The 288,358-nt window shown below is 42.1% G+C and overlaps 2 protein-coding genes and 2 pseudogenes across 2 annotated transcripts; 1 reads left to right on the top strand and 3 right to left on the bottom strand.

The window, feature by feature from the left end:
* Positions 1-34,683: 34,683 nt before the first annotated feature.
* LOC147458743 (pentatricopeptide repeat-containing protein At1g80270, mitochondrial-like) lies at positions 34,684-38,243 on the bottom strand. Its single transcript, XM_086510177.1, has 5 exons — positions 38,089-38,243; positions 37,968-38,012; positions 37,706-37,821; positions 36,941-37,490; positions 34,684-36,607 (listed from the first exon to the last, which is right to left on the bottom strand). The coding sequence occupies exons 1-5, from the start codon at positions 38,101-38,103 to the stop codon at positions 35,366-35,368; spliced, it is 1,968 nt and encodes a 655-aa protein (XP_086366303.1). The 5' UTR covers positions 38,104-38,243; the 3' UTR covers positions 34,684-35,365.
* Positions 38,244-63,871: 25,628 nt separating this feature from the next.
* Positions 63,872-195,166, bottom strand: ARF3 (ADP-ribosylation factor 3). The gene is made up of 8 exons (XM_086510175.1): positions 194,922-195,166; positions 194,808-194,846; positions 136,978-137,040; positions 136,859-136,877; positions 102,331-102,442; positions 64,466-64,513; positions 64,253-64,383; positions 63,872-64,037 (listed from the first exon to the last, which is right to left on the bottom strand). Exons 1-8 carry the CDS (start codon positions 195,022-195,024, stop codon positions 64,004-64,006), a joined length of 549 nt encoding a protein of 182 aa, XP_086366301.1. The 5' UTR covers positions 195,025-195,166; the 3' UTR covers positions 63,872-64,003.
* Positions 195,167-218,629: 23,463 nt separating this feature from the next.
* LOC147458741 (uncharacterized) lies at positions 218,630-219,619 on the top strand (annotated as a pseudogene).
* A 1,232-nt stretch (positions 219,620-220,851) lies between these two features.
* LOC147458740 (adenosylhomocysteinase-like) lies at positions 220,852-237,488 on the bottom strand (annotated as a pseudogene).
* Positions 237,489-288,358: the final 50,870 nt, after the last annotated feature.

Below are 288,358 nucleotides of genomic sequence, written 5' to 3'. Positions count from 1 at the left end.
GGGGGGGGGGGGGGGGGGGGGGGGGGGGGGGGGGGGGGTATTGACACTATTTGACACGAGGACCCCCAAGCGATGGGATTGGCGGTCTAGGTTTAAAGCGTGTGGATCTTGAGGTGCCGGCAAAGGGTGGAAAAAAAGTCAAAGATGGCGACCATGGATTTGAAACCAGCACCTTGACGTTGGTAGCCCGGTTAGCTAACCACGCAGGCACTTGCAACTTGTTGACACCCAAGTGAGTTCACATTATTATAAAGCTCTTCATTGTTTACCCCCCCCCTCCCCGCCCCCGCCCCCCCCACCTCCGCGCCTATGCCCTTGTTTACATTTCTGTCCTTGTTTAATTTTTCTGCATACAATTGTGGCGTCTCTGGTTTCGTGTCCACACTTCTCCGGCGTTGATCCCACTGCCTTGGCTTCAATTATTATGACCCCATGTTAGGTAGTGTTGTGGGGGGGGGGGGGGGGGGGGGGGGGGGGGGCGGAGAGAGAGAGAGAGAGAGAGAGAGAGAGAGAGAGAGAGAGAGAGAGAGAGAGAGAGAGAGAGAGAGAGAGAGAGCATTTGCTGACATACTCATCCCTGCGGCTCAATGCCTCTAGATGCAACCTCATTCACACAGCTTGGCCTGCCTCACCACCCTCCACCTTCTCTATGTCTCCTTCTAGAGTTGTAGTGGATGCAAGCCCTCACTCTTGATTTCTAGCCTGCTCTCACCCATTTTCATTTCCAGACTTTGCAAAGGGGCCATTGTTGTGATCCCATCACGGACTCCCATCTCAAAAAACTCGCACTTGGTTGCTCGTGCCTGGCATCCCTTCGCCTCCTTGTGAGACTAAACTCATATCGTCTTCTCAGGTATATATAGAAGTGATGGGAGGTTCAAGAGCAAAGGAAAAACAAAGCAAGCTTGAGAGTGTGCATGTGATGAGAGGATGGACGGTGGAGATTGGAGGATGAGAAGTGCCTACAATAGATCAAGTGGTGAGGCGGCACCTCAAGTGGTGAGCCAACAGGTGAAGGAAGCTAGTGGACCATCACTACCATGTCGACTCTCAAGTGGTAAACCCACAGTTCAAGGCAGCAAGCCCACATCATTCCCACAGTTCAAGGCCACTGCGTGCCGCAAGGAATACAAAAGAATTGGGTAGCTTATGCGCCTGCAACTCAAAAAGAGGAAGCCATGGTGGTAACCAACATGGAGAAGAAAAGAAGGTGACTGAAGTGATTCAGTGGTTGCAACAAGGGGTTAGATCCCGTGGCTGCAAGCATTTGGATCATAGCTCCAACCTTCTTAATATGTAGTATAGATAGTGCTTACATATCCCATTTTGTTTTATTGAACCTTGATCGTCAGAGTTAAAAAGTGAGCATTTTAGTTATGAATCCCAATTAATACCTTAGATTTGGAGTAACCATGGTTATCTTATTAGTTTGGCCTCAAAAATCAAGGCTAAGAAAATGGTTTTATGCGACTTGGTGAAAGTAGAGACAAAAGAAAGAGAAGCATTGGACCTTAAGAAGGTCCTAGAACTAAATAATTTCTTGAGTTCTCAATGTTATTGTATCCTATCTATATATATATATATATATATATATATATATATATAGAGAGAGAGAGAGAGAGAGAGATTTGCTAAGTTCTTGATCAAAACAAAAGATCTATGACCCTGCATGGAAATCAAACAAGAGAAGGGAGAGAAGTATCTTCTCTTATTTAATTTCCATGCAAGGTCATAGATCTCTTGTTTTGATCAAGAACTTAGCAAGTCACTCACTCACTCACTCTCTCTCTCTCTCTCTCTCTCTCTCTCTCCCTCTCCCTTCTAGTCACCCATTTAAAATAACCAAGTTCAACCAATTGAATGCACTCTATTTTTACCTATTGGTTTTCTTTGACATGCACCAATTGAACCTAAGTTTTGAACTTTCTTATGCATCATCATTATTTTCCATGAGCCCAAGCATAACTTTGTTCTTCTTCTTGTCCCTATGTAGTCAGGTTTTTCGTGTATAGTCCATTTCTAAAGAAAGTCTTTGCCTTCTTATGCTACAGAGTTTGAGTTCTTCGGACGGCTATAACATTTCATGTTGGGATTAGCTACATCAAGACACTTCAATTTCAACCACTTTATCATTATTAAAACAAAGAAATAAAGAACTCCCTCCACATGAGAGAGAGAGAGAGAGAGAGAGAGAGAGAGAGAGAGAGAGAGAGAGAGAGAGAGAGAGTTAGGACATGGGGAAGGTCTCCATAAAGGATTTCTAAAATTCAAGCTCATGATGTCAAGGAGACTCATTGCTTTTTTAAGAAAATTCTTATTATGACATTGCACCGCAAGACACATTCTTTTTTCACACACACACACACACACACACACACACACAAGAGAGAGAGAGAGAGAGAGAGAGAGAGAGAGAGGAGAGAGAGAGAGAGAGAGAGAGAGAGAGAGAGAGAGAGAGAGAGAGAAGGACCTTTCAATGAAGCATTTGGACCTCAAAAATAGGTTGCAAGGAAAGAAAAAACCTATAGAATGTGTTTAATCCAACACAAGGCTCACATATCTTGATTTGCAGTGTTGAAAATAAAGGTTGTTATTTATTGGTTGTTGGCTCCTTTTGCAGAAGAGCTTCAATGAATGAACATATCAATCCAAAGATGGTAGCTCCCCAGGTAGGGCATGGGGGCATCACACATGGATGTATGTGAGAGCTATGAGTTGGAAAAGAGTGGGGAAATCATTGGAGGTCATTTAGATTAAGAAGACAAAAGGACTAGTGAAGGGGATTAGCAATCACATACATGTTAACCCTAATGCTAATCACACAATGCTAATCATTGCATTCTCTACTAATCCTTGCGTGCACATCTTAACCACAAGCTCACCCAAGCTTGTGGGTTTCAAATCAGTATGAAGTGTGCATGAATCCTACTCTATAGGCTACTCTAATCATGCACGTAGCACCATAATCAAACACACATAGATAGTCAAGATATTAGAGAGTGATTAGTTCTCACCCACACACAATTAAACCACTAATGCATAACTTAATGAATCGCAAACGAGAAGCAAGAGGACTTAACTTCAAAGCGTGCATGGATCTATTTATGAAGCAAGTGCATGAGGTCCCAAGATTCTACCTCTGTAGCCTCCTTCTTCTCCTTCTCTACTTTAAGTTATCCTCACAAAAAGATCGCTCCTTTTCACATGATCTACTCTTCACTTATATGCCTGGGTTTTTAAAATAAATGGCCAGTCATCCAAGGCATATAAAGTAAAATAGCAGATACAAGTTAGAATTGGTAGAAAGCCTGACAATTTATACATAGTGAATGTGAAAATGTGTTCATGGAGAAGATAAAAATGGCACTTGGTATTAGTGGCCTCCAACATTTCCCCTTTTTAAGCTTTGTGGTCCCTCACAAAGCCATGTCATGATGTTGTAGATAACATCGAGGAATATGATTAAAAATGGAAATGAATCAAGATGAAGAGGCATGCACATCCAACAAATAGAAACAAAAAACAAACATCATGAATTGTATGATCTCTGAGGTAGAAAACTGTCATTACTATGTCTAGAATTAGGCAAATGGAGCATTTTTTTCCTAGTAAAGTCAAAAAAATGTAATTAAGGGACTCACTAGCATCCTAAGTAAAATGTATAGAATTAGGCTTAAATGGCGCACTTTAATCCTAAAAAACATGTAATTAAGGGACTCATTAGCATCCTAAGCTTTCTCATTGGTCACCCTTTCACAACTCGCTCTGCTACCAATTCCATACTTGAACTATCTATTTTTTCATTGTCTCTTTTTTGGCTTTTGGCTTTGGATCTAGTAAATTACCCTCGGGGCAGTCTCTGGTACACAAGGAAAAACTTTGGTTGAACTATCTATTTTTTCATTGTCTCTTTTTTTCTTTTTTGCTTTATCTAGTAAATTACCCTCAGGGTAGTCTCTGGTACATATTTATTGTTTTTTTAATTTATTTGCGTAATCCTCTTTTGTAGGTACTAATACTATATAGCCAATGAGATTTTTAATTTATTATTTTTTGAATTTATAATCTATTTGGCAAGTACAATGCACATATGTGGATATAAAAAATGTAAAACCATGTACTTAAATACAATGTAGCAAACTTAAGATTTAGCAATAAAAACTATTTCAATCACTTTGCAAAAGTGTTTGAGGTTCGCATTTTTATTAAGTCAAAGAGTTTCAACAAAACAATTGGATAAAAAATCGGACTCTTGGACTAGTAATTATGGCCCTTACTCACTTGGGAACAATAGGTTTTGGTAAGGTTAGGAGAAAATTAATGCCTCAAGACTATGATTGAGGATAAGAGTTGATCCATGGGAAAGATAGATAAACTTTGGCTACCCATCAATATCGGAGAGCAGTGATGAAGATCCTCTCTTGGCTATGGCTTGTCAATTTTTGGAAGAGGGGTTCATTGGTGAGATAGTGGGAGGAGAAGTTGAACTTGCTGGAAGGCTGAGACCAAGGGTCCAAGTGAGGATGCCGGTGGGCTCCTCTATCTATTAGAACTTGTCTTGAGGGGACAAGTTCTAATAGATAGAGGATGCCGGTGGGCTCCTCTATCTATTAGAACTTGTCTTGAGGGGACACACATGAGTAGAAGGTGATGGTTGAGGAATGGTGCTAATTGTTATCAAATTGATTTTGGGAACTGTAAATTCAAGTTGGCTTTGAATTGGACTCAAATATGTGGATGCGCGTTATTTGGGACAATCCTTACTGTAGTGATCCTTAGCCTTAGGGTAATGACGGCAAGGAGGAGACGTCTCTGGTAGGGGCATTTGCTTTAGTATTGTCCATATTCCCGCACATCTGCGTCACAAAATGGTTTGATTGGATGGGTGAGTCAGAGGACGAGGTGGTCTTTGCTTCTCCTGCTACATGGAGGTGGAGGATGAGGTGTAGAATCTTTGAGGGACTTAGGAAGCATTGGTATGGTAAAAGATCTAAGATGGAAAAGTGCACTGCATACCTTGCATAGGAGGTGTAGTCACCAAAGGTGGCATGTATTTTTGAGGGCCATAGGGGGAAACCATGTTGGATGTAGGTGCCAACCCTTGTTGAAGAGTAGGAGCAAGGCTTTGATGTAGTTGCCACAATCCCTTTAGGTAGTAGCAATCCTTGTCTTCATGTCCAAATTTTTCACAAAGGTGGCAATAAGCCCGAAGGGACATTCGTGTGGAGGATGCCTTGGAGAGAGACATGAGTGACTCCTATTGAGCCCAAAGCTCTTCTGCCTCTCTCTTGATTTGGTTCAAAGCTTCTTGATGTGGAGAATTCTCCTATTAAAGAGTGAAGGACCTCTTCTCTTGACAAGGTCTTCATAAACTTTAATGCTTCTAGTTCCCTGCGTAAAGAATTCAAGGGGTCAGATGGACTTTCCATGAGTATTGAGGTAGTCTCTACATGAGGAGGGTCTGTAAATTTAGTGCTTCTAGCTCCCTACGTAAAGAATTCAAGGGGTCATATGGACTTTCCATGAGTACTGAGGTAGTCTCTACATGAGGAGGGTCATTGAATAGCTTTCTTGCCCATTCTATCATAGTAGCAGCAATGACAAACTCCTCCAAAGCTGCTTCAAGTCGAAGACTCTCTCAAAGTTTTTGTTGAGAAGTCTTGGGGAGATCCTTCTCCACCCACTTCTTGGCCATGAATTCCCCTAGTTGCTGAGGAAGCTTGGCGAGAGGAGAGAGTTTGTTCTTGTCAAGACTCATTTGGCTAGAGCACTAAGTTTTCAAACTCATGCGGAAGCTTCTCTTGGAAGTCACATGGTCTTGAAGCTTCACAAAACTGTTGCCTTAATGTTGCCCAAGTAGTAGTGGTTCTCAACAAACCAACTATACCATTTATCTAATAAGCCATCCAAGGTGGATGGGAAGAGTGCTAGGTAGGCTTCTTCTCTATTGAGGCCACAACCCTTGCAAAGGAATACAAATCTCCTAGCATGGTCGTCTGCATCCTCTATGGAGAGTCCTTTGAAAGTGGGAAACTTGATGTTCACCATAGCCAAAACGCTTATCAGCTCCTCCATGGCTGCCTCTCACAGGAGCCTATTGCCCAAGAGCCTATTATAACACAATTGGTGGAAAGTGCACTAGGGAAGGTGAGCAGGGAGGTGAGGAGTTGGTTGAGGGAGTTGAAGTAGATGCTCAAGAAGGTAGGGGTAGGGGGGTTGGGGGACTTCTACTCGGCACAAAAGGCTAGCGCCTCTTGTGGTAGTACTTTAGAGGGCTCCATAGTTGGATTTGTCAATTTTTAGATTGCCTTGTATGTGTCATGCAGTAGCAACAAACCCACCCAAGCTCTTGGCATGAAGACCCTTGAACTTGCTAGTAAGGGATGGCTTAAAGAAACAAGTGGGGGAGCTTTATTTACAAGCGGATGTCCCAAAGAAAAACTCAGTATGTGCACACACCAATATAAATGATTGAATGATCAAGCCAATAACAATAGTTTGTTCCTATTTTGATACAATGCACATTCTAAGTGATCCATACGTGATCTAATTTTGTTCCACGAACTGTTGTTGTTGCAGTTATTGCTCGTTGTATCTTCCTGAATTCTAACAATTCTTTCAACATACAAATTTACTAACTTTAGCACATTCTCCAACGTTTCAAATGGAATGTTCTTTTTGAATAAAGGATTTTGATATACAAACACAACATGTGCGTGTTATTGCGAGGTTTGCAAAGACAATTTCTACACCATATCCTACTTTTCTTCCTAAATGATTCAATTAAATACCTTGTTTGTTTATACATTAAGAGTGTTCCAGATGAACCTCTTGATAGACAAAAGAAAACCCTTGAAGCTGTGCAAGATTTAAAATGGTCCCTTTTTTGTTTCTTGAAAACAAAGAATATCTGAAGACATCAAACTCAAATCTTTTGCAATGTCCACATGATGCGAGTTGAAGAAGACAGTATTCAATGACTGAATAATCAAGGCACCATTTGCATATTTCCAAAGATTCTCATTGATTAGTATCCACGATGTCTCATTCCTTTGTTGAGATAGCTCATGCAAAACCTTGATGTTGACTTTTATTTGCTCCTCTTTTGTTTTCTATAATAAAGATAAGTAACATGGATCCATTATTTGTGAGAGTGCAATATAAATCAATCCATGGATTCTTATGTGCAAAGGATCAAAGCTAATGTATGTAGAGTTAGTCCTTGTGATCTATGGATTGTACAAGATTCCACCAATTGCACATGAAATTGTGCTCTGTCTTACCAATCTAAAACTCTTGAGTCACCCTGCGTACTAGAGTCCACTACCATAGGATATTGTTGGTGTACAATTAACAACTTTCATGCTCCCTAACTTTACGAGCCACATGCTATGTTAACATTCATGGCATATACACACCACCTGCTCCATTCATGAGTCCATTTGCTATGTTAATATTCATTGTTCACAATTCCACAATGAGATCTGGTTCGAGTTGAATAGCTCTTTACAACACTCCTTTTTTTTGGGGTCGTCTAGAATTCTGACTTTTTCACTGCATCTTCAAGATTTCTTGTCTACTGCCATGCACCACAATTGGTGTGCCTTCCATATTTTCAGAAACTCTTTTATTATGCTCATCCTTGTGCTTGTTATAAAAAAATAAATGACAATCTTGCAAGTTCATTGAAACACATCAAAAAGATCTATGATTTAGAAAATTGATATCATACATTGTTTGCTCATTGACTCGAATACGATTTAATTTATCAATGAGCTCTTGATTTTGTTGACGCGTTATCAAAGTGAGCTCAAAACTTTGTACATGCGTACATCAATAGGATGGTGCTACTGTTTTGATCACATCTTTCTTTTTTGAAAAGGCCCAAATATGATGAACAACACTCGCTTGACAAAGACCTCCACAAAGTATCACATCAACACCACCAAAAGGTTTAGTGCGCTTGCACTTTATAGGTCTCGTAATCATGTATCAATGAGTTCAAAAACACTTTGCCTAACAAGAGAAATCTCATCAATAACTATCAATTGTAACTCAACATACAATAACAACAACTCATCTAGTTTTTTTGCGCTCAACGATGTTTGTGTTTGCGCTACAAGAAGAAGATATAAAACAGATTGTAGTGTAGTCCCACCTACATTAAATGCATCTTTCCTTCTATACATTATCAACAACACTTTGGAATTCTCTACATCAATAACTTTAATACTGTTATAGTGATGTATGATACCTTTGCACTAGCACTATCAATAAAAATGTTCTCCCAATCCTAGCATCTCTAGTGAGGAAAAGGTGTATAATTTCGTTGGAATTGATTCTCTTATGTAGCATCACATCATCAAAAAGTGAATGTTGTTGAAGATTTAAGTTACACAAACTCTCATGGTAGTCATTGGACATGCATATATGTTTCATTGGCACCATGTTAGAAATCTGTATATTCTTCTTCTATTGACACATTAACAAAAAATTGTTTGTATAATCACCACCAACTATGGTACAAAAATCAAGTGCTACGATGATAAAGAGCACAAATAGAAATATGAGTGCTACAACAATAAAGAGTACCAAGAGAAATGCCATGCTTCCAAGTATTGGTCACCACCAACAAGTTAATTCTTCAACAAAACAAGACAAAGAATGGCTACTAACTCAACATGGAACTTGGGATAGAGATTAAAAAATACCTATACAAAAGCACCTACTCATGTCCTCCGAACAAGTGTTGGGAGATGTGTAGAAAGTGAGCTTCACAAACTTTCATAGAAGATTCTAAAATGTCAAAGATAGGCAGAACGTCTAGATTTGCATTCCTGATGTATAGCTGGATCCTAACTGCACTTTACAATCTTTGACGCATGCAAAGAATGATTGTGTAAGAGATTTGAAAGAAACCCCTGGAATGTCCTTTGAGAGCCCTTGGAAGGGTGTATCTTTAAGAGCACAATTATAACAGAAATGTACCTCTATCTATTGCAAAATAACAACTCTCAAGAAACCATCGAAGGATAATAAACTTACATGATCCAAACTCACTATAAAAGAAGAAGGAATAAAATAAAGAAGGTTACAGGTGGCATGGTCACAAACCACAGATTGTTGTGGAGGGGCCGGAACAACTTGTAGCTTTTGTGTTTACAAAAAGATGAGCTGCTGGCCAAGAGGTTGAGAGATTGAAGCTTCACATGCTCTCTATCAAAACCCACGTGGCCATGTACCACCCCCCCCCCCCCCCCCCCCCGAGAAAAAAAAAAAACCTCCTATTTATACCCCTCCCTCCTTTTGTATGGTATACCCCAATGATGAGCTTATAGAGAAATACGTTTGGTATATTCTTCTTTTGCAAAATTTTCCCTCTCCCCCTTTTCACTTTCCACCCCTCTCTCTCTCTCACACCTTTTTTCCATGGAAAATTTTTGCTCGTGAAGATTATTTTATTTACAAATTGTAGTGGATTGGAGTGAGGTTTCAAGCGTAATCTATTCTCATTCTTTGTATTATCATCGTTCTTGTTGAAGGACCAACCAACTCCCCCAAATGTTGCATCTTTACCCAAGATCTTGATGTGTATGGCTCCAATTATCTCCCCACTTGGTCCTTCCTCCTCAGTATACCGGCAAGCCCTCTTAGCCTCCAAGCACCCTCTTCCTCGCCCCCCGCCGATGTGGGGTCCTTTACTCAAAGCATCCCTTCAAACCTTGGTGATCCCCTCCCGGGTTGGTTTCATATCAGTGGCCACCTTCATCAACGAACCCTCTTTGCTCTTAACCTGCCCCCAAAGTAGCCCCTACCAACTCTTTGGCCTCTTCTAGGAAAACCATTTTCAGCCTGAAGGAGATTCATGGGCTCATTGCTAACCTGCTACTTGAAGATCTTGACCAATTCTTCAAAAACCTTAGCATGGTAAGCTCGAAAAAAGCCATGCAGTATAACACTCTCTCCAAATCCTTACAATGTGGCATCCTCTCCAGCCCCCCCCCCCCCCCGCAAACTTTCCCATCCTCTTCTCAACTCCCTCTTGGCAAGATCCTCCTCTCTTACCTTTACCCCACCTTTTCCCAATAATTTAGCACCTTCACCTCTTCCCATTCTCCTCACCATTGAGAAACCAATAGAATTCCACGATATCTTTTTCTTCCCCTTAGAGGAATTTAAAGCTCTCAACCACAAGGTCTACATTTTCCTTACCCTTTCTACAATCCCTTCTCTACTCCATTATCTCAAATTACCCTCTACTTCCCACCAATGAGAGGAATTATATCCTATGTGCCACTCAAGATAAACCCAAGACCTTTCTTTCTCCTGCAAAAAATCCATAAGCATATCCTCATAGGCCATTCCATTTGCTCTTATAGAGGTATCTTTTAGAAAATTCCCCCAAGTGGCTTCACTTGCAACTCCATCTCGTGCTTTATCAAAAACCAAAAGACTCGGCATATCAAGGATTCCCATTCACTCATCTTAGACATAGCCTCCATCTCTTTTTCCTCCAATGTTATTCTCTTCACCTTTGATGTGGAGTCCTTTTACCCAAGTATCCCTATCTAGGATGACCTTTTTGCTCTTTAAACCACTATCCAAGTTCTTTTTCCTTCCCCTAAAGTCAACATCATACTAACTCTTGCTTTACTTATTCTCAACCATCACTATCTCTCTTTCAAAGGAAATTTTTTGCATCAAGTTAAATACACTGCCATGGGGTCTTACTTCGTGGTTGTCTTACTTCGTGGTTGTATATGCATGCCTCTTTATATGATTTTTGGAGGAAAGCATTGAACTCTCTTCCCATTCCCTCCTCTACTAAAAGGTAAATATGTGATGCCTTTAGTGTTTGGAACAGCCCTTCGTCTATCTTAAGATAACTCCTCCAAACTTATGAACACCTTGTTCAAAAATATATTAGGATTTATCCTTTTGTTTCCTTTCACGAAGCCTTTATTTTGGACATACATATGTGGCCTTCTATTTTGCACTCATAGCATCCTTGATAACCCAAAATAAAAACTCCCACCAATTATTGTCAAAGTGGCAAGTTCCTCAACTTAGACCATTCCATTAACAAACCTCTCTCTAAACTTCTTAAAGCTAATCTTGAACTCTCCTATCTTCCCAAACCAGTTTTAGGCTGGATGAATGCACCCAATCTTGGCAATCTTCTTTAAAAAAAACACCCCTTTCCTCTCTCCTCACCACCAATACAACTAATTTTGTTACAACATGCATCATCATGGACATAACCGTAATAGAGTTGTACTCCAATAGTTTGTTTTCCCATCTATCTTGATACTCTTCATTACCTGTCAATTTTAGCCTAATCCCCCTATTTTTGTACCCACTTAATCTCTCCCTTGTACACTTCTTGGAAAAGGTACCTCTCTTATTAGGCTAATAAAGGATGGTAATAACCCCTCTTAAATTGGCCTCTTTCCCTCTTAAATTTGGTACCTTGTAAAAAAAATTTGGGGAACTTTTCCTTCAAAGAGAATTTCCTATTTATACCCCTCCCTCACTTTTGTATAGTATACACACTAATGAGATAATAGCAAAACACATTTGGTGTATGCTTGTTTTGCAAAGTTTCTCCTTTCCCCCTTCTCCCTTTTCACCCGTCTCTCTCGAACCTTTTTTCCATGGCAAACTTTTTATCGTTGAGATTATTTTATCCACAAATTGTAGTGGATCAAAATAAGGTTTCAAGCATAATTTGTTTTCATTCCTTGCATGATTGCTGTTCTTGTTGTTGTATGGTCTACATCAACAAAAACATTGTTCTCATCATCCTTGTCATTCCAAAGGAGGAGCTAGATTGAGGTAAGTCTCAAAATCTTCATCAAAACTTATCACCTCCATCACTTTCTCTGCAAATATTTTGCTAACAAGGGTGTAAGATGAGAGGTGATCGATATGGTCTTCATAGTTGGGAGTGAGTGGAAGCATGTAATGGCAAAAGATCCATGGTTGCTGCTTGCAAAATGTAGAATCGGGTTTGCACATCGAGAGGGAGAAATGCAGGGCCAGCGTTATATCTTACAAGAGATAGGAAGCCACATCATCCTACTCATTCAACTCAATGTACATCTTGAAGTATCCTATGTAGACCATCTTTATGTTGTGAAGAAACCCATCTTTGACCTACAAAAAATGAGAGTATGGAATCCCTTCTGATGAGAATTTTATGATTTGGGCCAACTACTAGGATAACCATTGATGCACTAGTGTGGCTTCTTTATGTCTTTTCCATGCTGATAGACACTATATGTCAACCATACGTTGGATTGGATGGGTATGGAAGCACGATATAAGTACGGATCAAACCCCCTGATTCCATATGTTGCATTCCATATGGCACACAGAAAATAGCCTCCATATACCACTTAATATATTGCAAAGGAGTGCCAAAATTGAGGAGCTAAAAAATAGATTGGGGAAAGGTGTAGCTAGTGAAGGCATCCGCTTACATCGTGCTAGCTAGGGTATCAAAAGGAGTACTAGCAACAAGACTCCTTTAACACCATTGGAAGTGAATTTTGTTGATTAGTGTATTCCTGGTGCTGATTATTCTAATATGCAAGGTACTTGAGCTGATATGAGCAAAAGTAAGCAAGAGTGCCCGTGATGGACGTGCACCATGGGCAATGAGACTATTGCATGCATTTCAATGAATGATGAGTTATTCATGCATGCATGGAAAGAAGACTTTAATGCTAGCAATACATCCTTGCTTCTATTTGATGGAAATCTTGGATTTCCACACATAGTCTGTACAATCCTTGATATGAGAAGTAACCTAGTAGGGCTTGGTGCTTGATTCAGATGCTACTCTTTTCTTATTGAGAATGACATCATGAAAGTTCTTCATTAAGAAGAGGGGTATTTTAACACCAAGGAAGCAAAGGATGTCGGATTCTTTCTCATCGTCTTCCTCTTCTCTGTGGCACTAAAGCATGTGATGGGGAGCAAAGATTAATCCTCTCCAACAAGCCTTCAAAGGAGACCATAATGTTGGTAGGGGCCTTCCTCTTCCTCTTTGGGGCACATCATGTGATGGATTATATATTAGAGTAATGCTTTGACCTATATGTATGCTCACTCTCCACATTATTGCTACTCTTGTCAGTGCATCATCCACATCAACAAAAACATTTTCCTCATTTATCTTTGTCACTGGCAAAGGAGGGGCTGGGTTGAGGTAAGAAACGATGAGTTGTATCGATGTTTCATTGAAGACGTGATAGGCAATATGTTGAACTCAAAGCAGGGAGCTAAAAAATAGACTATGGTATGCCGAGAGTTTTGCATTCTCAACTTGCTCTTGCACTTGTTGGTGCTCCTCTTAAACCCTAGCTTCCTACACCAATAATTCTCTGGCACACACAAAGTTATCAAAAATTGGGAAACTTTTGCTACATTTTCTCTTGCTTGTTGTCAATGACCCTCTTCCGCAAGTCTTCAAGGGCACTATGCTAATAGGGCTCTTCCTCTCCTTCTTCTTTCTATAATATGTGGCAAGGGATAGAGCATGGAATAGATTATGTGGTGGACCAAAAAGCGAGGTTTGGAGCTTAATTCCAGCTCATCCTCTCCATCATTGACATTGTTATCACTGGCATCATGCACATCATCAATGTCATTACCCTCATCTACTTGGGGTATTAGAAGGAGGGAATTGCAACCAGAGAGATAATCTGACATTGAGACTTCATTTGGGCAAGCCTAAATTGGCACTTTAAGATGGAATGGATGGTAGGGCATTCTTGAAATTCCTTGTGGTATTTATAGGCCCTTGGGGACCGGACCATTACACTGTCATGCACACTAATGGGTTGTATCTATAAAGAACTTCTACTACCCAAATCCCTCTCTCCATGATGACTCATGGGAGACGCATCATACACAATATTGATATCTTGTGCTTGCTCAAAGCTAGGTTTGTAGGGTAGCCAATTCCCATTATTATGGCACATGGAGCTCAGTTAGATAATATCTAGTGGATTAAAGTGAAATGTCGAGCTTAATTTGCACTCATTCTCGGTATTATTGATGTTTGTGTTTTTGCATTGTCCATATCAACAATGGCATTTTCCTCATCATCCTCATTGCTACTGAAGAAGGATCTAGATTGATATAAGGAACGAAGAGCTATACCAATGTTTGCTTGGAGTTGTGGTGGGCAATTTATCAAACTCAAATTGGAGAGTTGAAAAGCAGATTGAGGAATGATGGAGGTTTTACATCCTCTTATTCTTGCATTTCTTAGCGCTCTTCTTGTTCCCTAACTCTGGTTGCTTCCTACATCAACATTCTCCAGCACACACCTTGTTATCATAGACCCAAAAACGTTTGTTGCATATTTGCAGTGCTTGCATCCAAGATCACCACATGTTCACAAAGCACATTAGTAGGTTGCATGTGCAAAGAACTTTCGCTATCTCAATCCCTCTCTCCATAATGGCCTATGGATAATAAATCATACGCAACATTGACATCTTGTGCTTGCTCAAAGCTGGGCTTGAAGACTAGCCAATCCCATTTTTAAAGCCCCAGGAGCTCAATCAAATGAAACATCTCAGATTTCAGCCACCTTTTGCTACACAAAATTGAAATATCATGGTCTTTGTAATGATGTAATTTCTTCCTTGTTAATGATTCTCTTTAAAACATCAAGGAAGGCCATCGCCCTAGTAGAGCCCTCTCTCTCTCTCTCTCTCTCTCTCTCTCTCTCTCTCTCTCTCTCTCTCTCTCTCTCTCTCTCTCTCTCTCTCTCTCTCTCTCTCTCTCTCTGCTCTACGACACGGGGCAGAGCATGTGATAGAGTACTTAGTGATGAGAGTGAGGCTTTGAGATTAATTTATGATCATCCTCTTTACCATCATCGTTCTTGTTGCTGCAACATCTATATCAACAAAGACATTCTCCTCACCATCCTCATCATTGTTGGAGGAGGAGCTAGATACAGGTAAGAATTGAGAAATTGTGCCCATGTTTTCTTGAAGATGTGGTGGGAAGTACGTTAAACTCAACTCGAGGAGCTAGATTGGAAGATGGATGTTTCACATTCTCAAACTACTTCTTGCACTTCTTGGCACTTCTCTCATACCCCAGCTCCCCTACTATGTGGTGGATCAGAGTGAGGCTTCAAGCTTGATTTTTACTCATCTCTATCATAATTGTTGTTGTTTTTGTTGGCATCATCCTCATTATCGATCACATTGTCTTGATTTTATTGGGTGTTAGAATAAGGAGTGTCAGAAAGAGTATTGCCCTGACCTCATTTTCATCCAACTCTTTACTTTATCACCATTAGAAAACACATCAAGATATGAGATGTTTGAAAGTGTATCAATAAGGAGCTTGGTGAAGAAATAGTTAAAACAATGAAGTTTGTTTGACCCAAACCAAGAAAAAGCATAAAGAAGAACTAAGAACCTCTCTAGAAGGGGTTTGGTGGATGACTCTTGCGTCCTACGCTCACAATAAGTTGAAAATAGTATATATTTAGATGAGACTGCATTTTCAACTTGCTTTCTAGATTTGATCACTATCTTCAAGACAGGAGATTAGAGTCACAAATATGTTGTTGTGTGTTTGTGTGCTATGAGAATGAGAGAGAGAGAGAGAGAGAGAGAGAGAGAGAGATGATCTTCCTTCATGATTTTGAACTAGACTAGGACAATCATGGTAAAATGTATTACTTTGATGTTGCCCATATAAATGTAACTCAATTCCACTACTTCTTGCATAAGCACAAGTGAGGGGGTTATTATGTGCGTGCACAAAAATTGTTGTTGTGCAACTTACCATTTGCGAAGACAATGTTTAGAAGGGTGTCCACTGTCTATGGCTACACCTTTCACTCCCAATATAGTGGCCGAGTATTCTTCATGGTGTTGTGAGTATTAATTCTCTAAAAGAAAATTTCCATGATCTTAACAACTTGATTTCTTACTTGCAAAATGTATTTTGACTGCTTAGTGTGCACGTGTGCGTGTGTGTCGATTTGCGAGCTCAGACTACACACAATGTTGGGCGTTTCTTGGATTATACTAAGTAGAGGAAGATGTAAAGTAGCATGGTCTTCTACATATTGTATACATCCTTATTTTCCAGTAATGCAAAATTTGTTTTTACTGACATAGACCTAGTTGCATTCATTTTTTGCACCTTTTCTTCTACATGGGTGTCTTATGTGTGATTTACACTTGGATCATAAATGTATATTTGTAAAATTCACAAAAGGTTTTGAAAATGTTACCATACTTATGTGAGAGAGAGAGAGAGAGAGAGAGAGAGAGGGGTCGAGGAGGGGGGGGGGGAAGTGAAACCAAAAATGGCATCTTCTTGTTTGTTTCTTTAGCATGTTGTACATAAGCTATCTCTGATTGTAGAAGAGTCGGGGGGTTCCCCTGCCACCCCGTGCTCCGCAACATGGAGCACTGCGAAAGGATTGTGAACCGGAAGGGCGCCCGTCCCACCCTGAAGCTTATCGGCGGTGGGGGAGGCGGCTTTTCCTTTTGAGGTTCCGATAACCCTCCATGATGAGGATTCTCTTGCCATAGCCTTCGCTCTTTTGACCCTTTTCAGTCCAGGGACATGCATGGCGGAACTAGTTGACACTACCATCAGTTTCGGTGAGGAAGCTTGGAAGACAAGTGTGTTATCCTTACATGGGCCCTCGGAGATTTGCATTGTGAGGTGTTGTTTTACCTTGGACTTGGCTTGAAGATTGGGGGAAGCATTATTGCTCATTACATCCTCTTTTTCCTCCTCCACTCCTTCCATTATGTTACTCTTTCTTTGCTATTCCATACCGTCCATAGTAGTTTCCTCTCCAGTGGTCTCATTGGCGTGCACTTCTTTAGAGCTCGGCATCGAGGGGACGCACTTCTTAACAGCTTTTGTGGGGCATCTTTGGCGAAGTGTCCAAAATTGTCACATTCAAAGCATGCACCAAAGTAAGTCCCAAAATTTAGAGGAATAGTTACCAGCCCAGCTCCAACATTGATCACCATGCTTTTAGGAGGTGGCTTGGCAATATTCCATCCTATACAAACCCTGTTAGAGGACCTACCTTGACCCCTTTTGCTGGGAACAAACAAGGGGGTGCCCAACTAGCTGGCAAGCAACCTAATGTTATCCCAAAGCCAGCTCGGCAGTCCTGCAAACTCAACCCAAACGGGATGGATCTCTTGAAGGGATTCCGCCGAGTCAAACACTGGTTCCCATGGTATCACACACATAGTTGTCTTGTTAAATACTAGGGGTCCTTTATCAAGGATTTTTGACACATCTGAGACTTCCTTGAATTGTACCGAACAGGATCCCTTGGCTAAGTAAGCGATGCTTTCAACTGCTCATATATTTCCCAGAATTTGTGGTCCTTGGAGCCATTGTGTCAGCTCAAACCTATTCGGAACTCTTCCATTGAATCCAAATACAAGCGTGAGTTTCGCTTGAATCGCCTGTTGTTTTTTTATTAGTGCTGACGAAATTGCCACAGTGAGACAACTCTGTGATTTCCACCTGTTGTGGCAGAGATTTCTTTAACCAGTGTAAGCTCTATCCGCTAGCCCAGTTTCTAATAAGTCACTGCATTCGGATTGTGAACAAGTTCTTTTGTTGTTGCTCGAGCCGTGCTCCAACTGGCTGTTGATCTCTTTGAGCTCTTGTTCAAGTCGGAGCTTGGCGTTCATTAAATTTTCCCGGCATTTACTACATGTTGGCTCCTCTGTTTTGTCTTTTGCGTCATCCTTAGAATGCGGACCCTTCAGGAGGCTTGCGAATGAGACGCCTGGCCGAAGGGACGCAGATGAGTTAACTGCCTTGATTCAATTTGTACAGATTGCTCCCTGTGGCTCACAGGTCTTGAGGGTTTTGACCTCGAAATTAGCCCCTTGTCTAGTGAGGCCCTCCATTTTTTCTTTCTGCTGCGTGCAGCTGGCACCGTTGGTCGACAAAGCTTTGTTCTCCCCCATGTTTGGGCCCTTTGCCAATGTAACACCATCTATCACCTCTTCCATAGGAACGGTTTCGTCTCTCGCTTTCCCTTTCCGTTCCCCTAGCATTTTTGAAAACTACAAGATGTGCTCTTCCATAGGCATATCTTCAACTTCATTAGTCATACCAGGGGTGAGCGACAGTCGCGGGTCTCGTAAATCGCAAAGAACACAAAGACCGTTGTCACTCTCAACCCTAGGATTCTCCGTAGCACACAAAAAACCGGAGTGGCGTACCAAAAGTCCTCACAAAAGCTCCCTTTTTCTAAATGTCAAAGGCAACAAGGGCTTTAACTACCTTTGAGAGGGTTGCAACAACAGAAAAGCTAAACAACAAAAAAAAAAACAACGATTATTAACTCAAAGAGTTAATAATCGCTTTCTTAATAAAAGCTCCAAGCTGGAAATTGCGATGACTTTGATAAGCAAGACATTAATTTATTCGCTCAAGTAGAACACCAAGCATAGGCGATAACTATTGCGATTATTATCACAGAGATAATAATCGCAACGAGGGTGAAGAAAGCTAAAATACAACATTGAAGAAATTCCCACAGCAAACCCTAAACAACCCTCGATGAGAAGCTGTGCGCAGCGCGGAACGAGGACCTCAGCCGGAGACTAGCTCAAGTCCCTCAGAACATTGCAAAGTAGAACAATCTCATGACTTCGATTGCTTGGGGATCCTAAGCGTGCTTTCACCATGTTTTCATCTTTTGGTTAATCTAGAGCAAGTAGATCTATAGGAAAACTACCTTGACCTTTAGGAAATTATGCTTACCCTAAACTAATCACTCCCTAGTTTTTCTTAATTGCTCTAATTTCCATAGAGTAGAGAACAGAGGGAGCTTTTTATGAAAAATGAATCGGTTGGTAAATTTATTGGAAAAACTCTCTTTATGAACTTTGTGTTGGATTCTCAAATCTTATGTAAAAATCTCTCTTCTCCAAATGCTGGTTGATGTTGCAGGTCGTCACCCAAAATTGTGCCGCCACATTAAAAGACATCTCTATGGAGTGGCGGTTGGGTGGTTGGAGGTCTTATGTACACTTCTAACAATGTGCTTGCGTACAAGCTACAGTACATATGAAGACAAGTGTTAAGTCTCACACATGAGACCATTATATGACTCCTGATTTCACAAAATAAGCAATAGATTCTTCACCTTGGAATACAATAGGGTTAAAATACGAGCATCAAAGTATATGGTGTTGGATAGAACTTCTAAGATGCAACATTTGGTCCATTGTATAGGTTAGCCAAAGACAATGCATGTTTGCATGTTTCAATAATTAAAGTATGCAATGCACGCAGTGTGCGGCGGAGAGAGAGAGAGAGAGAGAGAGAGAGAGAGAGAGAGAGAGAGAGAGAGAGAGAGAGATGTACTTTACAATTCAAGAGAGAAAATCACACCTCAATTGGCATGTTGCAGCAAGTGTGAGTGTCATCAAGACCCTTCATGCTCCATCTACAATTGTTTTTTTTAGTAATTTCTCTAACATCAATTCCGGACAATGACCTAGGGCAAGGTCGTGTAATCATGCTTTACTGCTATCTAGCTAGAGCAATTGGTTACTATTTTGTGATGTTTTACCTTCATCATTAAGGTTAATAGCAAAGAGCAACGCTTGCTGCTATATTAACCATTGTGTTTGATTCCATTTGCTTCAAATACAGGTAATTGTTTCTCCAATTCTGAATGAGTTGTACTTGCCCGCATGAATGGTCTTCCCAAGATGATTTCATAGTTAAGTTTCTTTTCAAAGTTCACTATTGCAAAAGTATGTTGATAATCAATTCCACAAGAACTAACTTCAAGTAGTCCTAGGGGTCTTTCTATGTGACCATCTGGGCAATTGCAATTTCATTCGAGTTTGTCTAATGGCTAGTTTTTCCATGATTCCCATACTGCTTTTGTGGCTATGGCTATGCCAGCCCCAAGGTCCAGTATTGCCATGGTTTCTACATCATTATATCTCACCAGAAGGGTTATGTTTCCTTCTTCCCCCTCGTAGTATTCTCCGACTTTGTTCATAGGGACGGATCTAATCTCCTTGTTATCCATTTCATGTTTCAATTTTCCCAAATTGTTTTCGATTAGCTCTGTTATCCCCACCTTCTCTAGTGTTTTCTGTGAATCACTCCATAAATATGCTATGGTTTTGAACAGTTCTCCCAAAGTAAGAGTGCATTGAATGGGTGTTGACATGATAGAATGGATCATTTCTACCTCTAGGGCCTGCTCCGCTCTTTTTACCTGAGTGGTTTTTCACACTAGGGAATCATCTTCGTTATTTTCCAAATAAGAGGGTAGTGTTTTTAGAGTCAATGGTTTAGACATTCCTGATGCTTTAGAACCGCAATCCTCATACAAGGATTGTATATCATTGTCCATATCAAGAGGTAAACTGTCTAACCAAACTTCCTTTATAGGGGTTGACTTCAAAGTTATGCTCCCATCATTAATCTCTCTTACTTTTTTCCATAAATGTCCTAGCCAATCTTCCATCTAAAGCATCTTCACTGTCAGCACTATGATTTTTGGCTCTTTAGTTTCAAGGTGGGATTCTACCACCACTTCGGATTTCTCTTTATTGGTTTCTTCCACAAGCTCCTCGGGTTTTTCTATACTCTCAAGCTTGGGTTTTTGTTTTCGAACATTTCTTGAGTAATTCTTACCAAATTTTGATAAACCACAAGCTTGGCTACTTCCATATCTGGAGAAGGATAGTTTTTCCATTTGTTTTCCATGTTTTGGCATGCTTTAAGTCCCGCTTCGAAAGCTTCCTAGGCTGTATTGATTGGCTCAAAATTTTTGTCTACCAAAATTGATCCTCCAGATTTCATTGTGGTTTCTTTGATTTCACCCCCAGTTTCTTTCACTTTTTCTTGGAATATTTTCTTGGCTTTTTCTTCAATCTCATCCTTTTGTTTTTGTTTTTGTTTTCTCACCTCATACCTTTGACTTCTTCTTTTCTTGGTCTTTTGAGAGAAAATTTTAGTATTCTTTTATTCATCAGAGGAGTTATGTTTCTTTTTTTGAGCATGGGCTCTAGTGATCACCTTGATTGGAACAATAGGTTCACTCTCTGAAGAGCTGTTAGGCATCACTTGGACTACATTCACCACTGCTTTTCCTTTGTTTGACAGATTTTTTGAACGGTCTTCAGGGAAGTGTTCACCCTTTTTGCAACATTATGTACAAAAAGCTTCAATTGGCTTAATTTTTTGTCAGGTTCTGGGTATTCATTTTTCCAATGATCATCTGCACCACAATTATGGCAGTTTCCAGTCCTTGGCTTAATCATGGGTCTTATCATAGGAGGTCTAACACCTTGATTAGCTACGTAGTACATCGGTGTAAGCTCTAGTGTAGCATAAGTTCTTCCATTGAAGGTGGATGTGAATTATATCACTCCCCTTCTACCATTATTGTAGATGGACTAGGCTCAACATAAGGTGTAACATGCACTAGTGCTTGTTCATCTATGACTCCTTCTAAATGCATGTACTTTACAGGCACTGCATTATGTCCAGGATATGGAGGTTGTTGACCCAACACTGGTTATGGTCTTTCCATACCCATCGGTGATCTTTGTGTTGGGGCCATCTTAGGTTGATATATGTACATGGGTTGTCCTTGTGGCTTCATAGGCACATATTGAACATTTTCATCGTACTTTGGTCGGTAATAGCACTCATTGGTCTCATAGTTAGTCCATTTATCCTCAATAGCACACCATTTTTGCAACCTAGTCAGTTGTCCCTGTTGAGGTATCCTTTGCCTTGGTCCTCTTATAGGTGTTTTTTCATGTTATTCATTATTTTTTTCATCCTTTTGAGCATGTCTTCTATGACTTTAAGTGGTGCTGTAGCAGTCCTTCCCACTTGTGTTGGTTTTGAGGATGTTGTTTTCTCACTCTAAGTATCCTTAGGGACATCTTCTTCATTGAAAATATCACAATTTTCTCCCCAGTCAATAGCATCTGATACACACTATTCTAGGGTCAAGTATCCTTAGGGACATCTTCTTCATTGAAAATATCACAATTGTCTCCCCAGTCAATAGCATCTTATACACACTCTTCTAGGGTCATATGCTTCTTGCTATACAGTATAGCATGAAGTTCTTTGTTCAGTTATCCTTCTAGAAACAATGGCACTAATCTTCTGCTACTATTTCTAGTTCTGGATATCTTGCAATGTATTGCTTCATCCTAGTTGCACAATCCCTAACAGACTCACCTTGTTTCTGTTTGAAGCTATAGATTTGAGCTACCGTATTATGTTCGATCCCAGTTTTGGAACATGCAGCTACAAATCCCTGAGCTAATGTATTTAAATCCATGATTGACCTTGGTGGAACGTTTTGAAACCATGGCAAAGCTTTTCCTTCTAAAGTCATTCCAAATTTCTCAAATTGAGTGTGGAAATCAACTATGCGTTCTGCTTTTAGCACTTGCTTGAAGCTTGCTAAGTGGTCATATGGATCCCCAAATCCATTGTATTTCCTGACCCATTTTTGAAATCAGCTGGTCTGACAACGTCTGTTTGGTTCAGTTCCAACTCTTCTGGAAGTTGATCCTGTCTCGAGTCCTTCAAACCAATCTGTTGGAAATAGTGACTCATGTAGCCCTGGACTAGCTTTACTGTCACTAGGTTTTCTTCGTGATGAGGTAGGTTCGGGTTTTTTAACATTTCTCCCAAAAGATCTCTCGCGGAGTTCCTCTCTTGGAATACTTTTTGGTCCTTGGCCCAATATCCAATCTCTTATAGAGTACCCTCTTGGTATTTGGTATGTTCTACTTCCTCATGACTCATTATTGTTATAACAATCCATAAATAGGTAAGTTGGTATATCTGTTGAACCTTTATCTTTGAGTTTGAAGATATAGATGATCTTCATGGGTGTTAACTACCCTGATTTGGCATGAGAGGTCCATAAAAAATCCTTGACATTCCTATCCTCCCAACAATAGACTCCGATCCTAAGATTATCCACGCTAAGCTGTTTTAAAAGTTTCAAATCAACTTGATTGTATCCCTCGAATTCTAAAGTTGGTGGACCTTCTTTTGTTGCCATATCTGAAACATCTTCCTATTGGACTCAATTAGGAACCGGAACGACAGTGCGATATAAGCACATACTCACCTTTTATAAGACTAATGGTCATGGAGCTCAGTTTTACTAGCATCCTAATGAAGAGTATGCCATTCGCATTGATGACCATGACATAGAGTTTGAAGAGGAAATCAGAGTAAACAAAAAAGGAAAAAATGTACAAATAAAAACGGAACTCAATATGTAAAGTTTGAACAAGTGTCTGAGACTTCTTCAAAAATAGTCCAAGTGATCACTTTGATTCACACTCTCTTCGGTGGATACCCTACTAGTGGTCTCTCCAAATATGCCTTGATTTGCTAGTATATGACCAGATCTAAGGTTCATATAGACTTGTTAAGCCCTAGATAAAGTACTTACCGTCAGATCGAATTGTTATCCACTTTTCCACTTGACTTGAATGCAAATCCTGTCAAGCTCTCAATTCTTTGCATGCAACCTGGTTCATGTTTCATTTTTAACCAAGTTAGCTATTTTCTTTCAAAGACTGTACAATTTTTGCTAACTATCGTGATTGGTATATATATTTATATCACTTCAATCTGAGCTAAGTGAGTCAGCAATTGAGATTTCCAAATTCTACCCTCGCAAAGAGCTAAAGGACTAATCTGCAACATGAAAACTAAGTTAACATGGACAAATTTGGATCCGATTGAACCCAAACTTGACCAGTGGCCTTGTATTATGTTGTTCTAACACTATACAAGCTCAAAAGTCCAAATTCTTGTCTCTGAGACTCAAAAGTAAATAATCTGATTATTTTCTTTTCTCAACTTTTCTCACTTTTTAGGCTTGTTTTGCCATATAAACACCTTGTTGTAGTCTCTGGACAAGTTTCACTGAGTTTGAACAAGATTTGCCCAAGTTATCAACAGTGTCCGCAGACTCAATTTTTGAGAATCTGGCTTACGTTTTACTTTTGTGATCCAAATTTCAGCAAATTTGATTTGTGTAGAGTCTACTTGATATTCTTGACCTTGTGGTGTACTCAATTGTGCAAAAATTCTCATTTTTGGGGGAGATGTAAATAATCATGATTATTTACTTATGGGATTTTTTTAGCAGCTTTTTGCCAAAATTTTCATACAAACAGGTAGAGAAAACCAACTTAAGCTCCTTAGCCAAGTTTCATCAAGTTTGGATAAACTCTGCTCAATTTGTTAACAGTTTTGTAAGTGCAGGCTGACTTTACAAATCTGGCCACAATTTTTACTTTAAAGATCCACATCTTGTCAAATTTGAAATGTGTGCTCAATACAATATCCGGTTGGCCAAAAAAGTTGAAAAATAGGACAAAAGTAAATAATTGCGATTATTTACTTCTGATAAATTTTTGCATATTTTTTATCATTTGAGTATACATACATGTGAAACATTTTAAACTAAGCCTCTGAGTCACGTTTCACCAAATGTGAACAAGATTTAGCAAGTCAGACTCAATTTCTCGACAATCAGTACAGATTTCAGTTTTTATCAAGTTTTTGGTTTGTTTTGTGATCCAAATTCTATGAACCTTCACAAAAGATGTTTGTAATCATGCATAGAGTCTCTGGTGTCAACCTTGGTCAATTTTGAGCTGAAAGTAAATAATCGTGCTTATTTACTTTTGACCTAAAATGAACACTTTTTGTGATTTTTTCAATGATCAGTCTTTTTATGACATGTTTTTAAGCCTGTGAGTCAAGTCAAAACTTGATTTGGCTTAACTTCTCAAGAGAATGTAAATAATCTGAGTTTTTACAAACTCTTAAAATTTTACCTCAAATATTTCTTTAAGCTTACCCACTGGTTTATAAAACTTTTATGAGCATAATCTCCAGTTGGATTCAATTGTTGATAGTCTTTTGGTGCTATTTTCAAGCCATAGACCTAAAATTTTGCAACTTCACATAAACAACTCACAAATGATTCCTTTGGAGTGAGCAATGATTTGAGATCCACATCTGATTCTACTTACCCTACTCTTAGATTCTTCTGCAATTGGGTTGTGGGAAGTGTCCACAAACACTTGTTTTTTTTTGTTTTTTATCGTTTCTTGAGCATTGATCTTAAGATTTGTGATGTCCATCAATCATTCTTAATATCCTAACCTAATTCTATAATCCTATAAAGTACTTACCAAGTACAATCTACTTCCAAGCTACCTCTACATAATAAAAGACAACACTCTTAAACTATGCCGTTTTAAAGAGAAAGTTTTACTCTAAGTAATCTTATAAGAAGTTAAAGGACAACTACACAAGATGCTCTTCTTTTTTCCTAGTTTAGATTTATTCGTCTCCGGAAACGGTACCAAATGTGGGATGGGTTTCTAACCTCACTTCTATCTTATTGCAGACATAACGAGAACCACGAACATAATTGTCAATCCATGGAACGAAGCTGACTCGACTAATACATAGAGGCTACAAGGAAGTTGGCTACCGCGAAGAGTTTGAGCATAGATAGAATGCGTGTGCGTTGATGCGCGTGTGTGCACGGTACAGTGCAAGAAAGGGGAGAGGAGAGAAGCATTGTGTGAGTGGAACAAGCCTCCAAAAAGTGGGGGGAGCTCCATATTTTTTTAGGGATAAGAAGAATAAGGAAATGGCTCAATGCTAGTTCTCAATTGTTTCATAGATTATGGCAAAACTAAAAGCTAAACCAAATCCTAACAATTGAAAGGGTCACAATGGCTTTCAAAAACAATAAGAAAGTGATAAAATTGTTAGGTTGAATGAAACCGGTATCAGTGTTTGGGAAAGGATTGCCTCAGCTTAGTCTTGAGCTGATTGAAAATCGAGACTAGCTAACTGCAAACCATGGTAAACGAAAGAAAAACCGATGAAATATGTGAGAAAGTCGTCCAAAAATTTTGCAAATCTCAAAATTTCTGCTAGTATTTCTGATTTTCTTCTTTGAGAGGAAGAAACTCGATCAACAGCCGCTTAATAAAAGAGACTTTCTCAAACGTTAACACTGACTGGAATCAAGCTATAAAATGCAAGAAATGTAAAGCCATATGAAGTTGTGACATGAAAGGTGAGATAAGAAGAACTAATTAATATATATGTGTGTGTATAGAATTTATTAGAATTATGCAAAGTGAGGAAGGGTTAACGATGAAGACCTGCGCTCTTTCTGATCGCGATGACAGTTGAAGGTGTGTTGAGCTGGTTGGGTTGAACACAGACCTCCTCAGCAGTGTCCTTTCCACAGAGGCTCCATCTCAGTACTCACCACAGAGGCCCCATCACTGTGTACTCGCCACAGAGGCTCCATCTCGGTTTTTGCTACTCCTGGCTCTGATGAGCTGGGTGATTTTTGTTGCTTTGTACCTCCACAGCGCGACCTGGGGGAGCCTTGGGAGTAGTTGGTTGTTCTCAACCCTCAGCCTTTATGCACGCCATCGCTCCTTGCCCTTTTTGTATTAATAATCGCGATTAGTTTCTTGTGAGCAATAGCAATTATTAAGTTGTGCAAAGCTGTGAGAAATAGCGATTATTAGGTTGGGCATTGGCGCCCCCTTTGCTCAAAGCTCTACACTTATGCCTTGAGAGTCTCCTTGACTACTGGCTCTACTTTTGTTTTTCATTACATAGAATCTCCCCAAGATGCTTTAGCATCTCTAATTAGCATGTCCATGCACGTCTCCATTTAAAATCAATTTTAATGAGTAGGATTTGAACACATCACGTATATAGTATGAAACTCAACCTTAACCACTAGGCTATATGCCTACGCTGGTCCTTGAGCCCCTTTGAGCCATTAAAAAAAAAAGAATACAACCACCCCCCCCCCCCCTTCTCTTTTCCCTTTTTTCCCCCCACCTTTCCCTTTTCCTTTCTTCCCCCCAACCCCCCCCCCCCCCTTCCTTCCCCGCCCCCCCCCCCCAACTAATTAATTAATGACTTCTGAAAAAGTAGTTTTGGCTCGCTACTGCCTATGTTGTTTTCTTTCTTTTTTGGGTTCTAAACTAACGCTTATCACCAACCTTAAGGGTGTGACAAACGATTATTAACTTTGTGCATTTTGGTTTAAAAAGGAGAGGAGGGCACTATTTGTTTGTTAGAGCTTTTTTGCCTTCAAAATCCTCGGCTTAACCAAGTGGTGTAAATCCGCGACACTTGCTAATGGATCTCGATGTTCTAGCCGCAAGTGAGGACATTGTCAAATTTTCATAGATATTAGCGGCGGGAAAAAGTTCCGAAATAGAGCTAGCTGTGCCAATGGATGTAGGCTGTGGCTCCGTCATGAGACCGATGTAGGATACGAAAATGTCAGGCCCCAGCTCACCAAAGGTTTCAACCATGAAAGAGGACAAAATTGTCCCAACTGAAAAAGTTCCCTCTGAGGAACAAGAGAGAAAATGAGCTCAGCGCAAGGGTTCAAATTTGAGGTAAAAACCCTCAAAGATGGGGTTCCTCAGGGTCCCATTTGTGCGAACGCAAATAAATCGTCAAGTGCATCTGCTACTTGCAGGCCAGGTATATCATTTACTAGCATACTCAAGGGGCCTAACTCCGTGGATTATGGAAAAGGCTCAGCAGAAGGGATGTCAAGTGAAGGAGATATCAAAAACCTGCAGATTGCAAAAGCTAGACTTCAACAAGAGCTCATGGAAGTCAACAAAATGATTGAGGCCGGCCCTAACAACAACAAAAGAACTTGCTCACATACGGATTTCAATGGGCTGGTAGAAGACGGGTTGGCAGATCGAGCCTTCTCTGCTTTAAAAAAGTCTTTGCCACAGCAGGTGGAGGTTGTCGGGCTGTTACTGTAGCGATTCCACCATCACTTATCAAAAAACAGTTAGCCAGGCAAGCTAAGCTAACGCTTGTATTTGGGTTCGGTGGAAGAATCCCGAACAGGTTTGAGATGATTCAATGGCTTTAGGGCCCTCAAATCCTTGGACATGGAGGAGCAGTTGAAAGTACTTCCTACCTAGCTAAAGGTTTTTGGTCAGTGAGATTCAAAGAGGCCTCCGATGTGGAAAAGATCCTTGACAAAGGGCCCCTAGTATTTAATAGGACTATGGTGTGTGTGGTGTCTTGGGAGCCAGTGTTCGATTCAGTTGAATCTCTACAAGCGTTTCATCCGGTCTGGGTTGAGTTTGTGGGACTACATAGTTGGCTATGGGATAATTTCAGGATGCTTGCTAGCCAACTGGGCACTCCCTTATTTATACCTAGCAAGAGAGGGTTTGGCAGAACCTCAAATAGGGTTTGTATAGGATGGGATGCGTCTAAAACGCCACCTAAAAGCATGGTTATCAATGTCAAAGCTGAGCTTGTTACTATTCCGCTAAACTTTGGAACATACTTTGGGGCATGTTTTAAATGCAACAACTTTGGTCACTTCACCAAGGATTTCCCCTTGAAGTCTAATGATACTGTAGCTCCGGCAGCACAGGCCCCCAATAAAATGGAATCCCCGATGGGAGGGCTGGAGAAGCAAGGGGACAATAACGAGGGGACAAATGCAGGAAAGGATAAAGGAGAGATGGTAAGTGAGAAAATGGATACGAATATGTAGGAAAAGATTGTGGAGGAATCGATTCCCATACAACGAGTTGCTGAAGGTACAGAAAATAATTAGAGGAACATTACTTCCGCTGCTACCCCCAAATTTATGACAGTGACAATGGCGACGGTTGTCCAAGTCCCTAGTCTGAAAAGAGCCAAGAGAGTGAAGGCAGTGGCAAGAGACTCCAAAGTGCTGCAAGTCGTGAGAACACTTGAGGTGAAAGGATCTAATTCATCCTCCACCCCTTCGAAAGGAGGGGGGTTCATTGTTCCTCTGCACAATCCATTTGCAGCACTACAAGAAAAAAAATCCTCTGACTTGGAACCCCCGGATTCTCCTGAGACTAAGGAGAAGAGGGGGGGGGAATGATTTGGATGCTGAAGAATTCGTTCCTCTATCCCAATGAACCCCTTATTAATGATGGAGTCTCTCACTATCCAATCTTGGAACGTAAAGGGGTTGAAAACCCATAAGAAGAGTACCCTATTCTGGGAGAAAATAAAAAAGGAGAAGACAGTCAACTTTAGGCCATCCAGGAACACCACCTATATGCCCATTGCAAGCAAAAGCAGGTGCTAGGAAAGAAACTGGTATTCTGTGGAGAAGAAAAGAACAGCTTCAGTGGTGTCCTCAGCATTGTGGACAGAGAATTGGAGCCGAAGTTGGATCTTAACCACCCATCCGACAGAATCCTGGGGATTAGAATCAGATGGGAAGGGCACCCCCTCACCATTGTGAATGTGTACGGCCCTTGCAATGAAAAAGATAGAGCTAAACTAGGGATGCATCTCAGAGATACACCTATTGAAGGGGAGTTGTTGGTTGGCGACTTTAATATGGTAGAAAAGAGTAGGGATAGAACAGGATCCTCTAGTATGTTGGCTGGCTCAGAAAGGTCTAAATGGCAAAGTTTGTGCGAAAAGTGGGCAATGATCGACTTATGGGAAGTTGGCCCATGGAACAGCACACTTGGGTTCACCTACACAAGCCTCCAGTATGCCCGCACTGCTTCCAGATTGGACAGATGCTATTGCTCGCACCAAGCTGACTGGATACCGACGTTCATGGAGATGAAGGTAGTCCCAACAAAAACCCTTTCGGATCACATTCCTCTACACCTACATTTTAAGAAGAATAAAGAGGAGGAGCAGACCCCAAGAGGTGAGAAAAAATTGTTGGTAGCAGGGGCACACCTATTCAAAGAACCTCTTTTCAGGAATCTAACCAAGAAAGCACTAGGTAAGCTAAAAAAGGATGTCGACCTCAACAAACACAATGTGTGGGACCTCTTTGCTCGAAGCATCCAGAAAGCAATCAAAACCTCGGGCCCCCGAATCAAGAAAGCTAGGGAGGATCACCTTTTGCATCTTACAGCGGAGGTACAATTGCTTACCTCTATAAAAGCCAATGGGCATGCTACTGAAGACGAACAGAAACGATGGCTCGGAGCCAAATCTAGCCTTGCTAATGAGCAGTTGGAAGATATCAAAAACGCTAGGCTTCTCTCCAGGGAGACTTTTCTACAATCGGAAGCCTGCAACAATCAAGCTCAGTTTTTTAGGGCTTTAAAAATCAAGAAGAGCCGAGGCCACGTCCGCTCGCTCAATGATGAGAAAGGGAAAGCAGTTCATAACCAGGATGAAATGGCTGGTCTGATGTTGAGCTATCTCAGTCAAATCATTCGACGGCTGGAGATCCAGTCCCAAGAAGTGGAAGAAGCCAGAGGGACCTTACTTCAGAGTGTCAAAAAGGAAATTCCCCACTTAGAAGCTAATAGCTTGGAACGGGAATTCTCCGAAGAGAAATGTTCACTGGCATTGCAAGCCCTTGGCAAGGAAAAGTCCCCTGGTTGGGATGGGATGACGGTGGAATTCTATAGAGAATTTTGGGATGATCTCAAGGCCCTAATCACAAGATTGGCCAATAAAGCCATGGTGGAAGGGTCGTTGGAGATAAGTGTGAAGAGAGGGCTTATCAAGCCCATCCCAAAACAGGTCTGTTGTTCTAAACTGAAACATTGGCACCCTATAACGATGATGTCGGTGGCCTACAAAATTATAGCTTAAGCAGTGGCCCTCAGACTAGCCCCCTTACTAACCAAGATCATCTCTCCCCATCAACATGGTTTCATCAAAGGAAGATCCATTTACGATAACATCTTGGCAGCAATGGTGGGCATAGAATACGCAACAGTCACAAAGCAGAAGTGCAGTCTGCTGCAGTTGGTGGACCTGGACAAGGCCTATGACAGAATAACATGGACATATATAGAAGCCATCATGGAAGCTCTGGGCTTTGGGCCGCGCCTATGTTAGTTGGTAAGTGTAATGGGGGTTGGAAGCCAGACAGAGATCCTATTCAATGATAGAATTTTGGCCTCTTTTGAGGTCAAAAGGTCTATTAAACAGGGATGCCCTCTGGCCCCCCTACTTTTCGCCATAGGATCACATCCTCTAATCACGATGCTCGAAGCTAGTGCTGAACGAGGGGAGGTGCAAGGCCTGGTCTTACCAAGGAATAGCCAACTCCTGGCAAAAAATTTTGCAGACGATTCTCTCCTCTTCTTGAAGGCATGCCCCCAGGTCATTAGAAAAGCTCTGGAGATTGTACAAATGTTCTCAGTAGCTTCGGGGTCCCAGTGTAATATAGAGAAGTCAAGGATGATTTCCCTATCGAAAAATGACTCATTTGACCCTTTTGTCTGGTCGGGGGAGATTGTCACAAAAGGAATATCTTTAGACATCTGGGAGCCCCCTTGGGGGTGGACGTAACTGACAAGCAAAGATTCGAGTGGGTGCTTGAAAAAATCAAAACAAAAATGAGTAGGTGGGAGTATGCTCTTCTCCCATTCTCAAGTCGGATAAAAGTGATGAATGCCTTTATGATTCCTTATATTGCCTTCACTAGCCCGCTTCTCAAGATGGCTAAGTGTCACTGGAAAGAGTTCTTAAAACTAGTAAAAAGATTTTTATGGAAAATAAACGTGAAATCTTCCAAGCCATGGCAATGGGCCAGTTGGGAATCAGTTGCTCGATCGGGGAATCAAGAAGGCCTCGAAATTCTGAACCCTGCTTCTACGCCAAATTTGTGGTTTCCTTGGCTAAACAGGATCAAGTTTGGTCTCTCATGATCAGAGATATGATAGAAGCAGCTAAACTTGGCTCGAAGGGTGGAAAGTGGAGAGGGGTTGAGGTTCATGACAAACTGTTAGCCCCGGCGTGGTCTACTTTAAGACTGGGGGCAGTTCACGAGAAATGGTAAGAAAATGCAATAGAGCAACAGGAGTCTTAAGGTGGGGGGAAGAAGCCAGATACTTCAAGAACTCCATCCTACATTGGTCCCCCTAGCTCTCCAAAGTTGTAGATCCGCCACAAACTCCCTATTGGATTGAGACAGCCAGGAAGTTGAATAATAAGGGTCTGAACCGACTTGAGCACTTCTGGGACAGTGGCAACAAGAGTTGGAAAACCATTGACCTTATGGTTACCCAGTACCAACTTAATAGCTTGGAGGTCTTGCTTGTCCACAAAGTGATGAAAGAGCTTGACAATCTAGTGATGTCAATGTGTGATTTGGAGTTGGACTGGAATGCCTGGAAATGGCCCGGAAGCACTCTCTTGTGGAAACCCCATACTAAAAGCATCTATCAGACAATGATGCAAAAGAAGAATTGGTCTAGCCCCCTTAACAAGATATGGAAAAACCAATGGCCGGAGGAAAGGTGGGAGCATGTAATGGAGAATATATGGAAGCCAAAGGTTCCGCAGTACATGAAGGTTTTCTTATGGAAGGTTATTTGGGGTGCTCTACCGACGGGGTTGAAGATTCAGGAGAGAGGGATAGGGTCCGATCGATGCTCGGGGTGTAGGGTAGCTAGTGAAGATCTGGCCCACCTATTCATGGACTGCCTAGCTATCAAAGGCCTTGCAAGGAAAGTATGCAAGTGGGTTTAGAGAACATGGAAAATTAGTTTTTCCAAGACTAACCTATTCCTTGGAGGTAAAAATTCAGGTAATCCTACACTCCTCGTCAGCACTCAAATCGTCAGATACTTCTTCTTTCATAATGTATGACAGTCAAGGAACCGCCGTGTTTTTGAAGGAGGTTTTGAGGTAGCAAGCTTCGCAAAAATTATACAAGAAAGCAAAAGTGCTAATATGGGCACTCGGGCACAAGCATCACTCGGAGGATTGGTCTAGGACTACTTGTGCTTTGTTGTCAACAGATGGAATGCCTAGGATGGGGGCAAATCTTGGCCATCGGTAAATAAAAGATCTCAGAATGACAAGAGTATGGACCTTGTGTATCAAGACATGTAATTATGATCCCTGGATGTTGTCATGGCTTAACATGAGCATGACAAAACCTTGTAATTTTTTGGGCTGCTCAATATAATTCACTCACAATTGTAAGTTTTGCTATTTTTTTTAAAAAAAGAATTATGCAAAGTGAAGCTTCACTTTAGCATTCTAAAACCGTAGAATGCAAAAAAAACATGTGTAAAATTTACTAAAATTATGGAAGGTGAAGCTTCACTTTAACATTTTAAAACAATAGAATTCAAGAAAAGTAAAGTCATGTCACGATGTGAAATGAAAGGAGTCTCCCTAACCCAACACAACACTAAGAGTTTCTTTTAGAAAGCCAAAAAGTCTAGTGAATGGCCCCATTCATGTCAAGCTTAGTATTGTCCAATCCATTCTATGCACTATCTCTCGTATTTCTTGCTCCTAAGAGACTAGAAAAAAACCATTTGTGCCCTCTTGAACAAGGGATCTTGATTGCTTTCTGTAAGTTGAAAAAATAAAAGTCCTTCTCTGGACCTGGGTATCCTGTATTTTGTTGCACGTACGGTGATGTTCCCAGCTTTTTGTGATATTGCCCTCTACTTGTGGGCTGATTTGGGTTTCATATGACAAGTTGGTATTAAAATTTCTACATTGACCCTTACTTTTAGTACTGCCTCTGTGAGCTACCCAGTCATAGCTTATTTGGAAAGCCCTCCCTCGTTCCCGCTGATTTTCTTGAGCTTTGTTGGTGAGATATCCTTCACAGCAACTGAGCCCCCACGAGCTTACTTCTGAGCATAGACCAACGGAAAGCTTTCCCTTAATCTACACATAGAGGCATAAGATCCTATGCATATAAATAGACTGCAATAATAATTATTTAAGTATTTCTCCTGAAACTAGAAATTATAGCAGGCTTGCGCACTAGAGCAACCATAAGATTAGAAGTCTTATGACATGTCATGAGGCATGAGCTCACAAGTAGCACTAGCATGCCATGAACACCATTCGTAAGGCAGATTCCAAGTGATAGAAAGTATAATAATATGATGCTCCTCACACTGGAAAAATGATTCACTAGCAATGTAAAATCCATATTGTCGACTGGTCAGCCTGCCAAGCGACTCAAACCCACAGCCAAGCGTTGGTTAACAAAAAGTGGCATGTGATGGCCCTGAAGCTGGCAACACTAGCACAAGAAAGTTGGCGCAAACTGGCCTGGCTTTTGAAAGCAGTTATATTAATAAGCGCAGATTACATATATATATATATATATATATAGAGAGAGAGAGAGAGAGAGAGAGAGAGAGAGAGAGAGAGAGAGAGCAGCAGCAATAGTTATAGAGCTGAACAAAGCAGTTACGTCCAAATGATCTCTGTATACATGGATAGAAACTACTGGTTGTGGGCAAACAAGGCATCCAATCGAACCACCATATACGATCAAGAGTTTAGGACAAAGGACAAGTCCACTGGGTTCCATGCGCCTTAACTTCTGCAGAGGTGGTGGCATTACCACATAATATCCACAATGTGCAAGCTCCTCTTCCGACACTTAAAGCGACAATCAAAATCATGTTGAGCCAACTTGGTGAACCCAAACATCTCTAGCTCTTACATTGGGCCTAGGTCCCGTGTTGCATTTCTTTTCACATTCTCAACAGTTTACCACTGCATGCAGGCTCAGTGCACGGAAAAACACGCAATAGTGCAAAGATATGCTCAAAACCAGATCCATTGGAAGGAAGCTAGCACTCAAGACTCAAGCTGGAGATTTTTATCATTAAGGAAAGCGCCCTAATTGTACTCGGCTGATCACAGTCTCTGTTTGCTGTAAAAGTGAATTATCTGTACCGTCAAAGGCATTCCCCAACATATACAATCATACTCTCTTCGTGGAGCTATCAAGCCAATCCAGTGTCCGAGCCTAAAAAGATGCTTGACTTGGTAGTAGCCATTTTACTCACACACAATAGGTTCCGAAATACAATGGAGGGTGGATGAGTTGAAGCTGCTATGAGACACCACATAGGTGAGATAAGTAGAATCAATCAATTCAAACAAAAAGCTGTTGACACCTTTCTTCAGACTTTGAGCTAGTATTTCAAACTGAATAAAAACCAGATTCCAGGAAAACACTAGATCTGTGTGCTCCTGAGCAGCATTCACGGCGACCATGTCCCTTTCAAAATGTGACACCAGCCTTCTCATTTCCTTTTAAGGAATGGGTTTGAAGACCCAATGGCAGCCCTTGAGATGAAACTTATCTCTACAAATCAAGAGAGGCTTGCAATTTATTCATGCAATCAGGGGCAGGGGCAGGGGCAGGGGCAGCCTGCACCATGTTTCAGCAATCTAATGTCATCTCAACACTGAGCTGGCACAGGATTGACAGTTAAACAAGCAAAGACCATCTGGCACTCCCACCAAGTCAAGTTCCATCAAGCATCTTCAATTGCTTCCGTATGAGCTGATTTGGAACAATGTTATCAGCTCGTAACCTATCTAAAAACCCATACGGACTCATCGCCCCATTCTCATAGGCCTTCAACAAGACAATGTATGACCTGTATGCACATGAATATCCAGCGCTTTTCAAATCTTTAATCACCTTCTCTGCTCTCTTCACGTCCCCTTTTTCAGCACACCAATCTAATATAGCCTGATAAGTAGAGTACATTGGCCTCTTCCTGATCGATGTTTGACTAGCTTTTTGGGCTATGGAAAGAACCTCCATTGCTTTGTGCTCTTGGCCAGCCTTCAAATACATGAGTACCAGCTCATGATATGTCAAAGAATTAGCATGCAATCTTGCTTTTGCTAATTGTTTCAGCAGACTCTCTCCTTTCTGTGTCCTCCCAAGGCTTGCATACACAGAAAGAAGAGCATTGTAATGATGCACGGAAAGACTACCAATCTTCTCCTCCATCTCCTCAAATATATCTTCAGCTCTACAAGAATTCCCAACCTTTCCTAAAGATCTTATCATGGCTATGTAATCAGCACTTCCAACTCTCGGGCCTTCATTGACCAAACCCCAGACTCTTTCAAGTTGATCTTGCTTGCCAAGGCTACCATAAAGCCTCAATAGTGACAGGTTTACAATTCGTTTTTTTCTGAATGGGCTCTGTGCAACTTTCTCCACCACTTCCCCTGCCTTCTCAGGCAAGCCGGCCACCAGGTAGCCCTTTGCTAATAACGAAAAAGTTGCAGCATCGGGTTCCACCTTATCATCCTCTTCAATGCGAACCATAACCAATTCCATTCCACTGACATCACCTTTCCTTGCCCTGACATCAAGTATCAAGTTGTAAGTATAGATATCAGGCTCAACATTTTTCTCTTCCATGGTTTTGAGCACTTCCGCAACTCCTGTCATTAGACCATTTTTCTTATACAAGTACATAAGCTGATTGTACATGTAAGTCCTATGATCCAAACCGAATTTTTCCACTTTTCTAAGCAAACTTACGGCCTCTTTCTCTTTATTCTGTTCAACATAAGCTGTTAGTAGAATGCTGTAGACCATGGAAGTTTGGAAAACTTTGGGAATAGTAGCAAAATAGTCTGCTGCCTTATTTGCGCCCTGAAGCTTGGCAATCAGCTCTACACGAACACCGAAATCCATGTCGTTCAGCTCAAAAGGCTTTTCTCTCATGACCCAATCAGAAACCTGCAGCAACATAGCTGTCATTGGAATGAGAGGAAATGAGACACATGCTTCATAGTTGCCTTCTGACACGGAAGTGAACTGATAACAGCATAATGTACACAATTATCATCTTAAAAGCCTACATTGGGACTGCTAAGAGCCCAGGCAAAACACATTAGCCCAATCTGTTTGAGCAACTCTTGTTGAGAAACTTGCAAGCGTACGTTTCAAATTGTAGAAAAAGATAAATTAAGTCCCACCCAAATCAACCAACATATTTAAGAGAAGAGAATAAGGGAGTACTTCCTTCTTCTTCTTTTTTTTTTTTTTTTTGGAGGGGGGGGGGGGGTTTACCTCTAATGCCCGCCAGTATCTTCGGCGTTTTCGTAAGATTGTGATGGTGTATACGATGTCAGCCCTGCTTAGAGAATTGCCTTCGGCTGTCCATTCATCCCAAACATCTTTTAACAAGGAAGCCGTCCTCCCTGCTGAAGCTTCTTCAAGTCGCCTCCAAAGTGGTCGTCTCTGATCCGTTGTTCCAACTGTTAAATTTTCAGAAGCAGTATCCAAGGGGCTACTGACCATAAATTCATCACTATCCGAATCATCAATTTCATCAGCATGATGTAGTTGAGTTGATGATGTACTCTTTGGCTTCTGTTGCTGCTGCTTCCCAGCAGATCTGTCGACGATGTCCTCATTAGCAGAAGAAACATCTGTCAAATCACTGTCAGACATGCTTGCATTTGGCAACTCAATCTCTAAATCCTCGTCGTCATCATAACCACTTTGAGTCACAAGACCTCTTTTGAAAACATAGCCCTTGGAAGCAAACAATGAGCCCTTGCTTGAAGACAACCTCGCAGACAGAGTATGGTTGCAAAGAACGCCACCAAGCTTTGATCTGTCAGTACCATAGAGTCAACTAAGTACATTCACTTTGTCTGATGATGTCCCTGCCATTCTCAACATGCGGCTTTGAAAATTAAAAACACGTATAAAAACAATACATACAGAGACGATCATAAAACATAAAAACACTTGGCATATGCATGGCAATCAGGTGCAGATGTAATGATACAACTTAGCAGTATCTTACAGCATAAACAGGGGTATTACCGACAACTGTTAGACTCCCACGTTTGTCGTTCTTCAACCATAAAGGACAGTTTTAACTGCCTTTGTTGGCATCCTTGCAAGTTATGAAATGCCTGTGATGCGAGGGGCCTTAGTACCTGTAGCACAGACAAGATAACGGGACGTTAATAGCATACACATACATCTTCTCCTGTGTGAAATTGCAACCCCACCCGCAGAAACAACCTCTCTCCCTCTCTCTCCCTCTCTCTCTCTCTCTCTGCGCGCAATTAAAGAGCTGGACCTGGGGGTATTTGGCACGAAGAAGCCTCCAACCGTGTTCTAGCTTCTGAAAAACAGGCCACGATACAACGAGCTCACACCCAAAACCTGGGCACCATTTTCAAGCAATCAAAAAAACCTACCTTCAAACCACCCATCTCCTCTGCTACTTCACGTACGACGAATTCAGGTGTATGCTGCCAGTAAAGCACCCTAGCTCCCGTTGCTTCCTTTCGCCAAAATGCTGCGTTCAAAGCCCCCCGCTAAGACTCCAGTTTGGGGTTTTTTTTTTGCGTTTGGGGAGGAGGGGTGGGGGCCAGGGCTAGAAAAATACAACCGAAGAAAATAAGGGCAAGCTTGAAATTCTCCCGGTTTTTAGGTCAAAATTTAAAGCTTTTGGTAATTACACTAAAATTTGTAAAAACTTCCCGGTTTTCTTCAAGGCAAGCTCAAAAGCTAATCAGAATTTTAGGATTTCAGCCGGTTAAAATACATTGGACCCCGGTTTTTTTCTAACACTGGTGAGGGCCCGAGGGGTGGGGGCGCTCAACTTTATTTGAGACACGGGGTGGGCTAGATGTGATGAGGTTGGCTCTGCGCGGCAAAAATTAATTCCGAGATGTTGAGCTTAGTACGGGAAAAAACTAATTTCCGAATGCCCCACCCCCTCTCACCCACAATTTGAACCCTCATCACTAAGGTGAGAACCCAACGTCCTAATCATTACACCCGCGGACTATAAATCCAAAAATGCTAAACTCGATATCCCAATATTATTTTTTAAGATCTACGCACAAGATCAAGCAACGAGACTGCCATTGCACAGGGACCATGGAGAGAGAAGAAGGGGGGGGGGGGGGGGGGGGGGGGGGGGGGGGGGGGGAATCAATCAGTGGATAGAATGAAGGAGCTTTTGAGAGCATCAGTCCAACGACATGCACAAAAAGTTACACTTGTTAAGTAGTAATCCTAAGGTGGTTTTGCCAAATGAAAACAATAGAGTAAGCCATGTGGATGAAGTGCAACATTGAAGATGATGTTGTGCTTTATCTTGATCGCCCCAGTTAAGAACTGCTTTCTCATTGCCTTGAACTATTAGAAAAGGCACATCTAACCTCTATCCTACAACTGGACCAACCAAGTTACAATGTTATCCAAAGAAAGGGTTTATTTTCCTCCCTTGAAAAGAAGTGGCTAACGCTACAACAACTCTCCTAAATAAGTGAAAAACATAAATAATATCATCTTCACAAGATTTAGACCCTTATTATACCACAATTGTGAGTCCTAAAACAAAAGGTCTAAACTCTTCATAGCATAGTATATCCCTGTCCAATTCATTTTACATTGTTCTCTCCTTCTTCTTCCTTAGCCACATTGACTTTGCCTATGCCGTTTTTGTTTTCCTACTTGTCCTTGTAGTAACACTTCAAGGATTTGCAATGTATCCCAATTTCCCACACTTCTTAGCATTTCTCCAATGCCAATGAATAATGTTCGCACTAAAAATAAGTTGATTGGATGATTGAACTCTTGAATCTATGCATTGGACTAGCTAAATCCTCTTAACTCTAAGATTACCTAAATTTTGCCATCATTATCTCAGCTACAGTTGAGTGTGTATGGCTCAGACGCCTTATGGATGATTTGGGTGTTGGATAGGACTGCCAACATCATCTACACTGATAGTCAGAGTGCATTGCTAGTTGCAAGAAACCCAGTTTCTCATGCTCGCACAAAGCACAATAAGGTGCATTACCACTATGTTAAGGAGAGGCTCTTAGCAGGACAGATCAACTTGGCCTATGTGCCAACGCAGGACAACCTCTTAGATCTTTTACAAAGGCATTGTCTTGTGAGAAATTTGAAGCTTTTTGCAAAGCTTTGGGCTTACTCTCCTTCGTGGAATGATCATGTCCTCATGGCATGGCACTTCCCTATACTTTATGTGCCATCTCTCATTCACCGCATCACTCCGAGGGGGGATTTGCTAACATATACATGTGGTAGTGATGTGTGTGAACACGCTTAGCACCCTCGGGGAATTTTTTCCCTCACTAGGAGATTTTTCCCCCTGTACATTGTATATATGCCCATCACTCTAGGGTTATCTTATCTCTCATTGCACATAAGTAATACTACTCTTTGTTGTGTGCCTTGAGGTTCCTTCATCTTCTCCAAGCTGTGCGTGTTTCCCTGCAACCCTATTTCTCGTGGAGAAAAAGTTGCCTTTGCTATACTCCATTAACCATAGGAGATACATGTACACGGTTCTCTTGAAGTTACACGCCAATTGCATAGGGTTGAAGATTTCATCCAAGTTCTTCTCCTCTAGTAACATATATAGACTTTTGACACCTTTGATGTTGAAGTTAAGTTTATTTAACCATCTAAAACAATTTGTGGTTCATTAATTATCAAAAGGAACCTAAGTACTCAACTAGAATATTGTTTTTCACCTACCTACAAAGACACCTTTTCCCTACACATGCTAACGTCTTGTTCACCTCGGTCAATGCTCCCTTCTTCATAAGTCCAAGCTCAAAAGCAAAAGACTTATTCGTGTGTTACTACTTGGCATCTTCCAAGAACGATTCAAAGTTTGCACCCTTAACAGTTTAAATTAACACACGTTGATTGACTTGTATATGCTTTGTGCCTCTATTGCCGTCCACAAGATCTCAATGCAAAACCATTCTCGAAAGACGGCCGATTCCCCTAATTCACAAACCTTCTTAGGTTTGTTCAAGAAATTGACAGAATTTTTTTTTAGCTTGAACTAAACAATATGGAGAGTTAGCTACAAATCGACCCTACCCAACCAAAATCATAGTCCTAGACCATGCAATTGGTGACTATAGTGATCTCCAATAGCAAATTAAGTGAAATCATTTTCTATTGAAGTAGTTAGCATGATTATGTTTTGGCGCAATAGTGGGAATGTGAGACCCATCAATAGCCCCAATCACAAAAGGCATCCCACGATGAGCAACCTAATTTTCTAGCCTAAACTTAAAACCTAGACTCCTTCACCTCCTTTTAGATCCCAAATTGGATTAACACATGATGTGACAAGAGGGAATAGAAATAAAAGACTTAAAAAACGTACAAAGGTAAACACATTGTTCAATGTTCAAAAGAGAATTTTAGAATTTCGGACCAGAACTGCAACCAAAAACTGTAAGCAAAATTTCAAACATGAACTTTAAGTAGAATTCTAACCAAATGGTGACCCCGATTTCTAATGCGAACTTGACCTGCACTCCTTCATCTCCTTTTAGATTTCAAGCCAAATTAACACATGATGTAACAAGACAGCATAAAAGAAGGCTCGAAGATCAACACAGTTTGCACATTGTTTAATGTTAAAAGATAACTTCAAAATTTTAAAATTTTACACCAAAATTGTTACAAAAAACTGTAAGACATTTTTTAACCAAAACTTAAACTGATATTTTAACCAAGTGGTGACTTAATTTTTGAACTTAAACCAAATGGCAAAAAAAAGAATGCCAAATTTTAAACCAAAATTTTGACCTAAACTTAAATCAAAATTTTAACCCAATGACAAAAAAAAAGAATGCTAAATTTTAGGCCCTAAAATAGAGCCATTACATTGTGAATGTGACGTAAGAGACACGAACACTGACTACGAGTGTCTACAATAACTATTAAACTAGAGAAAAAAAAACATCTCAAGAACTAAGAACATGCCCTAAGTTTCATTGAGCTTTGTCACTCCAATCCTATCAATATGATAAAACCAGCAAGATTCTTATACAATATCGAGAAAATGTCCAACTTCCGTGACACTATTGCTTCCATCCTCTCCTTAGACTCCTTCAGCTCCTTGACAAAGTCCTTGCCACACTTAGCCACTTGGACGAAAGAGTTGCATGCACTTTTTGAAGTCTGCATTTTCACAAGCTCCATGAGGGGGGTTGGAGTGGAGCGAGCTTTGGAGTGAGTTTTTTAAAGATATTTATCAATTGACTAAATCTAGAAAAAAGCTTACTCCAAAAAGAGTTTTGGAATCGATCTTTTTTCTCTACCTCTCTCTCTCTCTCTCTCTCTCTCTCTCTATATATATATATATATATGTGTGTGTGTGTGTGTGTGTGTGTGTATGTATGTATGCATGCATATATATATACACACACACAATAAAAATCTCCAAGTGTTTAGCGCGTTGTTTTACCACGTTTTGTAGAGAGAAAGTGCAAATTCAAGTAGAGAAAAAAGAGAGAGGAGGGCGCGGGGGGGGGGGGGGGGGGGGGTGTTTTAAAATATTATCACGACTGTTCCTGTTGTTATTATCGCGCTTATTGTCGTTGTTATATCCGACAGTCAAATTTAGCACTTAAACTTCAAATTCTGGCTAAAACCCCCCCCCCCCCCCCCCCCCCCCCCTTTCAAATTTTGGTGTTTCCCTCCTCTCAATAAAAAATAAAGAATATTGTATATAATTTTCAATTTTAAAAAGAAGAGAGAGAGAGAGAGAGAGAGAGAGAGAGAGAGAGAGAGAGAGAGAGAGAGAGAGGGGGGGGGGGGGGGGAGAAGGAGGCGGGGGATATAAGATTGCACTTGGTTACAACTAAAATAATCATTGTCAATTGATTAACATAATTGAGCATATTCTCAAATCTAAAGAGAGGAAGAGGGGGGAGAGAGAGATGAATGGTTTACACGACCAAAAAAGTTCATAACTGCAAAATGTTTATGAATCATCTTTCAAAAGATCTCTACATGAAGCATCATCCAATTTTAAGGCCATGGCTCCTAAATCAACAAAGAGAGAAACGGAGTTGTTGCGTGTGGATGCATTGCCTTCATCATCTTCGAGTTCGTCATCCTCCATCTCATCATCTTCATCATCATGACAATCATCATCGCTAAGACTTGCTACCGCCGGACTTGATTCATCGACCTCCCTCTCCTTTTTTTCCACCTCATCCAAAGTCAGAGGTGAAAGAGGGTCGAAGATAGTCTCCACTTCATTAGTGGAAAATGGTTCTCCCCCGAGGTGTTACGGGAATTACGAACCAAAGTTTCGGTTGGTGGATTGTTGGGATATAGATGACCTATAAAATAGAAGCTCAAAGTGACTAACATTGGTATAACTAACGCTACAAGAAAATAAGAATCACTCACCTGCTCACAATTGTGCGATAAAACTAAATTGTCATACCTCCCTGTGTGATGCACACTAGACTCCACCATGTAGAGGCCATTCTCCTGTCGTCTAGACACATTTGCAAACCACTTGCACTCGAAGATGAAGGTATGAAAGGCTCTAAAATTAACCTTTAGTATCCTTTCAATAGTTCCGCAGTACCTGGCTTCATCACCGTATGTGTCAAAGTTGCCCATGATGGCACAATCCATGGTGGTTCTACACTCGTCAATGTGGTATGAAAGTGACGACCCTTTGACCACATAGAGCTAAAGGAAAGGTACTACAAAATAGAAAAATATATTAATTTATCAAATACATATTAAAGACAATTTCAAGAAATAGCGTTACAATATGGTTTACGTATATGAGTACTCTACCTTTGGTACGCAACCTCGTGCATACTCCCATTCTTTGATGGTGATGTCTTCTCTGCGCGCTTTTGCTTCGGACATTCTCTCATCCAATCTGCACTGATGAGACCTGGAAAACATCCAAGGTGTCTAGGCAGTGGGGGTGCCCTCCTTCCTCCTTGTGCTTGTTTCCATGCTTACCTCTCTTGCAAACGCCTTGCCTTTGCCACTGTCCACAAGTCCACCCACTTGGTCATAATCTTTGCATTGAGAATGCAAAAGTTATCGACCACTCGGGATAGATTCATATCCATGTTAAGTAATTTTCCCTTTCCACTTGGCAAGTGTGAAGTCATCCTTGCATCTTCCTCGTCTGACCACATGCAAGGCATTGAAGAATCAACTTGTGCTAAATACTCTGATATGTAAACAAATGCCTCTTGAAAGATCCACCCTCCTGCCATACATGCCTCCGGTTGAGACCGTAGCCGCACAAAATCTTTGAGTCTTTAAAAACCTCTCTAAGAAGAACATCCATCGTGGGTGCACTACTCACATATAGCGATCTCCTCCACCACGTGAACCAAGGGGTGAATTTGACTAAGAAGGACCGATCGAGGAAATGCATCTTCAATGGCACACACAGTTTCTGTTGCAAGTGTTTGAGCAGCAGGGATAGCATCTATTTCGATTTCCTTGGAGCTCACAAATCTTCAAGAAAACACACAAGGATACACTAAGTGCTAGTTGAAATTATTGTGTACATAAAAAAGGTGTAGTTGTGGAGTCTTGTGGTGTACCTTAATAGCTCTCCTAGTTTGAAAATAGCGTCCCTAACTTTCTTGTCCCGACATATACACATACTCACCGGCAGAATGAACTACAATGTAAATCAGGGAAAGGGAAAGTGAGTGATAGTCATACACACAAACTATAGATAGAATAGGGAGTATAAAGGTTACCTAAAGCATCTTCTGCCAATCATGGGACTTCAACCCATATAATTGAACGCTTCCACCCTTCTTTGCTTTTGTAAAAGCTCCCTTTAGTGACCTCATGTATCCTGTTGGTGTGCGAATAGAGGCAATGGTACCCTTCATCTTGTCTAATTCTTCTTTGGCTAGAATCCATGGTGCTTTAGGAAGCACAATCTTTCCATTTGGGGCACACCGTGGAGTAGTAGAGGCAGGAAGACATTTTAAAAGCCTCAAATCCTCCCTCGCACCCAAAGAGTCCTTCTTGCCAATAATGTGGTCACATAGTGTTTTGGGCTACATTCTGAATATGTGCATAGGATCCAAGAGGTGTTGTATTTTCAAGTCCTTCCAATATGGAAGCTTTAAAAATATGGAATACCTTGACATACCTTTTGGTGGAGGACACAGAGCAAGATTGTTGTTCTGGTGTTCTTCCCAAATGGTTGCCCAATCTGCCATCGTGAGCTTTAGAGGAGTCTTCCCATTTGTTGGAGCCTTGTGCTTGTTATGCCCTTGGGGTAAGAAACGATGGTTGTTTGGATAGATTACCTTGTGGAAGGAATCAGGCCTCTCCGTCACCAACAATGGCCCGCAAGCAGGACATGCATTGTGCCCTGATGTGGACAATCCTACATACATATCATATGGTTAGAGAGATGAGTGAACTAAAGGGAGAGAGGGAAAGAGAGATAGAGGAAAGGGGGTTACCGGAAATATCTCCAAGCCCAGGATAGTCATGCATAGTCCACATAAGGATTCCCCCACAACGGACTCTCTCCCCCCTTTGCAAGTGAGACATCGACAACAGGAATGCCTCTCCATAACTCCTCCAACTCCTCGATGAGGGGCTCGAGGACACTTTCTACTTCCCTGGCACAAGCAAGGAAAGAAGTATATTGCCCTTCTTGGTTGTCTCCCATGGTGGAATATTGTAGTTGACGATCACCACACGCCAAGTGCTCCATGAAGTAAGCTTAGTGCCGAAGGGGTTGACACCATCACTTGCTAACCCAAGCCTCAAGTGTCGAGGCTCCAACCCAAACTCTGGCCATTGAGTTTGGATGTGCCTCCATGCAGGTGAATCGACAGGGACAAGTGAGTGATGGTTCGCGTGCCACGATAGACCTGCTTTTAAACATGTGTTGGATGCGAGGAATTAATGGAAAATGTCTCAATACCTTGCAAGGTAGGTGTGCCCCGCTCACTCCTATCTTGTATCGTGCCTCCCCGCACACGGAACATGAGGTAGCATGTGCATGCTCATTACGGTATAGCATGCAATTGTTGATGCATGCATGGCTCCGCTTATACTCCATTCCAAGTGCAGTTACATACAATCTAGCTCGTCGACGATCTGGAGGCATGTGGTGATCTTCTGGCAACATTTTACCCATTAAACTACAACAAACATGCGTATTAGTATAATTCCTAGAAGACGACACCATAAAGAGAGAGGGAGAGAGTATATAAAAGCCACATTCCATACGTACAGAAGTAGTGCATCGACACTTGCATTACTCCAACCGAATTTTGCTTGCAAGTTGAGGACTTCCAACGATGCTCGGAGCACCTAGTACCGTGCACCGTCATAAGGAGGTGTTCGGGCACTCGTCATCAATCTATCCTCTGTTTCGACAGTCCGTTTAGTGCAAGGCTGACAATCCTCCTCGCACACGTTGCACTCATGAGCGAGTAACTCATCACACATGTCGAACATGTGCTCATCCTCTGCCTCAAAGTGCGACGAAGACGCCATAGGAGCTATCGACATGGAGCCAACAGGAGGATTACCATGCGGTGCACCCAAATCGGTTAGTCGCTCTTGCCTCTGTCGTTTGGCCTTGCGCGCCGGTGCACCACCATCGAACACAGACCAATGGGGAACCTCCTCAAGCGACGGTGAGTCGCGCTATCATCTCTCTGATTGCTTTTTCGAGGATGCCAAAGCCCTTCGTTCTCCACGTGCTCCAAAGCAATGCGCGTCAAGCGAGAAAATTTCCCTTTTGCACTTGGCGCAAGGACAATGTAGTTTTTCCTTGAGCCAACGATCGCGCTCAGAGCCTCTAGGGGGATCACGATCATCCCAGTCGATGTCCTGCACACGCAAAATGTTGTTTATTTAGTCATGTGTCCTAAAAAATAAATAATTAGAAAAGCACTTAATTCCATTAGGAAAATTACATATAGTTAAAGTCAAAGGGAATAAATGACAATGAGTGCTAAAATTAATTTTAACTAAAAGATAATTTAAAAAATGCAATTAATAAACATTTACAAGTACTATAAAGTAAAGTATCCATAAAAAATTTAAAATCTTCATCAAAAAACTCAAAAGGCTAAAAAATGAAATAATGTATAGCTAAGGGTAGAGGGGGGGTGGTTTGTACCCCCCCCCCCCCCCCCCCCCCCCCCCATGCAACCTCGGATTCGCATGTATCCGTTTGAAATGACCGACCGTGGTAATAGGCGCGGTAATACGCACGGTAATAACTGGCACCTAAAATAGGCAAGAAGGCAGAGTATGCCGCGTTTTTGCTGCATACTCTGCGCTCTTGCTCTCTGCCATCGCTCCCTAGCTCCCCCCCCCCCCCCCCCCCCCCCCCCCCACCCCCCCCTCTCCCTTCCCTCTCTCTTGTTCTCCAAGCTTCCCCCCCCTCTCCCTTCCCCCTCTCTCCTTCTCTAAGCTTCCCAAGTTTCGTCGAAGAGGGTTTCGTCCAAGTTTCGGCGAACGGGGTATTTGCCATCGTCTTTGGAAGCTCAACCTAGTCGAAGCTCAACCGCGCTACAAAGAAAGAGGTAAACATAAAATCACATCCCCCCTCTTTCCCTTTTGTTCTCTACTATCACTACATACACACACACATACATATAAATCCAAGAAAATAGAGAAAATAGAGAATCCATAACATACATCGTTCATCAGGAAATGGTTGCTTTGCACGGCTTGTTTGAAATAGTTGCTTTGCTAGGCACTTTTGGACATGATTGCTTTGCTAGACACATTTGGAAATGATTGATTTGTTAAGCACGTTTGGAAATGATTGTTAGGATAGAATGTTAAATAGAAATATATATATATATATATATATATATATATATATATAGAGAGAGAGAGAGAGAGATAAATTTAAAGAGAGGGAGATAAATGGAGAAGGATAAATACAGAGAGAGGAGGAGGGAAATAGATAGAGAGGGAGAGAAAGAGAAGAGAGAGAGAGAGAGAGATACATAAAGAGAGTGAGAGAGAAAGAGGTAGATAAATAGAGAGAGATAATTAATGAGAGGGACATAAATGAAGAGAGAGAGAGAGAGAGAGAGAGAAAGAGAGAATGAGAGAAAAATCAATGAGAGGGAGATAAATGGAGAGAGAGAATGAGAGTAAGAGAGGGATGGGGATAGAGAGAGAAAGAGAGAGGGAGAGAGAGAGAGAGAGAGAGAGAGAGAGAGAGAGAGAGAGAGAGAGAGAGAGAGAGAGAGGGATAGGAATAGATAGAGAGAGAGAAAGAGAAAGAGAGAGGGATAGGAAGAGAGAGAGAGAGAGAGAGAGAGAGAGAGAGAGAGAGAGAGAGAGAGAGAATGGGGGAAAGAAAGAGAGAGGAAGAGAGTGGGATAGGAATATATAGAGAGAGAGAGAGAGATAGGAATAGAGAGAGAGAGAGAGATAGGGATAGATAGAAATAGAGAGAAAGAGGGAGAGGGATAGGAGAGAGAGAGAGAGAGAGAGAAAGAGGACGAGGGATATTGAAAGAGAGAGAGAGAGAGAGAGAGAGAGAGAGAGAGAGAGAAAGAGGGAGGGAGAGAGAGAGAGAAAGAGAGTGGGAGTAGATAGAGAGAGAGAGTGCTTGCTTTACATGGAGGCGCAAGCATGACTCTGGGATGGAGCTTCCGCTTCGTAGTTCAACTACACGACCGAGAGAGAGAGAGAGAGAGAGAGAGAGAGAGAGAGAGAGAGAGAGAGAGAGAGAGAAAGAAAGAGAGAGGGAAAGAGGGAAAGAGAGAGACAGAGAGAGAGAGAGAGAGAGAGAGAGAGAGATAGGGAGAGAGAGAGAGAGAGAGAGAGAGAGAGAGAGAGAGAGAGAGAGAGAGAGAGAGAGAGAGAAAGAGAAAGAAGTTAAGGAGATGAAAATTGGGCTCCAAAGGGATACCTGAGCAACCAACACCAAGATTACCTTCAAGGTGAGGAAGCTTTGTTGAACGAAGTGCTTACTTTACATGGAGGCGCATGCATGACTCTTGGATGGAGCTTTCGCTTCGTAGTTCAACTGCACGACCGAGAAGGGGAGAGGGACGTGGATAGAGACAGAGAGACTCAGTGAGAGAAATGGAATTAATTATTGCATTACATTAGAATTGTAATGTTACGATCAATTGATCACTTAGACATTGAATCTAGGTGCGACCAACACAAAACGATGGCTATATTTACAACCATAACATATATGTGTGTACATATATATTTGTTTATGTCTGTATGTAGGCAGTAAGTACGGAAGCATAACACCCGAAGGTTAGAAGCTTCCTCTTGAGTATAGTCCTTTTTAATCGTGGCGTTGCGGTCATTGTGTTGGGGTTAAGGCCTATGTGCCTTGACCGGTCACCCAGGTCATGGACGCCCGCCCACTGTTACCCTATACTTATAGTGAGTATACTGTATAGGGGGAGCTGCCACTCTGATTGAGTCTCCCCACCCATATCTGTGTGCCGTGTGCTCTTCTCCTTCCTCTTCTCTCCAGCACAGTTCCTTCAATTGGTATCAGAGCGAGGTGTAGTGGCGGAGCAGGTGCCTAGAGCTTCGGCTTGGTGGAGTGAGCTCGGACAGAGAGCTTGTGCAGGCATGGAGCTCGGAGCTCAGCCATGGGAGGTTGAGCTTGGCAGAGGAGAAGAAGGGGGCTGCAAGGCGGATAGGGTTGTGTATACTCTCCCCCTCTCAGGTAGCGGATTGGACCGCTGGGGTAAAGGCAACCAACAAGGAGCGATCTCCTGAGGCAGCATATAGGCGCCAAGGGGCAGCCAACTGCGACGGGTCAACGTGGGTGTGCAGCGGCTACAAGGCGGCCATAGCGGGCTGGATAAAGGAGGGAGTAAGCATCCTAAGTGAGCAGCGTGGACAGCCATAGGCACAACAATGTGTGCAGAGCTGATTCAGCTAGCGTGTGCTGCATTGTGTGCAAGGCTGATTCAGCCAGCAGGGCAGCCTGGCGAGCAGTGTCGGGCGTGGAGTCCATTGCCTACCTGATTCAGCTAGCGTATGCTGCATTGTATGCAAGGCTGATTCAGCCAGCAGGGCAGCCTAGCGAGCAGTGTGGGGCATGGAGTCCATTGCATAGGCAATCGAGTAATGCGAGTAGCAAAGGGTGGCAAACAGCAAGCACCACTCTATAGGAATCATAGGGTGTGTATCACAGCAAGGTGCAACGTGGATAGTGGTTGGTTGCAAGGCATTCCTTCAAGGGAACAGGTGTGTATCCTTGTGTAGGAGCTTTGTAAGTAGCCACCCCTCTATCTCTCATGTGTTGGCTTTGTGCCTAGCTGAGCAAGAAGCGCAGGTGTTGTGCACAATATGTGAATTGTACGGATTTGACTTTCGGTACACGTGAGGTCTCCTACGGCTGAAAGCCAGGTCTGAGCTCTTGCAAGTGGGCGGATTACAAGACAGGGGGATAGTTCTTGCAGGTGGGTAGTAAGCCCTTATGACAGGACGTAGGTTTCTTGGCAGGTCTGACAAAGACGGTTATGACCGAGATGTATGCCTATCTCATGTGGTGCTCATGTTGAGCATGTTTGCAAGACATATATTAGAGTCTTGTATTTGACCTAGGTTGTGATTGCAGGTGCTTCGCTCGACGGTTTATGCCTTGAGTGTTGTTGTTTTGCATTCACATAAATGATGTGAGCTCATGTGTTTGAGCTAGCTTGCTACACCGCTGGTTGTGCATTGAGGATTCTGCACATAACTTGCTGGCTGCAGGTTCAACAGATTGGATGCGAATACAGATCGTGTGTATGATTTGTGTGGTCACAAGCTCAGAGAGATGATGTACAGGCTTTGTGTGGATATGCTATGTATGGCATGTGTGGATCATGCATGTTGAGTGCTGATTGATTGCGCATTGGCTCTTGTTGAGCGGTTGATCGACTTATGGTTATTTTGTGTTGATAGCCATTGTGCGTCGAAACTCTGGCGAAATTCTCCCAGGAGTTTTATGCGCATCATTTATGCGATCTAGGTAGAGATTGCGGGTTGCACTCAGCATTTGCGTGCGGTGTTCTCTGCAGGTGGGAGATTTGTGTGTGTGTATGCATCGATACCGCATAGTGTGTATGCATCGATACCGCATAGTGTGGGCTTGGTGATTAGCTCACAGATGTATGCTCTATGACGGCGTGTGTGCAGGTGATCTTCAGACCGAACAAGTCATAACTTCTTGGGGAAGTTTTGGGCTGATTCTTGATGCGCTACGGTTGGTAGTGTGGGGCTGAATTACGGACTGTTTTTGGCCATGCAAGAGGGCTGAGAATTTTGTAATTTTGGGCTGAATTTCAGGGCTGATTCGGTGAAGATTATGCACATGGTTATGGTCGTCATGAATGCGTCTTGTAAGTAGTGTGTTTGATTGCAGTGTGATACTAGAGCAGGCGAGGCTTGTATTGACATTGCGGGAGCTCTATTTTGGAGTGTGTCTCACAGGTTTTACATTGTGTTTCTAGCCATATTTGTAGACAGTTTTCAGGTGTTTTTGGTGAGGTGGTTTTGCTATCTAGCTTGCTACTTGTGCTCATGGCAGAGACAGGTGATCGATCAAATTGTGACCTCTCACAGATGTGCGTGTTTGATGAGTCAGACTTTGCGGCATGGAGAGATTGTATGCTTGATGCACTGACACAGCGAGGGTTGCATCGACCATTGAGTGGTAATGCAGGTAGACCTTCAAACATGTCTGACAATCAGTGGCAGGATCTAGAGAAGATGGCACTATCTACGCTCTCTTTGCACCTTACGGATTCTGTATATGCTCTTGTTATGTATGAGACTACTTTGAGAGCATTGTGGCGTAGATTACATGATATGTATGATAGATCTAAGTCATCAAGGACTCGTGTGAGACATGTACATTCATGAGTACGCCGACAGGTGACATGTCGGTATTGTGGTCATTCTGGACACATTAGACGGTGTTGTTTTCGTCGTATGCGACATCGTAGGAGACATGGCAGTCTCAGAGATGTATGTAGTGATGCCATGGACTCAGTTGCTTTGACAGTTGAGGCAGATGTAGTGTCGGAGTATACTAGTGACAGGGATGTCACTTTTACCTCGAGCTATGCACAAGATGCTATACATGTGGATAGTGCACTCCCTTCGCAGTGGTTGCTAGACGTAGATGCTATGTTTCATGTCACGTCGAATCGTGAATGGTTTTGTAGCTATTCTAGCGGGATGCTTGGCAGTGTACGTTTGACCGATGGATCGGTGCATGTGATAGCAGGTGCAAGAGATGTGAGACTGTCATTATCGAGTGGTGCATCTTACTTGTTACGACATGTGCGCTATGTACCAGATTTGACAGTGAGTTTGATCTCGATTGGTCAGCTTAGAGATTGTGGATGTGAGATTTCGCTTTGAGAGCGAGATTTTGTGATGCATTTGGGTTCGCTAGTGATTGGGAGAGGTGCCAGGAGTGTTCCAGGCTACCCATTGCATGTGGATCACGGGAGAGACGGTGTTGTCTCTGTGATCATGCAGCCAGGTAGACAGCAAGAGAGCAGGCGAGTCTCTTTTGCTTGTGGGTTGCAGGATGCTTTGCATGGAGTGCAGAGCAATGACCTTGTTGTGCAGGTTGCATCTACGAATGCACAGGTAGAGCGGGACAGCTCTAGTGAGTCACAACAAGATGAGTCATCAAAGGTGATGATAGAGATGACTCACATGGATGCTGAGATGTCGGCTATTGTGGAGTCATTTCTTGATATGCTTATGCCATAGCTTGATGCAGATTTAGGACAGATGGATACTCTTGGTACACATGTGATATGTGGTGGGCATGAGGAGTCACTCCACAGCTCGGAGTCAGAGTGCCATGGTCTCTATGATAGGGGATAGGATTGCCATGAGTTGAGTTCTGAGTTGGAGGTGGCAAAGGTTGCCAGGGTTGCATCAACGTTCGGTGTCCTCATGTACGAGATGCTGATCTCGAGGCCCGACATAGTAGCTGCAGTGAGAGCATTTGCAGTAGGGTTGATTAGTTGTTCGATGACTGATCTCGGCATAGAGCATAGGGGAGGTTTGCAAGTATTGGACCAATACTTGCAGGAGTGCATGAGCTCTTGTAGACTCTTTGCGAGCTTGGAGCTAGCTCTGTGTGGCTTCCACAGCGGGATGTTTGTCTATCAGTAGAGCCGGATGCACTAGCTCATTGAGAGTCAGTGGGCATAGGTTGAGAGGATCTCTCACCTTCTATTAGTTGTACACTAGTAGATCTTGCTTAAAGGCACATTGGCCTTTAAGTGGGAGGTTGTTGGGGTTAAGGCCTATGTGCCTTGACTGATCGCCCAGGTCATGGGCGCCCGCCCACTGTTACCCTATACTTATAGTGAGTATACTGTATAGGGGGAGTTGCCACTCTGATTGAGTCTCCCCACCCATATCTGTGTGTCATGTGCTCTTCTCCTTCCTCTTCTCTCCTGCACAGTTCCTTCACATTGATCCACTCATGCATGGATTACCGCAATGTACCTTTGGTTTTACCATGGTTGAGACTGCGATGATATCTAAAGAGGTGCAGTTGACCTTTGGCATAACTAGTCTCTACTTAGGTCTACTAGTATGTATATGTATCTACGTGTTTGCGTACTAATATATATATCCTCTGGGAGAGAATTGTAATGTTACGATCAATTGATCACTTAGACGTTGAATCTAGGTGTAGCCAACACAAAATGATGGCTACATTTACAACCATAACATATATATGTGTGTACATATATATTTGTTTATGCATGTATGTAGGCACTAAGTACGGGAGCATAGCACGTGAAGGTTAGATGCTTCCTCTTGGGTATAGTCCTTTTTTAATCATGGCGTTGCGGTCATTGATCCACTCATGCATGGATTATGCAATGTACCTTTGGTTTACCACAATTGAGACCGCGATGATATCTAAAGAGGTGCAATTGACCTTTGACACTACTAGCCTCTACTTAGGTCTACTAGTATGTATATGTATCTACGTGTTTGTGTGCTAATATACTTGTGTACGTATTTATAGATGAGTGAGTAGGGTAGAAAGCTTAATCTTATATTGCTCTTTGTAATATAGATGTCAAACGAGAGACCAACTGGTGAGGAGCAGCCAACTGGCTCTTCTTTTGGTTGGTTCACATCCCAGGTGCCGGGGTGGACATTGCCTCCAGTGGACCCGAGTCTTGAGTCGGTGAGAACAAGCAAAGAAACAAAGAATGTTTCTATGTAGTTAACCCTAAACCATGAGTGTCATAGTTTTTTTTTGTTATTTGCAGGCATGGCCATCCTACACCTACCCTTCTCAGGTTCCTCCACCGGTCGTAGATCTCGACTTACAGCGGGCTATCTCTTTACCAGAGCAGTACCTCTGTTCGATGGAGGATTTGTTTGGCCGCTACACTCCGCAGGCAGTATGACATTTCTCCGCAGACTACACCATGGGGGAGTCAAGGAGGGACTCCTTACCTACAGAGCCTCGCACCGACGGCACCTCCCTCTACTCTCCCTTCCTATCGTCCTACTCCTATTCCATCGCAGGGTCCTACTCCCCTTGCATCGCAGGGTCCCACTCCCGTGGCATCACAGGGTCCTACGCCACTCCATTCCGCTCCTGCTTCGCCAGAAGATTGTCGACGGACTTCCTCTAGCAGCGCGCGGGCGTCGACGCTCATCTCAGGGCAGCGAGCGCCGTGAGAGATGAAGCGGCGGTGAATCTTGTGGTTTTGCATGTTTTGGTAGTGGCGGGGGAACGGAGTCCCCACTTTCAAAGTGTGCCGCCCCTGATGTAGAGGACGAGGATACTGACGCACCCCTGCTAGACATGCATGGGTGCTACTACAGGGGTAAATATGGTGAGGAGGTGGATTTCGGCACAGCACAGGGCAGGACATTTCAACGCCTTCTACAAATTTTTATACATTCAACGGCAATATGCGCCGTAATAAATGCGGCAACTGATGTAGAGGACGAGGATACTGACGCACCCCTGCTAGACATGCATGGGTGCTACTACAGGGGTAAATATGGTGAGGAGGTGGATTTCGGCACAGCACAGGGCAGGACATTTCAACGCCTTCTACACATTTTTATACATTCAACGGCAATATGCGCCGTAATAAATGCGGCAACTGACGCGGTAATAGCTGCGGGTATATTGCCGCGACTATTACCACGCTTATTACTGAGAAACCACTACCGCGTACATAGCCGTGGTTATTGCTGCCCCTGCAGATTTTTCTCTCTCCTTTTTTCTTTGTTTTTTCATGGCAATGTTAGCGGTTATAGACAACTCCTCTTATAGTGATATATATCCATGTGTCTCTCACTCTCTTTTTTTTGGGGCAAACATATGTCTATACTATTGAGTATATGGTTTCCAAAAGTGCCAGTGTGGCCTACTCTTTGGGATATACAAGTTGTGAGAGTACAAGTATGGACATCTATCTCATGCTAACTATAAATACATATCATGGTGGGTGATGCAAAGAATGCAGGATAAACCAAAGTGGTGGAGAATACTCCCAGCTAATGTACTCTCCTGCTAAATTGAAGAATAAGTTGTTTTGTCTCCACAATCGTAGAAAGGAATGGTGTCTCTCCTGGGATGTTCTGGATAGAGCACTAGTCATGTCATACTCTGATTTGAGAGTGCGTATGATATCCAGCCAAATCAGCAATAGAGTATGATGTGGCTCTGGTGGAGTATAACTCAGAACATGGAGACAACGTGCCCTCCAAATATTCCAAATCTCAATTGATACCACCATTGCAAAAACCTCATCAGTATGCTAGTCCTCTGCATGTGCGGCCAATGGCGGAATCTTACCTAGGCTACCGCTAAGGTAGCTTGTTGCCTCCCAGGCGTGTTTGTCTCTGGTGCCAAGATGTAGAGGACCCATGTGTGCAGGATCAATCTCAACAATAACTTCCAAGTTCCATTGCCCAAAAATAATCCTCCGATAATGAACTTGGTAAGTAACGCTTTGCATTGCATCTTTGGATCTATGATGCCAAACCCTCCCTCCTCCTTGGGCAAGACAATTGTCCTCTAGGCAACCCGTGCCATGGTGTCTTCAGATCCATCTGAGCCACCCACATGAAGTTCTTGTGCATTGCATCTTTAGATCTATGATGCCCAACCCTCCCTACTAATACATAGTCACCCTTTTTGAACTCCTTCTTAATTGCATGTTGATTGTGAAATTCCTTCATGCATCATTTATGTGCATCAATATGTGCGACATCTCATAATCACGTCTCGTCTAGTTTCTCAAGAATATCTAATCTTTTTGATAGCTCGTGGCCTGTCCACTCTGAGTACTTGGCTACTCGGAGTGTGGGAATGAATAATTCTATGGGCAATATGGCATTAAATCCAAATACCAAATTGAAAGGTGCCATTCCAAAATCGCTATTTTGTAAGCAACTCAATATGCCCATAGAGCTGAATGTAGCTTTTGGTCCCATTCAGCTTTTGATTTGTTCACTATTTTTGTGAGCATCGTGGATAGAATTTTGTCAGTTCAAAACCCCTAACCATGTCCACCTCTGGAACCCATTGTAGCAACATTTCTTTCACATAACAAGGAAGATACTTTGTGACATCTTTACCTTCAAACTGAAAAAAAGCTTGCTCCAAAAAGGATTTTCAGGGCAAGCTTTCTAGAGGGAGATTTTTTTTCTCCCCCCTCTCTCTCTATCCCCCCTTCTCCCCTCCCTCTATTTCCTCTCTCTCACTACCCTTCTATCTCCAGCTACCTCCACCTATCTCTATTTCTCTCTATCTCTCTCTATCTCCCACTCCTTCAATCTCTCTCTCTCTCTCTCTCTCTCTCTCTCTCTCTATATATATATATATATATATATATATATATATATATATATATATATATATATATATATATATATATATATCCCTCTCACTTTCACTACTATACACATGTAGCAACTACACCCTCCCACACCTCAATCTCTTGGCCCAAAATCTTGAACTTAATTAGCCCTACGCTGCCATCACCACCCTCTAGAAAATATCTTTTGCACTGTTATTCCACATGTGAGTTGTGGACTGCCCAAAACTACAGAGGGCATGGTAATTAGCACATGCCACAGAGAGAGAGAGAGAGAGAGAGAGAGAGAGAGAGAGAGAGAGAGAGAGAGAGAGAGAGAGAGAGAGAGAGAGAGAGAGAGAGAGAGAGAGAGGCAAACCTCAACCTCTCTGTTCATAATTTTTTACATTGTTCTTCCAGGTTGTGACATGCGGACTGCCCAAAACTTGGTGAATGGTTAGCATAGGCCACGCATAGAGAGAAAAAAGAAAGAAAGAAATATCTTTTTACCTCTCTTAGTCAAGGCCAAAGTTGGGCCTATGTGACAAATCAAATGTACATGTATTGTGTGTCCTCTATCTATTAGGAAAGGACAAACTTACAAATTAACAAAATGTGGTCCTGGAATAAAGTGGGAGTAGATCCATAGAAGGCTAGGATGCAAGAGATATGGTGTGTGTGTGTGTGTGTGTGGGCGGGGAGAGAGAGAGAGAGAGAGAGAGAGAGAGAGAGAGAGAGAGAGAGAGAGAGAGAGAGAGAGAGAGAGGAATAAAGTGGGAGTAGATCCATAGAAGGCTAAGATGCAGGATATATGGTGTATGTGTGTGTGTGTGGGGAGAGAGAGAGAGAGAGAGAGAGAGAGAGAGAGAGAGAGAGAGAGAGAGAGAGAGAGAGAGAGAGAGAGAGAGAGAGAGAGAGAGAGAGAGAGAGAGAGAGGAATAAAGTGGGAGTAGATCCATAGAAGGCTAAGATGCAGGATATATGGTGTGTGTGTGTGTGGGGGGGGGGGGGGGGGGGGAGAGAGAGAGAAGAGAGATAGATAGATAGATAGATAGAGAGAGAGAGAGAGAGAGAGATGCAGACAACTGTAAGCCCTTTTGCGTCTCATGAAATAAGAACAAGTTGTAGAAACTTTATACATACCTATTTTTGTTATGCCATGTGTAGTTTAAAAAGCTAGCCTGAATGCTTTCACCCAACTTATCAAGGCATATAAAAAACACTAAGCAGCTCTGAGATTCATGTGTATTTGTGGAAGCGCAAATCGGTGGGTATTTACAAGGTGATGGTGAGGCACTGATCCTTGGGGTCCGGGGAGTTCTTCAACAAGAGCAGGAAGGATGAGGCAGATGCTCCTGTAGACACGTACTTAAGGAGTTGGTGAAGAAGCCCTTTGAATTCTTGAAACAAATCCCACCTTTGTCCACTTAACTGGTGTGCTCCATCAAGTGAGCACACATAAAAATCCAATCAGGCGTCATGGGGGGTCTAATCTAGATCGTGATTAACTATCTGTTAAGCTTTGATTTTCAAAATTATTAGGATTTATGACTATGATCCCCAAATTTTGTCGTAAATAATCAAGGCAGTCCAGTGAAATTATGATCACGTTTTACCCAAAATTTGCAATACAAATTGAGTTATCTTGACACTAGAGGACAATGCATATCTGAGAAATTTGGATGTAGAGTATGCCCATACTTAATGAGAGCCACATGAGATCCTTATTGTGAGCATGAAATCATGCACACCGCAAAGCATAAGTGGGGTGTTTGATTTTTGTAAAAATTTGGAAAACTTACACATGATTTTTTTTAGAGTTGAATTGACTATATAACTACTACTATAATTATCGAGAGAGAGAGAGAGAGAGAGAGAGAGAGAGGAAGATAGAGAGAGGGGGGGAAGACATAATTATCTCTCAGAGAGGAAGATAGAGAGAGGGGGGGAAGACAGAGATACTTATGTCGAGATATTTATGTCTTCCACCCTCTCTGTATCTTCCTCTCTCTCTCTCTCTCATTATATATAGAGAGATATACAAAGAGAGAGAGAGAGAGAGAGAGAGAGAGAGAGAGATAAAGAGAGAAGAGATAGAGAGATAGAGAGATAGAGAGAGAAGCAAAGGCCAATTCTCCCATCTCCTTAAACATCATGAGTGGATATTATCAAAGGATAAAATAGATTCCCCAACGGCATTTCTTAAATGAGCCTATGCCTTGAATCCACCAATGTAGATTCAAGGCCCTCGCCAATGCTTGTATACTAACCTCTCTCTCTCTCTCTCTCTCTCTCTCTCTCTCTCTCTCTCTCTCTGTGCATTGTCTAGAAGCAGGAAAGAGACTGTACTATGCATTTGAGAACATGTGTAACGTGGGAAACATCAAGAAGCATCTTTTTGACACCTTGGTGACACCGGTTTTTCTTTATGGAGTTGAAGTGTGGGGTGGGAGCATCTCAAAGTCTACTTGGAAAGAGTTTGAGAATGTCCAAAAGTGTTTTCTTACAAATTTTCTCCAAGTTAAGACACAAACACCATATATGCTCCTACTTCTTGAGTCGGTATCTCTTCCAATTGAGGTTATGGGCATGGAAAGGGTTACGGAGTACATGATAAAGATGCATCAAAACCCCTCACATTAACTTCCTATAATTGCATGGAAGCAAGCAAAAAAGCTAGTAATCTAGTGGGTCACGCTTCATACATTACACCAGTCCTATTGCCCCCAACTATAAAACCATGTTCTTCACTCAAAGTACTCACTGTAACATGCTTAAGCCTATCCCCTTGTCAACGATACACACTATTGCAGCCATTCAACTTAGCTTCCACTCCCTTTGATGCAAGACAAGGCATTGGGGAAATGGAGAAGAGTCAAATCAATTGTGCACATTATACTCACCACAAGTTCGAGAGTCTGAGTACCACACTACTAGAGTGCTCATATTTTGGTTACATCCCAACATGCTTCCCTCACATTTTTAGCCATGACTTAGATCTACACACTTTCCTCTCCCAGCTACAATGTGTGTTAGGGTTTTGAACCTACTTCCATCTTATGCCTATGTGAACTACCCCTAATGGTGCTACTCTCACACACTCAAAAGCAACCCTACACTTTGCATGACTATTATGTGCCACCTACATGCCACTATCTCTCACCTAAGAGTGCCACCTCCTATGCCATGTATTAGGACATGTGGCTCAACATGTGGCTTAAGGCTACACTCTCCTTGTGCTATATAAGCACACAATACATTGTACAAACTAGTATCAATCAATCTACCTATTTTGTACTTTAACCCTTTTTTGGTGGAAAGCAGCCTGTCAATCACGTGAAATGTATCCCTTTTTTTTTTGTCTTTTGACTTTATAAAGGACCACACCTAAGGAAAGAAGAAATTTGGGTTCGTAAAGTGTCCCCTTAGGCTAAAATTTTGAAAAACGTAGATTCTACTGTGTTTTTTGAGGTCCTTGAAATCCTTTTGGACAACTTGGGGTATTGGTGGGTATTGAGCACTATGTGCTCTAGAGGACTCTATTTTAATTAACTCTCTTGTGAATTTCCTTGAATCTTGTGATCCATGTTTTCTTCTTTGATCCAAACTTCTCCCATAGAAGGTTTGCAATCACAGGAAGGATCTTGTGCATTTGTTTTGTTTTTTTACCTTGTGAAGACTAGCATAAGGATTTTTTCCTTCAGACAAACTATTGAAGAGCTCTATCAACTCTATACTTGAAGTTGCGGAGACCAAATTCCCCACATTGCTAGATGAGTCTTACTAAGAGAAAGCTCCTAAACAGGGGTGAGTCCAATATGAATTGGAGTTGATCCCCAAATGGCATACCATCTTTCACATGGGGTTGTATGTCTCCCTCGATTGTAGACAAGATTGCAAACATTTCAATATTACTACATCCCCCAAAATCTCTAGGGTTGACCATTGCAAACCTTGCCAAGCAATCAAGGAAAATTGGCTCAACACAAATAGTATCCAAGTAGAAACTGATATTGCATGTAGAAGAATAAGCCATGAATCCACTATGTCTGTCAATCCCTCTATGTCCCTTTCTCTCTCCCTCTCCCTCTTTCCTATTATTTATTTATCTCTCTCTCTCTCTCTCTCTCTCTCTCTCTCTCTTTATTTATTTATCTTCCCTTAATATATCTCCCTCTCCCTCTCTCCCACTAGCCCAAATAGGTGCCCAGTAGGGTGTGGGGGAGAGAGACAGAGAGGGGGGGGGGGGGGGGGTAAGTAGAGAGGGAGCAATAGAGAGAAAACTTGAGCTTGGTATTGATTGTGCATATTAGTGCCTAATGTGTATGCGAAAATCCCTACATAGCACTAAAATTGAGTTTGTTTGAATGGCCATAAAATAACATAAAACTTTTGGGTTTGTGATTGATTGTGCATTCTGCTAGTGCTTGTGTTCAATGACCATATGCTTAAAAGTACTGACAATTGAGTTGTTTTTGAAGGCATGTGGCAAGGTCAGGATTTCGTTGCAAATGATGGTTGTGGCATTGCATTAACTTGCAATATCCAAATGGAATGGCTATTTAGAGCCATTTCATTTGATTAAAGTTGTATAAATTCTAGCTCTAAGTTTTGTCTAAATGCAATTTTTTTAGTTGAGCTAGTGTTTAGAAACTTTTTGAGAGCTTCATATTGTAATATATGGCTAATTAGAGCCATTCTATTACGTTTGATTACAATTGTATAATCTTTAGCTCATGGCTTGACTTAATAAGCATATTTTATATGAGCGAGCAATTAATCAACTTCTGATCATGCATGAGATATTGTAAAAATTGTAAAATTTGCTTATGTAGAAGCATTCTCTTTCTCATTTTTTGTATATATGCATATATTTGCTACCAAAGAGCATCATCTCCATAACCAAAGGTACTTTTTTCCCCTAGGGTTTCTTCCCTTTGGCATATTTAGGTATTTGAGACCCTAGCATTATAATTTTAATAATGTTTTTTGTGTTTTCTTTATGGCTTTCAATAAATGGTTTTTGGAGCTTGTGTTTGTTAACACTTAGCTTCAAGAAGCTTGGCTTGCAAATAAAAAGAATCAAGAGGCCTCTACTAAAGTGGATGCTTTGCTCAAGGATGGTCAAAAAAGCATGAATAGGTGAAATCCTTACATGACATTGTTATTTTGCTTATCTTTTACACTTATTGCTTCCTTGGATTAAGTGATTTTTCTTCTAAGCTATGGTTCCTTTATTTTCAAAAGCTAAGCATACATGAAAGTTTCAACACTTTAGCTTTGTGAATATTAAACTCATTAGAAATTTGGTTTTATGTGTGATAATCATAAGTAATTTGACTTTGACCTTAGGTTAATGTAGGATCATTTTTTGTTAGTTATCGCACTCATTTGCAATATGGCCTAGGGTTATGATTATGCTTTAATCTGTTAGTCCATTTCCATATGCGTATCTCACGATGGAAGCAATAAAAAAGTGCTTAAAAATGAACAAATGGATAAAAAAAGGTGTCCAAATTACCCAACTAGCACAATCAAAAGCTCGTCGCCAAGAGCAAATACATTGCTAAATCAATTGAAGGACAACCCTACAATGGCCATATCACAGTAAACATATGAGGCATATAAAGTGGTGGAGCAAAAAATTTGAGACCTCGAAATGGAACTAAAGCCAGAGCAAATGCAAAGAAGGGAACTCTCCCTGAATTTGATGCAGTAGAAGGAGGGATACCAAAAAGAAATTGAGCAACTCAAAGATGAGTTGACCAAAGCACAGGAGGCTGCCAAGGCACATGTAACAGGAGGAGAACAAGCTAAGTTAGCAATGGCAGATAAATATGCCCTACAATTCATGTACTTTGAAGCAAATACCACTCAAGAGGGCAATCTCCCAAAGCTAACGATTCCTCACAAAGAAGCTAAAAAGCCTAGCGATCGAGAAGGAAGCAACATTAAGGAAGCAAGGGAAGAAGAAACAGAGACCATCTAGAATGAAGCAATGTAGTGGAAAGAGCGGATCTTGCACTCGATCAATGTCAACCTTCTCACACCGGACAACATCAATGAAACATGGCATCAACAGGCTCTCCCCTTCCCACTCATAAAGTTTGAAGTGCTCCAAATAAAGGATAAATACGGACTTCCAAACCAACCCAGTAATGCCACATCCAAAATGGCAAGAGATATAGTTAAACCGGCACCCTAGGTATCTCATCTTGTATACAAATGCGCCATCAAATATCAAACAAGATCTTGTACAATGCCCTGTATGCGCCATCAAATATTAAACAAGATCCTATGCAATGCCCGATTTCAAGAGTCAAAAGTCAGCAACAACACTCAATCATCCAACAAAAGAGACCCATCTGGCTCAACTACCCCAGGTTCCCACCACCACAGAATAACCTGCCCAATACACTATCCTCGACCATTAAGAAACAAAGAAGAATTTGGAAACGTCTGGAGTTGCGCTTATCAAAAAGAGAGAAAAAAAAAGGTGCAGCTGACAACACTTCACTCGTGCTTCTCTTAGCAAGATATCGCAACCCTCGTGAATGTAATTAAAATCTAGTAGTAGATTTCTTGTTGTCCACATCCCTTGGCAAACTTGTATATGTGTGTAACCACGAAGAGGAGGATTTGTCCTAACATGTCATTTGTACCACTCCAGTATTGGCAAATCTGCTAGATACATTTCATAGCCTCCTAATGCTTCTCTCAAATATCAGCCATATATCTGCCAACTACTCCCACTACAAATGCAACGTCTAGCTAGGCAAGTAGCTGTATGACAGGTCTTATGCCGATTATTATGAAACACTTCACCGCACGAGTATCCTCAAAATCCACAATTTTTAATTTTTAACACTTAAGACCTTACAATTAGGTTACAATTGCCACGAAAAGAATAATTAACAATTGTAACTTAATTTTTAACACTTGCAGTTAGGTTACAATTGTCACATTGAACATACGTATCATCTCCACCATTGCCATTAAAAAAAAAAAACAGCACAACAGACGAGCCGATATACATACTTTAGCTGCCAAATTGCAAGCTAATACATCAATGCTAATAGTCAGTACTGTTGGATGACATCAGGAGGAAACCCAAGGAAAATTAAAATACAAACCTTACACCTCACAAAACAGCTCTCAAAAAGGCCAATGTGGAGATTCTCAACTATGGAAACTCCTTGCATAGAACGAGCCTGATGCCTTAAAGATGTCATTGTTCAGACGTCAATGCATGTCAAACTAAAGAGAAACTCCCATTTCATGCATGCCCAAAGATCTTATGGTTAACCCTGTACCACGTTAGCAAATTTATGAAACAACGACAAACGGCAGCATTAAATATGCTTCAGTTGCAGCCATCAGGTCCATTATTTACTCGATGGCATGAAGGACGCATATCACAGCTTGACTCCAGCATTTAATCAAATTTGCAAATTTGAGGATCAGTGAGAACAAAGGCTCCACCAACTCATCTCCCCCGACCTTTCAGTGTATTACTCAACCTGTAATCCATCACATGGCTGGATAAGAGAGCGGACTCAGCTTGTATTCTTCTACTTTACGTGTGAATAAGGTTCAGCTCATGTAGCTCAAACTAAGGAGGAACATTGTAATAATTAACCTAGAAAGACTTACACCAGCACTAACCTACAAGACGGTTGAATGCTGAACAGCACTTGATACAGGAATTGTAAGCAACAATTATGCGTTAACTTACCAGTCCAAGCCTTCATAGAGTCCCTCTCCCTTGACGGCTGAAGTCTTAAAAATGGCCCATTGCCGGCTTTTTATTTTGTGCAGACTCAGAGCTTCTGTAATTGCTGCATCATCCAAAGCCCCAGGGAGATCCTGAGAAAGATGGTACAAGAAAACAAGTCTTACAATGTATCCTAGACTCAAGAACGCAGATAGAAAACAAGAAAACAAGAACCTGTTTGTTGGCATAAATTAGAATTACAGCATCCTTCAGCTCCTCTTCCTGCACCACCATACGGTGAAAAGGTGGGTTAACATTTTCCCCTGCCTTCTGCAACTTCAATTCATACTCTTGGTTGACCTAGCATTTCCCTTGATTCAATAGTTCCTCTTACGAAATTGAGCCTCACCAGAAAACCCCGTAAAACAGAAACTTTTCTAGTGTTTCTCTTTCTTCTACCTACCTCACAATTTGGTGAATCTACTACGATGAGCTAAAGACCTCGCTCATGTAAGTCTTTATCCTCTTCTGAACTGGTTTTCATGCAGCCAAGAGAGGGCAGGAGAACAATCAATCAAAAACCATGTTTCTCAACCTTTTAGAAAAGAATAGTCAACCCAGCTACCCAGTTAAATGATCCCAGCATATACACATACATCATACCTACGCCTCTCTCTCTCTCTCTCTCTCTCTCTCTCTCTCTCTCTCTGTGTGTGTGTGTGTGTGTGTGTGTGTGTGTGTGTGTGTAGAAAAGTGGGGCTTGACCCTTTGCATTACATAAAAATCAACCATCAGTCCATCATACACAAGGAATATGGGAAAAACCCTAACAGATTTACAATGAGATCATGGGGAAAAATCCCATAACAACCCATAGGAAACATCTAGAGATTAAGATACTTTAACCAGGCAGTGAAGTGTAGCTATCTGGATAGTAATCAAGTCTACACAGATTTGCCCAAAGTTATGTCCACCTCAGGCAATGTAGCAAAAATCACCAAGTCCAGTGCTGTGTTTATCTTATTGATATAAAGCATCCAAAGAAAGAACCTCTGTAGCAGCTCACAAAAGCCAAGGGACTGTGAAACCCATAGGCCGTGCCTCCACAATCATCCGCATCTGTCACAAGACGGGCACCACGTGCCAATAGAAAAGAACAGACTAAACAGACTTTTGGCACTTCATTAACAACTGGACTGAAAGAGAGAGAGAGACGACACGCGACACAGAGTGGCAGAATTCCATCCCAGAGAGTATTGGCCCCAAACCTTGGCGCCCCTTTCGGTGTTTCTTTATATTGCATCAACACAGTACAAGTCGGTACTGCACCTTCTCCAGGAAGCATGCCAAAGCATGAGTCCTAACCTCATATTTAAAGGCCCTTGGCCTGAAAAGCAGTTACAGTGAACAGCCTTCAAAACTCAAAAGCTTCTGGTCCAAAAAGCAATGCCAAAAGCTGCCAGCGTAATTTACGGAAATCCGTACAGCTACCACGTCATCAGCCAGCGCAAAACGCGAAAATTCGTACAACCTGCCACATCATCATGCCAGCGCAATTTTCGAAAATCTGCCACGTCATCAGTTTTTCCTTTGTGTGTGGGTTTTGCTTTATTTTAATCCTTTATGTCGCCCCATCGGACGGGGTCCCCGTAAGTTGGTAGGACTTCTTCTTCTGTTACTTGTTCTTCTTAGGGTTTAGGCCCCTCGGCCGGCATCTGCAAGTCGGCTCCCTTCTTTAGGGCTTTGACACGTCAACAATTTGTGACAGCATCCATTCTAACATTGCCTGATGATGAGCTCCCAAAAAGGAAGCAGATTTACTGCACAACTAGACTGTAAGAGAGGCACGAGGGACCTCTCTCTCTCTCTCTCTCTCTCTCTCTCTCATAACAAGTCTTGAGTTCAACTCTCCTCGTCGGATAGATCTTTAAGGTCTCTTGGGATAGTTTCCTATGACGTTAAAATACTCTTCTTCTGGGGTCTCTGCGTGTGGGTGTGGGTGTGGGTGTGGGTGTGTGTGTGTGTGTGCTAATAAAAAGAGGAAAATGGTCTAACCTTTTGATCACCCCAGTGTGGTAGATTGGTTATGCCATTTCCCTCTTGAATAACAAGTTTTGAGTTCAACTCTCCTCGTCGGATAGATCTTTAAGGTCTCTTGGGGGGGTGGGGGTGTGGGTGCGTGTGTGCTAATAAAAAGAGAAAAATGGTATGACCTTTCTTTCACCCAAGTGTGGTAGATTGGTTATGCCATTTCCCTCTTGAATAACAAGTCTTGAGTTCAACTCTCCTCGTCGGACAAATCTTTAAGGTCTCTTGGGATAGTTTCCTACGATGTTAAAATACTCTTCTTCTCTTTCTTCTTCTTCTTCTTCTTCTTCTTCTTCGTGTGTGTGTGTGTGTGTGAAGAGTCTCAGCGCAGTTTCAACGCTCCATGTTGCCTCACAAGCTCGGCGATTGGCTTTCTTCATAGCAACTCGCTAAGCAAAGTCTTTAACTTTGGGTCAGTAGCACCCATTGACGAAGCCAAAGCCACTTAGTCCATCAGAGAGGGTCACACCTTTTGCAATACAGACAGTGGATTTCTCCACTCTCAACCAACGAGGTAAAGGCAACACTTCCAAAGATGCCCACGAGAACACATCCAATTTTCGCTATTGTCGTAGCGGCCCCGAGCAAGGTCGACCGCATCGGACAACTCTAGACAGCCTTGGACCGAGTCATGGAAGAAAATTGTGACCTCAAGGCTCGCGTTAGCAAACTTGAGGCCCGATTCGGCGATTTGACATGGAGTATTTCTAGGCGCATAACCAGCTATACTTTGAAACACAGATCCACCTCCAAAACACCAAGAATATACTGTAGGTGTGGAAATACCTGATGCATAGCCTAGAAGGTAGTTCCTTGCCGATTTGGACCAACATTTGGACGCTCAAAGGTGGCCAGTTGAACTGGTATAGCTTGAGGGAGGAATTGGCATCCTAGCCCCCTGTTCATGAACAGAAAGCTTTTGCCTTGAAGCCTCAAGTGACTCCGCAACATGCGAATGCTCCTTGTCCTGCTGGACACATTAGGGACCTGTGCTTGAGCTTCAACATGCTCCGCAAGTTGAGGATGTGCCTTCGCTTGCTGTGACACTGAAGGAGGTTGCAAAAACTCCATAAGCCTGGGATTTTGCATTAACTGATTAAATGTAGTCGTAGTCGTGATAAGCTAGTTCTTGAACACGTCCTCTTCTTGTTGCCCAATCCCTGCTCTTTGATCACGGGACGCATTCACATCAGTAAAGGGTAAAGATAGTGGTGGCCGTGAACTTACGCCAACCTCACACACCATAGGAATAGCCTGTCTACCCTCTGAAGAAATGCCCTCTTCTCTAGTGTCATCCGTCCTATCAGCCATAGTGGAATTCCAAGTACCTGTACTTTGTGTCTTCACCCAAAACAGACCAAGGCTCACTTCTTGAGGAAAAAGTGATGCAGTCCCGGCAAAGGAACCATGAAACCGGCCTGTAGCCTTATTGAAGGGTGGTAAAACTTTAGCTTCCACCCAAAAGTACGTCGTCTAAATTTCCCTGCACTTAGGACACAAAGAAACTTCACAAATGAACCAGCAATTGGAATTAACCACTTCAAAAGAATCCACGACTTGGTAGCTAGAGTGCTCCAAAGTAGACAATGACACCTTGTTGACCTGGAAGATTGGCCCCCTTTCGATATACCTTTATTCAATCGAAAATAAATGACCCAAAGACTTACACCAAACTCTCACCAAGCTGTCCAAACCTGTCAAGGGCTGAAATTGCAGGTTTACGACCAATTTATGTAACATAACAGCGCCAAAACCCTTGTAGATCAAAAGTACACGTCTAGGACGGATTCCCCTGCATTTTAAAACCTTTCCGATGAGCTGTAGGTCAATTCCAACATGCTGTAATTTCCTATTCTGGTCGCTATCAAGTGCCGAAACCCATGTATAACCACTCCAAGACTTCCCCGAGGCTTCCTTGGTGTTATCTTGCAGTTTAGGAGTGCAAAACCCTAAACCTGCAAATAAACACAACAGGCTGTAATGCTCTATTTTGGATCGTTTTGAGCGAAGCAAACTCAGGAGCTCCCACATGCAATGGGACACTTCCCCTTTGATTTGGATGAGTTTTCACACAAGAAAACTCTCCATTTCCGCAATTTGTCGCGATGGAAGTGTTCGTACTTGTGGGAGATTAGCAATTAGCTAATCCAATTCTTGTTCAGAAGGCTCTTACCTGTGCAAATGTGCATAAAACCCACAGAATTGTACATAGTCATCTGAGTAGCCCAACTAGGGGGGCATTACAGTATGTGCAAAGGGGAGAGAGATGCACAAGAGCAAATAATCATGCGCTACATGAGACAAGGGAAGAAGGCAAGCTTTCCATTAAAGCTTCAAACCTGAAAATCCACTTACAAAACTGAAAATCAGCCTCCACTCTCATATTTGGATGCTCCAACTCGGAATGAGCCTTTTGGATGGTGTGGGGGTCTGCAGGTTGCTCTCCTACTGACATGTGTCCCATTTGCCCCATTTGGTTTAATTCCTAACCCCCTTCAAATTATGAAGTCTTGCCGCAGGGCCTAAAAGACTTTAACTTAGCCTAGCCACCTCTCTACTAGTCAGATTTTAATGCGGATCGGCCCAACCATCTCGTGGCTGCCTAGCCTTGACACTTGGTGGTGAAACTCTTGGTAATTGGCCATTTCACACTAGTCATGCGATGTTCGGGCATTTGTGATTTCAAAAAGAGGGTCCCAAAAATTAACTAAAAATCAAGGGAACGAAACCAACAAATAAAGTTGGTGTTTGTCACATGCTCGTAACAAATGTCTTGATCTATCTTGTTATTATCACATTCACATCACCCTTCATGTGGTGACTACGATAAAATGTTGTTGTTATTTCATCTTTCCGACACGTATTGAAAAGATACACATGAGAGAGCACATAAACACATTTATTTCAGGAATTCCATTTGAAATGTATACAAAGTCATTCAGTAGAATATTGTCAACCTATCACTATCCCTAAAATCTCCAAAGAAGTCGGTGACTTTATTCCCATCGAGGTAATCTATGACAAAAGAGCGGAGTGACTCCCCTCTTGTGCAGTCCTCACCACACCATATTCAACCTGTTGATTCATCAGTAGCTTTTGAAATAGTCAATGCTAAACCAAAAGCCTCACCTCCTCCATCCACTTGACATCAGGAGCCAGATAATTCCTGAACTTGACCAAATATTGTCGTGTCAGCTTACCTTTCACTTTCCTTGTGAGCCATGACCTGTTCTGGAATGAGTATCTCTTCCGTCTCGTCCACTTCTGGTCTCTCGTCTGGCTCCCTTCCCATTGGCACTTCAACTTTGAAAGGTCTCAATAGACTCACATGAAATGCATTGTGAATCTTCCAAGTATCTGGTAACTTCAATATGAAGGATACATCATTTATCTTTTCTTGTACCTGGAAAGGTCCATAGTGTCGCATACTTGGCTTTAGAAAAGGCCTCTCCTTACCCTTCCGTTTCCATAAATGTGCCTTCTCAAACTTAGCACCCAATCATTTTCCTTCAACTTCAAGTCACGTCGATGCTTGACTGCTGCATTCTTATATCATGCTTGAGACTTCTCCAAAGCCTCCCGTACCTTGGCACAAGCAGTGTCCACATCCTATGTATATTGGTCTGGTTCAAAAATCTTCTCGTTGGTGCTCAAAATCGGTGGAGCTTTTCTGACACCCTTGAGAATCTCAAATGGCACCTTGCCCGTAGAGTGTGAATTGTGTTGTTGTAAGCAAACTCCACTACGGGTAAAAACTTTCCCACAACGTCTTCCGATTGGAGATATATGACTTCAACAAGTCTAAAACCGCTTAATTGGCTATCTCTAGCTGCCCATCTGTCTGTGGATAAAATAAGGACGAGAATTTGAGTTGTGCACCCATATTCTCTCATATTGCTCTCCCAAACAAACTCGTAAACCGGAGATCTCTATACGACACAATGGATTCTCGTATACCATGTAACCTCAAAATCTGTGAGACAAACAACTTGGCCAAATGATCGGCTTCTTTTACTGTCTTCTTTACCGGAATAATGTGAGCCTATTTGCTGAATTGGTGGATGATTGCCGAAATGCCATCGTGCCCACTCTGAGCCTTCGAAAGATCAAAGATGAAGTCCATTGCTATACTCTCCCAAGGTCGGTTAAGAATGGGTAAAGGTTGTAGTCGACCTGGTGCCTTGTTAAGAATGGGTAAAGGTTGTAGTAGACCTAGTGCCTTGTGTCCATCAACCTTGACCTTGTGAAACACTAGACAAGTGTGTACGAACTCATCCACATCCTTTCTGAGCCTAGGCCAGTAGAAATACTTTTCCACACCTTCCAAGGTACTCTTGATGCCTCTATGCAAAGGATTATAGCACTCTTTCAAGACCTTGTTCTTCAACCACTGTATGACACACAGCATGCTCTTTCACATTAAATAACCTCCCTTTAGAGCGTAGCCTGTAGCTGTCTCCCCTCTCAGTAACCGGTCAAAGATGTCTGCAAAATTTGGATTTGTAGCGTACTAACCAATCATATCTTCAAAATTCTAATGGTGTATTGTCGAAATAGCTAATACTGGTGGCCTTCAAGACAACGCATTTGCGACCAAATTCTTCTTTCTCGTAATGTGGACAATTTGGAAATAGAATTGAGACAAAATGTTTGCCCATCTCATTTGCTTATCTGAAAGTTGTTTCTACGACAAGAAGTATCTAAGATTATGTTGATTTGTAAACACTGCAAAATCTACTTCGAACAGGAAATGTCGCCTTTAAGTAAGAGCATGTATGACCGCTAGCAACTCTTTCTCATAGATCTATGCAACTTGCTTGGGTCGTGAGAACATTCTACTCTCATAGGATAAATGGCCCTCCTACATTAAGACCGCCCCTAGATTGCATCTACAGGCGTCACAGTAAACCTCAAATTGCTTCTACAATATCAGCACACGACCAATTGTGAAATTTTCCTTAAGAGTCTTGAATGCCGCAACTTTTGATGGTCCCCAAGCAAAAGGAACTCCTTTCTGATTCAAAATATGTAGGGGAGAGGCCATCTCCGAAAACTTTGGAATGAACCGCCTGTAGTACGTATATAAGCCCGAAAAGCTCCAAACTTCATATACATTTTCCAAATCTGGCCAATCCCTGATGGTTTCTATCTTGGCCGGGTCCATCTTTACACCCTCTACAGAGACTGTGTGTCCTAAAAAGTGCATTTCGGGCAAGAAAAAATGGCGTTTCTTCCAATTAAACACCAATATATGTTGTTGTAGTGCCCGAAAAACCTGTAACATATGGTGTCTATGCTCTACTTTACTCTTGGAGAACACAATGATGCCGTCGAAAAAAGTGCCCACAAATGGCCTATACTCCCTGAAAATCCGATCCATCATCCTGTTGAACGTTGCAAGAGTATTTGTGAGACCAAAAGGCATCATCAAATACTCGTACAATCTGAAGGACGTCTTGAAGGCTATCTTCTCTACATCTCCAGGTCTCCAGAGCAATCTTGATATGATGATAGCCACTTTTCACGTGGATTCTACTAAAACATGTACAATCTTATAGCATGTCTAGTATATCATCGATCTTGGGTATTGGAAACCTGTTCTTGATGGTAATGTTGTTGAGAGCTCTTTAGTCAATGCACTTTCTCCAAGATCCATCTTTCTTTAGTACAAGAAGCATTGGTGAACAATAAGGTGATGTATTGCGCTGAATGAGACCCTTTTCAAGAAGTTCTTTCACTTGGTTCATAATCTCCTCATTCTAAGCTCCGCTTACTCTGTAAGGTGGCCGGTTCTACTGCGTGCTGCCCAGAATCAAATCAATCGTATGATCTCCAGGTCACTCAGAAGGTAACTCTCCAAGCAAACCCTCAAAGAAACGATCAGCTTGAGCTTGCAATCTGTGATAACATCCTCTTCATATTCTTCTGTACCCATGTGGAAGTGAAGACGCATTTGAATTTTATCCACGTTGTAGACGCTTCCTTGCACAAAAGTAGGGATGACAACCAAGTGTAGGCATTCCGTTTCAAATAAGAGGACGCTCTTCGAGCTTTGGAATGCTCGAAAAAAAGGCCTCCTAAAAAGACAATGTCAAACTGTTCTATAAAAGCAAGAGCTCTATGGGTGTCCTTATGGCCCGAAAATGTGTCAAACTTGAGTGATTGCCCTCCCTCTTTAAAATCCTTGGTCTTCCCGTCTTTCTTCTCAAGATGGTCAAATTGGTTCAGTCTGTACCGGTGTCTCCGTTTCTTTCCAAACATTTGACTCATCCGAATAAGAATTGTCTAATTTAGGTACAAAGTATTCTCGTCAAAACTGTCAGAATGCTTCCAAGCTTCTTCATATGATCTACTCTTCTTGGTCCATTCGTTCTTCTTGCTCTTTTGAGCCTTGCTTCGCTTCTAGTGCTTCCCGTCCTCCTCGTTGGAGTCAGAGGAAGAGGCACTCTCCAATCTATATGAAGTTGACGATGAACTAGGGTCATCCGCAAATCGTACACACTTCTTAAATTTACTAACTGCCTCGAACATAGATTTCAGACCTAATGTGCCGAGATAATCTATTGCACGGCTTTTCTTTTGAAAGTTGTTCGAAGTCTTTATTACTTTATTGACCTGCTGCTCTACAGCATTATCAAACTTATCTTGCGAGTACAGTTTTTGATTAGCTGCACTCGACTTTGATTTTTGTTTCATTACTGACTTCAGAGGTGAGTGAATGGCTGCCTGCCATCTCGAATGAATTTCGTCAAGTGGGTGATTCTTCAAAAACTTTGCAATTTGTGGATCGTTGGCGTACTTGAGCATTTGGTTGGCACAAATATCAACCTGCAATTGATGTTGGGATTCCATCCTGTCGAGGTCATTTGGTGGAAGAGAGTCATACTCGGCTCTCGATTTTTCGACAAAGGCCAACTCCTGCTAGACCCTCTGTTGGTGTCTTCACTTATGCGAGCAAGTGGAACAGCTTCCTCCCTGCCAGATTCTCTGTCGGAATCCATATGTTGCGGAAAAAGGGATCGGATCCTTCATAGAAGAAGAATCATTTTAGCTTTGATGATACCACTGTAATAGACTTGGACACTCCAAGCCAAAGATATATTGCAACACACGTGAGAAACTGCAAAAAACTCAGTAAAACTTGAAAAGAGAGAGAGAGAGAGGGAGTCGACATGGCACGGCGGAGTTTCGCGCCTAAATGCATTGGCCCCAAAAACTGGCGCCCTTCTCGATATTCCTTTTCTATTATGCTTTGCAAAGTACAAATCCAAGCCAAATATGAGAAGTAAGGCCCTAGCACGTTTATAAAGGCCCCTCGGCCTATCCAAAAGCAGATACATGAAACCATGTACTTCTAAAAGCATCTGGCTTCAAAGGCAAGCGCCTAGAGAGTCATCCGTACACGTTGCCACATAAGCAAGTGCCTCCGTAAATCACGGGTCAGTCCGTATGTGCTGCAACATCATCATCTCTAGGCAATTGCCTACTTTATTTTTAAAAAGATTAAGGCCCCTCGGTCGAGTTCAGGTAAGTTGGTAGGGTTAGGTTTTAAACCTAACCCTCTTTGGGCCACTCGGCCAGAACCTGTAAGTTGGTACAACTTGTTCTGCTTCATTTTGCTACAATCTAGGCCCTTTGCTCAAGTTGTTTTGTCCACTCCAAAGAAAGTTGGCGCCGCAAACATGCCATGACTCCAATGTTAAAAGTAACGTACGATGTAGTGAAACAAACGGTCGCAAGAACTACCTAATTTACCACAAGGGCTCTGCCAGCCAAAGACGTATGCAAAGAAGATCAATGTTAAAGCTTCCTCGTGATACTCTGTAAAACTAGCTCAATCTGTTGTTCAACAGACACATCAATGCCAACATGAAAACCCAAATATCTGCAAGTCTGTTCTCTAGGCAGCCATGTGAAATTATTGCGCACACCCCATTGACAGTCCTCTCTCTCCATACATACATATGGGGTGAGTATGCTACTCCTTTCTACATGGCCCCAGCCCAGCAGTCATTACCAAATCCACCATATTCACCACCTCCCCTACGCAAAGACTGTTGCAGGGATTGTGTGCAAGGAGAAGGCAGAGGATCTTGAGTTCTAAAAGGAGCTCGAGAGTCTAGACGCACAAGTCAAACCGGTGATTCATTTGCTCTCCCAGCCGCATACAATGGTGCATCCCCACAAAAGAGACATCATCACTGCAAGAAGACTCTGCACCATAAATCCAACCAGCAAACAAGAGAAAAAACAAAAAATGAACAACCAATAAAGAGGCACAACAAGCAAACACACGCACCTCAACCACAAGCAGTCATACAAAACGCACTCACCCCAAGCATATGCACATTCACAAGCACAAGCATCACACGCGCATACAAGCAAGCAAGCTAAACAAACAGAAACGAGGAGAAACAAAGAAAATTACATGCATAAGAACAACAAACAAAATGTAAGGAAAGAAACCGTCGCAGGTAGCACAAGTGCCATAAGAGGGAAAGAGACATCACTCAATCCTTTCTACAGCACATATGGTTTCTCACAGAGAATCCGATAGAGACGACACCCCTCCGATTGTTGGTTTGTGGGGAAATGAAGAAACGCAATATCCCAACAGGGGAACACAGAAAATAAATGGAGGTTCCAACGGAAATAAGCCTTTTTCCAAGGAGTAGGGAGATTTTGGCAAATTTCCGGCGAGGAATCTCAACAAAGCGGAGTACAAATATCAACTGCATGTTGATACGTGTGTGAAAAGATTGATCAAGTACTCTAAAGACCCGAAATATGTGAATCACTTGAATTACCCGATTGATTCACTCGAGATATGTGAATCACTTGCCGATTCTCCTCTTAAGACAATAAGGAAGCTGAAAGAAGAGCCGAGTGCAAAAGAGAAGAAATTGTAGTCGCAAAAAGAGTTTGACCAATGAAAATAAGACAAACCGATTGATGGAAAGCTTAAAGCACTCTCGAAAGAAGAGGAAATCAATGGGTTTCCCTCGTTATTTAGGCGGAGAGTCGACTTTCAAGTTGGTAAGAAGATCGAAGAAGCGTGTTCATTTCGAGGATGACCCAAAATTTTCTTCATCTTCAAAAGTTCCACCGGTTCATCGTCCTCTAGTTCTAGAGAGGATGAGAAAAAGTGGAAGAAGCGGAGAAAAAACAAGAACCAAGGAAAGCAGATTTTTTAAAAAGTCTGGAATGCAAAGGGACCCATCTAGCGGTTCAATGGAGGAGACTTCATCCTGTGCTAGCAGTTCACACAAGAAACAAAAGGACAAGAAGACTGAGGAGTTCAAGGATGGGGGTCAAGTAGTCAAGTTTGACACGTTTTCAAGCTACCAACGCACCCATCGAGTTCTTGAACTCATATAGCAGTTTGACGTTGCCTTATCGGGAGGTCGTTTCTCGGAAAGCTCCATGGTGCGAAGGGAGGGATCTTACTTGCACAGACATGGTGGTCTACTCTGCTGTTGCGTGAAGAAGATGTCACCACTGCTTGGCATCATCTGAGAATGACTTAGAAAGACACTTTGGATGACTATTGCCACAAGTTTTAGGATATCTATTTGCTAGTGTCCTCGTTTCAGAGAATCGATTTGAAGGACCAGATTGAGTTGTTTTCTTGTGGATTGCCAAAAGAGATTCGACGGTATTGTCTGCAACAGAAGCCTGACTACGTTCAGAGACGTATGGTTCATGCCAAGCAAGGTTTTATTATACATGTTGGCTCATTGACCTATCCTACGGACAAGCCAATGTCCACCTCAACAAGGCAAGAGTCTTCCAAGGACAAGAAAGATCAAGGGAACCGGATGTCAAATTTTTGAAGAAGTAAGGGAATTAGCTGATAGTTCAACCAAGGGTTCCAAGGAAGCAAGGGAATCAGTTGATATTTCATTGAAGAATTTCTGACTATTTAGATTGAGGTGCCAGTGGACAGGGGAGGCTAGCAAGGCAACCTACAGGTCACAAGGCACGAGAAAAGAACAGAAACGTAAGCTTGTTGAATTTGGTGTGGTGCGGGTTGCACAAGAGGGGTGCCACTCCACTCCTTTGTCAAAGATTTCCTGGATTGAATAAAGTCACTAATTTCTCCTTGAGATTTTAGGGATACTAACAGGCTGAGAGTTTTTTGTGGAATGACTTTGTACATTGAATTGAAAAATTCCTTGATTGAACTAAAGCCATGAGCTCTTTCGTGTGTGTATTGTTAGAGACATATAGAGAAAAATGAAATGTCTGCAACATTTTGTTTGATAAATGATTTGAACTTAGTGCATCTAGACATCTGTTAGAGATTAGCAAGATCTAGATGTGATGGCTAAGTACATGAGAATTGAATGTAATTCTAGTGCATCAAGATTTCTATCTGGATGAGATGACTCGATACTGTTGTGAGAGCCTCAAGCGTTCCAAAAGGATGAGATGGCTGCACAGTGATCCAGGTGCATCGACACTTCTGAGATGGCTAGATTGAATGTATGAAACACAGTGTTCAGTGTGAACTAACAGTGATTTTGTGAGTTGCGTGCAATGTGAATATACTACCTTGTGGGATGGTCATGGGCATGGTTTGCTTGAACTGTGAAAAGAAAGGATATGAACCTGATAGTGACAAGATTTAGTAGATCAAGACGTCTGTGAAAAGATCAGAGCGGTCTGAATGTGATTGCTAAATAGTTACAATGATCCTAATCTATATCTAAGCTTGACAAATATGCAATTGATCAGTGACTGATGTCTTTGTAGAAGTGCTAGATTTGTGGAGTCTAGTGCATGGGTACATAAGAGTCAATGTCTACCGAAAAAAGTTTGTCCTTTGGTTGTTTTGCAGGCATAATCAAGGGCAATTATAATTCTTTCAGAAGGGGAGAATGTCACAAGTTGGTGACGTGTGTCACGATTGTGACTATGTTACAATATTACGTCTACTCCTAGTTGCCGATACGCGAAGTGCCATGCCAAGGAGGACCCCTACGCTTGGATGGTCACGACCTTTCGCTCAAGAGACATACCTCTTCGCCAAAAGCCACACTCCTTCGACGACTGGTCACACCCCTTCGCTCTATGGTTGCGACTCTTCGTCCAATGGTTGCAGCTCTTCGCCGAAAGGATCATGTCTCTTCACCATGAGACGTGTCTTTTCATTTGTGCCTCTTCGTCTCCTATATAAGGAGCCTATTGTACTCAGTTTTCAAGCAATCATTCAATCAATCAACCACACATTCAGTCTCTTGAGTCTCAGTTTGATCTTAAGTATGAAGTTTTGAGTCTTGATTATAGGATTAGCACTACTAATCCTCACAGTGGTATCAAAGCAAAAAAAAATTCCCGGGACCCGAAGGTTGTGAGCCTCTCACCCTCTCCGCTACATTCTATCCCCTTCCCGAAGTTGTATGGAAGTAGAAGAAAGATGGTACATACGACCTCATGAGGTAACTTGAATTTTATCACTCTAATTCTATATGCAAGACAGAAGAGAGATGTGTGTGTGCGGCTTACTCGGAGAACCCTGTGTACAGCTATGTGTGTTGTGATTCTCCGTGTGGGCGTATTGGAGTTCCTATGACTGTTGGTGAGGTCTTTCATTGGGAGTGCCTCTTTGTTGGTGCCCCTTCGCGTAGCGCAGGAGTGAACCACCATCCTTTGGAGAGTCAACGTCACTGTCTTTGGGACTGCCCTATGGCACAACAAGTTTGGCCAACTTCGTGTCCTTCGGCTGATGCCAGCTCTCTCCACAGCACGGCAGAACACTTGGGGGGCAGTTGCTTGGTCCACTCTCACGGGCCCTGCACTACAGTTTGAGCTATCCTCCACCAGCAAGATGATAGTGATACACGGGGGTCGACCTAGACTCTCCCCTCCTACAGAGCTCACTCCACAGGAGTTGTGCAGTGAGAGAGAGATGTGTCAAGAGCTCATGTGTGCCCTGACACTCTGGTTCATCTGGCGGGCCCGCTGCTTCCGCATCCTTGAAGCTCGCCTCGTGCCACCAATAGAGATTGTTCGTGATTTTGGTTGGAGTTGATCCATACTCTCAGGGGACAGTTCGAGAGACTTCAGGGCAGCTCCGACCGCATGCGGGAGTGTAGAGAGGCGTTCCTTCGACTATGGTGCCTTGGGCCTTTCTTCATCATGGTCCAGGGTGTGCTCAGATGGCACTACCGTCCACCTATGTGGCTCTTCCCACCTCCCATATCATGATTTAGCCCTTATTGTACATATGCTGTTTTTTCATTGGGAGAGTCTCCCCTTATGTTTGTTGTAGCCCTCTCTAGTAGAGGTGGTTGTAGCCCTATGGGCAGTTTCATTAACTAATAGAAGGATCTTTTTCTCGGGAAAAAGATGAACCCGCAGGCGGTCACCCCCTTCCCAAGGTTCGCATCCCTTCATCTCTATAACCGGCATGTACAACGTATAGGGCGGTACTATTTCAATTACATGTTAACTTTACATAGAGCATTGAGAAGCAAAGAGAACACAGTTGCGTCCGGCGACTAGAATGTGGCACACACGAGACCGACACCCTGTAGGCCCCGAAGATTGGCGCCCCTTTCAATTTCTTTATTCATTTGAAGTAGATGATCCGAGCACTTAGTACAAGATTTCACAAAGCTGTCTAAACTTGGCGAGGGCTGAAAACGCAGGTTTCTGACCTGATTTCGGTAGCATAACTGCACAAAAACCCCTGTAGGTCAAAAGTACCTGTCCAAGACGGATTCCCTCGCTATCTGGAAGCTTTCTGGTGAGCTGTCACAGAAATTCAGCGTGCTATAATTCTCTATTTCTCACTGCCGGGTGCCCAAAAGCCTGTACACGCATCCCAAGGCTTTCACGGGGCTCCCCTTGGTGTTCCCTTGCAGTTTAGGTGCGAAACGCTAAACCTGCAGAAAAACACAGCAAGCTGTAATTCTCTGTTTTGGATTGTTTTTCACGGAGCGAACACGCCTGCGCGTGTCCCAAGGGCTTCCCTGTGAATTGGACGAGTTTTCACGCGAGAAAACTCTCCAAACTCGCAATCTTCCGCGATGGAACTGCGCGTACCTAGGGGGATTAGCAGTTAGCTAATCCGGTTCTTGTTCAGAAGGCTCTTGCATTGGCAAACACACATAAACCCCTAGAACTGTACATATTCATTTGAGTAGCCCAAATAATGGGGCATTACCATATGTGCCAAAGGGGAGAGAGATGCACGAGAGCAAATCATCACGCTACATGAGACAGAGGAGAAGGCAAGCTTTCCATTAAAGTTATCAACCTGCACCCACTACTCACACACACTCTGTAGGTCACTTAATGAACCAAAAACCAGCCCCAGCCTCAAAATGGACGCCCCCTCTTGTTGAGGTGTCCTGCAAGCTGCTCTCCTTCTGCCAAGTGTCCAGTTTGCTCCTTTGAGTTAATTCCCTAGTTCCCACTCACTTATAATTTGGCGCACACAGGCTTCCATACTCATCACGATTCAATGCTAACTGGCTCGACCAGTCCGACCGACCTAGACTCCCGATGTGAGAAACCTGTTCGGCCACAACCGTTTCACACTAGCCATGCAATGTCCACTTGCACCTTTTCAAGGGTTCCGGGAAAACAAGTAAAAAGAAAATAAAGAAAAATATGTAATACATATTTAAAGAAGGCAACAAGAAAAATACACCTCCTGGTGACACACCCCACCCTTGAAATAATGCAAGCGACCTCGCTTGCATGCCAATAATACACCTCCTGGTTTACACGCCCCACCCTTGAAATAATGCAAGCGACCTCGCTTGCATGCCAATAATACACCTCCTGGTTTACACACCCCACCCTTGAAATAATGCAAGCACCTCGCTTGCGGATATCTCCTGATATCACATATATTTTGTGAGGGGAATTCAAGATATACATGCTTCCGAAAATGTAGCGTTGGACGATTAGACAATCCCACCAACTTGACTACCACTCATATATCAAGCATAGAAGTCTTCTAGTCTACTCTCAAGCACAAACTTCTCTAGCTAAGTTCTGTATGGAAAGAGTAGATACAATTGCTTAACTACTCTCTTCAGCATCATGAACCATGCTCTTGCCTTGCTCCAAAAAGGCTACATCAAGTCATTGTGGGTTCCATTTGAAAGGCTTCAAGATATAATTGCAATAGCCGAGGCGAATCAACCAATTCAGACTCTTCCATCCATTTGGCATTCAAAGATGCATAGTTCTTGAACTTCACCAGGTAGCGTCTTGCAATCTTTCCTCTAACCTTCCTCTCCTTATGTGCCAATATCTGTTCAAGAACAAGGATCTCATCCAATTCTTCCACTTCGGGTTGTTCCTCATCAAGCATATTATCTAGCACATCACCAACAAAGGGTCTTAGAAGGCTGATATGAAAAGCATTATGTATTTTCCAGCCTTCTGGTAGCTTCAACTTGTAATCTACATCGCTGATCTTTTTGGGAAATCTAAAAAGGACCATAATATCGCATACTGAGCTTAGGAAACAAACGTCCTTTTCCTTAACCTGGCCTTTTCAAAGCGTAAACGCACCCAATCACCAAGTGAAAATACAAGTTCACGGCGGTGACAATCAGTAGCTTTCTTTTGCTTAGCCTGAGTCTTCTCAAGAGCAATCTTTATCTTCCTGTATGTTTCATCCATATCTTGTACATACTTGTCTGCCTCAAATATCTTGTCCTTAGTCTGTAAAATGGGCGGGACTTCCTTCCCTCCTTCCACTATCTCAAATGGTGCCTTACCTGTTGACGTATGCACAGTGTTATTGTAAGCATATTCAACCAATGGGACGTGATATTTAAAGATATTGCTCATGAATATCTTGACCATGTGTTCTGGCTTTATCTTCTTCCTCACAGGAATGAAATGGGTCTGCTTACTGAACCTACAAATGATAGTCCAAATCCCATCATTGCTTGTTTGTGTTCTTGGAAGATCAAAGATAAAGTCCATCGCTATGCTTTCCCATGGCCTATCAGGGATCGGCAATGGCTGCAACAATCCCGGTTTCTTTTCCCTGTCAAATTTGACTTTTTGGCAAACTAAGTATGATCTTACAAATGCGTCAACGTCTTCACGTAAAGCTGGCCAATAGAAGAATGCCTCAACCCCTTTCACTCTCGCATCAAATCCACGATGCCCAGCATAAGGTGGAGCATGACTTTCCATTAAAATCTTTGGCCGTTACTGTTTAGTAACGCATAACTTTCCAAGCATCATGAGAAAGTCATTCTTAAGCATATAGTGCTCATGATGTTGCCCATCAACAAGCTGGTCATAGATCCTTGCAAAATCTGAATCTTCAGCATATTGTCTCTTCATTTCTTCTAGTTCACAATGGTATGGCATTGACACTAGAGAAATTTGGGGCTTTCGTGACAACGCATCAGCCACCACGTTTTTTTTTCCCTTGCACATGCACAATCTAAAAATGGAACATTGACAAGATGTTTGCCCATCGCATGTGCTTCTCAAACAACTTTGTTTGTGTGAGAAAATATTGCGAGGTTTGATGATCCGTTTGACAACAAAATCAACCCCCAGCAGATAGTGTTTCCAACAAGTGAGAGCATAAATTAGTGCCAACAATTCTTTCTCATAGACTTGCAAGTTCCTTTCAGCCTTCAAAAGAGTTCTGCTCGGCCATTCTGCATTAGAATTGCACCAAGACTGACCACATGCATCGCAATGAAGCACAAAAGGTTTTGAAAGATCTAGCAAAATGATTACCGGATCTGAAGTCAACTTCTCTTTCAAGTGTTGAAGGCTAAAATTTCCTTGGCTGTCCACATGAAAGTAACTCCTTTTCCTTGCACTGCATAGAGTGGAGAAGCACTCTCAGCAAAATTTCGGATGAACCTCCTGTAGTAGGAACATAAAGCCTAGAAAGCTTAGAATGTCATGTACGGACTTCAAGTCTGGCCATGACCTAATTGCTTCCACTTTGGCGGGATCCATGCGGACCCCATCCTTTGAAACAATGTGCCCAAGGAAGTGAATCTCTTCCAAAAAAAACTTCCCTCTTCTTCGCGTTGATGAGTAGCCTCTTCTTATGTAACTCATTGAAAATTGCGGTCAAGAGATCTCTATGCTCCTCTTCGGACTTTGAGTAGACAATCATGTCATCAAAGAAGGTACCCACATAGTTTCTATGTGGTCTAAAAATTATGTCCATCATTCTATTAAATGTGGTAGGAGCATTTGTGAGACCAAATGGCATGACAAGAAACTCATAGAGCCCAAATGTTGTCCTGAACACAGTCTTATGGACATCTTCTGGCCTAATGCATATCCAATGGTACCCACTCTTTAGGTCTAACCTTGTAAACAATGACGCTCCCTCAAGCCGATCAAGAATGTCATCAATCCTCGGTACGGGGAACCTGTTCTTCACAGTATTCTTATTCAAGGCGCGATAGTCAATGCACATGCGCCATGAGCCATCCTTTTTCTGGACTAAGAGTACAGGCCAACAAAAAGGGAATGAACTCGGCTTAATGGGCCCCTTCTCTAAAAGCTCGTTGACCAGACTCATAATGTCTTTCTGCTGGGCTGCACTAACCCTGTACAGTGGTCTATTCGGTGGACTAGAACCTGGTACAAGATGTATGGTATGATCCTCGGGTCTCTCAAGAGGTAACTCCCCTGGCAAAGAGTCCAAAAACAATCACTGAAACCACTCAAAAAATTTGACCTGTCTTTATCTAAGGTAGACGAACTAGATACAACTTCAGGTACTTCTTTTGCAAAGATCAAGTACGCAGAAAGATGACTCTTTATTACAGATAAAATAGCAGAAGCAGAAACAACTGGAACAGACTCGCCTTTAAGCTTTACATCAAGGACATGAGTCTTTTCTCTATGTACAAGGGTAATCCTCTTGTTGTAAGTATCCACCATAGCATGCAACTTGTAACACCATGGGATACCCAGTAACACATCACAACCCTCAAGAGGCATAATATGAAATTCTTTCGCATCCACATAGCTCTGAATGTGCAAACTAAGATTCCCCAAAATGGGAGTAACACGCTCTGAATGACCTGGGCATGCCAAACCTACTTCCCCTATCATACCCATCTCCTCTGCACGAATGCCCAACTTTGATGCCAATTCTGGTGATATGAAATTTGCACGGGCTCTTGGATTAAAAAAATCACAACGGTCTGGTCTCTAACTTTGCCCCAAGCTTTGCACAGTTCCGTGGCATCTATGTTTGGCTGGTCTCCAACCAAATCTGGGACAAGTCCTGCACTCGGCTTTGGCTTCTTCCCTTTATGGTCTGACTTATCATCCTTATATTGTGACTTCTTCTGTGGGCATTCATTTGCGAAATGTCCTTCCTCTTCACAAATGAAGCATTTCTTGGCCTCTCTAAGCGCTTTCCTTTCTTCAAAAGTTTTGCCAAAAAAAAAGCCTTTTTTGTCCTTGTCCTCGTCCCGAAGAAGATTTAGACTGCTTCTTGGACGTACCAGCTTCTTCATTGGAGGGCATGTTTGTGGGAGGCACAGAAGGCTTTGCTGCAACATCGCCCTTGGCTGAAAGTTGTTTGCTTTGGGACCCTTTCTTGTGGCTATTAAATCCATCGGAATCTCCCTTCGACAAATTGCTAGCCACTCTTGCATTCTCAATCAAGTGAAACATATTCATGACAGTAGTCTTTGTGCAATAGTCCCTAATTTTCTTGGGAAATCCGCAACAGTACTTCTCAATCTAAGGAGAGGCTTTTTCCAAAGCTTAGTATGCGATACTACGGACCTTTCCACGTCACTGAAAAGATAAATGATGTCTTCTTCCGATTGAAACTGCTAGATACTTGGAGGATTCACAATGCATTCCGTGTGAGTCTCTTGAAACCTTTGAAGGGTGATGTGCCTGATGACGGGGAGCCTGATGAGCAACCCGAAATGGAAGAAAACGAGGAGACCCTTGTTCCTGAACAGATTTTCGCACATAAGGATACGATGAAAGGTAAAGTCAGAAGGCGGTTCTTGGTTAAGTTCAAGAACTATCTTGCATTGGATGCGAAGTGGATGGAGGAGGAGGACCTAGCAGATACTCCTCAGATTGTGAAACTTTACCTAGATGCTTTTGGTTCAGCATAGTCTACTCCAAATGGAACCCAGAATTCAGCTTGGTCGGAGATCTGGTGCAGTGAGATGCACAAGAGGGGAGTCACTCCGCTCCTTTGTCAACAGATGCCTTGATTTTGATACTAAAGTCACTCATGTCTCTTTGAGCTTCAGGGATACTGACAGTTGACAGTATTCTGTTGGATGACTTTATGAAATGGAATTCCTGATTATGATATTGATTTGTTCTTGACTTCTTTTAAGTGCAGAAACTGATAGACGAAATGACTGCAGTATTTTGGTCTGATTGATCTCAAATAGACATGGTTGCAATAGGGTTAATCAATCGGACATCGATGAGGTCCCGATTGGATCTAGATGCGATCGCTAGCTACATTGCCGATAAATCATGGTCTAAGATCCGAATGAATGTTCAATGTCATGTGATGTCCTGTGATGTCTAGTGATGTCATCTGATGTGACTGTAGATTTGGTACATGTGCTAGATGTGTGTCCTAGTACGTAGATACTAACAGTCAGTGTCTGCTAAGACGGTTTATGACTTCTATCGGTTTTGCAGGCGTAATCGCAGTCGATTTCAATGCTTTCAAGAGGGGGGTATGTCACAAAGTGATGACATGGCTACCGACAGCAGAAACCCTAAAAATCCTGCAAACCCTAATTTCTGGAAGCCCTAACCCTAACTGCTGGCTGAAACCCTAAGTGGCTGGAAACCCTAAAAACAGGCGCTAATGCCACGTGGCAGCAGTGTACTGATTTTCCCGAAATCACGGAGGTGGAAAAAGCAACTAGCGACGCAATTTTCGGCTTGCTTTTGGCGCAAGGGAAATTGAGAGAGAGAGAGAGAGAGAGAGAGAGAGAGAGAGAGAGAGAGAGAGAGAGAGAGAAAGAGAGAGAATTGCTTTATTTTGCTCTCTTGAGAGAGAGAGAGAGAGAGAGAGAGAGAGAGAGAGAGAGAGAGATTGCTTTTGGTGGTGATGAGTTTAAATGGTGAGTTTGGCTTGCTTTTGGAGCAAGGGAAATTGAGAGAGAGAGAGAGAGAGAGAGAGAGAGAGAGAGAGAGAGAGAGAGAGAGAAATGAAATGAAATGAAATGTTATATTAACGTCTTCAAAAGGCCAAAATGACCTATGAGACCAATCAGTTACAAAATAGTGAATCTAATACCATGTCTGGGTACAAAAGAACTAGAAAAGAACTAGAAGTGGAACAAAATACTACTACTATTACTACAATCTAAAACTACGTGGGTGTAGCAGCTTTATTTTGCTTTCTTGAGAGAGAGAGAGAGAGAGAGAGAGAGAGAGAGAGAGAGAGAGAGAGAGAGAGAGAGAGAGAGATTGCTTTTGAACTGGAAGCTTTTTGGGGCTCTGCTTTTGGGCATCCCTTGTAATCTTTATATACGCGATGAGGGCCTCACTTCTCAGAGCATCTGGACGCAAAGTCTGAGAGTGAAACCCTAACCGCTCTTTGTACTTTGACATTGATTTTAATACATAAAGAAATACCGAAAGAGGCGCCAGTCTTTGTAGGCACGGAACTCCGCCGGGCCAGTGCAAATCTATTCTGATCTTTGAATTGTTTTCAAGTGCTTATTTGGTGCTGTGGTGATTGATTCTTGACTTGGAGTGTCCAAGTCTGTTACACATGGTGTAAGGAGGGATAGACTATGGCAAAATCTTATGCCATAACATAAATTTTAAAAGAACTTTAAATGGACCCCTACAGAGCAAAAGAAGACTTTCCTAGATAAAACCTGAACATAGGAAAAGTCCAAATTTAAAAAAAATGAACCTTTTATTACATATATATGCCATGAAAAAGAGCTACATAAAAAACTGCATGCAAAAAAACCTATATAGCTTTTTTGACCAACATATGCAAACAAAAAAAAACTACATAATGTGGAGAAAAAAATACTATATAATAATATGCACATGAGTTTTATATACGCAATCTCTTGCAATAGCTATATAAGCAGAGTTACGTATGTGAATAACATACAAGTTTCTTTTTTATTATATAGTTATGTGCTAGATATTATTTATTGACCTTATAATTAAATTAACAACATTATTATAACAACTTTCACAAATGTGACATATATCTTTCATTTGAAGAAATTACGTCTTTGCATTAAAATCACTATTCTCTCTCTCTCTCTCTCTCTCTCTCTCTCTCTCTCTCTCTCTCTCTCTCTCTCTCTCTCTCTCTCTCTCTCTCTCTCTCTCTCTCTCTCAATTTCCCTTGCGCCAAAAGCAAGCCAAACGCAGGTTTCCGACCTAATTTCGGCAACATAACGACGCAAAAACCCCTGTAGGTCAAAAGTACCTATCCAAGACGGATTCCCTTGCTATTTGGAAGCTTTCTGGTCAGCTGTCACAGAAATCCAGCGTGCTGTAATTCTTTGTTTTTCACTGCCGGGTGCCCAAAAGCATGTACACGCATCCCAAGGCTTTCACGGGGCTCCCCTGGTGTTCCCTTGCATATTAGGTGCGAAACCCTAGACATGCAGAAAAACATAGGAGGCTGTAATTCTCTATTTTGGATCGTTTTTCACAGAGCAAACACACATGCGCGTGTCCCAAGGACTCCCGCACGCAATGGTGAAGGAGTACGAGCAGAAGAGCGACGCGAGAGAGAGTGCGAGAAGAAGAGCACGACGATATGGTGAACTCGCTCTACTGTAATGTGTAGAGCATAGTGAGTTCTTATTAGGTTTTTACAAAAGAATATGTGTACATACCTGGCGGCCCGCCCACTTACCTGGGCGACCACATTGGGCTTTATACCCCAACAACCTCCCACTTAAAGTCCAATGTGATACTTTAAGTGTGAGAGAAGCTACTATACAAGAGATGTAGAGAAGTGATGTACTACCCTACACCTAACTGCTTGCGAAAATGCGCAAAGCTCTCTGAGGGAAGTCCTTTTGTAAGTAGATCAGCAGGATTTTCTGTGGTGTGAACTTTGACAAGCTGAAGTTGCTTATCCTCGAGCATTTCCCTGATGAAATGATACTTCACATCCACATGCTTTGTCTTTGAGTGATAAACTGGATTGCGAGCCAATTGTATAGCACTTTGACTATCACAATATAACACAGGCATCTCTTCTTTGATTCCCAAATCTGTTACTAGTCGATTAAGCCAAATTGATTCTTTGCATGCCTCTGATGCTGCAACATATTCAGCCTCTGTAGTAGACTGAGTAACACAATCTTGTAATCTAGAACGCCATGATACTGCTCCACCAGCCAATGTAAAGACGTACCCTGACGTAGACCTTCGGTTGTCTAAGTCACCTGCATAATCTAAGTCTGTAAAACCCTTTACACTTAGCTCCTGACTCCCATAGCATATACGCATACTCTTTGTAGCTTTCAGGTATCTCAATATTCCTTTCACTGCCTCCCAATGTTTCTTGCCTGGGTTTGACATGTATCGACTTACTACTCCCACTGCAAATGTAATGTCTGGGCGAGTAGCAATCATTGCATACATCAAACTACCCACTGCAGACGCATATGGAATCTTATCCATTTCAGCCTGCTCTTCCTCCTAAGTTTCACATATGGTGGCAATGGAACACTCAGTGCCTTTCCCTTCTCCATATTGAAACGTTGCAAAACCTTGTCAATATACTCTGTTTGAGATAACCAAATCAACTTCTTTGATCGGTCTCTCTCAATGCGCATACCAAGTATATGACTTGCCTCACCCATGTCTTTCATGTCAAACAATTTTGCCATCTTTGACTTCAAAGCTGAAATTTCTTCCAAGTGCTTGCCAGCAATCAACATGTCATCCACATACAAAATAAGGATCAGCCAACTACCATCCTTAGCCTTCTTTGTATATAGACAGTGATCGAACTCACTACGTTTGTAGCCTTGAGAAAGCATAAACTTGTGGAATTTATGGTACCATGCCCTCGGTGATTGTTTTAAGCCATAAAGACTCTTTAACAACTGGCATACCCAATCTTCCTTGCCTTTCTCAACAAACCCTTCTGGCTGCTGCATGTAAATTTCCACATCTAAATCACCATGCAAGAACGCTGTCTTTACATCCATTTGGTGCAACACCAAATCTAATATGGCAACCAATGCAAGAAAGCATCTCAATGTAGTCATCTTGACCACCGGAGAGAAGACTTCATCAAAGTCAATGCCTTGTTCTTGCTTAAAGCCCTTGGCAACAAGCCTTGCTTTGTACTTTGGCTGACTATCATGAGCGGTGATCTTATACCTGTAAACCCATTTACAGGGTAGAGCCTTTTTGCCCCGTGGTAATTTAACTAGCTTCCATGTCTGGTTTTTATGCAGAGCTGTCATCTCTGACTGCATGGCCAATTGCCAATTCCCGGAGTCCTTCATTTGCACTGCTTCCTTGTAACATGAAGGCTCATTGCAATCAATCAACATGACATAGTTCATAGATGGAACAAACCTATCAGAAGGTCGCGTGACACGTCCAGATCTACGCACAATAGGTGGCTCAGGCTCAGCCACAACCTGTGGTTCCACTCTATCCTGTCCTTGCTCCTCAAGCTCAGCCACAAACTGTGGTTCCACTCTAACCTGTGGTTCCACTCTATCCTGTCCTTGCTCCTCTTGAGCCCTGACATTTTGTCTTGCACGTGCAGGTCCATCTTCTTGGAAGACAACTCTTCTAATCTCCTCAACCCTCTCTGGTTTAGAATGATATTTGGATTCATTAAAGTGAACATCATTGCTGTCTGTACCCCATCTCACCAGAATTACCATAGCCTAGAAATATGCACTTTCTACTCTTTGGCTCAAGTTTGTTCCTAAATTCCTTTGGAACGTGAGTATATGCCTCACAGCCAAAGACTCTGAGATGCTTGTATGAGGGCATTTTGCCTGACCATACCATCTCTGGCACTGAATCCTTCTGCAAAACCTTGCTAGGAGATCTATTTACAAGATGAACAGCTGTTGATACAGCTTCAGCCCAAAACCCATTTGGCAGCTGTGCATTAGACAACATACTTCTGACCTTCTCTTGTATGGTCCTATTCATCCTCTCAGCAACACCATTTTGAGGAGGATTATAAGGAGCAGTAAGTTCACGTTTTATACCTTTTGACTCACAAAAGTCCTGAAAGGCCTTTGAAACATACTCTCCACCATTGTCACTGCGTAAGCATTTAAGCTTCTTGCCACTCTGATTCTCCACAAGTGTCACAAACGTTTTGAAAACACTAAACGCTTCATCCTTGTGCTTGAGAAAGTAAACCCATACTTTCCTCGAGTAATCATCTATAAATGTCATAAAGTAAGAAGCTCCCCCTAGAGATAGGTTAGGCATAGGTCCACACAAATCACTATGAACAAGTGCCAACTGTGTATCTCTTCTACTGCTTCTATGCTTATATGGCTGTTGTGTTTGCTTACCATACAGACAATGTTCACAGAATTCAAAATCATTAAATGAAAAGCCAGGCAAATAACCAGAACGAGACAAGATTTCCATTCCCTTCTTGGACCTATGTCCTAACCGGCTATGCCACAAAGAAACGTTCGGCTGCTCGGTTACATTGATTACATTTTTAGAGACATTTGATACATAAATCATGTAAAGTCCTCCAGACTTTACTCCATGTGCTACTGTCATAGAACCCTTGGATATCTTCCACATGTTCTGTCCAAAAATGGTGACGTAGCCAGCATCATCAAGTAAACCTGTGCTGATCAAGCTCTTTGTAATTGCGGGAACATGTCTCACATTCTTCAGCGTGAAAGAAGAGCCTGAAACTTCAATTGAACATCTCCAACACCTAAGATCTCACATGTCTGCCCATTGCCTAGCCGAACATGATCTTTAGTGGTCACATAAGAAGTAAACCACTCCTTGTTTGGAGACACATGAAGTGATGCCCCTGAGTCTATAATCCAGTCACTCAGTGCATTTCCATCAGATGCTGTAAGAAGAGCTAAGTCCATTGTATTGTTCAAGAAGTAGATGTCTCCTGACACTAGACTATCATCCTCTGCAACAGTGTTTGTCACATTTATTTCTTGAATCTTCACTGAGGACTTGTTCTTCTCACCATGGTCTTCAACTTTCTCTTTGCCTTTTTCTGCTTTCCATTCTCTACAGTCTCTTTTCATGTGACCCTTCTTGCCACAATGGTAGTATTCTATGTCACTCTTGCCTTTAGCACTGCGGGACTTGCTACGAGACTGATTCCTCTTTCCACCTTTGTACTTTTCTTTGGTCCTTCCCCTGACAACTAAGGCTGTTCCTTTGCCTTTGTCCATTGTCTTTCTATTGGTTTCCTCAGTAAGCAAACTTCCTTCTACACCTGCTATGTTCAAACCATTTGGAGGTGCAAAATTACTCAAAGCTGTGCGAAAAGTGTTCCAACTTTCCGGCAATGTGATCAACAGGAACATAGCTCTAACAACTTCATCAAACTTGACACCTTGAGCTGACAACTGACTATAGATTGTGTTGAATTCATTCAGATGATTGGACATAGGTGTCCCTTCGTTCATCTTCAAGTCAACAAGCTTCTTAAGCCAGTATACCTGTGAAGCTGCACTCCGCTTCTCATAAAGATCACTCAGCTTTAACCATGCTTGATAAGCCGAAATCTCGTCTGCTACATTGAAGTAAACGCTTTCTGCCAAAGTCAGCATAATGGTAGAAAGTGTCAATTCATCCATTTCGCTCCATTCATCTTCGTCCATATCTTCTGGTTTTATCCCCTTGAGCTTTATAGGTTTTATCTGCTTCTTTTGTACCAACACGTGCCAAATCTGCTTCTTCCACAATGGGAAATTGGTTCCATCCAGCTTCTTGATATTGTAAAGAGCAGAGTCCTGTGATCCAGCCATAGCTACGCTTCACAGTAGTTTACTTTCCTGGGAAAAATTCGGCAGAGGTTCCCCTGTAAACTGACCTCTGAACCAATATCAACCTGTCAAATAAACCAAGAAAGCTTCAGATTCTGCAAAAATTTTGGCAGAATCTCCTTTGTAAAATGGCTCTGGTGTACTAAAAACAGACCAAAAAACAGCTCAAAAAACCATTGTCTCCCTAACACTGTAAGTTGTGGGTAAACCTGTCCTGCACCTGTACTGTCTCTGACTGTCCTGTCACTGTCCTGTAAGCATAGACTGCGACAATGCCTCAACGGCAGTAAAGCAAAGATGCAATCCCAACTGTCTAACTCACAGTCAATACATCCTAGCTGCCTATCTAAGGGTGCTCGAGGGATTGCTCCAAGACCTGTATCACCGAAAGGATCTCAACATTCGAGAATCCCCCAGCTCAATAAAACCTCACTCGACCCTCAACAAAGGCTGCAGTACATCTGACAATACATAGACTTCCCACAAAGTCATACATCCACAAATTTCCCACTGTATGTTGTAACCGTTGCGACGATTGTTTGCTGCGTGACTCACAGCCAGCAAACCCTCAACAGACATACATCATCTCTGACAATACATCCCATGTGGAAGTACCTGCAATGTCAGGATGAAATCTGGAATATCAAGCAGCAAACACAAGCTACCTGATGAACTAGTGGATGTCGCCTACAGTCTGTGTGTAGATGCGCCCGTGTCGTATGTGACATGTCTCCAAGAACTGTGAGCCGTCCTTCGATGTGTAGACAGCCACAAATCAACACTCTGGGAGTGTTGATATCCTCAGCACCTGCAGTCGTATGCCGAAAACCCCAAATTTGCTGAGTCAGATCTGCACCCGTCGAGACCACGTAGTCGAAAATGGCCTGCGCAGACCTTTGTCGAAGCCGAACGGTGGCGAGATGACCTCAGAATGAAATTCTGACAACACCAAGCCCATCGGGCTTTCCCACGAGATTTGGGGCCGTGTCTTCGCCTGTCGAATTTCACTCCAATCTGAGTTGGTGACTCTAGCCTCCTACAGTGCTGCCCCGAGCCTCGATCTGAGCTTTGATACCTGTTGAAGGAGTACGAGCAGAAGAGCGACGCGAGAGAGTGCGAGAAGAAGAGCATGACGATATGGTGAACTCGCTCTACTGTAATGTGTAGGGCATAGTGAGTTCTTATTAGGTTTTTACAAAAGAATATGTGTACATACCTGGCGGCCCGCCCACTTACCTGGGCGACCACATTGGGCTTCATACCCCAACAAATGGGACAGTTCCCCTATGACTTGGACGAGTTTTCACGCGAGAAAACTCTCCAAACTCGCAATCTTGCGCGATGGTACTGTGCGTACATGTGGGGGATTAGCAGTTAGCTAATCCGGTTCCTGTTCAGAAGGCTCTTGCCTTGGCAAACGCGCGTAAACCCCTAGAACTGTACATATTCATCTCAGTAGCCCAACTAATGGGGCATTACCATATGTGCCAAAGGGGAGAGAGAGATGCACGAGAGAAAATCATCGCGCTAAATGAGACAGAGGAGAAGGCAAGCTTTCTATTAAAGCTGTCAACCTGCGCCCACTAATCACACACACTCTGTAGGTCACTTAATGAACCAAAAACCAGCCCGAGTCTCAAAATGGGCGCCCTCTCTTGCTGAGGTGTCCTGCAGGATGCTCTCCTTCTGCAAAGTGTTCAGTTTGCTCCTTTGAGTTAATTCCCTAGTTCCCACTCACTTATAAAGTTGTGACTTTCCGAGTGGCCCAGACTTCATTTGATGCATACAGGCTTCCATACTCATCACAATTCAGTGCTAACTGGCCCGACCAGTCCGACCGACCCAGACTCCCGATGTGAGAAACCTGTTCGGCCACAGCCGTTTCACACTGGCCATGCAATGTCCACTTGCACCTTTTCAAGGGTTCCGAGAAAACAAGTAAAAATTAAATAAAGAAAAATATGTAATACATATTTGAAGAAGGCATCAGGAAAAATACACCTCCTGCTGACAATCTCCCTATGCGCTGGCAACTCTTCGTTGAAGCGTTGGCTAAATTCAATGTTAGCTGCCCCTTAGAAAACGTTGCGATGGTTGTTGATAGCTCTTCGTTGATTTATTACATGCAGCCAAAACACCAGCAGCGTATAGTTTTTTTTAATGCTCAGTATATGCCCTTAATTTTACAAGTGGTCGCCCAAACCCAAATTTTTAAAGCCTTATGTGAACTGACCCCTTCAGAAATTCCCCAACTTACATAAAATGCCTGTAAGCCACCGATTACATATTACGCACGCTGCCTTCTTTCATCCCTCCTCTAGCGCTGGTAGTCTTTCACCCCCTCTGCTATGGCCGACGAGGAACATGTTCACATATCCTTCCTCTCGTACATAGACGCAATTCCGGAGAAAATTCTACCCGAAAACCCTTCTCCGCGTGAGGTGATTGCGATTCCGGACAATCCCGAACCAGAAATCGTCATTATTTCTGATTCACCGGAGCCAGAACCAGTTCCAGAGGGCGCTCTAGTTTCCGAGGGTGTTCCCGTTCCAGAGGTTGTACCCGTCCCAAATACTTTCCACTCCTGAATTACCTGTCCCAGAACCTGTTCCTGAACCTATTTGTTATTCCCTTTGAGGAGTAAACATGCCTACTTCTCAGGACGGAGAAGGTCAATGTCAAGACGCCCTTTCTCTTATCAAGGAACAGATGGCCACACTTTCCACAAGCCTCGCATTACTTCACACTCGCGTGGATCAGATGCAAACGTAAAACACTTCTCGGAGTCGTCCTACGACTTCTAGGACAACTAATGCTACTTCTTCCACACCTTCTTCCGAAGCTTCAGTGGACGAACCAAACAAACCAAATCCAGCTAATGAGGTAGACAATCGTGAACTTCAATTACTTTATAAAATTTTTAATGCTGCATAGAAGAAGAAATTGGATGTTAAATTGCCTGAGCCCTATAATGGTCGCCGCGACAAGCGCGTGATGGACCAATGGCTATTCAAAATGGAGGTCTACTTGTCCAACACGGACTTAGTAGAGAGTAAAAAAGTTGCACTTGCACATCATTTTGGTGGGTGTACTAAAATGGCTCAGAATCCAGAGTGATGAAGTGCACGCTGCTCGCTGCTGTTGTCCGTACCCCCCTACTCTTGCCATCGCTACCCCCTGCCCTCGCCCTCGAGTAGCTTCATCCCCTCCTCCTCCTGCGCGCTACAGCTGCCCACAGATCCCCCGCAGCCCCACTAGCCCGCCACGCCACTTGCTGCCCCCTGGCCGCTACACCTGTCGCTGCATCCTCCCGCCCGCTGCCCACCCGTTCCGCCCGCCGCTGCCCAAACCCCCCGCCTGCCTGCCCTGTGCCTCGACCACCAGCTTTCGTCTACACTCCATCGACTCCTCTTTCCTGCTTGACTGGTCTCACCGGCACTCTCGACGTACTCAGTCAAGCAGGATCTCCCTCATTCCTCGACGCTCCTCCGCTTTCTTCGCAGCAGCAAACACAAATGGAGACTCATGCTCCGCCACAGAGGGACTCCACGGAAGCCCCCTCGCCCGACCTCGCTAAGCCCACCATTCGACTTGCTCTCTCACTAACAGAGCAAGCAAACCTAGCCGCAGAGATGGACCGCCTGCAAGCGGCTTCCGTCATCTGCAAGATTCTCGGTACCAGACCCAGCAGAGGAGAGCTGCGTGATCTTCTCTAGTCCCGCCTTCTTGCAGAGGTGGACAAGATCTTGGACGTTCAGTTCCTTGGACGAGGCTATTATCAAATTGAAGTTTGAGACCTCCGAGATGGCGTCCAAGGTCATCTCCATGATCCCATTGACCATCCGAGCAGTACGAGCCCACTTTCGACAGTGGAGACATGGTTTTGACCCTGCTTCAGATGTTCTGGTAGAGGAGGCAGACCTTCCCATCTCCGTCTGCTTTCCTGGTTTGCGGAGGGAGTACCTACCACTTTTGTCCAGGATAGGCTCAGCGATTGGGATTATCCTGGAGACACCTCGCACAGCAGCCTCAGTAGCTACCAAGGCGGCCGGCATTCCCTCAGTTCGTGTTCTGGTTAGGGACACCCACACTCTCCCGTGGGTCATCCTACTTCCTCGGGTGAGTGGGGGTTGGTTTAGACAGAGCGTCGAGTATTCGGGCCTCCCGAATCAGTGCTCCATTTGTCGATCGATGGGCCATCTTGCGAAGGCCTGTCCACGGAGGAGGCCTCGACCTACAACACAGGCCTAGCCCAAGCCTTCAAGGGCTGGCCAGCAGCAACAGGCAAGCAGAGACACAGAGCACACAGGCAGAGCCACCCTCCGAGCTTGCGGCTCCAGGGGAGAAGGGATGGCATTAGGTTCGTGGTCGACGACGACACGGGCCTCAGCCGACAGCCTGGCACTCAGAGTGGTCCTCAGGCGCCTACCCAGCAGCAGTGGGTTCCCATGGGGAACCGATTTGGTCCTCTTCAGCAGGACGAGGTCCCTGCTCCAGCCTCCACCCAAGCTTCACCCCGACAGCCCCCCCTCCTCCCGAGTTGTCCCCCTCTTCTATAGCTCTCTCCCCCCCCCCCCGCCTCCTGTTCCCTCCGCCTCTCCTCCTCGCCCCCCTACTTTTTCCGATACCCCTCGCCCCTCTTCTCCGCCCCCTCCCCCTGCTCCTGCACCCCCCTCTCCCTCTCCCGCTCCAGTCCCACAGTCGACCCGGGGGGCAAGGCCGTCTTCGTCTACTAGGAGACCTTTTGGCAGCGCCTTTGCTACGAGTCGTTTGGCGAGAGAGGGACAGCCTTTCTTGCGACCCCCTCTTCTGGTACAGTCGTCTCCCTTTGCAGTAGTCCCTCGTGGTCTGACGAGCTTCTACATTCGGCACCGATGGGACTTCTTTGTCTACGACTTTACACGCTTTCTCGGTGACTCCTCACAAGACCTTGAGGCAACCTGCTTCAGGGTTCATGTTCTGTTCCTTGCAGCTAGGGGGATAGAGATCTTGGACTCAGTATTTGGCTTCTCTTTTCCCCTTTGCCGCAGGGACCAGACTGAGTGGACTCTCGACTCAGTGTTGGAGTGGCTACAGACATAGGCCCTAGAGTTCTCTCATCACATGGGAGACCTAGGAGTTACACACATGCTTCAGACTCTTTGGCCGTTGGCCAAGTTTGCTATGACCCCCTCCAGATGCAGCAAGATGTAGACACATTGTGGTTCACTTCTTTGCTGATACGCAATGCCTGCCATGCTATGTACACATTCATGAGGACTCCTGACAGAGGAGGTTCCTCTACGCACGGCTCGGTCTACTTGGGCTTGGGCCAGGCACTCTTTGCAGTCACGCCTATCTAGAGGACGCTCGGATGTGGATTACTCCCCATCCAAGCCAGCCTCGAAGATAGCACGTTTAGCTGTTGCGGCAGCATCTGCTCTCTCGCTCCCCATGAGGATCGTCTCATGGAACGTGCAGAGATTAGGTGGGCCCCAGTTTCAACGTCAGAGGGGCTGACTGCGTCAAGAGCTTCAGCGATGCCTTGTGGGAGGAAGGATTGACCTCCTTATGCTTCAGGAGCATCATCTGTGTGAGAGAGCCGCATTAGACGTTGTGGTCAACTTTTGCATGGACGATATGATACTTTTTGGTCAGCTACTTTTGGACCTGGAGGCATCCACGGTGGGGTATGTATGACTATTGCGGATTCTTTGCAGTAGGCCATTGTGGGCAGAGGGATTATTGTGCCAGGCAAGGCTCAGTGGATCACTATGCAGGTTCAGGGTTGCCTTGTGGGCTTCCTAAACATCTATGCGCCCATTGTGGTGAGTGCACAAGCAAAGTTTTGGTCACGGATCGGCAGAGCACTGGTGCATAGGGGTGACTTCAACATGTTGGAGGACCCCTCTGACAGGATTGGTTGCTACTGTGCATGGAGTTGAGCTGGCAGCTTGGGAGAGGTTTTGTATTACTCTGAGGATTTCGGATGTGTGCCTGGCCTTCTCTCGTTCGGACTATAGAGTGGGAGGAGTGAATCTATCGCGGATAGATCACTTCTACACTAGTGACCACTTTTGTAACTTAGGTGGGACAGTTGGCATTCTGGCAGGACTTCCTTCTCGGATCATGCACCAGTAATCCTCACAATGGCAAATAGGCAAAGGAGAGGGAGCACCATGCTTCGCATCCCTGAGAGGGTCTTGCTGGACTCTACACTCAGAGAGCGAGTGGAGGCTCTTTGGACAGAGAGCTTAGGCATGCAGGATTCTCCTGCTGACAGAGTGGCCTCAAGACTAGCTCAGCTTAGTCGCTTCTTTCTTCAGGAATCTTTGGCTCGCCTGGCTGCAGCGAGGGAGGAGGAACAGCGTCTCCGACGGGGCGTTGCTTCCTTGCAGAGGATGCAGGAGCAGCATCCAGACAGTTCCTGGTTGGAGGAGCAATTATAGCAGGCTTGCCAGGAGCTTGTTAGCACAGAGGAGCGGCGCCATGAGTTTGCTTTCCATCGACAGGCATCTCAATAGACGCAAGTGGGTGACAGAGTGACTCGTGCTTTCTTTGAGGCAGTGGGACCTCGACATACGCATGCCAAGGTCAGTCAGTTGAGGAGGCCCGACCAGTCAGTTGCTTCTGAGCCAGAGAACATGCGTGCAGTTGCCTACTGACTTTTACCGTGAGTTACTGTTTGCAGAGCCCCAGTCAGAGCTTCAGGATGCATGCAAAGAGCAGGTGTGGGCAAGGATGCCTTGTCTTGTGACTGAGGAGATGCGTCAGAGGCTTGAGCTACCACTTCAGCTTGAGGAGTTGCACACGGCCCTTAGTGCACTCCTCCGTGGTAGTTGTCCAGGTGAGGATGGCTTGACTCCCAGTTTTTTCTTGGAGTACTGGGACTTGCTTGGCCCAGACCTCTGTAGTGCTTTACAATACATCTTGCACACGAGAGATGCCTGACAACATGAGTGAGGGCCTTATCTACCTCATTCCCAAGGAGGGTGGCTCCTTGGATGAGATTCGACAGTGGCGCCCCATCACCATCCTCAACTCAACCTACAAAATTCTTGCCAAGGCTCTGAGTTTTTGAGGATTCAGCCACTTCTAGAGATCCTTATACATGGGACTCAGACAGTATTTGTCAAGGAGCGTAGTATCCTTGACAACATCTTTACTTTTAGGGAGGCTTCTGCCCTAGCGCGGCTCTGTGGTGAGGATCTGGTGATTCTTCTTCTCGATTTTGAGAAGGCCTACTACAGAGTTGACTGGGACTTTCTGGAGGGCACTCTACGCAGGATGGGCTTTTCAGATGCTTGGATCAGAGGGGTGTCAGCTTTGTATAGACGAGCACACAGTCAGGTACTTTCGTCAGGAGGTAAGAGGTGATTGTTTCATGCTCACACGTTCGGTCAGACAAGGCTGCCCTCTTGCCCCCTTCCTCTTTCTGTTCTATGTTGAGGCGATGAGCAAGTTTTTGGTGTCGCAGCAGGTTGGTTTACGGGGCTTAGCACTTCCTATTCGGGGAGATGAGCTATTGGACGCTGAGTTTGCAGACGAATAGCCTTGTACTTGGATGGCTAGGAGGCCAACCTTCACAGGTGTGAGCAAGCTCTAGAGACCTTCTGTTGTGCATCTGGCGCACTGATCAACTGGAGGAAGACAGTGCCTTTCTCGGTTGGTAGTGCTCCTGCGCCCGATTGGATGCCAGGTGAGGGTTTCAGGTGGATTTCCCCAGGGACTGCAGTTCGGTACTTGGGCTATCAGGTTGGTTTGGACTTGTCTCCCGAGAAGCAGATTACTCCCCTCCTCCCTGTCTATCAGGAGGAAGTTGTTACAGTGGAGCTCCTCACGACTTTCTCTGGCAGGCAGAGTTGTAGTGGCCAACCAAGTGTTGTTGGCTACTATGTGGTACATCACTTCTTGTTGGATCTTCTGGAGTTCTTGTATCAGCCAGGTAGAGAGGCTGATCAGGAACTTCCTTTGGTCAGGGCGTGACACTCAGATAGCCCGGGCCAAAGTGGCTTGGCTAGTCATTACTCTTCCCTGTTCTCAGGGAGGGCTTGGGATCATAGACCCAGCACAGCACAGCACAGCACAGCACAGCAGAGCCCTTCTTGGGAAGTTCATCGTCAGAGGACTTCTTCCAGGTGAGGAGCCCTGGAAGGAGTTCTTGCTACAACGGCTTCGTGCTAGGGTGCCTCAGGCTGGAGGCCCCTGGCGACCTTCGACCAGATAATACTTCACAGAGATGCGCAGAGTTGGCTTGAGCAGGAGATTGGAGGACCGCTTCGCTGTGAGTTTGCTTCAATCTTGAGAGCATTTGCGGCGAGGCCTAGAGCGGTATCATGTGGAAAGAGTGATTCAAGCCTCACGTGTACTAGTCAAACAACATGATACAGTGGATTATGAAACAAATATGATTTCCGATACGAATGCAAAAATTATAAATGATGAATTTTTGAATTCATTAACGTCTCCTGAATCAATTGAGGAAGACAAAGATGATTTCAAGCAAGAAGTTTTTCCAAGTGATACTTCCTTACCAAACAAAGATAAGGACATAGCTGCAGATTCTGAGTAAGAAGATGATTATACTTTCTTTGATTCTTTGTTGGATGATGATATGCCAATTGCAAGTCATGAAGTGGCAATTTCTGAAGACGATTATGAAGAATTGTGGGATTCATTATTGGAAGATTACAGTCTCAATCTAAAATACTCTCTAATGATTCATAAAGTTAAAGTTACTCCATCTGACGAGCACCTTGAGAGGATTTCCTCTTCACCAAATATTTCACAGGTATTGGAAGATTTTGCACCAGAAGTCTTACATCACTGTTGGATTTTGAAGATCAATCTCTTGTTGCAGTCAACCTCATCATGTCAGATTCCTCTAACAAGTCTTTGAATAATGCAATGACATGAGATTTAGCAGTCAAAGCAAAAAGGTTTTGCAAGAAGAAAAAATTCAAGACAAAGGTTTCAGATAACTCAAAGACTGAAGATTTTCGGAGATTCTATGCTTTTCCAGAGTTCTATCAACATCAGAAGTCATTTCTTTAACCAAGGCTCTGATTTTAAATGAGAGGGAATGTCATGATTGTGACTATGTTACAGTATTACATCTACTCCTAGTTGCCGATACGCAAAGTGCCATGCCAAGGAGGACCGCTACGCTTGGATGGCCACGACCTTTAGCTCAAGAGACATGCCTCTTAGCCAAAAGTTACACTCCTTCGACGACTGGTCACACCCCTTCGCTCTATGGTTGCGACTCTTCGTCCAATAATTGCAGCTCTTCGCTAAAGTCTCTGCTTTTGGGCATCCCTTGTAAGTTTATAATCAAAGGGCATCTAGACATAGAGTCTCGAAGAGAGTTGGACCCTCGGGAGTTGTACCTTTGCGAAGCAATTATAAAGAGATACCAAAAGGGATGCTAGTCTTTGGGGACAATACATCTGGGGATGGAACTCCATCGTTCCATGTCGAGTCTCCTATTCTCTCTCTCTCCCTTCAAGTTCAATTTTCTATTCGTGTGTTGCTATTGATTTCTCGCTTGGAGTGCCCATTTTAGCTCTAACTGTCATTGCCAACTTGTGTTTAGGGTTGGTGACATTTTGCCACCTCTCGTAAACTCAAGTCACCGATTGGTTTTGTATGTGCTTAGCATAAAGAAAATCCTTGGTGAAGCTAAGAAGTCGTTTTGTATAGGATTGAACTTGCATATAGGCTTGAAATATACAAGAGTCAAATCCTCTTTTGCAGTTCCCTTAGGCTCAGCCTCCAACTTAACCTCCTCGGCTTGCCTTTCGTCATTTTGTCCTTCATTTACTTGATCCCTTGTAGCTTTAGTATCAAATTCTGTGTCAGAATCTTTCGGCTCCGTTTCCTAGTCGCTCTCGTGTTCTCTGTCAGATTCAGTGTCAGAATCCATGGTGTGTGATACATAGAGTCCGATCAGATACTTCATAGAAAAAGAATCGGCTAAAACTCTTTTACACAGCCACCGGCAGGGTAGTGAATCAACAGCAAACACATGACTTCAAAAGAAACTCTAGACAAGACACGGAACATGGAGTGGCAGAGTTCCACTCCCAAGTGCACTGGCCCCTAAGTCAGGCATCCCACAAGGGTATTTTTTTAATTCGTAAATCACAGAGTACAACTGCAAAAGAATTCATTCTGTGATGCAACCATGCACTTATTTGCCAGAGTGTACCTCCAAGGCACATATTTAAAGGCACTGTGGCCTAAAAGCAACTGATCCAACCAGTTGGCACCCCCAAAAGCTATCTGCTAAAACCACAAAGCTCTGCCAATCAGTGCTTTAACTTTCAGTCCAAAAAGCAGCCCACTCAGCCTGCCACATCAGCGCCCGCAAAAAACAGACTAAGTTGGGCGATTTGCGGCATATTTCCGGGCTGTCTGCCAGGCCATCACCACAGCAGCTTTTCTCTCTCTTACTGTCCGGCCAGGCTACATCATCACTTTGTGACAGGCGTGTGAGAATTTGGGTTCAAGACTTGAATTTCTTCATCAATCATCCACAGACTGATAGGCAGACAAAGCTTACCAGATTGAGCAACTCAAGAATAATGGCCATAACGTATGCTGGGGACTGTAGCCCTAAGCCAAAAACAAGTTTTCCTCAAACCATAAACAAATACCAGATCGAGCAACTCAAGAATAATGACCATAAAATTGATGGGGACTATAACCCAAAGCCAAAAACAAGTTTTCCTCAAACCATAAACAAAATCCTGAACCACAATCGGATTCCTTAAACCAGTAAAATCTGCTCAAACAGCATTAAAAATGAAGTTTTTCTTAAAACTGAGTATAAATCAACAGATAAGCAACTACCAACCTTTGGCTTAACAGAAGACTTTATGAAAGCTTTTTTCAGATGATGACAGAAATTCAGACAATCAGTTGCATCAGACAATCCAATTCATAACCATTTACTTCCAACTGAGCTATAATCTTTCCCTAATAGTCTTTTCACTCCTTAACATTACTGCCACGCCACAACTAAGAAGCCATTTTTTAGCATCAAGGCCTCACCTCTAAAATTGCGTGGAACTCCTCTTTTGCAGTTGACAACCGCTCGGTATCACTTGAATCTACAACATAAATCACTGCTTGTGTGTTCGGAAAATAGCAACGCCAATAGGGTCTGAAAAACAACAAACAATATCCACAGCCCAAACAAGGGCAAAAAGAGGAAAAAATGAAAATCTATAAAAAAGGAATGTATGATCATCACTGTATGAGGAAAGACTGCTCAGATTGATCACAGTAAAGGCCATTATTTCAAGGATAGAAAATATCCTGGTAGGCTTGAAAGAAAACAATTAACTGACTTGTCTTGATGGAGTCAAACAGAAAACCACAACTAGTAAAGCAAACCTTGGACTTACAAATCAACTACTACAAATTGTTACTTCTAGTAACTAAAGAATATACTCAAGAAAAACATGCAAATGCATGCAAACAATGTCCATAACCTATGATTGTATGAGTGAGAAAGGCACGTGCATGTCATGGCTAGGGAGTAGATGAGTGCTCAGTAAGTTTATCACTTGCACAAGCATAAATAATGAGCAGTGAGCACCATAGTATCAATTGGCTATTCAACTACACGAAACAGGTAACGAATGCAGCAGGTAGAAATGAACTGAAATGAAATGTTATATTCGTCTTCAAAAGGCCAAAATGACCTATGAGACCAAAAGGTCACATCCATGTGTGACTCTAATACAGTGTCAAGCGAACATAAAGATAAAAATAAATAGGCATACCTAGAGTAAGTAGGTATGTAAGCCTAGCCTACATCCTCATCATCGTCAACGTCCTCATCACATAATACATCAGCTCAAGATATATGGGGAGGACGATCACATGAGGGCTAATGCTAATGAGGTGTACAGTGGGGGAAGTAGACATGGTGATCATCCCATAAGCTCTCATGGGTCTCTGCAATATGGCCTCAATGTCCTCTGGGGGGGGGGGGGGGGAGCCTGCAATGTAGACCTCGTCTACAGTGTGAAGATCCTCACATCCTCGAGCGTCATGAGCTGCCAAGCTGGATGGCACGATCAAGAAGAATGCCCCGATGAGGGTGTGGCTGGGTAACCTATCATCAGCGTGTGACTACTATTTATCCTTTTTGTTGATTTCTTTCTTATTATCTATTTACTTTCACTTTTTGGAAACACCCCTCGGGAAATCTAACTGCCCTACATTGCATAGCTAGTGTGGAACTGTCCAGAGGGAGTCCAAGCCTGAGGGCAAGAGAGCACTAAGGTTGGACAAGGACTATGGTTAGCCAAGTGGGGTCATTGACTAGCCAAAGTGGAATCCTTTGCTACAGAGGCTACATTTCAGTTCTGGATGTGGCCGCAGTGTACAAAGAGGGTCGGATGACCTAGAAAGATACAATGGCAGCATCTCCTAAAATTTAGGGAACTACTATTTTGGGACCTGAAAATGTCTTCGCGTCACTACGTGCAGTTTGACATGGGGATCATTTTGTTACTCTGTGGCCAAGTCAACAGAGGCTGCAGGTTAAGAGCTATAGAGTGCTTGCTTTCCCTCCTATATACAGTGCGGTGCCAGGAGTGATGCCCTGCACGCTACGCACTGCCCTCTCTCTCCCCTTTGGCAGTATGTTATGCCCCTCTAGTGGGCTCTTCATTTGACCAATGTACAATTGTGTGGGTTCATGCGCGATTGCCGAGGCAAGAGCCTCTTGCACAGGTACTGGAATAGCTAGCGGCTAATCCCCCCGCAGGTACAGGTGAATTCGGAGAGGTTTCACGCCAGAAATCTCGTCCGATTCAAAGGGCAAGTAGCCCTACAGGTGCGGGAGCTCGAGGACTTGCTACGGATGCAACCGGCACGCGAAACGGAGCCCGAAACAGTGAATTACAGCCTGCTGTGTATTTTTGCAGGTTTAGGGTTTTGGCCCTAATCGGACCCTAATACCCCCAGGAGGTTCGGGGACGCAAGGGGACCACTGAACAGGTGATCTGGCGCATTTTCAGGGCTGAAAACAGAGAATTCAGCATGCTGCAGATTCTCGCCAGGTTTTGCAAAGTGCCCGTATGCGTCGAGAAAGTCAGTCAATGCGTGGGAAATACTGACTGTGAAGGGTTCTAGTACAGTTATGGTGCCGAAATCGGGCTGGAACAGTGGAAATTCAGCCGAGTTTGTGCGGGGCAGCTTGTAGGGAACCACAACGTTTATTCCCTCTTTTGAACAATAAAGAAATACCGAAAGGGGCGCCTAAGTTAGGGGCCAATCTGGTGTCCGTCTACTCATACAGGTGCAATCTAGCAGCCTGTATCCCTCTCCCCTTTGTTGTGTCTTGAAAGTAAAGGTAAAATAGACGACTAATAATGGGTAAAAGCTAAATCAAGGTTTAAAGTAAAGTCTACCGCCCTTTTTGGATTGAACAAGCCGGTTTTATGGTTCCATCGACGGGATTTGATCACTTTTTCCCATAGAAGTGAGCCTTGGTCAATTTTTGGGCTTGAAGACACAGGGGATCATAGACCAGACACAGGGAATTGCAATTATGTCTGACAGACCAGATGATGTGACTGAAGAGGTTTCCTCTTCACAGGGTCAACAGACACATGAAGTAGGTGAGTCCTCAAGACCACCACAGACAGATGACGATATATTCAAGACCCAGTTGGCTACTGCTGTGGCTATGTTCACACAAGTAATGCAGAACCCGAGGTTTTTAGCCTTTCTCCAACCTCCTGTTCCGTCTCAGCAAGTTGGGTCACTGGATCATATTCAAAAGCCTGTTAAGGCTCGAGCACAGGTGATTCATACCGCACAGTCAAAGGAAACACTTGTACACTTGACGGAGAACATGCAGTCTCCACAACCTATGCCTAAGGTGCAAGAACAGGTGGCTGAGATGCCAGTCTTTCAAGCTGTACCAGTTCAGCCCGCCACCTTTCGGCAGCCTATAGCTGGTTCTAATGGGCACGGAAGCAACCTACAGGCTATGCAACAGGTCTTCCCACCACCTTCAGTACACCCTGGCTATTTTGGAGGTGGATCCGTATTCCAGAGCATGGCTGGTCATGCACTTGGAAATCAATTTTACACGCCAGGAACAGTGTTTGGGGGTGCTCAAACGATGATGCCTAACCCCATGTACAGTGTCATGGGTATGCAACCAGGGTTTCAGAGCACTCAGGGCCAATTTGGGATGCCACAGGCAAATTTTGGTATGGCTGGAATTACAAATCAGCAGCCAAATATGGCATTTCCAGGTCAAGTTAATAGCGGCCAATGAACACAGATGAACCCTAATAGTGTTCCCATGTTTCAGTCACTTCCATATGACAATTTAACGCCACTAGAGAGGCCAACTCCGTACAAAGAAGGTGGCAAAGGTGTGACATTCACGACCTTTACAGGGTTTGATGACAGGAAGAAGGCTCTTTCATTCCTCCAGCAGTTTGACAAGGCCTATGCAGGGGGAAACTTTACAGAGGCTTCAAAGGTCCGCAAGGCAGCCACTTTCTTGACAGGGAATGCGGGACAATGGTGGACAACTTTATTGCTTCAAGGGCAAGCTCCGTCCACATGGATTTACTTCAAGCAGATTTTTGCAGCAGCATGGTTATCTGATGATTTCGAAGCAGATGTCATGACAGAATGGCACCAGCTAAATGCTGCTACTTGCTGAAATTGCTGTTGGAATTAGGGTTGCAGAGAAACACACACAGGTTGGAGAAGACGAAGGAAGCTCAAGGCACACAATAGAGAGTGTGTTACTTAGTGTGCAATGGAAAGATAGATAGCCCTAGAGTGATGGGCGTATATACAATGCACGGGGGAAAAAACCTCCTAAAGAGGGAAAAAAAGCCCCGGCGGTCCTAGTGTGTTCACACACATCACTACCACATGTATATGGTAACAAATCCCCCCTGGAGTGATGCGGTGAACGAGAGCTGGCACATGAGCAAAGGGAAGTGCCATGCCCTGAGGACAGGATCAGTCCACAAAGGGGAGTAAGCCCAAAGCTTTGCGGAAAGCTTCAAGCTTCTCACGAGACAATGCCTTTGTGAAAAGATCTGCAAGGTTGTCCTGTGTTGGCACATAAGCCAAGCTGATCTCTCCTACTGAGAGTCTCTCCCTGACATAGTGGTAATGCACCTCAATGTGCTTTGTGCGAGCATGAAAAACTGGGTTCCTCGCAACTGCCAATGCGCTCTGACTGTCAGTGTAGATAGTGTTGGCAGTGTCCTGTCCAACACCCAAGTCAGCCATAAGGCGTCTGAGCCATACACACTCAACCGTAGCTGTGAAGACTGCCCTGTACTCAGCCTCACAACTCGAAGTGGCCACAGTAGGTTGCTTGTTGCTCAACCATGATATACATGAACTGCCAAGCATGAAACAAAAACCACTTGTGGACACTCGCGTGTCAAAACAACCAGCCCAATCTGAGTCCGAAAAAGCATGTAAGTCTGGCGGCAATGATCCCCCCTTGGGATAAAACAAGCCAAGATGTAAAGTGTCACTAAGGTAGCGGAAAATCCTCTTGATAGCCTGCCAATGCTTAGACCCTTGGCTATGCATAAATCTACTGACCTGCGAGACTGCAAACTGAATATCTGGCCTCGTGTTGCATACATAAATGAGGCAGCCAACAGCAGTTTGGTAAAGAGTGACATCAGCAGGATCGCCAGCATCATGTAGACTCAACTTCAAACCTGTTTCCATGGGAGTGGCAATAGGTTTGCAATCCTCAAGTCCAAACTTACATAGCAATGTCTCTATGTAACTTTTCTGACACAAGGCAATACCACCATCACACTGCTTAAACTGTATACCCAAGTAATGATGCAACAGCCCCAAATCTTTCATCTTGAAAGTAGCATTCAAATCAGCCTTAAATTCAGCAATATGTCTCTCATTTGGTCCAGTGATCAGCAAATCATCAACATAAAGAACCACAACGAGAAATACATCATCCTCACGCTTTACATACAATGTGCTTTCTGTTGGACTGTTACGAAAGCCTCGTTTAACCAAATGAGTGTCAGCTTTCTCATACCAAGCACGAGGAGATTGCTTCAACCCATACAAAGCCTTCTTACATTTGCACACTTTGTCCTCTTGTCCTTTTATGACAAAACCGCGAGGCTGCGTTACATAAACTTCCTCAAATATGTCACCATTCAAGAAAGCAGTAACAATGTCTGATTGATGTACATCCCAACCAAAATGAGCTGCCAATGCACATAGAAAACGCACAGTAGTCATACGACAAGTGGGAGCAAAAGTCTCTTCATAATCTATGCCTTTTTGTTGTGCATAACCCTTTGCAACAAGTCGAGCCTTATGACGATCGATCTCACCATCCGGCTTGCGTTTCAACTTGTAAACCCACTTCGTACCAATGGCCTTTTTGCCAGGAGGCAAATCACATAAAGTCCATGTGTCATTCTCTATAAGTGCATCATATTCTGATTTCATGGCAGCAATCCAATTTTCTGAATTCTGTGCTTCATCAAAAGACAGAGGCTCCTCAACATCATGTAAACTAGACACAGCCAAAGCATAACAATCTGATGCATAAGATGCATGGCGAGAGCCTGAACGAGTACGACTAGATAAAGGTGCATCCAATTTACTGTCACGCAAAGTGTGCACCAGCCATTTTGGCATACCTCTAGCCTACTCATTTTCAGCCCTTTCCTCATCAAGTACATCATGTACATCTCCATCAGTAATAGGCTGTTCTAAAACATTTTCAGAAACCCCCATAGGCTGTATATTTGCCTCATTGGAACTTACATTCGTATTTCCACCACTGAAAAGAGGCAACAAAGTGTCATAAATGTCCTGTGAGCTTACATTACTGTCTCTAGTACACGACAGCAAGGGCTGAACAGAGTCTTCCACAAACACTACATCCCGTCAAACCAGAATACGTTTTGTTTGCGGATGATACAACCTGTAACCTTTGCTTTCAGCACTATAACCAACAAAAATACATTTGAAAGCCTTATCATCCAATTTTCTGCGCTGCACTTATGACACCAAAGCATATGCCAAACAGCCAAAAACACGCATGTGCTCAATAGAAGGTTTTCTATCATGCCATGCTTCATATGGAGTAATAGACTCCAAAGCTTTCGTAGGACACCTGTTAAGTACATAAGTGGCACACATGATGGCCTCAAGCCAAAAAGAATGCGGCAAAGCTTGACTTTTGACCATACATCGTGCCATTTCCGTTAGTGACCTGTTTTTCCTCTCAGCAACACCATTTTGCTGAGGTGTATAAGGCACTGTACATTGGTGTTTTATCCCACGACTAGCCAGAAATGCATTAAATTCATGAGACATATACCCCCCCCCTCGATCGGAACGGAGAGTGCCCATAGTACATTTTGAGACATTTTCAGCCATAGCCAAAAATTGTTTGAAGCACATAAAAACTTCGGACTTCGCTTTAAGCGGAAATACCCATGCATGCCTGGAGTAATCATCAATCAAAGTCACGAAGTACAGGTAATTGCCCAAGGACGGAGTTTGCATGGGCCCACAAACATCACTATGCACAAGCTGCAACCTGCATGTGGCCCTAACTGAACCATCCTTTGGAAACTTAGAACGCTGCATTTTACCCAGAATACAGCCTTCACAAACATGTTTGACAGGTGCTTCAAGAGGCGGCAAAGAAGCAACCATATCAGATTTCTGCAAACGCAGCAAACTGGCAAAATTCAGATGACCAAAACGTGCATGCCAAAGTTTTGCATCTGAAATAGCCCTTGAATCTGCAACAGCATTTGCAAAATTTTGTCCACACTTGTCATACAAAGTGAGCTTATACAGCCCACGGCACAAGAACCCAGATGCAACAATTTCATCACCAAAACTGAGATCATGAACTGTACATCTGTCATCCACAAATTTGACTACAAGTCCAAGTCTAGCAAGTGCGGCTACAGACAAGAGATTCTTCTTGATCCCAGGTACATAAAGTGCATCAACAAGTGTGAAGGAACTGCCATTAGCAGCAGTGAGCACAATCTTTCCAACTCCCTGAACTGGATAAGAGGCGTTGTTGGCACAAGTGACTGAATTCCCATGAGGGACAGACTCGAGAGAGGTACACAATTCACGATGTGAGGTAATGTGCTTTGTAGCACCACTGTCGAAATACCACACATGTGAATCTGCAGCAACTGACAAGCATGCATCATGGACAACAGGATTGTAAGTGCACTCTGCGCTAAAAGCCCATTCTGCATCAACATCAGCATCACAATCTCCTTTCACAGAAGACTCGACAATGGCTACATTTGTAGTGGAACCAGCATTTGCAGTGGAACCACCCTCTTTCTTCTTAGCCTCTTTGGCCTTCAACTTAGCACACGACTTGATCAAGTGATCATTGGCTTTACAATAATGGCAACGCATCTTCTTTTTGCCCTTATCACCAGAATTGCCAGACGAAGTGCTGCCACCAGAAGCATTAGGAACAGAATTTTTGCCACTCGCAGCAGAACCATAAGAAGTGGCAGCATTACTGTTACCACCCTTTCTTTGAGAAGCAATAAAAGCTTGTTCAACTGCACGCTGCCTAGTCCTGTTTTTTCTAGAAAGTGACTCTTGCAACAGCAATGTGCATAATGCATCAAACTTGACAACTTCAGGATTTCCTTGGGTCATCAGTCTCCAAGTACTAGCAAAAGTCTGGTAGGAATCTGGTAAGGCATCAAGAACAGTCTGCACAACGGAACTGTCCGAAATGACTTCACCTGCAGAAATGAGTTGCTCATTAATATCCTTGACACTAGCAAGGAAAGTGTCCATATCATCTTCCTCATGCATAATCTTCGACTCTAGCTCTTTACGCAGCAAAGCAATTTTAGCCTCATTGAGGCTTGCATAAAGACCTGCTAGAATATCCCAAGCCTGTTTTGCAGATTTTGCTGAACGGATGTGAGGAATAATGGTGCGCTTCACAGACAACGCAATCAATGCATGAGCCTGCGCATCCTTAACATCCCAACGAGCTTGTTCTGCCGTAGGCAAAACAACTCTAACAGCTGCAATCCTTGCAGCAAGACCTGCAACATCCTCAACATCGCCTACATCTTCAGAACCAGGACGTACATCAATGCCCTGCACAATGTTCCAGACACCTTTTGACACAAGAACATGTTGCATCATATAAGCCCACATAGGGTAGTTGTTCCCATCCAACCTGTCCTCAGCAGCAAACATCTTGAACACATCTGTGTTGTTGTTTTCAGCCATGGTAAATGCTGCACCTGATGTGAAAACTGCCCGAAAATAGGAGAAATAGAGCGGGAACAACTTGTGCTATATAGCACAAACCGTAGAAGACTATAAGGCACCTGTTATGCAGAAAACGGCACTGACAGAAAATCTGCACAAAATGACGAAATAGCCTGTGAAGTACTGCCCGTAGTGGAAACGGAGGCCGAAATGAGCCCAAATGAAAATTCTGAGCAGACCTAGCTCTTCGAGCTGTCCCAAAATATTTGTCGGCCTGCGAACGCTCGCCAAAGCTCACTGAAATCGGAGAAAGTGAGCAGGCGTGTGCTGGAGCAACTGGCGACTAAGCCCGGGAGGACGTGACCTGCTCTGATACCAATTGTTGGAATTAGGGTTGCAGAGAAACACACACAGCTTGGAGAAGACGAAGGAAGCTCAAGGCACACAATAGAGAGTGTGTTACTTAGTGTGCAATGGAAAGATAGATAGCCCTAGAGTGATGGGCGTATATACAATGCACGGGGGAAAAAACCTCCTAAAGAGGAAAAAAATGCCCCGGCGGTCCTAGTGTGTTCACACACATCACTACCACATGTATATGGTAACAATTGCCTGACAGTTGGAAGATTCACAATGCGTTTCATGTGAGTCTTCTCAGACCCTATGTGGGTGATATGCCAGAAGATATGCCAGCTGAAGATCAGCCGGAAGTCGAGGAACTTGACGAGATCTTGGTCCCGGAACAGATTTTGGCACACAAAGAAAGGAAAGTGAAAGGCAAGGTTGCTAGGCGTTACTTGGTAAAGTTCAGAAACTATCCACCAATGGATGCTAAGTGGATGGAAGAAGGTGAACTTGCAGAGTCACCAACTGTGTTATCACTTTACCTTGAAGCCTTCGGTTTGCAACCTACCTTGACCCCTTGAGTTTGAAAGCTAAGTGGATTGTCAGTGTGGCAATGGCTTCTGAAACAAATGATGTACATGGTATTTAAAGTGAGCTCAAATGAAATACCTGTTACATGAATGTTATAGCTGTACAGATTGTCACTTTGGCCATTGCTCTTATGGAATGTCCAAAAGTTGGTTAGTGCTATAGAAGTGAGTATTTCTTGTCAGTTTGTCAAGGATGCAGTGATTGCTTCTATTGAGGAGTACATGTGTAACTGCATTCTTAAACTGTCGGTTTGGGTATGCTCGAAAGTGTTACGGGATCCAACGTGTACTATAAGAGAGTGGCAAAATGTGCAGCTACCATTTTGTAATTGGAAAGTTAGTGACTCAAAGCAATGGCAGAGTGCGAAGCTACCACTATGTCATTGGGACAGGGTTCACACGCAGGCAATACATGAGTCGACGCGGTGTTGAATACACCAGGGTTGACAATGAGCATGTATGTGTCGTATATGTGTCGATAGGTGTTGAATACATCAGTGTTGACAGTAAGCATGTACGACATAGATGCAAACGAGGACGTTTGAGATTTCAAGAGGGGGGTATGTCACCAACGTGTGACTCTTATTTATCCTTTTTGTTGATTTCTTTCTTATTATCTATTTACTTTCACTTTTTGGAAACACCCCTCGGGAAATCTAACTGCCCTACATTGCATAGCTAGTGTGGAACTGTCCAGAGGGAGTCCAGGCCTGAGGGCAAGAGAGCACTAAGGTTGGACAAGGACTATGGTTAGCCAAGTGGGGTCATTGACTAGCCAAAGTGGAATCCTTTGCTACAGAGGCTACATTTCAGTTCTGGATGTGGCCGCAGTGTACAAAGAGGGTCGGATGACCTAGAAAGATACAATGGCAGCATCTCCTAAAATTTAGGGAACTGCTATTTTGGGACCTGAAAATGTCTTCGCGTCATTACGTGCAGTTTGACATGGGGATCATTTTGTCACTCTGTGGCCAAGTCAACAGAGGCTGCAGGTTAAGAGCTATGGAGTGCTTGCTTTCCCTCCTATGTATAGTGCGGTGCCAGGAGTGATGCCCTGCACGCTACGCACTGCCCTCTCTCTCCCCTTTGGCAGTATGTTATGCCCCTCTAGTGGGCTCTTCATTTGACCAATGTACAGTTGTGTGGGTTCATGTGCGATTGCCGAGGCAAGAGCCTCTTGCACAGGTACTGGAATAGCTAGCGGCTAATCCCCCCGCAGGTACAGGTGAATTCGGAGAGGTTTCACGCCAGAAATCTCGTCCGATTCAAAGGTCAAGTAGCCCTACAGGTGCGGGAGCTCGAGGACTTGCTACGGATGCAACCGGCACGCGAAACGGAGCCCGAAACAGTGAATTACAGCCTGCTGTGTATTTTTGCAGGTTTAGGGTTTTGGCCCTAATCGGACCCTAATACCCCCAGGAGGTTCGGGGACGCAAGGGGACCACTGAACAGGTGATCTGGCGCATTTTCAGGGCTGAAAACAGAGAATTCAGCATGCTGCAGATTCTCGCCAGGTTTTGCAAAGTGCCCGTATGCGTCGAGAAAGTCAGTCAATGCGTGGGAATACTGACTGTGAAGGGTTCTAGTACAGTTATGCTGCCGAAATCGGGCTGGAACAGTGGAAATTCAGCCGAGTTTGTGCGGGGCAGCTTGTAGGGAACCACAACGTTTATTCCCTCTTTTGAACAATAAAGAAATACCGAAAGGGGCGCCTAAGTTAGGGGCCAATCTGGTGTCCGTCTACTCATACAGGTGCAATCTAGCAGCATGTATCCCTCTCCCCTTTGTTGTGTCTTGAAAGTACAGGTAAAATAGACGACTAATAATGGGTGAAAGCTAAATCAAGGTTTAAAGTAAAGTCTACCGTCCTTTTTGGATTGAACAGGCCGGTTTCATAACCTATGGTGGTCCATCACGAGTACTCCCTCTGTAAAAAGTAGTCATCTGGCTCTGTATGGATCCCCCTTTGTAAAAAGTAGTAATCTGGCTCTGTATGGATCCTCTATGTGTAGGTACTCTACAACTAAGGGTAGTCTCTCTGAGTCTACGGACCTCCAGCAAGAAGAGACCTAGGCACCTTTGATCATAGTAATCCATAATGCGGGATAAGGGGCCAAAGCCCTCTCTGAATAAGCAATGAAAACACCCGCGGATCTCATAGTATGTTGTGCATTGTGCTCCTCTGTCTCTAGCTCTCTCTAGCAAACCTGGAATAATCTCTCCTCCGGGGTATACCTCTGTATCGCCCAGTCTCTATCTCCAATTGGTGAGATGAGGTGCGTAGCTGACCAATAACACATCTTATGCCATGAGATAGGTGGGTGTCCATTTACTTGGGACATGAGATGAACCCATCGTCTAGCCTCGGGGGGGGGGGGGGGGGGGGGGGGGGGGGGGGGGGGGGGGGGGGGGCGGGAGGGAGAGAGAGAGAGAGAGAGAGAGAGAGAGAGAGAGAGAGAGAGAGGAAATGCAGTGCACTATTTACGTCTGCAAAAGGCCAAAGTGACCGATGAGCCCAAATGTGATACTGAGTCGTCTCAAGCGTTGTCTCTAAATGGGACATGCAATACACCAAGTACTTCACTTCGCTAGCTGTCATAGACAATGACTTACTAAGATGCATGTCTGCCTGGGAGGTGAAGAAATATGCCATCTGTCTCTATAGAAGCCCCAATTCAGAAGTGTGTTATCTGTCACAAGTATATCCCTCAGTCTACAAATCTCCAGTGAGTATAAACAAAGCGTCTCTAATCTGGGTAGTCCACAACTCTAGAGAGTGGTCCAAATTCCTCCCGGAACAAGCAACGCCCAGATGGGATGTTGCCATTACACCGATCATTGGCAAACTTCATTTGCAATGTCAGGGGTGTTTAGGGCACGAGGACTTCTATGTGATGCCCTTGGGAGGTTGTGAAGTCCTACTAGGAATCCCTTAATACCACAAGAACAACACCGTGGTTGACTATTGGGGTACGAAAGCAACTTCTGACAAATGCAGGGCAAGAGAGATAGTATTTGATGAAATTCAATTTCTTTACTCGATTTTTCTTGAAAGAACTGAATGATGATTGAAGGTCGAATATGTTTGACCTCGAAAAGAAACGACGAGATTTTTCTGCAATAGAGGCTAACTGTTTCTCTGAAGGCGTATAAAGCGAGTTACCTAGGTCCTTTGCGTCGTGAAGATCACATGATTGATTCGTGGTAGTACACCACCGAACCGGCCACCTTACAGTGTTAGCCGAGGCCAAGATAAAGAAACAATGAACCAAAACAGATTTCCACATTACGAGGATCGATGATATACTCGACAGACTTCAGAATTCTACTTGCCGAATTGATATGAAGAAGTGATTATCATCATATCTGTATTGCTCTTGGAGACGTCTACAAGACAGGCCTTTAGGACAACTGTTTGGATTTTCAGAGAATACGGATCATTTGTGGGTTTTCCAGACACTGAGAAAGCATAAATTGCTTATACATGTGAAAAAGAGCGAGTTTTTCTTGCTTGACATATATTTCTTGCGACACATCGTCTCAAAAGAAAGAGTACAGATAGGTTTGGCCAAAAAAAATGACACTATCCGTGATTGGCCTGACTTGAAGAATGTTCATGCAGTTAGAAGATTCTCAGGCTTGTGTTGTGGTTCATTCAAAAGTTTGCAGAGGTATCTTCCCCTTTGCACATCCTGACACAGAAAGGAGTCCTTTTTCTCGTGGGGACCCACAGAGGTGACTGCCTTTCAGACTTTGAAAGAGAAATTGACTACTGGACCAGTGTTGGCTTTGTCGGACTTGCAAAAGCCATTCAAAGTATATTGTGATGCTTGTGGTTGTAGTCTGGGAACGGTCTTAATGGAAGAAGGCCATGTGATTGCCTATAAAAGCTCCATGCTCTTCCTCAATGGCGACATTATCTACTCAGAGCCGATTTCACGGTCTTCACTGATCATCAAAGTTTACGCTACTTCTTGTCACAGATGCAGCTTTTGGAAAAGCAAATGTGGTGGGCTAACATCTTGTCACAGTTTCACTTCCATATTGTCCATGTACAGGGACAGAAGAACTTGGTGGCAGATGCTTTGTCCCGAAAGCCGTTAGTCCTAGCTATTTCCGCAATTCATCATTTCACTCGAATATAGAATGGGGAGGTAGTAGCGGGATATTCCATATGGCTACTTGATGAAGAAAACGATGTTGTGCGTTACACAACCATTGAGGGAAAAGGTTCTAACCGAATGCCATTGTCCACCTTTTACGGGTCACCGCGGCATCGACACCACCTTGAAAGTGTGGAGCGTTACTTCTTTTGGCCGAGACTCAAGAAGGATGTGGACAATTTTGTACGCAGTTGCTTGGTATGCCAAAAAGCCAAGTTTAACATGCATAAAGCACAGGGATTGTTACAGCCTTTACCCATTCCCACCCGCCCCTGGGAAAGTATTGCAATGGATTTCATTTTTGATCTCCCAAAGACACAGAGTGGGCACGATGGTATCTGGACTGTTACTAACAAATTTAGCAAGCAAGCTCATTTCATTCTAGTGAAGAAAACAGTCAAGCCGGATCAGTTAGCGAGACTGTTCATTGCCCATATATTCAGATTACATGGCATGCCTGAGACAATAGTCTCTGACAGTGATCCCCGATTTATGAGTTTGTTTTGGAAGGCTATTTGGGAGAACATTGGCACACGGTTGCAGTTCTCGTCATCTTTCCACCCGCAGACAGATAGGCAATCTAAGATTGCAAATTCAGTTGTACTGGATTTATTGAAGTCTTACAATTCTGTTTAGAAGACTAAATAGGAAAAGTATTTGCTCTTGGTGGAGTTTGCCTACGATGACACTCGGGAAAGACACCATTTGAAGTGTTCGGGGTGCTAAGAAGCTTCTTCAATTTCTAAGCACCTAAGACAAGATTCTTTTGAAGAAGATTTTTTAAACAAGGTCTAGAAGGCATGGAAGGCTATCTAGCAGTTTAAAGGAGGAGAGGTCGTCCTCTTTTGACAATGACCAAATCAACAAGAAAACCAAGGAGTTCAAGGAAGGGAGTCAAGCGAGGACACCCATCAAGCCCTTGAGTTGAACAACAGTTTGACGTCGCCTTCTCTGGAGTGTGGTTCTCAGAACATTCCAAGGAGCGAAAGGCAGCATCTTACTTGAAAAGAACGATGAATATGCAAGAGATGTCATCATGCCTTGGCATCACTTGAAAATGACTGACAAAGATACATTGGATGACTACTGCCAAAGATTTTGGGATACTTGTCGTAGATTCTTTTGAAAGACCAGATTGAGCGGTTTTGCTATGGTTTGCTAAAGATATTCAAGACTATGCTTTAAACCAGAAGTTTGACTCCATGGACATGACTAAGCAACGATTTGAAATGCATACCGGCTCATTGATTTATGCAACAGATAGGATAGTATCAAAAAGGCAAGAGTCTTCCAATGAAGTGAATGAATCAAGGGAACTAGATGATAGCTCATCACACGATTCTAGCGAATCAGAGGGTTCTGACGAACTAAGGAAACCACATGCAAGTTCATCAAAGGATTCCAGAGAAAGAGGAATCAAATGATAGTGCGTCTAAGGGTTTCGATGATTGACTCTGACGTGCCAATGGACAGAGAAGCGAAAGACGCTACCCGCAGTGCGTCTTAGGGTTTCGATGATTGACTCTGACGTGCCAATGGACAGAGAAGCGAAAGACGCTACCCGCAGGTCCCAGGGCACAAGGAAAGAAAGGAAAAAGAGAATCAACTGGGAGATCAGAACATTCCCTAGACCCAGGATAAGATTTTTGAAGGCGACCAATACATGCGAGACGTGGACACCGCTTTTGTCAAGGTCCAGAAGGCTTTAGAGAAATCTCAAGAAAGACATAATAAGGCAGGAGATCGACATCATCGCGATTTGAAATTAAAGCAGAACGATTGGATGCTCTTACGTTTTGAGAAGGCACGCCTAAGAAAGAAAAAGACAAAGGAGCGGCTTTTTTTCCAAAGCTTAGCATGAGATACTATGGACCTTTCCAGATAAAAGAAAAGATAAATGATGTCTCCTTTAGACTGAAGCTGCCCAATACTTGGAAGATTCACAATGATGTTCATGTGAGTCGATTGAAGCCGACGTTCATGTGAGTCGATTGAAGCCTTTTAAAGGCGATGTGCCCGATGATGGGGAGCCGGATGAGCAACCCGAAGTGAAGGAAAGTGAGGAGATACTCGTTCCAGAACAGATATTGGCACACAAAGACAAAAAGATTAAAGGTAAAGTGATTAGGCGGTTCTTTTCCTGCATTGGATGAGAAGTGGATGGAGAAGGAGGACCTAGCAGATACTTCTCAGATTTTGGAACTTTACCTTGAAGCATTCGGTTTAGCATAGTCTACTCCGATAGAACCCCGATTTCAACATGGATGAATCTAGTGCAGCGGGCTTGCACAAGAGGGGAGTTGCTCCGCTCCTTTGTCAACAGATTACCCCGATTTTTGATATAGAGTCACTGATGTCCCTTTGGGTTTCAGGGATACTGCTAGGCTGACAGTATTCTGTTGAATGACTTGATGAACTCGAATTCCCAAAAATGATATTGATTGATTTGTACTTGACTTGTTGAGTGCACGAACTGAAAGACAAAATGACTGCAGCATTTCGGTCTCATAATTCTCTATAGACATGATTGCAATAAGGATTAGTTAATCGGGCATCTGTGAGGTCGACTGGATCTAGATGCGATTACTAAATACGTTGCCTATTAATCATGGTCTGAGATTTGGAATGAATTTGAATGTGATTTGTCATGTGATCTCCTGTGATGTCAAGTGATGTCCTGTGATGTCTGGTGATGTGACTATTGATTAATACAAGTGCTAGATATGTTGTGTCTAGTGCGTCGGTACTAACAGTCAATGTCTACTAAGACAGTTTATGGCCTCTGTGTGTTTTGCAGGCGTAATCGAGAACGATTAAAATTCTTTATGTCACAAACTGGTGACATGGCAATGCCCTCGAACACGCACACCAACCCCTGTTGACGTGGCAGTAGGGGCACAGAAAACGCACCGCAATTCCCTTCAAAAAACACGCTGACAGGTTAAATGGCAGACAGTACGGACCTCTGCAATTTGCAATGGTTTGCTGACGTGGCATTCCGTACGGATTTCCGCAAATTACGTTGGCCAGCTTTTGGGCATAATGGTTTAATTTGAAGAAGCTTTTGGGACAATTAGCGTTTTAGTTATTTTTAACTGATTTTGGGGCTCTGCTTTTGTGCATCCCTTGTAAGAATAAATAAGTCTATTGGGCCCTCATTACTCAAGCATCTGGACGCAAAGTCTGAGTGTGAGTCCCAGCAGACTCCCTTGTACTTTGCACCAAGATTAATATAAAAAGAAATACCGAAAGGGGCACCAGCCTTTGGGGCCAATACCTCTGGGCACGGAACTACGCCGGGCCGTGTCGTCTCTTGTGAATTGTTTTAATGTGAATCTCTGCTGTGTCGCGGAAGAAGCTTGACTTGGGGTGTCCAAGTTTGTTAGAGTGGGACAAAGTACGAGATCAAAAAGCCCTTATCTTCTTTGATGGAGGAGCCAAGGCCAACTTCATCTCGACCAAGTTGGTGGCTTGACTTTGCAATTACACCAAGAGAAATGGGACCATCGGCGAGGCACTTCTAGCGGCACCAGGACGGGATGTTGATATTACACTTATGATAGGCAAACTTCGGTTGCATTGTCAGGGGTATGTAGGCCACGAGGACTTTTACATTATGTCTTTAGAAGGGTGGGACGTCCTATTGGGAACCCCCTGGTTCCATAAGAACAGCGTGTGGTTGACTATAGGGCGAGGAAAGCGACATTGAAGAATGAAAATGATAGAAGTACACTTCTTAATGTAAACTTAAAGGGCGAGTCTGTCCTACTTGTATCGACTTCCACCGTTCCGAAATTAATGGAATCCAGTTTGTTTGTTCACTCAATCTACTTGAATGAGTTAAATGACAAAAAAACGTCAAATTTGTCCGAGCTTGAGAACGAATGACAAAATTTTCTGCAAGCTCAAGCCGATTGTTTTTCAGAAGGCTTACCGAGAGAGTTACCTCCTCAAAGACCTGAAGATCATACGATTGATTCAATTCTTGGTAGCACACCACCAAACCGACCACCTTAGAAAGTTAGCAGAGCTCAAAATGAGGAAAGTATGAACCAAGTCTAGAAAAGGGTCTAATTCAAGCATGTACATCACCTTACTATTCGCTAGTGTTGTTGGGTTTAAAGAAAGATGGATCTTGGAGAACATGCATTGACTACAAAGCTCTCAATAAAATCACCATCAAGAACAAGTTTCCAATACCCACGATCGATGATATTCTGAACAGATTACAAAGTTTTACATGCTTAGCAGAATCGACTTGAAAAGTGGCTCTCATCAGATGAGAATCACTCTTGGAGATGTATACAAGACCCGGTTCAGAACGTCCTTTGGATTGTGCGAGTATTTGGTAATGCCTTTCGATCTCATGAATGCTCCTGCAATGTTCAATAGGATGACGAACAAGATTTTTAGAGAGTACCGGTCATTTGTGGGACACCTTTATCAACGACATCATCGTATTATCCAAGAGTGAGGCCGAGCACAGACACCATCTGCTACAGGTTTTCCAGGCACTACAGCAACATCGAGTGGTGGTTAATGGGAAAACGAACGAGTTTTTCTTGCCAAAGACCACTTTTGGGGACACATTGTCTCTGCAGAGGTGTAACGATGGACCTGAACAAGGTTGAAACCATTAGAGATTGGCCACATTTGAAGAATGTACATGAAGTTCGTAGCTTTTTGGGCTTGTCTTCGTATTACCGGCGGTTCATGCGAAAGTTTGTGGAGATTGCTTCTCTATTATACATTTTGACACAGAAAGCTGTTCCTTTTTCTTGGGCACCATTAGAGATTGCGGCCTTCAAGACTCTTAAAGAAAAGTTGACAGCTTGTCTAGTGTTGGTACTACCACATTTGCAAAAGCCTTTTGAGGTTTACTGTGATGCGTGTGGGTGCGGTCTAGGAGCTGTCTTAATGCAGGAGGGCCATGTTGTAGCTTATGAGAGTAGAATGTTCTCACGACCACAACGGGTTGCACAAATTTATGAAAAGAGCAATTGACAGTCATCTATGCTCTTGCTCAGTGGCACCAATTTCTACTTGGAGCCGATTTTACGGTGTTCACCGATCACCGAAGTTTGAGATACTTCTTGTCCAAGAAAAAGCTTTTGGACAAACAGATGAAATGGGCAAATTTTTTGTCGCAGTTTCATTTTCAAATCATTCATGTCAAGGGAAAGAAGAACTTGGTTGCAAACGCATTGTCTCACAAACCATTGAAATGGGCTATTTCAGCGGTTCACCGTCAAAACTTCAAGGATATGGTTGATCAGTACGCCACAGATCCAAATTTTGCAGACACCATTGACCGGTAACAGCGTGGGGAGACAATTGCAGGCTATGCTCTAAAGGAAAGTTATTTGATGCGGAAGACTATGTTGTGTGTTACTCAAGGGCTGAGGAACAATGTTTTTATAGTGTCATTGTCCACCTTTTGCGGGCCATCACAGCATAGACACCACTTTGAAAGGTGTAGAAAAGTATTTCTATTGGCCAAGACTCAAAAAGGATGTGGACGAGTTTGTTCGGAGTTGCTTGGTGTGCCCAAAAGGTCAAATTTGATAGGCAAAAGGCAACTAGTCTACTGCAACCGTTACCTACTCCTAGCAGACCTTTGGAGAGTATAGTGATGGATTTCATTTTTAATCTTCCCAAGACTCAAAGTCATTTGGATAGTCATCGATCGATTCAGCAAACACGTTCACCTTATTCCGGAAAGAAGACAGTTAAAGCAAACCATTTGAATAAGTTGTTTGTCTCACAGATTTTCAAATTACATGGTATGATCAAATCTACAGTTTCAGATAGAGATCCCCCCCTTTTACAAGTTAGTTTTGGTAGGAAATCTGGGAAATTATAGGCACACGGCTTACATTCTCATTCTCATTTCACCCACACACAGATGGGCAGCCGAAGATAGCCAATTCAGTGGTTTTGGACTTGTTCAAGCGTATATCTCTAATCAGAAGACTCAATGGGAGAAGTATTTGCCCTTGGTGGAGTTTGCCTACAACAACACAATACATACATCCACAGGGAAGACACCAATTGAGATTATCAAGGGTGTCAAGAAGGTTCCACCTATTCTAAGCACCAAAGATAAGATTTTTGAAGCAGATCAGTATACACAGGATTCGGACACTGCTTTTGCCAAGGTACGAGAGGCTCTGGAGAAGTCTCAAGCATGGCATAAGAAGGCAGCAGACAAGCATCGATGTAACTTGCAGCTGAAGGAAGATAATTAGGTGCTACTATGGTTCGAGAAGGCACGTCTACGGAAACACAAAGCTAAGGAGAGGTTTTTTCCAAAGCTAAGTATGCGATACTATGGACCTTTCCAAATCCAAGACAAGATCAATAATGTATCCTTCACATTGAAGTTACGAGATACTTGGAACATTTACATGCATTTCATGTGAGTCTTTAGAGACCTTTCAAAGGTGAAGTGCCAGCTGACAGGGAGCCAGAGGAGCAGCCCAAAGTGGAAGAGTTGAGGAGATTCTCATTCTAGAACAGGTCCTTGCTCACAAGGAAAGGAAAGTGAAAGGTAAGCTGACACGCCGGTATTTAGTCAAGATCAGGAACTATCCGGCTTTGGATGCCAAGTGGATGGAGGAGAAATACCTAGCACATACTCCTAAGATATTAGGAGTATGTGCTAGGTATTCCTCCTCCATCCACTTGGATGCCAAGTGGATGGAGGAGGAATTCCTATCACATACTCCTAAGATATTAGAGCTTTACCTTAAAGCTTTTAGTTTAGCATCGACTATTCCAAGAGTTAACGATGAATCAGCAGGTTGAATCTGGTGCGGTGCGGACTATACAAGAGGGGAGTTACTCCGCTCCTTTGTCACAGATTCCACTCCTTCGTCACACATTACCTCGATGGAATAAAATCACTAACTTCTTTTGAGATTTCAAGGATACTAATGGGCTGACACGTATTCTGCTAAATGAATTAATGGATAGAAGTACTTTGAAATGGGAATTCCTAAAATGAATCTGTTACATGTGCTCTCTCATGTGTGTCTTGTTAGAGTGCATGTTTCAAGGTTTTAAGGTTGTCCACGTGGCCAAGAGTGCAAGCGCGCGATAGAACTCCAACGCCCAACCATGCCCAAGGAGGAGGCTGAAGAGCCGGCAGGAGAGACCTGCTACGAGGTGAAGAAGCATCAAACATAGAGAGAGAGAGAGAGAGAGAGAGAGAGAGAGATCCCAGTAGGCGAAGGGAGTGTCGCGAGATTGTGGCAAGTTGGCAACCACTAGCCTTAGTTGTTGGTTTCATTCCCTTGATTTTTATTTTTATTTTTTTTAAGTCACAAATGACCGGACATTGTATGGCCAGTGTAAAACGGCCGACGGCCAAGAGTTTCACCCGCAGTAGTGAAGGTCAGGTCGCCACAAGTTGGTTGGACCAGTCAGCATTGAAATCTAAGGAGTAAAAGTATGTCTCAGTTCAAAGTCATTTAGGCCACACGCGACACTTATAAGTTGGTGGGTACTAGGAAATTAACTCAAGAGAGGCAAAGTGGACACTTGACGGCCTGTGATTCCATCTGCAAGCCACATCAGCTAGGGGACGCCCAATTATGAGAGAAGGCTGATTTGGGCTGCTCCTTCGTTAAGTGCTCCACAGTGTGTGAGTAGTAGGTGCAAGTTTCACAGCTTTAATGGAAAGCTTGCCTTCTTCCTTGTCTTATGTAGCAGAATGATTCCGCTGGTTCTTACATCTCATTCGTACTCTTCGGTCAGCCAAGAAGAAATAAAGAGCCCTTTACACTTCAACCACTTGACTAGGGCTTCTTTCCTCAGAAGAAGAGTGGACCACCATGTTCGAGCATTTCCTTTAAAAATGATGTAGCCCTCTTGATCTTGGAGTGCTCTGAGTAATGCCCTCCAAAGAAGGCTATGTCAAACTGTTGGATGAAGGCCAAAGCCCTCAGAGCATCTCGGAATCCAGAAAAGGATACAAATTTTATCGATTGTCCACCCTCTTTAAATTCCTTTGCCTTCTTGCTCTTATCTTCGAGGAAATCGTATTGGGTGGCTCTGTAAAAGTGCTTCTTCTTCTTTTTCTTGTTCTTTCCAAAGCTTTGCTTTTTGCTTCGCTTCTTGCCCTTTCTGTCCTCCTCACTCGAGTCGAAAGAGCTAGAACTATCAGAAGAAGAACTGGGTAGTCCTTCACAATGCACACGCTTCTTCTGCTTTCTTGCATATGCAAAAGAAGATTGACGGCCCAAGTAACCGGGGTAGTCAGTCCCCTTCTTGCGCTTCTTCAATTGCTTCTTCGATTGCTTCTTCGTGTCCAAGTGCTGACTGATCTGGGTCTGAACCACCTCTTGAAGTTCTTCTTCAATAAACATCCTCGGAGTAGGAGGTTTCTTGATTGCCGGTTTGATTGGTGGTTCGGAGGCTTTCTGCCACTAAGTATGCACTTAAGCCATGGACTGCTGCGTCAAAAATTTTGCAAACCGGGGATCTTTAGCAAACTGAAGCATCTGCTTTGTGCACTCGTCAACATGTTGTCGACGTTGCATCTCCAAAAGTTCATACTGTGTAGGCCGAGGTGGCCCGTACTCATCTTCTGCTAAATCGCTTGAATTTGCCGTATTGCCTCCTACCGCCTCAGCGGTTGCAAAAGAGGTCGATTGATTCTTTTCGGAGTCCATAGGTGTCGCGAGAAAAAGGATCGGATTTCCCGGTAGAAGAGAATTCGATCGAGCTCTGATACCACTGTAACAAACTTGGACACCCCAAGTCTAGATTCTATCGCAACACAGCATTCCTTAAAAACAATTCAAATATTGAGAGAGAGATAAAAAGTCGACACGGCCCGGCGTAGTTCCATGCCAAGAGAGATTGGCCCCAAAGACTGGCGCCCCTTCAGTATTTCTTTTATATTAATCTGTGAGCAAAGTATAACTTCCCGCGGGTGCTCGCTCTCAGACTCTGCGTCCAGATGCTCTGAGAAGTGAGCCCCCTTGGCTCACTTATAAAGATTACAAGGGATGTTAAAAGCAGAGCCCCAAAAAGCATTAAACTCAAAAGCAATCCTTCCAAAAGCAACTTGGCCAAAATCTGCCAGTAAAAAGCAGTCAGCACATCTGGCGGAATTCGGTATAATTCTGTCAGTGCAAAAAGAGGCGTCTGTACAATCAACCACGTCAGCTTGTCATCGTGTTTTTCAAGGTCCGCACGGATTCCCTGCCACATCAACCTGTCTGTCACGTCACTGTGCATACAGTGATGTCCACGTCAGCAAGGCTTGTCCGTAGGGTGCTGCCACGTCATCAGTTTGTGGCATCCTGTGTGTCGTAAAGTGTAAAGGTCGAGTGAAAGCCAAAGTCTACCACCCTATAGTGAGTCTGGGCCAGTTTCATGGTTCCATCGCTGGGACAGAATCACTTTTTTCTCAAGAGGGAGCTTTGGCAGGTTGTTCCTCCTCCAGTGTTCGAGGTTGGCAAGAGTTCACGGCCACCTCTGTCTGTACCTTTTGTTGATGTGAATCCTCCACAAGGTCAAGGGTTTACGAATGAGCAACAAACAAGTGGTTAAGACACCTTTACCAGTTCAGCAAACCACCTTTTAGAGTCCAAATGTTGCATTAAAATGGACACGGAACCAGTTTCCAAGCTATGCAATAGGTTCTTCCACCACCCACGGAACATCCTGGGTATTTCGGGGGTGGAGCTGTGTTTCAAAGCATCGTTGGTTATATGCCTGGAAACAAGATACTCAATTATTCAGAGATGGTTTCATTTACAAGAAAAAAACCATTTGGAGCTTCTTTTGCTTTGCAAGCTCTCATGAGATAAGGCCAGAGACGAGTTTTATAGGCCAATTTAGCCTCAAAGTGAGCCACATATACCTATTTCTTGACTTTACAGAGTTTGGCATTAACTGCCGCTATTTTTTCAAGATCAGTGACAATGCTCATACGTGCAGTCAATCTATACTTTGGAGTCACCTGTAACATAAAAGGTTGCTAGTATGTAAGTTCTACTCCTTCCTAAACAAAACCACATGTAAGGTAGTAAGAATAAGTGTTATTCCCCTATACAACATATAGAAGGGATATTTCGTGGTACCATATTTCTTCCAAACACTAGGAAAAAGGAGCCACCGTGGCCCATACCAACGAAGTAATAAGCGCCAACTTACAGTTTTCACAAGCGGTTGATTTGCAGCCATATCTACCATAATCCACCACTTTATACATCCATACTCTCAATCACATTCGGCCATAATCATTATACCCTGTCCCCCAACCAAACATTTAAACTATGTACATCCTCATTGAGCAGTTTAACAGGGGTTGCAAAACCAAGCCGGCCTCGACCTTACTTGAGAAAGAATAGTAAGCTCAGTACCAACCTAGTAGCACAAGCTATGTACGGAAGAGCAGATTTTCAAGGACACCCAATACTCAGACGGCATAGTTGTTAATTAAGCAGGATTAGAAAGCTTAGCACCAGACTCAGATGCTCACACCATGTATGGCCTAGTTGAGAAAATTTTTCAAGAGATCATAATACTCGGACGGTATAGACCAAAATTGAGTCAGAGTAGTAAGCTCGGTATCCAACCCAAAATCACCCAATAGAAGAATACCTACTGCGGAAAATTATAATAATCAAACAAATTTACCAGGTCACGGTTTTTAACCCACCAGTAGGTTAACCTTATCATATAGGTTCTATCACCAAGTAATAAGTAGGACTTCAATCATCCTATTTTAACCAAAACAAAGGTTCGAGGTAACAATCAACCAGTACAGCAAGAGGATATCTTATTCAATGATTTTTATTAAAATAACATGCCTATGACCGGTTCATACCTATCCAGGCCATTGTTTATTACCCAACAGGTAGGTTGACTTTACCATATAGAGTCTTTTACCAAGTTTTAAGAAGACCTTTAAGCTTTTTAAGGCACCAATCATCCAGTATTACAGAAGGCTACTCTCCTTCCATGTTAAAACAACCCAAGCTAATGACAGGACCATCTATATGCATCGACAGAAAAGAACCCTACATTTTGAAAGGCAATCACAAACCAAGGCTACAGATACTCATTGTTGCACTTCTTTATGATTTATCAATAAAAGGAAAGCATTTCCTACAGGAGAACAAACCGACCATGCCTTAGCCATAAAAAGGCTCAGTAGAAGTCACATTATAGTAAAGGTATGAGAAATAGTACCATAACATCAAGTGAATAACAGCACATCATTCGGACACTAGTCCATAACTCACCCGAGATGGAGTCGGAGCAGCCAACTCTACGATAGCTTGCTTATCGTTGCCTTTAGCCATATAGCCGATTACTAAACCCTACACCCTTGTGCATAAAAACCCTCACACTCTCAAAGCACACAAGTACGCACACGCTTACTAGAGACACACAGTACCAATGCTAAGTGAGCAGAAACGCTCACCTTTATAGTGATGGGAGCCAATGGCCGTTTCCCTTTACAGCCGTGTGGCAGGCCAGCTTCAAGAGGAAGATGATACACTAGCGCCACATCATTAAGTGGCCACATTCTTTCGAGTAGTGAGGCGAGCCCAGTTTCTACAGCATCCTCATCTCGTACAGAGAACGGGGGACGGAAGAGATAGACAGATAAAGAGAGGGGAGTGAGAGAGAAGGGGAAAGAAGAAGGCATTAGAAAGTGTAGTATCGCAGACTGTAGTAGGCCATTGTGGTTTATCACAGAAGAGGGCAAAAATGACAAAGCGAGGCCGCCCGCCTTTCTTCATAGCTCTTTAGTTAGCTACTAATAATTAGTGCTTAAGCATTTAAGGCACCTCCTAAAATATCACTTACTGGATTTACTCCAGTTATTCACCCAAGGCTCCCTAGGTTAATTGGTCCCCAGTTAAAAATACCACAAGGATATTAACACACTATCCCTAGTAATGTGTGTGTGTGTGTGTGTGTGTGTGTGTGTGTGTGTGTGTGTGTGAGAGAGAGAGACAGAGAGAGAGAGAGAGAGAGAGAGAGAGAGAGAGAGAGAGGCGAACACAATTGATGCCATTGTTGCACAAAGAGAGAAAGAATTGCCTGAGTCAAAAGCTTGCAGAAGCTACGAATGGGCCCTAGAGCATTCCATGGAAAAAGCAATTGCAACAAAGGTCGTGTCCCATACAAGGCCTTGAGAGAGAGCCTTTATTATGGCATGCTTGTCATGGATGGGGAGGGTCGGTAACTTGGCGAGGGGACTCATATATATATATATATATATATATATATATATATATATATATATATCCGCAATTGGGGCCGTGCGTCATCTTGCTATGGCCATAACTGCAACTTTAGGAGCGGCTCACAACTTGTGGAAACACAAGAGCCAATGTTGCTCCTAGCGATGCAAGTTGTCATGATTGATACTATGTTGCAGTATTACATCTACTCTAAAGCCACACTCCTTCGACGACTCGTCACACCCCTTCGCTCTACGTTTGCGACTCTTCGTCAAATGGTTGCAGCTCTTCGCCGAAAGGATAAGCCTTTACGTCTAAAGTCGCGTCTCTTCACCATGAGACGTGTCTTTTCATTTGTGTCTCTTCGTCTCCTATGTTAGGAGCCTATTGTACTCAATTTTCAAGCATTCGTTCAATCAATTAAACACACATTCAGTCTATTGAGTCTCAGTTTAATCTTAAGTATGAAGTTTAAATCTTAATTACAAGATTAGCACCACTAATCCTCACAGTGGTATCAAAGCAAATTTTTTTCCCGGGACCCGAAGGTTGTGAGCCTCTCACCCTCGCCGCTACACTATATCCCCTTCCCGGAGTTGCATGGAAGCAGAAGAAAGGTGGTATACACACAACTATGAGCATGAGGTAACTTGAAAAAAAATTCAAATGTTATGAACAAAAGAGAGAACACAGATGCGTGTATCATGTACCCGGTGAATTTATGATGGTGACTCTCCTCGTGTCCCATCCCTTGGGTGGTAACCCTTCGAGCCCGCATTCACACCCCTTCACGCGAAAGGACACACAGCAGGCAGCCTACCCCCTTTTCTTCCACGCTCGCACCCTTCCCTAGGAGACATGACCCCTGGCGCACCTTTTCTACGCATGCTGGGCTGAATCGCTGTGGTGCTGGCTGAAACGCTGCATGCTGAAATCACTGCTTTGTTGAACGTTTCACGCACCTCTTCGCTAAAGAATTCCACGCTGGCTGAATTGCTGGAGTAACGCTTCGCTGGTGGCTGTTTACGTTACAAAAAAGACCAACGCTACAAAATTCATTTGAAATACTTTATATGAATTAAGTGGCCGGTCAACCCCTTATGTTTTTACCCTCATGTGAAAGCATCCTTTATTTTAATAACTTACGAAAACAAAAAAATGACAAGCAGCCAGCGTTCTCTCCTTACACATGCTGCTCCTACCATTCCTCTAGCGCTAGCCCCTCAGCAAGCACCATCCTGCGTGCGCGATGGCGGATCATGAATTCTTGGCCGTGTCCATTTCGTATATCTTGTATATAGACGAAGTTCCCAAAGAACCCTCTCCTTCCACAAGAGAGCCCGAACTTGTTCCAGAGGCAGCTTCCGCTCCCAGAGTACCTGTCCCAAATCTCTTCCAGACACAGAACCTACTCGTGCACCTGTTCGAGTTCCCTTTGAGGCGTAACCATGCCGAATTCTCAGGACGGAGGTGGTCAATCTGACGATGCCCTACTCTAATCAAAGAGCCAATTGAAGCACTTTCCACAAGCCTCGCCTCAATCAACACTCACCTAGAGCAGATGCAAACGCTGAACACTTCACAAAGTCGTCCTACGGCTTCTCGGACAACTAATGTGCTTCTCCACCACCTTCTTTTGAAGCTTCAGTGGACGAGCCAAACGAACCACGTCCAACTGAAGAGATAGACAATCGTGAACTTCATTACTTTATAAAAATTTTAATCCTACACAGAAGAAGAAGCTTGATGTTAAACTATCCGAGCGTATAATGGCCACCGTGACAAACGCATGCTGGACCAATGGCTATTCAAAATGGAGGTTTACTTATCAGACACAGATTTGGTCGAGAGTAAAAAAGTTGCACTTGCTAGTTCTCTGCTCAAGGACACAGCATTTCTTTGATGGCAACGACGGGTTGCTAATGGTAAACACACACCTTCTTGGGATAAATTCCGGCATGCTATTCGCAAGGCGTTCAAACCTACCAATGCCGATTTTCATGCCCGGTCCTCTCTTCGCCACCTGAGCCAAACAGGTTCCTTAGCCACGTACATCACAGAGTTCCAAAGGCTAACTCTAGAGATAGAGACCCTTAGTCCCTCTGATAAACTTCACAGCTTTATCGATGGACTAGAACCCAACCAGAAGGACGATGTGCACAAATACAACCCTACCACCTTCGATGATGCAATAGCCTATGTGGAGCGTCTTGGCGATAATCGGTGCCCTACACAAAATTTTCTCCTTGGCAACCACCGATCATCAAATAGCGCTCGCTTTTCACAGCACGATCGCAGAGAAAGCTATAGCCGAAGTCAACAGCTACAATCACAGTTCAGACAGCAAGTCACAGAGCCTTATTCAACTTCAAGGTTCTATTCTCAAGATCGACAATCTCAAAGCAGATCTTCTTCAAATGTTCCTCCATTTGATCGTGGTAAAGGACATGATTTTTCTCAAGATCGGCGTTCTAATCCTCAACAAGGCTCGGGAAGTATTATGTACAATTTGCAGTGGTGACCATAGATGGTATCAATGTCCAAAGAGACCAAATCCGTCTAGCTAAGGATAAAGGAAAATCTGTGGTCAATACAATTCATGTCTCAGTGGATACGACTATTCTTATGAATCATACTCAGTGCAATTCTTCAAATTTGGAGCCTCTTTCAAAGCAAGTTTTGAGTCTTCTCAGAACTCTTAATGGTCGATCCATCAACGTTTTGGTGGACAGTGGATGTTCGAATAATTTTGTCAACACTCAAATAGTTCAACAGCTTGATTTGCCAACTCAAAAGACATCTCACTTATACGATGTGGAGTTAGCAGATGGATCAGTTTTAACTTGTGATGAGACAGCTCGACGGTTGCAGTTCGGTATTCAAAATTATGCAGATCAATTCGATTTTGAAGTCATGCCTCTATCTTATTACAACATGATTCTTGGTCAACATTGGTTATTCCAATATGATCCAGCAATTAGCTTTGGAGGACAGTATCAATTTGTTCAAAGATGGACATGAACTAATTTATAGCTTTATCATGCGGAACGAGTGATTCAAGCCTCAATGTACTAGTCAAACGACATGATACAGTGGATTATGAAGCAAATATGATCTCCGATGCAGATGCAAAAATTCTAATTGATGAATTTTTGAATTCATTAACTTCTCCTGAATCGATTGATGAAGACAAAGATGATTTCAAGCAAGAAGTTTTTCCAAGTGATACTTCCTTACTAGACAAAGATAAGGACCTAATTGCAGATTCTAAGTCAGAAGACGACTATGCTTTCTTTGATTCTTTGTTGGACAATGATATGCCAATTGCAAGTCATGAAGTGACAGTTTCTAAAGATGATTCTGAAGAATTTTGGGATTCTTTATTGGACGATGATTACACTCTCAAGCCAAAATCTTCTCCAGTGATTACTAAAGTTGAAGTTACCCCATCTGAAGAGTGCCTTGAGAAGATTTCCTCTTCACCAAAAAGAGTCCACACAAGATTTGACAAGACCAATACATACTACTCAGGTTGAGATGATACAAAGAATGATATATAGTGAATGTTTTTGTGTGCTCATGAGTAAATTGAAGAAACTGTATAGGATTGGTCATCGCAAAGTATTCGTTAATGAGCCGTGAAGTGGCCCATTGGTAAGAGCGAGTGAGACCCGCCGTAGGTGGGTCACGAGAGTCCTCTTAAAATGTTGGGACTTTTAGAGGAGCTCCCAAAACCTCTTGATGTAATCCTCCAAAAACTTATTCTTTCTTTGCCAGAAACGATCCCACTCCATCTTCACATTCCTTCTGAAATCACGGGAAGAAATTGAACCTGCAAAACTTCTCCATGATCGTGGAGCGGCTCGATCATACTCTAATCCCATCCACCGAGTACGAGCTACATAGGTCAAGTAAAGAGTTGCAAACTTAAACTCTTTCCTTTTTCTTTATTCTTGTCACAACCATAGAGTATTTAAAATTGACAAACAGACTTAAGTAGAAGATCAAGATTACATGAACCATCATACATACTATACCTAGATGAATCCAAGATAAGCCCAGATTCACCCTTAAAGGAAAGTGCAAGGTATAGACCCATGGTAGTCACCCACAAGACAATATAACCCATCAGCTCCATCATGCATAGTATTGACTAAATACCACGACATCCCCACTAACGCCGTCAGTGCCCAATAGTGGGTGTAGAGCTAGGTACTAACATATGCTCCCCAACACAACACACACCACACGCGCACACACACACATGAGCATACGTCAACACAAAGTTCAGCGTACTGAGTTTCTGTCATGACTCCCGAGATCAAGGGCAGACTCAGCCATAATGAAGCCTAGCACTAAAAGAAGCATTAGACTGCAAAAATTAGCACAAAAATGAGGTAGTTGATAGGGCATACGCACCACAAAAGATAGAAAGAATTAGCATAATATCAAATGGTCGTAACTTGGACGAAAACTTCACAATGTGAAGTCTGCATGTCCACTATACGACTAAGAAATATACCTAGATGAATCCAAGATAAGCCCAGATTCACCCTTGAAGGAAAGTGCAAGGTACTATACCCATGGTAGTCACCCACAAGACAATATAACCATCAGCTCCATCATGCATAGTATTGACTAAATACCACGACATCCCCACTAACGTCGTCAGTGCCCAATAGTGGGTGTAGAGCTAGGTACTAACATATGCTCCCACACACAACACACACCACACGCACACACACATGAGCATACATACTAAACTTAATCTTCTTTTCAAGCTGCAAGAGAGACCTTGTCTTCTTCTCCTTATGCCTTCGTTGATGCTCAAGCCTCGAAGATGCACTAGTCATTGAAGTTGAAGAAGGCAGTGAAGAATATCGACACCTTTGCCTAGGATGAGATCTTCTATGACGGAAAAATGACTGTCTTACTTGATGATCCGTCTAAGGAGGCACTAGATGACTTTGAAGATGAAGATTCACTTCGGCTTCAACGGGTTCTCTTCCTTTGCTTTGAAATTGAGTGCCTTCTTTTGCTAAAGGTGGCTCCCAAAAACCCGAGCTGGGGAGGGAGCTGCAAGAAGACAGTGAAGGAGGCTCGGCAAAAAAGTGGGCTCTATTATTCAAGGAGATGCCTATATCGTTGCTTTGTGGGTTTTTATGAAGCTTATGACATGGTCCCTCAAGTGAAGTTATTCAAACAACTCTTTACCCTTGGTACTAGCAGAGTACGATTTCCTCGAGGACTATTAGATAGCATTGCTAGCACAATTGGCGTGAAGTGAGTTTGTCCCCTGTCACCCACTCTCTTTGCGCTATACATTGATGAGGTAGTGGACTACATATCTTTTTCTTAAATGATTGTCAAATCGAACTTCTTGTTGAAGTTTTCCTTTGAGATTAATGTTCTACATTATCTCCACCTTCTCATATATCAATCAAAGCTGGTTACCCTTCCTCATAGTGCTTCACTACACAGTGAAAGGGCTTTACAAGCATATTTACAAAAAAAAGGGATTTTTCACCACACATTACTAGCTTCTTCTCACAACAGCACTACAACTTTAAAACTTTGACCACCAAGGGCCTTTCACTTAAGCACGCATGTGTGGCAATAGTACCAGAATGGGTGGCCTCCCAAAAACTTATGATATTCACTACCACGTAAGCAGCTGCCACATCATCAGCCGTACGATTCCAGATTCTACGCCACATTATGCAAGCTGCCAAGTAAGCACTTTCTTATAGGTCTCAACTCTGCTCCCAGTACGGTGGTTTGTATGCCACATCATTAATTGGTGACATGTATTATGCCTTTGCACTGTTGAATTCAGGAGAACAGAATGGTCAATAGTCTTTGCAATTTATGGCATGTCAACAGCCAAATACCATGGGCTTTGAAGCATTGAATGTTGCTTTGTAGACAAGGTCTACATCGGAGGCTATGGAGCGTCTGTGAGCGACGTCATTCACATCGTAGACAAGGTTTATATCGGATGCTATGGAGCATTGTTGAGAGAAATCGAGCACGCCCCCCCGGAGAGCTGGCTATGGAGAACATTGAGGCCATAATGCACATACCCACGAGATTGTATTACTTGAATATCCCGTAGAGCGCCCAAATGATGCCAATTCTGAGGCAAGTACATCACAGATTACAAAGCAATCCCGAAGGCGACAAACTGAGAAACTGTAAAAACTGCATACAACTAGCCACATGGGCAAACTGTAAGAACTAAAAATCAGGGAAGAAAACCTCTATTAAAGAGAGTAAAAAGTGCCTTGGCAAGCTAGGCATAGAGAGGATGACGCCACCTTCTTGAAGATGGGCACTTCCACCACAAGCACACTCTGCAACTGTATATCAAACACCTAAACAGCCAAAAACCACCAGCAGTGAAAAGGACAAGGAACGTCTGCAAAGGTGAGCTCGACGTCGCCACCATCCGGTATCATCCGATAGCAAAAGGCGATGGATAAACAGAAACGAGAGAGTAGTCAATGACAAAGATGATGGAGAAGAAACATCTAACATCACCAAGCGACTGCAAGAGGAGGCCATAAGGTGAGGAGCAAAGCGCTGCACTGGAGCCGAGAGGAGCTGTCAACCAGTAGTCCACTTCCTGAAGGTGGCTCCCAAAAACCCGAGCTGCAAGAATAGAGTGAAGAAGGCTCGGCAAAAGAAGTGGGGCTCTATTGTTCAGGGAGATGCTTTGTATGACAGAGCAACTAGCAAAGTACGATTTCCTCAAGGGACTTTTAGGTAGCATTGCTACAATGGTATCACCGTTGGCATGAGGCAAGGCTGTCTCATGCCACTCTCTTTGTGATATACATTGATGAGGTAGTGGACTACATACTTTTTCTTGAATGATTGTTAAGTTGAGCTTCTTGTTGAAGTTTTTCTTTGAGATTGATGTTCTACGCTGTCTCCACCTATTCATGTATCTATCAAATCTGGTTACCCTTCCTCCAGGCTTATAGTGCTTCACTACACAGTGAAAGGGCTTTACAAGCATGTTCCCAAAAAAAGGGAGTTTTCACCATGCATTACTAGCTTCTTCTCAGAGGAGCGCTACAACTCTAAAACTTTGACCACCAAGGGCCTTTCACTTAAGCGCACATGTGCGGCCATAGTACTGGAATGGGTGGCCTCCCAAAAAGTTATGGTTTTCACTACCACGTAAGCAGCTGCCACATCATCAGCTGTACAGTCCCAGATTCTACGCCACATTATGCAAGCTGCCAAGTAAGCACTTTCTTATCACTCTCAACTCTGCCCCCAATACTGTGGTTCATATGCCACATCATTAATTGGTGACATGTAATATGCCTTTGCACTGCTGAATTAAGGAGAAAAAAATGATCAATAGTTATTGCAATTTATGGCATGTCAACAGCCGAATACCATAACAGTTAGTGGGCTTTGAAGCATTGAATGTTGCATCTGCACACAATGACATTGGAGATGCATTTGTACATACATGTGCTAAATCTTAGAAAGCTGCAAGATCATTCAAGGCTTTGCAAGATCCTAAGTCAAGTCCGCAGTTACAAGAAACATCCACCACATGTTTTGGCATGTGGCGAGCTTGGAGAGCCACATATTTTCTGAGCCCTGTGCAAAATGGCTTCTTGTTAGGATAACAGATTGTACAAGATGGAATTCCATCAAATGAGCCACATAATTTTAATTCATTGCATTGCATTAAATGTTACTATTTGATTGTTTAAGCATTTCAGCTATATTAGCATCAGCATATCTACAGAAAACCCATGGGCCTATTTTAGGTGTTGTGAAAAATCTCCATTGCCGGCCTGCTTGCATGGGTACAGTTTTCCATGTAGACGACAAGCCCTAGACAACGCTGATCAGGACTATTGAAAAAAAACGACATATGGATGTTTAGGAACTGGATATGGGTTCAAAAACAACTTCTCTTTCCGTTTTCTGCCCTCTACCCAAAATGACCCTAAACATGGCCTGCAGGAAAGACTTTGAGCCTTATAGACAACAGGTACGTGCATATGCAAAAGACAGACAGAACATGATAGTAATAAGCTAATAAGCCTAGTTGCCAAGAAACCTGTTTCTTCCACTAAGGACCTTGGGGAAACGTTTCTGAAACCTCGCCTATCTGAAACTCGCCGTTCTTTGAAGCCCAATGTGGGGTTCCTATCTATTCTAATTGAAGCTTCAATCTTAAAGCAAACCTTGACTTGTCTACCACATAAAACACCTAATTGTCTTACTTTGACATGTTGTGCAATGTGCGTGATTATTTAGTGTCCATGTGTAAATGTCAATATTTTGAAGTTTTTACGAAAACTCTCAGGATGACGTTTCAGATTTGGACAAAAACCTCCCGAAACCTCCCACTCCACAGCTACAATGCTAACAAGGTATAGGAAGCACTGATGCAGATCGAACAAGGGAACAATTTTGCATATGCTGGTATGTCAATAAGGTCATTGAATTATATCCAGGTATTCTTTAAAAAGACAACCAACACATTTATGTATACATGCGTACAAGTGAACCTGGACAAAAACCTCCCAAAACCTCTGAACCATTTCAAAACTCACAACTTTGCATATCCCGGTATGTCAATAAGGTCATTGGATTGTATCTAGATATTTTTCAAAAAGACAAAAAACACATATATTTATGTGCATGCATAGATCCCTTAATGTGTACATGTATGTGCATAGCCATAGATACACACCATGCAGACTCCTCATGAAAAATTTGAAAGATAGTAACCAAGCCTAAACTACACATAACCTCCTCCGAAATATCTTTCTTCATTTGCATGAACAAATGGCTCAAGCCCTAAACTGCAAGAGTTTGTTATCCATAAAATCAAAAAAAAAAAGGACTGGTAACCAAACAGGTAAAAGAGAGGGTCATGACCAGGGCAGCGTTAAACATATGTTTGGTCAAAGCTCAAGCATCAAATAAAAAATGACAGCACAGCTTCAGAGCGCACCTGATGCTTGTCTGGCCCCCTGTCTCAAACAGAAACATTTCGTGAATAGTCAGACACAAGTTATTGCAGAATCTTTTGAATGAAAATAGAATTGTTCATTGAACAGAAATAAAAATTACCTAGATCCCAAACTTGAAATTTGATGTTGTTATATTGCACTGTTTCAACATTAAAACCAATTGCTGCAAGATAATAGAAAAGTATTAAGAGACCCTTGACCCTTCACAAATAATAATCTGCCACCATAAAGCAATGACATAACAAATTTGTCCAACAAGCTGAACAATTTCATAAAGCATCTACTCATGAAGGTCACATCTGAATTTTAGAGACGTGTGCTTCTAGGCCTGATACCTCGACATTTTCAGTTGATGAAGAGAAAAAGAAGAACTGGTGAAATTTACGGCAGCAACACTGTCATAGCGTGCGTGCGTGCGTGCGTGCGTGCGTGCGTGCGTGCGTGTGTGTGTGTGTGTGTGTGTGTGTGTGTGTGTGTGTGTGCGCGCGCGCACGTGCATGTGTGTGTGTGTGTGTGGGTGTGGGTGTGGGTGCTAATAAAAAGAAGAAAATGGTATAACCTTTCTATCACCCAAGTGTGGTAGATTGGTTATGCCATTTCCCTCTTGAATAACAAATCTTGAGTTCAACTCTCCTCTTCGGCTAGATCTTTAAGGTCTCTTGGGATAGTTTCCTACGACGTTAAAACTCTCTTCTTCTTCTTCTTCTTCTTCTTCTTCTTCTCTCTCTCTCTCTCTCTCTCTCTCTCTCTCTCTCTCTCTCTCTCTCTCTCTCTACCCGCCCCTGCCCCTTGCGCTCCCCTGTTGCCCCCGCTCCCTCTCTGCCCCCGCCGTTTGAAGACCGCCCCGCTCCCTCTCTCTATTGTGATGCCCCCCCCTCTCCCCATCTATCGCTCCCCCCCCCCCCCCCCCTTTTTTAATTTAATTTAGTTTAAATTTTTCAATCTATCCCCCTCCCCCCCCCCCCCCCCATCTGTCTATCGCCCCCCCTCCTCAGTCTATCGCCCCCCCCCCCCCCCCAACCACCTCTCTCTCTCTCTCTCTCTCTCTCTCTCTCTCTCTCTCTCTCATTCTTTGGGCCTCACCGTAATGGATCAACGTCAAGGCCATGAATGCTTAATGGGTGTTGCACAAACTGTCACACTTGAAGAAGACTCTGCACAGGACACGGAAGCCGCCAATGTCTCACCTGTTTGCAAGCCGCGAGCAAAGGCAATCTTCATGCTCACGAATAAGCGAATGGCGCAGATGGAGAGGGAAATGAAGGAGTGGAAAACAGAGATGGAAGGATGGTGGAAGGAGAAGGCCAACCTCCTTCAAATGGTCTTCAATGAAGGCGCACACTAGAAGAAGGAGAAAGAGAGCCTTAACGTAGAAATACAGACACTCAAAGAAGAAGTCTCAGCCCCAAACAGGAGAACCCAAACGTCGAGATACGGGTACTCAAAAAAGAAGTCTCAGCCCTTAAACAGGATCTTGCTGATAGAGTAAGCAGTGGACTAGAGGAAGGCGAATTTCAACCCTCGGTAATAGATGAAATCAAGGAAATTAAGGAACAGGTAAGGATGATCACAGAGGAAGAGAAACTGAGTGTGGCAAAGACATCTTCATGGGCGGAGATGATAACAAGGACACAGAAAAAGGCAGACGAGGCTGAAAAATGCATTGAGGTCGCCAAGAAAGGGAAAGGTCAAGAAACTCCTTGTACACCGACGCTTATCAACATGGCTCTCGAAGAGGAACAAAGAAGGCGGATGCGAGCATGCATGTGAGAGTGACTGGTCTCAAGGACATAAACAATGTGGAGAAAGAGGTCACAAGCCTTACATCCATGATGGGGATGGAGAAGCTTTTGCACACAAAGGCATGGAGGGTAGGTAAGAAAAGTGATGGCACGGGAGAGTCTTCAAAGGGGAAAGCTCTCATACTACGCTTCCCCTCGTTGGAAGAGAAGAAAGAATTCTTGAGGAAGAGGCCTACTCTCAAAAAGACAGGTATTTTCCTCGGTCATGACCTGACTCTCTCACAGCTCGCACATATGAGAGAGGTAATGCCAGAGATTACAGCGGCAAGGGAGCAGGGAAAGATAGCCTTCTACAAAGATGGACGGGTGGTGATTTTAGAGCGGCATACTGCATGACGGTGCGAGACCTATGGGACCACACTGAATATGGCTACCTGGAATTATAATGGGTCTATGAGGTTGGACGTGGGTGCATTTGAGGAGAGTTTCAAAGACAAGGATATTGTGTTCTTCTCAGAGACTCATCAGGCCCCTGGACAGGTAATGCCACATGTGGTGGGATACAGATGGGAAACAGCTCACAGGACAAATGCGAGATCTGAGCACGGAGTAGAGGTTCGGGAGGAGTAGCAGTGCTATTCAAAGAGGAACTACAACCATTACTGCATATTGTACGAAGAGATGATCATGCTAGATATATGTGGGTGAGACTGAGACCTGACACAGGTCGATTCCTATATATTGCCATATGTTACTTTCCTCCCAGTACATCAATGTATGCCGCATCCAGAGGGCAGGCGCCTTTCTCTATCCTAGATGATGACATTTGGGAGTTTTCTAGGGATGGTGATATCATTTTCCTAGGGGACTTCAATGCCCGAACGGGTAACTCACAGACAGTCTTCTACGACACTTCAGATGAGATGCTTAGAGAGCTGGATGTGGGTGAGTTAGGACTTGACAAATGCTCAGATGACAGAGAGCAAACGGAGTATGGGAGATACCTCATGGAAATGACGATTACACATGGATTAGCCATACTTAATGGCTTATAGTGATTTCCTGGAGCAGCCGGTTTCACATGCTTTCCACATAGACATGGGGCCAGTACAGTGGATTATGTAATGACACAACCGAGCTTTATCCCCTGCATTCAAGATTTCACAGTGGGAGCCAGGCCAGTGGGCATAGCAGTAGATCATGCTCTCCTGACACTATCCGTTAAATTTCAGTATAGTACAACCCAGACATCAGGAGGCAGGTCACACGCCCGCTATACATTTACACCAGAGACTGATTTCGTTTATTCAGAGGAGATCTGGGACCGTCTTTGGAAGGCACAGCTGGCACAAATGGTACAGGCTTCTCAGTGGAGGAGTGCACCACGCTACTGACTGAGACATTGCATAGGGCTGCATCAGTGGCATACCCACACACTCAGCCGGGCAAGACACGACATTCTGGGAGCATGCCCCAGAATAGTTGGTACAATGAGGAGTGCAGAGAGATGAGACTCGAGAGCCCAGCTTCAGAGGGATCTTCTTTTAGGAGTCATCACTTACAGACAGTCTCGGATTGCTTTCCGACGCCTTGTGCGACGGAAGAAGCGAGCTTACCTAGCTCAGATGGAGCGAGACTTATATCAGATGTTTTTGAGTAGGGACTCCCCTCCCCCAGTGATTACTTCGCCTGAGGTGTGGGGCCAATATGCGACATCATTATATACGGTTCCTGGACAAGAACCCCTGCCAAACCCTACCAAGCCTTGCCCAGCTACGAGCACTTTCTTTACACCTGAAATGGTACAAAGGGCCATCAACAGGATGAACACCGGGAATGCATATGATCATGACAGTCTAGTATCGGAGCACTTTATACATGCCAGAGATATGCTGATGGAGGTTCTCGCAGTGTTGTTCAATCGTGCCATGTGTGAGGGATTACCTGAGACTTGGGAGGTTGTCTAACATTGTGCCCATCTTCAAGGCTAGTGACCCTACAAAGCCTGGGAACTACCGCACTATTATGGTTGGACACACATTGGCACGGTTGTATGCATCTATCCTGGAGCAACACTTGAGTAATTGGGCAGAGGGCGAGGGTGTACGAGAAAAGGGTCAAGCCGGCTTCAAGAGGGGTTTCTCCACTCTTGATCATATTTTGACACTCAGGGTCATCATTGAGGAGGGTAGAGCACATAGGAGACGGATATATTGTAGCTTTGTGGATTTTCGTAAAGCATTTGACATGGTACCAAGAGCTAGACTGATGCGCAGACTACAGGAGATGGGGGTGCCCATAGAGGTGATTTGGGGGACTATGGCTTTGTACAGATCACTGATGGGACATGTACGCACCCCGGAAGGGGTATCTCATTTAGTTCATTCTACTATTGGAGTGAAACAGGGCTGCCCATTGTCTCCTACTCTATTTGGTATGTATGTTGATGAGATGTCTGATTACATCGATAGAGAGGGTGACAGAGGTGCACAGCTGGCAGGGACGTGGATCCCATTGTTGCTATATGCTGATGATATTGTGCTGATATCTGACTCACTAGAAGGTATGCAATGACAGTCGGATGCACTATGCAGTTTTGCAGAGGATTGTGGATTGTGTGTAAACCTAGGTAAAACCAAGGTTATGGTGTTTAACACCACACCGCAATGGGTCAGGAGATCAGTACCCACTTTCAAATATGGTCAAGAGATTGTGGAGTATACAGATGCATACACTTACCTAGGGGTAGTCTTTACTGGGCCAAGATTTTCCTTGAGAAGAGCAGCAGAGACTAGACTAACTAGAGCTGGTGCGGCTCTGGGAGGAATGGAGAGGATGTGTTCGCAGGTTCAGTTCCAGGAACCTGGGACAAAGTTATGGCTCTTTGATACTTTGGTTGCCTCTACTATGTTATATGGGGTGCAGGTTTGGGGACCTTCTGTAGGCCAGGAGGGTTGGAGGCATATGGAGAAGCCCCTAGTATCTATGATCTCTCGGCTGATTAGAGCCAAGGCTTCCATACCGCATGATATCATTCGAGCGGAATTAGCTGCCCCTCCGATTGAGCACTGACTAGATCAATCTCCTTTGTACACAATCTGTGGGATACTACCAGAGACAGATATGCCAGGGTGGCTCTAGAGTCCTCCAGACAATTAGCTCTTAATGGGGATACATCATGCTGGTATGCACAGATGGCATCATGGTTTCAGACACATGGTTTCACCATGGATAGGTTGCCTCCTTTTCAATACTCTCTACAAGCACCCTTGAGGTCTTTGACACGAGTAGAGATTAATAGACTCATTCGTCAGGATCTGATCCAGCTGGACACAAGGAGGACATGGATAGAGCCGATACAGGAGTTGGGCACAAAGATGGCTTTCTATAGAGAGCATTTTCTCCACCTCACGGGGGATGGGTTTGTGATTTGACCTAGCTATATGGACAGGCATCTTTCTCATGGTGTGCGATGTGCCATTGGCCAGATACGAACGTCCACACATCAGCTCGAGATTGAGACTGGCAGATTCAGAGGGACACCAACAGATAGCAGGATATGCCGCTTATGTCATCTAGAGCCAGAGACAGAGGTACATTACATATGTCATTGCACACTGTACTATGAGATAAGTTTCATTGTCTATTCAAAGAAGGTTTTGGGCCTCTATCTAGGGTCATGAGTTATGAGGATCAGAGATGTCTTGGGCTATATCTACTTGAGCTACACAAGCATAGAGAAACTTTACTGAGGACAGCTGAAGAGAGACAACCCCATAGACAAATCACAGATTTCTTTACACTAGATATTATACACCCAAAAGAGCAGACAGAGGAGCAACCAACAGTGGAGAGGTCTACCCGCACTACTGGCATTCTCATAGACCGAGCATTGGAGCTAGGAAGCTCTAGACGACCCAGATGGAGAAGAGGAGCTACACAGTTTCGAAGGAGGTTACAGCAAAGGATTCGAGCCATACTTTTTCGTCGTCCAGAGTGCAGATGAAGATGGATCTCTACGAAGATAGATCTCTACTTCCCTCCCAAATTGTCTACACATTGTATAGCTCAGTTCACACATCTCACGCCTTTCGCCTTTCACACCTATCCGCTTAGTTTAGGATTCCATAGTATTTATATCTTGTTATCCCTAGTTTAATTTATTTTGTTAATCTGACTTGGTATCAGATACACTGCATTGTAACTTCCTGGTCTCATTGGTCACTTTGGCCTTTTGAAGACGTTAATATAACATTTCATTTCATTTCATCTCTCTCTCTCTCTCTCTCTCTCTCTCTCTCTCTCTCTCTCTCTCTCTCTCTCTCTCTCTCTCTCTCTCTCTCTCTCTCTCTCTCTCTCTCTCTCTCATACACACACCAGCGGTACTCTCATTGACCGAGCTATAGAGTTGGGGAGATCGAGACGACCGCGACTCATGAGGGGAGCCACACAGCACCGACGGAGATTGCGGCAAAGGATCCACAGGATTAGCACGACACCCAAAGTGTCGATCAAGATAGGCCTCATGCCACTGCTATACTATATCATGGTGACACTTATCCCGACTTTGTACCTTTGTGGCATGATACCATTGCTCAGCCTACTAGACACCCATAGGAGTCGGTAGCACTCCTATCTCAGTTCTTTGTTTGTAGTTTTCTTTGTTTGTATCCAGACTTGGTACTAGACTCATCATTGTAATCAGTTGGTCTCATAGGTCATTTTGGCCTTTTGTAGACGTTAATATATCATTTCATTTCATTTTCATCTCTCTCTCTCTCTCTCTCTCTCTCTCTCTCTCTCTCTCTCTCTCTCTCTCTCTCTCTCTCTCTCTCTCTCTAGCAGTTATGTTTAACCGTGCCATGTGTGAGGGCTTGCCTAATACTTGGAGCCTATCTACTACTGTACCTATCTTCAAGTCGGGAGACCCTATGGAGGCTGGGAACTATCGCACTATCAAGATTGGACACACATTGGCACGGTTGTACGCATCTATTCTTGAGTAGCAGCTGAGTAGATGGGCAGAGAGGGAGGGGATACGTGCAGCCGGGCAGGCAGGTTTCAGGAGGGGTTTTTCTACTCTTGACCATATCTTGACACTCAGAGCCATCATTGAGGGCAAATCACGTGGGAGACGGATCTATTGCAGCTTTGTGGATTTCCGCAAACCATTTGACACAGTGCCCAGAGCTAGATTGATGCGCAGATTACAAGAGATGGGAGTACCCACAGAGCTCATTTGGGGGGTCATGGCATTATACAGGTCAGTAGTGGGGCATGTACGCACCCCAGAGGGTCTATCCACACCGGTTTACTCCACTATTGGGGTGAAGTAGGGCTGCCCGCTCTCTCCTACTCTATTTGGTATGTATGTAGATGAGGTTTCTGACTACATTGAGAGAGATGGGGATAGAGGTGCACAGCTGGCAGGGACATGGATTCCACTATTGTTATATGCTGATGATATTGTTTTAATCTCTGACTCTCCGGAGGGGATGCAACGTCACCTGGATGCTTTGCATAGGTTGGCCCAAGAAAGGGGTTTGTCTGTCAACCTTGGTAAAACCAAGGTCATGGTATTTAATACCACCCCACGGTGGATCGGGAGGTTAGCGCCCGCCTTCACATACGGCCAGGAGAAGGTGGAGTATACAGATGCTTACACTTACCTTGGAGTGGTTAGTGGGCCAGCATTTTCATTGAGGAGGGAAGTAGAGACTAGATTGACCAGAGCCCATGCAGCATTGGGTAAATTGGAAAGGATGTGTTCACAAGTTCAGTTTCAAGAGATTCGGACGAAGCTCTGGTTCTTTGACACTTTGGTGGCTTCTGTATTGCTTTATGGAGCTGAGATTTGGAGACCTTCACTAAACCATCACGGGAGGACGGGCCGCAGTGATGGATGAGGGCACATGGAGAAGCCTCTGGTCTCTATGATCTCGCGGCTCATTAGGGCCAAGGCTTCAGTACCACGTGCTATTATACGAGCAGAGCTAGCTGCCCCCCCACTGGTGGTTGAGGCGCTCACCAGATCTGTCTCCTTCATACACCGCATGTGGGAACTTCCCAGAGACAGATATGCACGCCTTGCACTTGAGTCCTCTCGACAGTTAGTCATGCAAGGAGATACAGCATGCTCGTATAGGGAGATGACGTCATGGTTTCAAGCGCATGGGTTTAGCATAGACAGATTGCCTCCTTTCCAGTACTCACTGGATGCGCCCTCTCTGACTCTTACACAATCCGAGATCACCAGGCTCATTCGCCAGGACTTGACTCGGCTAGACACCAAGAGGACATGGATACAACCAGTACAGGAGCTATGCACGAAGATGGCTTTCTACAGAGAGCATCTCCTCCAGCTTACGGAGGATGGTTTTGTGACGAGGCCCAGATACATGGACACTCACCTATCTCATGGGATACGATGTGCTATTGGCCAGATACGCACATCTTCACACCAGCTGCGGATTAAGACTGGGAGATACAGCAGAGTACGAGCAGAGGCCAGGACATGCCCCCTGTGTGACATCGAGCCTGAGACAGAGTTGCACTACACATGCCACTGCCCCATCTACTACGAGATACGAGGCCGCTTCCATTGCTTGTTCAGAGAGGGCTTTGGACCATTCTCTAGAGTCGTGCGGTACGAGGATCAGAGATGCCTGGGTTTGTTTTTGCTCGAGCTACACAGACACAAAGAGAGCCTGATGAGCGGAGAGACTAGCCAGTCTCAGAGACAGATCGCAGACTTCTTTAGAGCTGCCACTCAACACCCGGAGGAGTTACTACCACAGTAGAGCTCGTCGCTTTACACCAGAGGCATACTGATCGACCGAGCGACTGAGCTGGGGAGATCCAGACGTCCACGACTGCGCAGGACTACACAGCATCGACAGAGGCTGCATCAGAGGATCCGGGTCACTTTGGCTCGACATGCACGACGCCCGGTCAGACTACTGACTATGGAGGAGATTGATGAGATCCACCAGCGACCGATGCTGGATCTCCTCTGATCTAGCTATCCCAGCTAGCTGTTTTAGCTGCTTAGTCCACGCCCAGCAGTGTAGGATTCCATAGTATTTTATTTTGTCATTTTGTCATCTTGTTACTCTGACTTTGTATCAGATCCACCACATTGTAACTTCCTGGTCTCATAGGTCACTTTGGCGTTTTGAAGACGTTAATATAACATTTCATTTCATTTTATCTGTGTGTGTGTGTGTGTGTGTGTGTGTAGGGTTGTTTAAATCTTAACTAATAAGACATAATTGAATTTTTACATTCAAAAGCCAGCTGGCCAAGGAACAATGAACTGATATGTACAAAAATAACTCAGTATCAGAATTATTTAGGTACAATGATTGTAGGAAAGAGGTCCTCTTTCAGTAGGGTTGGTAGTAAAAAAACTTCCCCGTTCCTCAGTGGGTATTTCATCACAGTAATGTTGCTTGCCAAAGAAAAGAAAACCCTCCAAGATAAGATAGAGTCCTTACCTGCATCCATCCAAACAAAACAATTCAGTTAGCCTTGGATGTGTTTTACAGGTATCAATGGACCATATCAATTGTTATCCATGTCCATCTTACAGAATTTAATTACTTTAGACAAGCTTTAGGTTATTAGATTTTTTAGCAGTCTTTACATATTCCATCCAGAATCAGTGGCACAATTTACCTTCTACTCTGAGTGGTGGTCTACTTTAGAAAATTTTAAAGAATAGTGAAGTTTACTTGTTAAGCCATAGCTTGGTAGCTATGCTTGAGCCCATAGTAGCAACCATAAACATACTAATCAATAGAGTATCAAACAAGACTCCATTTTTACCAAGTATAACCACATTTCTCGAGCCGTATCTCGGTATTTATGTCCAATTTCAGGGTACCAGCCATATACTTACCTTCAACCTCCTAAGATTTCTCCATAGCTTGGTAGCTATGCTTATACTAACAGTGGCAACCATATACTTACCAATCAAAAATAGAGTATCAAAGAACCCTTTTTTTTCAAGTGGAACTTTATGTCATGAGCCAAAAGGTCGGTTTTTTACGCCAAAGCTGAGAGTATATACTTACCTTCAAATCTTCAAATTTAGCATTCAATACAGTTCGGCAGTGTTCAGCCTTGTTTTTAGCCAAGATTTTTCAAGTTTCCACCGTCATAGGTGCTAGATGGGTTAAGATAACCCCAACACCTTCTCCTCATATGAAATCATGAGGTAAGGTATTATGCAGAAGTCCAAGAGTTGCCATATTTCTTAAAACAGAAAAGCCAGTCGTATCCTTGTCGGTGTCAAACAAAATTTTATCAAAAATAATCCACAAGCTTTCGGAAACCCAAGGTTCCATTAACATCCCATGTGGTTACTAGCCTTTGCTTCAGGCCAGAGCTAAAACGCAAGAGCTATATACTTACCCCTTTTCCTTTAAATCCAAGTGATTATTGATCATAAAAAGATTGTAATGTCCGGTTACTGTTAGGCCTGCAAAAGGAAGACCAGTGTCGGCCAAAACAGAGCCCAAAGAAGACCAGTGTCAGCTAAAACAGAGCCCAATAAAAAGCCTGTAACGGCAAAAACAGCGCCCTTTTCTTTTTTTGCAAAAAATCTTAGTCAAGTCGGTAAACAGCAAGACCTGCAGCGGCTTAGGTCAAGCCAAGAGAACTAATAATGCACAGTTCTTTCTCTTTAAAAAGCCTAGTCGATAGCAAATCCCCCCAATCCTTCTCCTAAGTCCCATTAGGTGTGCTTTCATTCAATCAGAGAATGCCTTGCTACCCTATCTAAGGGTTACAATAGTTATTTGAAAAAAACTCGTCTACGCAGAGTATTGCCAAACTTCTTAAAGTAAAACCCCTATGAAAATGAATGTTATACAGTTCAAAGCTTATGCTAAGAGAGCTTACTGTAAGCAGTATCAGAAGCAACCAAAGTTCAAAGATTTTTTCTAAAAAAAAGCCTTAGAGAAAAACCTGAGTGTTTTGCGCAGAGAGCTCCATAGCTCGTACAGTGAAGCAGACGGTATACTGGTTTTAGTCATAATAACAAAAATACACACAAGCTAAGTGAGGGGCAAGGTGCGCCCTCACCTTATTTATAGAGGTTGAGCTGCATTTCCTGATCGGTGAGAGAAGCAAGCCGCCCTGCTGTGTAGCGTCTTCAAGTGATGCAAAGAAACTTTGCAAGGGGAGATCCCAGCCCAGGATGCGCAGGCCGCCTACTATTTGTCATGAGAGCCCAATGTTTTTACTCACGCCTAATTCTAGGAGAGTTTTGTTAGGCAAGGGCATAGTCCCACCGGCCATGAGTGGCATGTTATGAGTCAGTGTCCCATGAGTGCTTCAGAAGGGAGGGGGGGGGGGGGATATATAGGAGGAGGGTGAAAATAAAGCATTTAGTAGTACCACAGTGTGTGTGTGTGTGTGTGTGTGTGTTGCTGCCGTTTACAGCTTCTGCAACCCCTGCCTCTGATCTCCTCGGCACTTCGCGCTGTTGCTGGGGTCTTTGCATGCGCGTGGGAGGACTGTTCGACGCCTACGTTTACGGCAGACCAAGGTTCAGTCTAGGTGTTTGCATCCCCTGTATGGTTGTGTGTGTGAAAGGTTGCGAGTGTGGGGGTGCGTGTGTACAGTTTCGTCCCCTGCTCTGTGTGTGTGCGCGCGCGCGCGAGCGCACGCATCTATGTCTAGACATGGTATGTGTGGGTGTCTGCTGTGTAATTTAGCCACAAGTTGGGGCCTATCAAGGAATGCTTACATGAGGATTTTGAAGATGCACTCCAAGCATGCGAAGGGCCTGCTCCTGCCACGGAAATGTGAATTCCTGTACAAGAGCTTATGGATCCTGTTGCTCAAAATGCCCTTAATGCAGTGATTCTCTTCTTCCCAAGTAAAATGCCTACTACTCAGGATGTACAATGGGTTGATTCTCTGCTCAAATGGCAAGCAGTCCGGAAGGGGGTTTACTTTGGCACGAGAGGATTTTATGAGGTCTTACTAGCAAATGTGGATGCTTGTGACACCTTGCTTGAAATGTCTCCTCTCTTCTTTAATACGCCCTACGCCCTCACCAAGGATTATCGGAGCCTTATTCACCATAAGTGCCTTGTCTCGGTTGAGTTGTGGATTTTCCTCGCACTACATCACTTTCTTCCCTTGTTGGCTGCCCAGTTGGACGAGGTCATTTGCCCTCCTAAGCTAAATGCAAACACAAATCATTTCTATTTTTAGTGGGACACTGATATCCCTACACTAGCAGCCATTTCGGTTGATTCTTGGGACACAATGATTGGAAAGCGCCCATTCAAACTCATATGGGGTAAATTTGCAAATTCTTGCTTCCGCTGTGGAAAATTTGTTCATATGCAGTCGGAATGTTCGAAAACAAATCTGCAGCCACGTCCTTCAGCTGTCCCCTCCCCTCACCCTCCACAACCTCCGAAATCTTCTCCTGAGGTACAAATCAAGAGTGCTTCTGCTTCCACCGAGGCAAAAAAGGAAAGCAATCACAATTGCAGACACTTTCTGCTTCTCCAAATGCAAAAGATAAAGGCAAAGAGCATGTTTCAACCTCTTAGGCTTGGATAATGCCCAAGAAAACTGTTAAAGCCTACACTCCGGCATCTTCTCGCAACTATGTGCCCCCATTGAAAAATGTTCCTCAAAAAAAAAAATCCTTCTTGTCGCACGGTTGTGACAAGCACTAACCTTGGTTGTTCGTTTCTTTCCCTTGATTTTCATTTAACTTTTGGGACCCTCTTGTCGAAGTCACAAATGACCGAACATTGTATGGATAGTTTGAAATGGCCGATGGCCGACACTTTGACCTACAACAGTGAAGGCCAAGTCACCACAAGATGGTTGGGTCGATCGGCACTGAAAGCCGAGTAGAAAAAGGGTAGCTAGGCTCAGTTCAAAGTCATTTAGGCCCCACGCAACACTTTATAAGTTGGTGGGTACTAGGCAATTAACTCAAAAGGGCATGAGGGACACTTGGCGGCACACTTACTCTGCAGGACACATCACTTGATGGGGGCGCCAAAAATTAATTTGGATTGCCTTCTTCCTCATTATGAGCCTACGGGGTGTGTGTGTGTGTGTGTGTGTGTGTGTGTGTGTGTTACAGCTTTAATGGAAAGCATGCCTTCTCCTCTGTTCTATGTAACACGATGATTCCACTCTCGTGCACCTCTCTCCCCTTTTGAATACAGAATCGTGATGCGCATCTATTCATCTGTATTACAATTGTGTGGTTCATGCACGAATGTCGAGGCAAGAGCCTCTTGCACAGGTACCCGATTAGCTGACTCCTAATCCCCAACAGGTACAGGTTGATTAGAAGAGATTTCTCGCAAGAAATCTCATCCAATCAAAGGGCAAGTAGACCTACAAGTGCGGGAACTGGACAGCTTGCTACATATGTGACCAACACACAAAACGGAGCCCAAAACAGAGAAATACCACCTGCTGTGTTTTTCTGCAGGTTTCGGGTTTGGCTGTTTTTGTTTTGAGCTTCGGAGAAGCTAAAGAATCATCTTACATGTGTTCTGGTGCATTTTAGAGGCTGAAAACAGAGGATTCAGCGTGCTGTATTTTCTCACCAGGTTTAGGAAAGTGCTCTAATGTGCTGGGAAAGTCACCTATTTCATAAGGATTTTGTCTGTAAAGCCCTCTACTATCATTACGCTGCCGAAATTGGCCCAATAAAAGTAGGACATCACGTAGGAGCTTACAGGTTTTCTCCAATTGGAATAAAGAAATACCGAAAGAGGCGCCAACCTTTGGGGCCAATGTAGTGTCACTCTCTACTTGGGAGCACTCTCGCTGTCAGGCCGTGGTTTATTTGAAGTGTTGAATTCCACTCTCAAGTTTATTCTTGAAGTTCCTTTGTGTCTACAGGGTGTCGCTATCTGCTTGGGAGCACTCTAGCTACCAAGCCGTGTTTTGTTTTGAAGTGTTGAATTCCAATCACAGGCGTATTTGTGAAGTTCCTTTATGTCATGAAGTTCAAGCAAGTAAAGATTCAAGTGAAAGCTAAAGTCTACCGCCCTTCAGCCCGGTTTCATGGTTCTGTCGCCGCAATAGAATCACTTCTTCCTTAGAGAGTGAGCCTTGGTTGGTTTGCGGCAAAGACACAGAGCATAGGAACTCCAAGGCCAGTTTGGGGTGCCACAAAGCAATTTTGGCATGGCTGATTTTTCCGACCAACAGGCACATATGACACCAGTGACGTAAAATGTCAATGGCCAAGGGGCGCCGATAATCCCTATTACAGTGCCCATGTTGCAGACAATTCCCTATGACAATTTGGGAGCACTGGAAAAGCCAAGAGCCTACAAAAAAGGTGGTGCAGCTATCAAGTTTGAAACTTTCAACGACTTTGAGGATAAGGCAAAGGCTCTTACTTTCCTCTAGCAATTTGATACAGCTTATGCAGGGGGAATTTTACAGAGGCCTCCAAGGTTAGGAAAGCTACCACTTTCTTGAAAGGCAATGCGCTTACATCGTGGACGACACTCTTGATGCAAGGACAGGCACCCGCGACATGGGTATACTTCAAGCAAATGTTTGCATCTGCTAGTTGTCAAATGAATTTGAAGCCGACGTCATGACGGATTGGCACCAACCCACTACGGCTACTTTCAAGCGCCTACACGAGTACAATTGGAGGTTCTGAAAAGCCTCTCTCTCAGTAACCTCCTACAGGTTTGTGCCATTGACAGAGCAGGTTGAGAAGTATTGTTGTGGGCTACCTAAAGGGCTTCGAGATTATTGTACAAAGAATAGAGTGGCTACCCTTACTCAGCTTATGGAAGTTGCCAACACTGGTCTTCTCTTGTCGAAGGGAGAGGACAGTGGGTTTCAGGGCAACATGAAAGGGGGTCAGCAAAGAAGCCCATTGTGAAAGTGACTCCTGAAGCAAACAAATGCAAGGAAAAAGAAAAGGAAGCCTTTTGTGTGCAAGTTTTTCGAGGAAAAGAAGGCTTTAATGGCTGAGAACAAATGTTTCATATGCGAGCAACCTGGTCACTTTGCTATAGATTGTCCACAAAGAAGAACACCAGCTGATTCGGATGACAAAGAGGACAGCAAAGGCAAGAAGCCCAAACCCACGCCAGGTCTAGTGCCAGATATGGTGGGTGATAGGCCAAGTTCAGATGACAGTGAGCTATGCAAAGCGTGGGGTAGAGTTAGAGACCAGACATCACTTATCTTCTTTGATCCAGGTGCTAAAGCAAACTTTATCTCACCAGAATTGGCCATCAAATTGGGCCTCAAAGCTGAAGAGATAGGTACAGAGCAGAGGCAGGGTTGGCGTGTCCTAGCCACTCAGAGTATGTTACGCCTATCATTGAAAAGTTTATCTAGTCATATGTGGACACAAAGGAATTTTACATCATGCCACTAGAAGGGTTCGATGCACTGTTGGGAATCCCGTGGATGTTCCGTATACATGGAGTGTTGGATGTCTTCAACAAAAAGATCACCCTTCAACATAGGGGCAAAACTCACATCCTGGATGTAAAGCTTAATGGGGAGTATGTCCCTATTATATCTGCTTCGACTATCACTTCTGTAATTAAGAATCATCTTTCTACGTACTTGATTTTTGCACGTGATGTTTCACATAATTGTCTGTCAAATTTATCTGTGTTACCTAAAGAAAGTTCAGCATTTTTGCGAGAGTTTAATGACTGTTTTTTTATTCATTGTCGTCTCGATTGCCGGCGGAGAGGCCTGAGGATCATGTGATAGATTTGGTGCCAGGTTGTAGCCATCAAATAGGCCTCCCTATACGGTTAGTGCGGCTCAGCAGAAAGAGATAATGAGCCAAGTAGAGGAGCTGTTAGAGAAAGGGCTGATTCAACCTAGTTCTTCACTCTTTTGCTCCCCAGTGCTCATGGTGCAGAAGAAGGATGGCTCTTGGCGTATGTGTCTTGATTACCGAGCGTTGAATAAGAATACCATCAAGAAAAGGTTTCCTATTCCAAGGATTGATGATATTTTTGACCGACTGGAGGGCACTGCAATTTTCAGCAGGATAGACCTTAAGAGTGGATACCATCAAATTTGTATCAGGCAAGAGGATGTGCGCAAGACTGCGTTTAGGACGACAATTGGTCTGTATGAGTTCTTAGTGATGCAATTCGGTCTCACAAATGCTCCCGCTACGTTCAATAGGATGATGGTCGGATTTTCCACCCACATCAAAAGTTTGTTGGCACATTCTTTGACGACATGATAGTCTACTCAAAGAATGAAAACAAGCATAGGTGTCACTTGACCATTGTCTTCGAAGAGCTACGAAGTCACAGGTTGCTTGTTAATCCTGAGAAAAGCGAGTTCTTCTTGGAAGAGATTCACTTTCTTGGCCACATAGTGTCAAAGGATGGTGTCCGAATGGATCTCGCCAAGGTTGAAGCAATTAGGACATGGCCAGATTTGAAGACTGTGCATGATGTTCGTAGCTTCTGGGGCTTATGCTCTTACTATAGAAGGTTTATCAAGAACTTTGCCGAGATTGCTTCAGCCCTACATGCTTTTCAAAAGAAAGAGGTCACGTTCAAATTGACACAAAAAGAGATCAGCTTCTAATCTCTTTAAAAAAAAAAGACTTTGGATCGAGTAATTGTCTTACAAAATTGCAAGAAGTCATTTGTGGTCCAGTGTGACGCGTGTGGCAATAGTATTGGGGCAGTGTTAATGCAAGATGGTCAGGTAGTAGCTTACAAGATTAGAATCTTGCGAGGGCCAGAAAAGACGATGCAAATCTATGAGAAAGAGCTACTGGCTGTGATTCATGCACTTTCTAGTTGGAAGCACTACCTGTTAGGTGCTGATTTTGTTGTCCAGACTGACAATCAAACCTTGTGATACTTCTTGATGAGGTCAAAGTTATCCAAAAAGCACATGCGATGGGCAAACATTCTCTCTATGTTCCACTTTCACATTTTGCAAGTGGAAGACAAGAAGAATGTTGTGGCTGATGCGTTATCCAGAAAACCACAAATTTCAGTTGTGCCAATTCCTTATCATCATGAGCTTGATGACATGAAGGAACAGTATGCTATTAATGAAGATTTTGCAAGGATCTTTGAGCAATTGCAAGATGGGCAACGCCATGAACACTATCTCCTCAAGGATGAGTTTATGATGATTCATGGCAGACTATGTGTCACTAGGCCATTGCAACATAAGGTTATGGTAGAAAGCCATGTCCCACCGTATGCAGGGCATCGTGGTATAGATGCGAGAGTGAAAGCGATTGAGACATTTTTTTATTGGCCTACTTTGAGGAGAGATGTGGATGCCTTTGTGCGAGCATGCCTGATTTGCCAAAAGGTCAAATTTGATAGGCAAAAGGCACCAGGGTTGTTACAATCACTGCCTATTCCAAATAAGCCATGCGAAAGCATTGCTATGGATTTTATCTTTGATCTTCCAAGAACGCCAACAGGGAATGATGGTATATTGGACCATTATTTGCAGGTTCAACAAGCAGGCCCACTTTATTCCTGTCAAGAAGAAGATAAAATCTGACCAGATGGCATGGTTGTTTATGTACAATGTTTTCAAGTACCATGGTATGCCACAGTCTATTGTCAATGATCGTGATCCTCGTATGACTAACCTTTTTTGGAGAGGCTTGTTTGAAAATATGGGTACCACGCTCAAGTTTTCCTCCTCGTTTTATCCACAAACTAATGGACAGTCACAAGAGACTAATTCTATTGTCTTAGATCTGCTGAAATGTTATGTGTCTGATAACAAGGACAAGTGGGAACAGTATCTACCGATGCTTGAGTATGCATACAACAATACGTTTAAAGCCTGAAATACTTTCAGCAAATGTTCTCCGTGGTCTATCTCGGATCAAAAGAAAATAATGGTGTCATCCAAGAACGTCCCACAACCTGTTGGTACTCCCTAAAGGTCCGATCCATCATCCTATTGAATGTTGCAGGAGCATTTGTCAGTCCGAAAGGCATCACCAAACACTCGTCCAATCCAAAGGACATCCTGAACGCGGTCTTGTACAAATCTCTACAAGAGATCCGGTCCGATGATAGCCACTTTTAAGATCGATTCTAATAAAGCAAGTAGAACCCTGTAATATATGTCAAGTATATCAACGATCTTGGGTATTGGAAACCTATTCTTGATGGTGATCTTGTTGAGAGCCCTATAATTGATTCACATCCTCCAAGATCCATGTTTCTTTTGACCTAACAAAACCGGTGAACAAAAAGGTGATGTACTGTGTTGGATCAATCCCTTCTCCAAAAAGTCTTATACTTGGCTCATTCTCTCTTCTTGTTGAGTGTGGCTCACTGTGTAAAGGGGTCTATTAAGAGTACTGCTAAGAATTAGCTCTATGGTGTGATCCTCTAGTCGCTCAAGCAGTAACTCGCCAGGCAAACCCTCAGAAAAACAATCGGCTTGAGCTTGCACAAAACTTTGCCCCTTGACTCTTAACTCTTATAAATTGGATTTCTTATTGTCATTCATATTATTGAGAAAGATCAAGTAAACAAAATGACTTGGTTTCATTAATTTAGAAATGGACGAAGCTGATACAATGGATACAAATTCGTCTTCAACTTTACATCAATCACTATTTCACAACCCTTGCTATTCTTCGACTAGATTTTCTTTGTCCCATAGTCTATGACCTCTTTGTTCTATGTGTGCCATGGCATCCCTTAAAAAAAATGGCACCCTTCCAAAGGCATTATGTCTTGAGGCTTGCAGTACTTCATTATCTCAATGATTTTGCGTTCCATAGCACAGTCGATGTCCTCCTCAATCAGAAGAGCTCTAGAGCTTCTTTTCTGCTTTCGGCCTTGCTTTGGTTTTCATGGCCAACTTCAAAGGTTGTCGGCTAGTCTTCAGCCATATTTCACCTTATTCAAGAATCATTTGGTTCTTCATATTTTTAATTTAGGTTGGATCTCGTGCAAACTTCATCAACCTCTTCGTACAAGTGCTTTGCTTGCAATTGGCCGTGTAGATCTGTGGTTTGCCAATCCTCCTCAAGAGAGTCGTCCAGAAGATACTTAGACTCGTCCTTAGTAGAGGGGTTGGTGGAGTCATGATTCCCATCAGAATCTTCTCTTGCAAAATTGTGTCGCGAACCTACTCCGGTTTCTCCTTCGAGCCTCTGTCAGAGTCCATAGTGTGTGCTCAAAAAAAATCGGACTGCCTCCTCTTGAGAAGAGAATATACTAAAGCTCTGATACCAATGTAACCGGCTTGACACAGACAAAACAATAAATCCTCAGCAACACACACAAATAGAACAAAACTTTGAACAACTGAAAAGTAGTCAAGACATGAAGCAGCAAAGTTGTACAACCAGATGCACTGGCCCCCAAGTCTCGCGCCCCGTTTGGTACTTTTTATATTGATGAATACAAAGTAGAACTATGGAGGAGTCCCTTTGTGTCCGTGTAACCATACACTAAAGTAATCCATCACACCATGGTTGCTTCATGCATCAATTTTCATGAAGGGCCTAGACAAAATGTCAAGCTCATGGAAAACAAAGACAAAAATGATGCAAAGGGGAAAACCAATACTCAAGGCAAAGGTGATGGAGAGAGAAGTACATACAGGTCCTAGATCCACAAAATGCAGGCCCAACAAATGGAAAACGCTAGAGGCTAAAAAAACGCTGGTGGAAAGAGGACGACTTCTTTGCGATGGAACTCTCTAGAATGGCCTCCTTGCTGGTGGCGATGGCAAATCTAGCACCCTTGTGCTCTGATACCATGTCACAAAAGACTAGAAGCCTTGTAACTCTAGATGGCGATCTCTGTACAACAGACTGAATAGACTTTTAGCACTTCAACAACAACTGAACTAAAAGAGAAAGAGCACACGCGACACGAAGTGGCGGAATTCCACCCCAAAGAGTACTCGCTCTAAACCTTGGCGCCCCTTTCGGTATTACTTTTTATTACTTGAGCTCAGTACAATGCCGTTACTCGCACTCTGCACCTTCACCCGGAAGAGTGCCAGAGACTGAGCCCTTTGCACTTATTTAAAGGCCCCCTTGGCCTCAAAAACAATTACATGAAAACCAGTAAACTCAAAAGCATCAGATCCTCAAAAGCTAGCCCTCAAAAGAAGCCCACGCATATTGCGAAAATCCGTACAACTGCCACGTCAACAACTAGCGCAAATTACATACGTTCGTACAGTGCCACGTGAGCATGACGATGGAATTTGTGGCAAGTCCATACAGCAACCGCCACGCCATCAGTTTGCTACGCAAAAGCCTTTGTGTGTGTGTGTGTGGGTCCAGCTTTATTTTAATATAGGCCCCATTGAATGGGAACCTATAAGTTGGTAACTCTTTAATTGTCCCACTCGGCGAGGATCTTTAAGTTGTTGAGAACTTCAACTTCTTTTGCTTCTTCTAGGGTTTAGGCTCCTCGGTTGAAATTTGCACGTTGGCTCCGTTCTTCAGTGGCTTGAAACGTCAGCAATTTGTGACATCCCCCCATCTTGAAAGAAAGTAATCGTCTCAATTACAGCATATCAGCCAAACAACTCAAGTTAGCTCAAAAATTTCCGAGGGTCATTCCAAGGGACAATCAGTTTTCTCATTCCAAATCGGAGCTCTTGATTTCTTGGATCGTTGCTTTCCAAGAAGAATCTCATCCAATAAAGAGTCTCATTCCAGATTGGAACTCTTGATATCTTGGGTCATTGATTTCCCAAACGTGTCTCATCCAATAAGGAGTCTCATTCTAGATTGAAGCTCTTGATTCTAGGGTTGTTGATTTCCCAAAAGTATCTCATCCAATAAGGAATATTCAACGGTTGGCACATCACAATACAACACAAATGCTCACATATGCATGTTACAAGACACAACGAACAACACAGCTGAGCACTCCCCCGAGACAGACGGTCTGCGGTATGAAGCTACTTGACGACTACCGCGTCACTCCCCCCACAAATAACCTAAAAAGGTCCGGGCCATGAGTTCCAAGGATTGGTACAACTAAACGCTCCCTAGACCGCACCCTGCGTCGCTTGGAGGTTCAAGCATACAACCAAACGCTCCCCAGACATCTTGTTTGCAGCATTCGGAGGTTTTCCAGCATACAACGAGACGCTCCCTAGACATCCCGTCAGCATCTTTCCGAGGTTCAAACAATACCAAAACAGCATTTCTCACCAAGACAGGTTTAAAACAGATACCATCCATTTCAAACAATACTTCCTCAAACAGAGTTTAAAAGACTAAAGTATCTAACTACAAAACAACTCGAAAATTCATTTAGATTTTCGTTCGAACAACTGAACTTTGAGGACGACTGGCTTGTCCTTCTACATCAAGGTAATAATTTGGTTCCGGATGTGGAGAATCACATCATTCTTGTCGAGCCAAGGCATGCCCAAAAGAACGTCGCAATTGCCCAACTTCATAATGTAGAAATTGGCTTTTCCATGATTAGTCACTAGAAGAGAACCAATGAGCGGTACCACTTTCTGAGTTTGCCCCATGGCTAGCTCCGCTTCTACTTCTCCACCCTCTGCATCATAATCAAAAAGCATCTACTTCAAGAATTCTGGATGGATCAAGTTCTTTGTAGCTCCGGCATCAAAGAAAATAAGGGCTTTCAAGCCGTTGACTTTGCCATATGCACGACACAATTCATTTGTACTTTCAAGGCACATGCCATAGACATCAGGGAATGGTCCAATGGCAGGTCTAGCTCTCTTGGCTGGAGGTGGCCGTGAGGATCGTTCTGTCGTGGGAGCAGAACGTTGCTCTGTAGACGTCGAGGGTCGCTCAGGATATGTAGTGAACGTATGCCTTGTTTGAAAACATTCGAAGCATCGAGCTTCTTGTAAAAGGGTTTCTCGTTGACACTGTGTCAGACGAGGCCTTTGAGGTTGGGTTTCCCGAGACTCCCGAGAATTTGTTCGTTGTTGCGAGAGGTTTTGTTGGTTGAAACCGGCCCGTGGGGCGGTAGGCATTGGCTTTCACCCAAAATTCTTTACTTTACACACACACAGAGCACTTTGCAAAGGTAACCTGTAACGGGGATTAACACCTAAGTACACACACGGCTCGGAAGCTAGAATGCTCCGACACACACGGCTCGGAAGCTAGAATGCTCCGAGCAAACGCTGACAACCTGTAGGCCCCAAAATTGGCGCCCCTTTCTGTATTTCTTTATTCTTTAACATAGGGAGTAAAACCTGTGATCTCCTACGAGCTGCTCCACACAATCCAGGCTAAGAAACACCTGTTCTAGCCCGATTTCGGTAGCACAATTGTACTAGGACGCTTCACAGTCAGTATCCCCACGCAAAAGATGACTTTCCCGACGCATACGGACACTTTGCACAACCTGGCGAGAATCTGCAGCAAGCTGAATTCTCTACTTTCTGCCCCAAAAATGCGCCAGATCACCTGTACAACGGTCCCCTCGCGTCCCCGAACCTCTTGGGGGTATTAGGGACCGTTTAGGGCCGAAACCCTAAACCTGCAAAAATACACAGCAGGCTGTAATCCCCTGTTTTAGGCTCCGTTTCGCGTGCCGTTCGCATCTGTAGCAAGACCTCGAGCTCCCGCACCTATAGGGCTACTTGCCCTTTGAACGGACGAGATTTCTCACGTGAAACCTCTCCGAATTCACCTGTACCTACGGGGGATTAGCCACTAGCTAACCCAGTACCTGTACAAGAGGCTCTTGCCTCGGCAATCACGCATGAACCCACACAACTGTACATCAGTCAAATGAAAAGCCCTCTTGTGGGGCATCACATTAACTGCACATAAGGGGGAGAGAGAGAGCAATGTATAGCGTGCAGGGCATCACTCATGGCACCACACTATACATAGAGGGAAAGGAAGCACTCCATAGCTCTTAACCTGTGGCAGAGAACTCAAAAATGAGCCTCCCAGCTATAAATTCAGCGCCACTTCTTGATGCATGAGGCAAGTGCAAAGAAATGTGCCACTTGGTGCATTTACAAGCATTTTCTTGTTTCGGGTTTGCCGCTTAAAAATCTCCCGACTGGTTGCCCAGTTGACTTCGCCGCAAAGTTGTAAAATGTTCCCCTAGTCATACCGGAGGTAATGACGCGAACACATTTCACGGCCCAAAATAGCAGTTCCCTAAATTTTAGGAAATGATTTTGTTGGGCTCCCACTGGTCATCTGACCATCTATCCTCATTGGGACCGCATCCAAAAGTGCAATGTGGCCCAACTGTCGGATACTTTCTGTTGGTAGTCACACCTTGACTTTAGGACTTTATTGAGTTCATTTCCTAGAATCCACCAACTTGCTAAGTGCGACGAGGGACCTATATGATCTTGCTCTGAGCCTAGACATCCTCTTACCATACGAATTCGAGTGCCGACCACTACCCATCTGCGGGTGAAACTACCGTTACATTGGCCATACAATGTCCGACCGTTTGCTACTTCAAGAAGAGGGTCTCAAAAATAAAACAAAACCCATTGGAAAGAAACCAACAACCAAAGTTAGCAGTTGCCACGTCCTCGTGACATAGTTAACAGCTGCCACGTCCCCGTGACATACCCCCCTCTAGAAATCGCAAACGTCCTCGATTGTAGACCATAAATACACGACACTGATGATCTTGTGCTATTAACACTCTTTTATCATCGCATGTATCCGCAAGAAAGGTCGTAACACATACATACAAATGACTTAATGAGACCTTCATACTTTTGTCATTTACATCTATTACACTGAATTCATATGTACATTTGATGTACTAGCTCTATCATTACCCCTCCTTTGCACACTTTGGGTTGGGGCATAAGTAGGCTGTAACCCAAAGGCTTGAAGGTAAAGCTACAATACATTTGGTGACTCTGACAGTTCATGCTCTTCCATCCACTTTGCATCCATAGGCGGATAGTTCTTGAACTTCACCAAATAGCGTCTTGCAACCTGTCCTTTAACTTTTCTGTCCTTATGTGCCAAAACTTGCTCAGGTACCAAGATCTCATCAAGTTCCTCAACTTCTGGCTTACCCTCATCTGGCATATCTTTTGGCACATCACCCACGAAGGGTCTTAGAAGACTCACGTGAAACGCATTATGAATCTTCCATGCATCAGGCAATTTCAGCCTGTAAGCCACATCGCTGATCATGTCAAGCACCTGAAAAGGCCCATAGTAACGCATACTGAGCTTAGGAAACAGTCGTTCCTTGCCCTTCATTTTCTTTAACCTTGATTTTTCGAATCTTAACAGAACCCAATCACCAGGTGATAACAGCAATTCACGACGGTGACGATTAGCAGCCTTTTTCTGCTTTGCCTAAGTCTTCTCCAAGGCAACTTTAATTTTCTTATACATCTCATCCATGTTCTCAACATATCGATCTGCCTCAAAGATCTTGTCCTTTGTATGCAAAATGGGAGGAACCTTTTTGCCGCCTTCAGCAATCTCAAAAGGTGCTTTGCCAATAGACAAATGCAATGTATTAATGTACGCATACTCAAGCATAGGCAAATACTGTTCCCACTTGCCCTTATTATCTGACACATAACATTTCAACAGATATAAGACAGTAGAATTAGCCTCTTCTGACTGTCCATCAGTTGGTGGATGAAACGAAGACGAGAACTTGAGCGTAGTGCCCATGTTCTCAAACAATCCTCTCCACAACAAACTGGTCATGCGAGGATCGTCGCAGTGGCCTAGTGACACAAAGTCTGCCATGCATCATCATAAAACCATCTCTGAGGAGGTAGTGCTCGTGATGTTGCCCCTCTTGTAACTGTTCAAAGATCCTTGCAAAATCTTCATCAGCAGTATACTGTTTCTTCATGTCATCTAGCTCATGATGATAAGGAATTGACACAGCTGAAATTTGTGGCTTTCTTGATAACGCATCAGCCACAACATTCTTCTTGCCTTCCACATGCATAATCTGGAAGTGGAACATGGAAAGAATGTTTGCCCATCGCATATGCTTTTCGAATAACTTTGACTGTGTCAAGAAGTATCGCAAGGTCTGATGATCTGTTTGGACAACAAAATCAGCACCTAAGAGGTAGTGCTTCAAGCTAGAAAGCACATGAATCATGGCCAAGAGCTCTTTTACATAGACTTGCATAGTCCTCTCTGGCCCTTGCAAAATTCGGCTTTCATAAGCTACTACCCGTTCGTCTTGCATTAGCATTGCTCCGATGCTACTGCCACACACGTCACACTGGACCACAAATGACTTCCTGAGATCTGGTAAAACAATTACTGGATCTGAAGTCAACTTTTCCTTTAAGAGACTAAAAGCTGAAATCTCTTTTTGAGTCCATCTGAAAATGACCTCTTTCTTTTGCAATGCGTGAAGAGGCGACGCTATCTCTGCAAAATTTCTGATAAACTTTCTATAATAGGAACACAATCCCAAGATGCTTCTAACATCGTGCACAGTCTTCATGTCTCGCCATGTCTTGATAGCTTCGACCTTTGCGGGATCCATTCTAACACCATCCTTTGAGACTATGACAATGTATGTGGCCAAGAAAGTTAATCTCTTCGAGGAAGAATTCACTTTTCTTAGGATTGACGAGCAACCTGTGACTGCAGAGCTCTTCGAACACAAGGGTCAAGTGACGCCTATGCTCCTCTTCATTCTTCGAATACACTATCATGTCATCCAAGAACGTCCCAACAAATTGTTGATGCGAGCAAAAAATCCGGTCCATCATTCTGTTGAACGTGGCAGGAGCATTTGTTAGCCCAAACGGCATCACTAGAAACTCATAAAGACCAAATGTCGTTCTAAACGCAGTCTTGTGCACATCCTCTGGCCTTATACGAATCTGATGGTACCCACTCTTAAGGTCTATCCTACTGAAAATTGCAGCACCCTCTAAACGATCGAGAATATCATCAATTCGAGGAATAGGAAACATATTCTTGATGGTATTCTTATTCAACGCACGGTAATCAATACACATGCACTATGAGCCATCCTTCTTCTGCACTAGGAGCACTAGGGAGCAAAAGGCTGAAGAACTAGGCTGAATTAGCCCCTTCTCTAATAACTCCTCAATCTGGCCCATAATCTCTTTCTGCTGCACCACGCTAACCCTGTAGGGAGGTCTATTTGGTGGGCTACACCCTGGCACCAAATATCCGATGGTCCTCAGGTCTCTCTGGCGGCAATTGCGACGGTAATGAATTAGAAAAACAGTCACACAAAACTTTTGCAAAAATGCTGACCTTTCTTTATCTAACAGAGATAAATTTGATTGATCACTATCTGAGACATCACGTGCAAAAATCAAGTACACAAGAAGATGATTCTTTATTACAAAAGTGATAGCAGAAGCAGATACAATAAGGACTGACTCTCCTTTAAGCTTTACATCCAAGATGTGAGTTTTGCCCCTATGCTATATAGTGATCTTTTTGTTGTAGGCATCCAAGACTCCATGCACTCGGAACATCCACGGGATCCCCAACAAAGCGTCACATCCTTCCAGCGGCATGATGTAGAACTCTTCTGTGTCCACATACGACTGAATATGCATACGCAGCTTTCCAATGATGGGAGTAACACACTCTGAGTGGCCAGGACATGCCAACCATGCCTCTGCTGTGTACCCCATCTCTTCAGCTCTAATGCCCAGCTTCATAGCTAACCCCGGTGAGATAAAGTTGGCTTTGGCACCTGCATCAAAGAAGATGAGTGCCGTCTGATCCCTACCTTTACCCCATGCCCTGCATAACTCACTGGCATCTGTGTTGGGCCTGTCACCCACCATGTCTGGCACTAAACCTGTCGTGGGTTTAGGCTTCTTGCCTTTCTGTTCTTCTTTATCCTTTGTGGACAATTGGTAGCAAAGTGACAAGGCTGCTCGCATATAAAGCATTTGTTCTCAACCATTAGGACCTTCTTTTCCTCCAGCGACTTGCGCACAAAAGGCTTCCTTTTCTGTTTCTTTGTCTGCGCTCCAAAGTCCCAGCTGAATCCTTGTCTTTGGTGGCCTTTTCTGACCCTTGTGACGCATCAGGAGCCGTTTTCACAAAGGGCTTCTTCGCTGAATTTTTCTTTTGCTGCCCTCCTTTGTCGTTGCTCGGAAACCCACTGTCCTCTCCTTTCAACAAGGCAAGACCATTGTTCGCAACTTCCATAAGCTGAGTGAGGGTAGCCACTCGGTTCTTTGTACAGTAATCGCGAAGCCCTTTAGGCAACCCACAACAGTACTTCTCTATCTGCTCTGTCAATGGCACAAATCTGTAGGAGGTCACTGAGAGTAACGCTTTACAAAACCTCCTATCGTACTCCAGCAAGCTCTTGCATGAAGCTGAAGTAAGCTGGTGCCAATCTGTCATGACGTCAGCTTCAAATTCATTTGACAGCCAAGCAGATGCAAACATTTCCTTGAAGTAAACCCAAGTGGCATGTGCCTGTCCTTGCATTAACAATGTCGTCCACCATGTAAGCGCATTGTCCTTTAAGAAAGTGGCAACTTTCCTGACCTTCGAGGCCTCTGTAAAATTCCCTCCCGCATAAGCTGTATCAAACTGCTGGAGGAAAGTGAGGGCCTTTGTCTTATCCTCGAAACCACTGAAGGTACTGAACTTTACAACTACACCACCTTCGTTGTAAGCCTTCGGCTTCTCCAGTGCCCCCAAGTTGTCATATGGAATGGTCTGCAACATGGACATTTTAGTAGGCATGATCGGCACATCTTGGCCATTCACATTTCGCGTCAGAGGTGCGATATCTGGCTGCTGTCCAGAAAAACCAGCCATGCCAAAATGACCCTGTGGCACCCCAAACTGGCCGTGGTTACTCTGAAAACCCTGCTGCATGCCGATACTACCATACATGGGGTTTGGCATAATGCCTTGCATACCCCCAAACACTGTTCCTGGCATGTACGGCTGACTTCCAGGCGCATAACCAGCCATACTTTGGAACACTGATCCACACCCGAAATACCCAGGATGTACCGTGCGTGGTGGAGAAACTAGGTGCATAGCCTGGTATCCAGTTCCCTGTCCATTCAAGACAGCATGCTGGCTCTGAAAGGTGGCGGGCTGAACTGGCATAACCTACGGAATAGGCGTGCTAGCGACCTGTTCAAGCACGGGAGGAACCTCTTTTGGAGCCCCTGACTCTGCAACATGCGAGTGTTCCCTATCCTCCTGAGCCGCATGAAGTACCTAGGCTTGAGCCTGAACAAGCTCCGTACGCGGCGTAGGTTGCCTATTTTGTTGTTGCACTGGTGGCGTTGCAAGAACTCGATAAACCTTGGGTTCTACACCAACTGCGAAAAGACATTCACCACGGCAACTGAGTCCTGAACGCATCATCCTCAAATTACCCAGTCATAAAGCCCTGTACTACTAGAGGGACATTCACATTAACAAGAGGTACAGGCTGACGTGGCCGTGAGCTCTCGCCAATCTCGAAAACCATAGGGATCTCCTGCTTGTCCTTTGAAGAGGAACCCTCTTCCATAATGCCATTCCCCTTGTCGGCCATAGTGTAATCTCGGGTTCCTGCACTCTGTGTCTTTACCCAAAACAACCGAGGCTCAGGAAAAAGTGATTGATGTCCCGACAACGGAACCATGAAACAAACCCGTGGGGCGGTAGGCGTTGGCTTTCACCCGAAATTCTTTACTTTAGACACACACAGAGCACTTTGCAAAGGTAACCTGTAACGGGGATTAACACCTAAGTACACTCACGCTCGGAAGCTAGAATGCTCCGAGCAGACGCCGACAACCTGTGGGCCCCAAATTGGCGCCCCTTTCGGTATTTCTTTTTTCTTTAACAGAGGGAATAAAACATGTGATCTCCTACGAGCTGCCCTGCACAATCCAGGCTAAGAAACACATGTTCTCGCCCAATTTCGACAGCATAACTGTACTAGGACGCTTCATAGTCAGTATCCCTACGCAATAGATGACTTTCCCGATCCATACGGACACTTTGCAAAACCTGGCGAGAATCTGCAGCACGCTGAATTCTCTGTTTTCTGCCCCAAAAATGCGCCAGATCACCTGTACATCGGTCCCCTCGCGTCCCCGAACCTCCTAAGGGTATTAGGGACCGTTTAGGGCCGAAACCCAAACCTGCAAAAATACACAGCAAGCTGTAATTCCCTGTTTTAGGCTCCATTTCGCGTGCCGTTCGCATCTGTAGCAAGACCTCGAGCTCCCGCACCTGTAGGGCTACTTGCCCTTTGAATCAGACGAGATTTCTCACGTGAAACCTCTCCGAATTCGCCTGTACCTGCGGGGGATTAGCCACTAGCTAACCGAGTACCTGTGCAAGAGGCTCTTGCCTCGGCAATCGCGCATGAACCCACACAACTGTACATCAGTCAAATGAAAAACCCTCTTGTGGGGCATCACATAACTGCACGTAAGGGAGAGAGAGTGGTGTATAGCGTGCAGGGCATCACTCATGGCACGACACTATACATAGAGGGAAAGGAAGCACTCCATAGCTCTTAACCTGTGGCAGAGAACTCAAAAATGAGCCTCCCAGCTATAAATTCAGCGCCAGTTCTTGATGTATGAGGCAAGTGCACAGAAATGTGCCACTTGGCGCATTTACAAGCATTTTCCCGTTTCGGGTTTGCCGCTTAAAAATCTCCCGACTGGTTGCTCAGTTGACTTCGCCGCAAAGTTGTAAAATGTTCCCCTAGTCATACCGGAGGTAATGACGCGAACACATTTCACGGCCCAAAATAGCAGTTCCCTAAATTTTAGGAAATGATTCCGTTGGGCTCCCATTGGTCATCTAACCATCTCTCCTCATTGGGACCGCATCCAAAAGTGCAATGTGGCCCAACTATCGGATACTTTCTGTTGGCAGTCGCACCTTGACTTTAGGCCTTTATTGAGTTCACTTCCTAGTATCCACCAACTTGCTAAGTGCGACGGGGGGACCTATATGATCTTGCTCTGAGCCTAGACATCCTCTTACCATACGAATTCCAGTGCCGACCACTACCCATCTGCGGGTGAAACTACCGTTCACATTGGCCATACAATGTCCGACCGTTAGCTACTTCAAGAAGAGGGTCTCAAAAATAAAACAAAACCCATTGGAAAGAAACCAACAACTAAAGTTAGCAGTTTCCACGTCCTCGTGACATAGTTAACAGCTGCCACGTCCCCGTGACATTGGTGGCCGCAGTTAGTTCTGTGGAAAACTCCAACTTTCCCTTCATCAGTTGTAGCCGACCGCGGCATAGTCCTAAGCTCTTGCATAGTTGAGACTTGCTTAGATAGGCAATAATCTTGCAATGGTCATGGTAATCCATGGTGTATCGCTCGCATTGGGCCTCCAAGGGAACAAACCTAAAGGACATCGGAAGATATACATCGAGAAACCTTTCGTTATAGTCGTCCATGGTTTCTGTGGCAAGCATTTTCAAGTTGACCCACTCTGCCAAAATCCGGACTTCAAAGAGAGAAGTCAAATAGCTGCGTGCAAAGACTGTCTTGAAAGCTTGCCAGGTCCTTCGAGAATGCGGTTGTGCGCGATTGAACTCCAGCACGGCATTGAATTATCTTTAAGAAATCCCGTTGTTTCAGAAATCTTAAATTCTTCTGTATAGTTCCCCAAAGCATAGATATTGTCGAATTGCTATAGGAATTGCAATACTTTCTTCCGATCTTTCACCCCAGAAAAAGTGAAAATTTGACAGTCGTGCCACCATCCTTGAAATCTTTCGGTTGGTTAGGTGCGTATCCCGGGTACCGATAATAAAGGTATCCATATGGGCTCCAACCATTATAACCTATTGGTGGTGGTGGTGAGGGAGGTGGGGGAAACGGCGGTGGCAAAGGTGGTTGCACACGATCACGGTCAGATGGCTGCATCATATTCCGGAAGACTCCCCCGATCGGAACAGACGGATGGGAAGGTTGTCGGTTGGAAGCTCTTGTACTTTCTGGTGCATGAGGAGGAGGTAGCACCTGGGGCATTAGATAGAGTAACATGTAATTCAAAACTGTTGAAAACTTTGCAGCATCAGAAGGTTCTGCTAAGGATGCCGCAAAAGAATGTCGCAAAGCTCGTCGAGGACAAACTGCAAGTATTCTACTGAATCCATGAACGCCATGTCTTGGGTTCTTTATGCCTTATGCGGCATGCCTTGCGCGATGAAGCAAGGGTGGGAGTGGCTAATAATGTGTGTGTGTGTGTGTGTGTGAGAGAGAGAGAGAGAGAGAGAGAGAGAGAGAGAGAGAGAGAGATGAAGCAAGGGTGGGAGTGGCTAATAATGAGAGAGAGAGAGAGAGAGAGAGAGAGAGAGAGACTAGTGTAGGGAAGAGGGGGTGATCAACCCCCCTGACTACCAGAACAAGAGGACCCGTACAATGATCAGATGATGGAAGTGGGTACCCCCTGGCCCCATAAATAGGTGCGCAAGGGGAGGTAGGGCAATGCCTGGAAAATTCCCCCACGACCCAACAAGAAATAAATGAAATATGAGGGCGCCCAGACAAGGTGGACGGCCGGCCCAAAAGTGGACGGCCGGAAAGTGCCGTCACGAGCAATGTAGCAAACTATTGTAAACCGTTGATACAGGGTGAAGATACTGCATGAAGGTCCCAAACTGAGTGTAAAAAACAACTCCTTGTCGTGAAAGAAGTGCCAATAGACCTGCAAGTGTCTTGCCCAATAGGATCTGTGGTGTTTGTAGTCAAAACGTCTGAAGAAGGTGGGGAAGCCCATGAATCATCATCAGAATGACCGGAAGTGTCACCAGGAGGTGTATTTTTTCTGTTGCCTTCTCTAAATATGTATTACATAATTCTCTTTATTTTATTTTTACTTGTTTTTCTGGAACCCTTGAAAAGGTGCAAGTGGACATTGCATGGCCAGTGTGAAACGGCTGCGGCCGAATAGGTTTCTCACATCTGAGTCTAGGTCGGTCTGTCTGGGACTGGTCGGGCCAGTTAGCACTGAATTCTGATGAGGATGGAAGCCTGTGTGCGCCAAATGAAGTCTGGGCCACTCGGAAAGTCACTTAAAACTTTATAAGTGAGTGGGAACTCGGGAATTAACTCAAAAGGGGCAAACTCGACACATGGCGGCTCCAGGCAGTTGTGCCACTTCCAGCATGAAGAGGGAGCGCCTAATTTGAGAGAGGAGGCTGATTTTTGCTACTAAGTGACCAACAGAGTGGAGGTTTTTCTGACCCTCCCCCTTCCCCATCTACGCCAAGGATTGCACCAACTCCTATGGAGCCTTTGGTCAAGACGATGATGGACATGATGTTACAACAAGAAACGTGGCACGAGGAAAGAATGGCAGCCTTAGAGCGTGAGCGCGAGCAAGCACGCTTGGCGGACAAAGAAAGCATTGCATCCTTAGAGCATGAGCTCGAGCAAGTACACTTGGCGGCCGCAGAAAGAAAAACAGAATTGGATCGCGAGCAAGTTGTTCATTCTTCATCTCTCATTTCTAATGTGCAGGCGAAATTTGAAAAGAATCAAGAGAAGGAAACTCTCTCGGTCCTTTCTTCTCCAAAGCACGACACACATGATTTGCATGATCAAGATGTGATTATTCACGAGCATGATGGTTTGCATGATAATGATGTGATTGTTCACAAGGATGATGGTTTAGTTGATACTTTGTCTAGTGAAGCTAACCTCGTTGCATACTCGATCAATCACGAAGAATCGATCTTGGCTCTCGAGTCGAGGTCCAAAGAACCCCTATAGGAAATATTCTGTTCTCGAATGATTAGTCAGCACGCATTGTTCGAGTGTTTCATTCGTGATGGTTTCCTGTATATTAGTCACCGTCTTTATGTGATCCCTTTTCATAGGCATGCCATATTGTACAATGAACACGATTCACTCATGAATGAGCACAGATGTATGCGGATTACTCATGAAAAGATAAAATGTTTGCACCCAAGGAGTTCACATTCCATGTCTCTTCCTTGGCATGACACAGTATTCGAAAGAGCACAAGAAGGATTGAGCATCAAGCATCGGCATATCCATTGTGATTTGCCACAGTTGATAGATTTAGATCAAAAAGTCAAGTTCGAACTCATTGTTTGCGTGTGTTTGATAAACAGTTTGGCACTCCGTCTCTTTGTTCATCTACATTGCATGCACAGTCTTTAAAGAAGACTATAATTTTTCCAGTCACTTTATATGGAATGGGTATGTTCATGTTTTTGTGTTGAAAGTGGTTTCAGGAATTTTCATCCTCGGAGATTCTTGAAGAAGGTAGACGCATGACTATAGACGAAGTTGAAGCATTGAAGGAGCCACAGATGACTTTGTGTCGCTTTTGCCGCGGCCCAAAGAAGCAAGCGTAGCAGACCTTTATGAAGTTCAAGTATCGCATGACCCACGCATCAGATGGGCAAGCGAAGAGTCCTTTCCAGGATTCCAGACGCTGTTGGCGATCTCCCTCGACGCCATACAATTCGGTACCAATACCTCACTTTGAAAAGGAGGGGATGTCACGTACACATCTAACCCTATGTGTAAGTGGACAAGCTACTTCATGACTAGGGTTCAGTTCAATTCAGTTAGCCTAGCTTAACAAGTGTTCTGGAACTTTTGTGAGTCTGTTCGCAGACCGTGCATGTCCAGGCACTTAGAGTAGATGCATATCCTCTGGTTGCACACAGCATGACCATCAGATTTCAGTCAGAACCCATCAGGAGCATTTTTACAATGCATAGTATATTCTATGGTGGGAATCCAAGATATACATGCTTCCGAAAATGTAGCGTTGGACGATTACAGATTACACAATCCCACCAACCTGGCTACCACACATATATCAACCATAGAAGTCTTCTGGTGTACTCTCAAGGACAAAGTTCTCTAGCCAAATTCTGTCTGGAAAGAGTAGATACAATTGCTTAACTACTCCTTTGAGCATCATGAACCATGCTTTTACCTTGCTCCATAGGGCTAAATCAAGTCACTATGGGTTCCATCTGAAAGGCTTCAAGATATAGTTACAATAGTTGAGGTGAATCAACCAATTCAGACTCTTCCATCCATGTGGCATCCAAAGATGGATAGTTCTTGAACTTGACCGAGTAGCCTCTTGCAACCTTTCCTCTAACCTTCCTTTCTTTATGTGCCAATATCTGTTCAGGAACAAGGATCTCATCCAATTCTTCCACTCTGGGTTGTGCCTCATCAAGCATATTCTCTGGCACATCACCAACAAAGGGTCTTAGAAGGCTGACATGAAAAGCATTATGTATTTTCCAGCCTTCTGGTAGCTTCAACCTATAAGCTACATCACTGATCTTTTCTGAAATCTGAAAAGGACCATAATATCGCATACTGAGCTTCGGAAACAAACGTTCCTTGCCTTTCCTTATCCTTAACCTAGCCTTTTCAAAGCCAAAAGCACCCAATCACCAAGTGAAAATACAAGTTCACGACCCATTATTAGTCGTCTATTCTACCTGTACTTTCAAGACACAACAAAGGGGAGAGGGATACAGGCTGCTAGATTGCACCTGTATGAGTAGACAGACACCAGATTGGCCCCAAACTTAGGCGCCCCTTTCGGTATTTCTTTATTGTTAAAAAAAAGAGGGAATAAACGTTGTGGTTCCCTACAAGCTGCCCCGCACAAACTTGGCTGAATTTCAACTGTTCCGGCCCGATTTCGGCAGCATAACTGTACTAGGATCCTTCACAGTCAGTATTCCCACGCATGGAATGACTTTCACGACGCATACGGGCACTTTGAAAAACCTGGCGAGAATCTGCAGCACGCTGAATTCTCTGTTTTCAACCCCGAAAATGCGCCAAATCACCTGTACAGCGGTCCCCTCGCGTCCCCGAACCTCCTGGGGGTATTAGGGACCGTTTAGGGCCAAAACCCTAAACATGCAAAAATACACAACAGGCTGTAATTTACTGTTTCGGGCTCCATTTTGCATGCCGGTCGCATCCGTAGCAAGTCCTCGAGCTCCCGCACCTGTAGGGCTACATGCCCTTTGAATCGGACGAGATTTCTGGCGTGAAACCTCTCCGAATTCACCTGTACCTGCGGGGGGGATTAGCCGCTAGCTAATCCAGTACCTGTGCAAGAGGCTCTTGCCTCGGCAATTGCACATGAACCCACACAACTGTACATTGGTCAATTGAAAAGCCCACTAGAGGGGCATAACATACTGCCATTGAGGAGAGAGAGGGCAGTGCGTAGCGTGCAGGGCATCACTCCTGGCACCGCACTGTACATAGGAGGGAAAGCAAGCACTCCATAGCTCTTAACCTGTGACAGACTCTCAAAGAAGAATCCTCCCAGCATAAATCAAGCACCCCCTCTTCTGCCCTTAACCTGTAATGCATCTGTGAACAAGTAGATGCAAAGACAGGAAGATTTTCATGGCTGCCAAAACCTGCGTATCGCTGAAAATGCAGTAAAACAGCCCTGTAAACACGCATCTGATGCCTTCCAATGCTGAAAATGAGCTCCTTGGTCCTAGGTAAAGTCAAGGGTGGCTCAAAAACGGAGAGAAATGGCTGAAAATCACAGTTATCAGCCTCTAAAACTGCTCCAGAAAGTCAGTTACGGATTGTCTTCTCCCAAACTTGGTAAATTGACCAAAAAGTGCCACTTGGCACTCATACATGCAATTTCCCCGCATTGGGCTTCCTGCTTAAAAATCTCTCAATTGGTGCATCAATTGACTTTGCAGCAGAGTGATAAAATGTTCCCCAAGTCATTCCGGATGTAATGACGCGAACACATTTTCAGGTCCCAAAATAGCAGTTCCCTAAATTTTAGGAGATGCTGCCATTGTATCTTTCTAGGTCATCCGACCCCCTTTGTACACTGCAGCCACACCCAAAACTGAAATGTAACCTCTGTAGCAAAGGATTCCACTTTGGCTAGTCAATGACCCCACTTTGGCTAACCATAGTCTTTGTCCAACCTTAGTGCTCTCTCTTGCCCTCACGCCTGGACTCTCTCTGGACAGTTCCACACTAGCTATGCAATGCAGGGCAGTTAGATTTCCCGAGGGGTGTTTCCAAAAAGTGAAAGTAAATAGATAATAAGAAAGAAATCAACAAAAAGAATAGATAGTAGTCACACGCTGGTGACATACCCCCTCTTGAAATCTCAAACGTCCTTGTTTGCATCTATGTCGTACATGCTCACAGTCAACACTGATGTATTCAACACCTGTCGACACATGTACGACACATACATGCTCATTGTCAACCCTCGTGTATTCAACACCTCGTCGACACATGTATTGTCTGCGTGTCAACCATGTCCCAATGACATAGTGGTAGCTTCGCACTCTGCCATTGCTTTGAGTCACTAACTTTCCAATGACAAAATGGTAGCTACACATTTTGCCACTGTCTTATAGTACACGTTGGATCTCGTAATACTTTCGAGCATACCCAAACCGACAGTTTAAGAATGCAGTTACACATGTACTCTTTAATAGAAGCAATTACTGTATCCTTGACAAACTGATAAGAAATACTCACTTCTATAGCACTAACCATACTTTGTTCCATAAGAGCTATTGCCAAACTGACAATCTGTACAGCTCTAACATTCATGTAACAGGTATTTCATTTGAGCTCACTTTAAATACCATGTACATCATTTCTTTCAGAAGCCATTGTCACACTGACAATCCATGTAGCTTTGAAACTCAAGGGGTCAAGGTAGATTGCAAATCGAAGACTTCAAGGTAAAGTGATAACACAGTTGGTGACTCTGCAAGTTCACCTTCTTCCATCCACTTAGCATCCATTGGTGGATAGTTTCTGAACTTTACCAAGTAACGCCTAGCAACCTTGCCTTTCACTTTCCTTTCTTTGTGCGCCAAAATATGTTCCGGGACCAAGATCTCGTCAAGTTCCTCGACTTCCGGCTGATCTTCAGCTGGCATATCCTCTGGCACATCACCCACATAGGGTCTGAGAAGACTCACATGAAACGCATTGTGAATCTTCCAACTGTCAGGCAATTTCAGCCTATATGCAACATCACTGATTATGTCGCACACTTGAAAAGGCCCTTAGTAACGCATGCTGAACTTTGGAAACAGTCTTTCCTTGCCCTTCATCTTCTTTAACCTTGCCTTTTCAAAGCGTAAAAGCACCCAATCACCAAGTAAATATACCACTTCACGACCGTGACGATCAACTGCTTTCTTTTGCTTTGCCTGAGTCTTTTCCAAGGCCACTTTGACCTTCTTGTACATTTCATCCATGTCCTGAACATACCTATCTGCTTCAAATATCTTGTCCTTTGTATGCAGTATGGGAGGGACTTTCTTGCCACCTTCAACTATCTCAAAAGTGTATGCATACTCCACCAATGGCAAATACTGCTCCCACTTTCCTTTATGCTCTGACACATAGAACTTCAGAAGATCTAGGACAGTAGAATTTGCCTCTTCTAACTGCCCATCTGTTCGAGGATGAAATGACGAAGAGAATTTGAGCGTTGTGCCCATATTCTCAAACAAGCCTCTCCATAACAAACTTGTCATGCGTGGATCACGGTCGCTAACAATTGATTGTGGCATGCCATGATACTTGAAAATATTGCTCATAAACAAGCGTGCCATCTGATCTGGCTTTATCTTCTTCCTGACAAGAATAAAATGAGCTTGTTTGCTGAATCTGCAAATGATGGTCCAAATACCATCGTTTCCTGTCTGCGTTCTCGAAAGATCAAAGATAAAATCCATAGCAATACTTTCCCATGGTTTATCTGGAATAGGTAGTGGTTGCAATAACCCTGGTGCCTTTTGCTTATCAAACTTGACTTTCTGGCATATTAGGCATTCTCACACAAAGGCATCCACATCTCTTCTCAATGTAGGCCAGTAGAAGAATGTCTCAACCGCTTTAACTGTAGCATCGATACCACAATGCCCTGCATATGGTGGGACATGACTCTCTTCCATAACTTTGCGTCGCAATGGCTTTGTGACACACAATCTGCCATGCATCATCCGTTTGTGGTGGTCTTGAAGACTCACCCACTTCATGTGTCTGTTGACCCTGCGAAGAGGAAACCTCTTCAGTCACATCATCTGGTCTGCCAACCATAATTGCAATTCCCTATGTCTGGTCTATGATCCCCTGTGTCTTCAAGCCCAAACTGACCAAGGCTCGCTTCTATGGGAAAAAGTGATTTAATCCCGGCGATGGAACCATGAAACCGGCCTGTACAATCCAAAAAGGGCGGTAGACTTTACTTCAAACCTTGATTTAGCTTTCACCCATTATTAGTCGTCTATTCTACCTGTACTTTCAAGACACAACAAAGGGGAGAGGGATACAGGCTGCTAGATTGCACCTGTATGAGTAGACAGACACCAGATTGGCCCCAAACTTAAGCGCCCCTTTCGGTATTTCTTTATTGTTAAAAAAAAGAGGGATTAAACGTTGTGGTTCCCTACAAGCTGCCCCGCACAAACTTGGCTGAATTTCAACTGTTCCGGCCCGATTTCGGCAACATAACTGTACTAGGATCCTTCACAGTCAGTATTCCCACGCATGGAATGACTTTCCCGACGCATACGCGCACTTTGCAAAACCTGGCGAGAATCTGCAGCACGCTGAATTCTCTGTTTTCAGCCCCGAAAATGTGCCAAATCACCTTTACAGCGATCCCCTCGAGTCCCCGAACCTCCTAGGGGGTATTAGGGACCGTTTAGGGCCAAAACCCTAAACCTGCAAAAATACACAACAGGCTGTAATTTACTGTTTCGGGCTCCGTTTCGCGTGCCGGTCGCATCCGTAGTAAGTCCTCAAGCTCCCGCACCTGTAGGGCTACTTGCCCTTTGAATCGGACGAGCTTTCTGGCCTGAAACCTCTCCAAATTCACCTGTACCTGCGGGGGGGATTAGCCGCTAGCTAATCCAGTACCTGTGCAAGAGACTCTTGCCTCGGCAATCGCGCATGAACCCACACAACTGTACATTGGTCAATTGAAAAGGCCACTAGAGGGGCATAACATACTACCATAGAGGAGAGAGAGGGCAGTGCGTAGCGTGTAGGGCATCACTCCTGGCACCGCACTGTACATAGGAGGGAAAGCAAGCACTCCATAGCTCTTAACCTGTGATAGACTCTCAAAGAAGCATCCTCCCAGCATAAATCAAGCACCCCCTCTTCTGCCCTTAACCTGTAATGCATCTGTGAACAAGTAGATGCAAAGAGAGGAAGATTTTCATGGCTGCCAAAACCTGCGTATCGCTGAAATCGCAGCAAAACAGCCTTGTAAACACGCATCTGATGCCTTCCAATGCTGAAAATGAGCTCCTTGGTCCTAGGTAAAGTCAAGGGTGGCTCAAAAACAGAGAGAAATGGCTGAAAATCACAGTTATCAGCCTCTAAAACTGCTCCAGAAAGTCAGTTACGGATTGTCTTCTCCCAAACTTGGTAAATTGACCAAAAAGTGCCACTTGGCACTCATACATGCAATTTCCCCGCATTGGGCTTCCTGCTTAAAAATCTCTCAATTGGTGCATCAATTGACTTTGCAGCAGAGTGATAAAATGTTCCCCAAGTCATTCCGGATGTAATGACGCGAACACATTTTCAGGTCCCAAAATAGCAGTTCCCTAAATTTTAGGAGATGCTGCCATTGTATCTTTCTAGGTCATCCGACCCCCTTTGTACACTGCAGCCACACCCAAAACTGAAATGTAGCCTCTGTAGCAAAGGATTTCACTTTGGCTAGTCAATGACCCCACTTTGGCTAACCATAGTCTTTGTCCAACCTTAGTGCTCTCTCTTGCCCTCACGCCTGGACTCTCTCTGGACAGTTCCACACTAGCTATGCAATGCAGGGCAGTTAGATTTCCCGAGGGGTGTTTTTAAAAAGTGAAAGTAAATAGATAATAAGAAGAAATCAACAAAAAGGATAGATAGTAGTCACACGCTGGTGACACATAAATCCTTGCAAAATCTGAATCTTCAGCATATTGTGTCTTCATTTCGTCTAGTTCACAATGATACGGAATTGACACTGCTGAAATTTAGGGCTTTCAAGTTTCCTGACAACATGTCAGCCACCATGTTCTTTTTCCCTTGCACATGCACAATCTTAAAATGGAACATTGACAAGATGTTTGCCCATCGCATGTGTTTCTCAGACAACTTCATTTGTGTGAGAAAATATCGCAAGGTTTGATGATCCGTTTGGACAACAAAATCAGCCCCTAGCACATAGTGTTTCCAACTAGTGACAGCATGAATTACTGCCAGCAATAATTTCTCATAGACTTGCAAGTTCCTTTCAGTCTTCAAAAGAATTCTGTTCACGTATGCAACTACTAGGCCATTCTGCATTAGAGCTGCACCAAGACTATGGGCACACGCATCACACTGAACCACAAAAGGTTTCGAAAGATCTGGCAAAATGATTACAGGATCTGAAGTCAGCTTCTCTTTCAAGTGTTTGAAGGCTAAAATTTCCTTGGCTGTCCCCTTGAAAGTAACTCCTTTTCTTTGCACTGCATGGAATGGAGAAGCAATCTCAGCAAAATTTCGGATGAACCTCCTATAGTAGGAACATAAGCCTAGGAAGCTTTGAATGTCATGTACGGACTTCAAGTCTGGCCATGACCTATTTGCTTCCACTTTGGCGGGATCCATGCATACCCCATCCTTTGAAACAATGTGCCCAAGGAAGTTAATCTCTTCCAAAAAGAATTCACTCTTCTTCGCATTAATGAGTAGCCTGTTCTTACGTAACTCATTGAAAACTACGGTCAAGTGATCCCTATGCTCCTCTTCGAATTTTGAGTAGACAATCATGTCATCAAAGGTACCCACGAAGTTTCTATGTGGTCTAAAAATTACGTCAATCGTTCTATTAAGCGTGGCAGGAGCATTTGTGAGACCGAATGGCATGACAAGAAACTCATAGAGACCAAATGTTGTCCTGAACATAGTCTTATGGACATCTTCTAGCCTAATGCGTATCTGATGGTAGGCACTCTTGAGGTCTATCCTTGTAAACAATGACGCTCCCTCAAGCCGATCAAGAATGTCATCTATCCTCGGTATTGGGAATCTGTTCTTGATGGTATTCTTATTCAAGGCACGATAGTCAATGCACATGCGCCATGAACCATCTTTCTTCTACACTACGAGTATAGGCGGACAAAAAGGGGATGAACTGGGTTGAATCAGCCCCTTCCTAACTCATAATCTCTTTCTGCTGAGCTGCACTAACCCTATATGGTGGTCTATTAGGTGGACTAGGAACCTGGCACGAGATCTATGGTATGATCCTCAGGTCTCTCAGGAGGTAACTCCCCTGACGAAGAGTCCGAAAAACAATCACTGAAACCACTTAAAAAAAGTTGACCTGTCTTTATCTAAGGTAGACAAATTAGATACAACTTCATGTATTTCTTTTGCAAAAATCAAGTACGCAGAAAGATGATTCTTTATTACAGATGAAATAGCAGAAGCAGAAACAACTAGAAGCAGAAACCACTGGAACAAACTCGCCTTTAAGCTTTACATCAAGGACATGAGTCTTTCCTCTATTTACAAGGGTAATCTTTTTGTTGTAAGTATCCACCATAGTATGCAACATGTAACACCATGGGATACCTAGTAACACATCACAGCCCTCAAGTGGCATAATATGAAATTCTTCCACATCCACATAGCTCTGAATGTGCAGACGAAGCTTCCCAAAAATGGGAGTAACATGCTTTAAATGACCTGGGCATGCCAAACCTGCTTCCCCTGTCATACCCATCTCCTCTACACGAATGCCCAACTTTGATGCCAATTCTGGTGATATGAAATTTGCACGGGCTCCTGGATCAAAGAAAACACAACGGTCTGGTCTCTAACTTTGCCCCAAGCTTTGCACAATTCCATGGCATCTATGTTGGGCTAGTCTCCAACCAAATCTGGGACAAGTCCTGCACTCGGCTTTGGCTTCTTCCCTTTATGGTCTGACTTGTCATCCTTATTCTGTGACTTCTTCTGTGGGCATTCATTTGTGAAATGTCCTTCCTCTTCACAAATGTAGCATTTCTTGGCCTCTCTAAGCGCTTTCCTTTCTTCAAAAGTTTTGCCAGAAAAATGCCTTTTTTGTCCTTGTCCTCGTCCCCAAGAAGATTTAGATTGCTTCTTGGACGTATCAGCTTCTTCATTGGAGGGCTTGTTTGTGGGAGGCACAAAAGGCTTTGCTGCAACATCGCCCTTGGCTGAAAATTGTTTGCCCTTGGACCCTTTCTTGTGGCTATTTCGATCAGAATCTCCCTTCCACAGATTGCTGGCCACTCTTGCATTCTCAATCAAGTGGAACATATTCATGACAGTAGTCTTTGTGCAATAGTTCCTAATTTTCTTGGGCAATCCGCAGCAGTACTTCTCAATCTGTTATGACAATGGCACAAACTTGTAAGAGGTGACTAGCAACAGTGCGGCCCAAAACTGTTTATTGTACTCTTCCAGATTCGCACATTGTTTAGCATTCAACTCGTGCCATTCTGTCATCACATCCACTTCAAAAGTGTTTGTCAGCCATGCAAGCGCAAAAAGCTTTTTGAATTGGACCCACGTTGTTGGGGCTTGACCCTGCTTCAACAATGCGGTCCACCATTAAAGCACATTCCCTTTCAAGAAAGTGGCAGCCTTGTGTATCTTGAAGATTCTGTGAAGTTTCCCCCAGCATAAGCTGCATCGAGCTGCTGTATGAAAGTCAAAGCCTTCAATTGATCCTCAGATCCTCGCAAAGTTTCAAACTTCACTCCCTACCCACCTTCCTTGTAATCCTTTGGCTGACTCAAAGGAGCCACATTATCATAAACAGGTACATGTAACAGTGGTGCTCCATGACTGTTCATTCCAGCACTCGCATCACCCGTTTTACGTGTCATATCTGCATTTTGGGCATATGGCTGCGAAAAACCAGCCATACCAAACTCTGTTCCAAGCACTCGAAACTGGCCATAGGCACCCTGCAACCCTGGTTGGCACACCCATGTTCGCGTACATAGGGTTACCCATGCCTGTTTGCATTGTCTTGAACACATTCCCTGGCATATAACGTACGCAAGTTCCCAAAATTGGCGCCCCTTTCGATATTTCTTTCTTCTTTAGGAGGGTAAATTACAAAGAAGAGTCCTAAGAATCCTTTAACTGTATCCCGCTAGATACCACCTGTTCTGGCAAAATTTCGACAACATAACAACACCAAAACTTGCCCAAAACCAATTCCCCTGCTTGAACTCACTTCTACTGGCATAAACCCTCTGATTCCTACCCAAAAACGGTAAATTCAGCTCGCTGTATTTACTGGTTCTTGCCCTGTTTTCAGCCCTAAACAGTCCCCGAACTGTCCTCTATCAGTGGGGCACTGTTCCCAATGGTTCTGGCGTCCGTATGGCTGAAAAACAGTCAAAATACAACGCATAACCAGCGCTAAAATTGCACCTGTACGATGAGATTATCACCCTCACCGGTGCCTACTTCTGGAGTAGCAGTTAGCTACTCCTGTTCCTGCTCAAGGAGGCTCTTGCCTCACCATAAAAGCATGAAACCATACAGATGTACAACAGTCAAATGAAGAGCCCTCTTGTGGGGCATGACATAACAGCACGTAGGGGGGAGAAAGAGAGTAGTGTGTAGTGTGCAGGTCATCACTCCTAGCACCACACTGTACATAGAGTGGAAAGGAAGCACTCCATAGCTCTTAACCTGTAACAGGTTTCCCAAATGAGCCCTCCCAGCTACAAAATTCAGCGCCCATTTTTCTGCCCTTAACCTGTAACAAATAGATGCAAAAGGGGAAGATTTCCATGGCTGCCAAAACCTACGTATGCTGAAAGCGCAGCAAAACAGCCATGTAAACATGCATCTAATGCCTTCCAATGCTGATAATGAGCTCCTTGGTCTTAGGTAAAGTCATGGGAAGCTCAAAAATGGAGAGAAATGGCTGAAAATCAGAGTTCTCATGAGGCCTCTAAAACTGCTCCAAAAAGTAAGTTACGAGTTTTGTTCTCCCAGACTTGGTATATTGGCCAAAAAGTGCCACTTGCCACTCATACATCCAATTTCCCCGCATTGGGCGTTCCACTTAAAAATCTCTTAACTAGTGCATCAATTAACTTTGCAGCAGAGTAATAAAATGTTCCCCTTGTCATTCTTAAGCTAATGACGTGAACACGTTTCATGGCCCAAAATAGCAGTTCTCTAAATTTTAGGGAATGCTTCCATTGGACTCCCATTGGTCATCTGACCATCAAAGCCCACTCGGACCGCATCCAAAAATGCAATGAGCCGAGCTATCGGGTACTTTCCTTAGGTGACCCCACCTTGACATTGTACCTTTATTGAGTTCACTTCCTAGTATCCACCAACTTGCTAAGTGCGACATGGGGACCTACATGATCTTGAACTGAGCCTAGACATCCTTTTACTTTACGAGTTCCAGTGTCGATCAACTTCCCATCTACGGGTGAAACTACCGTTCACATTGGCCATACAATGTCCGACCATTTGCAACTTCAAAAAGAGGGTCTCAAAAATTAAACAAAAATCATTGGAAAGAAACCAACAACTAAGGTTAGCAATTGCCACGTCCTCGTGACAAACCCCCCTCTTGAAATCACAAACGTCCTCGATTGCATACCATAAATACATGACACTGATGATCTTGTGTTGTTAGCACTCTTTTATCATCGCATGTATCCGCAAGAAAGGTCGTAACACATAGATACAAATGACTTAATGAGACCTTCATACTTTTGTCATTTCCATCTATTACACTGAATTCATATGTACATATGATGTGCTAGCTCTATCATTATCCCTCCTTTGCACACGTTGGGTTGGGACATAAGACGCTCTGGAGTCTAGGAATCAGAAATAATTATCACGTCCGGTTATGACAAATCGGGAATCTCAATAACTTCCGGTTTTGGAGTATCTATAATAATTATGTCTTCGGTGTAGTAGGAATTTCCGCGAGAACGCTGTCCGGAATCTCCTCTTTGTATGAAACTTACGGGATGTCCACTTTGAATTCAACATTTGCCATGGATACGGTGCCGATGGCGCACGGAGGAGAGGACGAGTGTGAGAGGAGGAACCAGTGGGGGCAAGGCGGCAAATTTGGAAACTCTCACTAACTATCCTGCTAGGTTCTTCACCTTTTTTTTTAAGTAAGTTTTAATTGAAGGGTTCAAGTGAAAAGGGGCTTTCACATGGTTTTTAAATAATATGGGGTTGGGCGGCCACTTATAAAATGAAGGGCCTTGTGCTTAGTGTTAAAAAAATGTATACGTTGTTGGTGTTTTACTCTTTACGTAAGAAAGCCAGAGAGTGTCAAAAACAGCCAGCGCATGAAGGGGCAGCCAGCGTTTGAATTATTTCAGCCCATTGGTGACACTTGCAACAGCCAGCGATTTCAGCAAGGGCAGCGTTTCAACATGAAAGAGTGTGCGCCAAGGGTTGCCTGGAGAAGGGGTGCGTGAAGAGCATGCAGCGTTTCAGCCCTTCAATCAGCCAGCACAACAGCGCATAATTTGGGGAAAGGGTGCACAAACTTCAAAGGGGCACAACCTTTGGAAAAGGTGCGAGCACGGAGAAGAAGGGGCATGTTGTTTGTCGTGTGCCCGTTCGCAGGAAGGGGTGCGAGGGCGGGTTAGAGGGAGTACAACCCGAGCAAAGGTACACGAGCCTCTCCGGGTACGTTACGCACACACATCTGTGTTCTGTCTTTATTTATAGAATTGGAACAGAAAAATTCATGTTACCTCATGCTTGTATGCACATGCGTACCATCTTTCTTCTGCTTCCATGCAACTCCGGGAAAGGGGGGCGGGGGAGAGGGTAGCGGTGAGAGTGAGAGGCTCAAAACCTTCGGGTCCCAGGAAAAAATTTGCTCTGATACCACTGTGAGGATTCTAGGTACTAATCCTTTATTGAGTACTTAAACTCATGATTAAGACTTAAGAAACTTGAACTGTACTCGAGACAAGACTTAGAAGACTCTGTGTTTGATTGATTGAAAGTGTGATACAAGGGCTCCTTATATAGGAGACGAAGAGACATAAATGAAAAGATACGTCTCATGGTGAAGAGATGCGACTTTAGACGTAAGGACACATCCTTTCGGCGAAGAGCTGCAACCATTGGGCGAAGAGTCGCACCCGTAGAGCGAAGGGGTGTGACCATCCAAGCGCAGGGGTCCTCCTTGGCATGGCACTTCGCATATCTGCAACTAGGAGTAGATGTATTGCTATTAACATAGTCACAATCGTGACATAGGCCGTAACCCAAAGACCTCAAGATAAAGCTGCAATACATTTGGTGACTCTGACAGTTCATGCTCTTCCATCCACTTTCCATTCATAAGTGGATAGTTCTTGAACTTCACCACATAGCATCTTGCAACCTGTCCCTTAACTTTTTACCTGTGCAAGAGGCTCTTGCCTCTGCAAACGAGCATAATTCCACAACATTGTAGCGTACTACCCACGACCAAGTAAGCTCAATTTTCAAGATGATTTACCAATGCGTCAAAGAATCCAAGCAATGGCCTCAGAGAATCGGCGAGCAGCGTGCCACTTGGCAGACCCACATCACTCCCGCAGGAGATCTAGTGGCCAATCTACCACTGTGAGACCTCTCCCTATCTCATCTTGGTTCATACTTGTAAACCCTAAAAACGCAGCAGAAAATCAACCCTAATTTGACCACTTTTTGGCAGTACGAACATGCGGAATTTCCTGTCTGTCCTTCGAAGAGGAACCCTCTTCCATAATGCCCTTCCCTTTGTCAGCCATAGTGTAATCCCGCGTTCCTGCACTCTGTCTTTACCCAAAACAACCGAGGCTCACTCTTTGAGGAAAAAGTGATTGATATCCCGAGAATGGAACCTTGAAACTGGCCCATAGGGTGGTAGGCTTTGGCTTTCACCCGAAATTCTTTACTTAAGACACACACACAGAGAACGAGCAAAGGTAACCTGCGACGAATTAACACTTAGGCACACACACGACTAGGAAGCTAGAATGCTCCGAGCAGACACCGACAACCTGTAGGGCCCAAAATTGGCGCCCCTTTCGGTATTTCTTTATTCTTTAGGAGGGTAAATTACAAAGAAGAGTCCTAAAAATCCTTTAACTGTATCCCGCTAGATACCACCAGTTCTAGCAAAATTTCGGCAACATAACAACCCCAAAACTTGCCCAAAACCAATTCCCCTGCTCGAACTCGCTTCTGCTCGAACTCGCTTCTACTGGCATAAACCCTCTGATTCCTACCCAAAAACAGTAAATTCAGCTCGCTGTATTTACTGGTTTTTGCCCTGTTTTCAGCCCTAAACAGTCCCCGAACTGTCCTCTATCAGTGGGGCACTGTTCCCAATGGTTCTAGCGTCCGTATGGCTGAAAAACTGTCAAAATACAACGCATAACCAGCGCTAAAATTGCACCTATACAATGAGGTTATCACCCTCACCGGTGCCTACTTCTGGAGTAGCAGTTAGCTACTCCTGTTCCTGCTCAAGGAGGCTCTTGCCTCAACATAAAAGCATGAAACCATACAGCTGTACAACAATCAAATGAAGAGCCCTCTTGTGGGGCATCACATAACTGCACGTAGGGGGGAGAGAGAGAGCAGTGTGTAGTGTGCAGGTCGTCACCCCTAGCACCAAACTGTACATAGAGTGGAAAGAAAGCACTCCATAGCTCTTAACCTGTGTGACAGGTTTCACAAATGAGCCCTCCCAACTACAAAATTCAGCGCCCATTTTTCTGCCCTTGACCTGTATTGCATCTGTGAACAAATAGATGCAAAAGGGGAAGATTTCCATGGCTGCCAAAACCTGCGTATCGCTGAAAACGCAGCAAAACAGCCTTGTAAACTTGCATCTGATGCCTTCCAATGCTGCAAATGAGCTCCTTGGTCCTAGGTAAAGTCATGGAAAGCTCGAAAATGGAGAGAAATGGCTGAAAATCAGAGTTCTCAGCCTCCAAAACTGCTCCAAACAGTCAGTTACGAGTTTTGTTCTCCCAGACTTGGTAAATTGGTCAAAAAGTGCCACTTGGCACTCATACATGCAATTTCCCCGCATTGGGCTTCCTACTTAAAAAACTCTTAACTAGTGCATCAGTTGACTTTGCAGCAGAGTAATAAAATTTTCCCCTCCTCATTCTGAAGCTAATGGCCCGAACACATTTCATGGCCCAAAATAGCAGTTCCGTAAATTTTAGGAAATGCTTCCATTGGACTCCCATTGGTCATCTGACCATCAATGCCCACTGGGACTGTCACAAGTGATGACGTGGCCGACAGCAGAAACCGTAATGTCTGGTTGACACCCTAAAATTCTTGCAAACCCTAAAAACTGCCAAAAACCCTAATTTGCAGTAAACCCTAATTTCTGGCTGAAACCCTAAATTCAGCAAACCCTAAAACTGCCGACGTATGATGACATGGCAACAGGTACGGATTTCCGCTTTTTGCGGCGTGAATTATGGCAACCATAATTTGCTTTTGCGTCAGTTTTGGCTACGCAATGAGAAAGAGAGAGAGATTGCTTTTGCTTTCAGTAACTCTCTGTGAGAGAGGGAAAAGAACTTTTGCTTTCAGGCTTTTGCTTTCAAGCTGGGCTTTGCTTTTGGTATCCCTTGTAAACATTTAGATAAGTGGCTTGGGCCTTCACTTCTCAGAGCATCTGGACGCAGAGTTTGAGAGTGAACCTCGAGTCACCCTCTTGTACTTTGAACTGATTAATTTAAAAAGAAATACCGAAAGGGGCGCCAGTCTTTGGGGCCAATATCTCTAGGCACGGAACTCCGCTGGGCCAGTGCAAATCTATTGTGATCTGTGAATTGTTTGAAGTGGTTATTTGGTGCTGTCGCGATTGATTCTTGACTTGGAGTGTCCAAGTTTGTTACAGTGGTATCAGAGCACGGCCGGATTCTCTTCTACGGGAAATCGGATCCCCAATTTTTTTTCCTGCGGCACCTATGGCTTCACGCAAGGATCAGTCGACTCCCTTTGCATCTGGAGATGCGGACAGGGATCACAACGAAGATTCCGGCAAAGAGTATGGCCCGCCTCGGCCTACTCAGGCGGAGCGGCGAGAGATGGAGCGTCGCCAGTTGATCGGCGATGCAACGAAGATAATGCTCAATTTTGCGAAGGACCCAAAACTTGCAAAATATATGAGCGAGACTTCTTTTCAAGAAGTGCATGAGCAGTGGCAGAAAACCACTACACCCACTCTCAAGAAACCTTCTGCTCACAAGAAATATTCAGAGAAGGAATTAGAAGAGGTGGTTGATGCACGGATCGCCCAGCTTTTTGACGCGCAAAAGAAAGCCAAAAAGCACAGCAAAAAGCAAAAGAAAAGCATTGACTTCCCGGGATATTTGGGTGGTCAGTCAACTTTTGATAAGGCAAAGAAACAGAAGAAGCGTGTTCAATTTGAAGAAGTACCCAGTTCTTCTTCTTCTTCTTCTTCTTCTGACAGTTCTTCTAGCTCTTCAGATTCGAGCGAAGAAGACAGAAAAGGTAAAAAGCGAAGCAAGAAACAAAGCTTCGGAAAGGGCAAGAAAAAGGCAAAGCAGGCTAAATCTCACCCAGAGCCTGACAGTTCTACTGAGGACTCGTCTACAGACAGCTCACATTCTGATGATGGAAACTTCTATGCGAACAAGAACTTTTACAAAGCCAACCAGTATGACTTTCTCGAAGATAAAAGCAAGAAAGTCTGAGAGTTTAAGGAAGGTGGCCACTCGATCAAGTTTGATACCTTTTCAAGATACTCAGATGCTTCGAAGGCTTTGTCGTTTATACAGCAGTTTGACATTGCTTTCGCGGGAGGACGCTATTCAGAGCACTCCAAGATTCGGAGAGCTACCTCTTACCTTAAGGGGAATGCTCGTACTTGGTGGTCCACGCTTCTTTTCAACAAGACTGCGCCAATTAAATGGCTGAAATTCAAAAAGCTTTTTATTTCTTCTTGGTTGACGCAAGAATATGAACGAGATATAAGAGCTGCTTGGAACCATCTTCAAATGACCAAGAAAGATACAATCAATGCTTATTGTGAAAGATTCTAGAGCTCTTTTCTACCCGCGTCTTCATTCAAGAAGATCACGTTCAGAGAACAGATTGAGCGGTTCACCTTGGGTCTACCTACAGAGATCCGAGATCACTGCTTGGAGCAGAAGTCAGCTTCTATTCAGGAGTTGATGAGTCATGCGAAGCGGGGCTTTGCCATTCACTCTGGCAGTCTGACTTACCCCACAGATGAGAACATGCCACAACGAGCCGAACAGACTTCTGGGAATGAAAGTAGAAAGAAAAAGAGCACCCCAGAGAAAAAGGATGCACGACCCAAGCTTACTCCTCATGAGCGAACTCGATTCATCAAAGAAGGGAAGTGCTTTGGATGCGGGGAACCGGGACACATCTCCGCGAAGTGCCCTAAAAAGGCACAGAAAGAACAGAATGATAAGGACGACGACAAGCCTGAGAGTTCGAGAGCAGCTGAGGAATGTGGACGAAAAGGCAAGATGAAAACAGGATTGGTTCCAAATTGTGTGGGCACCGATCCCGACACCATGGATGAGAGTACAGAACTTTGCCGAGCTTGGGGCAAAGTGAAAGATCAAGAGGCCCTGATTTTCTTTTATGGATGGGCCAAGGCCAACTTCATTTCACCGAAATTGGCGGCGCGGCTCGAGATTACTCCCGATTGGATGGGACCACTTGCGGAGGCAGTTCTAGCGGCACTCGGCAAGGACGTAGCCATTACACCTGTCATTGGCAAACTTCGGTTGCATTGTCAGGGCTATTTGGGGCATGAGGACTTCTTCATAATGCCTTTGGAGGGTTCTGATGTTCTCTTAGGGATTCCTTGGTACCACAAGAACAACGCCGTGGTCGACTATCGGGCAAGAAAAGCGACTTTGACTACAGAAAAGGGCAGAACAATTGTACTTGATATTAAATTGAAGGGCGAGTCTGTCCCTATTGTATCGGCTTCGGCCATTTCAAAATTAATGAAATCCAGTCTGTTTGTTTACTCGATCTTTATGAAAGAATTGAGCGATAAGGATAGGACAAATATGTCTAAACTTGATAAAGAACGCCAAGATTTTCTCCACTCTCACGCCGATTGCTTCTCAGAGGGCCTACCAGGAGTTACCACCTACTCGTCCTAAAGATCATACCATTGATCTGATACCTGGAAGCACACCACCGAACCGGCCACCTTATCGTGTGAGCCGAGCACAGAATGAAGAGATTATGAACCAAGTGAAAGACCTCTTGGAAAAGAGTCTTGTCCACCCTAGTACTTCATCGTATTGCTCTCCAGTGTTGTTGGTTTTGAAGAAAGACGGATCTTGGAGGATGTGCATCGATTATAGAGCTCTCAACAAAATCACCATCAAGAACAGATTTCCGATTCCTAGGATCGATGATATACTCGACAGGTTACAGGGATCCTCGTACTTTAGCACGATTGACTTGAAGAGTGGATATCATCAGATCCGAATCGCGCCGGGAGACAGCTACAAGACAACATTCCGGACTACTTTTGGGTTATTTGAGTTTTTGGTGATGCCTTTGGCTTAACCAATGCTCCTGCGACGTTTAATCGCATGATGGACAGGATTTTTCGAGAGTACAGACTATTTGTTGGCACTTTCTTTGACGACATCATTGTTTTCTCCAAGAATGAGGCAGAACACAGAGATCATCTGCTTCAGGTCTTTCAGGCATTACGAGATCACAAGTTAGTGATTAATGCAAAGAAAAGTGAATTTTTCCTACCACAGATACACTTTTTGGGACACATTGTCTCAGCAGCTGGAGTGCAAATGGACCAGGCCAAGATAGAGACTATTCGTGATATGCCCGATTTGAAGAATGTCCATGAAGTTAGAAGCTTCTTGGGACTGTGTTCGTACTACAGGCGGTTCATACGAAAGTTTGCAGAGGTTGCTTTCCCTTTGCAGATCTTGACACAAAAAGGAGTCCCTTTCTCGTGGGGATCCACAGAGGTGACTGCCTTTCGGACCTTGAAAGAGAAATTGACTACGGGACCAGTTTTGACTTTGTCGGACTTGCAGAAGTCATTTGAAGTATATTGTGATGCTTGTGGTTGTAGTCTCGGTGCGGTCTTGATGAAAGAAGGCCATGTCATTGCTTACGAGAGCCGATTGTTCTCTAGGCCGGAGATGACAGCACAGATATATGAGAAAGAGCTTTTGGCGGTTATCCATGCTCTTACTCAGTGGCGGCATTACCTACTCGGAGCAAATTTTATTGTCTTTACAGACCATCAGAGTTTGCGCTGCTGTCACAGAAGCAGCTTTTGGAAAAGCAGATGCGGTGGGCGAACATCTTGTCACAGTTTCACTTCCAGATTGTCCATGTTCAGGGACAGAAGAATGTGGTGGCAGATGCTGTGTCTCGGAAGCCATTGGTTCTGGCTATTTCCGCGATACATCATAGGAGCTTCGAGGATCTGGTTGATCAGTATGCCACAGATTCAGATTTTGCAGATATTTTCACACGGATACGGGATGGGGAGACAGTAGCTAGATACTCCTTCCGGGAAGGCTACTTGATGAAAAAGACTATGTTGTGCGTTACTCAACCGTTGAAAGAAAAGGTTATGACTGAATGCCACTGTCCATCTTTTACGGGTCACCGCGGCATTGCTACCACCAAAAGGGGTAGAGAGATACTTGTTTTGGCCGAGACTCAAAAAGGATGTGGAAGAGTTTGTGCGCAGTTGCTTAGTATGCGAGAAGGTCAAGTTTGACAGGCATAAGGCACAGGGATTGTTACAGCCTTTACCCATACCCACCCGCCCCTGGGAAAGTATTGTGATGGATTTCATTTTTGGTCTCCCGAGGACACAGAGTGGTCACGATGGTATCTGGACTGTTATTGACAGATTTAGCAAACGGGCTCATTTCATTCCAGTGAAGAAAACAGTCAAGCCGGATCACTTAGCAAGACTGTTTGTGGACCAGATCTTCAGATTACATGGCATGCCTGAGACGATAGTCTCCGACAGAGACCCCAGATTTACGCGTTTGTTTTGGAAGGCAATTTGGGAGAACATTGGCACGCGGTTGCAGTTCTCGTCATCGTTCCACCCGCAAACTGACGGGCAATCCGAGATTGCCAATTCAGTGGTTCTAGATTTATTGAAGTCTTATATCTCGGATCAGAAGACTCAATGGGAAAGATACTTACCTTTGGTGGAATTTGCCTATAATAACACGATACACTCTTCGACGGGGAAGGCGCCATTTGAGATTGTTGAAGGTGCTGCGAAGGTTCCACCCTTCCTGAGCACGAAAGATAAGATCTTTGAAGCGGATGAATATACGAGAGATTTGGATACGGCTTTTGCCAAGGTTCGCGAGACTTTGCAAAAGTCTCAAGAACGACAGAAAAAGGCAGCGGATCGCCATCGTCGCGACATGAAATTGAAGGAGGATGATTGGGTGCTCTTACGTTTTGAGAAGGTACGCCTACGAAAGAAAAAGGGAAAGGAGAGGCTTTTTCCAAAGCTTAGTATGTGATACTTCGAACCTTTCCAGATTACTGAAAAGATAAATGATGTCTCCTTTCGATTGGAACTGCCAGATACTTGGAGGATTCACAATGCATTCCATGTGAGTCTCTTAAAACCTTTTAAGGTGATGTGCCTGATGATGGGGAGCCTGATGAGTAACCTGAAGTGGAAGAAAACGAGGAGATCCTTGTTCCTAAACAGATTTTGACACATAAAGATACAAAGACTAAAGGTAAAGTCCGAAGGCAGTTCTTGGTTAAGTTCAAGAATTATCCTGCACTAGATGCGAAGTGGATGGAGGAGGAGGACCTAGCAGATACTCCTCAGCTTGTGAAACTTTACCTCCATGCTTTTGGTTTAGCATAGTCTACTCCAAATGGAACCCAGAATTCAACTTGGCCGGAGATCTGGTGCAATGGGATGCACAAGAGGGGAGTCACTCCGCTCCTTTGTCAACAGATGCCTTGATTTAGATACTAGAGTCACTGATGTCTCTTTGAGCTTCAGGGATACTGCTGTATGACTTTATGAAATGGAATTCCTGATAATGATACTGATTTGTTTCTTCACTTTTTTTGAGTGCAAGAACTGATAGACAAAATGACTGCAGCATTTTGGTCTGATTGATCTCGAATAGACATGGTTGCAATAGGGGTTAGTCAATCGGACATCGATGAGGTTCCGATTGGACCTAGATGTGATTGCTAGCTACATTGCCGATAAATCATGCTCTAAGATCCGAATGAATGTTGAATGTCATGTGATGTCCTGTGATGTCGTGTGATATGACTGTCGATTTGGTACATGTGCTAGATGTGTGTTCCTAGTACGTAGGTACTAACAATCAGTGTCTGCTAAGACAGTTTATGGCTTTTGTCGGTTTTGCAGGCGTAATCGCGGTCGATTACAATGCTTTCAAGAGGGGAATATGTCACAAAGTGATGACGTGGCAGACAGCAGAAACCCTAATTTCTGGCTGACACCCTAAAATTCCTGCAAACCCTAAAAACTGCCAGAAACCCTAATTTGCAGTAAATCCTAATTTCTGGCTGAAACCCTAAATTCAGCAAACCCTAAAACTGCCGGCGCATGATGACGTGGCAGCATGTACGGATTTCCGCTTTTTGCGGAGTGAATTACGACAGCCAGAATTTGCTTTTGCGTCAGTTTTGGCTACACAATGAGAGAGAGAGAGAGAGAGAGAGAGAGAGAGATTGCTTTTGCTTTCAGTAACTCTCTATGAGAGAGGGAAAAGAACTTTTGCTTTCAGGCTTTTGCTTTCAAGCTTTTGGGGCTCTACTTTTGGCATCCCTTGTAAACATTTAAATAAGTGGCTTGGGCCTTCACTTCTCAGAGCATCTGGATGCAGAGTCTGAGAGTCAACCCCGAGTCACCCTCTTGTACTTTGAACTGACTAATATTAAAAGAAATACCGAAAGGGGTGCCAATCTTTGGGGCCAATATCTCTAGGCACGGAACTCCGCCGGGCCAGTGCAAATTTATTGTGATCTGTGAATTGTTTGAAGTGGTTATTTGGTGTTGTCGCGATTGATTCTTGACTTGGAGTGTCCAAGTCTGTTACAGGGACCGCATCCAAAAATGCAATGTAGCCGAGTTGTCGAGTACTTTCCTTCGGTGACCCCACCTTGACATTGTACCTTTATTGAGTTCACTTCCTAGTATCCACTTGCTAAGTGCGATGGGGGGACCTACATGATCTTGAACTGAGCCTAGACATCCTTTTACTTTACGAGTTCCAGTGCCGACCAACTTTCCGTCTGCGGGTAAAACTACCAATCACATTGGCCATACAATGTCCCACCATTTGCAACTTCAAAAAGAGTCTCAAAAATTAAACAAAAATCATTGGAAAGAAACCAACAACTACGGTTAGCAGTTGCCACGTCCTCGCGACAGTTGCGTCCAGCGACTACAATGTGACTGCGCACACGAGACCGACACCTTGTAGGCCCCAAAAAACTAGCGTCCCTTTCGGTATTTCTTTATTCAATTTAAAGTAGACGATCCAAGCACTTAGTACAAGCTTTCACAAAGCTGTCCAAACCTAGCGAGGGGGCTGAAAACGCAGGTTTCTGACCTGATTTCGACAACATAACGACGCAAAAACCCCTACAGGTCAAAAGTACTTGTCGAGGACGGATTCCCTCACTTATTTGGAAGCTTTCTGGTGAGCTCTCACAGAAATTCATCGTACTGTAATTCTCTGTTTTTCATTGTCGGGTGCCCAAAAGCCTGTACACGTATCCAAAGGCTTTCATGGGGCTCCCTTGGTGTTCCCTTGCAATTTAGGTGCGAAACCCTAAACCTGCAGAAAAACACAACAGGCTGTAATGGTCTGTTTTGGATCCTTTTTAACCGAGCTAACACGCCTGCACGTGTCCCAAGGGCTCCCGCACGCAATGGGACAGTTCCCCTGTGAATTGGACTAGTTTTCACGCGAGAAAACTCTCCAAACTCGCAATCTTCCACGATGGAGCTGTGTACCTGTGGGGAATTAGCAGTTAGGTAATCCGGTTTCTGTTCAGAAGGCTATTGCCTTGGCAAACGCGCATAAACCCCTAGAACTGTACATATTCATTTGAGTAGCCCAACTAGTGGGGCATTACCATATGTGCCAAAGGGGAGAGAGAGATGCACGAGAGCAAGTCATCACGCTACATGAGACAGAGGAGAAGGCAAGCTTTCCATTAAAGCACTCACGCACACACTGTAATTTCCCTCGAGCAAAAATCAGCCTCCTCTCTCAAATTGGGCGCCCCCTCTTCATGCTAGAAGTGGCAAATCTGCCTGGAGCCGCCATGTGTCCAGTTTGCCCCTTTTGATCTAATTCTCTACTTCCCACTGACTTGAAAAGTTGTGACTTTCCGACAGGCCCAGACTTCATTTGGTGCACACAGGCTTCCATACTCATCAGAATGCAGTGCTAACTAGCCCGAACAGTTCCAGACTGACCAACCTAGACTCCCGATGTGAGAAACTTATTCGGCCGCAGCCTTTTCACACTCGCCATGCAATGTCCACTTGCACCTTTTCAAGGGTTCCACGGAAAACAAGTCAAAGTAAAAATAAATAAAAATATGTAGTACATATTAAGAGAAGGCAACAGGAAAAACACACCTCCTAGTGACAGTGACAGCTCACCAGAAAGCTTCCAGATAGTGAGGAAATTCGTCTTGGACATGTACTTTTGACCTACAGGGGTTTTTGCACCGTTATGCTGCCGAAATGAGGTCGGAAACCTGCGTTTTCAGCCCTCGCCACATTTGGACAGCTTTGTGAAAGCTTGTACTAAGTGCTCGGATCGTCTATTTTAAATTGAATAAAGAAATACCGAAAGGGATGCTAGCTTTTGGGGCCTATACGGTGTCGGTCTCGTGTGTGACATTCTAGTCACTGGACACATCTGTATTCTCTTTCCTTCTCAGTGCTCTGTGAAAAGTTAACAGGTAATTGAAATAGTACCGCCCTCTACGTTGTACAGGCCGGTTATAGGAAGCCTGTCAATACATGAACCTGTAACCCAAAGTTGCCAAGTGGCTAAGCTGTGTAAAGCTCCAGGAAGGCCAGATGTAGCAATCTGCGCCGTGAACGTCCTCCAAATCAAGGAGAGCCAGACTATGCAATTTGCACTGTAGAAGCTACCATAAGCTGCAGCAGTCACCGAGAAATCGCACGGACCACCACTGGATGGTGTCCTGTACTTGTAAGTAGGTAGGGTAATCCAGATAAGGGGAAAGCTAGACTCGACAATCTGCGCTGTGAAGGGCCTTGAGAAGAGATGTGGTCAGACCAAGCTATCTGCACCATGATCATCCTATATGAAGAAGGGAAGCCAAACTGAGCAATCTGTGCTGTGAATAATCTCTGAGAAGAGAAGTGGCCAGACCAAGATGTCTGCGCTGTCTTGCGTGTATCTCCTACCTCCAATCCTCCGATGTCAACCAAAACAGAATCCGCGCCAACAACGCCACCAAACCGCAACTCGGTGTGGCTCTCAATGTGAATGAGCTGGGAGTGTCGTATTGCCCAGGTCGGGGGATAAGTCAGTTGTAAGGTTACCGAGGGTGAGTCGCAACTCTGAAGGTGATGCATGTGGAGGATCAAATTGTCACACAACCATGATATGCAACCAAAGATACCACCATCTGGTGGCGACATATCTCGAATATTTGCACATTGAATAATTATGAAAATGTTTCATGAGGGAGCCTCGTCACCCTACAAGGAAAGAGAGAAATTTCTATAAACATGTGCAACCCTTTTGGCATCAAGAGTGTGGATAACCTTCTACAAGTCTTAACCCCGAAAGTTGATTACAAGTTTAACTTCATTCTCTGCTAGTAGGAGAAAAGTCACACACAAGCAAGGATATAAGCATATGCTTCTCAAGTCTTCATAAATGCATGGGATAAGAAAAGGCCAAAATATCAACTGCTCTATTCGACATTAACTCGATGACTAGAGCACTATTTTCCTTGACCAATGGACAAAGTTACGAGTCAAACATTTATAGTACAGCTCATGGAGGTCACGTGGAGATCAAATTACAAACCTGACAAGCAGCAACGAACGGACCAAAAGAAAAAGTGAGAAACAAGAGCTTACTTGGTATTGTGGATACCACCTCACCGACTTGCAGACGATCTATGCAGCAGCAGGTCAAAGGAAACCAAGAAGATACATCATCCGCACAGGACGTTAGCATTTCAGGAAGGATACAGAGAATGGTTGTTTTGCCAGCATTGTCCAGTCCTAGCACCAAAATTCGAGCCTCCTTCTCACCGAAAAGAGAGGCCAGGATTCGTGACATAAAAATCCCCATCGCTCTCTCGCTCTCTCGCTCTCTCTCTCTCTCGCGGGCCCACGGATCGTCGCTGTAGCTACCCAAAGTGCGGATCAAGCCAGGTTATCATTGGCGAATTTGTGACAAGGTTCATATGCATGTCTGCGCACCACCATGGAGTTCGATCAAGGACGCTGTCGTTCGACTTTCAATTGAGGAATGGCATTCGCTAACTAAAAGCACTGGAATTAGAGCCGGGTCGCACCAATTGCACTGGGTTAGGGGGGTAAAGCATTGCACTGGGTTGCACCCAAAGTGGTAGATGAAGAGGTTAGTAGTTTCTATTTTCAAGATCATAGCCTAGAGGAGATCCCTGATTGGAGATGGAAAGCTTCAATTTAAGGAGAGCCTTTAAGTACCCAAACCCAAAAGATAGCTTACTCTCCTTTTTCAAAGTGCTAGTATGTCCCTACGATTTTCAAAAAAGAAGGTAGGTGGCGAATCTTGAACAAATTCTGATGACCAACTTGAAATTAAAAGAAAGGGCGGTGACGATCCTGAGGGGCGATGATGGCCTTCATAATTGAAGGGGATGTCAACGCAAGGACCTGAGAATCAAGGCGGCATTAGGTGGCAACCATAGGTGGATCACATGCTCGGAGGAGGTTGCGACATCTTTTTTTGAGATTAAAGACACAAGATGGCAGCTGCAAAAGCAGACGGCTGAGGTGGTTCAAAAAAGAAGGTAGGTGTCTTGAACAAATTCTGATGACCAAGCTGAAATAAAAAAAAGGGCGGTGACGATCCTGAGGGGCGATGATGGCCTTCATAATTGAAGGGGATGTCAATGCAAGGACTTGAGAATCAAGGCGGCATCAGGTGGCAACCATAGGTGGATCACATGCTCGGAGGAGGTTGCGACATCTTTTTTTGAGATTAAAGGCACAAGATGGCAGCTGCAAAAGCAGACGGCTGAGGTGGTTAGCACGAGGACTTCTGGTACTGCTGATCTCGGGTTCGAATCGGAACTCACTGCAGGAGTTTTGCTTGCCCTGTGCGCTACTGCCAAACAGCGAATGAACGGATCTAGCAATATTCGCATGTAATAAAATAATGAACCCACCAGTATGTGCTGGTAGGGTTGATTGAAGTCTTTTATATTTGTGAACGTTATTTCATTACTTAATCATGTAGCCTCTCCCTCAATTACATAGTCGTAACTTCAAACTGTTGAAAGGAATACATAAGCTCCCATCTTCACGACAGCCATTTTTTTATTTTGTAGAGATCTAAGAGCTTCCATCTTGAAGCCCACACGCCATTTTGATGAGGGGAAACCCTAATTCACTCCCTCACAAGCTCAAATACAAGATAGCGGAGAGGCAAGAGTGCACTACACACTCATAGAGCAACCATGAAGTGAATTGCACAAAAGGGGAAAATTGCAGGTTTTTTCACTAAGAAGCGTCCATCTCTCTCTTAACAATGGAAATATGAGCTGATGTGTCAACTTTGGGGTCGTTTTGCCCATTTTTGACCAAAACTAGGTCGTTCTCAGCTCATTTTTAACCCAAAAAAGACAATTTTTTATGTGAAAAATCCCAAACGGAGTCAAAAAAGTCCCTAAATTTGTGGGATCACTCACATAATCATAAAAAGCATAGATATGCATCACTCTTCCATTTTGGATCACTTTCCATGAAATTTAACGACAACGCTCGTGGGTTGTTATTTTTGGAATTTTTTGTCCGCATCAATCTTTATAAGCGAGATGAGTATGCCACCATGAAGCGCTCAAATATGTACATTTTAAAACCAAATTAGGCATTTTACTAAGTGGAGAAACACGCAAGGGTGCCACATCTAGGGCCACGACTCCGCAAATAGCTATATGCATGATAGCGACGGCATTAGCCGCTTTAGCATATATCACGATATGTACATGTTTTCTTTTATTTACATGCATTGAAAGGTGTCAAAAGTGAAGTGAATGTTTTTATTTCACATTGTGCATGTGCCAGAGCATGTCATCCACGCCTCTGAACCTGCACATCCTCTAGTATCTACCGCAATAGTATTTGTTAGGCATTGAAACTCATGGTTAGACACCACATCTTCACTTTCATCCTTATTTTGCATATAGTTAGATCCATCATCCTCTTCACTAGGTTGTGCATAAAATAGATCAACATCTCCTCTTCTTTTGAACAATCTAACCTTATCTTGTCATGGGAATTTTCATTCTATCCCAACCAATTCATGCAAAGTGTAAGCTGCATTTCCATGCACATGCTTAACAACATAAGGGCCAAACCGTCTCTTTGCAAGCTTCCTTATTGTAGAATGTTGGTTTTCAAGGCTATTATCATACACCGACACCCAATCACCTTCTTCAACGGCTTTCGATATGAGCCTATGTCAAATCTACCTTTGTTTTTCAACCTTGCATCCTTTAGTCGAGCTTTTGCAAGCTCAATGTCTTCAGGCCTTCTTTCCAATTTCCGTATGTGAAATGCAAGAAGGTCTTCTCTACTCATTCCATCTTCCCATGGCAATGCATTCCACGTAAGAACTACACCTTCAATTCGCATCACATTTTTTTGACCATACATCGATTCAAATAGGCATATAGCCAATGACTGAACTATGTGTCGTACGGTCTGCCCATAATGCAAACGGAAGTAACCTTGGCCACTCTCCAAGCTTATCACAAGCCTTAGCCAAACCTTTAATTACTGGAGGTGTCCTCTTTCACTCTTGTCATTGCCCTATGGGTTATAAGCACAAGTTAAAGCTAGTTTGATTCCCATCTTAGAGAAGAATTCCCTTACTTCATCAGCATCCAATTCTCCTCTATCTGTAGTTATCTTTCCCACACATCCATAACGACAGATTACATCTTCAAGAAGGAACTCACATACATCTTTTGTATTCGTTTTCCTCGATGCATGGCCTTCAACTTGATTAGACAAATCTTCTCTTGCAAGATCCAAATACCTCATTTGCTAAAATCCCAAAGGCATTGTGACCAAGTCCACAACCTATTTTTAATGTATGGCCAATGGATAAGTAGGATGTAGTCCATCATGATGCCTTATATTCGAATACATTTGACATGTCACACAAGACTCCACAAACTAAGCCACATCCTTATACATCCTTTCCACCAATACCTTTCTTTTACTTTGGTAAATGTACACCTCGACATCTTGCCCATAAACTTTCATGGAGATCCTTGATAATTGTTGGAATTAGGGTTGCAGAGAAACACACACAGCTTGGAGAAGACGAAGGAAGCTCAAGGCACACAATAGAGAGTATATTACTTAGTGTGCAATGGAAAGATATTTAGCCCTAGAGTGATGGGCGTATATACAATGCACGGGGGAAAAAACCTCCTAAAGAGGGAAAAAATGCCCCGGCGGTCCTAGTGTGTTCACACACATCACTACCACATGTATATGGTAACAAATCCCCCCTGGAGTGATGCGGTGAACGAGAGCTGGCACATGAGTAAAGGGAAGTGCCATGCCCTGAGGACAGGATCATTCCACAAAGGGGAGTAAGCCCAAAGCTTTGCGGAAAGCTTCAAGCTTCTCACGAGACAATGCCTTTGTGAAAAGATCAGCAAGGTTGTCCTGTGTTGGCACATAAGCCAAGCTGATCTCTCCTGCTCAGAGCCTCTCCCTGACATAGTGGTAATGCACCTCAATGTGCTTTGTGCGAGCATGAAAAACTGGGTTCCTCGCAACTGCCAATGCGCTCTGACTGTCAGTGTAGATAGTGTTGGCAGTGTCCTGTCCAACACCCAAGTCAGCCATAAGGCATCTGAGCCATACACACTCAACCATAGCTGTGAAGACTGCCTTGTACTCAGCCTCACAACTCGAAGTGGCCACAGTAGGTTGCTTCTTGCTCAACCATGATATACATGAACTGCCAAGCATGAAACAAAAACCACTTGTGGACACTCGCGTGTCAAAACAACCAGCCCAATCTGAGTCCGAAAAAGCATGTAAGTCTGGCGGCAATGATCCCCCCTTGGGATAAAACAAGCCAAGATGTAAAGTGCCACTAAGGTAGCGGAAAATCCTCTTGACAGCCTGCCAATGCTTAGACCCTGGGCTATGCATAAATCTGCTGACCTGCGAGACTGCAAACTGAATATCTGGCCTCGTGTTGCATACATAAATGAGGCAGCCAACAGCAGTTTGGTAAAGAGTGACATCAGCAGGATCGCCAGCATCATGTAGACTCAACTTCAAACCTGTTTCCATGGGAGTGGCAATAGGTTTGCAATCCTCAAGTCCAAACTTACATAGCAATGTCTCTATGTAACTTTTCTGACACAAGGCAATACCACCATCACACTGCTTAAACTGTATACCCAAGTAATGATGCAACAGCCCCAAATCTTTCATCTTGAAAGTAGCATTCAAATCAGCCTTAAATTCAGCAATATGTCTCTCATTTGGTCCAGTTATCAGCAAATCATTAACATAAAGAACCACAATGAGAAATACATCATCCTCACGCTTTACATACAATGTGCTTTCTGTTGGACTGTTACGAAAGCCTTGTTTAACCAAATGAGTGTCAGCTTTCTCATACCAAGCACGAGGAGATTGCTTCAACCCATACAAAGCCTTCTTACATTTGCACACTTTGTCCTCTTGTCTTTTTATGACAAAACCGCGAGGCTGCGTTACATAAACTTCCTCAAATATGTCACCATTCAAGAAAGCAGTAACAATGTCTGATTGATGTACATCCCAACCACAATGAGCTGCCAATGCACATAGAAAACGCACAGTAGTCATACGACAAGTGGGAGCAAAAGTCTCTTCATAATCTATGCCTTTTTGTTGTGCATAACCCTTTGCAACAAGTCGAGCCTTATGGCGATCGATCTCACCATCCGGCTTGCGTTTCAACTTGTAAACCCACTTCGTACCAATGGCCTTTTTGCCAGGAGGCAAATCACATAAAGTCCATGTGTCATTCTCTATAAGTGCATCATATTCTGATTTCATGGCAGCAATCCAATTTTCTGAATTCTGTGCTTCATCAAAAGACAGAGGCTCCTCAACATCATGTAAACTAGACACAGCCAAAGCATAACAATCTGATGCATAAGATGCATGGCGAGAGCCTGAACGAGTACGACTAGATAAAGGTGCATCCAATTTACTGTCACGCAAAGTGTGCACCAGCCATTTTGGCATACCTCTAGCCTGCTCATTTTCAGCCCTTTCCTCATCAAGTACATCATGTACATCTGCATCAGTAATAGGTTGTTCTAAAACATTTTCAGAAACCCCCATAGGTTGTACATTTGCCTCATTGGAACTTACATTCGTATTTCCACCACTGAAAAGAGGCAACAAAGTGTCATAAATGTCATGTGAGCTTACATTACTGTCTCTAGTACACGACAGCAAGGGCTGAACAGAGTCTTCCACAAACACTACATCCCGTCAAACCAGAATACGTTTTGTTTGCGGATGATACAACCTGTAACCTTTGCTTTCAGCACTATAACCAACAAAAATACATTTGACAGCCTTATCATCCAATTTTCTGCGCTGCACTTGTGGCACCAAAGCATATGCCAAACAGCCAAAAACACGCATGTGCTCAATAGAAGGTTTTCTATCATGCCATGCTTCATATGGAGTAATAGACTGCAAAGCTTTCGTAGGACACCTGTTAAGTACATAAGTGGCACACATGATGGCCTCAAGCCAAAAAGAATGCGGCAAAGCTTGACTTTTGACCATACATCGTGCCATTTCCGTTAGTGACCTGTTTTTCCTCTCAGCAACACCATTTTGCTGAGGTGTATAAGGCACTGTACATTGGTGTTTTATCCCACGACTAGCCAGAAATGCATTAAATTCATGAGACATATACTCCCCCCCTCGATCGGAACCGAGGGTGCCCATAGTACATTTTGAGACATTTTCAGCCATAGCCAAAAATTGTTTGAAGCACATAAAAACTTCGGACTTCGCTTTAAGCGGAAATACCCATGCATGCCTGGAGTAATCATCAATGAAAGTCATGAAGTATAGGTAATTGCCCAAGGACGGAGTTTGCATGGGCCCACAAACATCACTATGCACAAGCTGCAACCTGCATGTGGCCCTAACTGAACCATCCTTTGGAAAATTAGAACGCCGCATTTTACCCAGAATACTGCCTTCACAAACATGTTTGACAGGTGCTTCAAGAGGCGGCAAAGAAGCAACCATATCAGATTTCTGCAAATGCAGCAAACTGGCAAAATTCAGATGACCAAAACGTGCATGCCAAAGTTTTGCATCTGAAATAGCCCTTGAATCTGCAACAGCATTTGCAAAATTTTGTCCACACTTGTCATACAAAGTGAGCTTATACAGCCCACGGCACAAAAGCCCAGATGCAACAATTTCATCACCAAAACTGAGATCATGAACTGTACATCTGTTATCCACAAATTTGACTACAAGTCCAAGTCTAGCAAGTGAGGATACAGACAAGAGATTCTTCTTGATCCCAGGTACATAAAGTGCATCAACAAGTGTGAAGGAACTGCCATTAGCAGCAGTGAGCACAATCTTTCCAACTCCCTGAACTGGATAAGAGGCGTTGTTGGCACAAGTGACTGAATTCCCATGAGGGACAGACTCGAGAGAGGTAAACAATTCACGATGTGAGGTAATGTGCTTTGTAGCACCATTGTCGAAATACCACACATGTGAATCTACAGCAACTGACAAGCATGCATCATGGACAGCAGGATTGTAAGTGCACTCTGCGCTAAAAGCCCATTCTGCATCAACATCAGCATCACAATCTCCTTTCACAGAAGACTCGACAATGGCTGCATTTGTAGTGGAACCAGCATTTGCAGAGGAACCACCCTCTTTCTTCTTAGCCTCTTTGGCCTTCAACTTAGGACACGACTTGATCAAGTGATCATTGGCTTTACAATAATGGCAACGCATCTTCTTTTTGCCCTTATCACCAGAATTGCCAGACGAAGTGCTGCCACCAGAAGCATTAGGAACAGAATTTTTGCCACTCACAACAGAACCATAAGAAGTGGCTGCATTACTGTTACCACCCTTTCTTTGAGAAGCAATAAAAGCCTGTTCAACTGCACGCTGCCTAGTCCTGTTTTTTCTAGAAAGTGACTCTTGCAACAGCAATGTGCATAATGCATCAAACTTGACAACTTCAGGATTTCCTTGGGTCATCAGTCTCCAAGTACTAGCAAAAGTCTGGTAGGAATCTGGTAAGGCATCAAGAACAGTCTGCACAAGGGAACTGTCCGAAATGACTTCACCTGCAGAAATGAGTTGCTCATTGATATCCTTGACACTAGCAAGGAAAGTGTCCATATCATCTTCCTCATGCATAATCTTCGACTCTAGCTCTTTACGCAGCAAAGCAATTTTAGCCTCATTGCGGCTTGCATAAAGACCTGCTAGAATATCCCAAGCCTGTTTTGCAGATTTTGCTGAACGGATGTGAGGAATAATGGTGCGCTTCAAAGACAACACAATCAATGCATGAGCCTGCGCATCCTTAACATCCCAACGAGCTTGTTCTGCCGTAGGCAAAACAACTCTAACAGCTGCAATCCTTGCAGCAAGACCTGCAACATCCTCAACATCTCCTACATCTTCAGAACCAGGACGTACATCAATGCCCTGCACAATGTTCCAGACACCTTTTGACACAAGAACATGTTGCATCATATAAGCCCACATAGGGTAGTTGTCCCCATCCAACCTGTCCTCGGCAGCAAACATCTTGAACACATCTGTGTTGTTGTTGTCAGCCATGGTAAATGCTGCACCTGATGTGAAAACTGCCCGAAAATAGGAGAAATGGAGCGGGAACAACTTGTGCTATATAGCACAAACCGTAGAAGACTATAAGGCACCTGTTATGCAGAAAACGGCACTGACAGAAAATCTGCACAAAATGACGAAATAGCCTGTGCAGTACTGCCTGTAGTGGAAACGGAGGCCGAAATGAGCCCAAATCAAAATTCTGAGCAGACCAAGCTCTTTGAGCTTGCCCAAAATATTTGTCGACCTGTGAACGCTCGCCAAAGCTCACTGAAATCGGAGAAAGTGAGCAGGCGTGTGCTGGAGCAGCTGGCAACTAAGCCCGGGAGGACATGACCTGCTCTGATACCAATTGTTGGAATTAGGGTTGCAGAGAAACACACACAGCTTGGAGAAGACGAAGGAAGCTCAAGGCACACAATAGAGAGTATATTACTTAGTGTGCAATGGAAAGATATTTAGCCCTAGAGTGATGGGCGTATATACAATGCACGGGGGAAAAAACCTCCTAAAGAGGGAAAAAATGCCCCAGCGGTCCTAGTGTGTTCACACACATCACTACCACATGTATATGGTAACAATAATCACTTGCTAAGTAGCCTTATCCCACATTACCTGTTCCATCTCTTTATTTATGATGCTTCCATAAGTAGCCATCCTTCAAGAAGAACCCATATAGTTTTCTCCTTATCCTCTTATATTCTTGCTTAGTCCAATCATCCTGTTTTTGCAAGGTACTCAAGTAGTGACCTATCAAGAGCCATTCACCCTCATATAGATCCTCTAAAAAGGATTTGAGTGAAGATACAATACATGAATGATTACTCTTTCCACGAGCAATAGTGTAAAACTTTGTGCCTACATCATCTCTCTCAACAATCATGTCATGTTCATCTTCATACCTTGCCCTAGATAGCATATCTGCCATTGGATTGTCCTTTCTTGCAATATGCTTGAACGTGGGATTCAAGGATTTTATGTAGGCTATCCATTGTAGCATAGCAATGTCAAGAGTTGAACAATTTTGTAATCATTCCAAGAAGAGGCAAACAATCAGTTTCCACAACCATTGATGCCCCTATCAAGTACTCCTTGTCACATCTCAATGTTGTGACCGCTCCCCATAATTCCCTTTTTACCTGTGCATAATCTTGGTTGCAAGAACTCAGAACCTTGGCCTTTAATCTCACCACATACCTTTTTCCCTCGTCGTCATCTTGCCCTATTGTCCATGTTATCCCTGTAGGACTCGTGTCCACCATCACAATGACTGGTCTTTCGCATGCATAGTTTACCTTTCTCAAGGTTGGTGATGATAGAAGTAACTTTTTTAACTTCCTCATGGCTTTTGTGTGCTCTTCCTTCCCATTGAAACTTCTGATCCTTTCTCAACAACCTATTGGTATCCAAATAAGATAGAAGATGCAAGCACCAAGAAATCTTTGAACGTCAATGATAGTTATACATGTTTCTTTCATGTTTTTAATTGCATCCATCGTTTTTGGACAATGCCTTCTAACATAAGGACCACACATATGCCCCACAATCAACACTCATGAACTCCAAATACATATTTTTGTCATGATAGTTAACTACTTCCAACCTTGACAAAATCTTCTCATAATCTTTGATATGGTCTGTGACAAACTTACTGCACCCCCTCAAATCCATAGCTTCAACTTTGTCTTTGTCTTCACACCGTTTGATAGGCACATCGTTAAGAAATGGCATTGGGATTTGAGGTATGAAGTCATGTAGAACCTTGTTCATCCCACTCATCATATGTGCAACTAAATCCGTTGCTCCTTGAGGTAAGGTACATGTACATCCTTACCAGTCCCAAAGGTGTTTTCATGGTTGTTAGATCTCTACTCTCAACATCTAGTTGAAATTGATTGTATCCCGAATAGAGATCTCCCATTGAGTGAATTGACCTTTTTGCAAACGCCTCTGCAAATTCATCCACAATTGGTCCTGCACCCGAAGTACGCGTGCGAGAGAGAACGCGCGCGCGCGTGTGTGCATGCATCAATGGAGAAGAGAGAAGAAGAGAGGAGACACAGGTTTGGGTGGACTCCAAAAACAATAGTGTTAGAATTATGAGCCCTTATTGTTTTATGTAGAATAAATGGTTAGTGTTAGTTCCTGGTTAGTCTCCGACCGCCCAACACTTAGGTGCGGCACATTGGGCTTTACCACCCCAATAGTACCCACATTCCTGATGGTAACCTTGTTTATATGTTGTATGTCCTGTATGAAAAGCAAATCTCCATTCTTGTTAGGCACAATGAATCACCTATTTGAATATAGTGCACAAGAAGGCTCCATAATACCCATGCTAATCTTCTCATTGAGTGGTTCTATTAGCTTTGGCAAATGTGATTTTGAAACAAAAATTGATCGCAGATTCCAAGGTACATGAGGGATAGTGAAGATTACCATAAGTGCAACAACACGACGATCAACATACCCTATCTCATGTGGCTAGAAATCGAAAGCCTTACCATGTTTTGAAAGCATTTCTTTAAAACATTTCTTCTCTTCTTCTGTTAAAAACTCCTCACAGCCAACCTTTATCTCTTTTAGATCCATTGTGAACTTGTGTCAGGTTCTTTTTGAATCCCTGAGATTGGCTACAAAGAAGCTTTTTCTAGATTTTCTTGCAATTTGATGGTAAGGTAAAGCCACTCGTCTCACTTTCTTTGCCATAGTTTTGTACTTGGTATCCACACGCACTTCCAGTCTTTCATTAGCATTGAAATCTTTTTGACCTTCAAAAGCCTCAATCACATCATACAGTTCCATAGAGCATACTTCCACAACATGGATTCCATCTTGCATGCCAGAATCCATTATAGCCTCAAGCTCAAGCATAATATCTACATGAGAAAGGTTCTTTTTGAATCCCTGAGATTGGCTACAAAGAAGCTTGTACTAGTTTTTTCTTGCAATTTGATGGTAAGGTAAAGCTTTGCCATAGTTTTGTACTTGGTCTCCACACGCACTTCCAGTCTTTCATTAGCATTGAAATATTTTTGACCTTCAAAAGCCTCAATCACATCATACAGCTCCATAGAGCATACTTCCACAACGTGCTCCACAACATGGATTCCATCTTGCATGCCAGAATCCATTATAGCCTCAAGCTCAAGCATAATATCTACATGAGAAACTTTTTTCAAAGAAACTTGACATGCATTCACTAACCTCTATGAAACCATTTTCCTTAATGTACTTTTGTACATTATATACATATTGTCGTGCACTTATTTTCATATCCTCGAGCTTTATAAAACATATTGACCCATTCTCTATTAATCCTTGAAAACCTGTAGAAAAAGCTTCTTCTCGCTTTGGGTCAGGCAAGAACCTTTTTCTTCCTATGCCATTGCAATCCCGCTTTACAATGGTACACGGTCAAAACCCCTTGTCTCCTTGTAGTCTTTGAACTCTTTGTTTGCCTTAGGTAGAGTATACTCACAAAGACTATCGTGGTTCCTCTCATGATTCATACACACAGTCAAGAACTGCACAACTCGCTTCCCTTTTTGCTCTTTATCTTGGCATAAGCAAAACCATCATCCAAGACCTTTATTTCCATGCAAACGGCTATGATGTATGGCTTCCCAAGGATAAGAGGATAGGTAGACATCTCCTGCACAAAGAAGTTTTCTCATCTTTGACATACCAATCGTCACTTTCACGTTTGAACGAACCGCATATAGATCTCTTGATGAGTTATTTGTTGCTCTAATAATCCAACCATGGTCTATGTCTATTAGTCACTTGCCCTTCATGTAAAGACTCTTGGACATAAGATTGATTTCAGAGCCATGATCTATCAATGCAACACATGGCTCCTCGAGGTCACCCACCTTGACCAAAGGTTTTGTTGTAACTCTTTCCCAATGACTTTTAGAGTAGTGGCTTTATGGGAGGCTTCATCTTCATCATCATCATCCATAAATCTAGCATGCATATCTCTTCCAAAAGTTTGGTAGCATCCTACCACCCTGTCATCACATTCACATGTATCCCTTATGTCTTCAATGATTCTCCATCACCCTGGGATTGTGGAGGAATAGATTCAATGAGAGTTTGCCTCTTTCTTTTTATGATATCTATAATTTCTTCATGCTATTCGCGCTTAGCTGTGCCAAGAACTTCGCCCAAGGCAAACTCAACTTTACTAATCCTTTCCTCCAATACTTGCTTTAAGTTTGTGGCAGCTTCAATGTCGGATTGTAGTTTATATGTAAGGCCTTTTGCTAGCTCTTTCTTGTTTTTTGCAGATGCCTCCTCCATAGGAACCTCAAGAGGAGGAGGTACCTACGGTGAAGCCTCATAAGAAGGTCCTAGATATTTCCATCCTCTTGCTCTTGTAACTCTCTTGAGGTAGAGGGACCTGCATCCCTGTTCTCCAATCTACACTTCTCTTCCACAATTACTTCACCGTTATGGAATTTTTCAAGATAGGCATGCACTAATAAAGAGTCCACAATATCATTCCAACTTGTTGTATGGTGTATGCAATCACCAGCTTTGTGTAATATTGTTTAGTTACATTCCCTTTTTTGGTTGATGCCACTACATACGGCCACAAGATATTGACCTCCTCAAAAACATCATGTGTAGGCTTTGACCCTTTCTTTGGAATTAGCTCTATCTGTGAGGTGGCAAGAGTGTGCGTGAGTGCGAGTGCAGAAGCGGGAGCGTAGTAGTGTGGGTGGAGCTCTGAGTGGATAATCATCCACAACCCCTTATTCCTTTGTATTATGTAAAGAATAAGATAATGTTAGTAATGAGTATGGCATGCACACTTACAATCTCCCACGTGAAGGCCATAGTGGCCCAAGTGGCCTATGTTAGTACAAACCTATACAAATTTGAAGCATCATGAAGCTTCAGTCTACGCCCATTATCTCAATGCAACGTGTGAACTACTTTGTGGCTAAGCTCTTCGTAAGAGCATCTGCAGTATTGTCATCCATGTGAACTTTGACTAACTCAATGCGTTTGCTAGCCAAAATATCCTATATCACATGATACTTGACCTCGATGTGTTTTGGTTTAGAATGAAACATGGGGTTCTTTGCTAACATAATCGCACTCTGGCTGTCACAATGTAGCACTAAAGTCTGATGTATACCAAGGTCTCCCACTACTAGACGAGATAACCATACAACTTACTTGCTGGCACTTGAAACTGCAACATACTCAACCTAAATGGTGGAAGACAAAGTGCAATTTTGGAAACATGATCTCCAAGAGACTGCCGCTCCAACAAAGAAGAAAACGTAGCCAAACATGGATCTCCTAGTGTCCACACAATCCGCATAATCAGAATCAGTGTATCCAACTATGGATGCATCATTATTCCCAAAGCGTAAGCACTTTCTGACTAAACCCTTGATGTATCTCAAAATATGCTTCACTACTTCCCAATGCTTTTTGCTCAGATTTTCTATATACCTGTTGACCACTCCCATTGCAGATGCATATACGTGTGCTAACCATGGCAAACATGAGGTTGCCAATTGCCGAAGTATGGCACCTTTTCCATCTCTACCTTTTCAACATACGATTTGGGAAAATCATTCTTGCTAAGTTTTACATATGGAACCATTGGGGTACTCGATCTTTTCCCCCCTTGCATGAAAAAAGTTGCAAGACCTTGTGAATATACTCTTCCTATCATAGTTCAAGTATTCCACGCTTACAATCCAATCCCTCTTAATACGCATACCAAGAGAATGTTGTGCATCAACCAAATCTTTCATGGCAAATTGCTTGCTTAAGGCATCCTTGAGAAGGGCAATCTCATCTTTGGACTTCCCGGCTCCACATAGAACATACATAGGCAATAACCTACATGAGTGATCATGCACAAACAGACACCAAGAACTGTTGCACGCAGTAAAAGTCTCTGTGGGGATACACTCTCAAAAGAGTTCACAGTAGTACGCATGTGCTTTCCAAAATGCATAAATGTGATATGCAAAACTCCCACTGAAATTGAGTAGTATTGCAACCTGTACTTGTGGAACTTGTCGAAAAATCCACTTGTAATGTCCATGCAAAACGCTACTCCTCAATCAAAAAATGATGTAAGATCGGATCTCCAATGCTAACTCCACCTATAGTGTTGATGCCAAATCTACACTTCAAGGAGTGTGCTAAGGAAATCGTGTCTCTCGAGAGACTGCTAGCATAGAGAGTAGTTGCTCTTTGTGTCCCACAAATCGAGCAAATGTCTCTCTCGCGGTGGGAATAGTGGACTTAGGCAATATCCATAGGTGTATGCATCAACAATCCACAAAAAACATACATCCAATCTCCGTCTATATCTGAGAGCGATGTCAATGTCGAAAAACAATGTCAAAGATGTTGAAGCTGGAGAGGATGATGCCAGAGAGGATGGTGTCGACGTTGAAAAATCAAATGCACACACACATTGTGCATGTCGAGTCAAAGTCAGAGAAGCCAATAGCACTAGCTTCACCTTCTCCTTGCTCTCTATATTGCTACAGAGGTCCAAGAATTTGCCAACGTTGCATCAAAGGAGCACTAACGCTATAATTTTATTGCCTCAACACTATTGTATGGTGGAAATAACTCCACGCTTTCCTTAAAAAACACAAGATCTCTTTTCAAAGCATCACTGAAGCTATCACGATCCCTTTTGCCATGGAAAGAGATCAACATTAGAGCCTCTTAGCATTATGATGGTGCTAGATGGCCACATAACCCAAAATCTGATGCAAGTAAAGAAGACCTTAAACTGCAATAGTAATGGCTGGAGTACACTAAAAGCCAAAGACATTTGTGAAAAACTCTGGATGGGAATCAAAGCCAAAGAGCAGTCAACACACGAAAAAATAAGGTTCTAGAGCAGCACTGTCCCAACACCAAAATGTTTGAGAAAATGAGATGGCATGATATGGCGCGCATGCAAAAATCTACCAATAGATAGACAAAGCACCCACCAAGGAGTACCATAAGAATATGCATTCTTTTATAGGAAGGCAACTCTTCTAAATGTGAGACAATGTTCTATTCCACCACAACTAGGACTTGAAGAGTGACCAGAATTGATTACCATGATGGACAATCCATGCATCTGATTGCAATAGGGCATCAACACTACCAACAGATATGCATTCCAATCTTTGCGGAGGCGAGTTTCAAATCAAAGAATCAAGAATTACATCCAAGGGAGGAACAAGGGAGAAATCCTCAAATGTCTGCTCAATACTCCCCCCCCCCCCCCCCCCCCCCAACACACACACACACACACACACTAGTGACAAAGATCAAATGCTTAGTTAGTGAGATTTATCGAAGAGTACACACATACTATTCATTTTGCTAAACCAACCTTGCAATGAGAGTAGTAGCTCAATAGATTACCGTAGAGACACATCCCAAAATTGTGAGTTTTAGGCAATAGATAAGTGCAAAAAGTGTGTGTGATTAAGAATATCTTATCGCTTTTGGTCTCTAATACTAACGAGGATATAATATGTGTGATTAGGAATTGCTTATCACTTGGTCTCAAATACATTGATAAAGATTAAGGTGAATAAGATAATGATGCATTCAAGGATATTACCAGTAATTTGAGAGCTTAACTATATGCACAAATTCAATCAAGAGAACTTTTGCAAAATTAGATTAGTATGTTATTGCATAAAGTTTGTACAATGTGCCTCTATATTAGCATAGAGAGAGATACAACTCTTTGATACATATGATTACAACAAGGTATGCATGTGGCTTCTCATACATTTTTCAAAGGCTATGCTTTATACATGTAAGCAGAAGTTCACACAAGTAAAGGGTGTTCACACCACACACAAGTTGCACTAAAGCTCACACCCAACAGTTTGTTTTGCTAAATATTTTTGGAGCAATCCATGCACTAACTTATGCAAATATTAGAAGTGAGTGCGAATAATAGACAAATTAAAAATGGCAAATGACAAAGGTGTGAATGAAAGATATAGGTATCTTGAACATTGGCATTGTGTTATGGAATAGGCTAACTTAAGACTAAAGATTCTCACACGGAGGAAATATCATGTTGGACTTCAAATACAAAGTTAAAATCTAAACATGCATCAACTAGTGCATTATTTTTTGCCTTAAAGCATTGATGGTGATTTGCATGATGCAATCATTATTGATCTTACACAAACCTCTTAGATCGTGTGCACCAGATTCCTCAAAAGGAGATCATCGCCCCGCATTCATTCAGAAACTATGCAAGCATCACCTAGTTGCTATCCACAAATTAACAATGCCCTTTGGATAGTTATTTTGTCTATTTAGAGTTTGATTTAGTTGGTTGTTTTGAAAAAAAAACCATTGCTTCAATTTCTTAAAAAAGCCCTTATTTTGTATGGGGCTCAACAAATCTAAATAGGAGACACAAATCAAAGTTGATGTTTGCAATAAAAAGTCAAACATTATGGCAAGTTATATTATATTCTTTTAAGCATGCAAGCTCAGTGGTAGTTGTCATGCTATATCCAGGACAAGAGCTTACACACACATGATTTTTCAAATTTTATGCTACATCATGCTTAGTGATATACAAAATGACTCATCTACAAATTACTTTCTAATTCACACACACACACACACACACACACACACACACACACACACACACACACACACAGAGGAACTTTTCTTTAGGTCAGTGAGACCAGCTATGCCATTGAGAGGAATCCTCATGTGCAGTTGCTACTACATGCACTTTTTTTTTTCTCTAGTATTGCTTATTTGCATGCGTTCAATAGGTGAGAGATTAATTAAGGGTCCTCTAGTCAAGTCAATGTTGGCATCAGTTATAATGAATCAAGTCCAAAGAAATTCTACTATTTTTTAACTAGGAAGCTCAATGTTATAATTAGGAAGCTCCTTTCAATGCAACATTTTTAAAGTAGCAATTGCACATGTATAACAATTTGAGTAGAGAGAGAGAGAGAGAGAGAGAGAGAGAGAGAGAGAGAGAGAGAGAGAGAGAGAGAGAGAGAGAGAGAGAGAGACGGTTGTCTATAATTTTCCTTAATATGAAATAATGTCGTATTAGGTATGATGCAATGCATTATACAATCACTCAAAGCTTAAAAACTAATGAAGGATTAGAGCTATTACTATTGCTGGTAGTAGAAGATTGAGTGATGACAAATATCTATGCCAAACATGGGGGATGTCTAATGCAAGCAAGTGCAAGTGGCTACCTCAGCCTACTTGATAGGGAGGTGCACTCATTCTTGCAAAGAAGTCTCATGCACTCAATTGTCATGTAAGAGGTACTAATACCATCAAGGGTATATGTCCCTAATCTATTGCATCTACAAAAGAAAAAAAAATAGCATGCAAAGAGCTCAATTCGATCGAATTAAAACAAAAGTTTAACAAACATTTAACATACAAAGAATTGAACTTGTTGAAGTTTAAGGTTGAGAGTGGATGAAAGGAGGGGATTTATCCCACATGTTGTGTATTTGTCATAAGCCTCGTATAAAAAGAGAGGCGCTACATAATAAAGCATAAAGGTTATACATAAGATATCTCATGCAATTGACATTGTCACCATATAGCCCTTGGTATATTTTGGAATAAAGATTACAAACCATAGGTAAATCTCCATCCTTTAATACTAGTGCAAGACCAAAAAGGCTATAAAATATGTCGTATAATAATTGGCATTGTCATTGTGGTGTTTATTGAATATAATGTACCAACATAGAACTCACTCTTTCAAAAATTTGAGGTGAAGGCTCAAGTTTTGATATGTTTTCAACATGTGGAGCACATGGCTCTTCTTCATGTTTCATCATAGGTGTATATCATTGATGTCTTAATTTCATTGAAAAACTGGTAATAATAAGCAAAAAAATCAGGCAAAGAGTGTAAACATTTCTTCCTTTTTGTTTTTTATAATTTAACTCTCTAGTGTTTCTAATTAGAGAAGGAGAATTGTCACTTTTAGATTGGTCAAGTACTCTAGACGACATAACTAGCTCAAATTTTTTCAAGAGATTCTATGAAACAATGAAAGACATTCAAGATTTTTTATGATTTTGAAATACTCTTTCTATCAACCTATTAAAGGTTGTAGGAGCATTGGTAAGGCCAAAATGCATTATGATCAAGAGTAGAGAAACCTCTCCTTAAACCCATTTGACATGTTGCCCATACACCCTCTTTCTCTGCCCATCTACTCAACTGTTGCTCAAGGATGGATCGTACAATCGTGCCAATGTATGTCCAATCATGATAGTGCGGTAGTTCGCAGGCTACATAGGGTCCCGTGGCTTGAAGATAGGTACGATAGTAGACAAACTCCAAGTATCACAAGTAGGCCCTCGCACATAGCACGGTTGAACATCATTGTTAGAAGCTCTGCAAGCAAATCTCTGGCATGTAGAAAATGCTCTGCTACTAGACCATTGTGATCATATGCTCTCTTGGTCCTCATCCTATCAATGGCCTTTTTTACCATCTCGGCGAAAAGGCTTTTATTCTTCATGCTCTTGGAGCTCTTTACAGCAAAGAGAAGCTTGAGTATACATAGGACCGTGAAAGCTAGAAATCACCCAAGCAACTTAATGGATTCCTTGATCAATATATGGCATTCTTCTCCTCTGAAAGCATCAACAAATCATCAATATAAGTATATAGCAATCCCAAATTATTCTCACTAGTCATGAAGATGATGAAGGAGAAGTTATTGCCATGCATGAATTGTACATGGACCTCTGTAAGTAAAACACTTTTAAAGAGAAGCAAGCATATGTTATTAAGCTTTAGATGTTTTTGAGATACTTACTTAAGAAGGAAGAAGATGATGCTTCTTCGTGGACATGACTCTGTGAGTCTATAGTTATGATCTGAGAAGGTCGAATCCAAATTCCTAAAGAGGGGAGGGAGGAACAACCACTTAAACCATCATATACAATGTTGTCCTTTTTTCTCACATGTAGAATCTTTTAAATGGTGTTTTATGTATGTAATTGCCTATTTTTGCACTAAACCATGCCATATGAATATCTTATTTTGAATATTTACAAGTGATGGCGGTAGTCAATTTACTCAAATTGTGTTGCACATAATCACTAGGCATCAATGCTAAACTATTTTGCATGATACGATTCCGATATATATATATATATATATATATATATATATATATATACGATTTGACATTTATGATTACCATATCTTTGTTGATGATTATTTTAGTAACTTGCTCTATTCTAGTTTCTATGTAAGTTCATTTACTTTTTGAGAATAATATGAAGCAATTCTTAGCAAGTCATTCTGATTTTTTATTCGTTGGCAAGAGCCAGTAACAAAGAATATGGGCAATGATAAAGAGTAGGTGGTGTTTTATATCTATCAAAAGTGAGAGCTTATCAAGTAGGACTATTCATGTAAATAAATACAAAAGGTGCAAAGATCCAACTAGTCCTTAAATAAGGTTCATTTTTAGGTACGATTAATGTTGTAACGGAGAGAGAAGTACACTTGATGTAGATACTTTACGAATCGAGTAGGTTGCTCAAACAAATCTTTAAGAAAGAGAGCAGTTAATTTAGGCCATTAGGCCCATATAACAAGAGAGGGAAAAAGTCAAATAAGAGAGTACCAAAAATTTTAAGGACGTGATAGTTTTTTGTTCTAATTTCTTCTTCTTTTTGTGAAAAGGATATAAGCTTGGAAAAGAGCTTAGATGAGAGAGTCCATGAGAGGGTGAAGAAAGATTATAAAAGGATTAGGACACAAAGTAGAAGTCAAAAGTTTGCCAAGGTTGAAAGAGTTAGCCAGCAAATAAGAGTTAGCCAGCAAATAAGAGTTTTGGGTGGGATGCAAGAAGGTCTAAGAGAGGCAAATTAATATAATGGTATAGGCTCGAGTTGTAGATGAAAGATGTATGTAAATGGATGGTACTTTAACAATGGTGGGAGAGGGTTTGGAATTAGGGTTCTTTAGTAGGAGAGAGGAGAACTATACGAGATATACACGAACCAATCAATAAGAAGGGCACTTAGGTAGCCTTTAGCTCTCAACCGCGAGAGGAACTTATCACAATTTCTAGAAAGCTTGCAGGAAGCTTTCTATAACAATGTGTCTTTTGTGTTCCAAGAATTAGAAGGGAGGATGATGGAAGATGGGAGCTTCAAAGCAAATGGGCCGTGAAGAGGGTGCTTGAAGCTTACTTTCTCTTCCATTGTAAGAATTTTGTAGGTGGCAGGGGCCCAAAGGCCTCCAAAGCACCTCACAAGTCCATCTGTAGGGAATATTTCACTCCCGTCCTCGAGTAGATGAATCCATAGTAGCAAGTTACAATTATCACCTCCCCCTCTTGAGCTTAAGGGGGACCTCATCAAAGCAATCTATTTACATATGTTTTTTTAAAGAAATGATGTTTATTAGGAAGGCTAAATTTGGAGTGAGGAAGAAAAAGAATTAGAGAATGGTCCAAGGTCATTTAAGAAGTTATTATAGTCACGTGATGATGGCATCGGGGAAGGAAAAACAAGTGGGTAATTTGCATTTTGCTAGTAAAAAAGGAATGATTCAGAAGGGATGTTTCAAATTGGGATCAAATTACTTACAAATTTGAGGGTATGGGAATTTCTAGAAGAATTAGGGAGATAAAACTTAGACTTTTTATCCGCTTGTCCCATGGAGACAAGGAGTTTTCTCATTTGGGTTGTAACCTCGTGACGAAGAAGTTGGTTGTCTATTTTCTCCTTGGGTAATTACATCTTTGAGCTCCTATAAGAGAGATTATTGAGACCTTTTTCTTGCTTTATGAGCTGCCAAACTTTAGGTGAGGCTAAGTGGGTTTGGAGGATTAAACTTTGTGTGTTGGAATCAAACTCAAGGAGGAACTTATGCTTCCAAAAGTGTATTTGTTTTTCAATGCCATAGAAGACACTCTTGGGAAAGACACAGGAGAGAGCATTTTGGTGAGTCCTGATAATTTTTCTTCAACAAGTTCGTGCTAGGAGTCAAAGTCCTTTTGAATATTGGAGAAAGGAGGGCTTAGGCTTCAAGAAACCATACTATAGTATGGAGCCTCTAGAAGGTTTCACTTGGTTGTTTGTTTATTCTGATTTTTCTTTGCTCAAAGGAGTGTTCATACGTTGTTTTGATGCACAAATATAGCCTAAAACCATGCAGGGATAGAGAGTGAGCTTGAGTATAGAAAGAAGACAATTATAGGCTTCATATTTTTCATTTTCACTATCACATATGCAAATTTAATGCAACACACTAACATACACAACCTCATGCTCTTCTTCCTCTTCTCTTTTCTTGTTGTCTTCTCTGGTTTAATAACAAAAAATTGCTTTGATTTTATATAAGAAATGTTGCAATTGAATCTACCAAAAAACTACTTTCATAACTGCTTATCAAGAATTACACAAATTGTGAAACAACATGCAAATAGGAGAGAAACTACAAAAAGGTTTAAACAATAGTAAGTCCATTATATTTATGCTTCATCTTAGAAAAGGTCTCTACATGCATCAAAATCTAAATCTTAAATCCAAAGCACTTAAGTCAACAAAGAGGTTCAATGATTCTTCTTTCTGCTACATGCTCACAATCATCTTCTTTGTCATCATCATACTCAATACCATCTTCCTTATCCTTGGTGAGTGTTGGGAGAAGGTGTCTGTCTCATCCTCTAAAGTAGGATCCCCTCAATGGATCTACCTCTAGCGGTCACATAAAGGGCACTAGATAAATTAGCTTGATAGAGACCCTCACATTTTATCCATGACTTAGACCTACACACTTCCCTTCCCCAACCATAGGTGTAGGCTCCCCATTGCAGCTCTCATCACCACAATTCTGAAGCATCAAGAGTCACTCATGAGTCCCATACATACTACATCACATGTAACTTTGGTCCCATAGGTCATATTTGACCTCCAAGGAAGACAATATTATCTATATATCTATCTCCCTCTCCTTCTTTCCCACAAGCCCAACGAGAGAGAGAGAGAGAGAGAGAGAGAGAGAGAGAGAGAGAGAGAGAGAGAGAGAGAGAGAGAGAGAGAGAGAGAGAGAAGGGGGGGGGGGGGGGGGGGGATAAGGAGAGAGAGGCGGGTAGAAGAGAAGGAGAGGAGAGAGAGAGAGAGAGGGAGGAATTTTTTTAAAAATTTTGTTTTTTCTAAATTTTATCCCTCCCTTCCCATTGGTCTCTAATAATCTCTCTCTCCCCCCCCCCCCTGCTCTCTCTCTCTCTCTCTCTCTCTCTCTCTCTCTCTCTCTCTCTCTCTCCCACTAGCCCTATTGGGTGTTCACTTAGGCTAGAGATAGAGAGAGAGAGAGAGAGAGAGAGAGAGAGATAAGGGGAAAAATAAAATAAAAATTATATATAAACAAATAAATTAATTTAAAATATATATATATATATATATACACACACACACATATATATATACATACATATACATATACATATATATATCTATATATATACATATATATATATATATATATATATATATATATATATATATATATATATATATATATATATATATATATATTTAGTGCAAAGAATGTTCAATCAAGCTAAGCACTAAAACTTCATGCTCAATCACAACCTCAATCATTTTAATGCATTCCATGCCAAATGTCTTAATAATCCATCGAGTGTTTGTGCAAAAGATGAAAATTACAAGTTTTCATGTAGAAATTTAGCATTCAATTAAAGGAAAGAAAGAATGATGCTTTGCACTTTGTAATTGTGCACCTAAGCCTAGATCAGACATGCTTGTTATAAGATTGCTCCACATCACTACTGGCTAGTTTGACTCACATCATGCTGCAATTATCCTATCGATGAGCATAAAGATTTTGCAAGCAAGTCAAAATCAAGGGAGGAACTCTTTTTTTAAAAAAAATATTTTTCTGGGGGCGGGTGGAAGGAATGTGTTTTTTCCAATAATGTGGGGTGAGAACCCGATGAAGAGAGAGGAGAGGAAGGTGTGAACCATCCTTTATTTATTTTGTTATTTTCACGAAAAAAGGTATGCTAGGGAGTCAGGAATGATGTAGTGCACAATGTTTCTGTGTGTGTGTGTGTGTGTGTTTGTGTTTTGAAGGCGGCTTGAGAGTAGTTGTGGAGGCCCAAGCGTAACGCACAATGTTTGTGTGTGGTGCCCACATGTCAGTAAGGCAAGACGGGTCCATATTGTAGTCTGTAGGTGTTCTAAGGGTTCTCCAGATTTGGCAAGGCTCAAGTAGCATGCGTGCTGAATGACACTCGTGGCTCACAGGTGGGTGACACTTCATGCCAACTTTGAGGGTTGAGAAGACCAGGGCGAGCAGCAAGGAATAGGGAGTTGTTTTTGGCGTGCCCAAAGGGCAAAGGCTATAGAGATGCCTTCTCTTTTTGCTGACTAAAATATACAAAAAAGTTGAGTTATATTTTGAAGCATTTTTTGATAGGCCAAAAATGCTCATTTGTTGAAATAAAATAGTGGGCACTCATTTAAATGAAGAGTGTGTAAATCTAATGATGAACATGTCTTGAGTTTTGAAATATGAAGTGAATGCTCATTTTGGGAGTCAGGTCTACTAGTTATTAGGTGTTGGCATAGAAACTTGAAAGGCTAGTTGCTTCTTGCTAGTGTCGGCCAACTAGAGGGAGGAAGGTAAATAGGGTAGGTGAATAGCCATTTTTGAAAGAAAATGGGAGCAGAATCAATAAAGATCCGAAAAATGATCTGAAACTTCAAGCTGAACGGTGAAAATACCCGTGCATGCAACGAGACACACACTGTGAGGGTGTAAAGGTGGAGGAAATGTTGGCGATCGAACTGTATCTCACTTCCAAAACTTGTTTGTGTGCAGGCAGTAAAGAGGGGCAGCAACGCATTAAAGGGGGCATCGAGGCCAACGTTTCCATGTCCATTGAAATAGCAGCAGTGAGCTCACAAAAAAATGTACATGATAAACGCAGCCCGACACAAGCGCAGTTTGAAACAAGAGCAGTCACGCGTTTTTGAAATACGCAGCGAGACCATTTGTTTGTAGAGAGACGAGCAGGGCAGGCAAGCAAGTAGCAGCAGCGGCAACACACAAGCAGCACCCAAGGCAGCGAAGAAAATAAATCCCACGTTCCCTTCATTTTTCATAAGTGGTGATATATAATCTGTGTTTGAATGTATGGGTCTCATCATGTCTCCTATTTTCATTTGGCAGAGGGATTGCATTCAAGGGTAAGTTGGTAAATTAGGATTCCCATAACTTTGCGATTGAGCGCTCATACTGCTCATACTGTGTTTCGGTTCTTGCAGCAAACCATGGAGCATGTGCAATGTGGGGTTTTTGCTCTTTGCATGTGGTTGCAACCCTCCTAGCCCCTTGCTCATCGTATTGATCTCCGACTAGTGTTGGGTGATGCTCGTACTCTTTTTACGTGTCCTGCTTTCATTCTCTTGCACTTCTGAGTACTTGCAGTTCAATTGCATCTATGCAAGATCACTGTTCTGCACAGCTTGGAGCTCGTACTGCATGCTCACTGCAGGTGTGCTTTTAGATATGTTTGATAAGTTTTCTTATATTTATTTGCATCTTGATTTGGCCGAGAATTATGCTAAGCCAGGGTTTTATGGTAGAGGTTGGTTCTTTCTGTAGTTAACGTTCACCAACCTCCTCAACCTCCAACTCCTGTCTCTGCTCAACCTTTATGCTCTATCTCTGCAATCCTAAAGCCCTCACACAAGTGCTGCAAGCCAGGTGCGGCTTGAATCTAGATGTTCAAGTTTAAGCTTGCCCTACTCTAATCAGATCAAGTATGTCTGTCTCAATAGTGGTAGTGACCTAGCTTGTAAGGGCCTTCCACATCAACATTGATGTAAGCAGCTTGATCCTTGGACAATTTGATTAGCTTGGTACCAAGCTTGGCCAGATGCAAAGCAGCAACCTTCTCGTTCAGATGCTTGGGGAAAACACATATAATACTTGCTTGGCATATGTGCCAGGCTTCCTTTCATTCCACAACTCCAACTGAGTAGTCACCTAATTTGTGAAGGAGCATGGCATCAACACATCTCAAATTATAGAAAGTCGTATGAGGTCATTGTAGAAGTATTATCTCTCTTGTACAAATCACTTAATGTACTGCTAAAGTATGATTCTCTAGATTGGTCTATGCCAGTGTCCAAGTTTATGTAGTGGACCATGTGCCCCAACACTGTCATCGACTTTTCTTGACAGAATATGTATGTATGCATGGATGCAAGTATGTGGGTCATTTTGGAAGAGGATACCCTTGTTTCCCGTGGCAGTTCAAGTCTTTTGGATATTTATTATCTCAGTAACATTGTTGCAGATCTCTAATAGGCATGTTTCTAGTTAAGGTCTATGATGTCTACTTTGGTAGCTTTAAAGGTGACACAATAAGTTTTCACTGCCTAGACTTGGTGACTTGGGAAAATAGGTGCCCATTTATCTTTTAGTTCAACTAACAGCTCAGTCTCTAGGAATTTTTCCCATCTTCAAGTTGAAAGCAAATGGTACCATGCCTGTATGTTCAAAGATGGGTGCACATGTGTGCGTGCTTGTGTAACCGATTGCTGTAGATGCATGTGGCTACATTGTCTAGATTCCAAAGTCGTTGGTCTTTCCCAATTGTTGTGTTCGTTTCAGAGGGACAATGATAGCATGTCTAATGTTGATTGGGATAATCTTGGGTTTGAAACAAGGGAAATAGACCATATGTTCATCATGAAATGTGACATGGTTGGAGAATGGCATAAGGGACAACTAGAGCCTTCTGGTGTCCTAGAAGTAAGCCCATCTGTTGGAGTGTTGACTTATGGACATGTAAGTGCTGGGGTGCCCAGTGCATGTCTCAAATTCATCAATCTCCCTCTGCCAGCACAACGATGGCCGTCTTTCTTTCAGGGAGGATCTAGCACAATGATGCCCTCCTGCCAGCACAATTATGTCCGATTTAGTTTCAGGGAGGATCGAGTGATCATTTTGAGGCCCCCAGGTAAGTCTTCAAACCATGCATATCTATCAATGTTGCAGATAGTAAGGTTGTTCTTTGTCTTTCTCATGTGGCTAGCCATAATAATCTCCTAATTTCCAGTAGTGGTTACAAAAAATCTACAGCCTCGGCCACATCCTCTAATGTCAAGACATGCAAACCCTCCATGAGAGCTTGCAATCTCAGTGATTACTACTTGAGCCTTCATGGTTGTAGCACAACATTTACCAACATCACCATAGTCAAACAACAACTACCTTCCCACCAATCATGACATCTATAGCCCTTGAAGATGATCAGGCAAGGAATGATGACACAACCATAAAGATTGTCAAACTTGCTTTTGGTCACTAAGTCATTCACATTAATTGCAAAGAATATTAGTTTCATTAGTTTGCATTTGGTAAAGGTGGTGCAGTTCAGTGGTAAGTCTCTTTAAAAATACCCACAAGAGTGTGCTTCATTTTGTTTGGGGTCTTTCTTAATGGCATCTTGAATAATTGTGAGAACTATTTGAAACTCTTGGTTCTCAGTGGAGGGATCTGGCACGGTGCCATCCTTGGCATTAGCTTCCTCTACATTCACACTCTCATAAATAAGGATTGGCATCACCAACATCATCAACAATCAGATCTGGTCCACCACCAGGACCCTAGTCCAAGGCCCTCTCAGTTCACCAATAGTATTCTTGAAGATTCTCTCCCTTCCAAGCAAAGTCAGACGCACTATCATGAGCAATGGCCGTCTCACCACAGCTTAGTCTTGAGTAGAGAAGATGTCACTTGTTTCATTTAAAGTTGAAATTGTTGGAGAACATACTGGCTACTCTTAAAATTAAGGGCAAATTACCAAAATACTCCTAAAATTTGTAGAAATTTTGAAAATAACCTTAAAATTTCAAAAAGTTCCAATATACCCTTGCATCATTTTGGGATGGATTTGTCCCAATTTTTGCATAGTGTAATGTTTATCACAATGGGGATCTATCTTTTAGCATTTTAGACAAAAATTTTCACCAATAACTCACAAATAGAGCCATATGCATTCAAAATGATGAACAATTTCATATGAAAAAGCTCAATTACCATCTAAAATCCTAGTGGTATCGTCTTCTTTTGATGAGAACCACTCTTCCTATGAGGAGTTGCAAAAAGAAATATTGTAAGAGATATTTGCAAGGCTAATTAGGGAAACTTGGAAAAAAATTCAGGGCATTTGGGAAATTTTTGGCCAATATAATATGGGTACATTGGGAATCTTTGGAATTTGAGGGGTATTTTGGAAAGTTCCACGAATTACAAGGGTATTTTGGTAATTTTCTCTAAATTTTTTTGAATGTTGTTTCGTCCTCTTTTAGAAGATATTCTCCAAGGACAGGCCTTGTGGTTTTATCACTTCTTGGTAAACACTATTCTCTATACAAATTTCCTAGCCATTACATACACTTCATATACTTGCTCATGTTTTACCTTATGCACTTCTCATATATTTGCTTATCTTTTATCTTGTAGGAAGGCCATGTGATTTTATCACTTGTTTTTGGTGTGTTCGTGGTGGGTCTATGAGTGCGAGATGCGACAGAGGGGCAATCAAGGCGGACATGAGTTGTGAGGGGGGCGTGTGTTTGTGTGTGTGTGTGTGCACGCGTGCACGCATGCAAGGCATTACTATGTTGTGGCTAGAGCTGGACACGGCACAAGCGGAATGTCAGGACTCGAGAGTTGCTGATATGTTCCAGGCAAGCAACAAGGGTCTCGGTAGCAACTTTAATTAGCAGGTGAGGTGGGTCAAGGTGTAGGGAAAGGACTGCTAGTGTCCTTTCCCATGAATAATGGCAACCAGTGGGAGTGCTCGGAGCCATTATTCATGGGAAAGGCACTAGTAGTCCTTTCCCGGCCGTCAAATGTCCAGGGCGAGGGGGGCCATGAAGCTTGCGAAGACGACACAGAGGTTGCTCAGTTTCTCAGCTGCTGAGTTGCGCAGATGACGATCGTTCGGGTGAACGACACGGACGATGCTCAGTTGCATGGAGTCAAATTCCACGTGCTGAGGTGGCAAACGCTCGTTAATATTCCAATTGCTGACGTGCTATCAAATGATTTACAAAGCTTGAAATCATTCTGCGTGCTGATGTGGCGCCCATCCAAGGTCTGCAATTGAGGATTATGGCCTAGAAATGACAGTAAACGGAGGGCTACGATCTGCCAGCCTCCCTCCCCTGGACTTTGACGAGGGTGTGTGAGAGTGTCGCTACAGGAATCATGGTGTGGCAGCGAGGTAGTGTGTGTGAGTGTGTGAGCATGGCAGTGGGCACTGTAGAATTAGCATGGCGCACAGTTCTCATTGGCTCCAAGTTTGCGAGCCTCGTGGGGTCAGTTGTGTGTATCAATTCATCTGCACGAGCCGAGAGAGAGAGAGAGAGAGAGAGAGAGAGCGTGTGAGTGGACACATGCCAGGCAACAAAAACAACCTTTAGGGCTGGCAACTTGGTTAGCGGGAGCTCAATGGTAGCTGCTAGTGCAAGTGGGCACATGTGGGGGGCCACAACAACCAAGATAGGTGTGTGTGTGTGCGTGGATGAGGGTGTGTGTGTGTGGAGTCTTGTTTAGGACCAAGAGTATGTTTCTTTTTGAAAAATTCCGTTTTTGTTTCGAAAAATTCTTTTAGGGAAGGTTGCCACAATGATGTGTGTGTGGGTTTTGCACATCGGTTTGATTCATTATCTACAATAGCAACATACTACAATTAATGCCTCAATTTCATAGATACATTTATCTACCTACAATGGGATCATAATCACACGCCCATATAAATTACGATTTGAGAAAATATTATGAATGTTCACTCATTCTTCCATCTTCCTTCCGTTTATTTGAACACAAGCATGCTCAAATTTGGTGCTTTGTAGCATAAAATTGGCCAATTGATTGATTGATCACACACAAAAGTCATAATGATCCCAATTTTTTCATGTTCAAACAATTCACGCTTCAATCTCTACGGTCACTCAAAAAATCTCTTTCATTCTGGCATCCATAACTTAATCCTAATCCAAGTCATAGTGTACACACAATTGCCAGCTAAATCACAATGCAAGCTCAAAAAAATTAATATTAAAGGCGGTTGTGAGTTGAGCATTGCGTACACACAACATAGTGCATTACTTCCTCTCAAATGTCAATTTGTATCCAATTTCTATCATTGCACTTTGAATTGCTTATATATCATTTCTTTAATCATCCAAACCATTTTGGCTTTTCATTTTTGATTGGCATGGCTACATATGAGTTAATTTCGATTATAATTACACACACAATTGAATGCACCATTGCCATGTTCATCACTTTGATCAATCATTAGCATGGAAATGCAAACAATCTTCACAAGTGAGCTTCAAATGAGTGATCTATCTCAATCTTCAAACCAATTTGTGTTACACACATCAATTATTTGACCAATTCATCATCATATTTGGTAAAAAATATGTTTACTACAATCGGGGAGTCATTCAAATCTAAAATGGTTGCCCTCCCTTCTTCTGTAATGTTGGGCAAGAGCTCATAAGCCCTCTTGTAGTCTACACCGTAGGACTCCAGCTCTATGTAGTCTTTGAGGCCAATTTTCTCCCAAAGTGGCTTGACTGCCTCTTCTTTGGCAAGGTCCTGAGCTTCCTTTGGCAACTTTATACTTCCACTCTGGACCCTTCCTTGTGCGCTTTCGAAGGTGCCATATTAAACAGTGACATGCTAGGTGACATTTGCTTCTTTTAGTGAGTCTTCCTCTATCTGATATGGTGGAAGCTCGGCCAACTTTTCCTTCATGGTCTTCTTCTTTTGAGCTCCTAAAGTAGATGAGATTGAACTTGACAAATTATCATCAAATTTATTGGTCAGACCAATTCCAGCAAGTCCCAACCAAGTAGAGAAGCTAATAAGGCAAAAAAGAGCACTAAAAAGCACAATTCTGGCAAAATTTATCTTAGACGCGCCTAAGATGTAGATGGATGTAAGTGCATGCAAATTGGTGCCAGATTGAATGCATAGGAAGTGTATGAGTTAAAGGTGATATGAAAAAAATTTGATAGCTTTTGGGACACGCGGTGAGAGTTATGGACAAATTTGTGTCCGCTTTACCGCTTTCAGAGCTTGTAGTAAAAGTTGGAGTTATGATGTGCCAAACTTGATGAAGCTTATCAAGGTGCTTTATTCGACCCCTATAAACATTTTTGTGTCCCTAAATGGCAAGTCAGGTTCTCCCTTTATCATTTCTATCTTAGGTGCGCCTAAGATAAATATGACTGATTTTGGGCCAATTTGTGCTTTTGGAAACTTAATTGGTTGTGGAGTGTTGAGTTCTTGGTATTTGATGAAGTTTGGTCTCACTTGACATGCTAAAATTCAGTTATGGCCACGTTTAGTCTCTTTGGTGTGGCAAAGTGCATTTGAAAGTATTTATGCATGAAAGAAGTGTATCAGCGTGATCTAGGCTTTGTGATGGATAAAGGAGATCTTGCCAATGTGAAAATGTGTGCAAAAAATTCTTCTAACCTAGCAAATTATTTTCAGTGCGCCTAAGATAAATTTTACAATTTATTGTAACTTAGGCCCTAATCTTACCCCATCTAGCTTCTATTATGTTTATCATGAAGGTTGAAGCCCTTGCTTGTGTTTCTTGCACTTGGTGTTGTCCCCAATGAGGTTGATAGTCCTCTTTTGAGTTGAGCTTGACTTGGAGTCACTAACCACTAGTTGTGTGCCCATTGAAGGTTGGTAAAGGTCCAATGTATTGTATAGAGTGCCCCCTTTTAGTTTGTGGTCAAATGGATCAATATTCTGCAATGTGGTGCAAAATGTCGCTTTGCAATAAGGATATGGTCATTTTGCCCTATACTGATGATTGGGACTCCAATGCACCCCTAATTCTCCACAATTCCTCAACATGATGGCCCCAACACATATGGGAAATCTGATCCAGATCTAGCCCCTTCATCTTCGACGCGCCAAAGATGCTAGGTCATCTTTTTTGGCTACTAGAGCTTGTTCATTCACTTGTCCCTCAGGCAACATATACTTGACTGGTATAACATTATTCCTTGGGAGTGGTGGTTCTTGACCTAATACTGGCTGTGGTCTCTCCATATCCATCGATGATCTTTACATTGGTACCACATTCGGAGGATATCTATACATGGGTTGCCCTTGTGGCCCCATAGGCACATACTGGACATTTCCATCATATTTAGGCTTGTAGTAGTACTCGTTTGTCTCATGATTTGTCCATTTTCCTTCAATGGAACACCATTTTGGTTGTCTTTGTTGTCCTTGATTTGGTCCCTGTCCTCGGCCTCTCATTGGCATGATATGCATGTTGGTCATCATATTGTTCATGTGTTTAAGCATGTCTTCTATAGCATTGGCAGGAGCTGCAACTACTGATCCTACCTGTGTTGGTACTATGGATGTAGTTCACTCGCTTTGCGTATCTTTAACTTTGCTTTCCTCATTAAAAATCTCGCAATTATCACTCGAGTTGATCGCATCTAGACCGCAAGCTTCCCAGGTCATGTGTTTCTTGCTATACAAAATAACATGCAAATCTTTGTTTACTAGTCCCTCTAAAAATAGCAAGACAAGTCTTTCCTCGATTGGAATCTCAAACTCTAGACATCTGCCTATATATTGTCTCATCCAACTCACGCTATCTCTGACAGTCTCTCCTTGTTTTTGTTTGAAACTGTAAATTTGTGCCGCCATACTATGCTTTATTCCCATTTTAGAACAAGCGTCAACAAATCACATTGCCAAAGTTGGTAGATTGGTTATCGGCCCAAGACGTATGGTATGAAACCAGGTTAAAGCTTTGCCCTCTAAGGTCATCCCAAATCCCTCAAACTATGTATGGAAGTCGGTTATGTGCTCAACTCTCAAAACCTCTCTGAAGCTTGCTAAATGATCATATGGATCCCCTAATCCGCTATATTTTTTGACCCATTTTTGAAAGTCTACTGGTTTGACTCTACGGTTATGCTCAACAGTTGCTCTCTCTCTCTCCCTCTCTCTCTCTCTCTCTCTCTCTCTCTCTCTCTCTCTAGCTGGTGTTTTTCCCATTAGAGCTTCAAACCAACTGTCTGATTGATGTGACTCATGTGGACCTCTTCTTGTCTTGGTGTCACCCATTCTTTCCCTACCATAGGTGTTTTTTGTATTTCTACCCTTGGTCCCCTCATTGAGCTGGTTGTCCCCCCTGGCTGTGCTTTCTCTCTGATTGAACATGCTATCATAGGCTCTATCATTTGGACCTATATTCTATTCAGTTTCATGTATTGTTCTCATAATTGCCTCTTAGATTAAGTGTCCCAGGTACTTAGACTGCTCAATCTCCTTTGGAGTCATCATAACAAAATTATTGTTATAATAATCCCTAAAGAGGTAGACCAGTAATTTTGCTAAGCCCTTTTCCTTGATCTTGAAAATATACACTATCTTTGATGTTGAAAATATACACTATCTTGAAAATTATTGTTATAAAAATCCCTGAAGAGATGGATCGGTAATTTTGCTAAGCCCTTTTCTTTGATCTTGAAAATATACACTATCTTCAAGGGTGTCAATTATCCTGGTTTGGCATGGGTTATCCAAATCAAGTTTGTGACATTGTTGGCTTCCCAACAATAGAGTCCAAGCCTAGGATTATCCCATGGGTATGCATTTCAAAGATTTGGCATCTATCAAGTCATATCCTTCTAAATTGAGTACAGGAGATCCTTCTTTCATAGCCCTATTAGAAATTAAGGTATCAACCTCCAATCCCCATTTGTCTATTGAATCGGGATCCTGTATCTTAAGGTATTGTATTTTTGGTCCATATAGAAGTTGTCCTATTTGTTGTCTCTAACATCTTCGTCAAACTTGACAGTATGGTCATCAATCTTTACTACAAACTCCTCGTTAGGATCTAGAGAAATCTGAGCTTCATACTTGTTGGTTTTGAAGAAGGTAAAGATATGCTTGAACTTGAGAGAGGTTCCACCTCCTGATTGAGATGAGAAGGAAGACATTTTGGAGCTTGAGTCGGAAATAGTGTAGGGTACTTCTTTCGTAATAGTTTCTAGTGGTCTCCCTTGGTTTACACTCTCTTATGTGGACGCTCTACTCTTATTCTCCCCGAAGCTACGCAAGTTTCCCAAAACTCTACCAAATCTTAAGTTCATATATGGGCTCACACAACTTAATTGGACAAATACTTCAAACCTGGAAAGTTGTCCTTGGCTTCAGATGCAGTGCTTCACTCCTTGTCTTGCCTTTTTTGCAAAGTTGTAATTCCCTGCACACCAACACTTCAAACGGTATGTGATTCCACAATTGTCAATTTGATGTCACAAATTATCTGAAAATCCCTTTTCCCAAGCACTGGGCACACCCAATTTTCCCCATCTATGAAAATTCTCTCTGGAAATCTTAGGCACGCCTAAGATAGCTGCACCTTTCTGTGATGGTAATTTCAATTTTTATCACATAGATGGAGTCCCCACATCTTGACAAATATTTTCCAGATTTCAAAATGACAAATTGTCTTTCTAGTGAGAATTTTATCTTAGACGCACCTAAGATATATCTCCACTGTTTTAAGTGGGTTTTGCCCAATGTGACTTGGGTTGATCTCTACGTGTGATTTCAAGCTTGTACAATGAGTTTCACAAAGTTTGGACAATTTACCAATGTTTTGTCACCGTTATTTTATCTCGTAGTCTGGTTTTCCAATTTTCTTGGTGTTTTTACCCTTGTACAACTCCAAATTTGATAAAACTTGCTTATGAGTTGTATTATGGTATAAATAAACCATGTGAGTTGGAAATTTGGCAAAATACCCTCTCTGGAGAGATTTCTATCTTTGGCGCCCCTAAGATAAAATTCTATCAGATTTTGACATTTTCACTTTTTCTTCACAGATTGATTTTCCCACAAGTTTTAGGATTTATCCACACCCTGTTTCAAATTTTAGCCTGATTTGAATTTTTCTTGTTAATTTTCTTTGAAGTCTGCGGTTTTTTCCAGTTTTGGGCTTGACCAAAGTGTTTTAGCGATCCAAATGTTTTGAAAATAAAAGGGATACTATCTACTCAAGTTAGTCTACCACCTTGCAAGTCTAGTTTGCCAGATTAGACTAAAAAAAACCCTTTCTATCTTCGGCACGCCCGAGATAGATCTGACATTTTTTGTGTTTTTCGCAATGCACCTCAATTCAGATGAAATCCTGATGGTTTTCTAGTTACCCTACGCCTACTAAACATGAAAAAACAGTACAGAAAGTAAAAACTTCAACCTTCGGTCTGAAATCCCTACTCTCTACTTATGTGATGCCCTTATCGATCACTACCTCGTCTCAAGGACCCTCTACCTCATTCGTCTTATAACTAAAGCTCCCGAGGTTCTTACCGAGTATCCCTACTCTTAATCACCTTTCAGCCATGATAAAGTAAAAAAATGTGTTACTCTAGCCGAAACTAGAGGAAGTAAAGTGAATGCTTTGAGTTTTTCTCTAGTTTAGGTTGCCTCGCCCCCTGCAATGGAGCCAAAATGTCGGCCGGCTGCCAAGCCTCACCATATTGATGCTAGCAAATCGAGAACCATAGACATAAAAATTGTCAATCTGTGGGACGTAGCTGATCAGACTAGTGCATGGAGGCTATAAGAGATAGCTAATCTCTTGAACAACCCAAGTCTATATAGATTTTAACAAACTCGGTCTCAAATGTGTGTCAGACATCAATAACTACTTTCCTTACCACAACCTTATCTGAACAAGTTTGTGTAGCTCTACAAGACTCAGAATGCAACGAAACTTAGTGTCTAGCAAGAGTAGAGTATCCTCAACACTCTCATGTACTCAAATGTAATTTTTGACACTCGAAGAAAATCGTGCATAAGATAAACAACCTATTTTAGGCCAATTTTGGTGTCTACAGCACTCTACGGCTTCCTCTAGACGGGCTCTATCTATTCCTAAGGTCAAAAACCAATTTTGGTGCGTGTATTGTGCATAGGGAGCGAAAAAAGCTTGTAGACGGGCACGACTAAACACACACTTTTATCGCAAGAAACTTACGATAAATGAAAGACCTTTCACCTGCAAATGCGTTGGTATGCTTGGAATAGCAATGCAACATCGTACAAGAAAGACACGAAGAGTTGAAGAAACAGTCGACTCACAATAAGCTTTTGCAACGTACTCTCAAGTCCTTATCCAAAAAACTTGGGTCAATAGTTACAAAAATTGTCTTTTATATCTTAGCCAAAGTTCAAAGAATGAATTTTTAACTTTCTAGGCTCAATAACAAGGCTTAAGAACTGCATAAAGTTACAAACTTGGAAGCTCTTGGCCCCTTTAGACTCATTGGCAATCAATAATATTACAACAGCTTTGGACTTTGCAATGTTTCTCATTGATACAGTGGGGTTCAATACAATCAATTGGGATAAAAAATGAGAGTGGTGTCCCTTTGATGCTCTTTTTTTTAGCTGAGCAGCTAACAATTCCCATGCAAGATGACATCCTTGGCTTTGTCATCCTCCTCTTCTCGCACCCTCCTACTTCTCTTGCTTGCCAAGTATGTGCTTATTGTCATGAACACCAACGACTATGGAAACAATGGTTGTAGCCCTTAAATTATTGTCATGCCAAACTCCAACTACCCTTGGGCAAGCAATAGGCCAACAATCAAGACTATCTCCCTCTCCACTTCTAGTAAGTGCACATGTTCCCCAACTAGTCCAACTTGCACAAATAAATCAAAGGATTACTTAAAAGAATCTGCTTTCCCAAGCAATTTCAGCCTCCGAATTCATTGGTTGGCATGTGAGAAAAACAAATGCATAAGTAAAATGTTGTACACATTGCAAGTATGGTTTAGAAGGTATGAATGTTAGGGATTCTTTTGTTTAATTTCATTTTGATATAGGCACACTTAGTGATTTTATCACCTTGTTTGCTTTGTGCTTGGTGGATAATAAAGAGAATTTTGTAAGAAAAACATGGGAACATCTAAGATGATAGACAAGCTTGACAGTGTAGAAAACATTTACGTGATATAGAGCTCCTTTTTTCTGTGTAGAATAAGTTCAAAATATTTATTTTCCCAATAGTTTATCACAAAGTTTAGTCATTGAAAAGACTCCTCAAGATTTAGGTAGTATCTCCTTCTCCCCTTGCATGAAAGTGTATGTGTGCAACAAAAGAGTGAAGTCACATGATTATTGCATACAAACCCATTGAGAGCCCCATATGTGGTGCAGGAGAGAGAAGATGAAGAAAAAATTCTAGTGATATAGGAAACATTCACAAAGAGAGATGGAAACTATATATATCTATATCTATATATATATATATATATATATATATATATATAGAGAGAGAGAGAGAGAGAGAGAGAATCTTTGTAAATTCTTCTCATCCTAAAGTTCTCATAAACATGGAGACAAAGCGTTTTTAGATCACCTAAGGGATATGATGGTACCCCAAAAAAATGAATTCCACGTATGAACTTGCAAATGACATTAAGGGTGTCAAAGTGCTAGAGGAGAGTGTTGTAGCTCTGGGATATTTTTTGAGGTGAAATAAGGGCTTCTCTCCAAACTCTAACAGCGTCCCAAAGGCAAGAAGTTGACGTGACAAATTTCATGATGAGATGGACATCATGAATTAAGTGTGCAAGAATGATCCTTGAAGTCTTTCCTTCCCAAAAGAGGCTTGTCACTACTTGTGGCATCTCCTTTCTCCCTACCTTCAAGGGCATATGCGATAAGTATGACCGGTTTTCCCACATTTGAAGCGTAGGTGTGCTTTCTTGTATCTCTCCATCTTCTTAAGAAAGAGGATAATTTTCCCTGTTTAAAATCCCCCTAGATCCTTTGGTTGTTGTTTGTGTAGATATATATTGGATTTCTCTCCCTTGTGAGGCCTTTCCCCTTTATCTTTACACTAGATATATAGATCTTAGAGACACTACTAGTATGATATGTGAGTTTAGAAATCATTTGGGCATTTGCGTTGTAGGAAATATGGTTGTAGGATTGCATGCAAAGATGGAGAAGATGAAGAAGTAGCTAAAGTGCACATGACACAGAAGCAACATTAATAAGTACGCTAATATAAAGATAAGCCTTGTACTAGAGTGATGGGTGTATGAAAACGCCATTGAAAAAAACCTCCTAACAAGGGAAAAAAGTGCATGGATGGTTTGAAGTGTTTACACACATGATTACTATAATATGGTAACAAATTCCTCATGGAAGTGATACATTGAACATGTGTGTGGCATTCATGCCATATTCTATTCGATCAATCCACAAGTGAACTTCTCACAAGCTAAAGCCTTTGTGAAAAGATAAACAGGGTTATCCTACATAGGCACATAAGCCAAGCTGACCTCTCTGGTAGATAGTCTCTCCTTGACATAATAATAATGCACCTCAACGCGCTTTGTGCAAGCATGAAACAATGGGTTACTCACAACTGACAAAGCAGTTTGGTTGTTAGTGTAGGTATTGGTGACAGAATGTTGTCCAATATTCAAGTCAATTAAGAGGTGTCTAAGCCAATCATACTTAGCCATAGCTATGAAAGCTACCTTGTACACAGCCTCACAACTATATGTGTCCATTGTAGGTGGCTTCTTTCTCAGCCAAACTATGCATGGTCTACCAAGCACAAAATAAAGACTACTAGTGGACATTCATGTGTCATAGCAACCAACCCAATCCAAGTCTAAAAAAACATTTAAATCTAGTGACAATGATCCCTTGGAAAAAAACAACCCAAGACATATAGTGTCACTCAAGTACATTAGGAAAAGTTTGGACTCAAATTTGGGCCTTGTAAGAAATGCCATGTTAGTATAAAGAGAGATAATGGGAATTAATTCTCTCCTTTTTTATACTTTTTTTTTTCAAAATCCAAATATCTCCTTTATTACTAGGTACGTTAATTAAAAAAACCAAAAAGTAATCAGATAATGATAGTGCTTTACATTTGTAGCGGCCAAGAATTCAATGTTGAATATCTCAATCTTTTGCATTTTGAAAAATAAGCTTTATTCTCAGAGTGTTTTCAAGCGTCTCGTCATAGTAAATCCATGTCATTTTCCTCCCATTCCCTCCAATTCATTGTTGCGTGAGAGTCTCAAAAGTCCTTTCCTCCATTGCCCTCACCTTTTCTTGCTGGAAGTTTTGAGTAGTCATGTCTCAAGTGAGGCTTCTAACTCTTTTTTTTTTTTTTTTGCAAAACTCACAATTGTGAGTGAATTATATTGAGCACCCAAAAAAGTTACAAGGTCCAATATCTCAAGTGAGGCTTCTAACTTCTTCGCGGAGAGCTTCTACGAGGAATTAGAGGTGTATCATATGCACGTAGAGCTCTTGCAAGAGTATGAGCCCCTCTATAAAATAGAAAACACCCTTTTTGAAGCTTCGAAGGAGAATGTTAAGTCACAAGGTATAAAAAAGATGGACCTTTCAATGAACAACAAAATGAATTCAAGTAGCCCCCGAATAACTCCAATCCACCTTTCAAGGATATAACCTCATTGGTGAGCTATGTGGGGGATGGCCACAATGGCGTATATGGATATACCAGGAAGTTGGATGCACAAAGTGATGTTCTATAGCGAGAGAAATACATTGTATGCAATGAGAATGTACACTTAAACCAAATAGGAGAAAGAATTAGTTCCTCACTTATCATAACTCTTCTTGCTAGCACATAATAGCATAGTAATGAAGATGGAGAAGATGGCAAGCTTAAGCATTGAAGCATGGATCTTGGTTGGATCTGCACTCCATAGCCAAAAGTGTTGGTGTAGGCTCTCAACCTCTACTTGCTTGGAGAAGGAGAGGGAGCTCTTGCACTTTACACAATGCATAATGAGAGTGTGTGTGTGAGTGTGTGTGGGAGATTATACCCCCTAAGCAACCCCCCTAGCTTGCTTTGGTCGAACCCCCCTTGTAGCTCATGCTTGAAGCTCATTGGACCCCTCCAGGCCTAGCCAATCACAAGCAGGAGGTATTACAAGCAACAAGGGTAGCCTTGGGGCAAGTGTTCCCCTTTCCCTTTTGAGAGAGAGGACTTGATAAATTCAAAGACAATTAATTAAATCTCCTAAATTATCGTTGGACCCCTTGGGTGGCCAACCAATAGGCTTCAGGCATACCATGAGGGCAACATGAGGAGGAACTTGACAAGTATCCCTTATGCTTTCTTTGTACCAAGTATGTCTTGTGTGAGTGTGTGGGTGTTCTCTCTCATCCCTCCTCATGTAGGGCTCGCCCCCTCCTTGTAGGGATTGGATCTTTGACTTTTGATACCTCAAGCCCCTCAAGCTTAGGCCCAGTTCCCACTACAAGCTTGGCCCTTAAGCACTTTAAGCTTGGGCTGGGTTCTCACCTCAAGTACAGCCCTAGCATCTCAAGCATGTCAAGCATCTCAAGCACCTCAAGCTTGGGCAGGGTTCCCACTACAAGCTCAACCCTAGCTTACCTAAGGTCAAAGTACTTTTACACTAACTATTGGAGGTCTTCAATGAAGCTAACCCTAAGGTCTTATGATCCATTGGTTAGCCTTGCTCTTTGATATACCATCTCTCATTTGGGCCTCTTTACCATTGGCCCCGTGTTGAGATAGATCTATAAGCACATGTCTATATCTTAACCCTTGTTCCCGTTTATTCTTCCACATTAAATGATTAGTTTAATATGAGAAAATCATTTGGGTTTGTTAGATATTAGATTTTATGACTTTACCTCTCTCTTGAAGTCATAGTCGTCCTCGACTATGAGGTAGAAGAGATAAAGCCTTAGTCATTAGTCAATTTTACTTAGCGGGTAGAGGATCCCTTTTTACCCTACGAGATCTTTCCAAGATGGATGACTAATCCATTTGGTGCTTAGGAGACGTAGGTGCCACAATCATGTCTTCTCATTAGTCCATTTCATTCTCCCAAAATAGAGTGACAAATTCTACTTGGTGTTTTGAGAGATGTTGTCATCACAAACATGATTCTAAGCATGCATACTATTTAAATTTGTGCACAATTAAAAAAAGAGAACTAATCTTATAAGACAAAAACATGGGTAATTTAAAAGAAATTTGTACATTTGCTTACTCTAATGTAGCATTGTAAGCATTGACAAGGTTCATACTATCCTTAAGCTGTATTCCTTGCATCCATCTAGCATCTTCAAAATGAATATTTTTGAATTTAATAAGATACCGTCGGATAATCTTACCATGTCGTAGTACCTTGTCTTCATGCCGAAGGATAGCTTCGGGTTGTACCACCTCTTCTTGGTCTTCAACTTCGGGAGGGTCTTCAAAAAATTGGTTCACTTGGTAGCTCTCCTTTGTAGGGCTTGAGTAGGCTTACATGAAAGGCATTGTGTATGAGCCAATGGTTGGGCAACTTGAGTTGATAAGCCGTCTCATTGATGTGCTTCAAGATTTGGAAAAGACCATAGTATCTTTTTGCTAACTTAGCAAAAAGACCATAGTATCTTTTTGCTAACTTAGCATAATACTTTTGATGGCCCGTAGGATTTTTTCCCGTCGTTTGCCTTAATCAAGCCTTAGAAACTTAAGTAAGATCCAATCATTTTCTTTGAACGTTAAGGCCCTTTTGTGCTTGTCAGCAATAGTTTTTTACCTTTGTTGAGAGATGGATATAGCCTCCTTAATCTTTTGAAAAGATTCTTGTAGGTCACGGATATACTCATCGACAACGAATATCTTCCCATGTACTTTGAGTAGCAAGGGACTTTTAGGTCTTCCCTGAATGATCTCAAAAGGTGCTTTTCCCATAGAAGTATGTATAGTATTATTGTAGGCATACTCTAAAAGAGGTAAGTACTTTTCCCATCGTGAGCGTTGATCTACTTTGGTAACATAAGTCTTGAGTAGATTGAATATCGTAAGATTGGCTATCTCACTTTGGCCATCCATTTGTGGGTGATAGGCCGAAGAGAAATTCAATCTTGTTCCTAGATTTTCAAAGAGACCTTTCTAAAAATTACTGGTCATTCTAGGATCTCTATTTGACACGATGGATGTTGATAATCCATGGTGTTTGAAAATATGAGATATGAAGAGAGTTGCCATTTGGTGTGCCTTAATAGTCTTTTTGATAGGAATAAAGTGTGCTTGCTTGCTAAACGTATCGACTATTGTCCATATTCCCGTATTCCCATGGATAGATTTGGGTAATCTAAAGATGAAATCCATGGATATACTCTACCATGGTGAATTTAGATCAGCGTGTAAGCGGAGCAAAATGAGTGGAGAAGCATGAAATCTTGCATATCAAAAAAGTGTACTTTCATTGATTGTGATTTATATCAGATTTGTCCTACATTTGGTCGTGGCAGAAGGAAGATTCAAAAAAATCCTTGCATATTATTATTAAGGTTTTTTAGGCAATTACTTTTTTAACATAAAAATTCAACATAGAAATTTTAAAAAATTGGAGCTACCATTGCGATAGCCCGCCGGCCTCCATTGGTTAGAGAACATTCTCTTCTAGTGCTAAAAAGATTAAATTTGAGTCTAAAATTTCTCTAATGAGAAATAGATCTGCTTAACTGTCATTCAATGCATGGATTTTGCGCTATGCATATATTTTCTCACTTGTGAGACTATATACTAAACATCTAGCCTTATAATTCATGCACATATTAGTAACCAAAATCCTATTGATAGAGCTGGATATTAAAGAAATCTCCTCCATGATGAATACTAAGCCTCAAATCTATCTCCATACGAGTAGCACCATGCTTGCAATCTTGAAGAGGGATATACTTTGTCTGACATAAAACATACCTTTGTCAATGTGCTTAAACTGTTTACCCAAATAGTGGCACAAAAGTCCCAAATCTGACATTTCAAAAGATGCACTCAAATTAGCCTTAAAATCAACAATAAGTCCCTCATTTGGACCGATGAGCATTATGTCATCAGCATAGAGTACAAAGATGAAAAGTACATCATCCACATGCTTCACATACAGAGTGTCCTCAATTAGACTATTCTAAAATCCATGCATATCCAAAATAACCTTATTATACCAAGCAAGTGGAGATTTCTTCAAACCATACAATGCCTTCTTAAGCTTGTACGAGATTGTGATACATACACTTCCTCATGAAAATCACCATTCAGAAAGTTTATGTCCAATTGATATACATTCCATTCATTATCAACTGCATCAAAATCAATGTCCTTCTCTTGAGTAGATGCTTTTTCCACGACTAGCTTTATAGAAATCAACACTATTTCAGGCTTACATTTCAACTTGAGACCCCACTTAGTACTACTGTCCTTTTTTCTAGGAGGCAAGTCACACAAAGACAATGTACCATTAATGCTTCACAATAGCATCATATTCAAATTTCATGCAGCAAAGCTTTTTTTGAATTTTGTGCTTCATCAAACCACAAAGGCTCTTCCTCATCATACATAATAGATACCGTCAAAACATAGCAATCTGTGCATAAGAGGCATGCTAAAGCTTTTATGAGCCACCTAGACAAAGGTGCACCCAATTTACTATCACGCAAGGTTTGCACAAGCGATCTTGGCATACCTCTAGTAGCATACTCATTTTCAGCCCTATCTCCATCAATTACATCATGCTAATATACAATAGAAAATGGCTATTTGTAACGTCATTTGAAACCTACATAGGTTACTCATGTGCATCATTAGGACTATACTTGTATTCCCACCATTGACAAACAGAGGCAAGAAGTAGTGTACAAAAATAAAAGGCAAGAAATAGCTTCACAGGCTCTAAGAAGTAGAGTACAAAAATAAAATCATCCACATGCTGAACTACATCTTCCACAAAAAGAACATCTCAACTAGTTAAGGTACACTTCAATTATAGATGACACAATCTATAGCCTTTTCTCTCTTGAATGTAGCCAACAAAGATACATTTCAGAGTTTTATCATCCAATCTTATGTTGCGTTGCTCAGACACAAAATCATATACAAAGCAACCAAACTCAAGAAAGTGATCAATGTATGCCTTCTTGCCATGTTGAGCCTCATAAGGAGTGATAGATTGCAATGCTTTATTGGGACACATTTTTAGTGCATATGGCACACACATGATAGTCCCAATCCAAATGTTACATGCTTGGACACTCCAAGTGAGAAATAAATAGCAATACATGAACAAAATCTTCAAATAGCTGAAATTGAATAGAAAGAGAGAGAAGAGTCAACACAAAATGACAAAGTTCCATCCCCAAGTGTATTGGCCTCAAAGACTAGCACCCTTTTTTATATTTCTTTATTATTAGTTTGCAAAGGTACAACTCCTTGAGGGTCTAGCTCTCTTTGAAACTCTACGTCCAGATGCTCTCTAAAGACTGTTCCCATGGCTTATAAGCAATACAACGGATTCCCAAAAGCACTTGATCCAAAAGCTCTTGCACCCAAAAGTAAATGTTACCAAAAGCATACACAAAATTGCTAGTTTTGCAGCCAACACATGCCTTTGTTGGTTAGGATTTAGGCCCCTTGGCCATGCTCTTCAAGTCTAGCAGGGTTAGGTTTTTATTTAGAAACCCTAATTTTTGTTTAGGCCCCTCGGCCACACTTTCTAGTTTACTTCTTCTTTTCCTCTTAGTGAGTTCCTTCTAGTTGGACACACCATGTCACCAACTTGTGACATTATTTCCTCCTAAAATAATTGTAACACCCTTGATTACGCCGGCAAAATAACGAAAGGATAGAAACTTTCTTTACTAGAAATTGACTCTATGTACCCATGCATTAGACTCCACAAATCCAACACTTTGACAAAGACATCAATCACTACTCAATCACATGTCAAGGGTCTTAGATACAAATCATGATCCATGTAACCTATTTAGCAATCACATCTAGATTGCACTAATCTTTTCACGGATGTATTGATCTACTAAATCTCATTGCTACTATCATATTCATATCCTTCGTTTTTTCATTTAAAGATAACTATGCCCCTGACCATCCCCACAATACAATACATTCATAGAGCATGCAATCCACAAAATTACACACAGTTCAATTGATACAATGTGTTTCCATCATTCAATCTAGTCATCTAATCTAGTCCAAAACTCTTGATGCACCTAGATCATATGTAATCATCTCATCCTTTTGAACTCTTGATGCATTAACATGAGTATCTAATCATCTTATCTAGATAGAAATCTTGATGCCCTAGAATCACATTGATTTCACATTTGCTTAGCCATCACATCTAGATCTTGCTTATCTCTAGCAGATGTCTAGATGCACCAAGTTCAAAGCATTCAACAAATAAAAAGCTGCTGACATTTCATCTTTCTAATACTACTCTAACAATACACACATGAAAGAGAATGTTCAATCTAGAAAGTTTCCAATTCAATATACATATTTCAATAAAGTGGCATTTTGCAAAATACTAAAAACCTATCAATACTAAAATTTCAAGGAGAAACTAGTGACTTTATCCAGTATAAGCATTATGTGACAAAGGAGTGGAGTGGCTCCCCTCTTGTGCAGTCTGCACCACACCAGATTCAACTTGCTAAATCATCGATAAATTTTGGAATAGACACTACTAATAATCCAAAACTCTCAAGGTAGAACTCAAAAGTAAAGAGAATTGGTGAGGTTCTCTTCCCCCATCAACTTTGCATCAAGAGCCAAAAAGTGTCCTTGACCAAATTATTCGATGGACCTAGCTTACCTTTTTGTTCTTTTCTTGTGCCTTATGACCTGTTTCTAGCTCTATTGGCCTTGTATGTCCACTAGCACATGAAGCTAAATCATTAATTTTCTTTGATGAACAATCATTTGATTCCCTTGCTTCTTCAAATCTCTCGGATGAACTATCAACCAAATTTCCTTAGTTCTTTAAAATTCTTCAATGAACTATCATCCAACTCCCTTGGTTCTTTCTTTTCCTTGCAAGAATGTTACCCCATTAAGGTGGTCACTAGCTTGTTTGTAGGATAGGTCAATGAGCCAACATGCATACCAAAACCTTTCTTGGCATGTCCCATAACTCTCTAAATGGAGTTGGAAATTTTTCGCAGACGATACCATCCAATTTCTTTTGGCAATCCACAATAGAACCACTCAATTTGGTCCTTCAAAGTGATTCTTTGAAATGAGGAAACTGGAAAATAATTATCCAAAGGTCTTTCTTGTTCATTCTTAGATGATGCCAAGCCGTGATGACATCTTCTTCAGATTGTACCATTATCTAGACAGAAGTAAAGACTGTCTTGAATTTTACCTACTTTGTAGGTGCTTCTCTATGTAGCAACGGAATACACCATTGTGTTTGTGCATTTTCTTTCAAGGAAGATGTTGCCCTTCATACCTTGAAGTGTTTGAAGAAATGACCTCCTAAAAAGGTAATGTCAAATTGCTCTATGAATTCCAAGGGCTTGATGGGTGTCCTGGTAGCCTAAAAACATATCAATCTTTATTGCTTGACTCCCATCCTTGAAATCCTTGGTCTTCTTGTTCTTTTTTTGACTATTTGGACTATAAACAGAGGATGAGATCTCCTCCTCTGAATTGCTAGATGGCTCATTATGCCTTCTAGACTTTTTGAAGAATCTATTTTTCTTTGCTTCTTGCACTTTCTCTCATCCTCACTAGAAGTAGAGGATGACAAACTATCAAAACTCTCTAAAGACAAAGGAAATTTTGGATCATCCTCAAAATGAACACGCTCCTCAATGCTTGGATCTGCTTACCACCTCAAAAAATAACTTTCAACGTAAATAATCAAGAAAATCCATTAATTTTCTCTTCTTTTGAGAGTGCTATAAGATTTTCATCAACTGGTTTGTGTTCTTTTCAAGAGCTTTGTCAAAATCTTCCTGCGGCTATAGTTTTTTTTTTTTTTTTTTGCACTTGACGTTGTTTTTTGCTTCATTAACGACTTGAGAGGAGACATCAACCTCTTGCCATCTAGAGTGAACTAATCAAGTGGGTAAATTTTCCAAAAGTCTCAAAGTATAGCTAGAACATGAAGAGAATCTGTGAGGTTGTCTTCCCCGATCCATTGTGCATTGAGAACCAAAAAGTATCATTGACCTAATTATCCAGTGGACCTAGCTTACCTTTTTGTTCTTTTCTTGTTCCTTGTGACATGTTGGTAGCTCTACTAGCCTCCCATGTCCATTGGTATCTCAATCTAAATCATCAAAATTCTCTAGTGAACCATCGGTTCATTCCCTTGCTTCTTCAAAACTCTTGGAGGAACCTTGCCCTGTTGATGTGAACACTGGCTTGTTGTAGGAATTTATTACTAGAGTGTTCAACAAGGAGAGCCCAGTGCTAGTGTCCTTCCTAAAATAACATATCCCAAACTCAAAAATGGAAATGAACCATTTTGTTATAACGGATATCTCACGAAGCAAAGCTGTCAATCTATCCACTTTGGATGGAGATGTTATGGCCAATTGGTTTAGTGGTTGTAGGTGAAGGAAATATCACTTAGCTCTCACCAATGACATATTGAGAAAACTCTATATATTTAGAAAATGAAAGTTAAGGAAACAATACGTTCTAGAGTAGGTAGAGAAAAAAACTCAAATAAAGATCATGCAACAATAAGCACATGTACATGTTGCAAATATGTATCAAAATTTTCCTAAACAAGATATACACGGAGGCATGGATGTCAAAGTTCTAGTGTAATAGCAGCTCATATATCTATAATATACTATTCTATCTTTGTCAAGATATACACAAAAATGATGAGAACATTGCATATTAAATTCTGGACTGCCAACAATTCTCTCTTAGAAACATTGGAAAAATCACACACACACACACACACACACACACACACACACACACACAGACATATATATATATATATATATAAATGCCAAAATTTCAAAAGACTCCGATGCAATACATTTTTGTTAAAGTGATATTCCTTTGCACAAACAGTTTGATAAAACTCCACTAAGAAAACCTCCAAATCTAAAACAATTTGCAAGAACAAGCATGCACAAACCCAAGCAAATATTGGTATCCATGAAGCTATTAAAAGCAAGTTCAAGATTTATGTCGGTATCTATTCCCAAGCAACGAGCACCACCACAATAAAAATCAAGATATGTTTGGATACCTATGAGTACAAAAATAAGATTCTGCATCAACTTTAGAGAGCATCTGCAAAGAAATGGACAAAGATCACGAGGATATGGAGAAAGAAAGAAGGAGAAAACACTACCATAGGACTAACATAACGAAGCGGCCAAGGTATAATACGAGGAACCAAAGCTTAAACCTAACCATGAACCATCCACACCGATAAAGATATGGAATCTTGAAGTGATAATTGAAACACTACAGAAACCTAAGCTTACCATCAAGAAGAGAGCAATTCACTTGTAGAATTTTCTCTTTTGAACTTCTCAAGACCTTCTTCTAGCACCACATATTGCTATAAATTGCACAAAATTTAATTGTATGGTAGAGGAATAATTAGGGCTATGCATAGACATGTCTTTTTCACCCATGCACTAAACTATCTTGATGGCTCACTATCTTCTGGGAGGACTCCGCTTAGAAGGGGGTAGACATTTCAAATGCGGACCCAGGATTGGTTAAAACATATAGGTATGGACATTGATTTTGGCAATTGTACAATGATTTTAGAATTTATTGTGGTAGGATTTCCATGTCAAACAGTGCTATAGTCATTAGAGTCACAATATCTTTGTACCATCTTCATATTATCTCTACAAAGAATGGTTAAGCATCCGACATATCATCATATAATTCCAAAATTTCTTAACAATACATATTGTTTCTAACCCTTCTCTCTCAATACTCAAATAGCTCTTCTTTACACTATTTAATTTCCCACACCAATAGATTGAAAATTGGATGGTGCCCTGCTCAAATTGAGCTCAAATCCACCCAATGGCAAAATCGGATCCATTTATATGCACATGAAAAATCTTATATCAAGTTGGTGCGGATATCAATGCATCTTTCAGTATTTGAAATGATTCATCTGTCCAATTGAAGTCACTATTCAAAACATAGAGAAGATGTACTACTATTGCATAAAGGTAGATGAAACCTTTATAGTATCATTGTGCTTCTCAAATTGTTGTTGGTCTAGCCAATTTTATCTTAGCTTTGATCTTTTCTAAATCATTTGATATTCCATTTTGGGATACTATATGACCTACAATGTTTCTTTGGCATACCATAAATACTCTGCATGGTAACCTTTCAAAGTATGCATCATATCACATGAGCTAAACGGAGAGGATTATTAATAGTCCAAAATCTATCCATTTATGTATACATGAAAGAGAGGTGAGGGTTATTTTATATAGACCCATAGAGTAAACATAGCATATGTAGTAGGGAATTATCAATAATCTCTTGAACGCATATAATATAGAGAGCAATTGATGAGTGATTAGCTGACGAATAAATTATTTACACACTTTTCAAAAATCAAACAAACTTGATATAAGCAGCACTTTGAAAGAATTTCTCAAATGATCAAATGATCACTCATTAATCTTTATGTTAGCAGCAAGCTAACGCAAACACCATTTTTTGGAGTTCTCTTTGTAAACATTTATTATTTTGATAAATCAAGAATATTGTAACTCTTATTTTCTCGGATAAACTCTGTAATTAATGAGCCGGGGCTACAAGCTTCCAGATTGTATCAGTCAGTCATTACCCAGCTTTGGTAGAACTCCAGATTATTAGTTTTGATCACCCAAAAACCTTGGCAAATGTATAAAAGCCAATTTTTGTAAGTTCTTTATAAGTTTTTGGATAAGAAATACACAGCATGAGCTAATGACGCTCACTTCTCTCCTTCTCACGCTTCCTAGTCCCTCTCCAATTGTCACATTGTGATTGCATTTGTTGCATTGCAACCGCACGTAAGAGCTCTATGCATTGATGTAAGCCATTTACAGTATTTCGTAGCTTTTGGCGTCGTTCTAATTTCATCATTACTAGGAATTTACATGTTCAAATAAAAAACTAAGCATAGGCGGGATATTGGGACATCATTGCTAAGCATTTAGATGCATTTTGAGTTGAAAACGACTATGTCAAAAATCCATTGCTGTTAATAATCGCGATTTTGGAACTTGACCTAAAGTGGGATTTCAGATAAACTTGTTCTAGAAGTTACGTTACGTTTGGATGTCATTTGATGTTGTAATGGATGTGATTTGCTTGCCGATGAGCAATGGCTTTTGGTGATTTCAGTCACTTGAGTATAGCTTGAGTTAGATGCGAATTTTTATTTGTTTTCTCAGAGATTGACACCCTCTTGTAGCCTCAATGTACTAGTCGAGTCAGCTTCGTCCCATGGTTTGACAAATTAATCGTGGTTCTTGCTAATACTACAATAAGATAGGATGGTGAAGTAAGACATGCATCCCACATTTGGCATTGCTGTCGGGGATCGAAGAGACCTAAACTAAGAAAAAACACGAGTGTCTTGTGTAGTTGTCCTTGAACTTCCTCTAGGTTCGCCTAGAGTTCAAAACCTTCTTTTAGAAATCGCATAGCTTAAGATTGTCGTCTTTACTATGTAGAGGTAGCCTGGAAGTAATCGTACTTGCTGAGTGCCTTTAGGATTGTAGGATTGTAGATTTAGATAAGGATTTGGAGAATGATTGGTAGACGAGACAAGTCTTAAGATCAAGGCTTTGAAAAACATAAAAAACACAAGAAAACGAGTGTTTGTGGACACTTTCCACAACCCCATTGCATGAGAATTTAGGAGTAGGGTAAGTAGGATCCGAGGTGGATTTTAAAACATTGCTCTCTCTGAAATAATCAAGTGTGAGTTGTTATTGGAAGTCGCAGAATTTCAGGTCTACGGTTAGAAATAGCTCAAAAAGACTCGAATCCACTCAATCAGACTGGAAAGTAAGCCTAAGAGTTGTCTGACCCAGTTGGTAAGCTCAAAGAAACTTTGAGGTAAAAATTTCAAGAGTTGACTAAAACTTAGATTATTTACTCTTTCTTGACATTTTAGGCCAAATTAAGTTTTGACTTAATTCATAGGCTTAAAATAGCTCATATAAAGACTGTCTTTGAAAAAATTGCAAAAAAGTGTTCATTTCAAGCTTAAAGTCAATAATCGTGATTATTAACTTTTTGCTCCAAATTGATCAAGGTTCTTATCATTGACTCATTGCATGCGTACAAACAACTTTTGTAAAGGCCCAAGAGATTTGGATCACTAAACTGGAAAATAACTAAAGTTTGTACTGACTTTTTGAATCTTGAGTATAAATTGGGAAAAAAATTATCCAAACTTGTTGAAATATGATTTATAGGCAATTTGTTGAAATATGATTTATAGGCTTATATTGATGTGATAAACATGTGTACATGCTCAGTTGACCAAAAAGATACAAAAATTTATCAGTTATAAATAATCGCGATTATTTACATCTGCCCACTTTTTTGACCAAGTCAGCATACCACTAGTTTTACCATGTTGTAATAAGTCCACAAACTTGATTTGGTAAGATTTGGATCACTGGATTGAAAATTGTGACTAAAATTGCAAAGTTAGTCTACGGACAGATAATTGATGACCATTTGACCAAAAATTGTCCAAACTTGATGTAAATTGGCTAGTGACCTTAACTAGAGGTGCTTAACAAATCTGTGTCAAAGTTGGGACAAAAACTTGCAAACATATAGCTGAAGTAAAGGTCAGGAACCCAAGGACTTAATGAAAGCTCAACAGATCTTTTCAGACCTCTATTACGATGCAACTGATGAGTTAGATGAACACTGAGCTACCTCAGAAGATTCAGGGTCAGAAAAAGAGCATATGAGAGCTAAGTTACTCTTAAAGGGAGGGGAGGAAAAGTTTTTTGACTTTACAACCCAAAAATCAAGAAGACAAAAATGTTATAGACGAAAGAGAGACACCAGAATTGTGAAAACACAACCTATGTCATTATCTCGAGTAAAACACAATTCCTGATGCAGATAGATGCTAATGATTGTGTCAAGGACAAAATAACTGGTAGATATCCTTCAAACAAAAACTCAAAAATGTCTCAAACATCGAGAAAAACAAGGAAGGGTACTCAAGAAAAATCACAAGATAAGAAACCACTCATGACCAGAGTCGAGCGGAAAAAGAAATATCAAGAGTTGAAAAAAGCTCTAGAGGAGTTATACACAACCAAAATGGAAACCACGGAAGAGGACGGTAAGGATGTAATGCATGTTCCCTCCCATTACAAAAAGTATACTCTCCAAGATCGGAAAATCATAACAACCTGTTAAGGAACTACGGAAATAGGGTGAGTCTTACGAAGGACCTGAAAACGCTAAAAGGATAGACCTAGTTGAACCAGGAGAAGAGCCTAAACCTGCTTACTTTGCGAATGACCTACCAGAAGAAGAAGAAAAGCTTTTGCTGAGCTTGTTAAAGGAATACCGAAATATCTTCGCTTGGTCTTACAAGGATCTCAAGGGTGTTGATCCAGAAATTTATCAACATACCATACCCATGAGAGATGATGCGAAACCAAGTAGACAAAGACCATACTCGTATAACAAAACATTTTCCAGGAAGATAAAAGAAGAGATTGAAAAAGTAAAGGAATCCAAATTCATTTACAAAATTGAACACACAGATTGGATGTCTCCAATTGTGGTAGTACCCAAGAAGAATGAAAAATTACGAGCGTGTGTTAATCTCAAAAAGGTGAATGCAGCTACCATTAGAGACAACTTTCCTCTTCCAATAAATGAGCATGTTTTAGAACGAGTTGCAGAAAAAGAAGCTTACAGTTTCTTAGACGGCTTTTTGGGATACAATCAACTTTTGGTTGACCCAAAAGATCAGCATAAAATTGCTTTTACAACAAAATGGGGTATATTTGTCTATCGGGTTATGTTGTTTGGGTTAACTAATACTCCAACCACGTTTCAAAGGTTGATGAGTCATGCTTTTAAAGAATAATTAAGGAATTCTTAGAAGTATATATGGATGATCTATACGTACATTCATCAATCCGAGCTGATCAATTTGAACACCTTAAAAAGGTATTGGAAAAATGTAGACTTTATAGGATTTGCTTAAATCCTGAAAAGTGCACATTCATGGGTAGACAAGGAAAAGCATATAGTGTCTAAAAATGGCATAGCTACTGATATTGAGAAGATTCATGTCATTGCTGATTTACCTAGACCAACAACAGTAAAGGGGATACAAACCTTCATGGGACATTGTGGATATTACCGAAAGTTCATCTACATGCACACTATAATTGCAAAACCCATGTATAGCTTGATTATGCACTTTGAATGGACCGAGGCATGTGAAGAATCCTTCATGAAGCTTAAGCAAGCTCTCACCTCAGCTCCAATATTGAAAGCACCAGATTGAGATAAGGTATTCCACGTACATGTAGATGCTTCAAATTTTGCTATTGGTTGTATACTAGCTCAACCAAGAGATGGGAAAATTGACTTTCCTATTTCTTATGCTAACTGACAATTGAACATGGCGGAAAAGAATTACACCACCACTGAAAGAGAAGGATTAGGAATGATCTATGCCGTTAAAAAGTATAGACATTACCTATTAGCTAACAAGTTTGTGTTCTTTGTGGACCACCAAGCTTTGTTGTATTTGGTCAACAAGCCATGCAACACAGGGAGAATAGTGAGAAGGTTCATCATTGTTCTCAAATTTGATTTCACTGTGGTTGTAAAAAAAGGCACTACACATCAACGAGTAGATCATTTGTCAAGGATAGTTTCAGGAGAATCACCTAAAGGGGTAGACGATGATCTACCAGATGCCTATTTGTTCTCCGTGGAAATGATACCTAGATGGTTGGAAAACATTGTTTCATTAATGACAAAAGTTCAAGTGGATTCACAAATACCACTTCCTATCACAATCAGATTAATTGAGCAATCGGCTATGTATCAATTACTAGCTGGTAGGCTATACAAAAGAAATCACGAAGGGATATTGCTTTTATGCATTAATCCTGAAGAAAAAGAACAGTACCTAAGTCAAGTACATGTTACCATAGTACGACTTCACTTTGCGAAAGACCAAATTATGCAACGAATCTTGAGACTTGGAGTATTTTGGCCGACTATGAGGAGAGATGTTCGATCTTTTGTAAAGGATTGCCCTCAATGTGAAAAACAGACACCCATTCCTCATGTAACATTGTTTCAAATGTCACATGTTCCTAAGGGGATTAATTATCTGGTTACTTACTTATTGAGCCGAACATTTCCTGAGGATATGAGTAAACGCCGTAAAAGAGCAATTGAAACTCAAGCAAGAGACTATGCTCTTATTGGGAACCAATTGTCTCGGAGAGGTAAAGATCAATATTTGCGTCTTTGTGCAAATGAAAACAAATATATTCCGATTACAGAACAAGCACATGTTGGATTAGCTGGAGGTCACTTTTCTAGTGAGACCACCACAAGAGCAATCTTGATGGCAGGCATATGGTGGCCAAGACTTTTTACAGATGCCAAAGAATATGTTCGAAGGTGTGATGCTTGTCAACAAGCAAAAATGCCAACACGAGTAGATAACATGCCCTTAAAACCAATGATGGGGACTAGAGCTTTTGCAAAATGGGGTATAGATTTTGTTGGACCAATACAGCCACCTGCTTATAGAACCCAAGCTCAATATATCATTGTAGCTACGAACTATTTGACCAAGTGGGCCGAAGCTAAAGCCACTCAAAAGAATGATGCCAAAACCACTGCTACATTCTTATATGATTATGTTATGTATACATGAGATATGGACTGCCAATAGAGATTGTCAGTGATCGGGAAACTCATTTCCTCAATGAGGTAATAGAGTATTTGCTTAATGAGTTTATGGTCATCCATGACAAATCAGCTCCCTATCACCCACAAGCAAATGGACAAGCTGAGCATACAAATAAGATTCTTAGCTCGGTGCTGACTAAAGTGGTTAGTTCAGGAAGGACAGAGTGGGAAATGAATCTCCATGTTGCTTTATGGGCTTATCGAGTTTCATTCAAAACAACTTTAAATGCTACACCCTTTAACCTTGTTTATGGTCTTGATGCCATACTTCCAATAGAATTTCTATTACCGACATTAAGGGTAGCACATAATCTTGAGTGGAATGGACATGAATTGTCAGAAAGGCTCGAAGATTTGGAAAAGCTAGACGAGCAAAGGATAACTGTTGTAGCTCATATCTATGCACAAAAGCGGAAACAAAAACAGTTTTTTGATTCCCACTTAATCACAAAAATCTCCAAGAAAGGGGACTTAGTTTTAGTCTATTCCCTTAGGCAACACATTCCAAAGTTTAAGAAAAAGGGAAATGGACCATTTGTCATTGAAGATGTATCTCCAAGTGGAGCAGTAAAATTGTCCACGCTAGATGGTGAACCAATGGCTAATTGGATTAGTGGATGTCGTTTAAAGAAATACAATTTGCCACTAACCAATGAATTGCTAGAAAGAATGCATGCAACCAAACAAAGGAAGATCAAACGACAGCATGTTATTGATGAAGCCCAAGAGGAAGTTCGGCTTCGGGTACTCAAGCGAAAAGCTACTCTTAAGAATCAACAGATACCGATTCTCATCAACACTCTGAAAATAGATGATCGACAATGGGAATTACCTAAAGACTCAGTTTCAACAGATGATGACTGATTAGATGGAATGGAAGTGTGCATCAAAGTACAGCTCAACAATCATAGAACCAATGCTTTGGTCGACACAGGAGCTAGAGTAAATGCAATCAGTTATTCCACATACAAGAAGACCAAAAGTCAAGCATTGATGGTAGGAATAGCGACAATCAAAAGATGCAACAAGAACCCAACTCCAACATTGGGAGTAGTCAACTTGACTTGATAGTACATGGATGTTTGTGTCCTCATCAGTTTGTATGCTTGCCAGATGAACACATGAATGAAATGATGATTCTTGGAATTCCCTGGATGCATACATACAAAGAAGTACTAGAATGGGATACAAATCAACTTAAGCTATCACCTAAAGGAGGGAAACTCATTGTTCCAATTGCACCAAGCAAAGAGGAATGGAAAAGAAGCGATCAGCAGACCAAACCACGAAGTAGTCAATCTTCTCCATCCCCTCGACAATCAAATGCTACATGTAGCATGAAAGGAGTCAGACAAATTTGGGTACCAAAAGCATAGCTTAAGGATAAGCCGATTCAAATCTGGGTGCCTAAAACTTCACCAACAAAACAAAAGAAGGTTCCAAGGGTTAAAACACGGAGACGAACATCTCCGAGCAAGGAACCTAACATGAAAATGGTTTGGAATAAAAAGGAGCACTTATCTTCTCCACAAATCGTAAAACCAATCAAGCAATGGCGAGTTAAGTCTCAACAGACTCCACCACACTATACAGCACCAAGCCGACCAAGCTACCAATGGCGAGAAAAAGCTCGACAACAGTCAAAAGTGCTACCAACAGCTCAAGCAATCAGTGTGCTAAAGCATCCTGATGGTACAATCAAACAGAGATCACACAAGCTACAAGATTTTCTCTTTGGAAGACATCAGCAGAAAACCTCGACATCGGAAACCCTTGAGTTAATTACTCAAGACCCAGCTCTTACACAGCATATTGGTTTGAATTGCATTGATCTTCATATCATGGCAGAGCCAATCATGGCTATGCATAGCTATACACAATTGTTTAACCCATGCACACAGTCGTCCCAGAGTATGCCATCTAGGAGGGGTGGAAGGGCACTAAGTACTAAGTAATTAAGGGTAATGTTTGAAGAGGGAGAAAAAAGTTTGATGTGATGTGCGATTTTTACAAAATTACCTAATAATGCCCTTATAGTTCATCATCAAGGGAAAATTCATTCATAATATCTTTCCGATGAGTGTAAATAGTGTATATACTATTAGAAAATCATAAAAAATAGTCCTTTTTTGGTATTTTTCATCATTTTTTTATTGATAATGAGACTTAAAAATAGAAAAATACAACAAAAAACAATAAAGCTGTGTTTTTCAAGGGATTTTCTTAATTATTGGATTTTTACTTTACTTTTTTAGAGAATTTTATATTTTTTTCTTATTTTTTCACATAAATAAATTAAAAATTAATAATAAATAGCAGGGAAGCTCATATTGAAAAAAAAAAGACACGATGGTGATCAGAAAGACAAAGCGGACAAGCACAAAAATTTTCAATGAAATCAGAAGATGGAAGCGAGAAGCTTAAATTAGGCGGCCACTTTTGCAAAATTCTTGCAGAATGAGCTACATGAATCCGATCAGGGAAATTTTTGAGTCTAACATAGATTTCACGGCTTAGTAGGACTAACGGGGGAATCTGGGGAAATTTGGTTCGGGAAGTCCGGGTATAGATATCCAAGGTAGGCTAAAACCACCTCATTTCCACTTGCAGCCTTTGCAAAGAGAGATTTCGGCCTCTTTCGCACGACTTTTCCGGAGCCCACAATTGACCATTTTCAGCGCCATCTCACACGAGACATGAGGGGTAAGTTCTTTACTCGTCAATGATCCATTTTGTATGGCCGGTAGCTAGTCTAAAGCCCTAGAAAAAACCCTAGAAATCGAGCAGTGCATGAAGACCTACGACCAAAAACTGACCATAACGACCTGCCAACTCGACCAAATCAGCTGGGATTTGAACCATAGCATGCCCTAACTTGATAGAACCTTTCTATATCATCAGTTGACCATTCGACTGGGGTCAAGGGGGTCCCCAGTAGAAAAGTTAGGTTTTGGCCAATGCCAGAATTTCGACCTGACTCCACAGATGGCTTGCTTATGAGGTCCATATACAATGTATATGATTGGTTTGGTGAAATCCATCAAGCAAAGCCCTTGAAAAGCAAAAAAAGGCTCCAAAGCTACAAAGCATCAAATTCGACATACGGTTCACGACTATGTTGCGGACAAGTCCAAAGCCTCAAAGTTGACCGACCAATCCAACAGGAAGTGTAGTCACAAAAAGCGTTGATTTCAGAGTCGACAAAGCACAAAGTGATGCCGGCATGACCAAATTCAATTTAGGACTTGTATTAGGTGTATGGAATTTGTCTAGGTCAAAATTTGTAGGTTTCGCAAAGATTTTGTAACTATAGTAAATAATTGTGATTATTTACTTTTGCATCAGTTTTGCTTGGAAATTGTCACCTCACCTCACCTATCATGTGTACTATTACATGCCAAAAATCAAGTATGAGCCAAAATGACCACCCATTACTTGTAAAATTATGAAAAAAACGCAAAGAAGTCTTTGCAAGCCAAATTCTTAGTTATGGACCACATTTCTTGATCCAAATCACCTCATATCTCATACCCAAGGTCTATACAATGCTTAGAACCAATTTGTACCAAAAAAACCTCAATTTTGGAAGAAAAGTTAATAATTATGATTATTTACTTTCTGGTCAAAATTGGGGAATTTTGATATTTTTCCATCATACATCCAAAGTACATTATGTGTTAAGCCCACTAGCCAATTTTGAATCAATTTGGAGCTCAAAATCTCACATTTACTTTATATCTACTGTTTCAGAGACCTAAAGCCAAAATCTGGTACCATTTTCGCCCTATGCATCCAAATGAGCCCATATTTCACTCAGAGCATGTATTTGGTATATACTTCAAGCCTATAAAGCTAAGTTTGCAAAAATTTGAAAATTTTCCTCAGCTGTAAATAATCGTGATTATTATTTACTTTGGTTGCAAATATTTGTTTTGACCACACAGTTTTGTTCCTTGCATGTTTCTATGCATCTTTGCTTGTTCAAAAATTGATTTGAAGCAAATTGGACCAAATTGTCAGCATTTCAGCCTAAAGGACATTTCAGAGAAAATTTTGACAAGTCTGCTAACTTTGCACTCTATTCACTGAACAGAAGCCATGCAAGCAACGGAGAGGGCTAAAAGCAAAAGGAGAAACTACAGGAACTGCCCGCTTATCAACTAGACCCCGAGTCAGTCAAAGTAGCCAAGGCATCATACCTCTCTAGAGAACAGCTGGAAGAGCAGCACACTACAGTCTTCATTGGCAATTCAAGAGTGAAGAAGGGAATCAGGTGGAGTTGCAACTCCTACCCAAGGAAGTCTATGATGTAGCCACAAAGCCAGAGACAAAAGAGGCTAACCGCAGGCTGGGGCTCAGGGATTTCTACGAACAAGAGCCTTGCGGAGTGGATTTTCAGAAAGCTTACGAGATTCTATCCACAATCAAAGAAGATGGAACCGCACAGAACAAGGTCGAAGTAGTGATCACTAAAGAGATAGTGGCAGAGGCACTCAGACTGCCCATAGAAGGAATGACCATGCGAGCAAGGGATAGGAAAACCGTAGGAACATTTACCAAAGAGACAACCGCGGCTACATTTACCGATCTAATTCATAAACAAGTGGAAGAGCCAGCCCATTTGTACCACCAGCACTTTCATTTTCTGGCAAAAAGGCCACCAAGGTACACTATACCAAATCACGCCGTGGCCACCACATTCACTCAAGTTCTCAAGTTGACAACAAGACAACCAGTGGACCACGCACAGTATGTCTTGACAACTTTGAAGGGCACCAAGAAGAAAGGCAAAATCACTTACTTGGATGCGCCAGAGGTCTTGACTAGAATAGCATACCATGCCATTGGCATGGCCAACAACCTACCACCTGCTCCTAATCAGAACACATGGATATTGGCAGCACAACCCTCTCCAAGAGCTACAAGGTCAGGAAAAAGAGCATATAAATCTGATGAAGAGTCAGCTGGCAGCTCGCCGGAAAGGCACAACAGCGAGAGCTTTGACAACGAAGAAAAGAGAGCTCGGAGAGAAGAGATGAAAAGAAAAGATGTGTCCGCACACCAAGAAGAGCCAACTCAAAAACAAGCACGCTTTGAAAGAGAGAAACAAGCCTACCATCGTAGTAGACAAGCACAAGGGAAGGACCCAGAGAAATGGGTACCTGCTGGACTTAAAGCCCCTAGAACAAAGCATCATACAAGAAAAGAAACTGAAGATCCGACAGAGCGCTTGGAAAGAATGTACCAAGAAGCTGAAGCCCTCAAGCTGAAGGAGGCAGAAAACGCGACAAGGAAAGCCAAGGAGATGGAAGAAAAAAAACAAGCTGAGGAGACGGCTAGAGCAGAAGCCCAAGAACAAAGTTATGGATCTCCTCGACCCACCTCACCGCCTCCAAAACAACAGGACCATCCCATGCCTAGCCCACCACCAACACTTGCAAGCAAAGACACCAACACCCGCAAGCAAAGACACCAATAAACAAGCGGAGCCTAAGAAAGAGAAAGATTCTGAGTCCAAACAAACAGAATCCGCACAAGAAGCTGACCACCCCAACAGACAAAAAGAAAAAGAAGTCCAGCCGAAACAGGAGAAGGCCGCCGAAGATACTCAAAAGCCCGAAGAGAAAAAGGCAAGTGAATTGGCACAACAGTTTGATAAAGAAGCAGAGGCAGAAAAAGAGTCTACCACTGCACATGAGAAAGAACCCGAGCCAGAGAAGACAACAAGGTCTGAGCCATCACCATCTACTTCCACTTAGCCGAAAACTCCCGAGGCATCAAAGCCTCAGGATGACCAAGAAGAAGACCAACCATCTACCTCCAACAAGAACCACCAGCGGTTATGACGCAGCTGGAAGCCAAACATGAGGCTGCAGACACATCTCAGCTGGCAAGATAGGAGGAGTGACAATCAAACAGCGAGGTAATAGTACAAGTCAATGAATATGCACGGCAGATGCAAAAAATGACGGAGAGACTCCGTTCAGCAGCATTAAACCGCAACACAAAGGCCAAGGAACTTGAGATGGTGATTGACGCTCTCCAAAGAGAGTTAGAAGATAGGATAACTTTCATCACCGATCTTCAAAGGTAGAGATGAAGGCAGAAGCTGAACAGCATCAGTTAGCCAGAGATAGGCAACAAAAAGAAATGGAGGAATTAGGTGAATTACTCACCAAATTATCTGATGCCTGCAAAGCAAAAGACGAGCAGCTGATAGGAGTTACAAATGAACTTCTTACGACATCTCTGTCAGCTCAAAAAATTCAGGTGCAATTAGATGTTGCCAATGCTTCTTTGCAGTACTCTGAACAGCGGATCAATGATCAGGCAATTTTCTTATGGCAAATAAGAGAAAATCCAGTTGTGGCCTCCATCAAAGGAATTGATGAAGTGTACAAGGCACTAGAGAAGAAAAACAAAGACCTTGAATTGAAATTAAATCTAGAAAAATCACAGCGCATGGACCTGGCATTGATGCGGGTTCAGAGAGAAGAGGAGCTCCTAAAGGAGATAGCAGAACTCAAGTGAATTAATCAACTTCAGAGCCGCCACAGATAGACATACCCTCGGTCTCATTTGCTGATTTTGAGTCACAGTCCACAGCAGAGCCGAGTGGTGATGAAGATTTTCAGATTAACATCACAGATGTAGACTGCCAATGGTCCAACTGTCAAAAGCTGAAGAAGACGCACTGAAGGAGAAGATCATCCTAGAGGTGGATGAGCAGTGGAAAGCCACAATGGATTGGGAGTTGAGAGTTTTACACTCTGTCAATGTCACTCAGCTCACTCCCAATCAGATCAACGCTCAATGGCATCAAGGATCCCTGCCATACCCTCTCATCAAAGTGGAATTATGAAGGTGAAAGAGAGGTTGTACAAAGATATGCAAGAAGATGGTGCAGATAAAGACCACCCAAAGTGGAGGTTAAGTTGGCTAAACAAGACCGAGATACCTAATTATGTTCACAAGAGCACCTGCAAGCCTTCAAAGAGATCCAACCTTCTATCATGTACCCAAAGTAAGGACATGGAAAGTGCATGAAGCACTGCAAAAGAAGAGGCCAACTTGGCTTGACTTCCCCAGGTTGCCAGCTCCAGAGAGAGGACAAGCAACAGAGGAATGCATGGTGAAAACCCTAACGGGCACCATGTCTTTCTTCAAGAGTCTACCAGATCTCTCCTGCACCATGTTATATAAGATCTACAGGATGTTGCTCACATGCATCCAAGTTTTTAGTGAGCCTGAGCAAACAGGAGCCCCATGGATATCATTTTTGGAAGGTAACAAAGGCTTAGGCTACGATATGAGTAGTCAGCCTTCAGAAGAAGTCCTTTATGGATTCTATGCCAGATGTATGTTCTTGCCATCGAATAATATGCTGGCCTTTGAAGAAGCTTTCTACACTGGATTCTTCACCTGGTGAACGAAGATATTTGCACCGGTGATCAGCAACCTAACATCCAGGTTTGTAGGCTACTCAGCGGTGGAGTTGAAGAATAAAGTGACAATGCAATTTTTGTAATTTTCCGACAAAGAAAGAAGAATCAGATACCAGAAGGCACTGGACGCGCTTAAAGATCGCCTTGCTAGCCGTAAACCCGGAGACTATTTCAGTCCATAAAGTTGTGTCAAGGGACGACACAGGCGAGGAGGGGGGAATGCTAGCAGCAAGCTAATACAAACACCATTTTTTGGAGTTCTCTTTGTAAAACATTTATTATGTTGATAAATTGAAAACATTGTAACTCCTATTTTCTCGGATAAACTGTGTAATTAATGAGCCGGGGCTACAAGCTTCCAGATTGTATCAGCCAGTCATTACCCAACTTTAGTAGAACTCCAGATTATTAGTTTTGACCACCCAAAAACCTTGGCTAAGGTATAAAAGCCAATTTTTGTAATTTTTTAATAAGTTTTTGGATAAGAAATACACAGCGTGAGCTAATGATGCTCACTTCTCTCCTTCTCGCGCTTCCTACTCCCTCTCCGGTTGTCACATTGGGATTGTGTTTATTGCATTGCAACCGCAGGTAAGAGCTCTATGCATTGACATAAGCCATTCACAGTATTTCGTAGCTTTTGGCATCACCGACCCGCAGCCTAATTTCATCATAACTAGGAATTTACATGTTCAAATCAAAAAGTAAGCATAGGCGGGGCGGGGTATTGATGTTAATAATCGCGATTTTGGAACTTGACCTAAAGTGGGGTTTGAGACCATAAGTATGTGTGCTTAGATCTTATAAACTTGTCCTAAAAGTTTCGTTATGTTTGGATGTCCTTTGATGCTGTAACGGATGTGATTTGCTTGCCGATGAGCGATTGGCTTTTGGTGATTTCAGTCACTTGAGTGTAGCTTGAGTTAGATACGAGTTGTTAGTTTTTTTCCAAGAGATTGACACCCTCTTGTAGCCTCTATGTACTAGTCGATTCAGCTTCATCCCATGGTTTGACAAATTAATCGTGGTTCTCGCTAATATTGCAATAAGATAAGATAGTGAGGTAAGACATGCGTCCCACACTCTATAAAGTAGTTGAAGCATTAGTCAACCCAAATGGCATCAATCTATAAGAAAAAATACCCCATTTAAATGCAAAATCCATTATGTATTGGCTTTTAGGATGCATACCCAGTTGATTATTCCCCAACAATCCATCCAAAGAGCTATGCATTTCTCTATACACTACCCTTTTCAAAACATGCTCTTTGATTGAAAGAGGATAATTATCCTAATAATTGACCATATTCCTCTTTTTCAACTTTACACAAAATTAAAGTTTGCCTTTTTCTTGGGAACAAGAACCATCGGTGATAATTTGTAGGTTTGATGAAGTTTGCATGTTTGAGTTTCTTGATTTCTCTTTCACTTTCTTAACAAAGGTCTTGTTATAAGTATAAGGCCTTTTCCTTGATGGTTTTGCATCATCTTGCACCAGAATTGTGTACTAATATATCCTATGCTCAACTGTCTTCAAGTTCTTTGTAAAAAAATGTAGATACCTTTTTGTATTACTTTAGGGTTTTGATAATAATCTCTTCTTCTTCTTCTTCTTCTTCTTCTTCTAGAAACAAGTTTATAACAAAATATGTCAACTTTGGATCTCCACCTCTTAGAGGAATATTAATTGGATTAGCATCTTTTGGATCATCATACGATTTTCTAATCTAGTCCAATGTTTTTCAATGAGAATCTTTATGTCTTATAAAGTGTATAATTCTCTCTCTCTCTCTCTCTCTCTCTCTCTCTCTCTCTCTCTCTCTCACACACACACACACACACACACACACACACCAAGGCAAATGACACTTATGAGCTTGCAAATGACCAATTTGATGACTATATGAGCTAGGGGTTTTTAGACCTTATCTTGCCCAAGCATACCCATTAGTCCTTGTGCTATATATCCTCGGGTCAAAATTTACTTGATCTAGATATGTATATATTTTCCTTCCTTTGGTTTGCAAATGTCGCTTAAGTAGCCAATCATGCCCTCCCTCAATATGCTCAAAATTCCTCTAGATTTTTATGCCATGTTGGTTGTATCTTCAAACAAATTGTATTGTTTGTCAATCAAGCACCCTATTAAATGAGCTTATGATCATTCGTAACAAGTTGGCACTTATCACCTACAAGTCATTGGATAGGTTGAACATACAAACAAGATATTAAGCTTAGTTCTCATAAAATTAGTTAGTTCAAGAAAGGAGAGGCTATGAAATCCATCTGCATCCAGCAGTTGCCTACAAGATTACCTTGAACACCACTTAATTCAATTCAGTTTACGGACTCGATCTCATATTGACAATTGCATTTTTGTTGCCTACATTGAGTGAGAAATGAGCTAGAATTGACGGGACATAAATTATCAAAAAAACAAGAAGAACTAGAATACCTAGATGAGAAAAATCCAATAGCCATTTCAAATATCTATGTATAAAAATGAAAACAAATAGCTCTTTGAATCTAAACTTTATTTATTACTAGAGTGTTCAACAAGGGGAGCCTAGTGCTAGTGTAATGCCTAAAATAACATATCCCAAACTTCAAAAATGGATATGAACCATTTGTTATAGTTGTTGGTCTATCCACTTTGGATGGAGATGTTATGGCCAATTGGTTTAGTGGTTGTAGGTGAAGGAAATATCACTTAGCTCTCACCAATGACATATTGAGCAAACTCTATGTGTTTAGAAAACGAAAGTTAGGGGAACAATAAGTTCTAGAGTAGGCATAGAAAGAAGCTCAAATAAAGATCATGCAACAACAAGCACATGTACATGTTGCAAATATGTATCAAATTTATCCTAAACAAGATATACACGGAGGCATGGATGTCAAAGTTTTAGTGTAATAGCAACTCATTTAACTATAATATACTATTCTACCTTTGTCAAGATATACACAAAAATGATGAGAGTATGGCATATTAAATTTTGGATTGCCAACAATTCCCTCTTAGAAACATTGAAAACATATCATATATATATATATATATATATATATATATATATATATATATATATATATATATATATATATATATATATATATATATATATATATATATATATATATATATCACCGTGGATGGAATATATATCGGCATCAATTTTATGTAGTTCTAGATCCGCATCTTTTTAAAAAAAAATCATCGCAACCCCATGGATTTATAGATGTACGATGCAATACTAGATTGAGAGAGAACCTCATAATAGCCAAAATTTTAAAAGACTCCGATGCGATACATTTTTGTTAAAGTGATATTCCTTTGCACAAACAGTTTGATGAAACTCTACTAATAAAACCTCCAAATCTAAAACAATCTTCAAGAACAAGCATGCACAAACCCAAGCAAATATTGGTATCCATGAAGCCATTACAAGCAAGTTCAAGATTATGTCTCTATCTATACCCAAGAAGAAAGCACCACCACACAAAAAATCAAGATATGTTTGGATACCTATGAGTACAGAAATAAGATTCTGCATCAACTGTAGAGAGCATCTGCAAATAAATGGACAAAGATCAAGATGATATGGAGAAAGAAAGAAGGAGAAAACACTACCATAGGACTAACATAACGAAGCTGCCAAGGTATAATAGGAGGAACCAAAGCTTCAACCTAACCATGAACCATCCACACCGATAAAGATATGGAATCTTGAAGTGATAAGTGAAACACTACAAAAACCTAAGCTTACCATCAAGGAGAGAGCAATTCATTTGTAGAATTTTCTATATAAAAAATACAAAATCAAATAGAAAGCCTTAACATCAATACTCTTGAGAAAATATCTCAAGACCTTCTTCTAGCACCACATATTGCTATAAATTGCGTAAACTATAACTGCATGGTAGTGGAATAATTAAGGCTATGCATAGACATGTCATTTTCACCCATGCACTAAACTATCTTGATGGCTCACTATCTTCTGGGAGGACTCTGCTTAGAAGGGGGTAGACATTTCAAATGCGGGCCCAAAATTGGTCAAAACATATAGGTATGGACATTGATTTTGGCAATTGTACAATGATTTTAGAATTTATTGTGATAGGATTTCCATGTCAAACAATGCTATAGTCAATAGAGTCACAATATCTTTATACCATCTTCTTATTATCTCTACAAAGACTGGCTAAGCATTTGACATATCATCATATAATTCTAAAATTTCTTAAGAATACATATTTTTCTGACCCTTCTCTCTCAATACTTAAATAGTTCTTCTCTACACTATTTAATTGCCTACAACAATAGATTGAAAATTCGATGGTGCCCTGCTCAAGTTAATCTTAGATCCAACCAATGGCAAAATCGGACCCATTTATATTGCAAATGAAAAATCTTATGTCAAATTAGTGTCTATATCAATGCATCTTTCAATATTTGAAATATTTCCTCACATTCATCTGTCCAATTAAAGTCTCTATCCAAGGCAAATGACACAAATGAGCTTAGAACTGGCCAATTTGATGATTATATGAGCTAGGGGTTTTTAGACCGTATCTTGCCCAGGCATATCCATAAGTCCTAACAAATTGTGCTATATATCCTTGGATCAAAAATTACTTGATCTAGATATCTATAGCTCTGCCTACCGTTGGTTTGCAAATGTAGCTTAAGTAGCCGATCATGCCCTCCCTCAATATGCTCAAAATTCCTCTAGATTTTTATGCCATGTTGGTTGTATCTTCAAACAAATTGTTTTGTTTGTCAATCAAGCACCTTGTTAAATGAGCTTATGATCATTCATAACAAGTTGGTACCTATCACCTACAAGCCAATGGATAGGCTGAGCATACAAACAAGATATTAAGCTTAGTTCTCATAAAATTAGTCAGTTCAAGAAAGGAGTGGCTAGGAAACCCATCTACATCCATCAGCTGCCTACAAGATTACCTTGAACACCACTCAATTCAATTCAGTCTACGGACTCGATCTCATATTGACAATTGCATTGTTGTTGCCTACATTGAGTGAGAAATGAGCTATAATTGACGGGACATGAACTATCTAAAAAACGAGAAGAACTAGAATAGGTAGATAAGAAAAATCCACTAGCCATTTTAATTATATATGCGTAAAAATCAAAACAAATAGCTCTTTGACTCTAAACCTTATTTATTACTAGAGTGTTCAACAAGGGGAGCCCAGTGCTCGTGTAATGCCTAAAATAACATATTCCAAACTTCAAAAATGGAAATGAACCATATGTTATAATGGATATCTCACCAAGCAAAGTTGTCAGTCTATCCACTTTGGATGGAGATGTTATGGACAATTGGTTTAGTGGTTGTAGGTGAAGGAAGTATCACTTAGCTCTCAACAATGACATATTTAGAAAACTCTATATATTTAGAAAATGAAAAGGAAACAATAAGTTCTAGAGTAGGCATAGAAAGAAGCTCAAATAAAGATCATGCAACAACTAGCACATCTACATGTTGCAAAAGTTTTAGTGTAATAGTAGCTCATATAATTATAATATACTATTCTATCTTTGTCAAGATATACACAAAAATGATGAGAATATTGCATATAAAATTTTGGATTGCCAACAATTTCCTCTTAGAAACATTGAAAAAATCTACTAGAAAGAAAGAAGGAGCAAACACTACAATGGAACCAACATAATGAAGCTCCCAAGGTATTAAAGAAGGAACCAAATTAGCATCCACACCGATAAAGATATGGAATCTTGAAGTGATAACTAAAACACTATAAAAACCTAAGCTTACCATCAAGAGAGAGCAATTCACTTGTAGAATTTTCTCTTTAAAAAACACACAATCAAATAGAAAGCCATCAACACTCTTGAGAAAATTCCTCAAGACCATCTTCTAGCACCACATATTGCTATAAATTGCGTTCACTTTAATTGCATGGTAGAGGAATAATTAGGGCTATGCATAGACATGTTGTTTTCACCCATGCACTAAACTATCTTGATGGCTTACTATCTTCTGGGAGGACTCCACTTAGAAGGGGTTAAAAACTTCAAATGTGGACCAAAGATTGGTTCAAACATATAGGTATGGACACTAATTTTGGCAATTGTACAATGATTTTAGAATTTATTGTGATAGGATTTCCATGTCAAACAATGCTATAGTCATTAGAGTCACAACATCTTTGTACCATCTTCATATTATCTCACCAAATAATGGCTAATCATTCGACATATCGTCATATAATTCCAAAATTTCTTAACAATACATATTGCTTCTAACCCTTCGCTCTCAATACTCTAATTGTTCTTCTCTACACTATTTAATTGCCCACAACAATAGATTAAAAATTGGATGGTGCCCTGCCCAATTCGAGCTTAAATCCAACAATGGCAAAAGAGGATAATTATCCTAATAGTGGCCATATTTGTCTTTTGAAATTTACACAAAATCAAAGTTTGCCTTTTTCTTGGGAACAAGAACCATCATTGATAATTTGTAGGTTCATCTCATAGATGAAGTTTGCATGTTTGAGTCTTGATTTCTCTTTCATTTTCTCAACAAAGGTCTTGTTATAAGTATAGGCCTTTTCCTTGATGGTTTTGCATCATCTTGCACCAGATATTGTGTACTAACACATCTTATGCTCGACCGTCTTCAAGTTCTTTGTAAACCATGTAAATACACTTTTGACAAAGACAGAATAGTATATTATAATTATATGAGCTACTATTACACTAAAAATTTCACATCCATGCCTCTGTGTATATCTTGTTTAGGACAAATTTGATACATGTTTGCAACATGTAGATGTGCTTGTTGTTGCATGATCTTTATTTGAGCTTCTTTCTATGCCTACTCTAGAACTTATTGCTTCCTTAACTTTCATTTTCTAAATATATAGAGTTTGCTCAATACGTCATTGGTGCAAGCTAAGTGATATTTCCTTCACCTACAACCACTAAACCAATTGGCCATAACATCTCCATCCAAAGTGGATAGACCAACAACTTTGCTTGGTGAGATATCCGTTATAACAAATGGTTCATTTTCATTTTTGAAGTTTGGGATATGTTATTTTAGGCATTACACGAGCATTGGGCTCCCCTTGTTGAACACTCTAGTAATAAATAAGGTTTAGAGTCAAAGAGCTATTTGTCGCTACCCAAACTCACACAACATTAATCTGTTGTCGCTCTTTCCATTGAGCCCCTAAGCAGGCATTGCCCTCGATAGGCGCTTGCCCCACCATCTTCTATTGCCCCTTTATTATTTGCAAGCCCATTCCCACCAAGCTTTTGAAATTGTTTGGAGATTAAGGCTCTCATCCAAACCTAAGAATCGCCCCACGACTTGGCCAAGCTTCGTTTTTCATTGCCGCACGCCAGCTACACATCTTCAAAGAATCATCGAGCTTCAATGAGCATTCACAGGCTTCCCATTCAGAATTCAAAAGGATTTTTTCCGTACTTCAATTTTATTTTTATTTTTGGTGAAGAAGTGCTCCATTCTAGAGAGTGACTTCATGAAAAATTTGTAAAACCATTGAAGCAAGTGCTCACGAGGATTAGACACTACCCACTCAATCGGGTAAGACCTTCCTCTCACCACACACAGTAGAGCACCATCATGGCAGGAGATAAAAACATAGACAAATTCAACGGACATGGCTTCCACACATGGCAAACAAAAACCAAGGGCTATTTAATGCAAAAGCAACTATGGTTTGTCATTAAGCCGGTAAATGACGATGATAGAATCGAAACACGACAAAGCTTAGCACAATCTGCGGCTAAAAATGAGCAAGCTCTTGACATTTTACTCACTTCACTTGACGACAACTCCGTGCATTATTTAGATAATTGCACCACTGCACATGATGCATGGATAACTTTAGAGCAACATTTTGGTGCTATTGCCAAGCATTCCAAAATTGCATTAAAGATGCAACTTTATGGATTGCTTATGGAGCCTGGAGAAGATGTGTCATCTCTATTCAATAGGCTAAAAAGTATTTTCACACAATTGACATATATAAAATGCCCTGTAGATAATGAAGACCAAATTGCTATGCTTCTCAAAGTAGTACTAGATGCAGATTTTGACCAAATTGTAACAGTGCTTAAAGAGAAAGACCCAATCCCTAAAATTGAAGATGTAATAAACTCTCTTCAAGAGCACGAAAAGAAATGCAAAGACGGTCAACAACAGTCAAGTGGTGCTTATATGGTCTCATCCAACCGCTACAACTGCAATCACAAAAGCAACTTAAAGTGCACACACTGTGGCAGAACAAATCACCTTTCAAAGGATTTTTATGAAATCAACCCTTGTCGCATTTGTGGCAAGAACAACCACGCTAAAAAATATTGCAGACTCAAAGTTAAATCTTCATCGGTTACCAATTACAAAGATAAACCAAAAGCAAAAATCAACCTTGCCACCATTGAAGATTCTAACGAAGGTAACGACAACAATATTGGCTTAATTTATGATGATGTATTGTGAACATTCTCTCAATTGTACCTTACCCTCTATTTGTGCCAGAGGAGACTTGTGTGTGCCTACGCCCTTTGTGTATAGGACAAGAAACTTTGTGTTCAACGGGGGGCTTGTGAATTGTGTGCCTCATCCTAGTGTGTTTTGAGGGGAGGATTGTGTGAGTGATATGTAACCTAAACCCAGATAGGGGAGGATTGTTGGGATGCGAGGTTTTGTTGCATCTCTTGTGTGAACAATCTCTTCCACCTATACAAAGCATGTGTCAACAACCCATGTGTAAAGAGAAACCACTTGTGTTTGTCTATAGGCAGCCATATCTTGTGCTCATGTGTCAAAAGGCTGTCTCTTTTGTATAAGCCTATATAGAGGTAGATTCTGCTAAATAATATTAAGCTTTATCATTTGTAAGTATAGTCTATATTGTATTGTGCAATAGTTTCTCTCTCAAGCTCTACACTAACCTCTCCAAGTATGCTTATGCCATGAATGGCACACTAAGCTATCCACCTTAACCCTACACTATATATGTTACATTTACTCTATGGGTCTATATAAAAGAACCCTCACCTCTCTTTTATGTATACATAACCGGATAGATTTTGGACTATTAATAATCCTCTCCGTTTAGCTCATGTGCCAAGTATACTTTGATAGGTTATCATGCCAAGTATTTATGGTATGCCAACAAAACATTGTAGGTCATATAGTGTCCCAAAATGGAATATCAAATGATTTAGAAAACATCAAAGCTAACACAAACTTGGCTAGACCAACTATAGTTTGAGAAGCACAATGATTCGTGGGAGTTTGTGGATACTATAAAGGTTTCATCTATCTTTATGCAATATTCGTACATCTTCTCTATGTTTTGATTAATGACTTCAATTGGACAGATGAATGTGATGAATCATTTCAATTCTGAAAGCTGCATTGATATCAGCACCAATTTGACATAAGATTGTTCACATGCATATAAATAGATCCGATTTTGCCATTGGTTGGATTTAAGCTCAACTTGAGGAAGGCACCAACCAATTTTTAATATATTATTGTGGGCAATTAAATAGTGTAGAGAAGAACAATTTGAGTATTGAGAGAAAAGGGTTAGAAACAATATGTATTGTCAAGAAATTTTGATATGATGATATTTGAATGATTAACCATTCTTTGTAGAGATAATATGAAGATGGTACAATGACATTGTGACTCTAATGACTATAGCATTTTTTGACATGTAAATCCTATCACAATGAATTCTGAAATCATTGTACAATTGCCAAAATCAGTGTCCATACCTATATGGTTTGACCAATCCTGGGTCCGCTTTTGAAATGTCTACCCCCTTCTAAGCGGAGTCCTCCTAGAAGATAGTGAGCCATCAAGATAGTTTATTGCATGAGTGAAAAGGACATGTCTATGCATAGCCCTAATTATTCCTCTACTATGCAATTAAAGTTAACGCAATTTATAGCAATATGTGGTGCTAGAAGACGATCTTGAGAGATTTTCTCAAGAGTGTTGATGTTAAGCCTTTCTATTTGATTGTGTGTTTTATAAAGAGAAAATTCTACAAGTGAATTGCTCTCTCATTGATGGTAAGCTTAGGTTTTTATAGTGTTTCAATTATCACTTCAAGATTCCATATCTTTATTGGTGTGGATGGTTCATGGTTAGGTTTAAGATTTGGTTCCTTCTTTTATACCTTGGGAGCTTCATTATGTTGGTCCCATTGTAGTGTTTGCTCCTTCTTTCTTTCTATGAGATTTTTCCAATGTTTCTAAGAGGGAATTGTTGGCAGTCCAAAATTTAATATGCAATGTTCTCATCACTTTTGTGTTTATCTTGACAAAGATAGAATAGTATATTATAGTTATATGAGCTACTATTACACCAAAACTTTGACATCCATGCCTCCATGTATATCTTGTTTAGGACAAATTTGATACATATTTGCAACATGTAGATGTGCTTGTTGTTGCATGATCTTTATTTGAGCTTCTTTCTATGCCTACTCTAGAACTTATTGCTTCCTTAACTTTCATTTTCTAAATATATAGAGTTTGCTCAATACGTCATTGGTGCAAGCTAAGTGATATTTCCTTCACCTACAACCACTAAACCAATTGGCCATAACATCTCCATCCAAAGTGGATAGACCAACAACTTTGCTTGGTGAGATATCCGTTATAACAAATGGTTCATTTTCATTTTTGAAGTTTGGGATATGTTATTTTTGGGATTACACTAGCACTAGGCTTAGGGTTTAGGGTTTAGGGTTTAGGTTTACCACTGGCACAGCTTGTCTGGGATCGAGGAGGTTGCATGTGGGAAAATCCAAAAACAATGGTGGAGCGTCTCCTCCACCTATGTCGACCAACACTTACAAGCAAGATCACCTCTTGCCCGAGCAGCCCAGGTTCTAACCGGGAGACCTGCATGGGCTAGCATCTAGAGGAAATATGAAATACGATGGCTGACATGAAGGCTCCAAATGCATGACCAATACTAATACATGAATTTATGTGAGAGCTTGTGCTCCAACCAAGGTTGTAGGTTGCGTGGCTGATGACAGACATTCTAATGGTGAGAAATGATATCTTTGCGATTATGCACGTTGTACTCAAAAAATGACATTGTCTCCTCTGCAATATGTCCCAGCCACATCCACTCTCCCGGATCCCAGACAAGCTATGCCAGTGGTAAACCCTTCCCAAACCTGCAACCTTCATAATGCTGTCTCCTCTGAAGAAAGCACAGGGTCTACACATAAGCGCTTGCCAAACACACCTGCCACTCGAACTGGCTCATAATGCAAATCATGTATTAAAGCTTGTGGCTCTGCGTCCTTTGCAAAATTGAACCACGACCAAAATAACTGGGATGTGAAGGTTGATCAACCCAGTTATTACTCCCTTGACCATTTAAAGCATTTTGTGCAAGCAAAGATGCTATTCTGATCTTGAGCGCAAATTGGACATGTGATTTTTAAACTATCCAAGACAATCCTTCTCCTCTCGTTAACTCATTTCACACATTACATGATAATTACCTCTGCCCACATTTTAAAAGGATGAGGCCTCTAACCCTTGGGCAAAAGGATTTTCAATGTCGAAGACAATTCGTGTCCTCCCATGAAATTTTTTCACACGTAGCCTCATAATTGACTTTGTCCACATTTGAAAAGGTTGTCCAAGGTTAAATTTGGTGCACACACCTCACGCTCCAGTGCTAACTAGCTCAAATGCAAGCCACATCTTTGGCTCATTTCACACTGGCCATTGCCGTACATTGTCTTGGGATGCCCAGGTCTTGTGTGCTTGTCTGTTTCAAGAACTTCGGGGGAAAAGAAAGAAAATAAAAGCAAAAAGAAGTAAAATAAAACAAATAGAAACCAAGATACACCTCTCTAGGGAGAGAATGAAGTGAAATGTTACTATTAACGTCCTTAAAAGGCCAAAATGACCTATGAGATCAAAAGGTTACATCCATGTGTGACTCTAGTACAATGTCAGGTGAACATAAAGGTAAAAACAAATGAGAATACCTAGAGTGGGTAGGTATGTGAGCCTATCCTATATTGTAACAAACTTGGACACTTCAAGTTAAGATTCTACCAGGACACAACAGAGATTCACTTCAAAACAGTTCACAATTCACAATTGATTCGACACGGCCCGATGGTGTTCCGTGCCAAGAGGTATTGGCACAAAGACTGGCGCCCCTTTCGGTATTTCTTTTTATATTAATCTGTGCTCAAGGGAGTTAGTATACGTTAGTATTTTCTTAGAAGCTTACATGGATGACCTCGTGTTTATTCTTCCTCGTGGGGTGATTGTATTGATCATTTGAGAAAGGTCTTTCAAAGTGCTACTTATATCAAGTTTGTTTAAATTTTAAAAACTGTGTAAATTATTAATTTATTACAAGGGATGCCCAAAAGCAAAGCCCCAAGAGCTGCCAATCTTTTAATTAGAACTTAAAAATAAAGAAACTTATCCTAAGCTATTCCAAGTTCTTGCGTAGCATTTCAACTGCTTTTTCCTTACGCAAATCAGCACAAAAAGCGGGATTCCGTATGCTCAGCCTTGTCAGCATGTTGCACAATTCACAGAGGTTCGTACACTGCCACGTTAGCAATTCAACGGGTTTTCCCAGGCCTGTTTTCCAATTGTCCAATGTTGCCCCATTGTCTAAGGCTATGATATGTCACCAGTTTGTACCCCCCTCTTGAAAGTATTGTAATCGCCCTCGATTACGCCCGCAAAACTAAGAGAGGCCATAAACTGTCTTAGGCAGACACTGACTATTAGTACCGACGCTCTAGGAAAACCCATCTAGCACATGTACCAATCGAGAGTCACATCACAGGACATCACTTGACATCACATGACAAATCACATTCAAAAATTCATTCGGATCTCAGACCATGCTTAATCGGCAACATATTTAGCAATCACATCTAGATCCAGTCTGGACCTCATTGATACCTGATTAACTAATTCTTATTGCAATCATGTCTATCGAGATCTTATCAGACCGAAATGCTGCAGTCATTTTGTCTATCAGTTCCTGCACTTAAACAAGTCAAGTACAAATTAGTATCATATTATCAAGAATTCCAGTTCTTAAAGTCATTACAACAGAATACTATCAGCTCACAATATATCTGAAACTCAAAAGAGACATCAGTGACTTTAGTATCAAAAAAATTGGGGCAATCTGTTGACAAAGGAGTGGAGCCACTCCCCTCTTGTGTATACCCGCTTCACCAAATTCCACCCAAGCTGAGTTCAGGGTTCAATTTATAATAGACTATGCTAAACCAAATGCTTCAAGGTAAAGATTCACAATCTGATGAGTATCTGCTAGTGTAACAAACTTGGACACTCCAAGTCAAGAATCTACCGTGACAGCACCAAATAACCGCTTCAAAATAGTTCACAATTCACAATTTATTTGACATTGACCCGACGGAGTTTCGTGCCTAGAGATATTGACCCCAAAGACTGCCGCCCCTTTTGGTATTTGTTTTGTATTAATTTGAGTGCAAAGTACAAGAGTGCGGGCAGGTGCTCACACCTAGACTCTGCGTCCAAATGCTATGAGTTGTGAGAGGCTTGCTCACATATTTAAAGTTACAAGGGATGCCAAAAGCAGAGCCCAAAAGCTGAAAATCAAAAGCCCTTTAAAAATAAAGCAAGAGCTTTCCTTTTCTCTCTCTCTCTCTCTCTCTCTCTCTCTCTCTCTCTCTCTCTCTCTCTCTCTCTCTCTCTCTCTCTCTCTCAATAAAGCAAAGAGGCTTACTCTCTCTCTCAAATTGCGTGGAAAAAGCAATGCCCAAAAACTGTCGCCAGAACTGCTTTCCGAAAATTCCACCGCAAATTACAGAGGCGTCCGTACAACTATCATGTGTCATCCCTCCCACATCAACAATTCAGGTTAGTGTTTTTCTTACAGTTAGGGTTAGCGTTTCTAGCAATTAGGATTAGGGTTTCTAGAAATTAGGGTTAGGATTTCCAGCAATTAAGGTTTCCAGTAGAGGGTGTGTGTATAGCGGATAGCCACGTCATCACTTTGTGACATACCGCCCTCTTGAAAGCATTGTAATTGCCCTCAATTACACCTGCAAAATAGACAGAGGCCATAAACTGTCTTAGTAGACACTGACTGTTAGTACCTACGCACTAGGAACACACATCTATCACATGTACCAATAGACAATCACATCACACGACATCATAGGACATCACTCAACATAACATGACATTCAACATTGATTCGGATTAGACCATGATTTATCTGCAATGTAGCTAGCAATCACATCTATGAGATCCAGTCGGGACCTCATAGATATCCGATTGACTAACCCCTATTGCAACCATGTCTATTCGAGATCATTTAGACCAAAATGCTGCAGTCATTTCGTCTATCAGTTCTTGCACTTAAAAACAAGTCAAGAACAAATCAATTTCATATTCAAGAATTCCATTTCATAAAGTCATACAGCAGAATACTGTCAGCTCTCAGTATCCTTGAAGCTCAAAGAGACATCAGTGACTCTAGTATTCTAAAATCAAGGCATCTGCTGACAAAGGAGCGGAGTAACTCCCCTCTTGTGCATCCTACTGCACCAAATATGCGGCCAAGCTGAATTTTGGGTTCCATTTGGAATAGACTATGCTAAACCAAAAGCTTCAAGGTAAAGGTTCACAATCTGAGGAGTATCTGCTAGGTCCTCCTCCTCCATCCACTTCGCATCCAATGCAGGATAGTTCTTGAACTTAACCAAGAACCACCTTCTTACTTTACCCTTATTCTTTGTGTCCTTATGTGCCAAAATCTGTTCAAGAACAAGGATCTCCTTGTTTCCTCCACTTTGGGTTGCTCATCGGGCTCCCCATCATCAGGCACATCACCTTTGAAAGGTTTCAAGAGACTCACATGAAATGCATTGTGAATCCTCCAAGTGCCAGGTAGTTTCAGTCGGAAGGAGACATCATTGATCTTTTTGAAGATTTGGAACGGTCCGTAGTATCTCATACTAAGCTTTGGAAAAAGCCTCCCCTTTCCCTTCTTCTTTCTCAAGCACCCAATCATTCTCCTTCAATTTCAAATTGTGATGATGGCGATCGCTGCCTTTTTCTGTCGTTCTTGAGAATTCTGCAAAGCCTCGTAGACTTTGGCAAAAGCCATATCTCAGTCACGCGTGTATTCATCCGCTTCAAAAATCTTATCTTTCGTGCTTAGGAAGGGTGGAACCTTCGCAACACCTTCAACAATCTCAAATGGCGCCTTCCCCGTCGAAGAGTGTATCGTGTTATTGTAGGAAACTTCCACCAAAGGTATATGCTTTTCCTATTGAGTCTTCTGATCCGAGATATAAGACTTTAATAAATCTAAAACCACTAAAAATTGGCAATCTCGGATTGTCCGTCCGTCTGCGGGTGGAAAGATACGAGAACTGCAACCGCGTGCCAATGTCCTCCCGAATTGCCTTCCTAAACAAATTCATAAATTTGGGGTCCCTGTCGGAGACAATTGTCTCAGGCATGCCATGTAATTTGAAGATTTGGGCCACAAACAGTCTCGCTAAGTGATCTGGCTTAACTTTTTCCTTCACTCGAATGAAATGAGCCTGCTTGCTAAATTTGTCAATAATAGTCCAGATACCATCATGATCGCTCTGTGTTCTCGGGAGATCAAAAAGAAATTCATTGCAATACTTTTCCATGGGCGGGTGGGTATGGGCAAAGGCTGTAACAATCCTTGTGCTTTATGCCTGTCAAACTTGACCTTTTGGAATACCAAGCAACTGCTCACAAACTCTTCCACATCCTTCTTGAGTCTCGGCCAAAAGAATTATCTCTCTACCCCTTTCATGGTGGTAGCAATGTCACGGTGACCCGTAAAAGGTGGACAATGGCATTTGGTCATAACCTTTTCCTCAACGACTGTGTAACGCACAACATGGTTTTCCTCATCAAGTAGCCATCCCAAATGGAATATCCCACTACTGTCTCCCCATCCCGTATCCGTGTGAAAACGTCTACAAAATCCGGATCTATGGCATACTGATCAACCATATCCTTGAAGCTCCTATGATGTATCACAAAAATAGCTAGAACCAACGGCTTTTGAGACAAAGCATCTGCCACCAAATTCTTTTATCACTGAACATGGACAATCTGGAAGTGAAATTATGACAATATGTTCGTCCACCGCATCTGCTTTTTTGATAGCTGCTTCTGTGACAAGAAGTAGCACAAACTCTGATGGTCTGTAAAGACAGTAAAATCCGCTCCGAGTAGGTAATGCCGCCACTAAGTAAGAGCATGGATAACCGCCAAAAGCGCTTTCTCATAAATCTGTGCTGTCATTTTCAACCTTGAGAACAATCGGCTCTCGTAAGCAATGGCATGGCCTTCTTGCATTAAGACCGCGCCCAGACTATGACCACAAGCATCACAATATACTTCAAATGACTTTTGCAAGTCCAGGAAAGTCAAAACTGGTCCTTTAGTTAATTTCTCTTTCAATGTCTGAAAGGCAGTCACCTCTGTGGTTCCCCACGAGAAAGGGAGTCCTTTCTGTGTCAAGATATGCAAAGGGGAAGCAACCTCTGCAAACTTTTGAATGAACCGCATGTAGTACAAACACAATCCCAAGAAGCTTCTAACTTCATGGACATTCTTCAAATTGGGCCAATCACGGATAGTCTCTATCTTGGCCAATCCATTTTCACTCTTGCTACTTACAAAATGTGTCCCAGAAAGTGTATCTTTGGTAGGAAAAATTCACTGTTCTTTGCATTAATCACTAACTTGTGATCTCATAATGCCTGAAAGACCTGAAGCAGATGACCTCTATGTTCTACCTCATTCTTGGAGAAAACAATGATATCGTCAAAGAAAGTGCCAAAAATAGCCTGTACTCTCAAAAATCATGCCCATCATCCGGTTAAATGTCGTAGGAGCATTGGTTAAGCCAAAAGGCATCACCAAAAACTCAAATAACCCAAAAGTCATCCGAGAGGCTGTCTTGTAGATGTCTCCTGACGTGATTGGGTTGTGATGATGTCCACTCTTCAAATCAATCCTGCTAAAGCACGAGGATCCCTGTAATTTGTCAAGTATATCATCGATCCTAGGAATCGGAAATTTGTTCTTCGTGGTGATTTTGTTGAGAGCTCTATAATCGATGCACATCCTCCAAGATCCGTCTTTCTTCAAAACCAACAACATTGAAGAGAAATATAGTGAAGTACTAGGCTGGACAAGACCCTTTTTCTTCTCGTTTTTTAGATAATTCATGTCCCGTCAATTCTAGCTCATTTCTCACTCGATGTAGGCAACAAAAAGGCAATTGTCTATATGAGACTAAGTTCATAAACTGAATTGAAATGAGTGGTGTTCAAGGTCATCTTGTAGGAGGTAGCTGTTGGATGCAGATGGAGTTCCTAGTCTTTCCTTTTTTGAACTGACTAATTTTATGACAACTGAGCTTAATATTTTGTTTGTATGTTCAAGCTATCCATTGGCTTGTAGTGATAGGTACCAACTTGTTATGAATGATCATAAGCTCATTTAACATGGTGCTTGATTGACAAACAAAAAAATTTGTTTCAAGATAGAACCAACATGGCATAAAAATCTGGAGAAATTTTGAGCATATTGAGGGAGGGCATGATCAGCTACTTAAGCCACATTTGCAAACCAAAGGTAGGTAGAGCTATACATATCTAGGTCAAGTAATTTATAACCCAAGGATATATATCCCATTTTTTTAGGACTCATGGGTATGCTTGGGCAAGATAAGATCTAAAAATCTAGCTCATATAGTCTCAAATTGGCCATTTCCAAGCTCATTTGTGTCATTTTCCTTGGTGTGTGTGTGTGTGTGTGTGTGTGTGTGTGTGTGTGTGTGTGTGTGTGTGTGTGTGTGTGTGTGTGTGTGTGTGTGTGTGTGTGTGTGAGAGAGAGAGAGAGAGAGAGAGAGAGAGAGAGAGAATTATACACTTTATAAGACATAAATATTCTCATTGAAAAACATTGGACTAGATTGGAAAATCTTATGATGATCCAAAAGATGCTAGATCGATTTTTCTCTAAGAGGTAAAGATCCAAAGTTGACATATTTTTTTATAGACTTGTCCCTAGAAGAAGAAGAAGAAGAAGAAGAGATTATTATCAAAACCCTAAAGTAATACAAAAATGTAGCTACATTGTTTTACAAGGAACTTGAATAGGGTCAAGCATAAGATATGTTAGTACACAATTCTAGTGCAAGATGATGCAAAACCATCAACGAAAATTTCTTATACTTATAACAAGACCTTTGTTGAGAAAATGCAAGAGAAATCAAGAAACTCAAGCATGCAAACTTCATCTATGAGATGAACCTACAAATTATCACTGATGGTTCTTGTTCCCAAGAAAAAGGAAAACTTTCATTTTGTGTAAATTTCAAAAAGATGAATATGGGCATTATTAGGATGATTATCCTCTTTCAATCAAAGAGATGTTTTGAAAAGGGTAGCAGATAAGTAAATGCATAGCTCTTTGGATTGATTGTTGGGGTATAATCAACTGGCTATGCATCCTAAAAGCCAATACATAATGGATTTTTCATTTAAATGGGGTGTTTTTTCTTATAGATTAATGCCATTTGGGTTGACTAATGCCTTAATTACTTTGAAGGGATTAATGAATCATCTTTTAACACTAGGTTGGTAATGGGACACTTTTATGTCCTGGGACACTTTTATATCCTATTAAGTGACCATTTTCCTTGAATTATGTCAAGAGTTTCAAAATGGATTTTGAGGTGCTATCTGTCTAGAAAGTTGTCTCATGAGCTGAAAAAAACTCGACATTTTTTTGGAATATCAATTCCATCTTTAACCTTGTCCTTGCACAACATTTCACAACCTAAACTGTGTGAAAAAACGGGTACTATTTTTGGCTTTTTTCAACTTTTTGCAACTATACCACTCTAGAATTCATGTTTGTGAGGTCTATAATGCTATACAACTATCTTTAGTAGTCCTCAACATGTCCTGATGCTTCTAGGGAGAAATAAATGTTAAAGTTGTAAGTTATGAACAAATTGCAAAAATTATCAAATCCTGTTTTTTAGCCAATTTTAGCTCTTCTATGATTTTTTTGGTGGCTTTCATGATATCCAAATGCAGTTTTGATTTTCTATGTCGCATATTGTAACATAAAGCTAATATTCCTTGAGTTTTGGGGCACCTAATACCCTATTTTGCATAGTAGACAACAATGGTTGATTTTTTCAATTATAGAAGAAAACGAAACATTCTAGTGTATCAAGTATAGCTTTTCCAATATTGTTAGTTTCTTGTGACAACTACATGCATTTTGTAGGTAGTAACCATATCTAGTCATAAGGATCAAATTTGGCTAGATATTGAATAGTTTCTATGGGATTCTACAACTCATAATGTTGAACCCAGTTTTTTCATGTTTGCTGTATTTAGCACTTCATCTGTGTCCCCAAGATTCCCCTTGGTAAGAGATGTATTATTCTTTTGACATGCTCCATGGCTCCTTATGAACCTAAAGGACAATAGGGAACTAAGAAAACATGCATATATTATTTGTATAGAGCATGGCTATAGAAACTTTGATGATAGGTTTGCAGAATGGTAAAAATTCAACTTTTTTGTACCTATTTCTTTTGGCAAAACAAAAAATAGTGAGTGAGAAGCAATCATATGTTCTGATCACCAACCCATTGAAGTTGACTAGGGAATTTATCTCAAGTCCTACAAAAATCCCTAATCTTAGTTTTATGCAACAAAACGTAAGAAATGACTGTTTTGATGAAAATGTACTGGTCCATCAACTTTGGAGGCTTGGTGTGACCGAAAGATGAGGAATTTTACAACTTTCTTATTTTTTACATGTGTATTAGGCCTTGAACTATAACCTCATGAAAGGATTTTACAAAAAGTGGATCTACTATGGTTTTGGAGGTTTTTTTCAAAACCCTGAAAGGACACTTTTATGTCCTGTTAGGTTACCAACCTAGTGTTAAAGAATAAATTAGTATTTTCTTAGAAGCTTACATGGATGACCTCGTGTTTATTCTTCCTCATGGGGTGATCGTATTGATCATTTGAGAAAGGTCCTTCAAAGTGCTACTTATATCAAGTTTCTTTAAATTTTAAAAACTGTGTAAATTATTTATTCATGGGCTAATCACTCATCTAATGCTCTCTATATTATATACGTTCAAGAGATTATTAATAATGCCCTTATATATATGTTATATTTACTCTATAGGTCTATATAAAGAACCCTCACCTCTCTTTTGTGTATACATAAACGGATAGATTTTGGAATATTAATAATCCTCTTCGTTTAGCTCATGTGATATGATCCATACTTTGAAAGGTTATCATGCCGAGTATTTATGGTATGCCAACGAAACATTGTAGGTCATATAGTGTCCCAAAATGGAATATCAATTGATTTAGAAAAGATCAAAGCTAACACAAACTTGGCTAGACCAACTATAGTTTGAGAAGCACAATGATTCATGGGACTTTGTGGATACTATAAAGGTTTCATCTACCTTTATGCAATATTAGTACATCTTTTCTATGTTTTGATTAGTGACTTCAATTGTACAGATGAATGTGATGAATCATTTCAATTGTAAAAGATGCATTGATATCGGCACCAATTTGACATAAGATTCTTCATGTGCATATAAATGGATCCAGTTTTGCCATTGGTTCGGTTCAAGCTCAAATTGACCAGGGCACCATCCAATTCTTAATCTATTTTTGTGGGCAATTAAATAGTGTAGAGAAGAACATTTTGAGTATTGAGAGTGAAGGGTTAGAAGCAATATGTATTGTTAAGAAATTTTGGAAATATAAGATGATATGCCGAATGATTAACTATTCTTTGTAGAGATAATATGAAGATGGTACAAAGATATTGTGACTCTAATGATTGTAGCATTGTTTGACATGGAAATCCTATCACAAAAAAATTTGAAATCATTGTACAATTGCCAAAATTAGTGTCCATATTGTATTTTGACCAATTTTGGGCCCGCATTTGAAATGTCTACCCCCTTCTAAGCGGAGTCCTCCCAAAAGATAGTGAGCCATCAAGATAGTTTAGTGCATGGGTGAAAATGACATGTCTATGCATAGCCCTAATTATTCCTCTACCATGCAATTCAAGTTAGTCCAATTTATAGCAAGTGATTGCGTGTTTTTTAAAGATAAAATTTTACAAGTGAATTGCTCTCTCCTTGATGGTAAGCTTAAGTTTTTATAGTGTTTCAATTATCACTTCAAGATTCCATATTTTTATCGGTGTCGATGGTTCATGGTTAGGTTTAAGATTTGGTTCCTTCTTTTATACCTTGGGAGCTTCATTATGTTGGTCCCATTGTAGTGTTTGCTCCTTCTTTCTTTCTATGAGATTTTTCCAATGTTTCTAAGAGGGAATTGTTGGCAATCCAAAATTTAACATGCAATGTTCTCATCATTTTTGTGTATATCTTGACAAAGATAGAATAGTATATTATAGTTATATGAGCTGCTATCACACTAGAACTTTGACATCCATGCCTCCGTGTATATCTTGTTTAGGACAAATTTGATACATATTTGCAACATGTAGATGTGCTTGTTGTTGCATGATCTTTATTTGAACTTCTTTCTATGCCTACTCTAGAACTTATTGTTTCCTTAACTTTCATTTTCTAAATATATAGAGTTTGCTCAATATGTCATTGGTAATAGCTATGTGATACTTCCTTCACCCACAACCACTAAACCAAGTGTCCATAACATCTCCATCTAAAGTGGATAGAATGACAGCTTTGCTTGGTGAGATATCCGTTTTAACAAATGGTTCATTTTCATTTTGAAGTTTGGAATATGTTATTTTAGGAATTACACTAGCACTGGGCTGCCCTTGTTGAACACTCTAGTAATAAATAAAGTTTAGATTTAAAGAGCTATTTTTTTTTTCATTTTTATGCATAGATAATTGAAATGGCTATTAGATGTTTCTTATCTTGGTCTTCTTGTTCTTCTTTTTTTTTAGATAATTCATGTCTTGTCAATTGTAGCTCATTTCTCACTCGATGTAGGCAACAAAAATACAATTGTCAATATGAGATAAAGTCCGTAGACTGAACTGAATTGAGTGGTGTTCAAGGTAATCTTGTAGGCATAAAAATCTAGAGGAAATTTGAGAATATTGAGGGAGGGCATGATCGGCTACTTAAGCCACAATTGCAAACCAAAAGTAGGCATAGCTATACATATCTAGATCAAGTAACTTTTGACCCAAGGATATATATCCTATTTTTTTAGGACTCATGGGTATACTTGGACAAGATAAGGTCTAAAAACCCCTAGCTCATTTAGTCGTCAAATTGGCCATTTCCAAGCTCATTTGTGTCATTTGCCTTGGTGTGTGTGTGTGTGTGTGTGTGTGTGTGTGTGTGTGTGTGTGTGTGTGAGAGAGAGAGAGAGAGAGAGAGAGAGAGAGAGAGAGCGAGAGAGAGAGAGAGAGAGAGAGAGAGAATTATCGATATTGCTCTAAGAGGTGAAGATTTAAAGTTGACATGTTTTGTAATAGACTTGTTACAACAAGCACATCTACATGTTGCAAATATGTATCAAATTTGTCCTAAACAAGATATACACGGAGGCATGGATGTCAGAGTTTTAGTGTAATAGCAGCTCATATAACCAAAATATACTATTCTATCTTTGTCAAGATATACACAAAAAATGATGAGAACATTGCATATTAAATTTTGGACTACCAATAATTCCCTCTTATAAACATTGGAAAAATTTCTTATCATAACGAAGCTCCCAAGGTTTAATAGAAGGAACCAAAGCTTAAACCTAACCATGAACCATCCACACCGATAAAGATATGGAATCTTGAGGTGATAATTGAAACACTATAAAAACCTCAGCTTACCATTAAGGAGAGAGTAATTCATTTATAGAATTCTCTCTTCAAAAAACACACAATCAAATAGAAAGCCTTAACGTCGTCACTCTTGAGAAATTTTCTCAAGACCGTCTTCTAGCACCACATATTGCTATAGATTGTGTTAACTTTAATGGCATGGTAGAGGAATAATTAGGGCTATGCATTACTATCTTGATGGCTTACTATCTTCTTGGAGGACTCCGCTTAGAAGGGGGTAGACATTTCAAATGCCGACTCAAAAACATATAGGTATCGACACTGGTTTTGGCAATTGTACAATGATTTCAAATTTTTTTGTGATAGGATTACCATGTCAAACAATGCTATAGTCATTAGAGTCACAATATCTTTGCACCATCTTCATATTATCTCTACAAAGAATGGTTAAGCATTTGACATATCATCATATAATTCCAAAATTCCTTAACAATACGTATTGTTTCTAACCCTTCTCTCTCAATACTCAAATAGCTCTTCTCTACACTATTTAATTACCCACAACAATAGATTGAAAATTGGATGGTGCCCTGCTCAAGTTGAACTCAAATCAAATCAATGGCAAAATCGGATCCGTTTATATGCACATAAAGAATCTTATGTCAAATTGGTGCCGATATCAATGCATCTTTTAGAATTCAAATGATTTATCACATTCATCTGTCCAATTGAAGTCACTAATCAAAACATAGAGAAGATGTACTAATATTGCATAAAGGTTGATGAAACCTTAATAGTATCCACAAACTCCCACGAATCATTGTGCTTCTCAAACTATAGTTGGTGTAGCCAAGTTTGTGCTAGCTTTGATCTTTCTAAATCATTTGATATTCCATTTTGGGACACTATATGACCTACAATGTTTCCTTAGCATACCATAAATACTCGGCATGATAACCTTTCAAAGTATGCATCCTATAACATGAGCTAAACGGAGAGGATTATTAATAGTCCAAAGTGTATCCGTTTATGTATGCATAAAAGAGAGGTGAGCGTTCTTTTATATAGACCCATAGAGTAATTATAACATATATAGTAGGGCATTATCAAGAGTCTCTTGAACATATTCAATATAGAGAGCATTTGATGAGTGATTAGCCCACGCATAAATAATTTACACACTTTTCAAAATTTAAACAAACTTGATATAAGAAGCACTTTGAAAGACCTTTCTCAAATGATCAATTCGATCACCCCATGAGGAAGAAGAAACAAGGTCATCCACATAAGCTTCTAAGAGAATACTAACGTATTCTTTAGAAAATCACTCATCAATCTTTGCAAAGTAATTTAAACACTAGTCAGCCCAAATGGCATTAATCTATAAGAAAAAATACCCCATTTAGATGCAAAAGCCGTTATGTATTGGCTTTTAGTATGCATATCCAGTTGATTATACCCGATAATCCATCTTAAGAGCTATGAATTTCTTATCCGCTATCCTTTTCAAAACATGCTCTTTGATTGTGAAGAGGATAATTATTCTTATAATGGCCATATTCATCTTTTTGAAATTTACACAAAATCAAAGTTTGTCTTTTTCTTGGGAACAAGAACCATCGGTGATAATTTGTAGGTTCATCTTATAGATGAAGTTTGTATGTTTGAGTTTCTTGATCTCTCTTTCATTTTCTCAACAAAGGTCTTGTTATAAGTATAAGGCCTTTCCCTTTATTTTTTTGCATCATCTTGCGCCAGAATTGTGTACTAACATATCTTATGCTCGATCCTCTTCAAGTTCTTTGTAAAACAATGTAAATACATTTTTGTATTAATTTAGGATCTTGATAATAATCTCTTCTTCTTCTTCTTCTTTTTCTAGAGACAAGTCTATAACAAAATATGTCAACTTTGGATCTTCACCTCTTAGAGCAATATCGATTGGATTAGCATCTTTTGGATCATCATAAGATTGTTCAATCTAATCCAATGCTTTTCAATGAGAATATTTATGTCTTATAAAGTGTATAATTCTCTCTCTCTCTCTCTCTCTCTCTCTCTCTCTCTCTCACACACACACACACACACACACACACACACACACACACACACACACACACACACACACACACACACACCAAGCCAAATGACACAAATGAGTTTGGCAATGGCCAATTTGATGACTATATGAGCTAGGGTTTTTTAGACCTTATCTTGCCCAAGCATACCAATCAGTCCTAACAAATTGTGCTATATATCCTTGGGTCAAAAATTACATGATCTAGATATGTATAGCTCTTTGGTTTGCAAATGTGGCTTAAGTGCTGATCATACCCTCCCTCAATATGCTCAAATTTCCTCTAGCTTTTTATGTCATGTTGGTTGTATCTTCAAATAATTTTTTTTGTTTGTCAATCAAGCACCCTGTTAAATGAGCTTATGATCATTCATGTAACAAGTTGATACCTATCACCTACAAGCCAATGGAAAGGAGAGGCTAGGATATCCATCTCCATCCAGCAGCTGCCTACAAGATTACCTTGAACACCACTCCATGCAATTCAGTCTAGGACTCGATCTCATATTGATAATTGCATTTTTGTTGCCATCATCGAGTGAGAATTGAGATAGAATTGATGGGACATGAATTATCAAAAAACGAGAAGAACTAGAATACCTAGATGAGAAAAATCCAATAGCCATTTCAAGTATCTATGCATAAAAATGAAAACAAATAGCTCTTTGACACTAAATCTTATTTATTACTAGAGTGTTCAACAAGGGGAGCCTAGTGCTAGTGTAATTCTTAAAATAGCATATCCCAAACTTCAAAAATGAAAATGCACCATTTGTTATAACGGATATCTCACCAAGCAAAGTTGTCGGTCTACCCACTTGGATGGAGATGTTATGGCCAATTGGTTTAGTGGTTGTAAGTGAAGGAAATATCACTTAGCTTGCACCAATGACATGTTGAGCACTCTATATATTTAGAAAATGAAAGTTAAGGAGAGTAGGCATAGAAAGAAGCTCAAATAAAGATCATCCAACAGCAAGCGCATCTACATGTTACAAATATGTATCAAATTTTTCCTAAACAAGATATACACGGAGGCATGGATGTTAATGTTTTAGTGTAATAGGAGCGCATATAACTATAATATACTATTCGATCTTTGTCAAGATATACACAAGAATGATGAGAACATTTCATATTAAATTTTGGACTGCCAACAATTCCCTCTTAGAAACATTGGAAAAATATCATAGAAAGAAAGAAGGAGCAAACACTACCATGGGACTAGCATAACGAAGCTCCCAAGGTATAATAGAAGGAACCAAAGCTTAAACCTAACCATGAAGCATCCACAACGATAAAGATATGAACCTTGAAGTGATAATTGAAACACTATAAAAACCTCAGCTTACCATCAAGGAGAGAGTAATTCATTTGTAAAATTTTCTCTTTAAAAAACACACAATCAAATAGAAAGCCTTAACGTCATCACTCTTGAGAAAATTTCTCAAGACCGTCTTCTAGCACCACATATTGCTATAAATTGCATTAACTTTAATTGCATGGTAGAGGAATAATTAGGGCTATGCGTAGACATTTCATTTTTACCCATGCACTAAACTACCTTGATGGTTCACTATCTTCTGGGAGGACTCCACTTAGAAGGGGGTAGACATTTTAAATGAGGACCCAAATTTGGTCAAAACATATAGGTATGGACTGTTGGAATTAGGGTTGCAGAGAGACACACACAGCTTGGAGAAGACGAGGGAAGCTCAAGGCACACAATAGAGAGTGTGTTACTTTGTGTGCAATGGAAAGATAGATAGTCCTACAGTGATGGGAAAATGTATAATGCACGGGGGAAAAAACCTCCTAAAGAGGGAAAAAATGCCCTGGCGGTCGTAGTACGTTCACACACATTGCTACCACATGTATATGGTAACAAATCCACCCTGGAGTGATGCAGTGAACAAGAGCTGGCACATGAGTAAAGGGAAGTGCCATGCCGTGAGGACATGATCAGTCCACAAAGGGGAGTAAGCCCAAAGCTTTGCAAAAAGCTTTGAGCTTCTCACGTGACAATATTGGCCTTTGTGAAAAGATCTGAAGGTTGTCTAGTGTTGGCCATAGTAGGTTGCTTCTTGCTCAACCATGATATACATGAACTTCCAAGCATGAAACAAAAACCACTTGTGGACACTCGCGTGTCAAAATAACCAGCCCAATCTGAGTCCGAAAAAGCATGTAAATCTGGCGACAATGATCCCCCCTTGTGATAAAACAAGCCAAGATGTAAAGTGCCACTAAGGTAGCAAAAAATCCTATTGACAGCCTGCCAATTCTTAGACCCTCGGCTATGCATAAATCTGCTGACTTGTGAGACTGCAAACTGCATATCTGGCCTCGTGTTGCATATATAAATGAGGCATCCAACAACAATTTGGTAAAGAGTGACATCAGCAGGATTTCCAGTATCATGTAGACTCAACTTCAAAACTGTTTCCATGGGAGTGGCAATAGATTTGGAATCCTCAAGTCCAAACTTACATAGCAATGTCTCTATGTAACTTTTCTGACACAAGGCAATACCACCATCACACTGCTTAAACTGTATGCCCAAATAATGATGTAACAACCCCAAATCTTTCATCTTGAAAGTAGCATTCAAAACAGCCTTAAATTTAGCAATATGTCTTTCATTTGGTCCAGTGATAAGGAAATCATCTACATAAAGAACCACAATGAGAAGGACATCACCCTCACGCTTTACATACAATGTGCTTTCTGTTGGACTGTTACAAAAGCCTTGTTTGACCAAATGAGTGTCAGATTTCTCATACCAAGCACGAGGAGATTGCTTCAACCCATACAAAGCCTTGTTACATTTGCACACTTTGTCCTCTTGTCTTTTCTTGACAAAACCGCGAGGTTGTGTTACATAAACTTCCTCAAATATGTCACCATTCAAGAAAGCAGTAACAATGTTTGATTGATGTACATCCCAACCAAAATGAGCTGCCAAAGCACATAGAAAATGCACAGTAGTCTTACGGCAAGTGGGAGCAAAGGTCTATTCATAATCTATGCTTTTCTGATGTGCATAACCCTTTGCAACAAGTCGAGCCTTATCGCAATCGATCTCACCATCCGGCTTGCTTTTCAACTTGTAAACCCACTTCGTACCAATGGCCTTTTTGCCAGGATGGAAATCACATAAAGTCCATGTGTCATTTTTTACAAGTGCATCATATTCTAATTGCATGGCAGCCATCCAATTTTCTGAATTCTGTGCTTCATCTAAAGACAGAGGCTCCTCGACATCATGTAAGCTAGACACAACCAAAGCATAACAATCTGATGCATAAGATACATGGTGAGAGCCTGCATGAGTACGACTAGACAAAAGTGCATCCAATTTACTGTCACGCAAAGTCTGCACCAACCATTTTGGTATACCTCTAGCTTGCTCATTTTCAGCCCTTTCCTCATCAAGTATATAATGTACATCTGCATCAGTAACATTTTCAAAAACCCCCATAGGTTGTACATTTGCCTCATTGGAACTTACATTCGTATTTCCACCATTGAAAAGAGACAACAAAGTGTCATAAATGTCATGTGAGCTTACATTAATGTCTCTAATACATGATAGCAAGGGCTGAACAGAATCTTCCACAAACACTACATCCTGTGAAACCAAAATACGTTTTATTTGCGGATGATAGAACCTATAACCTTTGCTTTCAGCACTATAACCAACAAAAATACATTTGACAGGCTAATCATCCAATTTTATGCGCCGTGTTTGTGGCACCAAAGCATATGCCAAACAGCCAAAAACACACATGTGCTCAATAGAAGGCTTTCTATCATGCCATGCTTCATATGGAGTAATAGACTACATAAGATTTTGTAGGACACCTGTTCATTACATAAGTGGCACACATGATGGTCTCAAGCCAAAAAGAATGCGACAAAGCTTGACTTTTGACCATACATCGTGCCATTTCTGTAAGTGACCTGTTTTTCCTCTCAGCAACACCATTTTGCTGAGGTGTATAGGCACTGTACATTGGTGTTTTATCCCACGACTAGCCAGAAATGCATTGAATTTATGAGACATATACTCCCCCCCTTGATCGGAACGGAGGGTGCCCATAGCACATTTCGAGACATTTTCAGCCATAGCCAGAAACTGTTTGAAGCACATAAAAACTTTGGACTTCGCTTTAAGCGAAAATACCCATGCATGCCTGGAGTAATCATCAATTGAAGTCATGAAGTAAAGGTAATTGCCCAAGGACGGAGTTTGGATGGGCCCACAAACATCACTATGCACAAGCTGCAACCTGCATGTGGCCAGAACTGAACCATCCTTTGGAAACTTAGAACGCTGCATCTTACCCAAAATACAGCCTTCACAAACATGTTTGATAGGTGCTTCAAGAGGAAGCAAAGAAGCAACCATATCAGATTTCTTCAAACGCAACAAACTGGCAAAATTCATATTACCAAAATGTGCATGCCAAAGTTTTACATCTAAAATAGCCGTTGAATTTGCAACTGTATTTGCAAAATTTTGTCCACACTTGTCATAAAAAATGAGCTTATACAACCCACAGCACAAAAGCCCAGATGCAACGATTTCATCACCAAAACTGAGATCATAAATTGTACATATGTCATCCACAAATTTGACTACAAGTCCAAGTCTAGCAAGTGCAGATACAGACAAAAGATTCTTATTGATCCCAAGTACATAAAGTGCATCAACAAGTGTGAAAGAATTGCCATTAGCAACAGTAAGCACAATCTTTCCAACTCCCTGAACCGAATAAGAGGCATTGTTGGCACAAGTGACTAAATTCCCATGAGGGACAGACTCGACAGAGGTGAACAATTCACGATGTGAGGTAATGTGCTTTGTAGCACCACTGTCGAAATACCACACATGTGAATCTGCAGCAACTGACATGCATGCATCATGGATAGCAGGATTGTAAGTTCACTCTGCACTAAAAGCCCATTCTGCATCAACATCAGCATTACAGTCTTCTTTTACTAAAGACTCAACAATGGCTGTATTTGTAGTGGAGCCAGCATTTGCAATGGAACCACCCTCTTTTTTCTTAGCCTCTTTGGCCTCTAACTTAGGATTGCTTGATCAAGTGATCATTAGCTTTACAATAACAGCAATGCATCTTCTTTTTGCCCTTATCACCAGAATCGCCAGACGATGTGCTGCCAACAGAAGCATTGGGAACATAAGTTTTACCACTCACAGCAGAACCATAAGAAGTGGCTGCATTACTGTTACCACCCTTTCTTTGAGAAGCAATAAAAGCTTGTTCAACTACACGCTGTCTAGTCTTGTTTTTCTGGAAAGTGACTCTTGTAACAATAATGTGCATAATGCATCAAACTTGATAAATTTTGGATTTCCTTGGGTCATAAGTCTCCAAGTACTAGAAAAAGTCTGGTAAGAATCTGGTAAGGCATCAAGAACAATCTGCACAACTGTCTGAAATGACTTCACCTGCAGAAATAAGTTGCTCATTGATATCCTTGACACTAGCAAGGAAAGTGTCCATATCATCTTCTTCATGTATAATCTTTGACTTTAGCTCTTTACGCAGCAAAGCAGTTTTAGCCTCATTGCGACTTGCATAAAGACCAACCAAAATATCCCAAGCCTATTTTGCAGATTTTGCTGAAGCAATGTGAGGAACAATGGTGCACTTCACAGACAACACAATCAATGCATGAGCCTACGTATCCTTTACATCCCATGAGCTTGTTCAGCCGTAAGCAAAACAACTCTAATAGCAGCAATCCTTCCAACAAGACCTACAACATCCTCAACATCGCCTACATCCTCAGAACCAGGACGTACATCAATGACCTACACAATATTCCAGACGCCCTTTGACACAAGCACGTGTTGCATCATATAAGCCCACATAGGGTAATTGTCTCCATCCAACCTGTCCTCAGCAACAAACATCTTGAAGACATCTGTGTTGTTGTCAGCCATGGTAAATGCTGCACCTAATGTGAGAACTGTCTAAAAATAGGAGAAACAGAGCGGGAACAACACATGCTATATACCACAAATCGTAGAAGACTGTAAGGCACCTAATTTGCAGACAAAGGCACTGACAGAAATTCTGCACAAAATGACAAAATTGCCTGTGCAGTCGTGCTTGTAGTGGAAACGGAGGCCGAAATAAGCTCGAATCAGAAATCTAAGCAGACTCAGTTCTATGAGCTGTCCTGAAATATTTCTCGCCTTACAAACGCTTGCCAAACCTCAGTGTAAGTGGAGAAAGTGAGCAGGCGTGTGCTAGAGCAGTTGGCGACTAAGCCCGGGAGGACGTAACCTGCTCAAACACCAATTTTTAAAATTAGGGTTGCAGAGAAACACACACAGCTTGGAGAAGACCTTCTCAAGGCACACAATAGAGATGTGTTACTTGGTGTGCAATGGAAAGATAGATAGCCCTAGAGTGATGGGCGTACATACAATGCACGGGGAAAAAAACCTCCTGAACAGGGAAAAAATGCCCCGACGATCCTAGTGTGTTCATACACATCACTAACACATGTATATGGTAACAAGACACTGGTTTTGGCAATTGTACAATGATAGCAAGATTTATTGTGATAGGATTTCCATGTCAAACAATGCTATAGTCATTAGAGTCACAATATCTTTGCCCCATCTTCATATTATCTCTACAAGGAATGGTTAAGCATTCGACATATCATCATATAAATCCAAAATTTCTTAACAATAGGTATTGTTTCTGATCCTTCTTCTCAATACTCAAATAGTTCTTCTCTACACTATTTAATTGCCCACAACAATAGATTGAAAATTGGATGGTGCCCTGCTCAAGTTGAACTCAAATCCAACCAATGGCAAAATAGGATCCATTTATATGCACATGAAAATCTTACGTCAAATTGGTGCCGATATCAATGCATCTTTCATAATTGAAATGATTCATCACATTCATCTGTCCAATTGAAGTCACTAATCAAAACATAGAGAAGATGTACTAATATTGCATAAAGGTAGATGAAACCTTTATAGTATCGTCAAATTTGTCCTAAACAAGATATACACAGAGGCATGGATGTCAGAGTTTTAGTGTAATAGCAGCTCATATAACTAT

Source organism: Adiantum capillus-veneris, chromosome 4 (genome assembly GCF_014529385.1).
Source record: "Adiantum capillus-veneris isolate H3 chromosome 4, ASM1452938v2, whole genome shotgun sequence".
In the NCBI taxonomy this organism is placed as follows: Eukaryota; Viridiplantae; Streptophyta; class Polypodiopsida; order Polypodiales; family Pteridaceae; genus Adiantum; species Adiantum capillus-veneris.
This window is presented reverse-complemented; position numbering and strand designations above follow the sequence as displayed.

Coding starts and splice junctions, on each gene's coding strand:
- LOC147458743 (XM_086510177.1), bottom strand. Junction 37,822..37,967: donor TTCGTGCCAAATACCCCCAG/GTCCAGCTCTTT, acceptor TCTGTGCTACAG/GTACTAAGGCCCCTCGCATC. Junction 37,491..37,705: donor TGGGAGTCTAACAGTTGTCG/GTAATACCCCTG, acceptor TGGTACTGACAG/ATCAAAGCTTGGTGGCGTTC.
- ARF3 (XM_086510175.1), bottom strand. CDS start 195,024: ATGGGGATTTTTATGTCACGAATCCTGGCCTCTCTTTTCGGTGAGAAG. Junction 194,847..194,921: donor TGGCAAAACAACCATTCTCT/GTATCCTTCCTG, acceptor GCTGCTGCATAG/ATCGTCTGCAAGTCGGTGAG. Junction 137,041..194,807: donor GGTGGTATCCACAATACCAA/GTAAGCTCTTGT, acceptor ATTATCTTGCAG/CAATTGGTTTTAATGTTGAA.